At 43.2% G+C, this 288358-nt stretch overlaps 1 protein-coding gene across 1 annotated transcript; it reads left to right on the forward strand.

Moving 5' to 3' along the window:
* The first annotated feature begins 28128 nt into the window (after window positions 1–28128).
* SYT3 (synaptotagmin 3) lies at window positions 28129–136261 on the forward strand. The gene is made up of 7 exons (XM_075280311.1): window positions 28129–28422; window positions 60333–60882; window positions 110879–110999; window positions 112586–112757; window positions 114941–115070; window positions 115616–115745; window positions 134640–136261. The coding sequence occupies exons 1-6, from the start codon at window positions 28256–28258 to the stop codon at window positions 115700–115702; spliced, it is 1227 nt and encodes a 408-aa protein (XP_075136412.1). The 5' UTR covers window positions 28129–28255; the 3' UTR covers window positions 115703–115745; window positions 134640–136261.
* The last annotated feature ends 152097 nt before the right edge of the window (window positions 136262–288358 follow it).

A 288358-nucleotide genomic window follows, 5' to 3' on the forward strand; every position in this document is an offset into this window, starting at 1 on the left:
AACTGATGGACACAGTAATATTTCAGGATTGAAATGAGGTTTATTGTACTAACAGAAAATGTGCAATATGCATTAAACCAAAATTTGACCGGTGCAAAAGTATGGGCACCTCAACAGAAAAGTGACATTAATATTTAGTAGATCCTCCTTTTGCAAAGATAACAGCCTCTAGTCGCTTCCTGTAGCTTTTAATCAGTTCCTGGATCCTGGATAAGGTATTTTGGACAAACAATTCAAGTTCAGTTAAGTTAGATGGTCGCCGAGCATGGACAGCCCGCTTCAAATCATCCCACAGATGTTCAATGATATTCAGGTCTGGGGACTGGGATGGCCATTCCAGAACATTGTAATTGTTCCTCTGCATGAATGCCTGAGTTGATTTGGAGCGGAGTTTTGGATCATTGTCTTGCTGAAATATCCATCCTCGGCGTAACTTCAACTTCGTCACTGATTCTTGAACATTATTCTCAAGAATCTGCTGATACTGAGTGGAATCCATGCGACCCTCAACTTTAACAAGATTCCCAGTGCCGGCATTGGCCACACAGCCCCGAAGCATGATGGAACCTCCACCAAATTTTACAGTGGGTAGCAAGTGTTTTTCTTGGAATGCTGTTTCTTTTTGGACGCCATGCATAACGCCTTTTTTTATAACCAAACAACTCAATCTTTGTTTCCAAAATGAAGTTGGCTTCTCCAAATGTGCTTTTGCATACCTCAGGCGACTCGGTTTGTGGTGTGCTTGCAGAAATGGCTTCTTTCTCATCACTCTCCCTGACAGCTTCTCCTTGTGCAAAGTGCGCTGTATTGTTACCGATGCACAGTGACACCATCTGCAGAAAGATGATGCTGCAGCTCTTTGGAGATGGTCTGTGGATTGTCCTTGACTCTTCTCACCATTCTTCTTCTCTGCCTTTCTGATATTTTTCTTGGCCTGCCACTTCTGGGCTTAACAAGAACTGTCCCTGTGGTCTTCCATCTCCTTACTATGTTCCTCACAGTGGAAACTGACAGGATAAATCTCTGAGACAACGTTTTGTATCCTTCCCCTGAACAACTATGTTGAACAATCTTTGTTTTCAGATCATTTGAGAGCGGGCTGTCCATGTTCGGCGACCATCAAACTTAACTGAACTTGAATTGTTTTGTAGAAAGAAATGGTCCAAAATCCCTTCATCCAGGGTCCAGGAACTGATTAAAAGCTACAGGAAGCAACTAGAGGCTGTTATCTTTGCAAAAGGAGGATGTACTAAATATTACTGGCACTTTTCTGTTGAGGTGCCCATACTTTTGCACCGGTCAAATTTTGGTTTAATGCATATTGCGCATTTTCTGTTAGTACAATAAACCTCATTTCAATCCTGAAATATTACTGTGTCCATCAGTTATTAGATATATCAAACTGAAATGGCTGTTGCAAACACCAAAATATTTAGAACTAAAAATGATTAAGATTAATAGGGGTGCCCAAACTTTTTCATAGGACTGTATATATATATATATATATATATATATATATATATATATATATATATATTAGCAGTACCCGCTGAACCCCGACACCCTGCGCGACCCATCTGTAGCGCCACGCAGGCTTCTTCCTTTGCCTTGTGTCCACAGCGGCTCCCTTTTCCTCATCTCCCCCCTGGCACCCGCCAACCCCCTTTTTTCCTACCCACTCCCTCATGTTCTTTCACCTACCCCGTGCCCCTTTTCCCCCCTAGCCCTGTGTCCCCTTCCCCCCCAACCCCATGCCCTCTTCCCCCGTGTTACCTACCCCGTGCCTCCTTTTTCCTACCACCCCATGCCCCCTTCCATGTCTTACCTACCCAGGTACCCCTTCCCCCCCCCAGACCCTGTGTCACCTTTTCCCCCACCAAACTGTGCCTCACCAAACCCCTGGCTCCCCGTGCACTGATGTTACAGGGGTGCCTATGAGGGCCCCCCTCCCGTGGCAAGCCATGTGCCCCCATTCCATCTGTGGGCGCTGTGGCGGCCCTGTCCCCGTCCCCCTTCCAGGGGCCCCCGGGTTTACCTGCCCAGACCCCCCCATTCCCGCGTCCTCCACTGGACCGGCAACCTCATCACTCCCAACACCCCACCCCTCTCCCTTCGCAAAGTCCCCTAACTCGCCTGTCGTCACAACCCTTCTCCTGCGGCCGAATGACACTGTAGATAGCCCTGAGTAGACATTGGTGACATCCCCGACGGACATGCAGAGTCCAGAAGCCGCAGCCGCCACGGGACAGAAGGCCAAACCGGCGTTTGAGACTGCAGCGCAGGCGATCCCCTGTCCGGCCGCGGCAGAGCACTGCGGTCCTGTGGTAAACCCACACAGGCGGGGCAGTGTACGCACTTCTTGCTGCCCCAGAGTACGGGTGCTGGTTCAGGACTCTCTGGACCTCTGAGAGCCGGCATGTTCTTGTGGACGCCGGCCGATAGCTCCGCCCACATAGAGAAGCGGCACCCATCCAGGTGAGCTGCTGATGGGGCTGGGATAACGTCATCCCAGGTGCTACAGCGACCCAGGTCCTGCAGCGAATTCAAAAGTGAAAAGCACTGGTCACGGGAGTGAATTGCGGTGGTGTACGGGAATTCCATGTAGCCTATCGTTCAATCCGGGACTCAAGGTATGTATGTGCGCAATTTCAGCCAAATCCGTTTGCCCGTCTAGGTGTAATTGCGTCCCCTTTCCAACCCCCCACCCCCAGCCTCGGCCTCCTCCCCTGCCTGGGGTGAGGAGCTAGGCCCGAGAGGGCAATGGGGAGGTTTTTTTTTTTTTTTAATGTAGATTGTGAGCCCACGTAGGGTTCACAATGTACATTTTTCCCTATCAGTATGTCTTTGGAGTATGGGATGGAAATCCACGCAAACACGGGGAGAACATACAAACTCCTTGCAGATAGTTTTTTGCCCTTGGCAGGATTCGAACCAAGGACTCCAGCGCTGCAAGGCTGCAGTGCTAACCACTGAGCCACCGTGTGGCCCCTGGCAATAGGGAGTTTGTGGCTTGTTATGCTACAAAGTGTGTGGGATGAAGAGCTGGTGGTATGAGTTGTGGTTTTGTGGGGGTCCTGGCAAAAACGTATGTCTGCGATTGTGACGAAAAGTAGCCTATCGTTCAATCCTGCCTAGGAACTATGTTGAAAATTTGAGGCAAATCGGTTGAGTGGTTTTTGCGTGATTGAGGAACAAACATCCAAACATCTAAACATCCAAACACACATACTTTCACATTTATAATATTAGTAGGATATATATATTACTTTCCTGTATCCTAAATACAGTGGATCTACTATTCAATCTTAGCTGAATACTTTTGGCTCAATGATAGTGGTCAGGCAAATGACACTACATTGTGGTGTGCCCATAAGTCCAACATGTTGGGTCATTATATTCATCAAACCTCGTATGAAAAAAAGTGTAAACAACAACAGGAGCTATTCATCTTAAACCAAATAAGCAAACTTCATAGATTAAATAGAGAGTTTAATATATATATACGGTATATTATCTTTTAATGCTATTTGTTACAGTCTATTCAATTAGTCATTAAAGGTATCAAGTACTGATAACAGTTTCATCTTATACTTTTAATATTTATAAGTGTACCTTTTTCCTTTGTCCTCCCATAATGCCTTGAAGAGTAATTTACTTGTACTTGAGTGGACGTCAGCCAGTGTTCATTCTGCACCTCCTACTCTATGACTTTTATTTATTTATTTTTTTAATGTAGATTGTGAGCCCCACATAGAGCTCACAATGTACATTTTTCCCTATCAGTATGTCTTTGGAATATGGGATGGAAATCCATGCAAGCACGGGGAGAACATACGAACTCCTTGCAGATGGTTTTTTGCCCTTGGCGGGATTTGAACACCAGGACTCCAGCGCTGCAAGGCTGCAGTGCTAACCACTGAGCCACCGTGTGGCCCCTTCTCTATGACTTTTATGTCACTTAGACAGGCAGAACAGTGGGAGAAATAAGTGGCTAAAGTAACGTAGTAAATACTGTAGATTTGTATATAAGCGATACACTTCAGCAGTTCCACTTCTCTGTAAACACTGCCTACTATATAAAATGTACTTCAATTCCCATTATCTGAAGGAAGTAGTTAGTTACATACATAGAGGTGTAACATCAAGCTCCTAGGTCCCACTGCAAAATCTGTACCATTCCCCCTAACTGTAATACATCATATGTGGAAAGACACACTATATAGGTCCCCTAAGGTTTCTGGGCACTCTGTCTCTGTATGTACATGTCCTATGCAGCATTATCCAGGCATGGCATAGGAATGTGTGTCCAGATCTTGTGTATCAGAAGCTTTAGTAATGTAGATCATTCCAATCTATGAGCAAAATGTTGGAGCCACATAAGACACATGACAAACTGTAGACCGTGCCGTGTGCTGCAGCATACATGTTACATGCAACAAAGAGCAACCTAGATGAATAGGAAGAAGATCCATGTACACTGAGGATGGGGACTGAAACTATCCCTGTAACTGCTGTCTACTTTCTCTCCTTGTTAAACAGAAAATGTTCTTTTAAATATTTTTGTAAACGAACAGTTTAGTTGAATATAAGAAATCTTGTAATATGTATTAACCTCTATCTGCTGTTAGCATTGCTTCTCCTGCCTGGTAAAGTGCTCATTTTACTGAGAGAGAACCATTGTCACTGAAGACAGGCTGCAATTCATAGATCTCCATGGAGTGGGGATGGGGGAGAAGGAAGGGGAGTGAGCAAGACGAGGAGACCATCAGGAATCCTGGAGCAGATTACAGCAATATATCTATCTCATATGGGCTTTATTCACATGTATAAAGATAACTACTGCAAATACCTCTGATAAAGAAAAAGGGTCTCATATTTGCTTGAACTATTCATTTGCAAAATAAAGTTGAAATGACAGTTATTCTTTAACCACTTCAGTACCGGGCCAATTTGTGGTTCAGGACCAGACATATTTTTGGTTTATTTTGCATGTGCAGTTTAGAGGGCTGTAACATTTTTCCCATACGTCTCATTAAACTAATTTTTGCATCTTTTTTCAGTGACACGTAGGGCTTTATTTTTATGTTGTTTTTATTTTCGAATGTGTTTTAATTTTTTTTATATCCGGGAAAATATAAACAAAATAGAGGGAAATTGTGTCTGGTTTTCACTTTTTTTTTTTTTAAATTTAATAACACAAAGTGCTACTGAAAAACTTTATAAAACAGTTTTTCCTCTCCGTTATGGTAATTTTATTTTGTATGGTGTGGTTGGGGATGGGGCTATAACCTTTAATAACAACGTTTTATTGGCGTATTATTTTACTTATTTTTTAAATTATTTTATTAAAACAATTTTTAACTTTTTTTAATTAATTTTTTATATATTTTTTTCAGATGGTGTCCCCATAAGGTCATAAGAGACCTTTGGGGACATCTGATCATTTTTTTCTTTGTTAGGGAGGCTGATTTCCCCTGCAACTGGGGATGGTACATTTAGCCTCAGTTGCAGGAGGAATACAGCCTCCTGCACACTGTATACACAGTTTACAGAGCTGATCTGGGTCCTGTAGGACCCAGCAGCTCTTGCAAGACACTGATCCCGGATCACGTGACCGCCGGGTCAGAGGTAGCATCATGGCGGCGCCCATAGCTATATATACAGTGCTCATTGAGCACTGTATACACAGCAATCGAGAAGGCAGGGAAGGTAATAAACCTTCCCTGCCTTCTCTCTGGGAGCTCTGGCTGAAGTTACAGCTGGCTCCCAATATCAGCAGCTACACCATGACATGCAGCTGCTGTATTCTGACAGGACATACCGGCACGTCCTGTCAGAAAAAAGGTAACCACTTCCCGGACGTATAAAGTCTATGGGCAGTCCAGAAGTGGTTAAGGATAAAGCCCCACATTGCGTAATGCAACTGAAAAATGCTGCATAAAAAAACACAGGGTAAGCGCATCACTTTTTTTCTGCAGCATTTGTCATTGTATTTTTATATTTTCTCTCTGCAGATTTTTTTCCTTTATTAAACATATAGGTAAAACGCGAGCGTTTCTACTGGTATAATTGAGATGCTGAGATTTTTGACAATGCAGCTTTCCATAGCGTTTTTTCCCTGCAATGTGTGGATGGGAATAGCCAGAATGTCATTCACTTTGTAGGTTCTGTAAAACTCTGTGTTTCTGCACCAAAAAAAAAAAAAAAACCCTTTGCTTCAGCAATGTGGGGATTCAGCCTAAGGTTAAGGTCCCAGGTAGCAAGCCACAGAAAGTTCACAGAGTTTTCCTCTACAGACTTTCTGTCCCTATTAGACCTATATGGAAAGCACTTCTGTAAGTATAATAGACATACAAAAATGCAATGTTTTTTGAAATTGCAGCATTTTCGCAGTGGATATTTTTCTGCAATATATGTTTGGGATTATATATGGCCTCTTCATTGTTTATTTCTGTCCATCTACCTGCATGCCATCTACTTAACAGCCCTTTAAATACAAAGAGATATTCATTTGCTTAGTAAAATTTTACAATAATAAATTGTCCTCTCCCCATTAGTCAAGATGCTCGGGTATTTTCACACAGCTTTGTTTTAGATAACCTTTCTCCAAGACTTCAAAGACTACAGCATGTGGGATTTGCAAAGGGCCCACTTGCCTTCTGTCTTCCTATGCTGGATGTTCTCTAAGTATTCTATTTCACACAGAGGTGTATCTCAACCATATATATTGCAGATTATTCTGTTCCAGGTGACAGATGGCTCTGCTAACTTGTGTGTTGTGAATCTTTTCCAATTTAATGTTATAAGATCATTTCTACTCTAGAAATTGTATAACTCTTAATATTAGGATTGGCTATCTGTTAATCTAAAGCTGAAAAAGATCTAATATTCTGATATTCTATGTGTAAATTAGAGTTAAGTAAAACAATGAAAATTAACCTTCATTTGGTGAATCCAATCCTCAGACTTAGGCCTGGTTCACGTCTGCTTGGGGCCCCCTGAATGGAATATCAAGCGTATTGACAAGTGATGAGCTTATGAAAGATTCAAGAACTACTTTCCTCTCTGCATGACTCATGCGAACACCATGCGGAAAACACACGGACCCCATTATAGTCTATGGGATCCGTGTGCTTTCATAAACTCACCGCTTTTCAATGCTTTTAGTATTCCATTTGGGGGGTTCCCATGCGGACTCCCCAAACAGAATACTGAATGCAGATGTAAACCAGGCCTTAGATTGTAATGAATGCACAACAGAATAAATCTGTCATACAAGTCTCTCCATAGATTTGAATGGAGTCTGAAAATAAGGACTAATATGATTGTGCCATTGACATATTCTTTATAAAGAAGACCCATAGAAGTCCTTAGAGTATAAATATATGGATCCATGTTTAAATCCTTTTGAGTTCTATGTGGGGTACAGGGGTCTGTCTTACTCTACTATGGTATGTACTGTATGCAGAACAAGCAGAGAAAGTTTGAGGATTGGTGAGCACCAGCATTTAGAACTGGGCATGCTATGTAAAGTTATCAATGTTTACCAGATGGGTTGAGCTTTTTAAGTTTCTAATGACCTTAAGGGATATAGATGAACCTTGTCCTTATTACTCTTTGAATCTCATATTTCCCAACAATTATTATAGTGACAACATTTTGGCAGCTGAATAAAGTGGCTTATTAAAAACAAATTTATACCCTGGCTTTCTGTAGGTTTTAGCTCAATTCTACACAGATATAAAGATGCCTACTATTAAGCTAGTTATCTGGTTTAGAAAGAGTGGAAAGCATTTCTAGGTTTGGATGACCCAGCACATCTATATATGACAAAGACATGTACAGACACTATATAATCCTTAGGTTCCATACAGATTATTACTTATGACTATGGGTCTCAGTAATGGAGTGCCCAGTGGTCAGCTTAAAGTGGTTTTCTGGGCTACAAATATTTCAACATATAATAAAGATAGGTCATCAATATCATGTCACTGGGTCCAACAGCCAGTGCTCTTATCAATTAGCTATTCTCACAGAGAATAATAGAGCAGGAAGCAGACAGCTCTGTTCTCTGAGTAATGATTAGAGATGAGCGAACAGTGTTCTATCGAACACATGTTCGATCGGATATCAGGGTGTTCGCCATGTTCGAATCGAATCGAACACCGCGTGGTAAAGTGCGCCAAAATTCGATTCCCCTCCCACCTTCCCTGGCGCCTTTTTTGCACCAATAACAGCGCAGGGGAGGTGGGACAGGAACTACGACACTGGGGGCATTGAAAAAAATTGGAAAAAGTCATTGGCTGCCGAAATCAGGTGACCTCCATTTTAGACGAATAGTGGATTTCAAATCCGGGTCATATGAGAATGTGAACTTTGTGACTATGAGACAGGGATAGCTGTACAGGCAGGGATAGCTAGGGATAACCTTTATTTAGGGGGGAATGTTATTAAAAATAACTTTTTGGGGCTCTATCGGGTGTGTAATTGTGATTTTTGTGAGATAAACTTTTTCCCATAGGGATGCATTGGCCAGCGCTGATTGGCCGAATTCCGTACTCTGGCCAATCAGTGCTGGTCAATGCATTCTATTAGCTTGATGAAGCAGAGTGTGCACAAGGGTTCAAGCGCACCCTCGGCTCTGATGTAGCAGAGCTGAGGCTGCACAAGGGTTCAAGCGCACCCTCGGCTCTAGCACACACATTCAGCTCTACTTCATTGGGCTAATAGAATGCATTGGCCAGCGCTGATTGGCCAGAGTATGGAATTCGGCCAATCAGCGCTGGCTCTGCTGGAGGAGGCGGAGTCTAAGATCGCTCCACACCAGTCTCCATTCAGGTCCGACCTTAGACTCCGCCTCCTCCAGCAGAGCCAGCGCTGATTGGCCGAATTCCGTACTCTGGCCAATCAGCACTGGCTAATGCATTGTATTGGCGTGATGAAGCAGTGCTGAATGTGTGTGCTTAACACACACATTCAGCTCTACTTCATCGGGCTAATAGAATGCATTGGCCAATCAGCGCTGGCCAATGCATTCTATTAGCGTGAACTGAGTTTGCACAGGGGTTCTAGTGCACCCTCGGCTCTGCTACATCAGATTGCTACATCTGATGTAGCAGTGCCGAGTGTGCATCAGATGTGTAGTTGAGCAAAACTGACTCAGCACTGCTAAGTCTCTGCATTCGCATAGGAATGCATTGGCCAGCCTTCGGCCAATCAGCGCTGGCTCTGCCGGAGGAGGCGGAGTCTAAGGTCGGACCTGAATGGAGACTGGTGTGGAGCGATCTTAGACTCCGCCTCCTCCAGCAGAGCCAGCGCTGATTGGTCGAGTTCCGTACTCTGGCCAATCAGCACTGGCCAATGCATTTCTATGGGGAAAAGTTAGCTTGCGAAAATCGCAAACTGACAGGGATTTCCATGAAATAAAGTGACTTTTATGCCCCCAGACATGCTTCCCCTGCTGTCCCAGTGTCATTCCAGGGTGTTGGTATCATTTCCTGGGGTGTCATAGTGGACTTGGTGACCCTCCAGACACGAATTTGGGTTTCCCCCTTAACGAGTTTATGTTCCCCATAGACTATAATGGGGTTCGAAACCCATTCGAACACTCGAACAGTGAGCGGCTGTTCGAATCGAATTTCGAACCTCGAACATTTTAGTGTTCGCTCATCTCTAGTAATGATTGAACTGAGTTACTACAGCTTAGCTCCTATGCAAGAGAGTGGGAGTTGATTTGCAATACCCTGGTCTGACCACCACACTACTACTACAACAGAACTATCTACTTCCATTGTCTGTATATCAGCTGCTGACAACAGCTTGTGGATGATGGTGCTAGGCTCAGATTGTCTTCAGGATAGATTATCCAAGCTCTTAACCTGGAAAACCCCTTTAATGCTGGAGGATGCTTTCGAAAGAATCCACATCTCAGCTATACAGTTATGTCCTCTACAGCATCTCATTTTAGATGTAGAGATCAAATTCAGCAATTTTAAGTTAAAAGCTTTACATTGTCAAGAAATAAATTGATCTGTTCAGGACACAGAAACACTTGTCACTAAGTATGGATGAGCTATGCTGATTCCTTGATACAAAATATATTATGACCATTGAATCAGTAGATGAATAAAAAATGAGACAACCTAATATTTTAAATAATTCAATAACACCTGTCTATGCAATATTTGTGTGGTATACTAGTTCACACTGTGCAGCTCCTTGTCAGTGAGAATGCAGAATGGAAATAAATGAAGTTTGGGTGTTTTCAGTAAAAATATTCTTATTGGTTTCTGTATCTGATCTTTTTTTCTTATGTCAGTTGAAAACGTTAATATAACAAAAAGTATTGAAGACCTAATGTATTCTCTCCTTTACTATTATCTGGTTTTGAAACTCATTCTACATTAATAGGATTCCTAAATGTGTTGAGGACTCTCATTTATTCTCCAGAGAAGGTGCAATAAGTGTCACGCTGGTAGACATAAAATGTTTCATCACTCCTGTAGTGGTGACACTTCTGCCCTGTTTGTCTTCTGATTATAACTAGAGATGAGCGAGTAGTGAAATATTCGAGATTCGATATTTGTTTCAAGTAGAGCTTCAATATTCGACTACTTGATCGAATATCGAATCCCATTATAGTCTATGGGAAAAAATGCTCATTTCAGGGGAGACCACTATTCGACTAAAGGAGAGTCACCAAGTCCACGAGTAGCAGGAGGAGAGTGTTTAGGAGGAGTGCTATGCAGTTAAAGCGCACGGACCCCATTATAGTCTATAGGGTCCGTGCGCTTTAACTGCACTGAGCTTGCAGTTGCGCTGATATTCCGTTGAGGGTGGGGTGGGGGTGGGGGGGTCCTCCTGCGGACTCCTTCCAGATGGGAGGCAAGCTCTAATGCGAACCGGCCCTTACTCGTCCTGCAGAACCAGCATTGATTGGCAAATCAAATATGGTTCTGCAGAAGGCTCATCTTTGCTAGTCGGGAAAGCAGGCAGCTTGCGTTTATGCGTAAGCTGACTTTTTCTCATACTAATGCATTGACCAACATTGATTGGCCGAATGCTATACAGTGTACAGCATTCGAAAAATCAACATTGATTCTGCCTGAGACTCGTCTGTGAGGAGGCGGAGTCAATGGAGACAATGGAGACTGCTGTGGTCCGATCTTAGACTCCACCTCCTCACAGACGAGCCTCCGGCAGAACCAGCGTTGATTGGCCAAATGCTGTACACTGGCCAATCAACGCTGGTCAATGCATTCCTATGAGAAAAAGTCTGCTCCCGCATAAACGCAATCTGCCAGCTCTCCCGACTAGCAAGGACGAGCCTGCTGCAGAGCCAGCGTTGATTTGCCGAATGCTATACGGTGTATAACATTTGGCAAATCAGCGCTAGTTCTGAATCAAATCTTTACTGCGAATAGCGATAGTATTCGAATGAGTACGAGTATTTTGAATACCGTAGTATTCTTTCGAATACCTACTCGATCGAATACTACTCACTCATCTCTAATTATAACTAATCATTGAGGATCCAACAAGGGCCCGCCACGTAATCAGCTTGTGGTTAGGGGACCCCTCTAACAAAATACAGATTGTCCAAATCTGAGAAGTCCTTTAGGCACCTTGAAATGATTTCCTATTACCGTTTGCTTAGATAAATGCTATTTATCAATTTCTGTAACCCTGCTGATCAGTTGTTATAATTGGGGTGCCAGACCATAGATAAGCTACAGATATAATGCATTAATAGCGATCACTTGTTCCGCTCCCACCAATCATTTCATTGTGTATCAATAAACACCCATCAATATTGTAATATTGTGCTCCTTATGGTAAAATAAACTTTCCATGTAATACCACCCCTACAAGTGTAGACATAAACTTCTGTATTTTTGGGTTCTTTATAAACTGAACATACAGTAAATGCTCATTATCTAATCATGTAGGGCTTTATCAGGGAGAACCATCATGTTCAGCAGATGGGGGAGTGGGGTAACACACTTCTTGATGGAAAAAACCATTATAGGCAGAAGAAGAGGGGATAATCATTAAAGGCACATACACAAAAGTAAATAATATAGATTGACTGCAACAACTAACTACAGTAGAACAAAGAAAAAGTTTCCAGTGACATTTTTTTGTGTTCTCCATACACTAGTCTAGAACTAGGCAATTTATCAGGTTTGGCCTGACAATCTAATTTTTATAGATATAGAAGGATCCGTCATGTTGGACTTCACCATGTGCCAGAGTGGCAGATAAGCCACCATTAGAGGGGTCTGGCAATGTCTGGTTTCCTTTCAATAATTCAAGAAACAAGATTATGGTCAAGTTCGGGGAAATAGCTGCAGACTGAATGAGCGTTCATCTAACCGTAGTTGCATGTGTGTGGGCAACTTTACTCAGAATCCTCAAAATTTAGATTTTCTTCTGAACTAATCCAGCCCCTTTGGGATAGAAGGATGTCTGACCCTTCACATCAGCTCCTCTCTTCATTATTTATATACACTAGTCATGAGAAAATTAAATGGACTATTCTAAGATGGATCTCCCACCAACCCAAGCTCATAATAAGTACATAGGTGAGACTATATGGTACATTCAGCATTGACTAAGAAAAATATTTTGTTACTGCATTTAGTTTCATAAAACACTGCGGTTACTTTACACATAATCTATTGTTTTACTCTATTTTAATGTAATACCCCGCGATGCTAATAATGCTTCTATATGGCTTTAATGGTCTTGCAGTTTTATTAAACTTGTACTTTGTTAATATGAATGTGTTGCCATACATGTAGAACGGGGCTCTCATCCCGTTTTAATTAAAGTAGTATATATTGAAGACACTAAGTATTTTTAATGAATATTTTATTCTCCTCGAGCACTCATATCACACTCATATCACATCAATTAGTTTCAATTAATTAATACTCATTGCTATCATTTTAGATGAAGTGTATCCACATAGTATGAGTGAGCTGCATCATTATGTGTTTTCTGATTTAGAATGTGGGTAAATAACAACATATTTGAGATGATGAGTGAGAAAAGGGAGGATTGCTATAACGGAAAGAAATAAGGGAGAAGCCATGAGTGGTATGGCAGGCTATCACAAATGTTTATAACGAGTGGCATAAGTACCACCATAGCATCCACAGTAGCTGCAACAGAGCCCACAGCTTTAGAGTTCCCCTCTGAAAAGACCCCAGACTATAATAATAGTTTATAGGTGGTTGATCCCAAAAATTTAAGGTTCTATTAAACCCTAAATATTTGCAAAATCTGTAACAAACACTGTAGGGGCCACTATGAGACATGATGCTGTGTGGAGAGGCCAATATGGGTCATTATACTGTGTGGAGGAGCCACTATGGAACATTTTACTGTGGGCAAGGGCCACTACAGCACATTACACTATGTAGAGGGGCCACTATGGGACATTATTCTGTGATAAAGGGCCACTATAGGACATCATATTATGTGTAGGGACCGCCATGTGACATTATACTGTGTACAGGGGATGTTTTTCTTTTTTATAGGCCGCTATTTGCTAGAGTAAGCCCCAGCAGGTATCAAGCCCCATTTACTTACAGATCCTCGCTCCTGCTCACAGCTGCCTTTGCTTGTCCTTCTTCCGTCCAGGGGACAAGTATCCTCTGAAAAGATCCCAGAGTATAGTTTTTAGGTGGTGTACCCCAAAAATTTCAAGTTCTGTCAAACCTGTAATTTTTGCAAAATCTGTAACATGTCCCGCTATGGGGCATTAAACTATGTGAAAGGGCCGTTATAGGACATTATACTGTATGGACTGATAGTGGCCTGTACACAGTATAATGTCACATATTGGCCAATCCACACAGTATAATATCCCATAGTGGCTCCTCCACACAGTATAATGCGTCCCTCCACATAGTATGGATAGGCCATTATGAGACATTATACTGTGCGCAGGGGCCGCTATTATACTGTCTGGAGGCCACTTTGGAACTTTATAGTTTGTGTAAATGGAGCATTATACTGTGTGGGGTCCAGGAAAGAGGTGCTATATAGTGATTGGGGCCCAGTCAAGAGTTTGCTATGGGGCCCAGTCTTTGCTAGTTAAGCCCCAGTTTACAACTATGGATTCCTTTTTGATACATTTATTACCATAGGGAGAAATCATTAAAAAGTGCAAAAACATAGCAGGCAGTGCCAAATTTAAAATTTGATTGTAAGAGTTTCCAGCTTTAATACAACACAAAAACATATCTCACATATACTGTATGTGAAGGTGTAGCAAAAAATGAGACCAGCTCTCCAAGATTACTAAAAAAATATGGGAAAAAATGTGATGTGTTTCTGCTATGTGGGACTTTAGTCATAAAGAGTTTTTAGTCAGTATAAGGCCGGGTTCACATCTGCATCGCGGTCTCCGTTCTGCAGGTTTGCGTTTCCTGCACGAAACTGGGTAGGAGACGGAAACCTGCAGGCATTTTTCAGACCCATTCATTTGAATGGGTTTGAAGAGTGTCCGGCCGTGAGCGCCGGTGATCGTTTTGTGCTCTCCGTGGCGAAACCGTTTTTTAAACCAGACACAGTTGGACATGCAGGACTTTGTGTGTTCGGTTTAAAAAAAAACTATTTTGCCGCAGAGAGCATAAAACTCCCACTGGCGCTCACGGCTGGACTCGGTCTGACAGGTTTCCGTGTTCTACATGCAGAAGACGGAAACCTCAGAATGGAGACCGAACGCCAGTGTGAACCCAGCGTAATGTGTATTTGTGTGTATTGCAAATAAAGTCATTTATTGAATATTTTGCTATATTTTTGTTACACCGCTGTTATATATTTGAGATATAGGATTATATAGTTAACCATCACTTGCATGAAATTATGGACCTATAATAAGTCATTGGTTTCAACTCCATATATACCATCCCAGAACAACATGGTTACGTGTTTGTTCATTTTTACCCATCCCCAGCAAAATGATACAAACTTCTGCCAACAAGAAGACTTTTACTCGTGTATCAGATTATGTAAATGTATGTTTTTATATAAATTATGTACATTCTCTTGCAATTCACATATAGTTAGCCTATGAAGTTGGGGAGAACAAGCTTAGTGTCGGCTCGTCCCATCCTCATCGTTATCCTAGTACATAATGCAGATTTGTGAATGATTTTTTCAAGGAATTAAATTTGCAAACAAAAGGGGGCGGAGATTGTCCAATGACCATTGGAAACATGTAAAGAGAAACACAAAGCTCTTCTGTCCTAGGAGGACATATCCAGCACCAGGGTAGGGGCCCATTTTAAGCGTTTGGATATATGTTACTTCCCTGCTCCTTATCTTGATACCTCCTAATTATTTATGGATATCATGATTAACCCCGTATTTTCACATTATACTGACATATCATAGTTGTATTGCACTAAAAACACAGTTATTGTTTAGGCCCAGGAAAGATTCATTGGACTCAATATGCTTTTTTGCAGTCACACTAAATTTATATTTCATTAATATATTTTGATCAATGACTAATTAAATGGAGTCATTAGTAAAGTTTATTGAATATTTCATATCTCCTGTTCACATAAGGTAAAGCATTATGCAAGGTTCCTGAGTCCAAGCACTTAGTCTCTTTCCTTTGGCTTGGGTTCAGACATCATTTCATGTTTAAATTATTGAAAAGTTTGCTTTATGTTAGAGACAATGAATACAAACATTATTATTGTAGATTCAGAAGGAACTAGATGCTCTAAAGCCACTGGAGATCCATGTATTATATACAGTATACTGCATTGTCCTCAGTGTGCCATATTGTCTTCTGCTCTTCATATTTTTATATTTTGTTACTTTCTCTTAGCTTAGATGTAATATGATGTTTTTCTGATGCATTTTGTATTAAGTCACTATTGGAATAAAGTTACAATGTAAAAATAGCCGCACATTTTGTAAACAAGCTGACGCCATGAGGCCATTAATAGAAATATCATATTGATTTTAAGAAATAGATCAATATTTTCTGGAATCATTGTCTCTAAAATAAGAACACAAGGAACGGTTAAATTAACAGGGATTATACCATTAGAAATGCCAAGCCATTGTCTAGAAATGGAAGAATTGGGGAGGAGAATTTTTAATAAATAACACACTTGTCATGCTAATGTAATTTACATGGGAAAAGGTAAAGAATCAATGGAAATTTTATAACACCCACAGAGATAGAATATATGAGATTTAAAGAGGGTGCCTCATGAGGATAACACTTTCCATATGTCCTTTCAGGGCATATGGACGTCATAGATGAGTTCCTTCTGATCCATACAGCAGTTCCTATATTAAAGGGGTTATGTCTGTGATTTAACAGTTTATTCTCCACAGAAGTTTGTAAACAACTAAAGTAGCATTCTCTGGTAATAAATTATTGAAGCTGTTTGGTTAAGAGGTTGTCTAATGACTTAATATAATATTACTTTGTTAGACAAGGCAACAATTTATACTAGAATCATTTATTTAAAAAAATTAAAAAAGCCATAGATTCATATACTGATGCTGCTTATGTATTATAATGTCCCCTGCTGTTCTGATGATTATCTCTTTAAAGGGCCACCTATTTTGTGTAGTTGTGATGGAAAGCCATTTATTTTTATTTATTTAGTTTATAGAGTCTCATATATGTCTTTGTAGTATGGGAGGAAATCCACGCAAACACGGGAAGAACTTACAAAGTCCTTCCTGGTGGGATTCAAACCCAGGACTCTAGTGCTGCTAGGCTGCAGTGCTAACCACTGAGCCACTGTGTTGCCTCTCAAAGAAAAGCCATTTAACTTGTCAGGACAATAGCAGAAATCACTCAAGCATTGATGTACCAAAAAAATCTAAGCTATGGGACTTCTATAAAGCTGGATTTTATGGTTTTCATTATGGAAATCAAACCTTGACACCTATTACCTATGTTTCTATTGAAAGTACCAGAGATCACCATATAACTCATTGGTAAACTAAGTTAATGTAAGGGAATTGCTAGTTGTGCATTTCAATAGCGCTGCTGCTGGAACAATAGAAGAAGGGGAAGCCAGACAGTGTGCCCTAAACTCAACCCAGCCCCCTGTCCCTAGCTAATTGCCACACTAGCCTAATGACAGGGGCAATTGGATGACAATCCCTACTCTGAAATAAGTGTCATACAGAACAAAACAGGAAAAAACAGTACAGAAGCGAAGTCAGCAAGCAAGGTCAAGGCCAGAGAGACAAAGCAGTACAAAATCGTAATCCAAAAGAGTAGTCACAAGGGAAGCCAAAGGTCAGAGGTCAGTAATACAATAGAAAGAGTGAGTAAGCTAGCAAGTACAAAGTCACAGGACAGAGTCACAATAGCCAGCAACCCTGTGTGGGCTGATGATGTGTATATAGGGAGTCCATGACCTGCCCCAGACTTGATTGATAGACACGCTGTCAATAACACAGGCAAGGTTAAGATTAACTATTTGATGGATAGTGGGAAACAAGGTACAGGAGATGGGTGTGGTGGAAATTCAATTACAGAGGAGAGGTAATAGAGCAATGTTCAGACAGAGCAACAAAAAAACTCTAAGCAAGGAATCTGCACCGCAGCATGTGAGCAGAGGGTGTTGCAGAGACCCGAACAGACAGAGACATTACAGTTAGTGACAGAAGGCTGTGTGAAACCACCTTTGGGTTTATTTATAGAGAGTATCTAATGCGACATTTGCAGTACATTCATGTCTGAAAGTGAACAGATACTATGACTCCATGTGTAACACGACTTTTTATATGGAACATTGAAATGTTTTTCCCAGCCTATGCTGTTTGTAAAGTTGTGATACAAACAAGGAACATAAATACTACAGAGAGTTCCGCCTGGTCTACTGAAGTAGCTGAGTTCATTCTCAGTAATATATCCTCTAGGGAGTAATAAATCACTGATTCCTTTGTGGTGAAATTGTTTGTAAAACTTTGTATTCTTGGAGTATAAATTACATCTCTTTGAAGATGTCTCTGCCTAATGATACAGTAGGATTATACAGTAAACAAAACAGCGGTCTCTTAGATCATATCCAAAATGTATGCTTTATATGTTTTACAGCATATATCTGAGGCTACATATAGTAAGCAGAGTTATAAATAGCCCGTCGAGAAAATGTATCTGTTTCTTTAGCTTACAGTACCTCTTATCAGTTTAAAAGAGTTCCTTTCAAGCTAGATGAGCTTTCTTTATATGTCCAAGTTATGGAATATGGACGTCATAGAGGATGTTTGTTCTTCTATTAGGGAACCCCACTATTTTTCACAGCAAAACTTCCCACTGTAAGGGGGCGTTCACACTACCATTTGTGTCCGCTCAGCAGTGTCCTTTGCTATTGCCCGTACAAGATTTTAGCAATGGACACTAGTTGGTCCGTTTACAATTTCCATTCATTTCAATGGGATTTTATTTTGTGTCCTTTAGTGTCCGTTTGTGTCCTTTAGTGTCTGTTAGTGTTCATTTACAACCAAAATAGCGCTGCGTATACGGTTCCGGCTCCCATTGAAATCAATGGGAGCGTATACGGCCCGCAAAAGCTCCCGCGGCTTCTACGTGCCAAATTACGAGCAAAAATACATTGTGTGAAACCCAGCCTTACAAATCACATTGCATTGTGCATTGTGGAGTGCTTCAGATTGAAGTATAAGGGAACCTATTATTACAAAGTTCTTATTTCTATTTAATTATTATATTCTCTAAGCATTATTGTAGTCCGATCAAAACATTTAGCCATCAAAGGATTTATCTTTTGAGATTGAGATTATAAAAGACGCCTTATTCCTTGGTTTTTCAGAACCTCCCAATGCACACAGTGGAGTTCTTTCATAATAGTGAAATGATAATAAAATATATAATGAATTTACATTTGCACCATCTCTCCAGGAAGCATTAATCTTTAGTTGAGACGATACTATGCAAATATATTATGTTTTATAAAATCCATGCTCCCTCTTACTACTGTAAGACACAAATATGTAAAAGCCACCAGGGAGCCAACCATGAGAACCATTCCTTAGTCTTATATATTTTCGTTGTTTAAATGAAAGATTATATTAGATTAGATATTAGATATATTAGATTTAAAGAGGCACACCAGGAAATTATTAGAACATATAATGCCCTCTAATATTTATGATTAGTTTCATCCAAGCTCAGTTGTGTCCATACATTTTGAATCATTTCATTATCTACGCTTGTGTCGTGTGATCCCAGTAGGAAACCAGTCCAGAACTTGCTCTTTTAGGTTTGTGTGGATTAGTTTTGGGACAAACAAGTTTGCTAGGAATCAAACCTTATATTGGCTTAAAACATAGTGTAGAACACTCTTAAGGAAACCTATCTATCTAATTCTTGCTCTTTAAGGCAAACACAGTCAAAGTTATGTCAAAGTGAAAGTGTCATGTATGTCTATGGAAAAAAAGAAGCTTAGCAAAGAATAAAAATTCAGAGTTGAATCATAGACTTCGCTGCCAAATAAGATAGTGATGTCTTTTTTCAATGTCATTCCTACATTTGTTCCTGCTCGGTCTCAGCTAGGTCTCTGCTTTCAGATCTTGCACATCGCCATGGATTTATCGTTTGCCAACACAAAAAAAAAAGTTCCCCATACTTGTGATCATTGGGTGTAGTTGCTGCCTATGAGCTTCCCCTAGATCAGGCTTTTTAAATGTCAGGCCTACACAATGGATGTAATTGTTACTATCACCACTGCCATCACCCATTTCATCTGATGTCACCTTCTCACCCTGTCCTGGTTGCCAGGTCCTATTGCAAAAGAACTATTATCAGCAATGTCATCACTATCTTCCCCACTTTTTGTCATGGCCATGTTTACCCTTAGAATTTCCACTTTCAGATATCCCCCTAGCTCCCTTACCAGAAAGACTACCATTGGTAGTACCACAGCCCCTGGCACTAATACCACCACCACCAACAGTCATGTATTCCTCCTCTGCTTGTACACAATGCTGACTATTCTCATCCAATTCATCAAAAAATGAAAACTGCTCTGGCACACAAAAGGGGACCACCACTGAGGAAGTGCAAGGAGTTTTGCAGTGGTCCAAAGAAAAGAGCAACGTGTTTATGGTTTTGAAGATACCATTTTCCAAAATATTAATGATAATGCTGGGAAAGAATACTTGCAGGAGCTTGTCAAATTGATAGTGATTTTAGAATAAAGGGTTTGATATGGATGTACAGTATGTTCCTTTGCTCGTATTACATCTCCAGCATTTATAAATAGTGGATGACATTATCCTTTGTGCGAATCAAGAAAGTTAGTGCTATGACGCCCAGTTTTTGCTAGTTTTGCCCCTGCAGAGCATGTTTATAAGGATAAAGCCCTCTAAGCCCAGTGTATCTTTGCACATGGAGACTTTGCTGCAGGTAACTGCACCCCTGAATAATACTGCATGCAGTAATGATTTCTCATGTTCTGCCCTTTTTCTTTTTGTCTTAATTTTTGTGATAATCTGATGCTACATGTTTTCCTGTGCCTATATCTGTGCTTCAGGGCTGAATTGATATTCTGGTTCTGGTGACAGACTCCCTTTATATTTATTTGTGGTAAAATGATATAGTCAAGACAAGACAGGCTAATGGTTACCAGTCTCATTGGAGGACACCAACCACACAATGATACAATAGCCAAACAAAATCCCATTAATGCTATTCATGTGACAGGGCCCTTAAATATCTGCTACATAGTATATATCCAGATATAAGTATGATGTACTGCTAACTGTGCTCTATTTATTATTTGCAAAGATATCAATGCAACTGAAAACCTGAGCGACTTAGTGCACAGAACCCCCATGTACTACTACAGTCTCTAATACTGCACTGCCATTATCCCTTTCTAATTAGTACATGCTCCAGCTCACTGAACCAATGGAATAAGACTCTGAAACAGGTATCTCCACCACAGGAGACCAAAGACAGTAAAGAATAGGCAATCAAACTGTAATGTGATGTATTATTTAACTGTGTCAAATCTGCAGGTAGTAAAATGATCTTGTGCAGGTGTAAAACTGCCAACACCAGTAAGGGGAACAATCTTATTTTGATTTATACTTTAATAGCTACATGTAGGATTAATGACAGCAGCTTCCCTAAAGATTCCTGACTGTCATAGTGGGCCAATTATGGAAGGCTTATATAAAACATGGTTGAAACTCTTTGTCAGGCCACAGAATTTCTTCTCATTTTCTCCTGAAATCTTTCACTTTCACAGAACAAGTGACTTAGGCTGGAGTGGTGAACCAAGGGGTGGACTTACGGATTTGGTATTTTACTACAGTGGGTAGAGACTCCTTCTGCAGCCAGATAGAGGTTGAAATGCAGAGGACAGATGCTCTTAAGTAATATAGTATTACTTATGTGTTTCTTTCATTTTGATTGGGGAGGGGAGGATATTAAAGATAAAGTGCTCGGGATAGAGTTACCGTTCTATACCAGTCAATGATAATCTTTAATCTAATAGTTGTCATTGGCTGAATTTTTACAGATGATAACTGATGTTAAAGAACATCTTTCATCACCTCTGCCAAGTCCAGCTCTTTCATGATTTAATATGCACTGCACCACTGATTTCAGCATACTGATTTCATACATTTTTTGACACTGTATTTCTCTGATTGGAGCTCTGAATCACGCTCCTTATCTGTTTCTGCCTTACACTGCCAACGTGACAGTACAGAGCCTAAGTAGTATGACAAGAACCAAAACTAACAGCACTGATTGAATTGAACTGGTGGGAGCTAGAGAAAAAATTCTAACTGTGCTGGAATCAGTGGAGCAGCACTTATTAATAGATGTTTAGAACTACAGCTAGTGGGAGTGCTAAAAGGTCCCCTTTAATTGTTGGCTGGTTAAAATGTGATCTGAGACGTTATTCTTGGTCACTGAAACAAGATCAAACATGATCAAAACCAGCTATTGACCCTAAGTTCACTGTTTGCAGGGGTATATTACATGCACAGTCAGTTGATCTCATCTGTCAGTGACAAGTGTAGATCAGTAACACAAGATCATGGAAAGTAGGTCAGTGACTGAGAGATAGCAGTTGAACTAATTAATAGACATTTTAAACTTTTGAAAATTATTTTTCGGGAAATCGGGAAATTTGGGCTAATCTTTTACGAAATACTAACAAAATAATAAAGGAGTAAAACAGTAACAATGCAGTTACCAGATTAGAATCTGCATAACTGATCATATGCCAAACAGTGGGAAGACAAATTTATGTATGAGATAGCCAAGATGATTGTCTATAAAATGATGGGAGTCTCACATTCTATGCTGTAGTGGATGGTGAGATATGGAGTCTGAGAGTCAAGATTTCTAAACATTGTTACCCCTTTCCTCTTCAGTGTATAAGAAGACTCAAACCTGTACTATAATGTGTTCTACAGGTAAAGCACAGGAATTAGTTTTATTTGCCACAATTTTTTGCTTTCCTCTGAATCAGTACAGTAGGATTTCAGGTTGGACTTGATAGTCTATGACTACATATCTATCTAGGTATCTAACAAAAACATCAACATTTCAAGTAATTTAATAAAGAAGAATTTTGATTTAACCTTTGGTAACGTTTCATAAACTACAACAATATTTTACGTGGTATTGTAGCTCAGTGGTTGTGTCCTCAACAAAAACAGTATTTCCAAAAATCTGATCAGAATTGGTGCACTTATCTTTAACTTCTCTCTTTAACCCATTTATGCCAGAGGTTGATATTTTTGAGTTGTGTGCTATGAGGCTGCCATTCCAATAATGGAACTCTAGGCATAAACGGGTTAATGTGAAGTGTCATCATAGTAACAAAGATTGGAATGGTGATCAAACGGGGGTGCAATGCTGCATATATTTTTCAAAATTTTTAATGTGATCATTGATAGGAGCGATCATTTGGAATCCACAGAAAGTACAAAAAAAATGAAGAACATCCTGCACAATGTGTAAAGGAACTTGCCTGCTTTGGATAACTCCTTCAGGTATAGAAAAGTCTTCCCAAAGATATGATGATAACAGTATGTTCCTTTACTGGGATTTCAGGCAGTCAGCTATAATCAGAGGGGGAAAAGTAATCATATATTTTTATGAGGTTCATAAATGTTAATATTGAGTCAAGATGAGAAGAATTTACATTTTCATTTTACATTTTTTTTCCCTTTTGCTTTACTTATATTATAGTTTTGCTATTCAATGTAAACTGAATCTTAAGTATGGCTAGCAGTTAGTGCTATAGGCCTATGCACAGTCTAGGCAGCTGTATAAGACTATCATGGCAACCAAGGACTGACAAGTGGCTAAAGACAAAACACTGCCTCTAAGTACTTGCTGCAACTGGAATTCTTTTTATTTTTTTATTATCCACTGTGGAATACAATATATCCTGAAAAATTCTGAGTTACTTTCAAATACAATTGCTTAGTCAAAGGCTTAGATAAAGATATTACTTTAATGGTTGGAACTATTGGTAGGAACCTGGTGCCTGGAACCTATATGTCCTGGTGCCAGCGTTATCTATGTCATTAGCATTGGCTACTGATGGTCTGGACTCACAGCTCAACATCATCATTGGGCCATGAACGTCCATCTGAACATATACTTCTAATATACCACTGCAATGACACTGAACTGTGAATCCAATCCCTCTGATAGTGCAGTGATATCAGAAGCTGGAATGAATGGCAACAATATCTGTGGAATCAGGGAAGATATCTTCAAAAGAGAAACTGTGTAGAATTCAGTACACTACCAGCTTTACAGGGGTATATTACATGCAGAGGTGTAACTTGAAACTCTTGTCTTTTGGTGCAACATCATTAAGAGAGCCCCCACCACCACCACCACCACCACCACCTAGAATGTTCCATTTATATTGGTACCCTCTTATGTGGCAAAAGGGCACCACTTCCTCCTGATTACATGATGCCCATTAAAGTCAATCTGCTGTCCTTGTGATTTACTATTAGGTCTACTCCTCCAGGAAGAACTACTTTCTGCTCAATCTACTTTATTGAGTTATCAGATGAAAAACCTCATACTCTAAATTTAGAACCAGGGTACTTGAGTATGGGGTTTCTAAACCAAACAACCATTTTAACAGGTTTTACACTGAAGTCCTAATTTAAGTTTTGCTATTCTTTAGTATAAGCATCTAATCTGAGTCCTACCATTGCTGTATGTTACTCTGTTCTTAAATTAAGACAGGAAAATCAATCAGTGATTTATTCTCACAATTAAGCCAGAAATCACATGAAGAGCTCAGAAGCTGCACTGTTTTTAGATGGTGAGAAAAAGTACTTTAGGTAATTGTTTTAGCTATCACTTGTAAATTCTCCAGAGAGACAGAAACAATCATTCTCTACAGAATGTGTTCCTTGTGCATATTAAAGGGTGATGATTCTGTTTCTTCCAGATGGCCACTCGTAAGCGTCCCCAGGGCCATGCGTCAAATGCATTGTTACCCATGATCCCAGTTGTCTGTGCAGTCTGTTTGTAATCAATAGGTTATCACTCTCAGGAAATACTTCCTCTGATCTTTACATTGATTTCCTAGCTATATTCAGTAGAGTACAACATTTACTGTATATAGGAGCTACATCTTCTCCAAATTGATGAGGTTCTCCATTTTGAAGGATTACATCCTCTTTATAATGTCACATACCTATCATGCACACAATATCAATGTACCACTCATAATCTCCATGGATAAGCACCTGACACACCAGTGTTTCTATTTTATGGAGTTGCATTCACAAGTTCCCTAATATTTTTGTGCAATAATGATCTGATAATCCATTAGATTAGGTATAGAGTTTAATTCCCCCAGTATTATTCTATATGAGTCCAGAAACATATTAAAGGCTTCTGTTTTTAGTATCCAACATTAAAAGAAACCAGTCTTGACATTTTTGGCGTTCTACCTAATGACATAGTAGGACTTGGAAACAGTATTAATCCTCAGTTACTCAGTCTACAGGAAAAATAATGTTTAATAGCAGCTGCCGCACAACATACTGAAGTCACAGAGTCACCGGGCGATGTGACTGCTGTGCAGAGTCACAGAGTCATTGCTGTTATTACGCCCATTCCTCTTTGATTGACATCTCCCAGGGCATAATGTCAATGTAGCGACAGCAAAGCTACAATCTGTGGAAAAGCAGGTAACTAACATGTAACAAGGCTGCTACCAACCATGAACCATATATAATACTATTGTCTTCTTATTTCACTGAGTGTCCTTTGGTCTCTCACAGTAAAAGTGTAACAATGTATTAGTGTTGTGTCTTCTATATGATCCAAATTAAGCATGGCCATATACAGTACAGTATGACCTGCAGTCACTCACATTCCGTACAGAGATCCATACAATATCTTCAGGACTAGGTGAGACATGCAATCTAGTACCTGCATATTCTCACAACACCATAACATTTATAGGTAAACCCTGATCTATGATCCATTTGTATTCTATGCTGGGATAATACATAAGAAGGTCATAAGCTATTGTTGAGAAGACAGGTTTTAATATTCTATTTGCATGGAGACAATAGTTTCTAGCTACAAGACTCATGACTCTGTCTGAAGAATGACTTGTAAATGAAAAGTAATCATAGATTTTTATGAGATTCATAAATGTTAATATTGAGTCAGCAGGAGAAAAATTTACATTTTCATTTTATTTTTTTCCCTTTTGCTTTATTTATATTGTAGTTTTGCTATTCGAGTGTAAACTGAATCTTAAATGAGGCTACCAGCTAGTGATATAGGACTATGCATACTCTAGGGGCCAGTTCATTGTCCCTTAAACCACTGAAGGGCTGAAAAATATAGTTTAAAAAAAACGTAAGATTATATGCTCCACAGAAGCACTCCCCCCCCCACAGTATTATATGCTCCACAGTACGCCCCCCCCACACACACACATAGTATTATCTGCTCCTCAGTACACCTCCACACCCTACTGTATTAAACACTCCTCAGCACACCCCCTCCACTGTATTATACACTACTCATTATGCCCCCCACTGTATTATACACTCCTCAGTACGCCCCCCCACTGTATTATACGCTCCTCAATACGCCCCCCACTGTATTATACGCTCCTCAGTACGCCCCCCCCCTGTATTATACACTCCTCAGTATGCCCTCCACTGAATTATACGCTCCTTAGTATGCCCCCACTGTATTATACGCTCCTCAATACGCCCCCCACTGTATTATATGTTCCTCAGTACGCCCCCCACCCCACTGTATTATACGCTCCTCAGTATGTCCCCCCACCCCACTGTATTATATACTCCTCAGTACCCCCCACACACACTGTATTATACACTCCTCAGCACACACCCTCCACTGTATTATACACTACTCATTATGCCCCCCACTGTATTATACACTCCGCAGTACGCCGCCCCACTGTATTATACGCTCCTCAATACGCCCCCCACTGTATTATACGCTCCTCAGTACGCCCCCCCTCTGTATTATACGCTCCTCAGTACGCCCTCCACTGAATTATACGCTCCTCACTACGCCCCCACTGTATTATACGCTCCTCAATACGCCCCCCACTGTATTATACATTCCTCAGTACGCCCCCCACCCCACTGTATTATACGCTCCTCAGTATGTCCCCCCACCCCACTGTATTATATACTCCTCAGTACCCCCCCCCACACACTGTATTATACGCTCCTCAGTACGCCCCCCCAGCCCACTGTATTATATGCTCACAGTACTACCTACTTTATTATATACTCCTCAGTACCCCCCACTGTATTATATACTCCTCAGTACCCCCTTCACTGCATTATATTTTATATACTCCTCAGTACCCCCTCACTGTATTATATACTCCTCAGTACCCCCTCACTGTGTTATATACTCCTCAGTATCCCCTCACTGTATTATATACTCCTCAGTACCCCCTCACTGTATTATATACTACTCAGTACCCCTTTCACAGCATTATATACTACTCAGTACCCCCTTCACTGCATTATATACTCCTCAGTACCCCCTTCACTGCATTATATACTCCTCAGTACCCCCTCACTGTATTATATACTCCTCAGTACCCCCTTCACTGCATTATATACTCCTCAGTACCCCCTTCACTGCATTATATACTCCTCAGTACCCCCTCACTGTATTATATACTCCTCAGTACCTCCTCACTGTATTATATACTCCTCAGTACCCCCTCACTGTATTATATACTCTTCAGTACAACAAACACTTCATATAGCTTACCCATAAAGAGCCACTGCCGCGCGTCCTCCTCCTTCAGACTGCAGGAGCGATGACGTCATCGCGTCTGTGTCGGCCTACACTGACAGCTTTCAGTTCTATGTGCATCCCGGCGGCGGCACGGGCCACATGCGGCGGGCCGGATAAATGTCCTCGGCGGGCCCGCGGGCTGTAGTTTGAGGACCCCTGCTCTAGGCAGTAATCATGGCAACCAAGGATTGACAAGAGGCTAAAGACATAACACTGCCCCTAAGTGCTTGCTACAACTGGAATTCTTTTTTTTTTTTTTTTTTTTCAAATCATCCTGAAAAATTCTGAGTTACTTTCAAATGCAATTACCTAGTCAAGGACTTAAAGATGTTACCCTAATGGCAGGAATTATTGGTAGACCATACAGGTCTCCTGTACCCAACAAAGCTTCAACTTTGTAAAGAAATAATGTGTCATTTATGGAACTAACCCAAAGTGTGATAAAACACCAGTATTATGGGAAGGGCCTTTTTTGTCTCACAGATTTTGCATTTTGGACAGTAGCTTCTTGGTTACGCTTCTCTGTTGATCAGATTTATGTGTTATGCTAGCATACAGCAGAATAAAGTCAATAGGTCTCTTGCTTATTACTTATGTAGAATGATCTGCAAGGTTGCTTTGTCACCTTAGGATGTGTTTTGGTGTCCCTGACCATAATAACTTGATTAAATCAATTTCTGCAATGTTCTTACTAATCCCTGTTGACCTTTTGTTTTAGATGTCTCTGTCAGTCTTCTATCAGTCATTGTCACATTCTGCGGAATAGTTCTCCTTGGGGTCTTGCTCTTTGTCTCGTGGAAGTTATGTTGGATTCCATGGAGGGACAAAGGTTCAACTCAGAAGAAGGATCATGGACACCATGGCCACCTCCATCATTCCCACTATGGGGACTTATTGGTGGATCGTGTGGAACTTGGACAGGAGATGCCGGAACGTTCTTATTTAGACATGGATTCTTACCCAGAAGCCAACATTAAAATAAGTCAGACTTCTCCTGACATACCAGTTGACAGCCAGGGTGTGGCCAAGGAATCTCAGATGCCTTATGCACAGTCACATCAGCAAGTGGCTAATATTGCTCCGACTACCAGGTAAGAATGCTGCTACCTTTCTCCTCTGATGGCACAAATTTGTTTTTGGCTTGTACTATTTACTTATTATGTAATGGAATAAAAAAAAGACAAAGGTAATTATACCAACCCATCATATGTCGTCTCCATGAGGAATCATATACTTCACACAGGTTGGACTTTGACTTAGAGTGCACGTACTTAACTATGTGTCATGAATGGCACATGGACAACACCCTGATGGCATCTGTGTGCCATCCATGTTCTCTATGGACTCATATACATGCAGGCATAGGGCCAAGCTAAGTTCTTGGTCCTTACGTGAACCTGTAAAAAAACAATTATGGGGCATTATAGAATTGCTATCTTCCCAATGGTAGTTCACAATTGTGTTGTTGTCTGCCTGCCGTGATTCCAACGAAATTGCAAAAAACAACTTGGGCTTGCATATGATCAGCTTAAAAACCCATTCTTTCAATGAGTTTTTAAAGCAAACCGCCGTGTCCATATGCAGCCTTTCCACCATGAAACTGCTTTTTTTGCATGGACACAAAGTCGGACATGCAGGTGTTTGTGTCCTTGCAAAATAAGTGGTTTTACGGCGGAGAAGCTTAAGCTTTGCTTGTATTTGGCAAATTACTAAGGTGGGAACTTACCAAGATTGGCATTTCCAATGTCTGTCAGTCTTGATCTTGTGTGTGCTGGAGTGGAAGAGCACTTCATTTATCAAAAGGATAGCTCAAGCTAAAATTCATGCCAGCTCGGAATAGATTATATCTTAAATTATACTAAATTGGGTAGACCATATGAGGCCCCTCCCCTTGGCCCCACCCTTGACACAGAGGAAGAAAGCATGGAATTAAAAATAACATTTCTCAAATGCTTTATTGTTTTTCCAAGTGTTGATATAAATCAGACAGCATGAGAACCAAACAACCTCTTCTATGTTGTGAATGCTCTTGGTCATTCATTTATGCTATTGCCATACATATCAGTGCCCGATTTTTTAAACTCACTGGAGCAGTTTTATTAAAATGATCTAAAAACAAAATTGTCCTAGATACCCATGGCAACCAATAACAGCTCAGCGTTTATTTTTCAAGAGTAGAATACAAAATGAAAGCTTCGCTGTGATTGGTTGCTATGGGCAACTAAGACAGGTTTGCATTTTAGTACATGTGCCCCACTATTTGTATATTATATGTAACTTATTCTTTAATCCTAAACATAACCACTCACAAGGGATCCATTACACTTCTTTTTATAGGACGGTTGACCCTGATGTGTCTATTTGAGTACATATTTACTGTGAACAGTTCTGGAGCGTACTTTCTTAGGACTCTGTGTCATGCCATACCTGGTATTCACCTTGGGCATTTCTGAATACATTGATTTTGTTCTTGTCGGACTCTAGGTTCATGCTAGCATTCGGCTTTCAGTTTCTTGGGTCTTCTTTGGGGGCCCAAGAAATGGAAACCTAATTCACTTAAAAAGCGGTTACTCACAGAAACCCTTGGACCCCATAGATTATAATGGAGTCTGCCTGGTTTTCGTCCAAAAATGCAAGGAGAAAAGTGTTGCTTGCATTTTTCAAGCGGATTTGGGAACGGAATGCTGGAATAGAGAGCAGGCGCAATTGTGAACCTAGCCTGACACTGTCCAGTCAGTTCTAAAAAGAGTGTGTAGGGACATAGCCCAAAAACAGGGGGTTAGTAGCACCCAGTTGGCAGATAATTCTAATATTAACATGAGTAACTGAGGAACAGCACAATGCAGAAGATTTGAAGATTAGTATTTATGAAAACTGACATGTTGCAAGTGCAGAGAGATAAAAGGAGAAATATATTGGGAATTTATGCACATATCCATTGTCATTGTTTAACCCTTCCAATCTTCATTTTTCCATTTACTTGTTAACCCTCTCCCCCTCTTAGTATAATCTGGTAATGTTTATGCTTCATCTCCCAATGGAATTTCTCTCCACACACCAGCTCTTTATTTTCTTAGTAGGTTTTTGGCTGCTCTCTCACTTTGGCACTGTTTAAAGTTTACCGCACACATATAAAATTAAATATACAGCATTTTTATTGCTAGACCTCTGGGAGGCTTTTGAAAGTCTCTCTTAATTTGAAGAGTTTCATTGACTTGTCTTGCATAAAACGCTAGATGTAATTCCACGACTGGATAATTATCTGTCCACTGGCTGCGTCTTATTAATTTTCATTAGCCTTATACGTCTTCTGAAAATAATGTTAACTTTTGTGCACAGTGTGTTTTCATAAAATATTAACTTTTTCTAAGGAAGACTACATATTATATAATAATTATACACATAAGCACACTGATCTGAATGCTGGGTGACTATTTTATTATAAGCATGTAGATCCCAGATAGACAGTCACTATTCAGCCATTGTTTTCTAAATGTATTTAGCAAATCATTTCACCTTGTTTATTGTATATAATGTATATGTAGTAAGCATGTTATTATTATTATTAGGTATTGGACCACATTGATTTCTACAATGTAAGGACTTTAATATGCAGAAATCAGACACAATATGTTAAAGAGGACCTTTCACATCCTCGGGCACACGCGGTATTATATACTGCTAGAAAGCCGACATTGCGCTGAATTCAGAGCACTGTCGGCTTTCCCATTCTGTGTCCCTGATGAAGAGCTATCGGTGCCGTTACTGTAGCTCTTCGGTGCAGAATGGAAATTTGGAAACATTTGTAATTTTTAAAATATGAAATGCTCTGCTTTTAAGAGCAGAGTCATGGCACCCATTTATTTAGCAATACATTATAAATATACTAATATTATAAAGGTGAAAGTTTGTGAGTTTGGATATATGAATGTTTGTTCCTCAATCATAGCCAAACGGCTGAATGGATTTTGTTGAAATTTCACACACACTGACATATTGCCCAGGAAGGAAGGAGAGGTTACAATAAATGTGGGTCACTCACCCCAAATCGCCACCGCGACCCTCAAAAGTTCACTCCGGCTCTGCTGTAGGAGCTGGCATTACGCCAGCCCAGGTCTTTCCACGCACCTCCTATTGGTGTGATGTGGGCACCATATGTTGCCGGCGAAGTGTGGACGACGCGATTGACCGGGGAGACAGTAGTCAACATGGCGGCAGCCCGCATGTTCCAGCCACCGCTGCCATCCCAGGCCGCCTACACACTGCCGGCATGCCGGTCAGCTACACAGGACCGCTCATGCCGGCAGATGTTGCGGCCTAGACAGCATGCACAAGGTGAGTTCAGCGGGGTGGTAGTGGGGTGTGTCCGGTGTCTGCAACGATCGTATATAAAGACCTCCAAAAAAAAAAACAAAAAAAACACTTTCCCTAGAACACATTAAAAACTTATTACATACTGTGAAACACATACATCTTAGGTAGGGACTAAGGGCGGCGCGGACGAAGTTGCGGTTAATGCTAATATATATATATATATATATATATATATATATATATATATATATATATCTCAAACATTATATCAAATGTTATACTATACATTATATATATAACAAATATTACCTACTATACAGTATATATTGTGGGAGAGGTAGCTTGATAGCGGCAAAGGTGCGGACCCAAACAGAGACAGGGACACAAATATGCAGCAAACAGGTTTATTTAGAAAAAACAGGAAAATAAACCTTCACTTCAGGCATACCATAAGCAAAACAAAATACAGCTATAACTTGAGGCAAAAACAAAAATCAAAATCCTGCTCGTCTGAGCGACTAACTAAACAGAAATGATAACCTAAATATACATATGGCTTTCTCCCAGTCACATGAACAAAACAAGCACAATATTATCTCAACGGACTCCGAGTTACAGGACAGACCCAAACGTCTCCTCTCACTCCCTGGATCTACACTGGAATGCAGGAGCTGTAGCCTTTTCTGGTCCAGTAATGAACCAAGGACTCACATCTGGAGCTGAAACCTACTCCAGATTTGTCCTGGACCACACATAAGTTAAAAACCTGGGGGAGATATAGCGCGATATCAGCACTCTGCCTGTCACCTTCTCACAAGATCTATCTATCTATCTATCTATCTATCTATCTATCTATCTATCTATCTATCTATGTCATATATTATCTTCCATAAATATTGCCATATTACCTTACTACTATAAATATTATCTACCATTTTATTTATATTGCCATCATCTTTTAATTGTCATTTAATTGACTTTGGATGTTGGAAGGCTTACAGAAAAATTTCCCAAATTAATTTTTTTGAGGATCACTTCAGTTCTGAAGGGGATTATAAAGGTCTATATACAGTATTTTCTCAAATAGTTCAAAATAGCATTTGGAAATTATTTAAAGGGGTATTCCCACGTCGAATACTCACCAGTCTTCGCTGCTGTAAAATCTTCTTTCTTCCTGCTTTGTTGCATCATTGGTGGGCGGGGCTACATATGCAAAGCCAGCGGCGAGAAGACGTTGCTTCTATGCAGCTGGCCCTGCGTGTGCGCTCCCGATGCAGCTAGGCATCGGACGTACAGCCTTCACAATGCAATACAGACCCGACATCCGCTGTAATAGAGAGACGAATGCCAGGGAATGTAGACGCCGACACAGGTGCCTGCGACATTGCTACGCTCCTGCCCTGCATGAAGCCAGCAGCGGCAGGAGCGATTCTGCTATTCCACTCCTCCGCCCCCCCGCTCCCCCTCCGGAATGGCAGCATCACTCCTGCCGCTGCTGGCTTCATGCAGGGCAGGAGCGTAGTGATGTTGCAGGCACACCTCACCCTCCCAGGCATCCGCCTCTCTATTACAGCGGATGCTGGGTATGTATTGGCGGCCCCTCCCCCCCCAAAGTGTAAACTACCCCCCCCCCCCAGGCTTGCTCCCGTGCACTTAGCCCCTTCTCCCTCCACCCTGAGAGCAGGCAGATCCGTCAACAATGAATGGAATAAAGTAAGATAGTGGACAAACAAAGCAGTTTTGCTGAAGCAATGTATTTAGGAAAAGTCTTACATCCACATTAATAAGCAGTATAGATAGGATCCTTGTGATGGGACAACCCCTTTAACTCTTTAGGCATTTCACAGAAAATAAAACAATATGCAAGTAAAATTTTGAACATTTTTGGGGCATGATTCATTTATTAATTTTTTTTTTATATATACACTTTTTTTACACTTATTTTTGTACATTTTTTTCCAACTAGGGAACCTGAAACAGTTATACTATGATTGCTGGTTCAGTAGTAAACACTTCAGTGTATTGCAGTATATAGAGGAAGTCAGCCTATGCAGACTCCTAGGCTAACTTCCTTTCAACTTGGCAGGATTAACCAAGTATGTGGGCTCCTGTCTTCCCCCTATAGGGAGCACTAAAGTAGTGGGAACCCCTTAGTTGCCTCAGTTATGTTTGACTGCGGCATCCAAGGTGTTCAAACCCCCGAATGGTGCTCAACTCCATCCATGAGGTAAGGGAGTGGGTGATAACTGTCAATTACAACTAACACCCCCTATTGATACCACCCGCTCCCTATGTAATAGTACGTTCTTAGTCATTAAGACACCAGCGGCTAGAATGTACTCTTACATCATATGTTACTAAGGTGTTGAAGAAATATGTTTCCTTCTCTACTTTTTAAGCTATGAAGAGGGGAAGAGGAGGGGGCTGCTGAAAAAGACACACAAATAATTGCTGCTGCTACACTCTGTCATTGAGAAATGTCATTTCTGATACTGCTATACCCTATAAATAAGACACTATACTGCACAGAATAAGGCAATAACTCAATAGTCACCCCCCGTGTACAAAGAGTTATGTGTGTGAAATGGATACAGAAGCAGAGTCTTATGTAACCAGCCAGTCTGAGTGAAGATAAGGAAGACGAAAGCAGTCTAATAGGTGTAGATGGAAACATAGTTCTATAATAAGATACATTAAAAAGTTTCTTACATTCAAGTATACTATTCATTTATGAAAAGTTGTTTATAACTGGAGGTACACTTTAAGGTTCCACTTTCAAGTCAGTAACAATACAATTCTAGCAATACTTCAGATGTTAGATGAATGATTTTTCTGGGCTTCCTGTCTGACAGTCCATTGAAGAACAGTATAGTCAGCCTCACCTCACTTTGAATTAGCTGAGAAAAATAGAATATATTTAAATGCGGTATGTTTTAATACTAATGGCCTGTCCTTAAAGTAGGTTATGAGAAGCATGACTTCAGGATGTGTACTTGGCTCAGGAGCCATAGAGGGCACATAAGGTATCTCTATTTTATAGCTAGGTGCCTGGCATTATTATTATTATTATTATTATTATTATTATTATTATTATTATTATTATTATTACTACTAGAGATGAGCGAACACTAAAATGTTCGAGGTTCGAAATTCGATTCGAACAGCCGCTCAATGTTCGTGTGTTCGAACGGGTTTCGAACCCCATTATAGTCTATGGGGAACATATACTCGTTAAGGGGGAAACCCAAATCCGTGTCTGGAGGGTCACCAAGTCCACTATGACACCCCAGGAAATGATGCCAACACCTCTGGAATGACACTGGGACAGCAGGGGAAGCATGTCTGGGGGCATCTAACACACCAAAGACCCTCTATTACCCCAACATCACAGCCTAACAACTACACACTTTACACACTCAATACCACCTCTCTGACAGTAGGAAAACACCTTGAAACATGTGTATTTGGCACTTGCAGTGAGGAGAGCTTGTCACCAGCAGTGAATTTGGCCCTTGTAGTAAGTTGAGGTTGGCACCAACATTTGTTTTGAAAATCAGGGTGGATTGAGCCTCTAACCAGCAGAGTTTGGGCAAATTCATGGTGGAGGGAGCCTCTAAAAACCCCAGTTTGGACCAATTCATGGTGGAGGGAGCCTCTAACCAGCCCAGTTTGGGCAAATTCATGGTGGAGGGAGCCTCTAAAAAACCCAGTTTGGACCAATTCATGGTGGAGGGAGCCTCTAACCAGCCCAGTTTGGGCAAATTCATGGTGGAGGGAGCCTCTAACCAGCCCAGTTTGGACCAATTAATGGTGGAGGGAGCCTCTAACCAGCCCAGTTTGGACCAATTAATGGTGAAGGGAGCCTCTAACCACCCCAGTTTGGACCAATTCATGGTGGAGGGAGCCTCTAAACAGCCCAGTTTGGGCAAATTCATGGTGGAGGGAGCCTCTAAAAAACCCAGTTTGGACCAATTCATGGTGGAGGGAGCCTCTAACCAGCCCAGTTTGGACCAATTAATGGTGGAGGGAGCCTCTAAACAGCCAAGTTTGGACCAATTCATGGTGGAGGGAGCCTCTAAAAACCCCAGTTTGGACCAATTCATGGTGGAGGGAGCCTCTAACCAGCCCAGTTTGGGCAAATTCATGGTGGAGGGAGCCTCTAACCAGCCCAGTTTGGGCAAATTCATGGTGGAGGGAGCCTCTAAACAGCCCAGTTTGGGCAAATTCATGGTGGAGGGAGCCTCTAACCAGCCCAGTTTGGACCAATTAATGGTGGAGGGAGCCTCTAACCAGCCCAGTTTGGACCAATTCATGGTGGAGGGAGCCTCTAACCAGCCCAGTTTGGACCAATTAATGGTGGAGGGAGCCTCTAACCACCCCAGTTTGGACCAATTCATGGTGGAGGGAGCCTCTAACCAGCCCAGTTTGGACCAATTCATGGTGGAGGGAGCCTCTAAAAAACCCAGTTTGGACCAATTCATGGTGGAGGGAGCCTCTAAACAGCCCAGTTTGGGCAAATTCATGGTGGAGGGAGCCTCTAAAAAACCCAGTTTGGACCAATTCATGGTGGAGGGAGCCTCTAACCAGCCCAGTTTGGACCAATTAATGGTGGAGGGAGCCTCTAAACAGCCAAGTTTGGACCAATTCATGGTGGAGGGAGCCTCTAAAAACCCCAGTTTGGACCAATTCATGGTGGAGGGAGCCTCTAACCAGCCCAGTTTGGACCAATTAATGGTGGAGGGAGCCTCTAACCAGCCCAGTTTGGACCAATTAATGGTGGAGGGAGCCTCTAACCACCCCAGTTTGGACCAATTCATGGTGGAGGGAGCCTCTAAACAGCCAAGTTTGGACCAATTCATGGTGAAGGGAGCCTCTAAAAACCCGTTTGGACCAATTCATGGTGGAGGGAGCCTCTAACCAGCCCAGTTTGGGCAAATTCATGGTGGAGGGAGCCTCTAAACAGCCCAGTTTGGGCAAATTCATGGTGGAGGGAGCCTCTAACCAGCCCAGTTTGGACCAATTAATGGTGGAGGGAGCCTCTAACCAGCCCAGTTTGGACCAATTAATGGTGGAGGGAGCCTCTAACCACCCCAGTTTGGACCAATTCATGGTGGAGGGAGCCTCTAAACAGCCAAGTTTGGACCAATTCATGGTGGAGGGAGCCTCTAAAAACCCCAGTTTGGACCAATTCATGGTGGAGGGAGCCTCTAACCAGCCCAGTTTGGACCAATTAATGGTGGAGGGAGCCTCTAAACAGCCAAGTTTTGGGAAATTCATGGTGGAGGGAGCCTCTAACCAGCCCAGTTTGGACCAATTCATGGTGGAGGGAGCCTCTAAACAGCCCAGTTTGGGCAAATTCATGGTGGAGGGAGCCTCTAAAAAACCCAGTTTGGACCAATTCATGGTGGAGGGAGCCTCTAACCAGCCCAGTTTGGACCAATTAATGGTGGAGGGAGCCTCTAACCAGCCCAGTTTGGACCAATTAATGGTGGAGGGAGCCTCTAACCACCCCAGTTTGGACCAATTCATGGTGGAGGGAGCCTCTAAACAGCCAAGTTTGGACCAATTCATGGTGGAGGGAGCCTCTAAAAACCCCAGTTTGGACCAATTCATGGTGGAGGGAGCCTCTAACCAGCCCAGTTTGGGCAAATTCATGGTGGAGGGAGCCTCTAAACAGCCCAGTTTGGGCAAATTCATGGTGGAGGGAGCCTCTAAAAAACCCAGTTTGGACCAATTCATGGTGGAGGGAGCCTCTAAACAGCCAAGTTTGGACCAATTCATGGTGAAGGGAGCCTCTAAAAACCCGTTTGGACCAATTCATGGTGGAGGGAGCCTCTAACCAGCCCAGTTTGGGCAAATTCATGGTGGAGGGAGCCTCTAAACAGCCCAGTTTGGGCAAATTCATGGTGGAGGGAGCCTCTAACCAGCCCAGTTTGGACCAATTAATGGTGGAGGGAGCCTCTAACCAGCCCAGTTTGGACCAATTAATGGTGGAGGGAGCCTCTAACCACCCCAGTTTGGACCAATTCATGGTGGAGGGAGCCTCTAAACAGCCAAGTTTGGACCAATTCATGGTGGAGGGAGCCTCTAAAAACCCCAGTTTGGACCAATTCATGGTGGAGGGAGCCTCTAACCAGCCCAGTTTGGACCAATTAATGGTGGAGGGAGCCTCTAAACAGCTAAGTTTTGGGAAATTCATGGTGGAGGGAGCCTCTAACCAGCCCAGTTTGGACCAATTCATGGTGGAGGGAGCCTCTAAACAGCCCAGTTTGGGCAAATTCATGGTGGAGGGAGCCTCTAAAAAACCCAGTTTGGACCAATTCATGGTGGAGGGAGCCTCTAACCAGCCCAGTTTGGACCAATTAATGGTGGAGGGAGCCTCTAACCAGCCCAGTTTGGACCAATTAATGGTGGAGGGAGCCTCTAACCACCCCAGTTTGGACCAATTCATGGTGGAGGGAGCCTCTAACCAGCCCAGTTTGGGCAAATTCATGGTGGAGGGAGCCTCTAAACAGCCCAGTTTGGGCAAATTCATGGTGGAGGGAGCCTCTAAAAAACCCAGTTTGGACCAATTCATGGTGGAGGGAGCCTCTAACCAGCCCAGTTTGGACCAATTAATGGTGGAGGGAGCCTCTAAACAGCCAAGTTTGGACCAATTCATGGTGGAGGGAGCCTCTAAAAACCCCAGTTTGGACCAATTCATGGTGGAGGGAGCCTCTAACCAGCCCAGTTTGGGCAAATTCATGGTGGAGGGAGCCTCTAAACAGCCCAGTTTGGGCAAATTCATGGTGGAGGGAGCCTCTAACCAGCCCAGTTTGGACCAATTAATGGTGGAGGGAGCCTCTAACCAGCCCAGTTTGGACCAATTAATGGTGGAAGGAGCCTCTAACCAGCCCAGTTTGGACCAATTAATGGTGGAGGGAGCCTCTAACCACCCCAGTTTGGATCAATTCATGGTGGAGGGAGCCTCTAACCAGCCCAGTTTGGACCAATTCATGGTGGAGGGAGCCTCTAAAAAACCCAGTTTGGACCAATTCATGGTGGAAGGAGCCTCTAAACAGCCCAGTTTGGGCAAATTCATGGTGGAGGGAGCCTCTAAACAGCCCAGTTTGGGCAAATTCATGGTGGAGGGAGCCTCTAACCAGCCCAGTTTGGACCAATTAATGGTGGAGGGAGCCTCTAACCAGCCCAGTTTGGACCAATTCATGGTGGAGGGAGCCTCTAAACAGCCCAGTTTTGGCAAATTCATGGTGGAAGGAGCCTCTAACCAGCATAGTTGTGGGAAAGCAGGGTGGAGGGAGCCTCTAACCAGCAGAGTTGGTGGAAATCAGGGTGGAGGGAGCCTCTAACCAGCAGAGTTGGGGGAAATCATGTTGGAGGGAGCCTAGTATTAGCAGAATTGTGCAACGCTTATGGTGGATGAGTATGAGGATGCGGAGGAATTGGAGAGGTTGAGTACAGACATGGAGTTTCATGTTGGGGTGCTTTACACAGGTGGGCACAAAAATGAAGGCTCTATCCAGTGGTGGTTCATTTTTATCAAAGTGAGCCGGTCGGCACTCTCAGCTGACAGACGGGTGCGCTTGTCAGTGATGATGCCACCGGCTGCACTGAACACCCTCTCAGATAGGACGCTGGCGGCAGGACAGGACAGCACCTCCAAGGCATATAGGGCAAGTTCAAGCCACAGGTCCAACTTCGACACCCAATACGTGTAGGGCGCAGAGGGGTCGGAGAGGACAGGGCTGTGGTCGGAAAGGTATTCCCGCAACATGCGCCTATACTTCTCACGCCTGGTGACACTAGGACCCTCCGTGGCGGCACTTTGGCGAGGGGGTGCCATCAAGGTGTCCCAGACCTTAGACAGTGTGCCCCTCGTTTGTGTGGACCGGTGAGAACTTGGTTGCCTACTGGAGGAACTGCCCTCCCTGCCGCCAACGTCACATGCTGGAAACATCTCCATCATATTCTGCACCAATTGCCTGTGGCAAGCATTGATGCGATTGGCCCTCCCCTCTACCGGAATAAAAGACGAGATGTTGTTTTTATACCGGGGGTCAAGGATAGCAAAGATCCAGTACTGGTTGTCCTCCATGATTTTGACAATACGCTTGTCGGTTGTAAAGCACCCCAACATGAACTCAGCCATGTCTGCCACAGTGTTAGTTGGCATGACTCCTCTGGCCCCACCGGAAAGTTCAATCTCCATTTCCTCCTCATCCTCCATGTCTACCCATCCGCGCTGCAACAATGGGACGATTCGAAGTTGCCCGGAAGCCTCCTGTATCACCATCACATCATCGGACAACTCTTCTTCCTCCTCCTCCTCCTCCTCCTCCTCCATTAAACGCAGTGAAGCGGACAGATGTGTGGACCTACTCTCCAGCTGTGACGGATCGGATGCTATCCCTAACTCCTCTGTGTGATCTGAGTTATCCCTGATGTCAATCAGGGATTCTCTCAGAACACACAAGAGCGGGATTGTAAGGCTCACCATCGCATCCTCAGAGCTCACCCTCCTTGTGGACTCCTCAAAGACCCGTAGGATGTCACAAAGGTCTCTCATCCATGGCCACTCATGGATGTGAAACTGAGGCAGCTGACTTTGTGGCACCCTAGGGTTTTGTAGCTGGTATTCCATCAAAGGTCTCTGCTGCTCAACCACTCTATTCAACATCTGAAACGTTGAGTTCCAGCGTGTGGGGACGTCGCACAAAAGCCGGTGTTGTGGCACATGCAGGCGTTGCTGGAGAGATTTTAAGCTAGCAGCGGCTACTGTCGACTTGCGAAAGTGGGCGCACATGCGCCGCACTTTCACCAGTAGCTCTGGAACATTGGGGTAGCTCTTTAGGAAACGTTGCACCACTAGGTTGAAGACGTGGGCCAGGCATGGAACATGTTGGAGTCCGGCAAGCTCCAGAGCTGCTACCAGGTTCCGGCCGTTATCACAAACGACCATGCCTGGGCCCAGGTGCAGCGGCTCAAACCATATTGCCGTCTCATCGAGGAGGGCATCCCTCACCTCGGAGGCAGTGTGCTGTCTGTCCCCCAAGCTGATCAGCTTCAGCACAGCCTGCTGACGTCTACCAACGCCAGTGCTGCAACGTTTCCAACTCGTAGCTGGGGTCAATCTAACAGCGGAGGAGGAGGCGGTGGCGGAGGAGGAGGCGGTGGCGGAGGAGGAGGCGGTAGAGGAGGAGGAGGAGGGGGGTGTTCTTCTCGTGTCCCTGCCAGGAATGTTAGGCGGGGAGACGAGGTACACCGGGCCAGTTTGGGAAGCAGTCCCAGCCTCAACTACATTCACCCAGTGTGCCGTCAGTGAAATGTAGCGTCCCTGTCCGCATGCACTTGTCCACGCGTCGGTGGTCAAGTGGACCTTTGTGCAAAGCGCGGAACTAAGGGCCCGCCTGATGTTGAGTGACACGTGCTGGTGCAAGGCGGGGACGGCACACCGGGAGAAGTAGTGACGGCTAGGGACGGCATAGCGAGGTGCCGCAGTTGCCATCAGGTCCAGGAAGGCGGGAGTTTCAACAAGCCGGAACGCCAACATCTCCTGGGCCAGCAGTTTAGCGATGTTGGCGTTCAAGGCTTGCGCGTGTGGGTGGTTAGCAGTGTATTTCTGCCGCCGCTCCAATGTCTGAGAGATGGTGGGTTGTTGTAAAGAAACGCCTGATGGTGCCTTTGATGGTGCAGGAGAAGGAGATAAGACAGGACCAGGGGAGGATGAGGTAGAAGTCAACAAAGTGGCGGAGGCAGATGAAGTGGTGTCCTGGCTCGTCCTCTGGAGTGCATCGCCAGCACAGTCAGCAGTGGCAGTGGCAGAGGCAGAGGCAGTGGCAGAGGCAGTGGCAGTGGCGTGAACGGCAGGCGGCCTTTGTCCTGCCGTTGCTGCCTGCCACTGATTCCAGTGCTTGGATTCCAAATGACGGCGCATTGAAGTGGTGGACAGGTTGCTCTTCTCAGAGCCCCTAATCAATTTCGAGAGGCAAATTGTGCAGACAACACTATATCTGTCCTCGGCGCATTCCTTGAAAAAACTCCACACCTTCGAGAAACGTGCCCTCGAGGTGGGAGTTTTTCGGGGCTGGGTACGAACTGGAACATCTTGGGAGATTCCGGGTGTGGCCTGGCTTCGCCTAAGCTGCTGACCTCTGCCTCTGCCTCTAGCTACCCTTTTTGGTGCTGCACCTGCCTCAACATCCACACTACTTTCCCCGCTTGACATCCCCCCTGTCCAGGTCGGGTCAGTGTCCTCATCATCCACCACTTCCTCTTCCAACTCCTGTCTCATCTCCTCCTCCCGCACAATGCGCCGGTCAACTGGATGCCCTGACGGCAACTGCGTCACATCATCGTCGATGAGGGTGGGTTGCTGGTCATCCACCACCAAATCGAACGGAGATGGAGGAGACTCTAGTGTTTGAGCATCTGGACACAGATGCTCCTCTGTTAGGTTCGTGGAATCGTGACGTGGAGAGGCAGGTTGAGGGACAATGAAAGGAGCGGAGAACAGCTCTGGGGAGCAGGGACAGTTTGGGTTATTGTTCTGTAAAGCTTCGGAATTTTGGGAGGAAGGAAGACAAGACTGTTGGGTAATAGGAGGAGAGGAGGCAGAGTCTGACTGGCTGCTGGACAATGTGCTGTAAGCGTTCTCTGACAGCCATTGCAAGACCTGTTCCTGGTTCTCGGGCCTACTAAGGTTTGTACCCTGCAGTTTAGTTAATGTGGCAAGCAACCCTGGCACTGTGGAGTGGCGCAATGCTTGCTGCCCCACAGGAGTAGGCACGGGACGCCCTGTGGCTTCACTGCTACCTTGCTCCCCAGAACCATTCCCCCGACCTCGCCCACGGCCTCGTCCACGTCCCTTTCCGGGAGCCTTGCGCATTTTGAATTCCTAGTTAGAAATTGGCACTGTATACCAGTAGTAAAAATTGTGGGTGCACGTAACCCCAATATATTCTTTGAATTCCCAGTCAGACACTGGCACTATATGGCAGTAGCAAGAAATGAGGGTATTTGTATTCCCAATATACTCTTTAAATTCCCAGTCAGACAATGGCACTGTATACCAGTAGTAAAAATTGTGGGTGCACGTAACCCCAATATATTCTTTGAATTCCCAGTCAGAAACTGGCACTATATGGCAGTAGCAAGAAATGAGGGTATTTGTATTCCCAATATACTCTTTGAATTCCCAGTCAGACAATGGCACTGTATACCAGTAGTAAAAATTGTGGGTGCACGTAACCCCAATATATTCTTTGAATTACCAGTCAGAAACTGGCACTATATGGCAGTAGCAAGAAATGAGGGTATTTATAACCCCAATATATTCTTTGAATTCCCAGTCAGACAATGGCACTGTATACCAGTAGTAAAAATTGTGGGTGCACGTAACCCCAATATATTCTTTGAATTCCCAGTCAGAAACTGGCACTATATGGCAGTAGCAAGAAATGAGGGTATTTGTATTCCCAATATACTCTTTGAATTCCCAGTCAGACAATGGCACTGTATACCAGTAGTAAAAATTGTGGGTGCACGTAACCCCAATATATTCTTTGAATTACCAGTCAGAAACTGGCACTATATGGCAGTAGCAAGAAATGAGGGTATTTATAACCCCAATATATTCTTTGAATTCCCAGTCAGACAATGGCACTGTATACCAGTAGTAAAAATTGTGGGTGCACGTAACCCCAATATATTCTTTGAATTCCCAGTCAGAAACTGGCACTATATGGCAGTAGCAAGAAATGAGGGTATTTGTATTCCCAATATACTCTTTGAATTCCCAGTCAGACAATGGCACTGTATACCAGTAGTAAAAATTGTGGGTGCACGTAACCCCAATATATTCTTTGAATTACCAGTCAGAAACTGGCACTATATGGCAGTAGCAAGAAATGAGGGTATTTATAACCCCAATATATTCTTTGAATTCCCAGTCAGACAATGGCACTGTATACCAGTAGTAAAAATTGTGGGTGCACGTAACCCCAATATATTCTTTGAATTCCCAGTCAGAAACTGGCACTATATGGCAGTAGCAAGAAATGAGGGTATTTGTATTCCCAATATACTCTTTGAATTCCCAGTCAGACAATGGCACTGTATACCAGTAGTAAAAATTGTGGGTGCACGTAACCCCAATATATTCTTTGAATTACCAGTCAGAAACTGGCACTATATGGCAGTAGCAAGAAATGAGGGTATTTATAACCCCAATATATTCTTTGAATTCCCAGTCAGACAATGGCACTGTATACCAGTAGTAAAAATTGTGGGTGCACGTAACCCCAATATATTCTTTGAATTCCCAGTCAGAAACTGGCACTATATGGCAGTAGCAAGAAATGAGGGTATTTGTATTCCCAATATACTCTTTGAATTCCCAGTCAGACAATGGCACTGTATACCAGTAGTAAAAATTGTGGGTGCACGTAACCCCAATATATTCTTTGAATTACCAGTCAGAAACTGGCACTATATGGCAGTAGCAAGAAATGAGGGTATTTATAACCCCAATATATTCTTTGAATTCCCAGTCAGACAATGGCACTGTATACCAGTAGTAAAAATTGTGGGTGCACGTAACCCCAATATATTCTTTGAATTCCCAGTCAGAAACTGGCACTATATGGCAGTAGCAAGAAATGAGGGTATTTGTATTCCCAATATACTCTTTGAATTCCCAGTCAGACAATGGCACTGTATACCAGTAGTAAAAATTGTGGGTGCACGTAACCCCAATATATTCTTTGAATTACCAGTCAGAAACTGGCACTATATGGCAGTAGCAAGAAATGAGGGTATTTATAACCCCAATATATTCTTTGAATTCCCAGTCAGACAATGGCACTGTATACCAGTAGTAAAAATTGTGGGTGCACGTAACCCCAATATATTCTTTGAATTACCAGTCAGAAACTGGCACTATATGGCAGTAGCAAGAAATGAGGGTATTTGTATTCCCAATATACTCTTTGAATTCCCAGTCAGACAATGGCACTGTATACCAGTAGTAAAAATTGTGGGTGCACGTAACCCCAATATATTCTTTGAATTACCAGTCAGAAACTGGCACTATATGGCAGTAGCAAGAAATGAGGGTATTTGTATTCCCAATATACTCTTTGAATTCCCAGTCAAACAATGGCACTGTATACCAGTAGTAAAAATTGTGGGTGCACGTAACCCCAATATATTCTTTGAATTACCAGTCAGAAACTGGCACTATATGGCAGTAGCAAGAAATGAGGGTATTTATAACCCCAATATATTCTTTGAATTCCCAGTCAGACAATGGCACTGTATACCAGTAGTAAAAATTGTGGGTGCACGTAACCCCAATATATTCTTTGAATTCCCAGTCAGACACTGGCACTATATGGCAGTAGCAAGAAATGAGGGTATTTGTATTCCCAATATATTCTTTGAATTCCCAGTCAGACAATGGCACTGTATACCAGTAGTAAAAATTGTGGGTGCACGTAACCCCAATATATTCTTTGAATTACCAGTCAGAAACTGGCACTATATGGCAGTAGCAAGAAATGAGGGTATTTGTATTCCCAATATATTCTTTGAATTCCCAGTCAGACAATGGCACTGTATACCAGTAGTAAAAATTGTGGGTGCACATAACCCCAATATATTCTTTGAATTCCCAGTCAGACACTGGCACTATATGGCAGTAGCAAGAAATGAGGGTATTTGTATTCCCAATATATTCTTTGAATTCCCAGTCAGACAATGGCACTGTATACCAGTAGTAAAAATTGTGGGTGTATATAGCCCCAATTCTATTGCTAGGGGACTTGCAGGGTATTTCTGGGGTGAAGGTGGGGGGGCACACCGTTGCAACGGGTATCGGGGTATATATCGGGTATACGGGAATACACTGACAGTGTATTCCATTCAGGATCCTGGGAAAGCTGGGTTGCGGCGATTGAGCCCGTCAGTGCCACGTTACACTGACAAGCTTCTCCCTGGAATTTAGCTCTTACAAGAGCTGTTGGTTGTCTTCTCCTTCCTATCCTAGCCTGTCCCTGCCTACCCAGAATCTAAGCCCTAGCTAGCTGGACGGAAACCTCCGTCCTCGGTGAATTGCAAGCTCAGTATGACGCGAACCTGGGCGGCGCTGTTCTTTTAAATTAGAGGTCACATGTATTCGGCAGCCAATGGGTTTTGCCTACTTTTTTCAACGTCACCGGTGTCGTAGTTCCTGTCCCACCTACCCTGCGCTGTTATTGGAGCAAAAAAGGCGCCAGGGAAGGTGGGAGGGGAATCGAGTAATGGCGCACTTTACCACGCGGTGTTCGATTCGATTCGAACATGCCGAACAGCCTAATATCCGATCGAACATGAGTTCGATAGAACACTGTTCGCTCATCTCTAATTACTACTATTTATATATTTATATAGCACAATTAGCAATACCCGCGACTTCGTCCGCACCGCCCTTAGTCCCTACCTAAGATGTATTTGTTTCACAGTATGTAGTGAGTATTTAATGTATTCTAGGGAAAGGTGTTTTTTTTTTTTTTTTGGAGGTTTTTATTTGTGGTCATTTTTTTTGTAAATTTTGTTTCTGCATTTATTGCACTCTCTAGGGGTCTCGAACCCCAGGGTGTGTGATTAGTAATGCAATGCATTGCATAATACCAGCGCTTCTATTGCAAGTTACGTAGCATAGGGTGCAACAGAAGCGCCGGTGTTATGCAATGCATTTCATAATACCGGCACCTCGATTGCAGGCTACGTAGCATAGGCTGGAATAAACGTGCCGGTTTTATGCAGTGCATAGGCTGCAATAGAACCGTGGGTTTTATGCTATGCTTTGCATAATACCGGTCGTGGGCGCAATGATCGTCCACATTAACCCTTCCAGCGCCTCAGTCACAGGTGACCGAGGCGCCATGTCCTCCGCCGGCACATGGGCTCTGCGATGTTCCTTCTCTGCTATGTTCCTTCTCCGCACCGCCACCTGGACCAAGCTCCGGGATCGGCGTCATGTTGCTATGCCAGCCGGGAGCGTTGCGCAGGGTCCCTGGCCTGTCGGTCTTTCGCTCCTACTGGAGTCTATGCTATGTAGCCTGCAGTAGAAGCGCCAGTTTTATGCTATACATTGCATAATAGCAGCGCTTCTATTGCAGGCTACGTAGCATAGGCTGCAGTAGGAGCGAAAGGCCCCTAAGGCCGGGGACCCTGCGCAAGGCTCCCGGCTGCCATAGCAATGTGACGCTGGCCCCGGAGCTTGGTCCGGGTGCTGGCGCGGCGAAGGAACATTGCAGAGAAGGAACATTGCAGACCCCACGCACCGGCGGAGGACATGGCGCCTCGTGCATCTGTGACTGAGGCGCCGTTAGGGTTAATGGGGACGATCGTTGCGGCCACCGGCCACTCCCCACCACCACCCCGCTGGAATCACCTTGTGCATGCTGTCTAGGCCGCAACATCTGCCGGCATGAGCGGTCCTGTGTACCGGCTGGCCGGCATGCCGGCAGTGTGTAGGCGGCCTGGGATGGCAGCGGCGGCCGGAACATGCGAGCTGCTGCCGTGTTGACTACCGTCTCCCCGGTCAATCGCCCCACCCACACTTCACCAGCAACGTATGGTGCCTCAGCGCTGGCTCCATAGCCCGCCCACACCCTGCCATGCACTTTTAGGAGGTGCGTGGAAAGACCTGGGCTGGCGTAATGCAGAGCAGAGCCGGAGTGAACTTTTGAGGTTCGCAGTGGTGATTTGGGGTGAGTGATCCACATTTAGAGTAGCCTCTCCTTCCTTCCTGGGCAATATGTCGGTGTGTGTGAAATTTCAACAAAATCCATTCAGCCGTTTGGCTATGATTGAGGAACAAACATCCAAACATCCAAACCCACAAACATGCAAACACACAAATTTTCACCTTTATAATATTAGTAGGATTAATTCCATGGTGCTTTACATTTGAGGTTTTTCATACAGTACACAAAATATACAAACACATTTATTGCTAACAGTGACTGACTGGCACAGTATTGTAGAGGGCCCTGCCCACGAGGGCTTACTTACAATCTATGAGGAAAGAGGGATAGAGACAGAAGGTGAGGGGAGAGACTGCCCAGATGGTGGTGTGGTGACAGTAATGTTATTGGGGGTTGTAGGCTTACCTGAATATGTGAGTCTTCAGGGCCTTCTTGAAGCTTGTGATTGTGGGGGTCAGTCTGAGGCCGAGTTCACACAGAGTATTTTGGCTCGGATTGTGGTACGTAGATGTTTTGTTTTCAATGGGAGCCGGTACCATATATGCAGGCAACTGGTTGTCAAATGGATAAACTTTATTTTCATAAAAAGCACACACTACGCGTTTTGGGCTGAGTGCCCTTTCTCAAGTGTATAGGCTTGCCTGTGTCTAGCTGGATGCAGCACTCTGTGTGAACCCGGCCTTATGTGTCTTGGTAATGAGTTCCAAAGTATGGGTGATTCACAATAGAAACCTTGAAGACGGTTGTGTGAAGAATGGATAAGAGCAGAGTAGAGTAGTAGGTCTTTGGGGGATGTGAGGCTACGTGTGGGCAGGTAGTGGGAGGTTAGGTCAGAGATATATGGAGGGGACAGGCTGTGGATGTCTTTGTATGTTAGCATTAGTAACTTGAACTGTATTCACTGGGCAACAGGTAGCCAGTGAAGGGATTGGCAGAGGGTAGTGGCCAATGAAGAACTGGGAGAGAGGTATATTAAGTGAGCAGCACAGTTTAAGGTTGACTGGAGTGGGGCAAGAGTATTCGCTGCGAGGCCATGGAGAAGGGTGTTACAGTAATCTAAGTGGGAGAATATGAGGACATGGACTAGTATCTTTGCAGTTTCTAGGGTGAGGAAGGAGCAGATTTAATGGATGTTCAGGAGGTGTTGAGGGTTTGAATGTGCAACTTGAAGGATAGGTCAGAGTCCAAGGTTATCCCAAGGCAATGGACCTGTGGGACAGGGGTAAGTGGTTCCATTAACTCTGATAGATGTGTCAAGTAGAGGGGCTGTACAAGATGGGGCAAAGATGATGAACTCTGTTTTCTCCATGTAGAGTTTGAGAAAGCAAAAACAGACACCAAGTGCACTATAGTGTAGTATTGTGTAGTACGGTAGGAAGGAAGATCAAATAGATTCAATAAGAACCAGGTGGACCCTCACCTTCAAGGTCCCAACACCAATAAATGCATTGTTATAAGAGTCCCAGTTGAGAGTGGAAGCAGAGAGACTGGCATACACCGAGAAATTGGGAGAAGCTAGCAAGAACTGGAATACCAGAGGTCTTCAGCGGTACCGCCGCACTCTCTCGTTCAAACACATGAAACAGTCGAATATACCTTGTAAGGTCATGGCAGACACACCCTGCTCCACTACTGCAGTTGGTTGCACTTCAGAAAGGGTTCTTTAAAGCCCGAAACGTGTCATGCTATTCTGCTAATAAAAAAGTTTATCAAGGTATATTCAACCATGTCGTGTGTCAAAGGCAGAGGAGAGGTCAAGGAGGAGGAAACAGTAGTGATGCTTGGCTTTGGAAGTTAGAAGGTCATTAGTGACTTTGGTTAGGGCAGTTTCAGTGGAGTGCCGGGGTCTGAAGCCTGACTGTAGTCTGTCAAAGAGCAGGTTGGATGAGAGATAGGAAGATAGTTCGGAGTGAACGTGTTGTTCAAGCAGTTTTGAGGCATACAGGAGCAGTGAGATGGGTCAATAGTTGGCTGCTGAGGACGGGTCAAGGGATGGTGTCTCAAGTATAGGTGTGACGGTGGCATATTTGAAGGCAGAAGGGAAGAATCCATTGGTTAGGGATAGGTTGAAGAGATGGGTTAGGGCCAGAGTAATGACTTCAGTGAGTTTGGAGATGAGATGTGACTAGATCGGGTCAAGCGCTGGAGGTAAGGTGGGATTTAGAGATTAGAGTGGAGAGCTTTTCATCAGTGACAGTGGAGAAATAGTTTAAAGATGAAGAGCACTGAGCAGTTGGGTAGAGTGGTTGACGGGGGTGTAGGGTAAGACTGTCTCTGATGGTGTCAATTTTACTTTTAAAATAAGAGGCAAAGTCGTCAGCTGAGATAAGTGACGTCAGAGGGGGCACAGGAGGATGGAGAATGGAGTTCAAGGTAGTGAATAGCTGTTTGGGGTTGCAGTATAGGGTAGATATGAGTGTGGTACAAACTTTGGGGACCAGGAATATCATGCTACACCTATGTCATACATATTAGATTGGTGGGCATCTGATTCCTTGCATCCCTACGACTTGCTGATTTAGGAGGACACAGTGCATGAGTCTCTTATGTCTCTACATTGTGAAATGACTGTGTCTGTTATTGTAGCTCAGTCACATTTCCTTTTTCAGTGGCTTACAGTTTTCAAGGTATTTTCTTTCTGTAATTAGCAGGTAACCTTCACTGTTACAACCATAGGATCTGTCCTGGCCATATGATGGACAGATAGTGTTGCAAAACACAGCTCTAATAACTACATAACTCCATTAAGTCATGTGCCCCTGTATCCAACACATAGCTAGGACAGGGGTCAACAACCTCTGGCACCTGCGCTAAAGTCAGCACTTCAGGCATATCTACCTGGCACAAGTCTCTCTCCGCTGTGTTTCTTCAGGAGAGCAGGCACTAAGGGGAAAAGAATGAAGTATGACATTGTGCCTGGGGAAAAGCTCCAAGAGCAGCAACTGGATCTATACCTTGAAGTCAGCATAAAATTATATTATGGCAGCAGAATACACTAAAGTGGGCATTCATTCCTTTCAACAAAGCTAAAAAGGTTTGTATGAACTCAGCATAAAGATCAAGCTGTGTAAATATCTGAGCCCACTCTGAATTATGTGTTCATTCAAAACCGGATCTGATCACCTGAAAAGGTATCACGGTGAAATACAGGTTTAAAAAGAGTCTACCACCTCCCACAAGCATGTTTATACCATGGTACCAAGTGACATACATCATCTGTATGCCACTTTTCTAGATTTATAGAAAAACAACATTGAGGACATATGCAAATGAAGCAGTTGCACTGGGGAGGGCCTTCAGCTTCTTGGAATACTGTCCTTGCCACTCAGACCTCTATCCACTCCTGCCTGCATCACCCTATGCAGTGACAGCAGGAGTTCAACTAGCAGGGGTTTAGCAGGTCCCCAAACAAAGCACCCCCTTTCCTGGCCCCCATACAGTATAACACCCCATTTACACACAATATAATGTCACAAAGTGGCATCTACATTGTATAAGATAAGATAATCCTTTAATAGTCCCACCATGGGGAAATTCCATAGAAGCCCCTCTACATAGTATAATGTCCCATTGCGGCTCCTCTACATAATATAATGTCCCATAGAGGCCCCTCCACATAATTTAATGTCCCATAGTAGTCCCTCCACACAGTATAATGTTCCATAGTGGCCCCTGTATATGGTATTATGTCCCACAGTGTTCCCTCCACAAGATATTATGTCTCACAGTTCCCCTGCATACAGTATTATGTCCCACAGGGGCCCCTGCACACAGTATTATGCTCCATAGTGGACTACTTTTCATACCCCAGAGTATAATAATCAGAGGCTCAGGAGAGGTGACAAACATAAAAAACAATGTTACTTCCTATCCTGGGCTCTGGCACACTCCCTCGCTGCTTTCGGATCTCTTCAAGGTTGGCACAAAATGTCACATGGGACAGTCCAGCAACACGACACATAATGAGGCCGGCCCAGCCTACATAACTTCTGGGACATCACAAAAAAGGCCTAAAGACTGCTGGGAGTCAAGCCAGATCCCAGGAGAGGTGAATAACACTGGTTTTTATGTGCCCTCACTTCCCCTGGGCCTCCGATCATTATACTCTAGTGTCTGAAAAGACCCCAAATATTAATAATAGTTTGTGGGCCTATGGTCTCACTTACTAATCCCTGCTCCTGTTCACAGCCACATCTACTTCTCCTTCTGTCTGCCAGGGGCCCCAACGACATGATATCGGACGCAAAAGGGGAGGTGGATATGCCTGACAGTAGGAGCAGGGATTGGTAAGTAAATAGGGCCATTACCTGCTGGGGTTAGTCCAGCAGGTAACAGCCTATTGAAAAAAATAAATAAATAAAAGCATCGGGGGTCCTGGGCTCTCTGTCAGCCGTTATCGCTGCTACCTCAGTATTTACACCACTGATTGATAATTGATCTAGTTAACTATCCAACTGCTATGGCATCACCCATCCTATTTAAATCCCTTCAGGAAGGGGTTAAGCAGAAAGAAGTGTTCCCTTGAGTTGAAGGTCCAGCCCCAGCGCACCCACTGCCTCATTTGGATAACACTTCAAAGTTGTTATTCTAAATACCACAGATATGATGTTTATCACTGCGATGTGCTTGGTAAAATAAAAAAATCCCCTTATCTTGGCATTTTCCACCATGTGAACAAACCCCTACCATTATTGCTTGGCACACTGCGTATTTTATCTTTTTTTTTTTTTTTAAATCAGCACACTATACAAAAAAGGTATCTGAACCCTGTTCTAGTAGTAAGTTCCAACCAAACTACAGCAGGCAGAAATCTTGAAAAACATGATAAATTTATAAAGAATTGATATAAGATAATCGTGTAACTTTTCATTATATAATGAAAATATTATATTGGCAGAAACCATAATACTGTAGTCTTTAAAGAATGATCAAGGGAGCCAGGATTTAGACATCATCAGAACCAGGACACCGGAGTTGTAATTTGCCTTGAACCACATTGCAATGATAGTCTAAACAATGGGATTGAGATGTGCCCCTGGAGTACTTGAAGGGTTTAAGTATGCAAATCTCAAATATCATATGCAATTAGTTTCATGTCAGTCAAATGAACACATACAAGCAGGAATCCATAGGGGGCTTCGTTGTGCTACAGAAAAAATGTCTTGTGCATTACCCCAGTATTTATATTGATGTCTTTACAGATCTAGTATGTCATGTGTTGTTAGGAATGACATTGGAAGCTGAATAGATTTTCAACAGATAAACGACTGTAGACATATGTGTAGTTTTATAGTCTGTTCTCTTTCACACATTCATATCTTGTTCTTGTGAACCGTATTGTACCAATCTGGGTTCGACTCGTATATTCCAAATCGTTTTATCACAAAATCGAACGAATGGAGATTTGTCTCGGGTGAACTAAAATAGTCACCATATTATACTCTGGGGTCTCTTCAGTGTTATAGGTAGAGGCCCTTGGATGAGACAAAATGAAAAAAACATTCATATTCACCTTGCAGCCGCTGGTGCTCTCCTGGGACTTCATACGTCCGGGGTCTCAACTGAGGCCTGTGATTGAACCATCAGTAGACACATGAGCACACTATGTGTCATGACATTATGACGTTCAGTGTGCCCATATCACTGCTAAAGCCAAATGAGGATACAATTAGCAGCAAACTCCACTATTACATATTCATTCCAGAGTGCCAATACTGCCAGAGAGTCTATATACATTATTATTATTTTTTTTAACATTTTGCTGTTGACAGATAAATTCAAGCATTCATTTCTGCAAGAAAATAATGAGCTGAAATATTAATAGTCATTTTGGGACCATTACACAATACATCCAGCTTGGGAAAGCAACAGATAAGATCATGAAACATTTTCTATTTAAATACCATGGGAGAAATTCCCCACAGTTAGACAATATTCTACAAATATTATTGTGAGGAGCTGAAAACCACCCACACATGTACACCTAGCTATGGAAGACAACTCTAGCATCTCAAAATATTAGCTGCTTTCCTAAGTCTTACTTATTTCAAGTGTATTCTCTATGGTCTTTTCATGTTAGTGATTGCCAGGAGTCCTAGGAACCCTTCCAATGTCATGATCAACTTGGTTCCACCAATGCCATGAACATGTAGGTTCTACAGTTCACCATTGTCCTAAACAAGTACGCTCTACCAATGTTCTATCAAAGTAGATTCCCATTGTGTCTTGTCTATGGTACCATAGGTGCCATAAACAAGAACAGTAAGTTCCACAACTGTCTTGAATAGAGATGAGCGAACAGTGTTCTATCGAACACATGTTCAATCGGATATCAGGGTGTTCGCCATGTTCGAATCGAATCAAACACCGCGTGGTAAAGTGCGCCAAAACTCTATTCCCCTCCCACCTTCCCTGGCGCCTTTTTTGGACTAATAACAGCGCAGGGGAGGTGGGACAGGAACTACGACAACGGGGGCATTGAAAAAAATCGGAAAAAGTCATTGGCTGCCGAAATCAGGTGACCTCCATTTTAGACAAATAGTGGATTTCAAATCCGGGTTATATGAGAATGTGAACTTTGTGACTATGAGACAGGGATAGCTGTACAGGCAGGGATAGCTAGGGATAACCTTTATTTAGGGGGGAATGTTATTAAAAATAACTTTTTGGGGCTCTATCGGGTGTGTAATTGTGATTTTTGTGAGATAAACTTTTTCCCATAGGAATGCATTGGCCAGTGCTGATTGGCCGAATTCCGTACTTTGGCCAATCAGCGCTGGCTCTGCTGGAGGAGGCGGAGTCTAAGATCGCTCCACACTAGTCTCCATTCTGGTCCGACCTTAGACTCCGCCTCCTCCAGCCGAGCCAGCCCTGATTGGCCAAATTCCGTACTCTGGCCAATCAGCGCTGGCCAATGCATTCTATTGGCGTGATGAAGCAGTGCTGAATGTGTGTGTTTAGCTCAACTACGCCGGTGGAGTAGTTGAGCTAAGCACACAGATTCAGCTCTGCTTCAATCAGCACTGGCCAATGCATTCTATTAGCTTGATGAAGCAGAGTATGCACAAAGGTTCAAGCGCACCCTTGGCTCTGATGTAGCAGAGCCGAGGGTGCACAAGGGTTCAAGCGCACCCTCAACTCTGATGTAGCAGAGCCAAGTGTGCACAAGGGTTCAAGTGCACCCTTGGCTCTGATGTAGCAGAGCCGAGGGTGCACAAGGGTTCAAGTGCACCCTCGGCTCTGCTACATCAGAGCTGAGGGTGCGCTTGAACCCTTTTGCACCCTCGGCTCTGCTACATCAGAGCCGAGGATGCGCTTGAACCCTTGTGCACACTCTGCTTCATCAAGCTAATAGAATGCATTGGCCAGCGCTGATTGAAGCAGAGCTGAATCTGTGTGCTTAGCTCAACTACTCCACCGGCGTAGTTGAGCTAAGCACAAACATTCAGCACTGCTTCATCAAGCTAATAGAATGCATTGGCCAGCGCTGATTGAAGCAGAGCTGAATCTGTGTGCTTAGCTCAACTACTCCACCGGCGTAGTTGAGCTAAGCACAAACATTCAGCACTGCTTCATCACGCTAATAGAATGCATTGGCCAGCGCTGATTGAAGCAGAGCTGAATCTGTGTGCTTAGCTCAACTACTCCACCGGCGTAGTTGAGCTAAGCACACACATTCAGCACTGCTTCATCACGCCAATAGAATGCATTGGCCAGTGCTGATTGGCCAGAGTACGGAATTCGACCAATCAGCGCTGGCTCTGCTGGAGGAGGCGGAGTCTAAGATCGCTCCACACCAGTCTCCATTCTGGTCCGACCTTAGACTCCGCCTCCTCCAGCCGAGCCAGCGCTGATTGGACGAATTCCGTACTTTGGCCAATCAGCGCTGGCCAATGCATTCTATTGGCGTGATGAAGCAGAGTGTGCACAAGGGTTCAAGCGCACCCTCGGCTCTGATGTAGCAGAGCCGAGGGTGCACAAGGGTTCAAGTGCACCCTTGGCTCTGATGTAGCAGAGCCGAGGGTGCACAAGGGTTCAAGTGCACCCTCGGCTCTGCTACATCAGAGCCGAGGGTGCGCTTGAACCCTTGTGCGCACTCTGCTTCATCAAGCTAATAGAATGCATTGGCCAGCGCTGATTGAAGCAGAGCTGAATCTTTGTGCTTAGCTCAACTACCCCACCGGCATAGTTGAGCTAAACACACACATTCAGCACTGCTTCATCACGCCAATAGAATGCATTGGCCATCGCTGATTGGCCAGAGTACGGAATTCGGCCAATCAGCGCTGTGTGTTTCAGGCCAAACTTGTATAACTTGAATTGAAAATGCTATTATGGGGTTTTTATAATGGGGTTTCTATGGGGTTTCTTAATTCTCCTGTGTTTGAGCTACAGTGGTCATGTGAGGTACACTGAAGTCATGACCCAGCATCATGACAGGGAATAAATTACCATTTGGTGGCAATCTGTAAAGTATTGGTCTTGTACCCATAGTCATCATTGAGCCATGGTATTACAATAATATCACATTATTCTCCGATATACTGGAAAGTCCCCTGTTTAAATAGAGCAGTTCTTGTACATGTACACTACCGCTGCATTGCCTGCCTATGGCAATTACGGAAATTTTATTCAGACATCCAGACTAAGGCCTCACTTAGCAGATTGCAATAAAAAAAAAAAAAAAAAAAAAAAACACAGCAGAATCACCCTCTTCCTTACTCCTAACAATACAGCTCTGATTTCCTGGTCTCACACCACACAACTACTCTTACTTTTGGCGTAGTTATGGTACTACTTATCTTGTACCAATATATACTTACTGCTATCTCGCAGGTTGGTCCTCACATTGCTATGTTATTCCTGATATGTAATAAAGGCGGTACGCCTATACTAGTGTTTGATTCCCTGTCTGCTTTGAGTTCTGTATTGTACTGCCTGTCTTTATTGTAATTTTTGTGAATGGTTTTTGAAAACTTTTTTGAAAATGGGAAAACCGCAGCAGCAATGCATTATGGTTTTTCCTGCAACACTTTTCCCCGAAAGTCTGCAGAGGTTTCTGTAGGTATAATTGTCATGCTGGGATTTCCAAAACTGCAACAGTTTTCGAAATTGCAGGGTATCTGCTGCACATATTTTCCAACAATATGTAGATGGAATACGTTAGAATCCAGTCCAGTTTTAGGAACTGTAAACACCTCATTTTTTTTCAAGGCATTGCCACCGCAGGCAGACCCCACTGTTTACGCCATGTCAGGTCCCAGCCTAAAAAGGTCTTTGTTCCAGACTTGACACTATTGTCTATAGGCCGTGTTTCACATTGCAGCTCATTACAGTGAGTACAAGTGAATACGGTTGAGCTGAAATTCCAGAAATTTCTTGTGTGCAGACAAGAATGTTGGTGCTCCTGTTCTCATACAACAAAAAAAAATATTAAAATATATTTTAAAAAGTAACCTTTTTAGCTGACAAAACATTGATGTTTTATGTCAAAATGGAAATGTTCCCGTAGTCATTGCATTTCACACTGTGCATAGGAAGACACAATTAATTCTGTACTAACTCAACCGCTTGTTAGTTATTCAAAAAATGCAATAAATCAATTTTCTTTCGCCCTTGTGGATTTTGCTCCATAAAATTAGAACGGATAAAAACAGACAGTGAAATCTGAAGAAATGATGTCTGAACTATTCATGAATCTCTCCTCATGAGATGCAAATTGTCTGCAATTAAATAATAAATTACAGCAGCTTTGTTAGTTGTGCTCTGAGGGTCCATGGACTAAAATATGCGTCAGATCTAACATGGAAGGCAGCAAACCAATGCTGGACTTTTATCTGACTGTCTCATATTGTGCCAGTGAGTTTTTCCTCTGAGATTTTCCCACTTATCTGTCACTGTGAGGGGAGATGCTGTCAGGACGGATTACCAAAGATCACAGCTGTCACCTGTATATATCAGTCTGGCTGCCTCTTCTGGCCATCTTATGTTAAAACTGACTTGAGGTGCCGATGCTAGGCCCCTGGCTCTGAAGGTAGCATGACTTTCCAGTGACTTTTTCCCCCCAGTAACTTACAAATAATGGCATCACACAAATATCTATATCATAGTCTGGATGAGGAAAATATGTTTTAGTCACTACAGGCAACATTTTATACAAAGTGGAGGAGTTCTTGGAGCAAACCTATACAAACACTGAAATGTCATGGTCAGGTTCCTGCCCAGGATCCCACTATTGCAAGATAACACTCCTAATTACTTTGTATATGCAATGCTATATTCAATGCCTAGGCAGATCTATGCACCTCCATGGTTCCTGACTACAAATAAGTCCTGCGTAGTCATACTTCCTCACATTTGCCCCCTATGCTTAGGGGCCAAATTATTGCAAAATGTTTACAACTGAAAAATGTATTGTGTATTCTAGAAAGTTGTTTCTACAGCTTGTGCATAAATTTGTGCAAACTCTTTTAAGATAATCCAATGAAAAATGAATGGTATGAGATAGCTCACTGGTTCATTGTGAATTCCATCCCAAGGAGCACAACCCGTGCTTCTGGACTCCACGAAGCAGTATTTAGCAAATTACCAATAGAAGATAGGAGGATCCGCAGCACTTGGGAGTGTTTAAAATATAACTTTTAATCCATGAAGCGTTAAAATAGCAATAGAGAGCAAACAAAAACAAAATCAAAAAAACATTGTGACTAGAAAGAGAAAAAAACGTGACTAAAACCGCAGTTTCTAACGCGTTTCAGGACTGGCGAGCTATGAATAAGGGATGCTAGAGTTCCGAAACGCATTAGAAACTGCAGTTTTAGTCACGTTTTTTTCTCTTTCTATTCACAATGTTTTTTTGATTTTGTTTTTGTTTGCTCTCTTTTGCTATTTTAATGCTTGATAGATTAAAAATTGTATTTAAAACACTCCCAAGTGTTGCGGTTCCTCCTATCTTCTATTGGTAATCTTTTAAGATAAATCGGACACTCACTCAAATTTTTGTAACAAACCTGTCTTGTGAGATTATATCCTGTATCTTCCATTTATACATTTGGCTGAAGTTATGAAGTTAGAAACAGATGGAATGGAATAACTAATGATAGCAACATAAAACTACCGTATTTTGCGGACTATAAGGCGCACCGGACTATAAGGCGCATTACCCATGAGCGCCTTATAGTCCTGCCTAGGTCCATATATAAGGCGCACCGGACTACAAGGCGCAGCGCTGTCCGGTGCGCCTTATATGATTGAAAGCGGCGGCCGGCAGACTTTGCCGGCGGCCGCTTAACCCTCCGCGTGCCAGCCGCTTCTATTCATTTCAATGGTACGCTTCCATTGAAATGAATGGAAGCGCTCGGCACACGAGGATTTAAAGAACTTCCTTCTTGATCACGTCGGAATAATCTCCTTACCTTTTTACCATAGCCAGCGCCGCCTTCTTCCGCAGCTCCGTCTCTGTCTTCTTTGGGCCTCATGGATGACGCATGCGCAGTCGGCTCTAACAGGCTCTCGCAGCCAGAGCCGACTGCGCATGCGTCATCCATGAGGCCCAAAGAAGACGACACGGAAGGCGCGAACACAGCTCAGGGAGAAGGCAGCGCTGGCTATGGGAAAGGTAAGAGACGAATAGTCTTTTAAGGCTATTCCGACGTGGTTAGGGGGAAGAGGTTCTTTTAATGGTAGAATCTAGAGTTGAGCGAGTACTGTTCGGATCGGCTGATCCGAACAGTACTCGCTCATCTCTAGTAGAATCTCTTTAAGCAGCGGCCGCCGGCAAAGTCTGCATGCCGCTTCCATACATTACAATGAGAGCGCGCTATTCAAATAGTTAGAGATGAACGAATACTATTTGAATAGCGCGCTCCCATTGCAATGTATGGAAGCGGCATGCAGACTTTGCCGGCGGCCGCCACTTAACTCCTCGCGTGCCGCCGCTTAACTCCTTGCGTGCCGCCGCTTCAAGCCTTATATAAGGCGCACCGGACTATAAGGCGCACTTTCGATTTCTGAGGAAATCGAAGTATTTTATGTGCGCCTTATAGTCCGGAAAATACGGTATATAGTATTTGTTTGCAATCTGTAACCATGGAGCCTAGTAGGGATTGTAGACAAAAAATGGTTTATTTCAAACCACTTTTTTTTAGTGCATTTTGCAAAAAAATCCTATCATTTTATTGCCTACATTTGCTCAGCAGAAGTGACCATGTTATAATCTCCCCAACTATTTACTATGAATGGCATTATTTGTGTGACTCAACAAGGCCATGACTTGAAAAAAAACAGGTCACTTACATCAAAAAGGGGGGTTAGCATTCATGTCCCTTTGGTCTCTGTGTGCTTTGTCGTAAATATATGCAATGATATATGGATTATTACATTTACAAAATGGTTTAAGGCATATTAAAATCAAGTTGTTTTTTTTATTATTTGTAAGGCATGATATTCTATTTATTCGCTATATATAGTATATAGAAATGTTTCTTGTACAGTAACAATAACTATGTCACTATGGATGACATGTCAAGTATTGTAGGTGCTGATTGGCAGTGATGCAAGGACCAAACATCATTGCCCTGACCTGACCAGTAGATATATTAGTATTGGAAACCCCTTGTTGCACCCCCTCCCAAGTTGTATTAGATGGATACAAGTTGTACTCTATTGATCTAATACATTATCGCTAATGATGAGATCCATCAAGGTTGTTGTCTGCCATCTTAATGGAAATTGTAGCTCTGCAAGTAGCCTATTTTCTCTTTCCAACTTTTCGACCAATGTGAAGTGAGCCTATACAGACATTCACAGTTATTTCAGGTGCTTCCTTACTTTTGACTTATAAATCTCCCCAAAAAATGTTTAAAGTTTCTATGGGAATAGACACAATATAGACACAATAATACAGAAGATATAATATCTGCCATTTGTTTGACTTTTAGATACAACACACTGCCCAGACCTATGACGCAGCAGCTATCCAGTCCTGACTTTTCAGGTCACGTGGATGAAAAACCGGAGCAGGCCACCAGTATCGGTCAGATTAAGCCAGAGTTATATAAGCAGCGGTCAGCAGACGCTGAGATGAAGAAGCAGGAGGCCACCAGCTGTGGACGCATAAGCTTCATCCTACGATATGCCTACAACACAGAGCAACTGGTTGTAAAGATATTGAAGGCTCTTGACCTACCAGCAAAGGATGCCAATGGGTTTTCAGATCCATATGTGAAGATGTATCTACTGCCTGACCGAAAGAAAAAGTTCCAGACTAAAGTTCACCGCAAGACTCTTAATCCAATCTTTAATGAGACATTCCATTTTAATGTGCCGTTTAATGAGCTCCAGAACCGCAAATTACACTTCAGCATCTATGACTTTGACAGATTCTCTCGACACGACCTCATTGGACAGGTGGTGTTGGATAATTTGCTGGATTTCTCAAATCCTACGGAAGAAACCCCTATCTGGAGAGACATCTTGGAAGGCAATTCTGTAAGTGTTTAATAGTATCATATAAGAACAGGCTGTCACATTATTTATAGGTTGTGAGTAACCATGACAACAGGAAAGGGAACTGTGTATAAAAAAATAAACAAAAATCTAGTTCTTTGTGGTATATTTAAATAATTATTGTACTGTCTATTGTCTAACAGGGAACTCTAACAGGGGTAGCCTCTATGGAGGAGTCTCATCTATTTACAAAGTGGAGGGCATCTTGCTCTAAAGGATTGAATTCAATGAGCGCTATGTATATATGCTTTGTAAATGTTTTTCCATAGCAGGTTAACCTGTTCAGTTCTCTTTTTTGCAAATGTTTATTTTTTAAGCGATGAAAGGCATATGACAAGAAAAGTGGAAGGGCACACGACAAGACGCCATCCAACAGGCACAAGAACTTTTTGTAATGTAGGGTGTCAAACACCCTACATTACAAAAGCCAGTGCAGTTATATACAACCACTTTTTCCCCAGCTATCTCCAGTGGTTAGGGGGTGATTTATTCAGGCTGATCCATGGGACCCCAATCCTCATGTAATGGTCATGTTTCTGAGCTGTCCAGATACATAATTCTTCAAAATGAAATGATAGACTTGTTGTACTTTATCAATCCACTGTGCATGGCTTGGTGGTTGCTCCGAAGTCATTTCATTGGCACTGCTTCTGGTTAAAATATTCAACTATGTTTCTAATCCCAGATAAACATCTCTAAAGGGAGTCTGTCACCATATCAATCCAGCCATGCAGGTAGATAGTGTAAGGGTCATCTGAATCACTCGTGAATTGCTGCCTCCTTTGCAGAGATATCATCATATTTGGTCACTTTCCAAACGTGAATTTTAGAGCATTATCATTGCTGTAAAGAAGTATGCAGCAATGTTCTCATTGCTCATTTTCATACTTCAAAAACTGCAATACCTTGGCAAAAGAGGCATTATGTCATAAGGGCAAAACATTGTTTGATTCAAGGGACCCTAATCTATCTACAGGTATTTGCAGGACTACGTTGATATCCTGGGTTCTGGTGAAAGACTCCTTTTAATTTTAATAATGAATTAATCTCTGCTATATCAGTATGGCCACATGGGCAAAGTTACAGTTCCAATACTTTTTAAATGGAACTGTATTATGTTCTAGTCAAATAAAATAAATAAAGCTCATCACATTACTATGGCATTCATATACATATTTGAAAGGCAGCTGTCACATATAAACTAGTCATAGACTATTTCTGGACCCCAAACAATGGGATGGGCAGCAGAAAATGAGAATATAACATATCAGATTAACTAGCTCTATAAAATAATATTGTTTCCATCTACTGTAGGAGTGATCCTTGAGTATAGAGTCCTAGTACAATATCCGCGGACCCTAAGTAAACAATCTTATCTATCTCCTTGCCTACTTCATCCTCTTTAGTGACCGCAAGCTAATCAATTCTTTAATCAGAATAACCTTTATTGGAAGCCACAGCGATCTGTCACTCTGGCTGCTATGTACACACACCATGGGATCAGGCTCTGCTACTGTAATGTGTGGCTGTTAGTACAGTAATCATAAAGCAAGCGATGCACAATGGATATGGCAAGGGTCAGAAATATCATAGTAGCAGCAGCAAAAATCTATATATAATGGTATCCAGAGTTCAAATGATACTCATTCGTATTAAATTATTATTTTAAACACATTTAAAGTATTATTTGTGTTCCTGTTTACATTATATAAAGAGGGGATATTGAAGGTTTCCAAATTTGTGCAGTTGCGGACAGAGTGGAATCAAAATAATTCTACGCCCAATCTCAAAAAACTGAGTTTAGGGCTAAGAAACCTTTTATAGCTATTATAAGAATGTCTTAAAGTATACGAGAAATGGATATTCAGAGTTGGATTAATAGAGGGATAAAAACTCCTAAAAATATCAAGGAGTTTGCCAATTTGGTCACACTCCTGCCAACATACAACGGATTCATTTGGAAACATATTTGACGTGTTACCAGGGTATTAAATTAGTGGTGAATTCATTTACGATGTTTCATTATAAATCGTATATATTGAGCTAGCTAAAATAGTTATATAAGCAACTGACCATTAGTGAGCTAAGGAAGTGGTATTCAAGTCTCTCCAATTTGTATATATGTGGGTGGCTATTGTTTCTGATAGTAAAAGAGATATTAGGGTATAAATGCAAGCCTCATTGTTATTTTAGTGCTTCCATTGAAGAACGAAAAAATAAAGGTGGGTAAGGTGTGGGGGTGAAATTATATTAATCTCATATTAGTACAGATCTGAGGGAATTACACAATTTTCATTTATTCATGTATGTCTTATTTATTTAAGGTAATTCACTACCTTCCTAGGGATATTCTACATATTTTAATCTTCCACTTATCACTTGTGAAGATGTCTAAATCTGTTATTAATAGTTAAAGGATCTGGAGAGGGATTTGTTCCTGGAATAAGGATAAATGTTACTATCTTTATATATAATCATCCTAGTTTTGATTTGAAGGCATGTTTTGTTGTAGAGAGACTGACTTAATAGTATGTCATTGCAAGAGTCTCTTTAACACACCATGACATGGACATCAGTAGTGGTTGTCAATTATAATATACAATTCGCATCCTGTAACATCCATTATCCAAGACGTATTTAATCCTTTTGATGCCACTATCAGTAGTGATGGAAGCATGTAAAGTATTCCCAGTTGATTATTTATACCAGACATCAATGCTATAAGAAAGGCTAAAAACAAGGCAGAAATGCTCTTTTGGGGTCACCTCACCTCCAAGAATTAAATAAAAAGCAGCCAAAACGCAAAAAGCAGCCCTCCAGTGGGATATGATGCACTTGTGAATTTTTTAATAGTTTTGCAATCCAAATATTCAATGCAACATTTCGGCTGCATAAGCGACCTTCATCAAGCTGATTGAAGTTGTGAGTGGATTCTCCAAGATGGCCAAGGGAACAGCTTATGGCAGAATTGTGTGGGCCATACGGCTGCATACACAACAGAGATAAGTCACCCTTCGTTCTCAGGTTTGGTGGGGGTCTCTGTGGTCAGACCTCCACTGATCACCAATATCTTTTGTAGCATAACCCCTATAATAGAACAACAGCATGCCTGTGGCTCAGTGTTACAGATACTAATGTGCTGAGCAATGCTGTACCTTTAAGCTCCTGGTTCCAAATGCAAATTCTGTTACAGGACTCCCATCTAACATGTGTTATGAATAGAGATGAGCGAGTAGTATTCGATCGAGTAGGTATTCGATCGAATACTACGGTATTCGAAATACTCGTACTCGATTGAATACTACTCCCTATTCGAATGGAAAAATTCGATGCAGAACCAGCGTTGATTGGCCGAATGCTATACAGTCGGCCAATCAACGCTAGATCTTCTCCTACCTTTACAAGTCTTCTCTGTGCAGCTTCCCCGCGGCGTCTTCCAGCTCTAAATTCACTCTACCAGGCATCGGGCCTGGGCAGAGACGACTGCGCATGCCCGCGCTACAAGAAAATGTCCGCTTTGGCTGTAAACAGCCATTTTCTTGTAGTGCGGGCATGCCCAGTTGGCTCTGTCCAGGCCCGATGCCTGGCAGAGTGAATTCAGAGCCAGAAGACGCCGCGGGGACATTGCACGGAGAAGACTTCTCGGAGAATTCAGCCCGACCCTCACTCGTGAACTTGGTAAGTTCTATTTGATCGAATGTTGCCTACCCCTGAAACAAGCATTTTTCCCCCATAGAGTATAATAGGATTTGATATTCGATTCGAGTAGTCGAATATTGCGGGGCTACTCAAAACGAATATCAAATATCGAACATTTTACTGTTCGCTCATCTCCAGTTATGAACTATAGTTACATCCCTGATTCTCAGAATTGGATGAATAGTAAATATATATTTTGTATTTAAATGTCTCCTTCTTGAAGTAGTAGTGTAGATTTAGAGTAAATGTTAAGGTTTATGGACTTCATAGAAGAATGACTCATCTTTATGCCAGAGTGGAGAGGGTCTTGTGGGCCCCTGTCAAAGTTTGACCATGGCCCTCTACCTCTTCCCTACAGCATATCTCAAATACTAGAAAAGTATACAACTATAGTACCCACAAATGTGCGCATCAAGAATACGGTGAGTGAGCAGCATAGAGCATGGCACATAAACAATGCATGGAGCTGTGTGCTCTGGGAAGCAGCTGATCTGCAGAAGTCCTAACAGTCTAAGGCTGCATTCACACGGAGTAAACGCTGGCGTTTTTTGTGTGTTTTTTGCACATAGCGTCGTGTTAACGCCGCGTATACGCCGCGTTAACGCCGCGTTAACGCCGCGCTATTTAGCGGTGGCGTTGCCCGGCGTTAACGCGGCGTATACGCGGCGTTAACGCGACGCTACGCGGCGTAAACGCGGCGCTATGTGCAAAAAACACACAAAAAACGCCAGCGTTTACTCCGTGTGAATGCAGCCTAAGAGGTCTGAGAGATCAGTGAGGGTTTATTCCCCAGGCCTCCTCCTAATCAATTGTTTTAAGAGACCATGGTGTGATTGCAAGAGCTCTGTCCCCTTGGCTATTTATATTGTGCAATATCTGTTTTGTCTTTTGTTTTGTCTACTAAGAAACAGATCTGATGTAAACAGTGAAGGGGCCCCGTACAGTATAATATGTTCCCTTAAGCCTCCCCGCAATATATTGCTACATAGTGGCCCCACTCAATATAATATGCTCACCAGAGTTCCCACTCCGCAGTATAAGGCTCCACATTGACCCTACACAGTATAATATACTCCACAATGGCTCCAAACAGTATAATACTCCACAGTGACCCCACAAAGTATAATGCTCCACAATAACCCAACACAGTATAATATACTACCGACAGTTCCCCTGAGCCTCCTCTACAATATAATGCTCCACAGTGGCCTCACACAGTATAATATCCTCCTCAGAGCCTCCACCCCATAGTATAATGCTCCACAGTGTCCTCACACAGTATAATATGCTCCACAATGGCTCCATACAATATAATACTCCACAGATGCCCCACAAATTATAATGTTCCACAATGATCCAACATAGTATAATATTCTCCTGACAGTTGTCCAACGCAACTTCCCCCATTATAATATGCTCAGAAAGTCTGAATGCCATGCTGACATTATTGAGCTACCATGGCGATCTCTGGGGAGTGTGATGTTGTAAACCCAGGAGGGGTGAATATAAGTAGTGTTGTAACTATCGCCATAGCAGCAGAGGCAGCTGTCACAGGGCCCGGGACATTAGGGGCCCGGTGACAGCTGCTACTCCTGGTATCATTATATTTGGGGGTCTTTTCAGACCCCTGAGTATAATGATTGGCGGACCGGGAGAGGTAAAAAACACTGTTACTTACCTCTCAACGATCCTGCCAGGCCTCCTTCCTGACATCCTTTCTGACGTCTCTGATGTCGCATGAACCCGGCCTGCATCCTGGGTCATGTGACGTCCGACGTCATTGAAGAAGGACGGCAGCGGAGGCCGACAGCGTAGGAGCTGGGGGAAAGGTAAGAAACAGTAGTTTTTTATGTTTTTATTCCACCGGGTCTCCGATTATTATACTCTGGGGTCTGAAAAGACCCTAGAGTATAATAATTGTTTATGGGTGTCCACAGTGGGACATAATACTGTGTGCAGGGGACACTATGGGGGGATAATACTGTGTGCAGGGGCCACTATGGGGGATAATACTGTGTGCAGGGGCCACTAAGGGACATAATACTGTGTGCAGGGGCCACTAAGGGACATAATATTGTGTGCAGGGGCCACTATGGGGGATAATACTGTGTGCAGGGGCCACAATGGGGGATAATAGAACGCGAAGGAATGCGTAGGAGGGAGTCGGTCGAGGTCTTCGGTGTCGGTCGGGGGAGGGGCCCCATGTCAAAGTTCGCCACAGGACCCTGCCATTCCTAGTTAAGCCACTGAACTGAGTTTTACTAAAGGAAAGTATGGAGGAATCATCCAGCAACGAAACCAGGATATGAAATCAATTCCTTTCTTTATTTCATGTTCGTAGAAAATATATCAAAAGATAAAACATGCAGTCTACAAGGAATAGAAAGCTTGCGTCAGACTGACGCGTTTCGGATATGTCTATCCTTTCTCAAAGTCTGATCCTTACTGAGACACAAACCTCCATTTGTAGTTGCTCAAGTCAGCCCTTCACCTGATGTTGATCTAAATTGATGAAGCTTGCTTGTGTGCAAACCACAAATGGTGCGGCAATAACAATAAAAACACACATAAATACAAAGAATGCACAAATACATACTAGACAACATAAAAACTTTGACTACATTAATGTTAAAAAATACACATACTAATTAATTTGAGATTAATCTATCTGTATGTATCCGTATCCATACTTCAAATGTATTTAGATTAATGGCATACAAAAACGATCCAAAAGATTTTTTATCTACTGAGCAAGATAACCATTTACAAGCTTCAAATAATTACCTAAAGTCCTTAGAAGCATATGATAATATACACCCCCATGGAATTGATGGATTTTGGTATAGATAAATGTGCAATATCTGATTAGATCTTGCAGCAAAAATATCCTGTCTCACTTGTTATTAACCAAAAGACATTCCAAGCAACGGACATAAAAAGAAGAAAAGAATATCCCCTATGCTTTTATGAACACATAGCCAAGTTTTTATAATAAAAACACACATTTTATGGAACAGAATCACATATATCCATTTTTCGCTGTTTCTTGATTCACTGTATGGGTTGTTGCCCTCAACAAAGATGGAACCCCAGTCATCATATGTCCAATTGCGCATGCTCTTAATTCTCAGGGGATTCAACTTCCTGCCCTTAACAAATATGGAGCTCCGTCGGTTCTTAACATTACTGCGCATACTCCAAAAGCCTTCACAAGTTAACGGATCATTGGCCCGGAGCATGTATACCGTTGAAACACTAAAAGGTAAGTAAAACATACTGGAATCAATGTTAAATATGCAGATATATGTATTGAAAGTTTTAAATATATCAACACAAACTACACTTAGTCATTGAGAGATCGTAACCTATGTCAGACCCTTCATGTGTATAAGTGTTAGCTGCACATATGGTTTAACAATTATGCATATTCCAAGTAAGTACATATGCTTTTGATTAACTTTTTATTACCGTAAAAAATGCCATAATATATGTTGGAAAAAAACCCCATCATAACTTTTTATGTTGGTCAATAATGTGCAAGCTACACTTATGCTGTTAAGTTACCCAAAACAAGGGATACTGACACCCATCTATGCATGGAGAACCGGATGTGATTTGTTTACAAATGGGCTGTGCGATTTTTATAGATGTAAACAGTACAATAATTACACAGAACCATCAAAAGAGCTAATATTTCACCAATAAACATGAATGTAGCCCGTATTACATATCTATAGTTGGTAGATGTAAGATACATCGTTTCTTTGATTGAGACCTTTCGGGAATCGGGTACCCACTTTCCAAATCCAGTACACCTCTCTAATTCTTAATTGGTGTTCCCAATTCCCTCCTCTAAGAGGTTTTTTAACTTCTTCTATACCTTTAAAGCTGAAACCTGTGATGTCCCCAGCATGTTTGATTTTAAAATGCTGGGAGACACCTGTACTTCTAAAATTGCTCACACTCGTGATGTCCTGGATATGTTCCGAAATACGGACTTTTAGCATCCTTACAGTACTACCTATGTAACATAGGCCACATTGTTCACAAGTAATCATGTAAACTACTCCAATGGGGGCGTGTTTCTCCCCATCTCTAGCCAATATCACCATGGCATGGTGGGAAGAAAAACATCTATATAGTATCGCAAACCCATTTAGAGAGAGAATTTATTGGTATGGTCGATATATAGATGACTGTCTCCTCGTATGGATAGGAGATGTCATCGATGTCCAAAAGTTTATTGACTACATCAATGATAATGAATACAACTTGAAATTTACATTTAACATTGGTAACAGTAGCATAAACTTCTTGGACATCACCCTGAGAGGAGACAGTAATGCAGGTAAAGTCTTAAGTGAAAATTATAGAAAACCACAAGCCGGAAACACGTTATTGCATGCAAATAGCATGCATTCAAAACACACTAAAAAATCTTTGCCATTAGGCGAATATTTGAGAATAAAAAGGAATTGTACAGCTGAGAGGGCATACAAAAGAGAAGCGGCAGTGGTAACACAAAGGTTGAAACAACGGAATTACCCAAAGTGGACTATAGAAAGAGCAAAGAAAATAGCGAACAGTATAGATAGGGACAAACTACTCTATGAAGAGAGAAAGAATAAACGGGATGAGGATAAAGGAGTTTATTTTACCACCAGATATAGCTTGGAGTATGACAGGATTGTCAACATAATCAAAAACAACCTACCGATCTTGTATCAGGACCCCATATTGAAAAATGTAATTAAACAAGGATGCAATTTTGCTCCATCGCGGGGTGTAACCATAGGCAATCACATTTCACCCAGTTTGATTAGAAGAGACAACAAAACTGCAACTGTAACTTGGGGTCCTTTAGTGGGATTTCATAAATGTGGATCAAACAGATGTGGAGTTTGTAAATGGGCTAACAAGTCCAACCATTTTTTTAATATGGAGCAGACCCAAAGATTTAGCATTAAATCTTTTATTAACTGTATGAGTAGCCATGTAGTTTACATGATTACTTGTGAACAATGTGGCCTATGTTACATAGGTAGTACTGTAAGGATGCTAAAAGTCCGTATTTCGGAACATATCCAGGACATCACGAGTGTGAGCAATTTTAGAAGTACAGGTGTCTCCCAGCATTTTAAAATCAAACATGCTGGGGACATCACAGGTTTCAGCTTTAAAGGTATAGAAGAAGTTAAAAAACCTCTTAGAGGAGGGAATTGGGAACACCAATTAAGAATTAGAGAGGTGTACTGGATTTGGAAAGTGGGTACCCGATTCCCGAAAGGTCTCAATCAAAGAAACTATGTATCTTACATCTACCAACTATAGATATGTAATACGGGCTACATTCATGTTTATTGGTGAAATATTAGCTCTTTTGATGGTTCTGTGTAATTATTGTACTGTTTACATCTATAAAAATCGCACAGCCCATTTGTAAACAAATCACATCCGGTTCTCCATGCATAGATGGGTGTCAGTATCCCTTGTTTTGGGTAACTTAACAGCATAAGTGTAGCTTGCACATTATTGACCAACATAAAAAGTTATGATGGGGTTTTTTTCCAACATATATTATGGCATTTTTTACGGTAATAAAAAGTTAATCAAAAGCATATGTACTTACTTGGAATATGCATAATTGTTAAACCATATGTGCAGCTAACACTTATACACATGAAGGGTCTGACATAGGTTACGATCTCTCAATGACTGAGTGTAGTTTGTGTTGATATATTTAAAACTTTCAATACATATATCTGCATATTTAACATTGATTCCAGTATGTTTTACTTACCTTTTAGTGTTTCAACGGTATACATGCTCCGGGCCAATGATCCGTTAACTTGTGAAGGCTTTTGGAGTATGCGCAGTAATGTTAAGAACCGACGGAGCGGGGGCGTGGCCTAGGACATGGCGCTGTAAAGACGTGGTCTCCCTGAGCTCCCGGACCCCGTCGGCAACTTACCTCTCTCCACCGGTCCTACCGCTTCTCTGCCTCTTGCCTCACGATGGTCCGACGGGTGGGCCGAAAGACCTCCACTCCGGCCCGCTTGGAACCCCCGATAGCGAGGTTTCTTCTCGCAGCGGCCTCCTCCAGCTCTCCGGCGGGGACATCCAAAATGGCGCCGGCGCGCGCCTCCGACCTGCAGCCTGAAGTTCCGGCTCCCTCCTCGCTCCGTCTGTCAGTGTCGGCTCCAGCTCCGGACCTGTCCGGCTCCTCTCCTGCCTCTGCTCGGCTCTCCCCTGGCATGGGGACTCCTGGGGCTGCTGCTGACAAGGTAGGCCTGGCTCCTGAGACTGTCTGCCCTGACCGCATGGCGGCCCCCCTCCCCCAATCACTCTCCACTGTGCCTGGCCCTGGCTGTCCCTGGACACTCCACGCTGACCCTGTGTCCCAGTGCAGTGGTATGCCTCAGGATCATGGCTCCCCTCTCCCTCTGGACTCTGCTGGACTGCCTCCCCCCCGGGCCCTTTCCTCAGTTTTGGCTCATGACCCAGATGATCCACTGGCCCAGGTGGCCCAGGTTTTGGCCCCCCAGGCCTCCTCCACTCTGCCTGCAGTTCTCCCTCCTGGGACCCCTCCTGGGTCTGTCTCCCTAACTCTGCAATCCTCCCTATCCTCCTGGGCTGACCCCCAAAGGCCTCAGCGACCCCCGGATTGTGATATGGATTTTTCTTCTACTCCGGCAGCCCTCCGGGCCCCTGTGGACTCTGATTCCTCTGGCTCTTCCTCACATGCCTCCCTGTCTCAGGGACGACCTAAACGCCCTAAGTTATCGGATGTCTTGGAATTGCTTCGTGCTATGCCTACTAAACGAGACATCGAGGCTATGGTGCGCAGAGTGGAGGAGAAACAAGACAAGATTCTGTCGGGGTTCAAGGCGGACTTGCACACCCTTTCGTCTTCTGTCACGTCCCAACAGCAACGCACGGATTCTATCGATCAACGTCTCCTTGCAGTGGAGGACTCTCTATCTGCTCAACGCATGTTTAATCGCCATCTTATCCTGCAAGTAGACGATCAGGAGAATCGGGGTCGCCGGAACAACATTAAACTGAGAGGCATCCCCGATGCTGTTGCTTCCAAAGAGCTTCGCTCTATTGCAGTTTCGGTTTTCAACACCGTTCTGTCCCGACCAATGGATACAGAAATCAATATCGATAGGATCCACCGGGTGCTTGGACCTAAAAGAACCTCCTCCTCTGACCCTCGGGATGTCCTATGCCGGGTGCATTTTTATAAAGAGAAAGAGGACATTCTTCAGGCGGCATGGCGCCATGGTCCGGTTCCGTTTCTGGATGGCTCTGTTTTCTTACTCCCTGATGTTTCCCGCCGCACTCTGGCGATGCGGCGCCTGCTGAAGCCTACTCTTCGTAAAATCCTGGACTCTGGAGCTACTTCTCGCTGGGGTCACCCCTTTCATCTCCTGATCCGCCGAAATGGCGCTAACTTTGCTTTGCATTCCCCTGACCAGGTGGAGGATCTCGCCCATTTTCTGGACATCTCCGATTTAACTTTGCCGGACTGGCTGGAGTTCCCTCTTCCGCCCCCTTCATCTGCTGCTGGCTCTTCCTCACCCCCACTGCCCCGTCAGGGACGCCGTGGGAGGGACCCCTTGGGGGCCCCCCTGGAGAACGTTTCATCTGAGCCGATGGTCTAGACTGTGCTGGGCCCTCCGAGGCCGCCTAACTTCTATTGTTTTATGCTCTTTTGTATTTTTTCGTTAGTGTCTCTATGTCTACCCTGTTATTTGCTCCCTATGTCCGGTTTTGCGCCCTGGGGGTGCAAGGGGTGGATTCCTGTCCCCCCCTTCCCCCTAGCTGTACGCTGTTTTGCCTGCCTTCCTTCTTGCCCCCCGGCCGACCAGGGTTGCTCCATGTATGCTTTCCCTACGCCGTGGTCTCTGCCTGTTGAGGCTTCGTTGTACGGTGACCTGTTTTGGGAACCCTTATTGTGTTTGCCCTTTCCACGGGGCGCCAGGATTGGCCGGGGGGTGGGCTGTTTGTTCTCCGCAATTGTGGCTGGCCTCTTCAGCTGGCTTTCCATTGCGACCCCCGTTGTTTTCTCAATTGTTGCCGTGTTGCCGATGTGGGAATGGGTGGCTCTGTGTTTTGAGTTACCTCTCCCCCATCTAGTTAGGTTTAGCGGCTCTCTGGGTGCACTCTGCGGCGTGCCCCTGAGACCTGCTCTAGTGGGTTTTTTCCCACCGATTGGTGTTTTCCCGAGCTTGGATTAGCTAAGCTCGGTCTTAGCAGTTGTTTGCTTTTTTGTCCTCTTGTTTCTGTTTGTCTGTCTGCTTTTTTCCCTTGTCTCTCCCAGTTCTTCCTCCCTTTCCCCCTCCCCCTGCCCATTCCTCCCACCCCTCCTCCCTGGTCCCCTCCTCCCTCATCTGCTCCCTCCCTCGCCTTCCTTCCTCTCCCTTCCTCCTGGGGGCGGTCCCGGGCCCCCTGCCATGGATTCTTTAACCTTCTCCTCCATTAATGTGAATGGGCTTAATACTCCTGAAAAGAGGTCCTCCCTTTTGCGATTGCTTTGGAGTAAGAGAACGGCTGTGGCTTTCGTGCAGGAAACACACTTCAGGGAGGGTTCTGTCCCCTCTCTCTCCTCTTTCAGATACCCTGACGTATACCATAGCTGCTTTTCGGAATCCAAGTCTAGGGGAGTTAGCATTTTAGTGGGGCGTTCGGTGGCTTGGAAGTATCGAGCAGCTCTTTCAGACACTTCGGGTAGGTTCCTGTTTGTTAAGGGGGAGCTGGCGGGAACCTTGTTTACCTTCGCTAATCTTTACCTTCCCAACTCGGATCAGATTGGTTCCCTGGAGCGCATCTTGGATAGGCTTTCCGATTTTGCTGAAGGGACCCTTTTGGTTGGAGGAGATTTCAATCTAGCTTTAGACCCCGCCCTGGATGTCTCTCGTGGTGTGTCGTACATGTCTTCTCGTGCCTTATGCCGGGTCCGTAAGCTTCTTCATTCTCATCAACTGATTGATGCTTGGCGCACGATCCATCCGGATGGTAGGGACTACTCATTTTATTCGCACCCCCGAGATGTCTACTCGAGATTGGACTATTTTTTCGTCCGTCATTCGGATGTCCCATTGCTTCGGGGTTCCGTGATCGACCCTATCACTTTCTCTGATCACGCGATGGTCCATGTTGAATTGTCGTCCCCCTTGAGGAGGCCTAGATCTTGGCAGTGGCGCCTCAATGAGTCGCTTCTGCAGGATGTCCCGACTTCCCTGGCAGTCACTTCTGCTCTGGAACTCTATTTCAAGGAGAATAACACACCTGACACCTCCCCTGTTATGCTTTGGGCGGCTCATAAATGTGTTATCAGAGGGGTGTTGGTCCAACATGGTTCTCGCTTGAAAAAGGAGAGGTCTAGGGATCTTGCTGCTCTGATAGCCGATGTGGTCTCTCTGGAGCAGTCTCATAAGCGCTCGCATGCGCCTGATGTTCGCGCTGCTCTTCTTCTGGCCCGCAGGAAATTGCGTGAGAGACTCGACGTTCGCACCCGTCGCCTCTTAGCTAGGGGGCGCCGACATTTTTATGAGTACGGTAACAAGTGCAGCAGAACGTTAGCCCGTTCCCTTCGGGAACAACGCTCGCGTAACTTTGTCCCCCTCGTCGCTGGGCCCTCGGGTACGCGCCTCACGGATCCGAATCGCATCGCGGAGGAGTTTGCTAACTTCTACCGGCGCCTCTATAATTTATCTCCCCACTCCGAGGTTCCTTCGTGTCCCCCGGTCCTCCCGTTGATTGATAGGTACATACGTGAATCGGGTCTACCTCGTCTTTCGGAGGAAGTGCTGGCGTCCCTGGAAGCCCCTATTTCTGGTGAGGAGGTTGCGCAGGCCCTTGGTTCTATGCAGCCTAGTAAGGCCCCCGGCCCGGATGGCTTCCCCGCCGCTTACTATAAAAAGTTTGCGCCTTTGCTCTTGGGCCCCCTGACGGGTGCCATTAATGCGGTTTCTGATGGTGCGCCATTACCCCCAGACATGACCAGGGCCCACATCACGGTCATACATAAGGAGGGTAAGGACCCCTCCTTGTGCTCCAGCTATAGACCCATCTCCCTCCTTAATGTTGATCTAAAGGTTTTTTCCAAGGTCCTGGCCACGCGCTTGGCTCCCCTCCTTCTTGACCTAGTGGATTCGGACCAGGTTGGTTTTATCCCCTCTAGAGAGGCCAGAGACAATACTGTTAAGGTCCTTAATGTTGTTCATTTCGCCCGCTCCCGCAATCGCCCGCTATGTCTTCTCTCCACTGATGCGGAGAAGGCATTTGACCGGGTAGGTTGGCCCTTCCTCTTCGCGGTGCTGGACCATATTGGCCTTGGCCCCTCTATGAAGACTTGGATTTCCTCATTGTATACTGACCCCTCCGCTTCCACGAGAGTCAATGGGTTCTTGTCCTCCCCTTTTCCGATCCGAAATGGCACTCGCCAGGGCTGTCCGCTCTCCCCCTTGATTTTTGTCCTCACTCTGGAGCCCCTTCTCCGGACACTCAGAGCTAACCCTGCCTTATTAGGTGTTGAGATGGGGGGCAGACATGTGAAAATAGCGGCTTATGCAGACGATCTTTTGTTCTTTCTGCGCGACCCTTCGGCCTCGCTTCCGGTCCTGATGTCGGAGTTGGAGGTGTTCTCCCGTTTGGCTAATTTTAAAATTAATTTCCAAAAATCGGAGGCGCTTGACGTCTCGCTCCCCCCGGGCCTCAGGGCATCTCTTGCCCTTGCTTTCCCTTTCCGTTGGTCTCACACTGCCATAAAATATCTCGGTGTTTGGATCCCTAGTTCCCTTGACGAACTCTTCTCTCTTAATTATCTGCCGCTTCTTAGGACGGTCCGCCTTGATCTGAAAAAGTGGTCCAGGGGCACTTATACTTGGTTCGGCCGATGTGCCATCTATAAAATGAATGTCATGCCCAGATTTCTGTATTTGCTACAAACCTTGCCCGTCCATATTCCTCCTAGTTTCTTCAAATCGCTCTACTCGGATCTGATTCGGTTTGTTTGGCAGGGTAAGCGTGCCAGGCTGGCGCGTACCATCCTGACGCTCCCAAAGACTCGGGGCGGCCTGGGTCTTCCGGATCCTCGCCGCTACTATGAGGCTGCCCTTTTGCACAGGGTCCTTGACTGGTGCCGTCACTCTCCCTTCAAGCAGTGGATATCTTTGGAGGGTTCCTTTTCCCATGTCCCGTTGCATCTGCTCCCCTGGCTTGACTCGGTCCCTGCCCTCGCCTCTCACCCCACGATTGGACCTACCCTTCGGGTGTGTCGACTGCTCTTTCGCAAGGACGGCCTTTCTCCCTCTCCTTCCCCCCTCCTTCCTGTTTTGGGCTCTCCGTCTTTCCCTCCGGGGCTTTCTCCAGGCCCTTTTCGATCATGGTTGAGGGCTGGGGTGCAGAGGGTGTTCCATTTCCGGGCCAATGGTCAATGGCGCCCCCTGAGTGACATTCAATTGGACTTGGCTCTCCCTTCTCTGGGGCCCTGGGGAGGCCTGCAGCTTACCCATTTTCTCTCCTCTTTTGCCGACTCGACCTCCTTTGATAGATCTCTTACGGTCTTTGAGAAAGCCTGTGTTGGCTCTGGTCTTCAACGCCACTCCCTGTCGGAGTTTTATGCCCTTTTGGTCTCCCCTCCTCCGAACCACAGACCCTCTTTCCTCTCCAAGTGGGAGGCGGATCTTAACCTCTCCTTCTCGGATGCGGACTGCTCTAGAATCTTGGAGCTCGCTCACAAAAGTTCATTGGCCTGCAAATACCAAGAGGCGGGCTACAAGATCCTTACCAGGTGGTACCATGTCCCTTCCCTTCTACATAAATTTTTCTCGTCTGCCTCTCCTCTTTGCTGGCGGTGTGGTTCGGAGGAGGGGACGCTCCTCCATGTTTTCTGGAGCTGCCCAGCTCTGAGGGAGTTCTGGGATGGTGTTCATCGCTTGACTTCCCAGATCTTTCAGATCGACCTGCCTAACTCCCCGGCCTGCTTCCTCCTTCACTTGTCTGGGGTCGCCCGCAAGGCCTACCGGAAGTCAGCTTTTAGGCACCTGATTAACGCAGCTAGGGCCTGCATCCCGGCCTTGTGGAAGTCCCCTCATCCCCCGTCTCTTTGCCATTGGGTTCGCAAGGTGGAGGACCTCCAAGCTATGGAGGATCTCACGGCGTCCTTGCGCGATGCCTATGACGCCTTCCTTGGAGCTTGGACTCCTTGGATCCTTTTCCAGGGCTCTGACCAATACAGGTCCATTGTGGGCAGTGGGTGAGGTCTTGGAGTGGGTGTTTCCCGGGACTCCTCCCCTCCCCCCCTACCCCCCTCTCTTTTTCTCTTCCCCTTCTTTTCTATTTCTTTCTCCTCTCTGTTGACTTCCCTCTGTTTCTCTTTCCCCTCCCCCCTTCCCCCCCCTTGTCTACCTCTCGTCCCCCCCCCCCCCCCTCCTCCTCAGGCGGTTTTTCTCCCGCTTTGTTGTCCCCCCCCTTTTTTTTTACTCTCCCTCATTTTTTGTATTGATTCTGTGTTGGCCCCTCCTCCCCCGTATTGTTGGTTGTGGTGAGGTTTGGCCTCTGATTTTGTCGGGCGACCCCGTTTATGGTCGGGTCCCCCGTGTTTTGCTATGTGTTTGTTTTGGATTCATATATCCTTTATTTCCTCTTTTATGTGACCTTGCTTTCATAAATAAAGAATTTATAAAAAAAAAAAAAGAACCGACGGAGCTCCATATTTGTTAAGGGCAGGAAGTTGAATCCCCTGAGAATTAAGAGCATGCGCAATTGGACATATGATGACTGGGGTTCCATCTTTGTTGAGGGCAACAACCCATACAGTGAATCAAGAAACAGCGAAAAATGGATATATGTGATTCTGTTCCATAAAATGTGTGTTTTTATTATAAAAACTTGGCTATGTGTTCATAAAAGCATAGGGGATATTCTTTTCTTCTTTTTATGTCCGTTGCTTGGAATGTCTTTTGGTTAATAACAAGTGAGACAGGATATTTTTGCTGCAAGATCTAATCAGATATTGCACATTTATCTATACCAAAATCCATCAATTCCATGGGGGTGTATATTATCATATGCTTCTAAGGACTTTAGGTAATTATTTGAAGCTTGTAAATGGTTATCTTGCTCAGTAGATAAAAAATCTTTTGGATCGTTTTTGTATGCCATTAATCTAAATACATTTGAAGTATGGATACGGATACATACAGATAGATTAATCTCAAATTAATTAGTATGTGTATTTTTTAACATTAATGTAGTCAAAGTTTTTATGTTGTCTAGTATGTATTTGTGCATTCTTTGTATTTATGTGTGTTTTTATTGTTATTGCCGCACCATTTGTGGTTTGCACACAAGCAAGCTTCATCAATTTAGATCAACATCAGGTGAAGGGCTGACTTGAGCAACTACAAATGGAGGTTTGTGTCTCAGTAAGGATCAGACTTTGAGAAAGGATAGACATATCCGAAACGCGTCAGTCTGACGCAAGCTTTCTATTCCTTGTAGACTGCATGTTTTATCTTTTGATATATTTTCTACGAACATGAAATAAAGAAAGGAATTGATTTCATATCCTGGTTTCGTTGCTGGATGATTCCTCCATACTTACCTTTATCATTCGACTCCGTACCGAGGGAGTTTTTTTCATCCGGGCAAGTTCGCAGATACATGGTGGATATCGGACTTCAAAGAAGCATTGAAGGGCTACTGCAGGAGGGCTGAGTATAACATTTCCATTTTCCCTTTTTCCTAACTGAGTTTTACTAAACTCCTCTGGGCAGGCTTATATTGGAAAGGGGCCTGATGGCATTTACATACATCACATAACACCGGGCCCCATTCCATTAACAACTCTGTCCAAAATCAGATGGACTCTGTTGCCTGAAATGCATAGCGGTCTGGGAAACAAGCTTTCCCCAACTGCTATCATGGTGCTTCAGGACCCGGCCATCAGTAGCTGACTGCGGGTCCCCTACCCCTCTGTGACTTGTCGCAGTGGCGCCACCTGCTATCGTGACCATGACGTCGCTGGTTGGATTGTATCCTGTGGTTGCCCATTCATTTGCTGCAGAGGTCATGATTGGCTGTGCCAACATTTTTAGAAATTTATTGATAAAACCTCCATAACTAATTTTTCTTCATATCTCCTATGTGCATTATATGGGCCCCTCACATCCCCCACACATGTTCTTCTTCTCCTTACAAATAGTTTCTGCTGAAAAGCCCAAGGGGGTTATGGGATGTGGCATCAATCAGGAAACTATTGAATTTCTCCATTCTGCTGGTAATGTGTCAATTAACGACAGGCAACTCAGTGGGAATAATTCTGTTACAGTGGATTTAATGATGTTCTTCCAGAGAATATTTTCATAACACCCCATGCAACAGTTCATTTGTGAATTTATTCTGTTTTCTAATTGTTTTATATTAGCAAATCACATCAGACTGCAGCCAGATATTTCTAGGACTAGTAATATGTGCCATGTTATATAACATATATTAAATATGAGATAATGATGTTTTACATAACTACTAGAGATGAGTGAACAGCAATGTTCGCAATGTTCGATTCGAACACCGTGTTGAAAATGCACTTAAAGTTCTATTCCCCTCCCACCTTCCCTGGCGCTTTTTCTGCACCAATAACAGTGCAGGGGAGGTGGGACAGGAACTATGACAACGGAGGCATTGAAAAAACTAGGAAAAAGCCATTGGCTGCTGAGGACATGTGACCTCTGATTCAAACGAACAGGCGGCATCATCTCCGATTCATTCTGTGCTTTCACAGTTAGAGAGAGACATCTGCTGAGGGCTAGATAGCTTTTAGATTCTGCTAGGCAGGGATAGCAAAGAAGAAGAACCACAACAGCTCTTTTAAGAGCTACACTAAAGGGAGAAGCTGAAACAAGCTTGGCACAGTGTCTACCCACAAACACTAAAGTGGGATTCACAGCAATTAAGCCAGGCTGTATCTGCTCAACCCAGCTTTCCGCGGTGGGGATTAAGCTAAGTGGGATACACTGAAATTGTATGCCCATATACCCTATATACGCTTAATCCAGGGTTCAACAGTGTGTTCCCCCCTCGAAACTAAGGGGCATACACTGAAATTCTCAGCCCATATACACTATATACACTTCATCCAGGTTGTCACGGTGTGTACCTCCCAAAAAGCAGTGGGATATACATTCTAATTCTCAAGCTATAAACGCTTCACACAGGTTGTCACGGTGTGTACCCCCCAAAAAGCAGTGGGATATACATTCTAATTCTCAGGCTATAGACGCTTCATCCAGGTTGTCACAGTGTGTTCCCACAAAAAATCAGTGGGATATACATTCTAATTTTCAGGCTATAAACACTTCATCCAGGTTGTCATGGTGTGTACCCACCAAACCATCAAAACCATCTAAAAATGCGCAAGGCTACCGGTAAGGGACCTGAACGAGGTCGTGGGCAAGGCCGGGGGCGTGGGAATGCTGCTGGGGAGCAAGGTCGCGGTGAAGCCACAGCACATTCCGTGCCTACTCCTCAGGGGCAGCAAGCATTGCGCTTCTCCACAGTCCCCGGCTTGCTGGCCACATTAAGTAGGGTGCAGGGCACAAACCTAAGTGGGCCCAAGCACCAGGAACATGTGTTACAATGGCTGGTGGATAATGCTTCAACTATATTATCCATCAGCCAGTCAGCCTCTACCTCAATTCCTCCTCCTACACAACATTCTGGTCAGCCTTCCTCCCAAAATGCCCAATCTTCCCAGCAGAGTAATCCCAATTTTCCCTGCTCCCAGGGGCTGTTCTCTGCTCCTTTAACTGTGCCTCTCCCTGTCCCTCCATTTCCCGATTCCATGGAGCTACCAGATGACTTTCTGTGTCCAGATGCCCAAGCACTGGAGTCTCCTCCATCTCCTGTTGATTTTGTGGTGGTTGACCAGCAACCCACCCTCAGTGACAATGACGAGACACAGTTGCCATCAGGGCAGCCTGTTGCTATGTGCGGTGTGCAGGAGGAGGAGGCGAGAGAGGAATTGCCAGAGGAGGTGGTGGATGACGAGGACACTGACCCGACCTGGACAGGGGGGATGTCAAGCGGGGAAAGCAGTGTCGATGTTGAGGGAGGTGCAGCACCAAAGAGGGTAGCTAGAGGCAGAGGCATGTCCAGAGGCAGAGGTCAGCTGCTTCGCCGAAGCCAGGCCACACCCAGAATGGCCCAAGATGTTCCCTATCATAGCCAGCCCAGAAAAACTCCCCCATCTAAGGCACGTTCCTCGATGGTGTGGAGATTTTTCAAGGAATGCGCAGAGGACAAATATAGTGCAGTTTGCACAATTTTCCACTCAAAACTGAGTAGGGGCTCTGAAAAGAGCAACGTTTCAACCACTTCCATGCGCCGTCATTTGGAATCCAAGCACTGGGCTCAGTGGGAGAGAGCAAACACAGGACAATCGTCATCCGGCGTTGCTGCCACTGCCTCTGCCAGTGTTGCCAGTGCTGGCACTGCAGTCCAGAGCACTAGCCAAGATCTAGCCAACTAGCTAGCCAAGCACTAGCCAACATCTGGCTCCGCCACTTTGGGGACTTCTCCCTCATCCTCCACTGTTCCTGTCTCAGCTCCTTCTCCTGCACCATCATGCGCCTCCTACCAGCAACCCACCATCTCTCAGACATTTCAGTGCAGGCAAAAATACAGCGCTAACCACCCACATGCGCAAGCCTTGAATACGCACATCTCCAAACTCCTGGCCCAGGAGATGTTGCCGTTCCGACTTGTGGAAACTCCGACCTTCCGGGACCTGATGGCAAGTGCGGCACCTCGCTATGCCATCCCTAGCCGTCACTACTTTATCCAGTGTGCCTGTCCCCACCTTGCACCAGCACATGTCACGCAACATCAGGCGGGCCCTAAGTTCCACACTTTGCACAAAGGTCCACTTGACCACCGACACGTGGACAAGTGCATGAGGACAGGGACGCTACATTTCACTGATGGCACACTGGGTGAATGTAGTTGAGGCTGGGACTGGGTCACAAACTGGGCCAGTGTACCTCGTCTCCCCGCCTATCATTCCTGGCAGGGGCTCTGAAACAATACCCTCCTCATCCTCCTCCTCGATGAGACAGCAATATGGTTTGAGCGGGTGCACCTGGGCCCAGGCATGGTCGTGTCTGATAACGGCAGGAAACTGGTAGTAGCTCTGGAGCTTGCCAGCCTCCAACATGTTCCATGCCTGGCCCACGTCTTTAACTTAGTGGTACAAGGTTTTTTTAAAGATATACCCAAATGTGCATGAGCTACTGGTGAAAGTGCGGCACTTGTGATCCCACTTTCGCAAGTCTAGAGTAGCCGCTGTTAGCCTAAAAAACTCCAGTAACGCCTACATCATGAGTGGCCATGGATGGGAGACCTATGTGAAATCCTACGGTCAGCTGTGACAACGCACTAGTGAGTGTAACAATCCCGCTCTTGTGTCTGATGCGAGAATGCCTCATTGCCTCAGGGATAATGCAGATCACACTGAGGAGTCAGGGATAGCAGCAGAACCTTCACAGCAGGAGAGTAGTTCTACACAACTGTCCACTTCACGGCGTTTAATGATGGAGGAGGAGGAGGATGAAGACATGGCAGATGATATGATTGTGACACAGGAGGCTACAGGGGAAGTTCAATGCGCGGATGGGGCAAAAGGGAGGAGGAGGAGGAGGAGGAAGAGGAGGAAATGGAGAGTGACCATTCCGGTGGGGGCAGCGAAGTCATTCCAAGTAACTCTCTGGCACACACGGCTGACTTCATGTTGGGGTGCTTTTCAAGTGACAAGCACGTAGTCAAAATAATGGAGAGCAACCAATACTGGATATTTGCAATCCTTGACCCCCGGTATAAAAACAACATCTCGTCTTTTTTTTACAGTAGAGGGGAGGGCCAATTGCATTAATGACTGCCACAAGCAACTGGTGCAGAACATGATGGAGATGTTTCCATCAAGTGTTGTTGGCGGCAGAGAGGACAGTTCCTCCATGAGGCGAACACGTGCCGTCCGGTCCACACCCACAAGGGGTACACTGTCTAAGCTCTGGGACACGTTAATGGCACCCCCTCGCCAAACTCCCGCCACTGAGGGGTCTAGTGTCACCAGGTGGGAAAAGTATAGGCGCAAGTTGCAGGAATACCTGTCCGACCACAGCCCTGTCCTCTCCGATTTCCTCTGTGCCCTACACATATTGGGTGTCGAAGTTGGACCTGTGGCTTGAACTTGCGCTATACGACTTGGAGGTGCTGTCCTGTCCTGCCGCCAGCGTTCTATCTGAAAGGGTTTTCAGCGCAGCCGGTGGTATCATCACGGATAATCACAGCCGGCTGTCAGCTGAGAGTGCCGACCGGCTGACTTTCATCAAAATGAACAGCCACTGGATAGACCCATTATTTTCGTGCCCACCAGTGTCAAGCACCCCGACATGAATTGTCATGTCTGCGGTCAACTTCTACAATTCCTCCTCATATTCCTCCGCCATCTGCATTGCACAATTCTGATCCTTCTAGGCTCAATCCACCCTGATTTCCTCAAACTCTGCTGGTTAGAGGCTGAATCCACCCTGATTTCCCCAAACTCTGCTGGTTAGAGGCTGAATCCACCCTGTTTTCACCAAACTCTACTGGTTTGAGGCTGAATCCACCCTGATTTCCCCAAACTCTGCTGGTTAGTGGCTCAACTCACTCCAAGGGCCAAAAACACTGCTGGTGCAAGGCTCAACTAACCCCAAGGGCCAACAACACTGCTGGTGCAAGGCTCAACTAACCCCAAGGGCCAAAAACACTGCTGGTGCAAGGCTCAACTAAGTTAAAAGGCCTAAAACTCTGCTGGTAAGAGGTTGAAGTCACCTAAAGGGCCTCAATCTCTGCTGGTAGCTCAGCTTATGGGCCTCTAACTTAATTTGGAAGGGCTCACGTTAAGGGCCAGAAAAGTGAATTTTGGATGGTCTTACCACATCACACACGCACATAAACAATGAAAGTTAAGGGTGGGTACTGTTGGATTTCCCATTGCCTATTCCATCTGTGGTTGTCATGGGTAACGTGATTTAAAGGAGTGCTTGTTAAGGTTTCATTAGAGTAAAATTTGGGTCTCTGTCCATCCAATTGGGGAGGAAAAAAGGTTTCCAGATATTTTTCCACTTTCATAGTGGGTTTTTTGAGTGTGGAAAGTGTGTAGTTGATAGGCTGTGATGTTGGGGTAAAACTGTGACTTGGGCTTGTTAGATGCCCCCAGACATGCTTCCCCTGCTGTCCCAGTTGCATTCCAGAGGTGTTGTCATCATTTGCTGAGGTGTCATAGTGGACTTGGTGACCCTCCTGAGTTGAACATTGGTTTCCCCCTAAACGAGTATTTTTCCCCATAGACTATAATGGGGTTCGATATTCGATCGAACAGTCGAGTATTGAGCGGCTACTTGAATGGAACTTCGAACATTTCACTGTTCGCTCACCTCTAATAACTACACATCAGACATGTCAACTCATGTGATTGTACCAGGAGTCTCCTGGGTATTCCCACTCAACCAGTCACACACTTAACTATGTAGTTCACCCAGCCAATGATCGAGCAGAGAAGACATCATTGTTTTTGTTTTTGTTTTATTTTGTTGATGAACAGTAAGTCTATAGATTGCCCTCATAAAATGTGTGCTGCACTAAAAGTTCAGCAGACTAGCTAGATTTGTCCCTTCCTATCATTTGTTGGGGCAGACTTTTACTTTTACCCTTCCCTACAGTGCACTCTTAATAGCGAGGGTTATGGGTGCTGCACCTGTATATCAGATACTTGAAAAGGATACAATTATAATTTGCATAACTTCAGTTATCAAGAATACAGTGAGTGAGCAATGCCACACCCAGCATAGACACAATTGTGGGAGCTTCATGTTATTCTGGTAAATTTCCGATCTGCAGGGGTCCTAACTAGAGATGAGCGAACACTAAAATGTTCGAGGTTCGAAATTCGATTCGAACAGCCGCTCACTGTTCGAGTGTTCGAATGGGTTTCGAACCCCATTATAGTCTATGGGGAACATAAACTCGTTAAGGGGGAAACCCAAATTCGTGTCTGGAGGGTCACCAAGCCCACTATGACACCCCAGGAAATGATACCAACACCCTGGAATGACACTGGGACAGCAGGGGAAGCATGTCTGGGGGCATAAAAGTCACTTTATTTCATGGAAATCCCTGTCAGTTTGCGATTTTCGCAAGCTAACTTTTCCCCATAGAAATGCATTGGCCAGTGCTGATTGGCCAGAGTACGGAACTCGACCAATCAGCGCTGGCTCTGCTGGAGGAGGCGGAGTCTAAGATCGCTCCACACCAGTCTCCATTCAGGTCCGTCCTTAGACTCCGCCTCCTCCAGCAGAGCCAGCGCTGATTGGCCGAATTCCGTACTCTGGCCAATCAGCACTGGCTAATGCATTGTATTGGCGTGATGAAGCAGTGCTGAATGTGTGTGCTTAGCACACACATTCAGCTCTACTTCATCGGGCTAATAGAATGCATTGGCCAATCAGCGCTGGCCAATGCATTCTATTAGCTTGATGAAGCAGAGTGTGCACAAGGGTTCAAGCGCACCCTCGGCTCTGATGTAGCAGAGCCGAGGGTGCACAAGGGTTCAAGCGCACCCTCGGCTCTGATGTAGCAGAGCCGAGGCTGCACAAGGGTTCAAGCGCACCCTCGGCTCTGATGTAGCAGAGCCGAGGGTGCACAAGGGTTCAAGTGCACCCTCGGCTCTGCTACATCAGAGCCGAGGGTGCGCTTGAACCCTTGTGCAGCCTCGGCTCTGCTACATCAGAGCCGAGGGTGCGCTTGAACCCTTGTGCACACTCTGCTTCATCAAGCTAATAGAATGCATTGGCCAGCGCTGATTGGCCAATGCATTCTATTAGCCCGATGAAGTAGAGCTGAATGTGTGTGCTAAGCACACACATTCAGCTCTACTTCATCACGCCAATACAATGCATTAGCCAGTGCTGATTGGCCAGAGTACGGAATTCGGCCAATCAGCGCTGGCTCTGCTGGAGGAGGCGGAGTCTAAGGTCGGACCTGAATGGAGACTGGTGTGGAGCGATCTTAGACTCCGCCTCCTCCAGCAGAGCCAGCGCTGATTGGTCGAGTTCTGTACTCTGGCCAATCAGCGCTGGCCAATGCATCCCTATGGGAAAAAGTTTATCTCACAAAAATCACAATTACACACCCGATAGAGCCCCAAAAAGTTATTTTTAATAACATTCCCCCCTAAATAAAGGTTATCCCTAGCTATCCCTGCCTGTACAGCTATCCCTGTCTCATAGTCACAAAGTTCACATTCTCATATGACCCGGATTTGAAATCCACTATTCGTCTAAAATGGAGGTCACCTGATTTCGGCAGCCAATGACTTTTTCCAATTTTTTTCAATGCCCCCGGTGTCGTAGTTCCTGTCCCAATCAGGGAATCGAATTTTGGCGCACTTTACCACGCGGTGTTCGATTCGATTCGAACATGGCGAACACCCTGATATCCGATCGAACATGTGTTCGATAGAACACTGTTCGCTCATCTCTAGTCCTAACAGATCTAAGAGGTCAGTGGTATCCAACACCCAGGGCCCCTACTGATCAACTATTTATACGGACTATGGTGATTTTCTGTGCGTCATGACCCTTTCACTATTTATATCGCACAGGATCTATTTTATAGTGACCATACAACGTAATTACAGCCTGTAGTAATAGAGCACAACCTGTATAAAGCAGATGGCGTGTGATCTGATGGTGTTTGATGTGAATAGTGAAGGGGCACCACATATTATAATATCTTCCCCAGAGCCCTCCCACAGTATAAACTCTACAGTGGCCCCACACAGTATACTATGCACCATGGTGGCTCCACACATTATAATATGATCTACAGTGGCCCCCATGCAGTATAATATTCTTCACAGTGGCCCACACACAATATAATATGCTCCACAGTTTCTCCTATACAGTATGATATGCTCCATAGTGGTCACAGCACAGCATATTATGCTCCACAGTGTTCCCCACACAGCATAATATGCTCCACAGTGGCCACCACACAGTGTAATATGCTCCACAGTGGCCCCCACACAGTGTAATATGCTTCCCACAGTGACCTCAAACACTATAAAATGTTCCAAAGAGCTTCAAGCAAACCCCACAAAATTCAACAAGTATTCCTGAGGTTCTATTATTATGAAGTGGGGTCACTTAAGCACCCAGAGTATAATAACCGGAGGGGAGGTGATGGAAAATAACAAACACATATACTCATCTTACCTCACCTCTCCTGGACATCCTTGTTCCATCCAGTTCTCTGCAGAACCCTCCTTAGTCCTTTTCTGCCTGTGACTGTGGTCTCATGCCTTTTTTATGGTCCCATACAGTACATGACCCCCCTTTTTTTACCTTCACCACACAGCATATGATCCCCCTATTTATGGCCCCCACACAGTTTATGACTTGCTTTTATACCTCCCACACAGTATGTGACTGCTTTTTTAAAGCCCACATGCAGTGTATGGCCCCTTTTTTACACACACCGCACCACCACTAAGTTTTGTACCCCTTTTACTGCCATTCCTGGCTTTCTTCATTGTGGCGACGTAACTGTAGCACCACCTAGAGGTGAGTAAAAATGATCAGCTATAATAACACAATGAGTAGCAGTCGATTAAAAAATGCCACCCCCAGTTTACACCATGAGGTGCTGCCTGAGGTCATAGCCTCAGGTCACCTAATGGAAAATGCTCCCATGACTTTATGTGAATAACGTCTACACCACTCTTCTGCACCCACTCTTTAGGTGTCTCAGTTCAAGAGGAACTGCAGTTTGTGGGACCATGCGCAGAAATTATAGAGGAAACCCTTTCCTAGTAAAGTCCCATAAACTAAAAAGAAAGGGAAGTCCCCCAAAAAAGTGCAGAGATAAGGAAAAACACCATTTATCACTGTGACTCCTGCCTTGAAAAACTTGGCCTGTGCGTGAAGGATTGTATCAGACTGTACCACACATACATGGACTGTTAATTTTATAATTTAATTGCCCTGGTATATCACCTCCTTATACTGTCATGTATTCCTTTCAACCACTGTTAGGCAGCAATTTCCAGAAAATACATTATTGTAATACCTGCTTGCTATACCCCATGATAAATTTTTTAAGGGGTGTAATTCCTAAACTGAGGTCATTTGTGGAGGGTTTCCACTGTTCTGGCACTTCAGGTACTCAGCAAATGCGACATGGTACCTGAAATATATCACGCGTGGGAAATTTCTGTAGTAAGGAGAAATTGTTTAACAGATGATGGATCCTTTTTCTCCTTTACCCCTTTGTAAAAATGAAACATTTGGGGCTAAAGTGTCATTTTATTAGAATTTTTTTTTTTTTTTTCATTTTCAATGGTAAAAATTTCTGTGAAAAATCTGTATGGTCAAAGTTCTCACTATACCCCTTGATGAATTCCTTGAGGGGTCTAGTTTTCATAATGGGGTTATTTGAGGCTCTGCAAATGCAACATGGTGTCTAAAACAAACTCCAGCAAAATCTGCCTTCCAAAATCCCAATAGCGCTCTTTCCGGTCTGTACCCTACTGTGGCCATACATCAGTTTACTACCACATATGGGATATTTCTTTACTTGGGAGAAAATGCTTAACAAATTGTGGGGTGCATCTTTCTTTTAACCCCTTGTGGAAATGCAAAAATTGGGGTTAAAGCAACATTTTATAGAAAAAAAAATGTTTTTCATTTTCACAGCTCAGTTCTGCATAACACATGAAAGGTCAAAGTACTCACTATAACCCTTAATAACTTCCTTCATGTGTCTAGTTTACAAAATGAGATCACATTTTGGGGGTTTCCACTGTTATGGCACTTTAGGGATCTGAATGGGAAATGCTGTCTGAAAACTATTCCAGCAAAATCTATCCTTCAACCCTTAAGCCTGTAACGCCAACCTCTAACCCCTTGTGAAGATGAAGAATTTGTGGTTGTGTGATTGGTTCTGTGTTAATGGTAGACTTCTAAAAATGCAGGCAGTGCCCTCACCCCACTATAGAATCTAGAAGTGTATACTGTAAATGTTTCTTTTTCATATTACAACAGTAATCTGTTACTGCTGTACTGTGAGCCCAGATGGGAAACTAGAACACCCAGCCAGAAGCTGTCAGGGGATGCCAGAAGTTCTGCTAGCCCAAGAGCTACAAGACCACTTGCATCTTAAGAAGTTGTAATATTTTGCTCTCTCTTAATATACTGAATGCCCTGTTCTTTGTGCATAAACTGACTGCTTTTTCTTTCTGTATATACTTACTACAGCACTCTCTCTGAATATATTGATCTCCATGTTCTCTTCGTATATATGAATTGCTCTGATCACACTGTCTGCTCCAAACTGAATATACTGCCACTCGCTCCCTGTATATAATGACTGCTCTGCTCTCTGTATATACTAACCACTCTGATCTCTCTAAATATAATGAACACTCTGCTCTTTGAATATACTAACTGTTCTGCTCTCTGTATATGAATATATAAACAAATGCAACAAAGGCACAAAGTTGGTGAATTCCCAAAATTATACACTCAATACAACAAAAGTAGGATCAACATTAATAAAAATTAATTTTTATTAAAAATAAACAATAGAAATGTATATGACAATTTACATGTGGTAAGTAAATAATGAGCAATGTATACAACAAGAGAAGGATTGGTGGTAAGTAGGGTTGAGCGATCATCGTAATTCCGATCCCGATATTTTTAGGCAGGATCGAGGTTGGTTATTTCCCACAATGCTTTGCTACTGGCCAAGCATTGTGGGAAAAGCTAACAATGTTAGGAATGAATGGATGCTGCCAGCACACAGCCTGTGCTGGCGTCCGGCCGCTTAACCCCCTGCGCACCGGCTGTGTCCATTCATTCCTACAGCGTAGCAGGGAGGAAGCAGAAGAGTAGATGGTATCTACTCTTCTGTTTCCTCTCTGCTGTGCCGTATCCTCGACTCTGCTACATCTGCATTATGGTACATTGACTTGTCTAGCTACTCTTCTTCTTCGTCCCTGCTTTACCGTATACTCATCAGCTCTGCTACATCTGAGATCTACATCTCAGATGTAGCAGAGCTGAGTATACGATAAAGCAGGGACGAAGAAGAAGAGTCGATAGACAAGTCCACTTTCCTGCACATATCCGCGGCTGCTCCCTGTCTGTTCTCTTCTCACCTCTTCTCGGTCCGTGCGCGTCCCTATCTCCCAGGTTAGTGTTACAGACCTAGGAAGAAGGCGGGGATTGTGGCTTAGGAGAGTGTGGGCGGATACTGTACCCGCCTACACTCTCCTAAGTCACAACAAGCCCCACCTACTCCCAGCATCAGTAACACTAGCCTGGGAGGCGGGGGCACATACGATGCTCTGCAACTATGTGCAGTAGAAAGAAAAGGAGTGAGAGCTGCATGGATCGGCAGCAGCAGCTTCTGTGCAGGTAAGTGGACAGCAGGGGGGCTTACGTAGCCGGGGGATTTTTTAATCACTACACAGCATGGAGTCTAAAAATTAAAGCATTCAATTTTTGGATTCCACGCTGTGTAGTGAATAGGATCGTTTTTAAAATCTGATCTCTAATTATTTAAAAAATCCCATTGAATTGCATTGGGATCGGAATTGGGATCGGGATCGGGTTCGAAAAAATTATCGGATTGGCTTTTAAAAATGATCCTGAATCTTGAGATCGGCTCAGCCCTAGTGGTGAGAGTAACAAGTATATAAGAGAAAAGGGCTAACAAGAGTCAAATAATGATATAGAGTGAAGCCTTCATGTAAGTAAAAAATTTGCCCTACCAGACAATATAATGAAAACAACCAAAACCAAATGGAAAAATGCAAATGTTAATGAAGATGGAAACAAGCATACCACATGAGTACATGCCTGCTCTGATCTCTGAATATACTGACCGCTCCCCTCCCTATATATAATGACTGCTCTGATCTCTTTGAATATACTAACTGTTCTGCTCTCTGTATATAATGACTGCTCTGATCTCTGAATATACTGACTGCTTTGATCTCTCTGAATATACTGACTGCTCTAATCTCTGAATATACTGCCACTCTGCTCCCTGTATATAATGACTGTTCCGTTCTCTGGATATATGGACTGTTCTGATCTTTCTCAATATACTGACTGCTCTGATCTCTCTGAATATACTGCCGCTCTGCTTCCTGTATATAATGACTACTCCACTCTCTCTGAATATACTGAGCACACTGCTCTTTGAATATACTGACTGCCCTCTGTGTATAATGACTATTCTGATCTCTGAATATACTCCACTCTGCTCTCTCTGTACATGCTGACTTCTCTGATCTCTATATATACTGATTGCTTTTTTCTTTCTGTATATATTGACTGTTCTGCTCTTTCTCTCAATATAATGACTGCCTCTCTTTGTCTCTGGCCAGCAAGTCCTGTATTCCACCTGTAGGTTTATTAATCTCATTCAGTGGACTGAGCTCCTCTTAGTTCTGGACACATAGAAGGCATTCAACAGAGTGCATTGGGGATATCTTGACCGACTCCTTGATGTGTATGGAATTTTTGGGTCTTTTGATGCTGACAATTTAGCTCTTTATTCCTGCCCATCAGCCAGAGTCCTGACTTTGAGATTTCTGTCAGAACCATTTCTTATTAGCAAAGGGACCCATCATGGTTGACCTCTATCACCTATTATTTTTGCTTTAGTCATGGAATCCTTAGGCCCCGTTCCCACGGAGTAATGCGCCGCTCATTTAGACACGTAAACCAGAGCAAGGCGCTTCAAAGCAGATCCCATTCACTTCAATGGGTGCCGGCTTATGCGTGCTACACATTGAAATCAATGGGAGGTTTTATAACCATTTGATTTCAATATGTAGCATGCGTAAACTGACACCCAGTCAATGGGATCTGTTTTGAAGCGCCTCGCTCTGACACGTGTTTACGTGTCTAAATGAGCGGTGCGTTACTCAGTGGAAACAGAGCCTTAATACATTTATATGGGTGGGGAAAAGGTAGAGGGTCTGTTTATCTACATGGCGAAGCCCTGGTCTTGGGGAAGTATAGCAGTTTCTAAAAATATTATATAGCCACTGTTGTGGACCAAATTAAGTCCTGGTGCTTAGATTCCAACCATAAATGCTGGGTATCTACTGAGGAAGCAGCTGTGGGTGGCTCATTACTCAATTTGTTTCATTTGGATACTAGACGTCAATTAATCCCACACATATGTTTATTGAGTATTGGAATGTCTTTGTGGGCCTAGAAAATGCACCTTCTATTGTCTTGATGTGACAATCTAACGTCTATTATTGACTTACCGTTGCAATATTTAAACATCATTCCAGATTTCCAGAGATTTTGGATGAGCTGTAGGGTCTCCCTAGGGGATTCCACTTTATTGGCAGCTCAGGGGCTCTGCAACCATGACATGGCTGCATGAATTCTGTGCTCCAAAAGCCACATATGGCTCGTTCATATCTGTTCACCGCTGTGGGTCCAAACAGCTGTTTATGCCCACATGTATGATATTGTTGTAATAAGTTTAGCATAATTAAGATTGTTATAAGTTGGGCACACTGAATCCAGGATAACCGCCTAAGTTTTTGGAGTGTGTGTATCTGCTGACACAAGATGGATGCAATATATTAGGCATTGAAATCATGTATCTCTGGAAAAATTTCAATATTAATTTTTTATCTGCATATTCATTTCTGGAAACAAAATTAATGGGGTTAAAATGCTAAGGGGTTAAAATGCCTGCTACACCACTTGCTAAATCTCTTGATGGGTGTACTGTAGTTTCCAATATGGGTCATGTGTCTGTGGTTTCCACTTTACTGCCAATTCAGGAGCTCTGCAAAAATTGCATGACATCCAAACACCAAACTATGCTCCAAAAACATGAGAGCTCCCTCTCGTTTGTGCCTGGCTGTTCCCAAACAGCAGTTTATACCCCCATATAGCATTAAGTATGTTATCCTAGGTACAACAGTGTTACACGTGTGGGCAGAAATTTCTGTTTGCGGACATAACCGGGAGCAAATGTGAAGGAGAACTATGTGGCTTTTGGGGGACGGATTTAGATTTGTTTTTTGGAAGTCTTGTCGCATTTGAATAGACTATAAAATGGCCCCTACAAAATGGGGTCAATTCTTGGAGAATTCCAATTTACTGGCATCTACTGGTAAAAACAATATGGTTTTCAGAAACTAGCCCCTCTAAGGCTGTGGCCCCACATTGCGGAAACACAGCTTTTTTGGTTATAGATTTTGCTGCGGTTTTTTGAGCCAAAGACAAGAATGGCTACAAAAGGAATGGGAAATCTATAAAAAGTACTTACACTTCTACCTTTTGCTCAATCCACTTCTGGCTTTGACTCAAGAAACCACAACAAAATCTGCAACAAAAAAGGCTGCATTTCTGCAACGTGGGGCCTTAGCCTAAAAGTATACTCTAAAAGCTGGAAGCTCAGTGCTACTTCCCTTCTGAGCCCTGCTGTGTGCACAAACAATAGTTTATGCCCACATATACAACTTTTCTGTACCCAGGATAACTCAAACTTTTACTGTGCATCATATTGGGTACTGAAATGGCATTTCTTTAAAAATTTTAATTTAAATTTGGTTTATTAATATTTTGGAAGCACTCTTGGGCTCAAAATGATAATGATACCCCTTGATAAATTCTGTGAAGGTTGTAGTTTCCAAAATGTGGTCACATTTTGTGGGTTTCCATTGTACTGGTACTTTAGGAGCTCTGCAAATGCAACATGGCACTGGCAAAATCTTTACTCTGAAAGCCATATTATTGTGTTCAGGAGAAATTGTTCAACGAGCTTTGGGGTGCTTCTTCTCCTTTAACCCCTTGTGAAAATTAAAAATTGTCGGTATATTGGAAAAATTGATAATTTCAAAATTGATCATTTTGAAATTAAAATTGAAAATTGATAAAATTGATAATTTCTAAATTTCTAAATTCAAAATTGTCGGTATATTGGAAAAATTGATAATTTTTCATTTTCTTGTTACAATGTTAATAAAATCTGTGAAACAGCTGTGGGGTAAAAATGCTCACCATACCCCTTGATAAATTCCTTGAGGAGTGTAGTTTCCACTGTTTTGGCACTGCAAAGGAGACATGTTACATGCCGTGTGGAGCTTTTCCCTTTGGTGCGTTAATGTGTGCCCATACATCATCTTTCATCCACATGTGGGGTGTTTCTGCGCTCAGGAGAAATTTATTTTCAAAGGTATTTATTGAATGCCATCAAAAACAGAATGTGAAACCGAACATAAGTAAATGCAAAGTAAACACAATGTAAGGAAACAATTACGAATCTAAAGTTATCACGTCTGTAGAGTAAAATAGGATAAAATACATAATGCGTCTGCAAATACCTGCTTGTTAATACGCCCATATGAATTTAACATTTCCGTCTGTAGGGGAGCTCAGGAAGAGGAGGTCACTGGAGTCAGGAAAGTGTGACAGTAATAGAGGTTCACGCACGGCCTTTTCAGACTGATACAGTCCTATGAAAAAGTTTGGGCACCCCTATTAATCTTAATCATTTTTAGTTCTAAATATTTTGGTGTTTGCAACAGCCATTTCAGTTTGATATATCTAATAACTGATGGACACAGTAATATTTCAGGATTGAAATGAGGTTTATTGTACTAACAGAAAATGTGCAATATGCATTAAACCAAAATTTGACCAGTGCAAAAGTATGGGCACCTCAACAGAAAAATGACATTAATATTTAGTAGATCCTCCTTTTGCAAAGATAACAGCCTCTAGTCGCTTCCTGTAGCTTTTAAGACTACTTACTACAATAAACCTCATTTCAATCCTGAAATATTACTGTGTCCATCAGTTATTAGATATATCAAACTGAAATGGCTGCTGCAAACACCAAAATATTTAGAACTAAAAATGATTAAAATTAATAGGGGTGCCCAAACTTTTTCATAGGACTGTACATTAGGACAGAATCGAGCTGTAGTTTGACAACCCTGATACATTTTGCTAAATAGCGGGAAGGCTGAAGATGGTTGGCAGTTTCTAGTTTTAATAGCTTATATTCTAAGTATGCTTAATCCTTAGTCCTTTCTCTTTTGGGATGAGAAGCTTCTGCTGTAAGGAAACCTTGGACTGTGGCCTTATGTGCCGCCCAATTAATAGCTGGATCAGTATGTGACCGTAAGTGTAAAGTACTGTTTGAGGGCATCTTCATTTTGCCACTGGATACCAGGTTCAGTAACTTTCAGTTCCGGGCACAGTACGACAGGAGGAGCTGTAAGAGGGTTATAGATGAAGCGGTGTGGGCACAAAGTAAGGCAGGAATTGACAATGAAGTCAGAAAAGAGAGCTCTGGAAGGGAGGCACAGAGGCGCTGTCTGCAACTTGGCACAGAAGCTGTCGGGACAGCAGTCCTGAAGTAGCCTTCAAAGGTCTTTTTAATAGAAACCCCCATAAGTCAGTCCATTCTCAAAACTGCACTTCTGAAATAATACCACTGGGATTCACATTGATTCTGCAATTGTATAAGATGCCTCAGCAAGTACTCTAGGGCGCCTCCTTTGAGGTTGCTCATTATTGGATGATGAGGAGGAGGATAGAGAAGAGACAAATTAGAATGGGGTATCTTACTGTTCTCCCTTGTTGGTCATATCAGGGTCAGAGGCAAGTAAGGCATACGCCTCTTCTGCTGAATACACTCTTTGGGATGCTTGGGAGATTTGTGACATTTTATATATGTATTATGCTTTTATATTTGTATTGAAACCTTATTTATTGAACCTTTATTAAAAATGTGGGGGGTACGCTATGCTTCAACATGTGCATTTATATATATATATATATATATATATATATATATATATATATATATATATATATTAGGGAAAAAAATACTGGTGCTGATTAGTGGGCTTATTCACTAACTAGCAGCCAGCAGAAGGGAAGCACATAAGAAGTATTTCAAGTTCATGGAGATTTTATGCCTAATGAAGGGTAACATACCCAAAATATTGCATTGTTCATGTGCAATAGCCACTCCATTCAATTGGGGGACTTGCAAACCTTTCTTGTGAATAGTATAGTAGTGAATAGTATAATGTCCAACAGTGGCCTCACAAAGTATAATATGCTCCCCAAAACACCACAATATAATGCTCCCCAGAGCCCCCTGCTTCCCCACAGTATAATTCTACACAGTGGCCCCACATAGCATAATATGCTCCCCATATATATAATAGCTCCAAAGAACATCAAGCTGCTTTAGATGAACACCTACAATTTTGTTTTGATTAATATTTGTGTGGTTCAATCAGTAAATTTCCAGTTAATTTCTGTGTTGTTATTATTATACTCTAATCCCAGAGTGTAATACGTAGAGGCCCAGGGGACATGAGTAAAAATAACAAACCGTTATACTCTCCTTACCTCACCTCTCATGGGCAAATTCACATGTTCAATTGTCTTTGGCTTCCTCTTCAGGTCTACAGCTGACATCACACATCCTAGGGGGTCACCGCAGTGGTGGGCCAGTTGGATGCTGGGTGTACTTAGCTTTTTACATTTGGCTTTTTCACATTGGCTTAATTTTTGTTCCAAAATAATAACAATAATAATTTGTCATGTCCTGTGAGATTGTAATGATCTAACTGTAAGACCTTTAATTGTGTCCTTGATACGTAAGAATTCAAAGAGGGTGTACTTTGTTTTTCTCATGACTGTAAACATATCAAATTATATGATAAAGTATTGAAAATCTTTCTAATAAAACAAAGTTGTGACAAGCAGCATAGAATAAGTAGCTATTCCACGGCACCATCCCATCTTTATAATTGTAAGATGTTTATTTTTCTTGTCTTTTGTCTTTGGGCTGATAAAATGAAGCAGCGGAACTCCCTGAGAATGGTAACGTTGCCATGTAGCAATAGCGATGCTCCCTTAGCAGCTTCTCAGATAAAAAGTTTTCTTCTTTTGTAGAAAATTGGCAGAATACTAATAAGCTGTAGTACAGCAGAGTATTTTGTGGCTGTTTTCCTCCAGAATAAATATTCCCATTGTGAGGGCGTGATAAAAAATGGGAGAGGATTAAGTCTTTATTAACTCTTTAATTCCATCCTGATTGCATGCTACTGAATATTTTGGAGGGTTATTCATACTTTACAGTATATCCTGAGGTACCTTGGTGTACAGTATACATATATATATATATATATATATATATATATATATATATATATACTGTATAGTCTAGGCCAATGTGCCCATGTTTATACTGTAAACTGAAATTTAAAGGTAATATGGTTATTTTTATTTATTTTTTTTTTCAAATCTTGATTTAGGAAGTACTACGTTAATAAATGGAGTTCCCTGTCAATTAATATGAGGGCACAGCCTATTCTGGAGAACCTGAGGAGTAATACTGTAAAAGAAATGATTTCACCTGTAGTAGCGCTGCAGGGAGAATGAACGCTTATTGCAGTGTCCTGTTAAAGACTTCAATTGTAATTGGTAGAACACTACTCAATTCCCTTCCAGAGATACCACAGATGAAATGAAACATTACAAAGTGCTCATTGAAATAAATGGGCTGTCTTATTAAGGGTTCCCCAGAGGCACACAAACTCTTGGTAGCTACTCACAACTGCTTCTTATTGATTGAAGAGGAAGAGATATACCCCTCTATTTACTCAGAATGCCACAACAGTAAAATGAAAAATAAACTAATATGCACCTTCCCCCATTACACCATTTTGGAGTTGCATCCTCTATCCTTACAATGCCAACACTGATCAGGTCATAAGTGTTGAAGCACAGATAACTGCTGTGCCCAATCATTGATCAACTTATTGGTACCAGTGATGTCACTGCTGATACGTACTAACCACCAGTCCTTTAGTGATGTATCTTTTTTTGTAATACATGAGGCTCACACAATCTACATTTTCCCCTATCAGTATGTCTTTGGAGTATGGGAGGAAATCTACGCAAACACAGGGAGAACATACAAACTCCTTGCAGATGTTGTCCTCAGCAGGATTCAAACCTAGCACTCCAGCACAGCAAGACTGCAGTGGTACCCACTGAGCCACTGTGTTGCCCAATATAATTTAAATTTTTATTATCCCACAATTCCATTTGATGGGTGTCTCATCAGTGGGGGTCCACACTCCATTAATCTCTTTGACAAGTACAGTGATCTGCTATCTCAAGCAATCAAGTAGAGTTGATGGATCAGCAGAACACATAGATGACCTCCTCTTCCTACAACAGGGGGGCATGGGACCCTCATTCTCATGTTTGGTGGAGCCCAATGCTGTCGTGCCATTCTTTCTCTATTGGATTGATAGCACACTATAGTTCTATCACTGTCATGTCCATAGAGTTCAGTAGGCAATGTTCATGTGTAATAGTCATTCCGATTTGTTGGGGACATTAAAGGGTCCTCATAAGAGTATGTTGCAGAGTTCCAAATTAAATAATTAACAGGCCTAGATGGGCTACCACCCATTGGGCCTGGAGAAGCCACACACACACACACGCAGCTGATAGTGTATCAAGTGAGTTCTGATTTTATTGAAAGAAAAAGGTAGTTTAAATACATTACAGACAAAGAGCTGGCTTGGCTATTCTAATCCGTATATAACATGATTGGTTATAGAGATAGAAGACAAGCCTGGCACATGACTATTGGTTGAGGCTCATTATAATCTGCATCTCATTATAGCTTTCCACACTGGGATGGACTTTCCCATGAAACAAAGAAGGATTCAAAATACTTATGTGTGAGCTAACATCCCAGACTATGTCTATATGTATATATCATGGCAAAAGAGATAAGATGACATGTTCCAACTTAATTAACAATGAGCTACATAGATTGTGTCTGTACACACTCTAAGTGACCTTCATATACCATAAAATATGACAGAGTGCCCAGATACCATAAGATTAATACTTTTGTTGGTTATGTGTCCATACATCATGTAAAGGAGATAAGAGATATACAAAGTCAGCTGCATCTTCTCAAAATGAGGCCCTTGAGAGATAATGATTAGCAACCTATGCATTAACGTTCATTATCGCATTCCTTAAAGTCTAACAAGGGGCCTCCTTGACTTAAGCAGAAAAAATACATACTTATACAGTTTATATGTGAAAGAGTACAAGATGGCTGCCAAAATACAAAGATGGAGGACTTAACTCTAACATTTCCCCCATTTTGAGATGGTTGAATACAGAAATTAACATGTAAGTACTTCAGTGACCTAATGTCCACTGCCGGATTTCCCAGATTCCCTACATGTGTCTTTCTGCATTTCAACCTTTATCTCAAAAAATCCTTCTTAGGGGTCTGGCCTCTCAAGTTTTGTATTTTTCATCCGGTTGCATAAACACTGTAATAGTTTAAACAAGCAAAAGAAACATAAGATTATTACTGCGACTTGCTGATACTATGTATCATTCCTAAAATATAAGGTGGTATCTTCTTAACTACATACTTCAAACATTTCCTGTTGTGTCATGAAAACAGTTATATATAACATGACTGAGGCTAATATGGGGCTATGAGTATATATCCTACAATCTGACACATTCAAATCTTCCTTCAAGATCGTATGATGTTTAAGAAACTTATTGTCCCACTCATTGTCAAATGTTCTATGCAGGCTTATTGCCAGGACCATCTGTAATAGTAACATCAGGAGAATCTTCATCGCTTTTTGTGTAGATACTTCCTTGCAATGTGAAGCATGGATACAGTTAGGTTTTCCTTCAAGTTTCATAGAAATACTGGTTATCAGCAGCACTTGGAAGGACCATCAACTCTTGGGTCCAAGGTTTTTCTCATGTGTCTCTTTATCACCATCAATCTCTTGTCTCAAACGAATAGGTCCCGTCCACTAACTTAAAATCTGAGAGGGAGGAGAAAACTGAAAGCTATACATTAGTCAAATGTTTTTGCCAAGACATCACATAGTCAGTCAGTACACCATAATACAACTCTAACCTAGGGGCTGACCCAAAGAAAGTTTGATATGGGCTAAAACCAATTCTCCTGTCAGGAGGGTACCTTACAGAAAATACAAAGTGACTTACAGAAAATACAAGTGACACACTACTTCTTTAGTAGCCGTCTATCTGCAGCCCTGTTTATGATAGCTTTCTTCACCAGATATGCCCCGGGCCATCCTGAAGAGAAATAACTATACACACAAGCACGTACTTATACTGTCTCACCTTTAGTAGTTACTAAAGTTATAGTTATATCATATAGTTAACCTGCAATCTCTGGAACAGGTACAAGGGCTCTGGGCATGGCTCACAGAAACTTTTCACTTCTTGGTCTATATTGTGTTTAACACGTCATGCAGGCTCACACTATAGTGATGCTAAATCCTGCAGCCGCCCATCCTCTGCTCACCAGGTCACACACGGCTACTACTAAACAGTGCACTTAATAATAATAATCTGCTTATGCCATCAGTGGGGACGATGCTCTCAGCACATACTCTCTTACCACCAGACACCAGGAGTTATTCATCCTCTTTTGATCCTTGCTATTTCCAAAGCTTCTTTCCTCCTGAACCATTTTGGTGCCTCAGTGTTGTAAAACCTGAAAAGAGAGCTAAAACGGGTTTGGGCCTAGTATAATGGCCAATCATCAGTAAAGCATATCCCCTAGGCCTCTGCAGCTGGGTTAGTGGCAGTGTCTGCCCACAAGTTACCTCTACTTTCTTTCATATCAGCCTTGGTGTGTGCCTTCACTTCTGACTATACCCACCTGTGTGGGGGCAGCAGCAGGGTCCATCACTATCTGAACAGCCTGGAAATCCTTTTAGGCTTAACATTAACCCTACAGAAAGCTCTCGCTCTCCAGATTGGACCATAGTCCCACTATATCAAACACCTACCCTCAGACATTGTACCCTATCTCAGTGATGGCTTCTAGTTCAGCTTCATGAGCTGAGACCCATACAGTTCCATAATGGTTCTACTTTGTGCTTGGTTTTACCCTTTGTTTACCTCATATTCAGTGACCATGACATATCTGGTGTAGAATCCACCATCATTCCCAAATCGAGAATCATCTAAAATAAAAGAACTCAAAAAGTCAAAGTTAACAATAGGTTCATCATTCAAATAACTAACAATCTCTTGTAACATACAATCATGTTGTTCTATTCTATATTGTCAGCAGAAAATACTTGTATATTTCAGTTACTCCCCCCTTGAACCTATTGTTAACTGCTACAAACAGTAATAAACAGGATGGGGTGTGCTAGAAAACAAATAAGTTTACACAAACAACTCAGGGCCTAATAGTTAACCAGTTAGAAGTGACTTGTAGAGCAGGGTGGAAAGGTTACATGAGGAACCATCACAGCAGCCACTGTTATCTTTGTCTGCAATGCAAGATATACGACCCCCTGTGTTAACAGCAGCCTCTCCTGCAAGCAGCATTACAGCCCACATGGCTGTGGCCCCCCTCCCTCTGACTTCTGTGTGTGCGTAGGACTACAGGATTCAGCAAGCTCCAGGGCACACTTCTTAAAGGAACAGAGACACATTCATATAATCTCATTAGCAGAGAAGGCAGAAACACTGAACAAAGGATCACATCAGAAGTACACACAAAGAACATTACAGAGCAGATATGTGAGTGACTTCTGATTTACTTAGATAGCTATCTAGCACCTTATCACAAACAATGTTCCAGAAACACCACTTTAGTTTTGCAGAACTTCAATTTATCTTCACCTGCATGTACATGTTAGGGGTGTTCTGTGCCCCTTGTGGTAAGAAAGTTCACATGTATTGCCTGATCCCATACCAGAAGGATCATCTGAATAACAATGACCAATAATATTGTACAAGTATTAGATTCAACTTTTTTCTCAAAATAATTCCTGACTGTTAACATTCATAGATTTATAGTATAAACCCATAACCAATATTTATATTACCAGTATAAAGCCCATGTGATATACTTGATACACACAAGCACCAATAAACACTGATTACCTAGTACATAGTACATGTTATATCAAGTACATCTCATATTCACCAGAAGACATATATATATATATATATATATATATATATATATATATGTATATATATTCAACGATGGAAAGGAACTCATCTGCTACCTGTGGAGACTGAAAATGTAACAATACAGACATAGGCAAACAGAGCATGTGCATATAGCAAATACATGTCACACATATGGTCCCATTCACTTCCATACACACATTCAAACGTCACACTGGAGCTCCAGACACACACACATCCATTAAATCATAGAGAACTTGTCAATTTTCATATATTTTGTACAGTGATCTCACGTATTGTCTCTTTTCCTACAAATAATCACAGAGTTAGTTATAATTCCTGCACAGCTGAATATTGAAGAAAAATAAACAAAACATGTCATTAAATGGCTTTGTCTTCTTATCAATGTGTATCACTGAAAAAAATAAACATAATAATGATTATCTAAAATTTATGCCATTAATCCAATTCTAAAGACATTAAATATGATTTAAACAGCCAACACTGATACCAACATTACATATTAATATTTCTGTGCAGTTTTTGAATATTTCCATGGCAGACCCCACTCATCTAATTACCACAGATGCGCAGAACCTCTTACACTATATCTGAGATTTGCCTTAAGGGCCGACTGCCAGACATTTTTTTTTTAACACTTTCCTTTACAAGATTCCAATCAAAGTTTTTACCATTGTAACACATCACAATAATCTTACACAAGTCTTTTACAGATCAAACACTGACATTGCGAAAAAACTGCTTACCCTATACAATTACAAATTATTAAACCATATATTCATAATTGTCCATACATTATACCAATGGTGTTACATTGTTACAATCTCACTTATAGCTGACAACTTAGCCACCTGCTGTCTCCCCTTCCTCTCCCCCTTCTTGCTGATTTCTACCAAACCTGTATATACTATATACCTCTGCTGTGGATATACCGAGGACAATAGGAGGTGGGGGGAGGAGACACACAGGAGCTTCTGATCTTTCCAGACATTCTTTCCTTGCATAAATGCTTCAACAATCATGGTGTTTTTCAAAGCATTATAGACCTGATTTCACCCAGAATCTACTACCTTGGTGAGTGGTCTGCCACAATATACTTCAGCGGACTCTCCCTATATCTTTATCTAGTTACCACTCATATATAGCTGCTAACAACACAATGCAGACCACATTAACCCTTTAGCTGGACTGTGAGTGGGTGCTCACTATACAGTCCCTTATACTAAGGAAAATATACAAACACTTAATACCTTATTTCTGAAACCATCCTTACTTAATTTTATCCAACTATCCATGAGTGGAGCCAGTTCCTGACCAATGACTACTATTCAGAAGTCCAGTACAACAACATTCTGACTTCAACAATTTGCTACAGCCTTTCTCCACAGCTCTACTTCTATCTCTTCTACTATCTCTTGGGCTTATTTACAAACTGACTGACTCTGCATCCCTCCCATTCTGTTCTGTGTGAATTATTTTCTCTCCTCCTTCCCACTGTCTTATCCTGCCCCAAATTCCTATAAGACTTCCTCAGTACAACATATACTGTATCTTATTCAATGGAGACTTTAAAGATCAGTTTAGAGGATTTCCTCCTTCCCTTCTGTCCTTTTTTTCCCAAGATACAGCACACTATATATACTGTATCTAAATCAAAAGTGACTAATTAAGGTCAGATGGAGGGTTTTTAGGGATCACTATGTCCCTTTGTCACGTGACTACTTACTTTCCACAGAACACAAATGAATACAATGAATGCACAACTACAACAAGTCAGCAGAACAATTTCAGCCCAAGTTTCCATCTACTTAACACGCATACAACATACTGCTCTTAGGTTCTTGCAAAAAGCTTGAGATATCTATATAAGGAACATATGTGTTTACCTCACACTCGGACAGGAAAACAAAGTCCTTAGAAACACAGATCAGATTGGTAAGAAAAAAACTCTTACCTTGCAGCTGCTGACTTTGGATCTGTGGTTCCAGGAACTTCTGTAATCACTGGTCGTCCGGGAGATCAGCAAACCTTCTCCTTATCTCTCAAGCCCACCCAGGGACGCCAGATTTGTTGGGGACATTAAAGGGTCCTCATAAGAGTATGTTGCAGAGTTCCAAATTAAATAATTAACAGGCCTAGATGGGCTACCACCCATTGGGCCTGGAGAAGCCACACACACACGCAGCTGATAGTGTATCAAGTGAGTTCTGATTTTATTGAAAGAAAAAGGTAGTTTAAATACATTACAGACAAAGAGCTGGCTTGGCTATTCTAATCAGTATATAACATGATTGGTTATAGAGATAGAAGACAAGCCTGGCACATGACTATTGGCTGAGGCTCATTATAATCTGCATCTCATTATAGCTTTCCACACTGGGATGGACTTTCCCATGAAACAAAGAAGGATTCAAAATACTTATGTGTGAGCTAACATCCCAGACTATGTCTATATGTATATATCATGGCAAAAGAGATAAGATGACATGTTCCAACTTAATTAACAATGAGCTACATAGATTGTGTCTGTACACACTCTAAGTGACCTTCATATACCATAAAATATGACAGAGTGCCCAGATACCATAAGATTAATACTTTTGTTGGTTATGTGTCCATACATCATGTAAAGGAGATAAGAAATATACAAAGTCAGCTGCATCTTCTCAAAATGAGGCCCTTGAGAGATAATGATTAGCAACCTATGCATTAACGTTCATTATCACATTCCTTAAAGTCTAACAAGGGGCCTCCTTGACTTAAGCAGAAAAAATACATACTTATACAGTTTATATGTGAAAGATTACAAGATGGCTGCCAAAATACAAAGATGGAGGACTTAACTCTAACAATACAAATCGGGGACTCACAGCCCCTTCTTGGGATCGTGCGGTTCCCAGCAGTGGGATCTTGATTTTGCTCTGTAATTTTATTTACCTCTGTCAGTTCAATATGAACAGCACTGACTGGGAAATAGTGTATGGAATTGGCCGTATGCTAGAATAGCTCTGTAATATCTCCTCTTCATCAAGAGAACAGCTTTATGTCAGCAAATAATTTAGCAGCTTTCCAGTTTTGGAAGATTAAGAAGATTTGATTGACATGCCTTAAAATCCTCCACATTTCCCGTCTTGCAATTCATTGGGTAATATCCAGAAGTAATGCTATGAAAATATTCAGAGTGCAAACAAATTAATTTGCACATCAATTACGTTAGGTAATTTATGTGCGACCTAAAATATTAAAGTCAGAGACAGCTCACAGAATGGCTGTGTAGTCACTGTACCATGTAGATGTAGGTGATGGGGGGACATTGCTCAGACAAATAAAAAACAAGTATGTTCTATGTTTCTGTCCAAAAAACAAATATTTTGTTCAGGAGATGCTGATTTGCATAGAATTTGCATATAGTTATAGTTTATGCACTGTGTTGTTAAAGCCTTGAAGTGCCATTAAGAAGAGTTTATGTCACCTTGAAGTAACAAGCTTAGTCTCCCCTTCAAGTGACAAATAACAAAGAGTCTGTGATGCAAAACACCTTTAAACACTAAAACCCAGGAGATAAAGCTTATGGCGTCTTATAAATCATCTTTCATGCCTCAGTGGTCTAGATGGAAGGGGAAGAGTGACAACCTTTCAAATACAGGGAGGAACAGAGGAAAAGTCACAACAAACAACAAGAGTTGAATGTATAAAACAACATTCAGTGTCAGTATAGTTAAAGGAATGTATAATCAAAAATAATATTTAAATCATATTTTTATAGACATCATTGTTGATTTTTTTTTATTACCCCAAAAATATTGAAAATGCACTGTTAGGCTAAATTTACTTCCGCGTAGAGTCTCTGCTGCAGAAACCGCCAGAAACTGGTGGAGAGAAATTTGCTTCATAGAGGACTTTTGTCTGCTGGTTTCAGTATTAAAACTGCGGAGACCCAAATTACACCCTGTGGACCTCATTATAGTCTATAGAGTCTGCCAATGTCTGTAGGTAACAGCTGTTTTTGCGGTCCAGACTTGCGCAGTTGTGAACTTAGCCTTAACGCTAGTCCGTAGAGCAGCAATGATAAGCTGAATGTTATGTAATTGCTAGGACAGCAATTCTCCAATAACTGCTGGAAAGCCTGGGAAGGGGCACAAGAGACAGTGTGCCCTAAGATGAAACCCCCCACTGTCCCTTCCTGCTTGCCTGGTCCTATCCTATGTAATAGGTGGCAACTGGGCGAAGGGCCCTACCTATATATGTGAAACACAAAACGCAGACAAGACAAACAATACAAAAGGGAGATCAGTAAGCCAAGGGTTCGGTAACAGTCGAGCTATGCAGTGCCAAATCAAAATCCAAAGAATACTCAATAAGGAAAGCCAGAGGTTGGAAGTCAGTAATATAATAGTAGAAGAGAAGCTTAGCAGGGACAAAGTCTGAACATTCTCATTATAGAATGGTTGGCTTTAAATTGTATGGAAGTGACCTTATCAACCTTTCCAAAATTCACGGGCAACATGAAAGTTGTTTCTCAGACCATTAAGCCATTGCTGATATCTTTCCTCCTTGGCATTCTGTTAACACACACCTGAATACTCCAAACCAGCAAACTGCCAAAACTTCTGTTTTTATAGAGATGGTTACATTTGCTGATTATCAATTAATCAAGTGAATTTGGGTAGCAACACCTGGTTGTTACTTACCATCTTGGTTGCTGTGTTAGCAGTAAGTATATACATTCAAGTTTTTGATAAACAATAATGGCCAAGTGTAATTTATCAGATCATCTGAGATTACATTTTTCTAATTTAAGACCTTCTAAGGTCCAGATGCTTTTTTTTATGTGAAATTGACCATGAAACCATAGAATTCAAACAGGGTGTACTTTTTTTGTGGCTACATATATATGTATATATTGATTTTGAAGACTTTCCCCAAGATATGTGCCTTAGAAAAGAAAGATTAAAAGGGGGTTTTATCCTTAGCTTAGATAATCAAGTGAATGGAAGCTGATCTGCAGTAAACTGGTCTGGTGACTACATTGAGCTGTCTGCTTCCTGCTCCATTCTGTGTTTATCAGTTGGTATATGGGGGTGCAATGTTGGGCCCCAACTGATCTGACGATTAATTAGCTTTGTAATGGCGCTTTTTCTCAAGTTGATTGAAATGAAATATATATATGATGAATTATATGAGACCTATTAAATAAGCCACGGTTATATTAGTGGGAAAAGTCCTTGCAATAGTGCACAATCTTTGTACTAAAAGCAGGATTTTGGACTTATGTGCAATTAATACCAAGTTGGCATAGTTCTCAGTCGGGGAGAGTGAGACACCTTCTGGGTTTCTTTATGGGACCCTATCACTTGTCCAGTTATGGTGACTCTACCGGTATTACAATGATAGCTTCTGTCTTACAGCGCAACAAAATTCCTGACTTTGAATATCGATATCTTTTAATGCAATTTGACCTGAAATGCATGTGTACAAATTGGTAGTGTATTTGCCCCACAGCAAATATAGAATATAGAAATATAGAAATAAAATAATAATGTATCAACCCTCATGACTCACAGACCTATTATCATTTTCCATTTGCTTTTCTTTCTACATTTTACCTTCATTCTTTTCTTCTACCTAAGGTTACAGCTTGTTGAAATATTCATACCAAGTCATGTATAATATATCACGTAACCCAGGTGCCTATTTTGTTAGCTTCTTGTACTGTTTCTCTTAAAACACCATCTTGTCTGTTGCTAGGAGTATAGGGCTGCAAAAGTGCATGACATAAGACATCATATTCTTCTTTCCTCTCACTGTTTCTAAATTTCCTAATATATTTTCCATATGTAACTGACACTGGGTTACTATCACTGATAGCAGCCTTAACTGTGCCCATTGCCATATAATTGTCATAATAGTGGCTTTTCTCACTTATCTCCTACCCGTGTCAGTCTTCACTGCAATTTTGGCATTCTGTCCATTAACCACAAAGCTTAGAATGAACTATGCTGTATACCACATTTACATAGGACTGTTGAGGCTGCTTTATTGCATTGAAAAGAAGCCAGAACTGTTATGCTGATTTGATATGAATTATAATAAGTAATAGCAATGCTGCATGGAGGTGGATGTGATGTAGTGGACATGATGTAGTGGACGTGATGTAGTGGACATGATAAAGTGGATGTGATGCAGTGGGTGACTCAGAAGTAGCTATACATTATTCCCAATAATGACTATTTGACACCTGTCACCATTAATTCTAATGCCGATGGGGATAACGGTATGGACACATGTAGTAGCTGCAATGTATTCTGGGCCATTTTAAAACCAATGATGAGTTAATTGGTCTATTTACATGTCTGTTTTTTTGACAGACCATTTTACAGGTCTGTCACAACATATTCCTCCATCAGTATACCCATCACCATGCTGCCACTTGTGGCAAAATTGTAATTATCTGAAGCCAGCCATACACTTCAGATAGCTGAATCATCTGACCCTTCTATACATGTGCATGCTGAACTAGAAGACTGGAGAAAGCCACTCTCAAAGCAGTCTCCTTACCTTCCCGAGAACATAAGCATCATACAAGAGATGTGGGGCTCTACATACACAATAAATGGTTGTCCAAATTTGTTGAATTGTGTATAGCAAACCGAAAAAGTGGCTAAAAAGGGGTTACCTAAGGAACCACATGGACACAATAGACTATAATGGGGTCCATGTGGTTTCCTCTCAGTTTCTACACGAATCATGCAGAGAATGCTGCTTGCAGGACTTTTCTTTTCGAGCGGAAACCACACAAACCTCATTATAATTTATGGGGTCCATTTGTTTTCTTTAGGTAGCCACTTTTTAATGCATATAGATTTCCATTTGGAAACGAAGCCTTACTGACACATTGCCACTGCAGTGTTCCCCATTATAGTTGTCTTAACTAATTGGTTGCATTGGTTTGGCATTCGTATGAGGCAATTCTTTAAATATATGATTTTCTTTCCTCTCACCATGTCTCCTCTCTCCCTATCCACCTGAAAAGTGCAATTTATAACCAACTTAATTTGAAGAACATAGGCCCGGAAGATTCCCTCTTGAGTATGCTGAAAAAAAAACACATGCATTAGTATTTCTGTGGCATCTTGGATGTATTTTGGGGGGATTGTATAGTGCTTTTCATGTGCTGACGTCTTGTGAGCGTGTGTCTAGTGAGACTTGTCTGTTCTGCAGTTTTTGTTTCACATCACAAATGGATTTGTAGCGCCACAGATCGCTGGCTCTGACAAGCCATACATATTTATCAGGTTGGAATTGGGACATGGCTGAGCGCAGACAGGAACACTGGCTACAGATACGGGAAACAGACAGGGAAAACAAAAACGTTTAATGTATGTTCTTTTGCAAACAGTGAATCTTTCATGCCAAGAAATGACTAACTGGTTTACTAAACTGGCACAATCTATCAGTACAAGCCCCTAGAAGAGTGACTGGTGCCATTGTGATGGTGGCTATGTTTAGCAGTTGGTCCAGTTTGATATCCATTCACCAACTCTGCTGTGCTAGTGAATTACTAAATAATAAGCCACTTGTGGACACTGCTAATATGGTTAGTGGTAACAAAGTAATGTAGTAGGGATATTCAGTAGAATTAAATATAGTGCTCAATACTTGGTGCTGGTTGTTATCATCACACTTCCACCTTGGGCCAAGAGGACACAATTTTGTCATCACTTTTCATCTGCCCTGTGGCAGTAGAAAATACATTATAACTCAGCCCTATTTACCCTATCTTGTTTGCTACATCTAGACAATGTCCCAACATGCAGTGGAACTAGGAGAGAACCACCCTAAGTTAAGCATTGTTGACGTGGTCCACGTATCAGCCACATGGGCTAGATGTATGGTATTTGTGTAGGACTCTTAAGAACTTCCAAAATGGAACAACTTTTAACTAAAGCAGTGATTTATTTAGATTGCTCAGTATTCTTACATACATATTTGGGTTTTCATTGAATTTATTTCCCACATCAAATTACATAATTTATTTTCATTTTTTCCATTCCATTTAAAATGTTGGAATGTTAAGCAATACATTTTAAATGGAATCTATCATTTTAAATATCGTTTTTTAACTAAATATTGCTTCACTAGCCATCTTTATTCTATTCCTCAATGAGCGTACTGCGCCAGCGGAGCATGTGCAGTACGCTTGTCCTGAACCCAAAGTGACCAAACATACAGCACATGCGCAGGATTTGGATCTGCTGAAGACAGTTGTTGACGCAGCGAAGAGGAGAGGAGAACTCATCTGCATGAAGGGAGTGTAAAGGAAAGGGCCAGGAGGCGGTATTCTGATTAGCTATTCTAAGACTATTTTAACATGTGTTTAGTTCAAAAACGATATTTCAAACGATAGACTCTCTTTAACGTTTTGTTAAACTGTTTCCATTTTTACAATATAATAATCTGTTGATTTTCAAGAGATTGGCCAATTTGAGGGATAGGGAAGTTTAGCAAGTCCCTTAATACCTATTAGTGCAGGAAAGGAAGGATTTCAATCATTCATCTAATAGAAATATGGAGAGGACACGTGTCTGTCCATAGGTAAATTGAATAATCCAAGAGGGAACATTGAGGTAGATAGTTGTTAGTTGAAAAAGGGGTTCGGCCAATTGTTATTTAATGTGCATAGTCATCTTAGCATGTGTATATTTTGTTTTATTGGTATCTTGGATAAATGGTTTTGCCTTGGGTTCAGGTATGGTGAGGCCAGTATACAGAACCCTCAAAGTCCTTCAGTACGAAACTAAGCTAAGAATCAGAGCTATAATATAACCATTCCAGTGTTGTATGACAATCTTTTCTCACAACATAATAACAAAGACTCAAATGTGAAAAGAAGCTGTACTATTACCACTGGAAAGGCAGACTTGGTATATGAGTTACACAGGGATGTGATTAAGCTATAGGAACATCTGGTGAAGTGCCTACACCTTGTACTAGTTTTCTTTTAATTGGTTTAATTGCACAATCTTTTCACTTCTTAATTGCTGCTCTTCTGAAAATAATATTGCTATAAAAACAGGAAACATTCAAAGTCTGTTTTGCATTTCAAGGAGAAAGCAGACTTGGGTGAAATCAACTTTTCACTGTGTTACCTGCCGACTGCCGGCCGCCTTACTGTCACCATTATTAAAGCAACGAACTTGAAGGCAATGGATTTGACTGGCTTCTCAGGTTAGTTTTTTATACAGTTGTTTGCTATACACAGGTTTGCCATGATATTGTGCCTGATGAGCGAACACTGTTCGGATCAGCCGATCCGAACAGCACACTCCCATAGAAATGAATGGAAGCATCTGTGACGTTGACTTTGCCGGCGGCCGGCGTCACAGGTGCTTCCATTCATTTCTATGGGAGCGTGCTGTTCGGATCGGCTGATCCGAACAGTGTTCGCTCATCTCTACGTACTGTGTCACTAGCAAAATATTTATCTGAACTCTTTGAGCCATTGTATTATTATATATACAATTATTTATTGGCTGTGCTCAAGCATAAACATGATCTGTGACTGGGCACCCCCTACCACATGTGTCATGCACCTTCTATAGCTACACCTGAAAAGTTGACTAAAAGTAAACAATATGTCGTATTGATCTCTTTAAATCAAGTTAAATCTGTGCTTGCATATGCATGACTCTTACTGTGTGCCTTAGATTATTTTTACTAACCTATACTAAATATTTAATGGCTTAAACAATCAGCACTAGGACGGCTATAGAGGAAGTAGGAAGAACATTTCTGAACTCTCTTATACATGAAGTTGTATGTGATTAATAATTGATTTTCATCGCTGAATTATTGCTGCCATGTTCCACAGTCACAAAAGTGTATTTGAAGGTTGGAATTTTGCTCACATTAACCATGAAATAAAACTGCATACTTCATATTCTTCCTGTCTTTGCCTCACAGGAAACTAGCAAGCGTTTTATATAGGAAAAAATAGCCTTCTGATTATATTTGAAAGGCCTGGTTCACATCTGCGTTCAGTATTCTGTTCGGGAAGTCTGTTTGGAGACTCCCCAAATGGAATACCGAACGCATTAAAAAGCGGTGAGCAATTAAAGCACATGGATCCCATAGACTGTAATGGGGTCCGTGTGTTTTTTGCGTGTTGTCCGCACAAATCATGCAGAGAGGAAAGTAGTTCTTGAAGTACTTTTCTCTCCACATGACTCACGTGGAGACCATGTGGAAACACACGGACCTCATTATAGTCTATGGGGTCCATGTGATGTCGTCTCTACTGCTCTGTGATTGGCTTGTCCCTGTGATGACGTCACTACAAGTTCCTTCATCGTCTAAGTAGTGATCTATACACTGCAGGGGCTGCAGCTCCCTGTGTCTATCATAGATCTCCATGTGCACAGTAGATCTATGCTATGATAGACACAGGGAGCAGCAGTCCCTATCTAAGTGCAGAATATGATACAAAGAGAGAAGTGGAGCATTATAACATATAGGTTTATTCTTTTAAGAAGTATTAAAAAGAATTAAAATCCCAACAGGACTCCTAGAAGAGACAATAAGAGTCCCGGTTACCCTAGTCAGTATGGGCAGACTTATTACAACTCTCAATGTCTCTCTTGGGAGGCTTGTCAGGATTGTATCTGATTTTCACTCACAAATTCTGCTTTAAATCATATAAATCTATTCCTGTCCTCAGACAGGGCAGTAAAAATCTCCTGACAGATTTCCTTCATGTAGTGTTTTGTTTTAAATATGCAGATTATATAATCTTCCTTATCATATTTGTATTAAAGACCCATATGTGAAAGCATCTCTGATCTGTGAAGGCCGGAGGCTGAAAAAACGGAAGACTTCTATAAAGAAGAATACGCTGAACCCAACCTACAATGAGGCACTTGTGTTTGACATTCCTAATGAAAATATGGACCACGTGAGCCTCACAATTGCAGTTATGGACTATGATTGGTAAGTACTTGGCTATTTCTCTTCTTGATTTTATCATAGATTGCAAAATTACTGTCTGCTGACCATACATTGATCTGAGGAAATAATAAACTCAAATTCCTTGCTTTATGTCTGAAAGCCATAACATAGAATAAAATGCAGAAAATTCTGCTAGTGGGAAAAAAAGCTAACGGAACCCATTGAAGTCAATGGGAGGCTTTTTTTTTTCAGCACTGAAATTACACACCAAATTCCTCACCATTTTCCTCTGTGTGAATGGCCCCATAACAACTTCCTAGCTCCTGAACATTTACATTAGCTAATGGGAAAAAGGTATTTAGTTGCTTTGAGGTTATCTTGAGTTCTCTTGTGACCTCACAAACTATTGTTCAATTTTGCTGGTCGACCACTCCTGGGGAGAAGTATGTAGATACGCATTATGATCTTTTCTCCACTTCTTCCATGTTTGTCAATGTTTTGTTTCTAACTAAGAATAATTACCATAATAAGACAATAAAGAGGTTGTCCAGGAGTAGAAAAACCTAACTAATTACTTCTAAGGACAGCACTTGTTCTGAGGTTTTCTATGGTATTTCAACTCAGATCTATTCACTGTAATGGTGTTGAGATCCAGTATTAGACATAACTAATGTAGGGGTGTGTCATTGTTTATGGAAGAAAGTAGTTGTCTTTTTGTAATTCTGGACAACCCTTTTAGCTGCTTTCCTATATCTGCTGCTGCAGTAACAGATTGTGGGAGCTGTTAAGTTCATACAGCAGCCACGAGACTTCTAAAGGTTTCTAAGCCTGCCATAGCAATATTACAATTTTTTTATTACAAAGAAAAACAAAAATGACAAAAAATAGACATAAAGAAAAGGGATAAGGGAGATGCTTTCAAGGAATAATTGTGGTATAGAAAAACACTGAGTAAGTATGAAAGAATTTCCTTTCAAAATAAGAGAAGGGTAGTTCAGGAAGTGCAAAGAGGAGGGGACCCTTCCAGTAGAGATGCCCAGGTATGTGATGGATTGTTAGTAACTTTCACCCCCAGACCACTCAAGTCTCTCCTGTGGGGATCGGGAGAAATATCTAGCAGTTTGATTTAGCTAATGTTGACTCTAAAACCAGAAAACGCCCCAAAGGACTGAAGGGTCTCAAACACCACAAGGACCTCCCCAGAAAGGTTGCGGAGAAAAACTCACATCATTGTAATAAAGTGCAAACTTCATCAAGTGACATCCAACTCTGATACCTGCGATCCCTGGGAGCAACCAAGACACTGGCTTGATAGTAAGGTTAAAGAGAAGGGGTGAAAGCAGACTTCCCTGCCTAGTGCCTTAATGTAGAACAAATGGCTGAGCGATAAAACTTGGACTGGAAACCCTCACTCTTATGCTGGGTTCACACATTTTTTGGAATGGATTTTGACGTGGAATACAGTCACAGCTGGCCATTTTTAGGACTGGATTCTGAGACGGCCTCCACCTCAAAATCCAGTCCAAAAAACCCTGTGTGAACCCAGCCTCAGGGAGTGATAGAGCTCTGACACCAAAGAGCTGAAGTTACCCACAAAACTCATGCTTTCCATTACTCCCAGCTTACGTTATCAAAGGCTTTTTCAAGCCAGGAGTGCTGGGTATGATCGAGACCTGGGGCTCATCTGAACCGCGTCTAAAACAGTCAGGACCTTCGTGATATTGGTGTCAGCGGATCTCTCTTGCATGAAGCCCGCTATTGTCAGACATGTTAATTTTGGGAGAATACCAACAAGCAGAGAGAGCAAAAAAGAGAGCAAAAAAATATGGGTTTCAGAATATGGCAATGAAAAAGCAAATTTCTTTATCATGTGTCACTTCAACTGCAAAGTAAACACACATTCCAACCCACAAATAGTTTTTTTTTATAGTTTCTCAGTGCATTGTATAGATTATTAAATCATTGTAATTTTAAAGTATAACTAGTCACACAAAAATTTGCTCTTATACAGCTACAGTTATATCAATGTAAAAGCAGTGGCAAGGGCTACTTTAGCCATAGGGCAAGCGGTGCATCTACACTGGACCCTATGGTAATGGTAGCATACTCAACCAATCCAGATCGATGGGTACAATCCTGAATTTTGAGTGATTTTCAAACAATTATTAGTTTTCTGCAGTCAGGTAATGAAGATGTAATGTTTATATTTTATTTCACTTATACAGTATAGGTCACAATGAAGTTATTGGAATGTGTCGTGTGGGAAGTGATGCGGATATGCCAGGGAGAGAACACTGGAACGAGATGCTCGCAAATCCCAGGAAACCAATTGAGCATTGGCATCAACTGGTGGAGGTAAATGCATGTTGTATTATGACTACAATGTCCAAACCTCTTTGGATATATAACTATGCTATCCATTTTTGCTCTAGATTGTATGTTATTTGAGTATTTTCATGTAAAAAGCTTTTACATGTAACTTCTTCAGTAAAAGCTTGTGAAATCTCCTTCCCCTGCCTACCAATCGAGAAAGTCTGAGAGTCCTGCTCCTCTGCCCAGACACTATGATTGACAATTCTCACTATACACAATATGATCTAGGAAAAGTTGTAATCTGTGTGTGTGTGTGTGTGTGTGTGTGTGTGTGTGTGTGTGTGTGTGTGTGTGTGTGTGTGTGTGTGTGTGTGTATGTGTGTATGTGTGTGTGGGCGGGCAGAGGTAGGTAGACACAAAATTAGTTATACACAGAAATAGTTATTAGTGATAGAAATTGAATATTCTCAGACTTGTTATCTTGCACTCCTTTCTATGTTATTCTCATCTAGAAGACATGATAGACTCATTGAACCTTGATCATGATTTTAATGGATTAACTCATTTTCTCATTTTTATATTTTCAGGAGAAAGCTTTGACCAGTTTTGTAACGAAATCTTCCCCACCTCGGGAGAAGCCAAGTATAATAGTGGACAATACACATTCTGACTAGTTGATTCCACTGTCTAGAAAGAGAGAAGCAGATCAGGAGAGCCGTAAGTACTACATGCAACTTCATATATCCAGTCAGAGAATATAGAGGAACAAAAATTCATATATTTGCCTTTTTCATTTTCCAGTTATTAAAAATCAGAAATAAATGTGTGCAACCATTAAACCAGAATGAAAGTCTCAGGGGCTACTTCACATTTCTTACAAACCTGACAAACTTTTGTCTTCTTTATTTTAAAATAGGTGTGGCAAGAAAGGTGGACATGGCTTATTAGCTTTTCTTTTGGTTCTTGAGTTGAAAGTTAAAATATCTAAAATTCTTCATTACATAATTCCTATCATATTGTTAGGAAATTGCTTTGATGACAATTCCCCAGTAGCTGCTGGAAACCCTGGAGAAAGGGGCACAAGAGACAGTAGGTAATAGGTGGCAACTTGGAGACGATCCCTTCCTATATAAGTGAAACACAAAACATAGACAAGACAAACAACAACAAAGGGAGGTCAGCTAGCCAAGGGTCCAATAACAGTCGAGCAACACAGTGTTAAAATTGAAATCCAAAAGAATAGTCAATAGGGAAAGCCAGAGGTCAAGAATCAGAAAACAAGTAATTAAACAGCAAGAGAAAGCCAGAAAGCATGAGGCAATAACAGGCACCAGTGTGACTGTGAGCCAAGACTAAATAGGGGAGGATGAACCCTCCCTGGACCTGACAGGAAGGCAGGCTGTCAGTCACAGGGCAAGACCAAATTTAACTACTTCATGGACAGATGCAGACAAGGGCAGAAGATGGTTGTGGTCTGCAAAGTGTATTTCAGGTGGTCGAAAAATGAATGGAGGCATGAAGATTGCAGCCCAAAACCTGAGCAAAACACTAATCAGAGATGAACGAATCTCTTTGGAATGAACTGGATTTAACTCATATTTTTCTAAAGTATTGGTTTACGATTCATCACGGATGAACCTTTAAAATGTCCGCTGTCTAGTGTAACATGAGGTAGAACATAAAGGAGCAAGATTGTCTGGTCTGTGTGATCTAGGCATGCTTATGGCATCGTCAGCCAATAGCTTCTCAGTCAGTAATAAGAGAGGAGTCAGTTTTTGAGACAGAAGCAAGAAGGGAGAGAGTACAGGCACTGCAGCTAATAGTGCTAGCACAGTATTAATGAAAAAAACACCAATGTAGGTGTAGTACTACAGAATTTTAGGAAAGGAGTGTTCCTGAGCATAGTTTAATTAGAGTTATTGAATTTTTGACAGATAGCAGCAGAGAGGTCATACCCTGTTTCCCCGAAAATAAGACCCCCCCCCCCCCCCCTTCACCTTCTGGATCACATACAACCAGCAGTCATGCCGGCGCTCCGCTAAGGAAGCATCAGCATTACTGCAGATTGTTCCCCGCTCCAGCCGCTGCTTAAGACATCCCCGAAAATAAGAAAGGTCATATATTTCGTTAGATAATTAATTATAAGAAACTGTCTTATTTTCGGGGAAACAGGGTAGAAGTGAGTGAAGAAGCTCTACATTATTCTGAATGTCTACTGTGCTACCTATAATTGCCAGGTCACCCTTTCAATGCCAAATCTCATATTATTAGGCTTTTTTTTACAATAGAGAAAAAATACAGCATCAGATAGTCTGTGACTATCCAATGAGTGACTTACATTGCTTGACTGTCCGTGACTGTCAATTGAATAGTTTAGTTTGATTGACCAGGTGACGTGCGAGTGTCAAATCTCTTTTTTTTTTTTTTGCTTTTTTTGTAATAGAGTTTTCATTAATACACAGTGTCAGACCTGCCTTAACTGCCACTGCTCACCATCTGGGTGGGAGATTATGATTTGTTTTCTGGTTAAACACTTATCCAAATAATGTCTACTTATAGGTGGTAGTCATAAGAGAAGGACTGTGATGTCACAATATAAGCTTAGAAGACTTCTTGTCACACAGGACATTGTGTTCGTTGTTCCCCTTCCCCTGAGGATGCCCTGTGTTGGCATAACATGTTGGAGGGGAATACGCTGATATCTTAACTTGTTCTGTCACTGTATCTAAGTGAATTTAATGAGAGCACACTGGGGTTCAGGCTGATGGCTGTTCTACAGGCATATCAGAAGGGGACATTATTGTTTTAGTGTATAGAGATCTTTGAAATATAACACACACACACACACACACACACACACACACACACACACACACACACACACACACATATATATATATATATATATATATATATATATATATATATATATATATATTTTATTTTTTATTTTTTTATTTAGTTATTTTTTTCTCTCTTGTCTGGTAGTACATATACTAGTGTAAACTATAACAATATCTGAGCAGAAATTATACAATGAGAACATTATAATAGAAGCAATATATCGTAATGTCCATTAGCTGATAATGATCACAGTAACACATACTGTTTTTAGAATTATTTATTAGGCAATAATAAAAGTAAAGTTTTATATCTATACATAGGTGAAAATGGGAATTTGCTGCCAATAGGTAAATTGTTATTTTTACTTAGATTTACCTGATACTTATGTTGGGTCACATTTTGAGAGCCAACTTTCATTTTCTTATTTTGCAATCACCCCACAACCACAGCATTGCCTGACTCCATATTTTTTACATACAAACTATGTAACCTGCAGCCAGTCCTTTGTTCAGACCATATTTATCAGAAAATTTATGATACCGTCCATTCAATATTGGGTTTTTTTTGCAGTTACAGGGGTTGTTCCATTACAGACTCTTGTTCTCTATCAACAGGATAAGGAATAACCATCACATTGCTGGTGGTTCAACTGCTAAGTTCCCCACTGTTAAGGAGAATAGAGGACTGTGAATGAAGCTCTATTGCACTGGTGTGATCATCAATCCATTTACTTCAGTAGGACTGACAATGCTTCCAGTCTCAGCACCCCTATAGCAGTGAATGGAGCAGCAGTCACACAAGCACACTGGTGCTTCAATCATAGGGAGGATCCAGGGGGACTTTACAAGGCATTGCACTATTTAATGGTTTCATATTAATTGAAACCTCTGGCCTACTTAATAAAGTGAATCTCGTGCGGGCAGTGCGAGGCAAGCACGCGGACCGCATTATAGTCTATGGGGTCAGTGTGCTTAACTGCACAGCGCTTGCAGTTGCATTGATGTTCTGTTCAGGGGGGTCTTCATGCGGACTCCTTCTGGACGGAAGCCAAACGCTAATGTGAACCGACCCTAAGGCCCCACACAGCGAATCGCTGCCAAAAAATGTTTCAGAAGCGACCACGCAAGAAACACATTACAATTTTTTTCTGCAGCGTTTTTCACAGAAATTCCACTGAGTTTTCCTCTGTGGACTCTCAGCCTCTGTTATACAGTACATAATTAGGCAAGGCCAGCATTTCTGTATGTATAATTGACATGCTGTGATTTACAAAAACGCAAGTGTTTTTGAAATCACAGAATTTCTGTTGCAGATGTTTATCTGCAATTTGTGGATGGGATTAGTCAGAATCCCATCTACTGTGCAGGTAGTATAAAATGCAATGACCCCAGTTTTCCTTTTATTGGGTTCACTTGGCAAACCTAATTATCATAGGTGTATGAGATTGATTTCAGTGATCCAAAGAGCCCTAAGAAACAATACCAGCCATGGGTTTAATTGAAAAACAAAAAAATTACGTCTTTATGACACTTAAATCTGATTTGGATACGGCTGGCCTGCAGATAACCTTATTCCCATGGACAAGTAGCAGTAAGTTAAAAAAAAAAAATGGTGACTTTGCACATTTTAATAGAATGTAGGTAAATTATCAATTAGTTTGCTTCTTTTTAAGGTTGTTTTTTTTTTTTTTTTTTTTTTTGCTGTTGCTGCTGTGTTTGTATGCTGAGCCAAAGAGTCCAAGAAGAATTGGACCCCTCTTTAAACTTTTCTCCAAATGTTGTACTCACCCCCACAGCCACACTGCTTGTGTTATAAAAATAATGTAAATCCATTGCTTCTTCCAATACAGTGTTCCACAAATGTTTCTGTAGTTGCCATTTGTCACTAACACAATGTTGGCATAACAAGAATTCAATTCCGTCTATCCATACCAACGCCAGTCTGCTCCTGTATTTCTTCACTTTTCAACCAGGAACCCTGTCACATTTTTTTCTTCAAAAAACAAACCTGTTAAAAGTTCCCAAAATAGTGTCAGTATTCTTCAACTATAGTTTGCCATATTGGTATGCAACATGGACAGTCAGTTTCCCCCAAAACAGGCTACTTTTTGGAACGTTTTAACTGTTAAATTATGTATAAAAGTGACAGCACAGTGCATGGATAAACAAACAGTTCGTAGCTAGAGATGAGCGAACACTAAAATGTTCGAGGTTCGAAATTCGATTCGAACAGCCGCTCACTGTTCGAGTGTTCGAATGGGTTTCGAACCCCATTATAGTCTATGGGGAACATAAACTCGTTAAGGGGGAAACCCAAATTCGTGTCTGGAGGGTCACCAAGTCCACTATGACACCCCAGGAAATGATACCAACACCCTGGAATGACACTGGGACAGCAGCGGAAGCATGTCTGGGGGCATAAAAGTCACTTTATTTCATGGAAATCCCTGTCAGTTTGCGATTTTCGCAAGCTAACTTTTCCCCATAGAAATGCATTGGCCAGTGCTGATTGGCCAGAGTACGGAACTCGACCAATCAGCGCTGGCTCTGCTGGAGGAGGCGGAGTCTAAGATCGCTCCACACCAGTCTCCATTCAGGTCCGACCTTAGACTCCGCCTCCTCCAGCAGAGCCAGCGCTGATTGGCCGAATTCCGTACTCTGGCCAATCAGCGCTGGCCAATGGATTCTATTAGCCCGATGAAGTAGAGCTGAATGTGTGTGCTAAGCACACACATTCAGCACTGCTTCATCACGCCAATACAATGCATTAGCCAGTGCTGATTGGCCAGAGTACGGAATTCGGCCAATCAGCGCTGGCTCTGCTGGAGGAGGCGGAGTCTAAGGTCGGACCTGAATGGAGACTGGTGTGGAGCGATCTTAGACTCCGCCTCCTCCAGCAGAGCCAGCGCTGATTGGCCGAATTCCGTACTCTGGCCAATCAGCGCTGGCCAATGCATTCTATTAGCCCGATGAAGTAGAGCTGAATGTGTGTGCTAAGCACACACATTCAGCACTGCTTCATCACGCCAATACAATGCATTAGCCAGTGCTGATTGGCCAGAGTACGGAATTCGGCCAATCAGCGCTGGCTCTGCTGGAGGAGGCGGAGTCTAAGGTCGGACCTGAATGGAGACTGGTGTGGAGCGATCTTAGACTCCGCCTCCTCCAGCAGAGCCAGCGCTGATTGGCCGAATTCCGTACTCTGGCCAATGCATTCTATTAGCCCGATGAAGTAGAGCTGAATGTGTGTGCTAAGCACACACATTCAGCACTGCTTCATCACGCCAATACAATGCATTAGCCAGTGCTGATTGGCCAGAGTACGGAATTCGGCCAATCAGCGCTGGCTCTGCTGGAGGAGGCGGAGTCTAAGGTCGGACCTGAATGGAGACTGGTGTGGAGCGATCTTAGACTCCGCCTCCTCCAGCAGAGCCAGCGCTGATTGGCCGAATTCCATACTCTGGCCAATCAGCGCTGGCCAATGCATTCTATTAGCCCGATGAAGTAGAGCTGAATGTGTGTGCTTAGCACACACATTCAGCTCTACTTCATCGGGCTAATAGAATGCATTGGCCAATCAGCGCTGGCCAATGCATTCTATTAGCTTGATGAAGCAGAGTGTGCACAAGGGTTCAAGCGCACCCTCGGCTCTGATGTAGCAGAGCCGAGGGTGCACAAGGGTTCAAGTGCACCCTCGGCTCTCCTACATCAGAGCCGAGGGTGCGCTTGAACCCTTGTGCAGCCTCAGCTCTGCTACATCAGAGCCGAGGGTGCGCTTGAACCCTTGTGCACACTCTGCTTCATCAAGCTAATAGAATGCATTGGCCAGCGCTGATTGGCCAATGCATTCTATTAGCTTGATGAAGCAGAGTGTGCACAAGGGTTCAAGCGCACCCTCGGCTCTGATGTAGCAGAGCCGAGGGTGCACAAGGGTTCAAGTGCACCCTCGGCTCTCCTACATCAGAGCCGAGGGTGCGCTTGAACCCTTGTGCAGCCTCAGCTCTGCTACATCAGAGCCGAGGGTGCGCTTGAACCCTTGTGCACACTCTGCTTCATCAAGCTAATAGAATGCATTGGCCAGCACTGATTGGCCAGAGTACGGAATTCGGCCAATCAGCGCTGGCCAATGCATCCCTATGGGAAAAAGTTTATCTCACAAAAATCACAATTACACACCCGATAGAGCCCCAAAAAGTTATTTTTAATAACATTCCCCCCTAAATAAAGGTTATCCCTAGCTATCCCTGCCTGTACAGCTATCCCTGTCTCATAGTCACAAAGTTCACATTCTCATATGACCCGGATTTGAAATCCACTATTCGTCTAAAATGGAGGTCACCTGATTTCGGCAGCCAATGACTTTTTCCAATTTTTTTCAATGCCCCCAGTGTCGTAGTTCCTGTCCCACCTCCCCTGCGCTGTTATTGGTGCAAAAAAGGCGCCAGGGAAGGTGGGAGGGGAATCGAATTTTGGCGCACTTTACCACGCGGTGTTCGATTCGATTCGAACATGGCGAACACCCTGATATCCGATCGAACATGTGTTCGATAGAACACTGTTCGCTCATCTCTATTCGTAGCTACTGCCTACCATTCATTTTGCCATAGGTATACATGGTACTGTCAATCTAACATTACTTTGGATACGTTTACCTTAGAGAGCTAGCATTTGGCTACATAGTGTACAGTGTATCAGAGCTTGTAGGACCCAAACTACTAAACTAATGGAAACTTTGATTTGTAATGAATAAATTCAACACAAAATCACCAAATCATCCAAACCTGAAACTAATTTTAGAGGTTTGCCCATCTCTACCAATAACATGTGAAATATTTATCAGGCCACAGATATCCATATTCTTTAAAGGGTACCTAAGTTGATATTTCTGCAGAGTCTTGCTGGGCATTCTGCTGTCTGACTGTATAAACCATCATATGTGGTTACCTATGAGGTTTTCTGCTGCTAACATCCCCATTATAGTTGCAGCATATTTTGTATTATATGTCTGAGGCAGGGGTCATGTACATTACAGAGCAGCGTGCCCTCCATCCATTATTACTACTATTGTTTCTTTATTTATAATTCTGCCAAAAGTAACTGTAAAATAGCAAACAGATACCTGAGAAACTGGGCTGCAAATCCATGTTATGATGCAGGTAAAAAGATTCCTGACATGGAAACAGAGAAATCAGAGCTCAATCATTGATATTTGCTGTCTATGACTAACATCCCATCAGCAATAACACAAGCAGCTAATCAGAAGTTTACAGACTGTGAGCTGTGAGAAGATGCAGAGTCCTTTCTCAGCAGTGTACAGGTAGGAATCACAGAGCAGCAGATTGCTAATAAACATACTTGAACCAGTTGTTAAATCCCAAACAGAACCCAGATTTGTCACTAAAGACAATAAGGTTCTAGTCCATAGCAGTCCACGATTTTCATTTGGAACACCGCTGCAATGAAGGCAACTGTGATTGGCAATGGCAGGACATACAGTGAGCACTGTGACACCATATATCCTTCTGCTAAGTGCCTGGAAATGGTCCAGGCAGAGACAGGGATGCATAATGAAGGTGTTACTTGTGTCTGGGTTGTAGTTAAGGAAACTCTGGGAGCTGCTTGTGTTTGTCCAAAGCCTGTTTGCTGTATGTGTTGCTGTCATTTATCCACTGCTCCCAATACCTCCTAAGAACAAGGCCTAGGCGGTGGACATTTTGTCAACATGATCATCCTGTTACTCTTAGTTCCATGATGTGCTCCATCTCAAAGTCTGTCAACTGGGCAAAATGTCTTTCAACAGTTAGCATTCTCTGACCAAGAGGTACACTACCCAAAAGTAGACTCTGATAGCCTTTTTATGGGGCAGCGGGGAAAATAATTTAATACCATCTTTAGGGAAGACCAAGTGTCTCATTAGACCTTTCCTGTAATCATTATACAGAGCTGGCTGCCATTTTTTGTCAGCAAATATATTTGCAGGTAGTCCAAATGTGCTCAGATATAATACCAATCAGCTATTTACTAGTTCTAAAAGGATTGATTTAGTAATTTTGAGGATATTTTTTTTTTATTACCAGATCCCAAATAATCTTAGTTTATTAATATGCACATATGTCTGTCTGGGCAGTGGTTACCCATGTCAGAGAGCAGAAACATATGTATGTCTTTCCACACCTTGCTTATACAGTCCTTGATCTATTATTGTGATTGAGTGTTTTGTAAATGAGTTTCAAGCTGTGGAAATTGTCTGGCATTGTACAGTTAGAGTCAATTCATTAAAGTCTGAGGTGCCTTGGGAAGCCATATTACCAGCAGCAAAGATTACTGTATACTATCTACAGGTAAGAGCTTGAAATCTTATAAGCAATAGCAAAGCTAGCTGAAATATCTAACTTAAGATTACCTCAATATTATTCATTATGTAGTACTAGTCTTCTTACATGGCAGAATTGTAGTGACTCAAGAGATATTTATAGTACGTAAAGCTCTTGGACAGAATAAGGGTTAATGGGGTTATGCCACGAGGCAAAGAAGTGAGATCCGTCCCCACGCTACACATTGAACCTGTCCACATCCAGGCTGAATATGAGCATGACTGCTGGTGGATGGCGCTCCCATTCACTTCAATACTGCATCACCATCCGTCCACCGCCAGTCACACTTACATCCAGCCTGGCTGCAGTCAGGGTTAGTGAGCAGCAGAGGGAAAGGACCTCACAAAGGTTCTCTGTGGTTATAAGTGAATTTCATAATATGTTTTTATTGACAGATTGAGGAAGGGGTAAAAGTGGAAAATAGGGGTTCCTGGGGTCTATAGCTTGTAGATATGAGAAGGAATGGGAAATATAAAAGATGCACTTGTACTTCCGTTTTTTCTACTAAACCCATACTTGTCTTTGAAAAATAACACAGTATAATTTGTGTGTTGTTAATGTGAGATTGTATTTACCTAATTGTAAGACCACCTAAAGATAGAGCAAAGATAGAGCAAAGATAGAATTCAAGGAGTGTCTACTTTGTTTTTCTCATGAATACATGAATAATTTATGTTTCTCTCTCTACCATCCTAATTTTTTACCATAGAGATGGTTGTAGTCAGTGTCAGACTGAGATGTCTAAGGCTCCCCAGTGCAATTGATGCTTAGGGCCCAACCTACTGCTACTGGTGTGCAAGCCATGCTGAAATACTGATTAGAGATGACCGAATATTTTAAAAATTTGACTTGATTGTCGATTCGCTGAATTTCACGTAACGATTCGATACAAATTAGTTTTGGCAAATTGCTTTAATCCCTTCCCGATATTCATCCTAATAGTACGGTTCTGCCGGGAAGGACTTCCCATATACCATGCAGAAGCATGCTGCGCACACAGAAACTGTGTGCGCACCCTGTATTGAGGGTGTCAGCCGTATGTAACAGCTGACACTGTTCTCTAGCACCCCTGGTTGGAGCTGAGCTATTGTTATACCCCAGAGTATAATAATTAGAAGCCCAGGGGAAGTGATTAAAAGTAACAAACACTTATACTCACCTTATCTCAACTCTTTATTGGCCTCATGCAGTAATTGTTCCTTTTATTGGCCAACATACAGTAACTTCCCTCTTTACAGCCCCCCCATACAGTAAGTGTCCCCTCATATAATGACTTTAGACCACTACCTGGTGTATTACTCCAACAGGTAATGCACACTATACCCACTGCTGCCTACAGTCTTCTTTGCTTCCTCTTTAGCCTTCAGCCTCCAGGGGAACCTGTGCACTGTACATCCCATTCCCATGCCTACCATTGTTCTCAGCATTGTCAAATGATATGCAATGCATGGAGTCAGCTGGGCCTCCTAAAGGTACGGTGTCCAGTGGGTGATTCACCTGTTCAACAGATGGGACAGTACAAGCATTGCTGTAGTAATAGTTGAGAACCTGCTGCACTAGCTAAACAATATGTGTGAGCAGTAAAATTAGTGATTAATGGTGTTTTTATTTAGAGATCATAGGTCATTTAAGGAGCCTGTATGACAGAAGAGAACAACTCAAGGATTTAGATTTAGTGGTGAAGTTTGGGGTAGTTTGATGGAAATGCTCATTAAAAAGAAAATAAATTTCTTTGCATTTCGCTTGGGAATAATAAATGACTTCTCTGGTTTTCATTGATTCATTTGAGAAATGTTGTGTTTCTTTAGAACAGCTCAACATTAAATGCCCCCAGCAAAAAGTTTAGGCTCTGCATTCTATTATGTAAGACCATGAGCTACACCATATAATGTATCTTGATGCAGCCATTGTACTTTACACTACAGGACTTAATTTAACCTTTACAGTTCAATAGATCGAAATAAATTGCTAAAGGTCTAATTTAATGAATTGAATTGGAAAAATTGATTTCTTTTACAGCGCGAGGCTATTGGATTCAGATAAAGAAACAAGCCTCAGGTCCTCCCCCACCAATATTCATTACATGAAGATGCCCAGCAAAATGCTGAGAAAAATAGGTGGCCCTGCTAGAAAAGGATATAAAAGCCAAAAAAGCAATTTTAGACTTCAGTCACGTCACACGTTTTACATCTATTTAGCAGAGCTGTTTAACGGATGCAAAAAATGGATGTAAAATCCATTTCTATCCATATTTTAGAAGGACACAAAAATATAGTATACCATACTTTTGTGTCCGTCAGGAAAAGCAGGTAGAATCTGATCTAGTTCTTTACACTGATCTCTAAGCCATTTGTTTGTGTCCATTTTTGGTCCTAAACTGGCCATACTGGAGAACATTTTGAGGAGAAAACTGGGAATAGTCTGAGTTACCATATGGCTATAACAGTCTATAATGGCTATCTGTGGTCAGATTGTTCTGTTCTCAGTTAAGATAGCAGCTCTGGAGTACAAACTGCTCTTATGGAAAGTGAATTTTTTTGCAGACCATCTGTCTTTTTCTACAGGTTTATAAATAAACCTACTGTATTTTGCATGTCCAGTACGGCTATGAAATTTCCCTGCTACCGGTCCTACTACACCCAGTGTTATAATCAGGCTGGTGATATGTATCTAGTGCTCAGTGATACCTCTACAATGTGTGTCGCTGCCCATTCTGTTTTGTTCTTTGTCCTCTAACATAATGATGCTTTCAGGAATCTGCTCAATGCTTTATTAATGGCGCTGTCTATGGACTGTAATGAGCACTACTAATTTAAAAAATCTGCCTTGATTAGTCCTCATGTATGAATAAACATGACTACGTTCACTGCCTGGCCTGATATTGTGACACTTGTAAATCTCCAGCCTCATACACTATTTACTTTTGGCTTGTCACCTGCCTGTAGTGTTTGGAGTCTTAATTGAGTACATTATAAGGGGGAAGAAATTAGTCTGAATATTTTTTGTCTATCCATGTGTTCCTATAGATACACTAACTAAAGTCACATTTCTTTTTTTTATTAGTGAGTTATTTTTATATTATCATGGCTCCCTATACAGTATAAACAGATTTTGCTGTGATTCTCATGACCTTAAAGTTGCAGATAGCCCCTAATACAATTCCTATGCTAATGTAAAAAACATTAAAAAAAAGTTACAGCTTTTGGAATGTTATGATGAAAAAAGTTCTAGCTGTTGTATCCTTGCCTGTTGTTTCATTTGACTTTTTAGAATAAGCTGTGTACGTGTGTACGTATGTGTACATGAAGTAGAAAACTATATATGGCCATTATATGACATTTTTAGCACTTTTGAGTTTTAACCCCTTTCTAAAATGATGGGTGCAGACTTTAAAGGGATTCTACCATTAAAACCCTTTTTTTTGTGGATAAGACATCGGAATAGCCTTTAGAAAGGCTATTCATCTCTTACCTTTAGACATGGTCTCTGCTGCACCATTCCTTAGAAATACCGTTTTTTACACTGGTTTTTACCGGTTGTCCACAGCGTCATCTTCAATGTCTTCTTCCAGTGCAGGCTCACAACTTCTAGGCCTTGGGCCTTGGACAGAGCCGACTGCGCAGGCGCACAGGTCATGGGAAAATGGCCACTTGCACAGTATTGTTAGCATCCATTTTCCTGTGGCCTGTGCGCCTGCGCACAGAAGAAGAAGATATTGAAGATGACGCAGCAAACGAAGAAGGAAGCGGCACTTGGAGACACTTCTCTGGCAGCGGTGGGAATGCCCCCATCGCTTTTTGAGCATTGGGGACCACCCCCATCGCTGTGAGAGAACTCATTTGCATACTGGTAAAAATGGTATTTCTAAGGAACGCAGTGCAGTGGAGACCACTTTTAAAGGTAAGAGACGAATAGCCTTTCTAAAGGCTATTCCGACATCCTATCCACACACAAAAATTTTTTAATGGTAGAATCCCTTTAATGACAGTTTCACTATTGCATGTATTGCTCTGCAGGATTGGGCTGTTTTGATCTAACTGTCAAGATTAATGTTTTGTCTTGGATTTTTTTTTTTTTGCAGTAGCGTTTATTTTTGGGTATATTGAGAACAAAGTGAAATATTTGCTTGACAACAATTACCTAAGTTATCAAAGATACGTACTGCTTTGATCCTTCACAGCGAAGAGTTTCTTGTTTTCTCATAGTTATGCTCCTCCCCTTTCTTTCTAGATTTTTTAATGTCTGTGTAGAAATTCTAATTGATAAATATCAATGGCACCGCACGCTTCTTGTAGCGATAGTGCTTGCGATAGGGTTTTGTAGAATCACAGAATTCTTTTATTGAACCATAGACATATAGAAGTTGATTTTATCACAACACTATTTATATCATATTGACATACTGTATGTAACATAGTAGCAAAAAGATTATTCTGGATAAACAAGTTGCAGATAAATAATTAACAACGTTTTAGTTTAATCAAGACTTTCTTCCTGCCAGACCTGTTTAGAAAAACAGATCAATGTAACCAACTGAATATTACCAGAATAACAATATTGAACACTTAAAAGTTTGCATTGTAAAATCACTATGGATAAATAATCCTACAATAATACTATGTAAAAAGGGAAAAGGAGTGAGAATAGTGCTGTAGGGAAAGACAGGTGGGCGGTAGAGAAGTAAGGGCTCGTTCACACGTGAGCCCAGGGGAGGTTTTTGACAGCGGATTTCACGTCAAAAACCTCCCCTTACAATGGTGGTCTATGCAGACCGCCAGGCTTCTTTTTTCCGCTAGCGGCGGGCTGCTGCTAGCGGAGAAAAGAAGCGACCTGCCCTATCTTCAGGCGGAAGCCGCGCGGGTTGAGCCGCGCGGCTTCCGCCCCCGGCAGCACCCTCCTATGTCGGCTCATTCATTTGAGCCGACAGTGGAGGGGAAAGCTGCGACCGCGATGGTCACGGCAAGCGGGTTTTGACCAGAGATAGACGCGGCTCAACGGGTCTCTCTCGGTGTCAAAACCTGCGTGGGCAGTTCACGTGTGAACTAGCCCACAGAGAAACTTTAGCAGAGCTTGAGAGAAAGCCAGATGGAACAAGGAACCCTAAGCAATGGTAATTCAAGTAAAGGGAAAGAGACAGTGAGGTCAATCACATACCTGTTAGGTTAGAGAGAGAGAGCACTAGGGGATAGTGGCAACATCAGCTTTGATGGAAATGGGAAGGGTTGGGCTGGTGAGTTAATAAAAAAATTACAATGCTGGATGGAACCTACCATGAAGAGGTCTGCTGGTCCCTTCAGCCTCTGATGATGTGTCTGGTATAGCAGCCATCAAATGATTCTCATCACTGGATGTTCTTTGACATCAAGGTTACATAGCGAATACAAAATAAACCGTGAAGCTAAAGTGGAGGGGAAAAGTAAGCGATCACATCATCACCCACTTCTGACAAACCACCATATTGTTTGGCAAATGCAAAGTAGATGTTAGGTAGAGGATAATGTGTCAAAATAGAAGGAGGATAAGGAAAGTGAAAAAAGGACAGCACTAGGGGCCCTGTAAAGTCGGAAACATTACAATCAAAAGAGATTATAAACCTATAAACTTCAATAAAGCACATTATAATATAAATGTATTATAAATGTAAAGATTCTCTATGAAAAGAGGGCAATAGTAATAGACAGAAAACCAAAGCAAGAAAACAAAGTCAGGTAGTGGGGGAAAAGATTTCATATACACGATACAAGAAGATCAGAAGTACAAAAGAAACTTACTAACTAAATGAAACTTATTGCTTATATCTAAAGTCTATACTGTACCATATACAGTGGAAGAGGGCAGAGATCATTTTGTCTGGAACAAGAAAAAAGAGATAACTTATACACTCCAAAATAAACCAGTATACCAATTACATAGAATATCATAAGAGAACACCGGTCAACCTAAATGAAAATAGAGAATTGTATTACAGTAAAGTGAACATGATGAATAAAGTCAATTCATATAGCTTGTTTGTAAAGTCATTAAATTGCAGGTAGCAGCCCCAGAGGGATGACCACTGTAAAGAGATCACAGCATTGTATATGCAGTCATAGGCTCAGTTTACTGTAGATCTGCTAGTTCACTAGTGCCAGGGTCTGTATCCAAAAGATTTCCCCTACATAAGACACCACTGAGGCTTGATAAAGTATATCAGAAAGGAGAAATCCTTAATGGGATAGTGATGTCCTGTATATGGATGTAGGGAATAATCTAATTTTATAACTTTAGAGCATTCAATGTGTCCTTCATATGAGTAGCTAGAAATGTCTGTCGGGAGGGAGGGGTGGTGTAGATTGCCTATAGCAGCCCTTACAAGTGTGTTCCTAATGTTCTTATCCCTCTTGTAACAAATGAGGGGAGGGGTTACTCCTCAATCTTGGGGACGGTTGTAAAATGAGCCAGTGCGCTCTCACTATATGATGAATAATAATGATCAATATTAAAAATACAAAGTGCTTACAAACGTAAACATAGGAAGACATAGGCTTTAAAGTGTAACTAAACTTTCAGACAACTTTTTCATTTTTCTCTCAGCATTTGTGTCATAAATAAATTTTGTATTTTACTTTATTAACATTTGCATCTCCTTTGTGTGAAATCCTGTATTTTTCTCCCTTTCCCTTGCTTCCCTATTGAAAGCTTTCCCCTGCTTCTCATTTTTTTCCTTGTGTATGGAGTATGGGGCTGTGTGAAGTGAAGAGAAAATGGGGGTGGGGAGGGTCACTTCAAACAGCTATATCTCAGGCATTATAAACTAGAAACTAAGTAGAAACTTGCTTTTGCTGTCATATAAAAGAGGAGAATCTCATCTTTCATATGATACTAAGGCCTCATTCACATCTGTGTCAGTAATCTGTTCGGGGGAATCACCGCACACCGCTTTGCAAATGCATTCGGTAGTCCGTTCGAGGGGTCCCCATGCAGACTCCCCAAACAGATTACCAAATGCAGATGTGAACCAAGGGTAATTGGTGCTGTTCTTCCAGAGATATCAGTGGTTGAAAACATTTATGTGCAGCTGCAAATAAATATCCCATTCCCAACTCTGTTTTCAACTACTGGTATCTTTAGAAATTTTCTGCATAGATGTTTGTATGATAAGCAAAATGAGATTCTTTTCTTTCATCTACTTTATAAATTTCTAGTTTATAATTCCCGAGATATAGCCGTTTGAAGTGACCCTCCTCACCCCCAATTTCTCTTTATTTCCCACAGCCCCGTACTTTGTATTAAATATGTTAATAAAGTATATTACAAAATGTATTAATGACATGACTGCTGCCAAAAAAAATGAAAAGTCCAAATGTTCAGTTATGCGTTAAAGGGATTCCATATTTTTCAAGATGTATTTGGAAATGCACTATTAGGGAGCTGTTAATAGAGGAGGGTCCATATTCAGGATGAGTGTGGCTACAAAGAGCAGAACTCACATCTATGTATTACATCAACAGCCCATTGATCATGAGTTGGACTATAATTTAATTTAATTAAAGTTTTAACTTTAATTATTATTGATCCAGAGATATTATTTTAAGATTATCATACATTTTCTTTTTTTTTTTTTCCAGATTATCACTTTAACTGAGCCAGACTGAACATTTACCAAAAGCTTCCTTGCAGGATTTTTAATACAAATGTTATTCATCAAGATTTTTTTCTAATGTTGAATCTGCATTATGTTATATTAGACTAACCTAGTGATATAGAATAATCCATTAGTCTCCAAATGAAATGTAGAGAGATAAATGTAGGCAAATCACAATAGACATTTATCTGTTCAAGACGAGTCACAAATACTTTACCATTATCCCATTGATGATGAACTCCCTCTAGTTGCTATGGTAGCCATAGCCCAGGATGCCTGTAAAGCTTACATACCGAAGAATGACATTACATTATGTAATACATATGATACAAACCTGGATTACAGAGGAAAACAATTACTGTATAGAAAATGATAGATTTGTGTTATGGGAATATTATAGGCTTATGCACACTGCCATGTTATGGTTTCATAGAACACTGTTGTATACCATATGCCTTTACTTTCACTTGAAGACATTTTTTTTTCTGTTGAATTCCATGTAAATTTAACAGAAGTATAACATGACATATACACCATGTTATGGAGCTATTCTCCCCTAAAATCATTGCTTTTAGGGGACATTACCCCAGTAGTATGGCTCTGCATAGAGTACTATAGGCAGCATATGAAATGCCTACAGCGACATAGTATGGCATTGCACAGACTATATGCCTACAGTGTATGCTAAGGTATGAGCGCTTTATAAATTTTTACCCCAATGTAAATAGACTATTATGCTCAGTCTTTGAAGAAGAAATCATAGGGAGGAATAATAGTGATTATTGTGCCCCCTTCCCAAAAATGTGCACATAATTAATGTCTAATGCCAAATGATAAATCTGGTACAACTTTTGACTGTCTAATCTAGATTCACCTCCCCTGTCAGTTGGCTTGGTTTCCGATAACCACTACATTTGCAGCTCTCTTCATATCAGTGTGTCATTTTAAGCCCCACAGAAATTCTAAGAAAGTGTCTAAAACTGTGGTTTAAAGCATACAGGCCAGTAAAGTTACTGCTGACAGAGAGGTGTGCTGGGGATTTGTATCAATACAGCTATTGGTCTATTATGTGTGTAGACAGTGGTGTTACCATTACCTAAAGTCATTGATAGCTTCTGAAACAGTCTTATACTAACCTTGGAAAGAGCACAGAAGAAATTCCTTTCTATTCCTTGCACTGAGCTGACAAAGCTGAAGGATGTTGAGTTTTGCTAACAGGGAGGGTCTTAGTTTGCCTCCTCCATTATAGAGAAGAGCTCCAGTTTCAGCCCATTGCCCTACAGCCAGATACAGGTCGTATCTGAGGCCTGAGTGAATGGGAGAAACATTTCTAATCTAGTGGGTAATTTATAGAATAACTACAGTTTTTATTGCTTCTGTGTATGAGATTTGATAATAGGCTATTTTCTATACATATACCGTATTTTTCGGACTATAAGACGCAGGTCGCAGGTTTTAGAGGAGAAAAATAGGGAAAAAAATTTTTCAGGCAAAAACTGGTAAAATATTTAATATATGGGAGTTGTAGTTTTGGAACAGCTGCAAGGCCACATTGACAGGTGACCCTGCAGCTGTACGGGGATGTATAGGGCGTTTTTTTTGTGGGACCAGGTGTACTTTTTAGATATACCATTTTGGGAAATGTTTATTGCTTAGATCACCTTTTATTTAATTCAGAGGCAAAACAGAGAGAAAAACCCGGCGGTTTAGCACTTTTGATTTTGACGTTCACTGTACATAAAAATATTAGTAGACCGGGCATTTTCAGACACAGGGATACCTAATGTGTATGTTTCACAGTAATGTTATACTTTTATATGTATTCTAGGGAAAGGAGGTGAACTTTTATTTATTTTATTTTTTATTATATTTTTTTTTAAGTGTTTTTTTTTTTTTTTACTATTTTAATATCCCCCGCCTAGGGGGCTTGAACCTGCAATCATTTGATTGCAAGTCCCATAGACGGCAATACAAGTGTATTGCCGTCTATGGGAGATTCTATACATTACTATCGCGGAGGGTCATAGACCAGCCGCGATAGTAATATATATCTATGACAGGCCTCGGAGCCTTCATTAGGCTCCCGGCTGTCATCGGAACAGGTCGGCTCCTGCGGCCTCGCCGTGCAGGAGCCGGCCTGCATCACTAAAGGTATGGGGCCGGTGGGGGGGGGGGGCTAACTGACTGCCGGGAGCTTCGGAGGAGGAGTGGGTTTGCAGCATGGCCGCGCTACTGCCACCGCTGGTTTTCTTCAGCGGCAGTAGCGCAGCAATCTGCAGGCCCTGGCAGCTAAGACAGTCCCCGGCATCTGCTGTAATAGACCGGCGGATGCCGGGGAGTGTCTTAGCTGCCGGGGCCTGCAGTATTGTCACACTCCTGCCGCTGAAGAAAACCAGCGGTGGCAGTAGCGCGGCAATCTGCAGGCCCCGGCAGCTAAGACACTCCCCGGCATCCGCCGGTCTATTACAGCAGATGCCGGGGACTGTCTTAGCTGCCGGGGCCTGCAGATTGCCGCGCTACTGCCGCTGAAGAAAACCAGCAGTGGCAGTAGCGCGGCCATGCTGCAAACCCACATTCAGACTATAAGACGCACCCTCATTTTCCTCCGAAATTTGCGTCTTATAGTCCAAAAAATACGGTAATATCCCTTTTATTGTGATTTGCTTGTTGCAATGTAAGCCTGGTAGGTCTATTATATTGTATGCTCTTCTTTTTCTGTTTTCCAAAACCCACTTTGCCTCAATATAACCAATCTTATTTTTCTTTCCAGGTATTTGAGCTGCAGGCCTTGCTCTGTCTGTTTCCTTTTCAAGTCAACTTTTTAATCAGAAGGGCACCAGATTCCCAAGAACGACAAAGGAAGTCAAGGCTGTAAACAAATGTAGATTTACTTAAAGCCATAGAGTAATCATGTACAATTTAGATGAAACCGCACCGAGCCATGGTCAACTCATACAGGCCTTGCTGCCATGGATAGGGATAATGGATGCTGCCTGACTTGACACTCCTCATTTCAAACTCCAGCAATGCACTGAATAGAGCATGGGTGATACAGAAGAGACAAACAGCACCAAATCTTTAAGATGAAGCAGCCATTATGTAACATTAAGTCCGAGTGATCTGCATGTAAAGATAAAGCCTGTCCTCTCGGCGTCATTGTGCTCCCTGGATGGAGGACATACTGTAGTGCTTGACTGCCAAAGCAATGCCGCTATGGTCTTTCAACTCATTTTACAGTTATTGGCTTGGTGACAACGCTTGCCTCATTCTTTGAGTGTCTCTTAAGAGAACACCACCTCTGTTGAAAACTGAAAAAAACCTTCATGAAGATCGTTGTGTACCATACTCATTTAATTTACCATTGTAAGACTGGTTGTTTTGGTAAACTGTTGTTGGACTATGGCCACGAAGAGAACTTATTAGACTCTTGCCATGAGATGTAAGCACTTTTCTGTCGATTGTCTTTCTATTGATTTATGTAATAATGTAAATTCCGTGTGTGTGAGGCTGATAACAATGCCAAATTAAGTGGTATTTGATGGCTTTTTCATCTGGACTTCAGAATATGGTCAGTTGTCCTATGTTTGATGATCACAACTGTCCAAAGGGTTTGTCTTCCAGCCCTGATGTGGATCCAATGGTTCTGATGATTGTTTTCCAGTGCACCATTATGGTTTGTATAGAAGATGTGGTATACTGACCTATAGATTTGATCAAAAAAAAATAAAAAATCCTTATTCTTATACTAAAACTAATGCCAGCTGAATGCCACTAGGCCTTTTCCTAACGCCTACTAATCAACATTGTGCCTATTGGCTTTGAAGATAAATGTATTATTGAGATCTATTGGGAGAAACGTATATTATACTAACAATAATACTACAATAACAAGAGATATATATTCCCAGAGCTATATCTATATATATACTAGAATATGGAAGAGAACACATGGTCATTCAGGAACCACAAGAAACAAAACTGGATACCGCAAATCCATCCATGTGTACAATGGTGACCAATGTATAGTGATTCTGCACCTGACTCTGTTCTTGTTTCAATACATCTTCAGTCCTACAAGATATATTTCTTGAAAACGTCTTAATGTTGCCATTGTTTAACAGAGGGTGTGCAATATTCTCTTGTCAATTAAAATCATCTTGGTGTCTTCATTATTTCTAACTTGTTGACCACTAACCAGTGTTTGGATTTTGAGTGACCTTATTTCACTACAAAATGGTTTCTTTCCCTACTGATATGGATATTTGACAGATATTTGAAGTAAATATCCAGTCTTTAACATCATTTTAAGAGGTACACATAGGTACAAATTATGTGCTGATTTATTTCTTAAAATATCTTCATAGGGTTTAGAGTTTCTGTCCCTGCATAGTCATATAGTTAAAATGAGTGATACAATTCTGCCTGCTTGCAGTCTTCACTAAAAGGAGCCTAAATATATTTGAGATCAGTGTTTGCTGAATATTCGTAGCTTTGTATCTGAAAAATGGATACTATAAAGATATGAAGAAATTGATCAGCACAGAATTTTAGACCTGAAAACAACATGACGTTAGAAAGGTGGGCATTCAACTTAAAAGATGAAGATGTGAAAGCTAAGTCTTAATGCCAAAATGGGAAATTTAAAGGGTCATGTGTACATGTCATGTCATCTTGATGCGAACAAAAACAAAATGTGAAATTTTGAATTTCATGATGAGATACTCTTTGTATGGGGTATAGTCCATAATAATGTGCTTCAAGTTTTGGCTACTTGCAAGGGTTATAAAAGAGCTTGACCTATATGATGCGTTCCTCTTGGGTGGCCTTTCTTTGGGTGCTAGCACTTTTCCTCCAAATTTCTGTACATCAATTGGATTCACTGAGGATTGCATGGACTTCATAGCATGCTCTAAAAAATTATCAGAGGAACAGAACTGCTACTTGGGGGCTACCCAACTTATTTTTGTTAATAACAGGGGGGAAATAATGAAACAGAAGAAAATAAAGCTGACTCATACAAGATTGAACCATGAAAAAAAATCTAAACCAAATGCACGTGTGTACTTTGTTGGGAAAAAAAAAAAAAAAACATTTGTCTGTTTATAGTGTGTGAGAAAATGTTCATTTCTGAGCAGTCATTGACTGTAAAGCCATACCAAACAATATAAAAATACAAAAAAAGTAATAAAATGAAGATGTGAAATAAAGTTGATTGTCTTCATTGTATGTATTACACATGCGTATCTCCCTACACTCCCAGAATCAGTGGGACAGTCCTGAATTTCAGATGATATTTCTCTGTCCCAGATGACGGGCTGCATGTCTTGACTTCAACTTTAAGGATCTGTTCACCCTGAGTTTTTTGCAGGCAGATTTTGATGTGGAATCCGCCTGCAAAAAAGGCTCCCATTCACTTCAATGGGAGCCGCTCATTTTTTTTTCCTGCTAGTGATTTTTTTCAGCTAGTGGGAAAAAAAAGGCGACTTGCCCTATCTTTCCATGGCTGACTAAGGGTCAGTTCACACGTGAAAACCGCCTAGCTTATTTGTGTGAGGTAAAAAACCTCGAGGAGTTTTTTTGACGCTGTTTTTTGCATTCCACGCGGTTTTTGACGAGGTTTTTGACGCGGTTTTCGCTAGCGGTTTTCGCTAGGGTTTTTTTTTTCCTATATGTGCTATAGAAACTGCAGGCGAAAACCGCGCGGTTTTTTGCAAAAAACCACGCGGTTTTTTACCGCGCGGTTTTCGCCTCCCATTCACTTCTATCCAATTCTTCAGGCGTTTTCCGCCTGAAGAAAGGTCATGTTGCTTCTTCAGGCGGAAAACGCTAGGAGGAAAAAAAAAGCTAGTGGTCTACATAGACCACCATGTTAAAGGAGAGGTTTTTGAAGCGAATTCCGCTGTCAAAAACCTCCCCTTTGCCCACGTGTGAACTAGCCCTAAGTTGCAGCGTCACTCCCGATTAGGCCCATTTATTTGGACCTAATCAGGAGCGGGATGCCGCAATGGGATGCCAATGTACTGGCTAGACCCGCTGAAAAGTCACATGGTGGAAATGGTTTCCGCCGTTTATGAACAACTGTGTCCATCAGCTCCCTGCTTTACCTTTCACCCTGCGTCTTTACTGTTACAGGATTGGACGCAGGCAGCGGCAAAGAGGTGATGTCATGACACCTGTTACTACAGGAGACAGGTGCTGAGTAGGATTAGATGGTTGGTTTAACATACAAAAATGTCACCTATCATTTAAAAGTTGGGAGTGATGCGTATATCCCAACTTTCAGACAGAAAAAAGAGAGAAAAGGGAGACCGCAGCCTCTTGGGACAACAGAATTAGGCTTGGTAAATCAGGGATAGTCTTGGTAAATCCAGGACATCTAGAGGTGTATGGTATTTTAGTATACAACATGCAGTATAGGTCAATGGCATGTTCAATTACAAGTACATTTTATTGAGTTATTCCACATCCATGATCAAGCTAGTATTGAAAGGTAATTAAGGTACTAACCAAACCTATTACATGCTAGCCACTAAACCCACTGTAATGCTTGCTATGTCCACTGCGATTGCATCACAATGGGTGTAGTTGGTGGTGATGTAACTTTCTAAAAAGAAATATCTTTGCTAATTCATTTAGACATTAGATAGGTTGTACAAGATTTTTTTTTTAAAATCTCAGTTTCCTTATGAAAATGATGCCAAAATTAGTTAATAAAGTATCTTACAAAATATATAAATGACACGTCAAAAGTTTTTTGAAAGTTTGGGGCAACATGTTGGCTCAGTGGTTAGCATTGCAGCCTTGCAGCGCTGGAGTCCTGGGTTCGAATCCTGCCAGGAGCAACATCTGCAAGGAGTTTGTATGTTCTCCCCATTTTCGCATGGATTTCCTCCCATTCTACAAAAACATACTGATATGAAAAAAAGTACATTGTGATCAATATATGGGGCTCACATTCTAAAAAAAAAAAAAGTTGTTTGAAAGTTTAGTTAAGCTTTAAGGGGTAACCAATAACTTGAATGTTTCCTTCCATTACCTGACTAGCAGTTCTCAATATCCTTGTCATCCTTGGTTATATGACATTAGTGGTTAACATGCTGTTTTAAACCTCTTGAGTTTTTATATTCCATAGATCCTCCTATGGCCCATTAATCCAATGTACACAGTAGTCACAGAAAGGTAAATAAGCTAAGTTCTGCTACATCTCTATATGTCATAGACGTATACATTTGCTTCTTTTGGGATATGTTCAAAAATAGACCAAAGAGAATGTTCAAGAAATGATGACCCATGCAGGGTCCATGTGGTTTACTGTCACAAGCTGAAGTGTAACAGTATGGGTGTAACAAGACAACTGTGACAGGTGAGATGACAATTGACTTCAGGCAGAAAATTATAACTTTATGTTACACATTGAAATACATTAAAGCACAATCCTTCAGTAAGCACAACAGGATGCCTTTGGGTAAATGTTCAAACACAAACACCATCTTAAACTGTACTGCTTTTATTTATATATATATAACTAAACTAAATGCTTTAAAAGTTGTAAGAAGATGTGGAAGATAACAACAACACAGAAGAGGTAACCTGCAACATACATGGTGAATAGTCTACTGTGCAATGTTCCTCTACTGCAGTGATGACTAATCTTTTAACCCCTTAGTGACCAGCTTATTTTGGACCTTAATGACCAAGCCAAATTTTGGAAATTTGCCCAGTGTGACTTTATCAATGAATAATTCTGTAACAGTATTAGGCATCCAAGCGATTCTGATATTGTTTTTCGTGACTTGTTGTACTTTACTGAGAAGGTACAATTAGACTGATATAACTTGTGTAAATTTATTGAAAAACTCGCAAATGCTGAAAATTTTGAAATTTTTTTCAATGTTTTCCATTTTCAGTTGTGATATCTCACATATGCACAAAAATACAGGGCAAAAAAGTTAGTAGTTATATACTTCCAAATGTTCCTTTTGTGTTTCAAGCATATTTGAAATAATTTTAGCATATTTGAGTAACTTAGACAATTTACAAGTTTATCAAGTTTATAAGCAAATTTTGGAAATTTGGAGTATGTGATTTTTTTCCTGTACCAAGCTATGTTTGCAGACAGGAATTGGTGGCATAATGACAGAAACCCCCATTAAATGACCCAATTTGTAAAACTAGACCCCTTCAGGTATTCTTTGAGGGGTATAGTGAGCATTTTGATGAAACAAATATTGTTTTGCAAGAATTATTACAAATGATGAAAAAAATGACATTCTCATTTTCTTCAAATATGTGTCATTTTAAAGCTTGTTTTTTTTGCACACAACACATCAAAAAGAAGAAACACACCCCAAAATATATCACCCCACTTCTCCCATATTAAAAAATGTATACTTTGTGGCCTTAGTCCTATGTACGCTCATACGGTAGGGCCTAAGAGATAGGGAGGGCCAAATGGATTTCAAAACACAAATTTTGCTTGCAGATATTTTAGGCCCATTGCACATTTGAACAAGATTTCAGTTACCAAAGCAATTGAAACCCCCCATAAATGACACCAATTTATAAACTAGAACCCTTATGGTATTCATTGAGGGGTATAGTGAGTACTTTGACCCCATAAGTTTTTAGAAAATTTGCGTCAAACAAAAAAAATTTCATTTTTTTTTTTTACACGAAAGTGTCATTTTATAGGCAGTTTTTTTGCACTTAACAAATGAAAATGAAGAAAAACACCCCAAAATAGATGACTCCATTTCTCCTGTGTTCAAAAATGTATACTTTGTGGCCTTAATCCTATGTACGGACGCCCGGTAGGGCCCAAAAAGAAGGCAGCACCAACTGGATTTCAAGACACAAATTTTGCTTCTAAATGTTTCAGGCCCATTGAGCATTCAAACAAGATTTGAGTTACCAAAACAATTTAAAACCCCAATAAATGACCCATTTTATAAACTAGACCCCTTGAGGTATTCATTGAGGGGTATAGTGAGTTTTTTGATCCCATAAGATTTAAAAGAATTTGTGTCAAACAAAAAAATTCTCATATTTTTTACACAAAAGAGTCATTTTAAAGGCAGTTTTTTTGCACACAAGGCATGAAAATAAAGAAAAACACCCCAAAATAGATGACCCCATTTCTCCCGTATTCAAAAATGTACACTTTGTGGCCTTAATCCTATGTAAGGACGCACGGTAGGGCCCAAAAAGATGGGAGCACCAACTGGATTTCAAGACACAAATTTTGCTTGCAGATATCTTAGGACCATCGCACATTCAAACAAGATTTGAGTTACCAAAACAATTGAAACCCCCCATAAATGACCCCATTTTATAAACTAGACCCCTTAAGGTATTCATTGAGGGGTATAGTGAGTATTTTGACCCTATAGCCGTTTCACACATTTTACTAACCTTGGGATGTGTAGGTTAAAAATTACTAAAATGTCCCTTTATCTCCAAAGTTTTCATTTTCACAAGGGGTTAAAAGACAAAGCCCCCAACAGTTTATTACACAATTTCTCCTGAACACGGCAATACCCCATATGTGGTCATAATCTGCTGTATGGGTACACAGTGGGGCTCAGAATGGAAAGAGCGCTATTTGGGTTTTGGAGGGCAGATTTTGCTGGAATAGTTTTGAGGTTCCATGTCGCATTTGTTGAGCCCCTAAAGTATCAATACAATGGAAACCCCTCAAATGACCCCATTTTAAAAACTACACCCATCAAAGAATGTATCAAGGCGTATTATCATTTTGAGCCTAAAAATGCTTCCCAAAAATTAATGTACAAAATGAAAACTGAAATTTTGAAAGAAATATGCCATTTCGGTGCCCAATACGTTGCACCCACTTTGTGTTGTCAGAGACCTGCACTCCTAAAACTATTAAGGGGTCATCCCTTATGTGTACCCAAATGTCAGTGTATGCCAACATGTATGACACTGGTGTACCCTGGATAACAGACTTAATGCCATATGTGGGTAGAATCGGCTGTTTGGGGACAGCCGGGCACAGAAGGGAAGGAGCGCTATTTTGGTTTTTGGCGCACAGTTTGGTTTTTGGACGTCACTTTTGCTGAGACCCTGAATTGCCAATAAAGTAGAATCTGCAGACATGTCACCCCATTTTGGACACTACCCCACTGATGGGATTTATCAAGTGGTGTAGCGAGCGTTTTTAACCCTTGAGTGTTGCATTTATTTAGTTTCCAGAAATGAAATCGCAACTGATAATGAGAAGTTAAAAATTAAATTTTTACAGAGATTCGCCATTTTAGTGTACGATATGTTGTGCCCAACTTATGTCAGAAGAGATACACACTCCAAAAACTGCTAAGGGGGTATCCCGGGCACAACAGCCTTCAGAGCGTTCATCTCTGATACAAGGCGGGCACAACATATTATGCACTGAAATGACGTATTCCTGGAAAAATGGTCATTTTTACCTCTCACAATCAACTTCGTATTCATTTATGGATAATACGTTATAGCAACATTTGGGGGTTAAAAATGCTCTTTGTACCCCTGGATAAATCCTTCAGGGGTGTAGTTTCCAAAATAAGGTCACATATCAGGGGATTCCACTTTACTGGCGTTTCAACTCTACAAAAGTGTCATGGCATCCAAAAACCAAACTGTCTGTGCTCCAAAAACCCAATAACCCTTCTTCCCTTCTGAGCGCGGCTGTGCCCTAATATCAGTTAATAATCATATATGACATTACGTCTGTTATCCTGGGTACACCAGTGTCATATATGTGTCATACATGTGGCATAAACTGCAGTTTGGGCACACAGCAGGGCGCAGAAGGGAAGGAGCGCGATGCGGCTTTTGGAGCACAGATTCAGATGTTTGGTATCTGGACGCCATGTCATGTTTATAGAGCCTGTAAGGTACCAGAAAAGTGGATTCCCCAAAGGAGTGACCCCATTTTGAAAACTGCAACCCTCAAAGAATTTATCAGGGGGTGTAGTGAGTATTAGTATCCCAGACGTGACTGCATTGCGGATGGCGAAGAGGGAATATATACGCGGTATGGAGGACATTGCAAACACCAAATTCCCTACTATGTCCCAGTAGCTCCTATGATTGGGGGAGTCACTCTGGGGGTCACTTTGGGGGTCATTTTTGGTATCTGTTCCCTCATAAGCTGTAAATCTGGGGTGTCCCCTGATATCCACTCGCACCGCTTATATATTCCATATCTGCCGCAGCTAGTTGTATTCTAATGATTTGGCGATTTTTGCTGGTTTTTGTCTTCACATTGCTAGATGCTATATTTTCTTTATTTTTCTGGTGACGTGGCCATATAATGGCTTGCTGTTTGCGGGATGCGATGTATTTTGTAATGACACCGTTTTTGGGTGCCTACAATCTATTGAATACATTTTATTAACTCTGTTTTTGCTGGATTTAAAAAAATAAAATCAATTCTGGCATTGAATTTTCCCTTTTAAATTTTGCGCCATGCAGCGTACAGTATAAGTAACATGTGACCTTTATTCTGTGGGTCGGTACGGTTACGGTGATACCTCATTTATAGTATTTTTTTTATGCGATACTAATTCTGCAGAGAAAAAACACATTTGAGGATATAAATCAGTGATTTTTGCATCGCCATCTTCTGAGAGGCGTAACATTTTTATTTTTCGGTTGACAGTGTTGGTTCGGGGTTTATTTTTTGCGGGACAACCTGCGCTTTTTATTGGTACTATTGTGGGGTGTATATGACTTTTTGATCACTTTTTATAGCATATTTTCTAAGGTTAGATGGCGAAAAATCACTACTTCCGGCGGGTTTTTTCCGTTTTTTTTCCCCCTACGTTTATCATATACATTAAATATTGTTTCAGTTTTATTGTACAGATTATTACAGATGCGGCGATACCAAATATGTATTGTTTTTATTAATTTTTAGTTGTTTTTTTTTACATAACTCATTTTCTATAGAAAAAAGGGGATTTTTGTGGCTTTATAACTTTATTCATTTTTTTCAAAAGCTTTATATATTTATTTTTCACTTTTTTTTCATTTTTTATTTAACTTTTTTATGTGTTCCTTTTAGGACACTTGATTCAGCAATGATTTCATTGCTGAATCAATGTTACAGGCTGGAGACACAGGCTGCACGTCTCCAGTCTGTAACAGGAAGCCAAGCGATGTAGACGCATTGCTTGGCTTCCTGAGTATATGGGCAGGACAAAACCAGGTAACGGGGGGCTCAGGCAGTCTGGGGTCACTGGCCAGACCCCAGACTGCATGTTTTTCATATCGGCACCCCCCCATCTCGCCGCGGGGGGTGCCAATACTGCCGGCACCATCACAGAACCGCTTCAGTTCCGTGATCATGTTTGATCACGGAACTGAAGGGGTTAAAAAAAACCCATCGGAGCCCCCTCCGATTGGGGGTTATGTAGCAGGGTCTTAGCTGTAAGATACAGCTAAGACTTGCTCCAACTACGTCGGCACTGACAGGTAATCCTTCCCTGACTGCCGACGTAGTTTTCCTATAGGGCAGTCAGGAAGGACCTGTCAGTGCCGACGTAGTTTTCCTATGGGCCGGTCGTTAAGGGGTTAAGCTCGGTGTGTCAAAAGTCATAAAAAAAAACTAGCTTAACTTGTGTGGCATGTCACATCTAGAAATATTCATAATTTTGTTTATATTTGTAGGTCTAGTAAAAAAAAGAGTTATATTTTTGATATGTTTATTTATATGACCTCCTTTTTCTGTCCTATCACACGGTATATGACCCACTTTTTCTGGCCAATTACACAATATAGGACCCAATTTTTCTGGCCAATCACACACTATACGGTCCTCATTTTTGGGTCCATCACACGGGATATGACCCAGTTTTTCTGGCCCATCACACGGTATATGACCACTTTTTCTGGCCAATCACACAGGATATAATTCCCCTTTCAGTCCTCACACGGTGAGAACATTTTTGAACACATTTTCTGCCACCCACATTATATCAACCCCTTTAGTTTACCTCCCACACAACATATGATTCCCCCTATTTATGACCCTCAGAAAGTTTATGACACCTTTTATACCCCCAACACAGTATATGATCCCTTAAAGCCCACCCAAAGTAGATGACCCCTTGTCATCTCCCCACCCCCATACAGAGTAGCGGCCAAAACTTTTTACTCACTTGTCCATGCTCCAGACCTGGACCTCTCTGGGGTACGCTGTTGCTGATGCTTAAGAAGGCTGGGACTCTGTATGTAGCCTTGACTGAGATGCTAGAGGGGTTAATGCCCACGATCAGTGAGGACACTGATCGCAGACATTAGCACCAGATCTCTGCTGTATACAACAACAGAGACTCGGCGGCTATGGCGGCTGTTTGAATCCCGAGCGGTCACCATGTTTAAACACCCACCATTCGCCGTACTAGTACTAGTACGGCGGATGTCGAGAAGGGGTTAAAAATACTCTTTACATACTTTTATATCGGAAGGGGGCATTTTGAGAGGGAGGTTATTTTCTATTATTTTAATACTTAATAATATTTTAAAACTTCTGTTTATGGCAAATACTTTACTAAAAAAAGAAGCCATTGTGTTATAAAATTTAAAAGATAAAAAATAAAATTCTCTTCAATAACTAAAACCATTTTCATTTACATTGTAAATCTCGTGATACAGTTTCCATTGCAAACCCAGAGTAAATATTAACTCAAAGTAAAATTCAGTGAAAACTCAGGCCAGTAAAATTTCACTCTAACATGGTCCAGTTCATATGGAGTCAGTAACCTCAATAAGTCCCACTTCAACCAATACGGCCACTCCACTGTGGCCCCCACATAGTATAATGTAGTTCACAGTGGCCTCCACACAGTGCCATTTACTCCAAAGTGGCTCTCATACAGTATATTATACATTGTGGGGACCACATGGGACATGTGGGACATTATTGTGTTGATGCCATTGTGGTATATATTATACTGTGTTAGTGCCACTGTGATGTATATTATATAGTGTGTTTGGGACACTGTGAAGTATATTATACTGTGTGGGGGCCACTGTGGGGTATATTATACTGTATGGTGGCCACTGTTGAACATATTATACTGTGTGACTGCCAATGTAGAGCATATTATACTGTGTGGGGGTCACTGTGGTGTATATTATACTGTGTAGAGGTCACTGTGAAACAGAATGTACTGTGCAGGGTCGGACTGGCCTGCCGGAGCACCGGGGGATCCCCCGGTGGGCCCCAGGCCCTGACTATATTTTTGATCTTTTTATTTTTAATAAAGTATAGGCAGGGGCCCGATCTGCATGATCAAGGGCCGATCGGGATGGTTAGGGGACCGATCGGGGCCCTGACATTGCAATTCGGGCCCCTGCTCAAGTGGAGGCTTAGGTGTCCTGTCACCTACCTACGCAGAGCTACGGCTGCCGGCGTAGCGCTGCGGGGGGCGGGAGAACGTCTGCAGTTGGGCCCGCCCCCATGTATCCTGGAAACGAATTGGCCAATCCAGCCGCAGCTCTTTTCCTGATGCGTCAGAGCAGAGCGCGGCGGCTGGATTGAAGAAGCGGAGGCCAGACCTGCAGACAGCGACAAGGTAAGTGGGAATTTTACAAATAAAAAAAAACTGCTTTTATTGTCCCCTATTTTGCCCCCCAAATCTTTCAATTACTACAACTCCCAGCAGCTCCAGATGTCCTGGAGCTGCTGGGAGTTGTAGTGCACCCACCCCATAGGTAATGTCTCACTGTATTGTTATGCTGGAGCCCTAGAAAAGGACACCAGCATAACAATAGAGTGGGACATTATCTATAGGGTGGGTGGACTACAACTCTCAACAGTTCCAGGGCATCTGGAGCTGCTGGGAGTTGTAGTCCACCCACCCTATAGATAATGTCCCACACTATTGTTATGCTGGTGTCCTTTTCTAGGGCTCCAGCATAACAATACCCAAGTTTCAGAAATCACTGAGGACTTGGGTATATGCCTTTCACTTTGAAAATGGCTGACACCTGGCAGACCTCATTATGTTAATGAGGTCTGCCACTGTCTGGGTGTAACTGCCATTTTGGCAGCCCACCTCTCCATCATTCTGGTCCCATGGCGGACCTGTATGACGGAGAGCTTGCCGCTGTTGTGAACCTAGCATTAGGCTATGGCTGCACTATAACTTCTGTCATACAACCAAAGATGTGTCGCCCTGTGATTCTTTCCCTTATGTTAGTGAATGGAGTCACATTGCAACCTGAGGGACCCAATGCGACTCCATTCACTAATGTGAAAGAGTCCCAAAGTGACACTGTGATCTTTGGTTGCATGACGGAAGTAGTAGTGTAGCCATAGCCTTATGTTACATTCACAACAGCGGCAATCTCTCCGTCATACAGGTTTTTTTTATCTTTCAGGTTGTGATGGATCGATTGGATTACATCGGATTCGTTGGACTCCATCGATGATCATCTTTTTTTTTTTTTTTCTTTTTTTTTTAATAAAATGGTCAACGAGGGTTGTCTGAGGGAGTTTTTATTTCAGTAAAAAAAATTTCTCTCATGTCTCTTGATTTATTTTTTTAAAAAATATTTCTTACCCCCTTAGTAATGGCGACTGTCTGATAGACAGCATCCATTACTAAGGTGTGGCTTAGTGTTAGCTGGTGAATAGTCTAGCACTAACCCTCCAATTATTACCCCGGTACCCAACACCATCAGGGGTGCCGGGAAGAGCTGGGTATCGTCCAATACCCAGCTGTCTAAAGAGACTGCTGGGGATTGGGGTGGTCGCAGGCTGGTATTATAAGGCTGGGAAGGGCCAAAAACCATGGCTCTTGCCACCCTTGTAATGTCAGGCTGCTGCTGCTTGTTATATCTGGCTGGTTATTAAAAATTGGGGGGGACCCTATGTCATTTTTTTTCTAATTATAAAGCAACATAGGGTCCCCCCAATATTTATGAGCCAGTCAGATACAACAAGCAGTATCCTGACATTACAAGGGTGGAAATGGCATGGTTTTTGGCCCTTCTCAGCCATAATACCAGCCTGTTGTTTTCGGCCTTTTCCAGCCTAAGGGTCAGTGCACACTGAGTTTTTTGGTGCTTATTTTGAGTTCTATTGGGAGGCTTTTTTTGGAGGCTGATTTTGAGGCGGATTTAGCGTCACAATAAGCACCAAAAAATTCAGTGTGCACTGACCCTAATAATTCCAGCCTGTGACTGCCCCAATCCTCAGCAGTCTCTATTAAACAGCCGGGTATTGGATGATAACCAATTCTCCTCAGCATTAGGTATCGGGGTAATAATTGGAGGGTTAATGCTAGAATATTCACCACTAACACTAAGCCACACCTTAGTAATGGATGCTGTCTACCAGTCGCCATTACTAAGGGGTAAGAAAGTATTTATAAAAACTCAAGACGTGAAAGAAATGTGTTTTTATTGAAATAGACAAATCGTTGAACGTTTTATTAAAGAATTTAAAAAAAAATAAAACAAAAATGATGATCATCGATGGAATCCAACATAATCCAATGGATTATCGTAACCTGAAAGAGAAAAAAAACACAGCATAAGGGGCCATTCACATGGAGTAACGCCTCACGTGTATCAGAGGCGTACACGCCGGCGTTACAGCAGGGCTGCTGAGCACTTCCCATTCACTTCAATGGGAGCACTCATAACGCCGCTGTAACGGCGGTGCTACGAGCGCTCCCATTGAAGTGAATGCCCTGCTGTAACGCCGGCGTGTACGCCTCTGATACACATGAGGCGTTACTCCATGTGAATGACCCCTTATAAAGAAAAATTATACTCATGTTATGTCCTCACCCGTTCGAACTCCTGCATCATTCTCTTGCCGCGTTGTACAGTGCAGGAGGCCTGTCTGCTTATGATTACCTGCTCCCGGTCTCTTGTCATTGTGTTGTTATTGTTAGAGTGCATTCACACAGAGGAAAATACCGGTGAATTTGGTGTGGAATCTGCATTAGATTCAGCGCTAAAAAAATTATATTTAATGCGATATTTAATATGGCAGTAGGGTGGGCCCCTGGAAATAATCCCACTGGTGGGCCCTAGGCACCCCAGTCCGACCCTGGTACTGTGTGTGGGCCACTGTGGAGTATACTATACTGTGTGGAAGCTACTTTGGAGCAGATGTTACTGCATGGGGGTTCTTCACTATTTATATCACACAGTATCTGTTTTATAACAAACAAGTGATATTATTACAGGCTGTAATATCATTGCACAGTCACTGTAAAACAGATCCTGTGCAATACGATTATGCCAAATGCAAACTTTTACATTTCAGTTCATAGTTATTTATATCATTGAAAGCACTGTAAAGCCTCACTCACACGACTATTAGAACACTAAAATGTCCGAGGTTCGAAATCCGATTCGAACAGCCGCACACTGTTCGACTGTTCGAATGGATTTTGAACCCCATTATAGTCTATGGGGGGAAATGCTCGTTTCAGGGGTACGCAAAATTCGATAAAATTATACTTACCAAGTCCACGAGTAACGGTCGGGCTGGATTCTCCTTGAAGTCTTCTCCCGACGCAGCGTCTCCACGTCTTCTTCCGGCTGGAATTCACTCTGCCTAGGCATCGGGGCCAGTAAGAGTAAGGAAAGAGAAGAGCCAGCGTTGATTGGCAGAATGTATAGCATTCTGCCAATCAACGCTGGTTCTGCATCGAACCTTAAACTTCGAGCAGCTGGTAGTGTTCGATCGAGTACGAGCATTTCGAATACCGCAGTAATCGATCGAACACCTACTCGATCGAACACTACTCCCTCATCTCTAACGACTATATTTTGCGGGTCCGTAACTGTCTCCAACTGTGGATCTGCACAGTATTAGGGTTAAATTGCCATGCTGGTACTTTGTGATAAATTAGTGGATACATTTTGGGGTTGCATTTTGGGTACTTAGTCTCTAGAAGGTTCGCCATCACTGATATAGATTGTTTGGTAATTAATACAAATAACTATTTAAGCACATATTATTAAGTCACGTATTTCCCTTGATTCTAAGTAAGAAGAAAATGTACACCAAACTGGAACTTTATGATTTGGAACATGAGAGACACTGGTGCAATGCCTGTGGTGTGAATAAAGAGGGACGTTATGGTAATGATAGACTATTTCAATTTAAGCATAACATCTTTGTTTTCTTTTTATAGGACACCATATGTCTGAACAGAAGTTTTATTAATACTTTGTGCCCTTTTTAAAGACATTTAATTATGAGCTTGGGATAAATGCTTGCACCTCTTTATTATTTATGTTTATGTAATGTTTTATATTTGTAGAGTTTTCTTTTAATGCATCTTTATACAACAAGGTCATAGTTGGAGCCAGTGGTGTAGTTTGAAGCTCCTTGGCCCGGTTTAAAAAATCTGTAATGGGACTGTAACAGCCTTGTCCAGTCAGACTTCTGTGCAACCCTCCTGTCTCTTGGTATGGCACAGAAGGTGTGCCCACTTATGATCGCCTGCTCATTGGCCTCTTGTATTCTGTTTTAGCACAGCTTTGACTTGTTTCAATGTATCAGTCCAGCCAGTACTCTGTGTTTCCTCTGCTTCGCGAAGAGTTAACCTTAACCTCTATGATTGACATCTTACCTTCCAAACACGTCTGGGGCAGATTCCTGGTTTCCCATATATAGGCCATTAGCCCACACATGGGTGCTTGCTATTAGCCTCCTAAGAGCATGCTAGCGTATTACTTTCTCTCTGATATTCTGTATTATGACCTTGCTTTGACCTCATGACTGGATTCTGGATTCCAATTTTGTACCTAGTTGCCTGTCTGGTTCCGACCTCTTGGCAAGTTTATTCTCTCCTTCTTGTAGTTTGTCTTGTTTGTGTTCTGTGTTTCACTTATCATAGGAAGGGACCATCGTCCAGTTGTCCACTGCCGCGAGGGTAGTCATGGCAAGCAGGTAGGGACACAGGGTGGGCCTAGCATCAGGGCTCACTGTCTCCATCTTCCCCCCTCCTCTCAGGTTCCAGCGGCAGCTACTGAGGAATTGATTAATGGCAATTTCCTAACAGGGGCCCTGCTTTACTCTATGCCATTTACAATAGTGGTACATTTGTGTGTTATGGGTCTTCTCAGGGACTGTAGTTCAGCAGTAGCGACTGCTACTGCACCCCTATAGCTATGCTCCTAGTTGTATGTTCATCAGGCACAGTCTACAAGCAATGTAGCAAGTGTATACGATAATATTTTATCATATTGAATGTAAATCTAGCAGCATTTTTCTGTTAACAGTGTATTCTCCTGCAATTGACTGAAGACATCTACAATTTTTTCATTTGCATCTAAAACAGGCTATAGGGACTTAGAACTTTGACCTACATAAATTTATTTATTTTGATTCCTTATATAGCACCAATATATTCCACAGCACTTAACAGATATTGCCATCAGTCACTGTCTTCATTCCATAGCTTTTTCAGATAATTCATTACTCAATGTCCAACATAGGGCTCTCAATCTATCAGTATGCCTTTGGAGTGTGGGAAGCACACTCAAACATGGGGACATAGAAACTCCATGCACGTGTCTAGTGCTGCAAGGCAATGGTGCTAACCGCTGAGCTACCATGATGCCCATACTTATGTAATAGCTGTAACATACTCAACTGCCAGTGATCCAGTGCAACCTGGGGACCCTCAGCGGCAAACTCCAGATGCCTGCTCAGGGGTTAAATTACAAAAAAATGGTATTCCATAGACTTTTCTAATCTGAGTGATCCATATTACATCTGACAGCAAAAACTTTGTAAAAATCAGGTGTTAGACCCTTAGGCTGGATTCATAACGCAATAATATTTCCATATTATACTGACTGTATTAGAGCTACAAATCCCTTCCCAGCCATGGGTCTATGAGAAATCTTGAAGCATCATAGACTCTTATGACGCTACTAGTTCAGGCTTATAGACTTACAGCCTAAACTGGATGGAGGAATGACATGCCAGTCTTAGGTTAAGGCCCCATGTAATGATAAGAAGTAAAAAAAATTTAAAAAAACACACTACGGAATAAAATGCAGTGGAAACACATCACATTTTTCAGCAGCATTTCTCATTGCATTTTTGCTGAATTTTCCTCAACAGACTTTTTGCCCCTATTTGCCCTATACAGAACACACCAACGTTTCTGCAGGTATAATTGACATGCTGCAAGTTTGACAAAAGTTGGCATTTTTGAAAATACAACTTTTCCATTGCAAATTTATTTCTGCAGTGTGTGGATGGGATTAACCAGAATAGAGAATTAAAATTTTGCGCCAAAAGTTTTGTGTCTGAAGACCTAATTGACTTCTTAGTTACAATCTACAAACACACGCTTTATATTCTGGCCATGCAGACATACTTTCGACCAGTGATGTTGTGATCTGGCTGGGCTGGGCAGGGTATAGGGCCAACGGCCAGCTGGAGGAAGCTGGGACCTGGACCACGGGCATTTTTGATTGTTCAAAGCGAATCACCATTTCTTCAATTTTGTTAATAACTAAACAATTTGGAATAATCATGACTAACCCTTCTTATTACAGTTTCACCCATCTGTATTTGGAGGGCTGTATGCAAGGGGAATGTGTGAGAGCCACAATGGGACATTTTACTATAGATGTATAGGGTTGTTTACTATATGAGGACAATAAAGGAGCATTATATTGTGTTTGGACAAGTAAGGGGGTATCAAACTTTGTGGCAGCCACTAAGAGAAATTACCATGTGTGGGGATCATTAGGAGGCATTGTACTGTGTACTGACCACTGAGAGAACATTATACTTTGGTGCAGTAGAAATGCTCCACACTTTTTTTTATTGACATTTTGAGGAAGTATCAGTAGAATGTGTGCCTGGCTACATTGTGCAAACTGTACACTTTTTGGTGAAGGAGGATAAAACTATGTTTTTTTTCAGAGACATGCCTAAGCTCCTTAGTAGAGATGAGTGAACAGTAAAATATTCGATATTCGATATTCATTTCGAATAGCCGCTCAATATTCAACTATTTGAACAAAAATCGAACCCCATTATAGTCTATGGGGAAAAATGCTTCGTTTCAGGGGATCCCACCATTCGACTCAGGAGAGTCACCAAGTCCACTGTGACACCCCAGGAAATGATGCCAACACCCTGGAATGCAACTAGGACAGCAGGGGAAGCATGTCTGGGGGCATCTAACATGCCCAAGTCACTGTATTATGTCGGGATCCCTGTCAGCTGGCGATATGCGGGAGCTTACTTTTTCCCATAGGAATGCATTGACCAGCGTTGATTGGCTGAATGCCATACAGTGTACAGCATTCGACCAATCAACGCTGGTTCTGCCGGAAGCTCGTCTGTGAGGAGGTGGAGTCTAATATCGGACCAGAATGGAGACTGCTGTGGACTGATCTTAAACTACGCCTCCACCAGCAGAACCAGCGTTGATTGGCCGAATGCTATACTCTGTATGGCATTCGGCCAATCAACGCTGGTCAATGCATTCCTATGCCAAGCTAAAGCAGAGCTGGCTGTGCGCTGAGCTTGGCTACTCCGGAGATGCAGCCAAGCTGAGTGCGCGGCCAGCACTGCTACATCGGAGATGAAGCAGAGCTGGCCGTGCGCTCAGCTACTCTGGAGATGCATCCGAGCTGAGCGCATGGCCAGCACTGCTACATCGGAGATGAAGCAGAGCTGACCGTGCACTGAGCTCAGCTACTCCGGAGATGCATCCGAGCTGAGCGCACGGCCAACACTGCTACATTGGAGATGAAGCAGAGCTAGCCGTGCGCTGAGCTCAGCTACTCCGGAGATGCAGCCGAGCTGAGTGTACAACAGGGTTCAACGCACACTCAGCACTGTTACATCTGAGATGCAGCAGAGCTGAGTGTGCATTGATCCCTGCTGCACACTAAGCTCTGCTGTATCTCTGTGTGTGCTAAGCTCTGTTGCTTCTCCGTGTAGCAGAGCTGTGTCAGCACTGCTACATCTGAGATCGGAACACAATGGAAACTGCTGTGGACTGATCTTAGACTCTGCCTCCCCTGGCAGAACCAGCGTTGATTGGTCGAATGCTGTACTCTATATGGCATTCGGCCAATCAACGCTGGTCAATGCATTCCTATGGGAAAAAGTCAGCTTGCGCATATCGCAAGCTGACAGGGATCCCAACCAGATAGAGCCCCAAAGAGCTGGGTGAGTGACATTCCCACCTAAATAAAGGTAATCCCATAGCTAACCCTGCCTGTACATCTATCCCTGTCTCACATTCACATAGTTCACAGTCTCAAATTAATCAAATGTTTAATCCACCATTCGTATAAATTGGAGGTCACCTGATTTAGCCAGCCAATTACTTTTTCCGATTTTTTTTTGATGCCTCCGTTGTTGTAGTTCCTGTCCCACCTCCCCTGCGCAGTTATTGGTGCAAAAAAAGAACCAGGGAAGGTGGGAGGGGATACGAATTTTTACTGCGTTTGCCTCGTGGTATTAGATTCCAATCAAATACCCCGAATGGCCTGATATTCTATCAAATATGTATTCGATCAAACAGTGTTGGCTCATCTCTACTCCTTGGTATTATTTAAGGGAAATCTTCAGCATACTAGTGCTTCAGCATTTTCGACAATTATATACTTCCAAGTTTGTGGTACATTTGTATTCGAGCATGACCGTTTCTCCGTGCACAAAGCAAAGTCCAAAGCCCAGAATTGATTGAATTTGGTGTGGAGGAACTTTACTAACCCATTTAAACTCCATTCCTGAACCCATTGAACATTTGTGGAACAAACTAGAATGGAGGTTGCAAGCGAGGCCCTTTTGCCCAACATCAGAGTTTGACCTTGCAAATGTTTCTTCAGATGAATATTGAAAAATTTCCACAGACACGTTTCAAAGTTTTGTAGAAGACCTTCCCAGAGGATTGTTTTAACTGCAAAGCGGGGACTAGCTCCATATGAATGCCTATGGATTTAGAATGGGATGTCATAAGAGTTCCTCTTGGCATAATGTATAGGTGTCCCAATACTTTTGTCCACCTAGCATTTGTGAATATTTGCTATTTTCCATCTGATCTATAATATTCATAGAATGCACTGTGTATTTTAATGATGTGTTCTCCCTTTTCAATGAAAACATTTAAAAGTACAGTATTAAACAATAATTATCAAAGAAAATGGTGTTTATGTTTATAGTTCATTATGACTTGCCCCCAAATCTTCTAACCTTTCTACCTCCAACTCAACCACCCTAGTGCTACTACCACCACTAACCTGCAGTCCAATAGCGGTAGCATTGCCAGTCTGTGTACTAAGTGTGGAGGGAATTTATTACCAGAGAAACTGTGCCAAGCTTTGTAACAAGGTGAGAGTCCATTTTAACATCATGCTGTGCAAAACATAAAAAAATAACAACAAAGAGAACATAAATGAGTCCATTCTATGATGAATTAGACCAGTATGCCGTTTCTCGTAACTGCAGAACAGTTTCGCTTGCAAAATGCTCCCCTGGTACATGGACAGCCCCAAGGAAGATTTTGTGACCAAGACTGTGATGCAGTTACCCATAATAAGCAGTACAGTAAGTAATTCAATTTGGCTCAAATGCTTCTGTGCCTTACAGGAAAATATACATTTTTTACAACAGCTTTATAAATGCCTGGAAATGGCACTCGACAAAAATAGATAGACTTTTCTCTCGGCCTCAAACCTTTTATTTGCTTCATTAACAATTTTATTTATTGTTTATAAGGACTCGGAGCAGGCTGTAATTTTTTTGCTGTCTGGTTTATGTGCAGGATATAACCATAGAAGAAGAACCATACATCTGGATATGCAATAATTGGGTTGCGTGTTGTCCAGTTTACAAAACTGAACAAGTATATGCTTTATTAGGGAATTTTTGGTCAAAGAATTTTTATGGGATCAGCAAAAAACTGACCAAGTGGGTAAATGGCATAAAATAAAGGAACTATTATTCAACTATTAACCCCCTGCTGTTCCAGCACCACCTCTCTAGTGCTGAACACTCAATTAGTTCTTATTTACTCTGCTGCAGTGATGATGTTCGATCCACGTGACCACTGAAACACAACATTGACCTCATTGGTGAGATCCCTGAGGCCAATTGGCTGCAGCGGTCATGTGTGTAAAGGGAGCAACAAAACAGTAAACAAAGACCAAGAATACGAAAATCTGATGTGAATCAGAAGATAAGTAATAGTTCTTTAAATATTTTATGCCTATCTTGTTCCCCAAAATTTTTGCTAGAGTAAAGAGCAGCTGCAAAAAGCATCTCTTGCTTTTGGAGGCTACAAGGTAAGGCAACCCATTCAGTTGAACAGTCATTGTCTAATATTAAGATAATGAGCATCAAGTTTGTCCAGTGGTTTTTCTTTTTATGGAATTCAAGAAATAACCCATCTTTTAGGTGAATGGAAGCTGACAAAAGTTTATTTAGGAGTGAGGTCATGTCAAAATGAGAATTTGAGGTAGAGACCAAATTAGGAACAAACAAAACCAAGATGTAGCTACAGAGACCTCTGGTAGGGCAGAGATGTATGGAAGATGTCCCCAAATTGGGTTCTCAAGCCATATTTCTGGTAACCAGCCATTAGAACATCTTACTATTAGAGATGAGCGAACACTAAAATGTTCGAGGTTCGAAATTCGATTCGAACAGTCGCTCACTGTTCGAGTGTTCGAACGGGTTTCAAACCCCATTATAGTCTATGGGGAACATAAACTCGTTAAGGGGGAAACCCAAATCCGTGTCTGGAGGGTTACCAAGTCCACTATGACACCCCAGGAAATGATACCAACACCCTGGAATGACACTGGGACAGCAGGGGAAGCATGTCTGGGGGCATAAAAGTCACTTTATTTCATGGAAATCCCTGTCAGCTTGCGATTTTCGCAAGCTAACTTTTCCCAATAGAAATGCATTGGTCAGCGCTGATTGGCCAGAGTACGGAATTCGACCAATCAGCGCTGGCTGTGCTGGAGGAGGCGGAGTCTAAGATCGCTCCACACCAGTCTCCATTCAGGTCCGACCTTAGACTACGCCTCCTCCGGCAGAGCCAGCGCTGATTGGCTGAAGGCTGGCCAATGCATTCCTATGCGAATGCAGAGACTTAGCAGTGCTGAGCCAGTTCTGCTCAACTACACATCTGATGCACACTCGGCTCTGCTACATCAGATGTGTAGTTGAGCAGAACTGGCTCAGCACTGCTAAGTCTCTGCATTCGCATAGGAATGCATTGGCCAGCCTTCGGCCAATCAGCGCTGGCTCTGCCGGAGGAGGCGGAGTCTAAGGTCGGACCTGAATGGAGACTGGTGTGGAGCGATCTTAGACTCCGCCTCCTAAAGCAGAGCCAGCGCTGATTGGTCGAATTCCGTACTCTGGCCAATCAGCGCTGGCCAATGCATTCTATTAGCCCGATGAAGTAGAGCTGAATGTGTGTGCTTAGCACACACATTCAGCTCTACTTCATCGGGCTAATAGAATGCATTGGCCAATCAGCGCTGGCCAATGCATTCTATTAGCCCGATGAAGTAGAGCTGAATGTGTATGCTTAGCACACACATTCAGCTCTACTTCATCGGGCTAATAGAATGCATTGGCCAATCAGCGCTGGCCAATGCAATCTATTAGCGTGAACTGAGTTTGCACAGGGGTTCTAGTGCACCCTCGGCTCTGCTACATCAGATTGCTACATCTGATGTAGCAGAGCCGAGTGTGCATCAGATGTAGCAGAGCCGAGTGTGCATCAGATGTGTAGTTGAGCAGAACTGGCTCAGCACTGCTAAGTCTCTGAATTCGCATAGGAATGCATTGGCCAGCCTTCGGCCAATCAGCGCTGGCTCTGCCGGAGGAGGCGGAGTCTAAGGTCGGACCTGAATGGAGACTGGTGTGGAGCGATCTTAGACTCCGCCTCCTCCAGCAGAGCCAGCGCTGATTGGTCGAGTTCCGTACTCTGGCCAATCAGCGCTGTCCAATGCATTCCTATTGGAAAAAGTTTATGTCACAAAAATCACAATTACACACCCGATAGAGCCCCAAAAAGTTATTTTTAATAACATTCCTACCTAAATAAAGGTTATCCCTAGCTATCCCTGCCTGTACAGCTATCCCTGTCTCTTAGTCACAAAGTTCACATTCACATATGACCCGGATTTGAAATCCACTATTCGTCTAAAATGGAGGTCACCTGATTTCGGCAGCCAATGACTTTTTCCGACTTTTTTCGATGCCTCCGGTGTCGTAGTTCCTGTCCCACCTCCCCTGCGCTGTTATTGGTGCAAAAAAAGCACCAGGGAAGGTGGGAGGGGAATCAAATTTTTTTGGAGTTTGCCACGTGATGTTCGATTCGAATCGAACACATCGAACACCCTGATATCCGTTCGAACATGTGTTCGATAGAACACTGTTCGCTCATCTCTACTTACTATCACTCTCATAGGAGAATTAGCATAATTATACATGTGACTTCCAGGTCACTCTTAAAAACATTATGTGGCTGAAACATTGGGCAGATATAATCTATTAATTTTGACAATTTTATCCAAGGTTTTTGGACTTGGAAGGATCTAAGTGATTAGATCATAGGAAAACATGCTTGGCAAAAACAAAAAATGGAGATAGGTAGGTAACTATCAGGGACGTATTTAAAATTTCACTTTTATTGATATGTATTAAAAGCTATACTTAGTACAAGACAATATAACAAAAATGTGGTATAAAATACCCCAAAATTCACAAAGGTAATGATTATGTGCAACCACCTAGCCTGTGGGGGAGTGGGACACACCGTCCTCCACAATCATTTATTTACCCCACTATTGTTACACTTCTTATCTTTGTTGTGGATAATGGGATAAAGAACAGGGCTGGAAAAACGTGTGCTATAGCAGCCTTTGTTATCTATAACAAAGGCAAATAACTCCACTGCTATAGATTTTTCCTTCCCATAAGCTGGAGCTACAGTTAGTAATTCATTTTGTTAAAGCACTGAAGCTCTCTGCTGTGCATTAAAATGCCTACAAAAGAGGACTTGTTAGCAGGCTGGTATACAGGGTAACCGGATAGTAACACCTATCTATAGGCTAAAGTGATTATCTGGGTAGAGCTGCTATGCTGCAGATAATTCACAGGCAGCTCAGACAGCTCAATTCCCCTTGCCTGCTTTAGGGCTAAAACAATAGCCGAGATTATCTTAATCTTTGCCTGACGTTTCAACATAATAACACTCTCCCTGTCAGCATCAGAGGCTTTTGTTGTGCACAGGAGGTTAACTGACTGCTATCTAAATCACATTAGTGTCTTATGATATGACTCCCGTTTCCCCCATGGCATTGATGTTTAGCCATAGGGGGGCGCGAGAAAATGCTGAGTTTAAATGTGCAAAGCCACACCCCCTAGCAGACGCTATATCCAATCAGCGTGTGCAAACCAGACCAATAGTTCTGACGGCCGGCATGTGATGTTGTGTCTCTACTGCACATGTGCAGACGAGCACCACTCAGAAGCCAGAGTGGATCTCCTCCAGTTCGTTCTGACCCGTAACACTTTTTTTTTTGACTGCCTCTCGTTCCACCAGCTCAGGGGTGTGGCCATGGGAAGCCCATGTGCCCCGGCCTATGCTAATCTGTACCTGGGCTGGTGGGAGAGGGAGGTGGTCTTTGGTGATGAAATGGAAAAGTGGGCATCATCAATTTTATTTTGGGTCAGATACATCGATGATGTTCTGTTGGTCTGGGGAGGAACAAGAGAGGATTTTGGGGAATTTGTGAGAGAGCTTAATGTTAACAATCTGGGTTTATTTTTTACCTCAGAGATCAAGGAGCACTCAATCACCTTTTTAGATCTCACTATTTTTAAGTCACCATCGGGTAGATTGGGGACCACGATCTACAGGAAGGAAACATCTACCAATTCCATGTTAAACTGGCAGAGTTGCCATCCCTTCCCACTGTGCTGCGGAATTCCGAAGGGCCAATTTTTGCGGTTGTGCAGAAACTGCATAAATGTGGCAGACTACGAAGTGGCAGCCAGCGATCTACGTAGGAGATTCCAATGCAGGGGGTACCCGGATGGGGTTCTGCGCAAAGTTTACCAAGATGCCCTGTTACGTGACAGAACATCTCTGCTCAAACCATTGGAAAGGGATAAAATGGCAGATATGCGAATTATCGCAACATTCGATTCCGCTAATCGAGAAGTGGTGGATGTTTTAAAAAAAAACACTTGGGAAATTCTTAAATCAGACTCAGACATCGGTCCCCAGATTAATGACTATCCACTTGTCACATATAGGAGGGGTCCTAACCTTAAGGACAGATTGGTGAAGAGTCATCTAGCACCCCTTGTAAATGATAACTGGCTAGGGAGGCATGCTCAGGGTCTGGTTGGTTATCTCTACTTTAATTTTTGAAAACATTCTTGTAAAGAAAATAATGAAGCCCGATGTGAAAATGTCAACAATAAATTGATTATATACAATATTCCATGAGATAACAATATATTAGCAATTGATTATTGGCGAAAATTATATGATTATTATGCATATCAGCTCCTTCCCTTTCAACCTTAGAGGTCACATGGGGTGCGCCATTGTAATGACATGAGAGATCCCCATGTGACCGCTAACACTTAATCACAGGATCTAGTGGTAACCTCTGCGGTACGTGACTTCAGTCGCAGACAGAAAAGGACTGTAGAAGATGCCGTTAGTTTTTGTTATCATTGCTCGGCTCTACTTACTATAGTCTGAAGAGACCTCAGAATATAATAATAACACAGAAAAGAACCGGAGGGCCGAACCTCAAAAATATTTGTCAAAAAAAAATATTACTGGGTTCACCTGAAATGGCTCAAGGATTTTGGGAGCATATTATATTGTGTGGGGGCCATTGAAGAGCATTATACTGTGGGTGGGCACTGTGGAGCATATTTTACTGTGAGGGACTACTTTGGAGTATTATACTGTGTGGGGACCACTGTGGAGCATATTATATTGTGTGGGGCCATTGTAGAGCATTATACTGTGTGGGGACCATTGTGGAGTATATTATATTGATATTATACAATGTGTGGCCTTTGAGGAGCATATTATACTCTATAGAGCTGCTGTGGAGCATATTTTACTGTGTTGGGGCTATTGTGAAGCATATTATGCTGTGTGGGGCTATTGTGAAGCCTGTTATATTGTGTGGAGCTATTCACTGAGGATCATATAATGCTGTGTGGGGTTACTGTGGTTCAAGGATTTTGGGAACATATACTGTGTAGGACCACTGTGGAGCATATTATACAGTGTGGGGCCATTGTAGAGCATTATACTGTGTGGGGCCATTGTGGGGCATATTATACTGTGTGGGGCCATTGTGGAGCCTAATATATTGTTTGGGGCCACTCACTGAGGACTCAAAAGACTTTTGTTACACCACTAGCAGTACCCATTATCCAAAGAACAGGAGGAGGATATTAAGGCACTGATACAGGTATATTTTACTTCACATTTAATGCAAGTTATAGGTAAACACACTTATTTTGACAGTAAAAAAAACTGGTAAGGATGTTTACTAGGTTTGAACAGGACTTGAGAGCATTCAATCAAGTGATACAGTTCCCTTTTGCTGCAGTGTCCAATCCCCACAGGTTGCTTTTCAGAATCTCCAAAGTGTTAAGATCTTTATGGTAATCGATCTGGCTAATGCTTCTTTTGCTGTTCATCTAGGACATTAAGTTATAAAGTTCATTAGAATTGTAAATGACCATTTTAGTAAAACTAAATATTCAGGCACAGTAGTTGGACCAACAAAACAATTGTAACAGTGCCTTCAAAATGATTGCTACGCCATGTTACTTGCAGCCCTATTTTTGGTACCGGAATCACTGCATTTGTTGTTGTCTGCAGCTAAAATAAAAAAATATCCAACCTTATGCATTTCAAATCTTAAAATTAATAAACAGCATCATTGGGGCTATCAAAATACACAGAAATGCTGTCAAAATCATATTATTGGACCTCTAAATAATTAGGCAGCGTGGTGGCAACAATGGCAAGATTGCCATGCCAGATGTACCACTGAAGTCTGCTTTATAAAAGACTCACCTTTGCCCATTTGTCCACCATCAATGAGCTACCATTAACGGAAAGAATCCTGATACCAGTAGAGGTGAGTATAAGTAATCTTTTATGTTTAGTCACCACCTCTCCCATCTATTGGAAAGGGGCCCGGCAACATCCCGGGCCCCTTTCCATTAACAATATATATAGCAGTCGGGAAACCAGTTCTCCAAAAATTACCCTTTTGTGAGGGAAAAGTTGCTTGTCCATGGTTATTTAGACACACATATTGCAAAAAAGCAACAGTTTTATAGAAAAACTTGCCCATTTTGATGACTTGTATGTAGAGATGGGCGATCTGACTCGTACTGAGCTGAATTCGACCCAAATAGTGTAAATCATTTGTTTTTTTCATCTCAAGAGCTAAAACAGCCACTCCATTATACTCTGGAGTCTCTTCAGGCTCCAGAGTATAATGGGTGGAGGCCAAGCAGAGGTAAAATAAAAAAAAAACATTTGTAATCAATTTCCTTTACATCCATTGGTCCTCCTTGCAGCATCTTGCACTCTTCTGGTGATGTTATGCGGGGTCACCGATGAAGCCTGTGATTGGGCCAACAGAAATCACATGGACATGCTGAATATGATGACGTCATGATGCTCGGTGTACCCATGTCACCACTAAGGCCAAATCACAAACCTCAGCAGTGACGTCACCGACTAGGTGGGGAGAGATCTCCAGACCCTGGAAGAAGGCCCAAAAGAGGTAAGGAAAGGCGAGTATGAATGTTTATCTTATTTTTTTAGAACTTCCCTGAGTCTCCACCTTTTATACTCTGAGCTCTGCACAATATAATAATATCACATTCTCTTTGGCATAACCTTGTCTGTGTTTGCCTTAGAGAGCTAGAAATTAGCTAGATAGGCTTCTAAGACCCACACACGTGTTCTACACTATGTTTTAAGCCAATAAAAAGCCCTCATACAAATCTTGGACTTGAGCCATCCGAACCCAAAACAGAACAAAACGAACCCTGTTATTTCGGAGACACATTTGTGGCTGTATGCCAGTTGAAAGGTGATAAGGAATTGGCTTTTCAAAAATGATCCTTTTATGGGAGCAGAAGTGAAATCAAAATGTTTTTTTTTATGCCACTGTGGCGCCAACAGTGTGCAATAGTAAAGAATGTGTTAGATCAGGCCGCACCCGCACCACTATTCAGAGGCATAAGCCAGAGGTGTGTGAATATCCATCTTTTTGACAAAAGTAAATCTTTCCATGCTAGCTGTGGACAGTTTCAACACCACCAGCAATATAGAACACCCTCTCGGCCATTATGCTTGAGGTCAGACAAGATAAAACTTCCATGGCAAAATCACAGCCGCAAAATAATGCGGCGTATACAATCCAGGCTCCCATTGAAATCAATGGGACCATATACGGCTCTCAAAATCTCACACGGCATATATGTGCCAGGTCACGCGGCACGTTACTCGGTGTGAATGCACCCTTAAAATGTAAATAAAACCATGTAAATTTGATATCTTCAGAATCGTACCGAAACATAGAATACAGGTGACATGTCATTTTGGCTGCACAGTGAATGCCGTAAAAATGAGGCCTGTAAGAAAGTCTCTTCAAATCCACCTGAATTTATTTCCAGCTTCTTAGTACATTGTACAGAATAATTAATGATAGCATCATGAAGAAAAATGTGTTACACAAACAAAAAGACCTCATATGGCTCTGAAGTGGAAACATTTATAAACTTATGGAGTTTGGAAGGGGGGAGGAAAAAACGAAAATCAAAAAATGCACTGAGAAGATGGAAAGAATTTCAGAATAGGAGGGAATTTGAGAAAAACTGTGTTTGTGTGACTTTCTTACAGATTTTGTTTTTACAGCTTCCATTGTGTCACCAAAATAACATTTCACCTGTATTCTATAGGTAAGTACAATTTCAAGGATACCAAATTTTTATACTTTTTTAATAGAGATGAGCAAACACTAAAATGTCCGTGGTTCGAAATCCGATTCGAACAGCCTCACACTGTTCGACTGTTCGAACGGATTTCGAACCCCATTATAGTCTATGGGGGAAAATGCTCGTTTCAGGGGTACGCAAAATTTGATAAAATTATACTTACCAAGTCCACGAGTCACGGTCGGGCTGGATTCTCCTTGAAGTCTTCTCCCGGCACAGCGTCCCCGCGTCTTCTTCCGGCTGGAATTCACTCTGCCTAGGCATTGCGGTCATGCGCAGTCGGTCTGCCTAGGATGCCTAGGCAGAGTGAATTCCAGCCAGAAGACGCCGTGGGGACGCTGCACAGAGAAGACTTCTAAAGGTAAGAGATGAACCAGCATTGATTGGCAGAATGTATAGCATTCTGCCAATCAACACTGGTTCTGCATCGAAACCTTAAACTTCAAACAGCTAGTAGTGTTCGATCGAGTACGAGTATTTCGAATACCGTAGTATTCGATCGAACACCTACTCGATCGAACACTACTCGCTCATCTCTATTTTTTAACTAAAAAAAACTTCATAAAAATTTTTGGGGAGTCGCCATATTCTTACACTTTTTTCTATGTACGGGGATGCATACGGAGTCATTTTTTTGAGGGGCCAGATTTATTTACTATTATCTAATATTTATTTAACCCAATTTGGGGAATATCTATTACTTTGACTGCATTTCATCCAAATTTTTATGGGAAGTGAAACAGGAAGAAGACATTTGATTTATTTCATGCTACGGTCTTCACCATATGGGATAAATAATTTTATCTATTTATAGACTGGGCATTTTTGGACACAGTGATATCTAAGTGTATGTGTTTCACTACTGTAATTATTAGATCTCTAATACAATGCCAATGCATTGCAATGCATTGTAAAATTGAGGCACGTCTATACAGCAGCCTGTAATATTTTGCAGTACTGTATATGCCAGACAGCCCTGTGATCCACCCCATAATGGCGGTGTCCATTACCTGCCTTGAAAATGGTGCTTCGGTAATTTTAATGATTAGAGACCCAGGGGAGGATACAAACATAAAAAAAGAACTCTGTTACTTACCTCCACTGGGCTCCAGCGCATTGCCTGCTGATGTCGTCCATCTTCAATGATGGACTAGATGCCACATAGGCTGGGCTTGCGTTGCGACGCATAATGACTGGGATGTTACCAAATAGGCCTGAAGTCTTCTGGAGTGCAGTAGAGGTAAGTAACAGTGTTTTTTATCTTCCATCATCTCTCCTAGCCCTCTGAAAAGACCCCTGGGTGGGTATAATGATAGCATTGTTTGTGGGGTTCACAGGCCCGCAGCCTCACTTACTAATCCCCTTTCCTTATCACAGCTGCCTCTTCAGAAGGGGTAGCGCCAGCGGTCATGAGCAGGAGTGAAAAAAAAACCCATCGGGCCCGCAAGACCCCCCAATGTCCCGAGCCCTGTGGCAGCTGGTAGTAGCTTCAATTATTCCTATAGGGAAACCACTGGCTTTTCCATAGGTATAATTGACATGCTGCAATTTCCAAAACTGTGGTGTGACCACTACACATATTTTATCTCAAAGTGGGAATGGGATTCGCTTGAATCCCCTGCACTCTTCTGTGATTATAAAATGCAGTATTTTTTTCTGTGGCATTTCTGCTTCAGCAAACAACAGCGTTTACGCCATGTGGGGCCCCAGCCTAAGTTTAGTGTAGATTACACTGTTAATCACTCTTAGGGGGCATTCACACTACGTATACTGAAGCTTATTCTGAACGTAAAACACGTTCATAATAAGCGGTGTATAAAGCAGCTCCATTCATTTCTATGGGAGCCGGCATACGAGCGCTCCCCATAGAAATGAATGGGCTGCTTCTTTCACTATGAGCAGTCCCATTGAAGTGAATGAGAAGTGCCGGCGTGTACGGCAAGCTCTGCTCATGCCGAGCCGTACACACCGGCACTTCCCATTCACTTCAATGGGACTGCTCATAGTGAAAGAAGCAGCCCATTCATTTCTATGGGGAGCGCTCGTATGCCGGCTCCCATAGAAATGAATGGAGCTGCTTTATACGCCGCTTATTCTGAACGTGTTTTACGTTCAGAATAAGCTTCAGTATACGTAGTGTGAATGCCCCCTTAATTGTAATATAAAAAAAAAAAAAAAAACTTGCAAGTCTTCAGTAGGTGATACCTTTTTTAATGGCTAACTCAGAATGATGACAGAATATGACGTTTCGAAGCTTACTCTGGGCTTCTTCTTCAGATATATCTAAAAACACTTTCAGCAGGCTGCATATTTATGTATATATAACTGGACACATAGGGATAGGATTACAGGAGGGAGGGGAGAAGAGGCTTATTACTATATACATATAAAAAACAAATAATCAATTTGACTCTTAATTGTAGAAATAAGTGATGATACAAGATGCCAGCCTTTACCAATGCCATCTCCTTACATACACTCACCGGCCACTTTATTAGGTACACCATACTAGTAACGGGTTGGACCCCCTTTTGCCTTCAGAACTGCCTCAATTCTTCGTGGCATAGATTCAACAAGGTGCTGGAAGCATTCCTCAGAGATTTTGGTCCATATTGACATGATGGCATCACACAGTTGCCGCAGATTTGTCGGCTGCACATCCATGATGCGAATCTCCCGTTCCACCACATCCCAAAGATGCTCTATTGGATTGAGATCTGGTGACTGTGGAGGCCATTGGAGTACAGTGAACTCATTGTCATGTTCAAGAAACCAGTCTGAGATGATTCCAGCTTTATGACATGGCATTGCATTATCCTGCTGAAAGTAGCCATCAGATGTTGGGTACATTGTGGTCATAAAGGGATGGACATGGTCAGCAACAATACTCAGGTAGGCTTTGGCGTTGCAACGATGCTCAATTGGTACCAAGGGGCCCAAAGAGTGCCAAGAAAATATTCCCCACACCATGACACCACCACCACCAGCCTGAACCGTTGATACAAGGCAGGATGGATCCATGCTTTCATGTTGTTGACGCCAAATTCTGACCCTACCATTCGAATGTCGCAGCAGAAATCGAGACTCATCAGACCAGGCAACGTTTTTCCAATCTTCAATTGTCCAATTTCGATGAGCTTGTGCAAATTGTAGCCTCAGTTTCCTGTTCTTAGCTGAAAGGAGTGGCACCCGGTGTGGTCTTCTGCTGCTGTAGCCCATCTGCCTCAAAGTTCGACGTACTGTGCGTTCAGAGATGCTCTTCTGGCTACCTTGGTTGTAACGGGTGGCTATTTGAGTCACTGCTGCCTTTCTATCAGCTCGAACCAGTCTGGCCATTCTCCTCTGACCTCTGGAATCAACAACGCATTTCCGCCCACAGAACTGCCGCTCACTGGATGTTTTTTCTTTTTCGGACCATTCTCTGTAAACCCTAGAGATGGTTGTGCATGAAAATCCCAGTAGATCAGCAGTTTCTGAAATACTCAGACCAGCCCTTCTGGCACCAACAACCATGCCACGTTCAAAGGCACTCAAATCACCTTTCTTCCCCATACTGATGCTCGGTTTGAACTGCAGGAGATTGTCTTGACCATGTCTACATGCCTAAATGCACTGAGTTGCCGCCATGTGATTGGCTGATTAGAAATTAAGTGTTAACGAGCAGTTGGACAGGTGTACCTAATAAAGTGGCCGGTGAGTGTATATCTACTGTATACCATATTGAAAGGTTATTTTCTATTGATTTATCTAATATGTTTGACCAGTAAATATAGTCTCTTCCAGTTCATCAGTGGTTTATCCATTGTCTTCACACAATAGATGACATCAGCATTGGCATATTTTGTATGTCTATTGGAGTCTTTTTAAAACCTTTTTTTTTGGTATCTAATTCAGAATGGGCCATCTGTGACATTAATACGACCTTCCAGACCTGGTTGTTCATCAGCTTCATGTATTACCTTTCCCTCCTTACTCCATTACACAAAGGAGCGCTGCATAGCCACTCCTGGACACAGCGGGTCACCAGGGTAATAGACCATTATCTAGTAATAATGTTTCAAGCAGACTGAAAACAAAAGCAGAACTGGTTCTTGGCATAAAGAAAGAAGCCTACAAAAATGACTTTAGTACAAGGCAAATGAATGTGGAGAAACAATAGCGAAGAGGGAGATGTACAGTATATATTGTATACTGTAGCATAGCTGTGACACAGTTGGGAATAATGATTAAATGTCAGGCAGAGCTTCAGTATATTTTGTAGAATCATTCATTACCAAGGTTTGGAAATGCAGCTTTTTTTGTTGCAAAAAAACGGCAGCATATTAGGGCCCCTTCACACGGAGTAAATGCGTGTGTATTTTGGCAAAATACACGTGTAAAAAATACACGTGTAAAATATGACTCCCATTGACTTCAGGAGATGCGATGGGGGCATCCTCATTGCTGCTCGAAAACCGACTGCAGCGCCGCCTCTATGTTCTTCTGTATCCTCCCCTTCCTTCTTTGGCTTGATGTCAGACGCCTGCGTAGTAAGCTCTGTTCGGCGAAGACTTCGAGGAACGTACTGCGCATGCGCGAAATTGTGGTGTTGGCACTATGGGCGTGGGCATGCACAGTACGTTCAGCAAAGTTTGCCGAACAGAGCATACTACGCAGGTGTCCGACATCAAGCCGAAGAAGGAAAGGGAGGATACAGAAGAACATAGAGGCGGCGCTGCAGTCAGTTTTCGAGCAGCAATGGGGACGCCCCCATCGCATTTCCTGCACTGGGGGACGCCCTCATCGTTGCGAGAGAACTAATTAGCATACCGGTACAAACCGGTATTTTGAACGAACGGCGTGGCGGAGAGCACTTCCAAAGGTAGGAGACGAATAGCCTTTCTAAAGGCTATTCTGACATGTTAGCTAGAAAAAATCGTTTTTTAATGGTAGAATCCCTTTAAGAAGGACCTCTCCTAAGGATAAATAATCAACTTAAAAACCCAGAACACCTTTACTCATCGCTGGTGAATTGAGTGTTTTATAGGCTCCCTATGATGAAGATTGGTCTATAGAGAGCAACTTTCCAAAAGATGATGCTAGAGTGAGATTTCCCATCAAGAACTTATGCGACACACTTCATGCAATAGTGATTTATGGAGGAATTATGGGAAACTAATAATACAACCAGTTTTAATGTTCAGACTTTTGGTTAACACTTCAAACTTATCCTCTTACAGCTCAATACTATTATCTTGTAAAACATAAATAAATACATAGTTTATAATAAACAGCTTGTAAGGGATCGGGCAACGTATCCCAAATGCTAGGTTCCCCGGAAATACACCAATAAACTAATATGCCTCTTATGCCTTTTCTTACAGGACTATACCTTTGTCACCAGGTAAATAAGAACCTAGCTATGACTCTGGCCTAAAAATATCAGAATTATAATATACTTGGTTTTGAAGAAAAAAAAAAAAAAAAAAAAAAGATAGATTACTTTACAAACTCCTTTTTTGTTCATCTGTAGAACTGCACATTTCACATAACAATAATATTCCCATAAAATTCAAAGGCTAAACAATAGTCAGTATGTTTTGTTTCCTGGACAATAAACAGTATAGAACTTTCTTGGAAACACTGTGTGGGTTGTATTACAATATCTGACAGACTAAGTGAGAACTATGTGAGATTCTCTATATAGCAGAGTTACATTTACTTTTTGCTTTATTTCTTCTTCTGCTACAACAATACAGCTCTGAGGAGATGATCTTCTGGGCTCTCTAGGATAGGTCAACAATGAAAGATCTCTGGAATTCTGACACCCATGATATCTGCTGTTCAGCTCTTTGAAGATTCTGAGGCACTTTTTTATAATTATAATGAATATCAGGTTACTATCCATTTCCACAGTGAGGTTATCTTTACATGGCACTTACTTTGTACTGCAGAGCTGTGTACAGTAATTGCAGTATTGAATAGTACATGTTATTATACAGTGGCTTGCAAAAGTATTCACACCTCTTCAACTTTTTCATATTTTGTCACCTAACAAACACAAACTTAAAGGCATTCCATTGAGATTTTAAGTGACAGACAATACAAAGTATCACATAATTGTGAAGTGGAACGAAAATGTTTTTTTTATTTTAATTAAATAAAAATCTGAAAACTGTGATGTGCAAAAGTATTCAGCCCCCGTACTCTGATACCCCTAAATAAAATCCAGTGCGCACAATTGCATTCAGAAGTCACTTAATTAGTTAATAGAGTTCAGCTGTGTGTAATTTAGTCTCAGCATAAATACAACTGTTCTGTGAAGGACTGGTTTGTTAGAGAACACTAGTGAACAAACAGCATCATGAAGACCAAGGAACACACCCGACAGGTCAGTGATAAAGTTGTGGAGAAATTTAAAGCAGGGTTAGGTTATAACCTAAGGAGCACTGTTCAATCCATAATCCAAGACATGGCCATCCACCTAAACTGTCAGATTCAGGAAAGAGAGCATTGGTCAGAGAAGCAGTCAACAGGTCCATGGTCACTCTAGAGGAACTGCAGAAATCTACAGCTCAGATGGGAGAATTTGTCCACAGGAAAACTATAAGTCGTGCACACCACAAATCTGTCCTTTATGGGAGTGTGGCAAGAAGAAAACCATTGTTGAAAGAAAGACATAAGAAGTGCCATTTGCAGTTTGCCACAAGCCACTTAAACTTTTTGACCTAAATGCAAAGCGCTATGTGTGGTAGAAAAGTAACACTGATCATGGTGGTGGCAGCATAATGCTGTGGGGATGGTGTTCTTTAGTAGGGACAGGGAAGCTGGTCAGAGTTGATGGTAAGATGGATGGAGCTAAATATAGGGCAATCCAGAAAACCCTTACAAGCTCCTGAGAAGGAACATTCGGCTGATGAGTACTGACTGATTCACCTTGTGCTTTTTTTTTTTTTTTTTTTTTAAGTAAGTAAGTAATAGGCCCTATGTACTTACCGATCTCCATTCCTGTTCACGGCTATCTCCGCTTCACCTTTAGGCATTCAGGGGGCCCTGTCCATTTCAAGAAAACCTGTTGGAGGCTGCAAAAGACTTGAGACTGGGAAGGAAATTCACCTTCCAACATGACAATGACAGTGGTTTAGATCAAACAATATTCATGCATTACAATGGCCCAATCAAAGTCCAAACCTAAATCCCATTGAGCATCCGTGGCAAGACATGAAAATTGCTGTTCACAGACACTCTCCATCCAATTTGGCTGAGCTTGAGCTATTTTGCAAAGAAGACTGGGTAAACATCTCAGACTCTATATGTCCAAAGCTGGTAGAGACAAACTGCTGTACTCTACAGCTGTACTTACAGTGAAAGTTGGCTCTACAAAGTATTGATATACGAGGGATGAATACTTTTGCACATCACACTTTTCAGATTTTTACTTGATTACAATTTTGAAAACTATGTATCATTTCCGTTCCACTTCACAAATATCTGCTACTTTGTATGGTCTATCACTTAAAATCTCAATAAAATACATTTAAGTTTGTGGTGACAAAATGTGAAAAAGTTCAAGGAGCATGAATACTTTTGTAAGCCACTGTACATTTCACCAGTGAGGCTGGGTTCACATGGCACTTCATGCACTGTTTAATTCCAGTAATGTGTAGTACATGTTAATAGAGATGAGTGAATAGTGAAATATTCAATATTCGATTCGAATAGTCCCTCAATATTCGACTATTCGATTGAATATTGGATCCCATTATAGTCTATGAGGAAAAAATATTCATTTAAGGGGAAACCAATATTCGACTAAGGAGAGTCACCAAGTCCATAATGACACCCCAGGAAATGATGCCAACACCTCTGGAATGGAACTAGGACAGCAGGGGAAGCATGCCTGGGTGCATCTAACACGAACCAAGTCCCAGTACTTTGCCACTATCACAGCCTATCAACTAGACACTTTCCACACTCAATAGAGCTTCTATGAAAGTGGAAAATTACTTGGAAACCTTCTTTCCTCTACATTAGTATGGACAGAAAGACAAATTTTAAGCTAAAGAAACATTAGAATGCACCCCTTTAAATCACGTTGCCCATGACAACCACAGATGGCATAGGCAAGGGCGAAATCAAACAGCCCCCACCCTTAACTGTCATTGTGTGCATGATGTGGTGAGTCCTCCAAAAATTACTTTTGTGGCCCTTGAGGTGAGCCCTTCCAAATTAAGTTAGAGGCCCTTAAGCTGAGCCATACAAAAATTTACTTTTCAGGCCCTTGGGGTGAGCCCTCCCAAATTTAGCTTCAGGCCCTTGGGGTGAGGTGAGCCTTGTACCAGCAGAGCTTTAGGCCCTTGAGGTGAGTTGAGCCTTGCACCAGCAGAGCTTTAGGCTCTTAAGGTTAGTTGAGCCTTGTAGGAGCAGAGTTTTAGGGCCTTGAGGTGAGTTGAGCCTTGAAGGAGCAGAGTTTTAGGCCCTTGGGGTGAGTTGAGCCTTGTACCAGCACAGTTTTAGGCCCTTGAAGTGAGTTGAGCCTTGTAGGAGCAGAGTTTTAGGCCCTTCAAGTGAGTTTAGCCTTGTACCAGCTGAGTTTTAGGCCCTTGAGGTTAAGTGAGCATTGGAGTAGAAAAGTATTAGGCTCTTGGGATGACTTGAGGATTGTAGGACCATAATATTATGCTCCTACGGTATGAATTGAGCCTTTTAGGAGCATAATATTATGCTCTTTGCACTCTAAATGGTGTTTTTCAACAGTGATGGTGGAGGAGGAGGAGGATGAACTGGTGAGCTGGAGAACAAACATGGAACTTCATGTTGGGGTGCTTGACACTGGTGGAATGCAAATCCTGGGTCAATTCAGTGGCTGTTCATTTTGATCAGCATCAGCCGGTCAGCACTGTCAGCTGACAGACAGCTGTGCTTATCGTTATGATGCCACCGGCTGCGCTGAAGACTCTTTCCAATAGAATGCTGGTGGCAGGGCAAGACAGCACCTCCAAGGTGTAAAGCGCCAGTTACAGCCACAGGTCCAACTTTGACACCCAATGCGTGTAGGGTGCAGAGGGATTGGAGAGGACAGGGCTGTGGTTGGCCAGGTACTCACGCAACATGCGCCTATACTTGTCCCTCCTGGTGACACTTGGCCCCTCATTGGTGGTAGTTTGGCGAGGGGGTGATATTAACGTGTCCCGGACCTTGGAGAGTGTGCCCTGGTGGGTGTGGACTGGATGGAAGTTGTTAGCCTCTTGGAGGAACTCTCCTCTCTGACACCAGCAAGGGTTGATGGAAACATTTCCATCATATTCTGCACAAGTTGCTTGTGGCAATCATTTATGCGATTGGTCCTCCCCTCTATCAGAATGAAAGATGAGATGTTATTTTTATACCGGGGGTCGAGCATTGCAAAAATCCAGTATTGGTTGCTCTCCATGATTTTGACAATGCGTTTGTTACTGGAAAAGCAGTCCAACATGAAGTCAGCCATGTGTGCCAGAGTGTTACTTGGCATGACTTCGCTGCCCCCACTGGAAGGGTCACTCTCCATTTCCTCCTCTTCCTCCTTCCCTTCGCCCCATCCGCGCTGAAGCAATGCGACGCACTGAACTTCCCCACTAGCCTCATGTGTGACAATGACATCATCTGCCACTTCATCCTCCTCCTCCTCTTCCTCCATCATTCAGCGTGTGCTCTGACTATCCTGCTGTGATGGGTCTGCTGCTATCCCCAACTCCTCAGTGTGATCTGCATTATCCCTGATGGCGATGAGGGATTCTCACATCACACAGAGGTGCGTGATGGTTACACTCACTAATGCGTCGTCACAGCTGATCCTCTTGGTGGACTCCTCAAAGACGCGTAGTATCTCACATAAGTCTGCCATCCATGGCCACTCATGGTGGAGAAACTGAGGGAGCTGACTTTGAGGACTTTGAGGAACCCTTGGATTTTGGAGATAGTACCCCATCAAAGGTCTCTGCCGTTCACACACCCTACTCAACACCTGGTATGTTGAGTTCCAGAGTGTGTGTATACAAGCGTAATGTTTTGCAAGTATACACAGTATATATTTAGAGTGTATAGCAAGTACGGTATATACTGTATGGCAAGTATACACCTTACTTCACACCCGTATGGGACAGGTATATTGGGCGCACAAACAGATGTATACAAGTGTACTGTATTGCAAGTATACACGGAATATATTTAGAGCGTATAGCAAGTACGGTATATACTGTATATCACTATAAAAGGTGGTAGGTAGAGATGAGCGAACGCCGTTCAATCGAATACAGATTCGATCGAATATCAATCCATTCGGGATATTTGATTACAATCGAATACAAGGCCGCAAACGCAGTAAAAATTCATATCCCCTCCCACCTTCCCTGGCGCGTTTTTTGCACCAATAACAGCGCAGGAGAAGTGGGACAGGAACTACGACCACGTAGGCAGTGAAAAAAAATCGGAAAAAGGAATTGGCGGCCGGAAACAGATAACCTCCAATTTAGACGAATGTTGGATTTACCATTCAACTAATTTGGGACTGTGAAGTATGTGACTGTGAGACAGGGACAGATCTACAGGCAGGGTTAGCTAGGGATTACCTTTATTTAGGGGGGAAATGTTACTCACACAACTCTTTGGGGCTCCATCTTGTCGGGGTCCCTGTCAGCGATATGTGCGAGCTGACTTTTTCCCATAGGAAGGAAGTACGGCATTCGGCCAATCAATGCTGGTCAATGCATTCCTATACCGAGATGAAGCAGAGCTGAACCTGCTACACACTCAGCTGTACCAATGTAGCAATCCAATGCAGTAGCGCTGAGTGTGTAGCAGGTCTAGCTCTGCTACATTGGACATTGCTGCATCGCCAGCACTTAGGGTTGAGACGATCTTGACATTTCAGGATCGTTTTTAAAATCCAATTTCTGATCATTTGGATTTTAAAAACAATCCTATTCACTACACAGCATGTAGTCCAAAAATTGTTGGACCCCACACTGTGTAGTGATTAACCCTTCCCCCACACACACACCACCGTTGTCCACTTACCTGCATAGCTGCAGCTCCCAGCTCTTCTTGGTCTGGTCCTCTGTCCACTTGTCTTCAGAGTCTTCTGAAATCTCTCTGCCCACACTCTGCAGCCGCACTAAGTCCCGCCTACTCCCTGCATCTCTACAATACTAGTCTAGGGAGGTGGGGTCCTCTGTCCTCTTCAGAGCGCCCTGCGCACCCTAAACTAGTATTTTAGAGATGCAGGGAGTAGGCGGGACTTAGTAGGCAAGGCATCACTCACGTCTCCCCTCCCAGTACCCGCCCACACTCTCCTAAGCCCTGCCCCCTCTCCCAGACTAGTATTATAGAGAAGGCGGGGCTTATGAGAGTGTGGGCAGGTACTGGGTGGGGAGACCTGCCCACACTCTCCTAAGCCCCACCTTCTCTATAATACTAGTCGGGAGAGAGGGGGGCAGGGCGCTCTGAAGACCAGACAGAGGACCGCACCGGACCAAGAAGAGGAGCTGGGAACTGCAGGTAAGTGGACAATGGTGGGAGGGAGGGAGTTAATCCAATACTGCACACTCAGCTCAACTACTTTGGAGTTGAGCTGAGTGCACGGCCCGATGTAGCAGAGCTGGCAGATATAGCAGTCTGATGCAGCAGACTAACACACTCAGCTCTGCTGCATCAGACTGCTAACATCGGCCAGCTCTGCTACATCTCTGGTGTATCTGCACTACTCCCAACCATCCCTCCAGCTACTCCTCCTGTCACACACATCTCGTGTGTAGCAGAGCTCATCACACACTCAGCTTTGCTACATCTCTACAACAGAGTGTAGAGATGTAGCAGAGCTGAGTGTGTGCTGAGCTCTGTTACACCAGAGATGTATGTGACAGGAGGAGTAGCTGGAGGGATGGTTGTCAGTAGTGCAGAGCTGTGTGTGTGACAGGAGGAGTAGTTGGAGGGATGGTTGGGTGTAGCATGGCTAGCTCTGCCTCATCTCGCCATAGGAATGCATTGACCAGCGTTAATTGGCCAGGGTACAGCAATCGGCCAATCAACGCTGGTTCTTCCAGAGGAGGCAGAGTCTAAAATCAGACCAGAATGGAAACTGCTGTGGACGGCTCTTAGATTCCGCCTCCTCAGGCAGAACCAGCGTTGATTGGCCGAATATGGAGACTGGCCAATCAACGCTGGTCAATGTATTCCTATGGGAAAAAGTCAGCTCCGGCATATCGCAAGCTGACAAGGGATCCCGACATAATAAAGGTACTTGATGACCCCAGACATGCTTCCCCTGCTGTCCCAGTTGCATTCCAGGGTGTTGGCATCATTTCCTGGGGTGTGATAGTGGACTTGGTGACCCTCCCTCCTGAGTCGAATCGTAGGATCCCCTGAAACAAAGCATTTTTCCCATAGACTATAATGGGGTTCAATATACGTTCGAATAGTCGAATATTGAGTGGCTAATCGAAATGAATATCGAATATCGAACATTTTACTGTTTGCTCATCTCTTGTGGTAGGGAATTGGAGCCTTAAAAAGGGCTTTTGTGAAAACTATCTGCAGGATGAGTGTATATACTGATGGTGTATATACACTCTTTGAGCAGTTTAGCTCTTATAAGAGCTGTTGGTTTGATATTTCCTGCCTAACAGAAGGTAATTGCTAGCTAAGGGCTCATTCGCATCTGCGTCGCCCTCTCCGTACTGCAGGTTAATAATAATACATATAATAATACATTTTATTTATATAGCGCCAACATATTCCGCAGCGCTGTACAATTTATAGGGTTCAGATACAGACATACATAACAAAGAACGTCATTTCACACAATGGGACTGAGGGCCCTGCTCAAAAGAGCTTACAATCTATGAGGTAGAGGGGGTGACACAAGAGGTAGCAGGGGCGGCATTGCTTATACAGTGTTCAGACAATTTTGTGCATTAGGAATTGTGATAGGCTTGTCTGAAAAGGTGCGTCTTTAGTTTGCGTTTGAAACTGTAGAAGTTGGGAGTTAATCTTATTGTCCGGGGTAGAGCATTCCAGAGAAGTGGTGCAGCTCGGGAGAAGTCTTGTATACGAGCATGGGAGGTTCTGATAATAGAGGATGTAAGTGTTAGGTCATTGAGTGAGCGGAGAGCACGGGTTGGGCGGTAGACAGAGATGAGGGAAGAAATGTAGGGCGGTGCGGCATTATGGAGAGCCTTGTGGATGAGAGTAATAACTTTATATTTTATTCTATAATGAATAGGCAGCCAATGTAGTGACTGGCACAGACCAGAGGCATCGCTGTAGCGTCTAGCCTGATAGATGAGCCTGGCTGCTGCATTCAGAATAGATTGTAGAGGAGAGAGTTTAGTGAGGGGAAGACCGATTAGTAAGGAGTTACAGTAGTCAAGGCGAGAATGAATCAGAGAGACAATAAGTGTCTTTAGTGTATCTCTGGTAAGGAAAGGGCGTATTCTGGAGATGTTTTTGAGGTGGAGGTGACATGAACGTGCGAGTGATTCAATATGAGGGGTGAAGGAAAGGTCTGCGTCAAATATGACCCCAAGGCAGCGGGCATGCTGCCTAGGAGTTATAGTAAGGCCTGAGACTGCAATGGATATATCAGGGACAGATCTGTTAGATGGTGGAAACAGTAGTAGTTCAGTCTTAGAGAGATTTAGTTTCAGATAGAGCGAGGACATGATATTAGAGACAGCAGAGAGACAGTCACTGGTGTTCTGTATGAGTGCAGGGGTGATGTCACGGGAAGATGTGTATAATTGGGTGTCATCAGCAAAAAGATGGTACCTGAAGCCAAATCTGGCGATGGTTTGTCCAATGGGGGCTGTGTAGAGAGAAAAGAGCAGGGGGCCGAGGACCGAGCCCTGAGGAACCCCAACAGCAAGGGAAAGAGGGGAGGAAACAGAGCCCGCAAATGATACACTGAAAGTGCGGTCTGAGAGATAAGAGGAGAACCAGGAGAGCGCAGTGTCATTGAGGCCGACTGAGCGGAGCATAGTGAGGAGAAGTTGATGGTCAACAGTGTCAAAAGCTGCAGAGAGGTCCAGAAGAATAAGAAGAGAGAAGTCACCATTGGATTTAGCCTTTAGTAGATCATTAGAGACTTTTGTGAGAGCTGTTTCAGTAGAGTGCAGAGCGCGGAAACCAGATTGTAAGGGGTCAAGCAGAGAGTTAGCAGAGAGATAACGGATTAACCGAGAATAAACGAGGCGTTCCAAAAGTTTAGAGATGAAGGGGAGGTTAGAGATGGGTCGATAGTTAGCAGCACAGGATGGGTCCAGGGAGGGTTTTTTCAGTAGCGGGATTATAACAGCATGCTTGAAGGAGGATGGGAAGATTCCAGAAGAGAGAGAGAGGTTAAATATTTTAGTAAGGTAAGTAGTAACAGCAGGGGACAGAGATTGGAGAAGGTGTGAGGGGAAGGGGTCACTACTGCAGGTTGTGGGGCGAGATGAAGAAAGTAGCTGGGAAACTTCCTCTTCTGTGACAGGTTCAAAAGATGAGAATGGACAGTCTAAAGTGCGGCTGGTGAGGGGATCAGTACTATCGTAGGTGTGGGAGTCAATGCCACCTGGGGCTTGGGCAGTAATTTCCTGACGGATCTTATCAATTTTATCATGGAAATACATGGCCAGGTCATCAGCACTAAGGTCTGTGAATGGCGTCTGCACCTTGGGTGTGAGTAAGGAGTGAAAGGTTTCAAAAAGCCTTTTAGGGTTGCTGGAGAGAGAAGAGATGAGGGCGGTGAAATAGTCTTGTTTGGCGAGGTAAAGGGCAGAGCTATATGTTTTAAGCATAAACTTGAAGTGGAGGAAATCTGCAGGTGAGCGTGATTTTCTCCAGAGACGTTCGGCACACCTAGAGCAGCGCTGAAGAAATCGTGTCTGTGGCGTGTGCCAGGGCTGCTGCCTCCTATGTGGGACTTTACGAGTGGAGGGGGGAGCAACCTCATCCAATGCATTTTTGAGGGTTTCATTATAGTGACTGGTGGCCAGATTGGGACAGGAGATTGAAGAGATGGGGGACAGGGAGGACTGTAGAGTATCTGAGAGGTGCTGGGTGTCAATAGCACGCAAGTTCCTATATGTGTGATGGGTAGGGTGTCTTGTGAAGGGGAGAGAGCACTGATGGTGAGAGATAGAAGATTGTGGTCAGAAAGCGGCAGAGAAGAGTTAGAAAATTTAGAGACTGTGAGGAGTCGATGGAAGACTAGATCAATCGTGTTACCGTCTATATGTGTGGAAGAAGAACATTGTGAGAGACCAAGAGAAGTGGTTAATGAGAGAAACTGTGAGGCAGCCGGGGAGTGAGGGGGGGCAATAGGGATGTTAAAGTCACCCATGATGAGGGTAGGAATGTCACTGGATAAAAAGTGGGGAAGCCAAGAAGCAAAGTGGTCCAAAAATTGGTAGGGTGAGCCAGGTGAGCGGTAGATCACAGCTACACGTAAGGAGAGTGGCCGGAAAAGTCTGATAGCATGGACTTCAAATGAGGAGAATGTGAGTGAGGGGACCGGGGGAATGGACTGAAAAATGCACTGCGGTGACAGCAGTAATCCTACCCCACCACCCTGCCTATTATCAGGCCTAGAGGTGTGTGTGAATTGTAGGCCACCATGACACAGAGCAGCAGGGGAGGCCGTGTCTGCCTGCTGGATCCAAGTTTCAGTAAAGGCGAGCAGGCCGAGGGATTTACTAAGGAATAAGTCATTAATGTATTCTAGTTTGTTACACACTGAGCGGGCGTTCCAGAGAGAGCAGTTAAAAGAGACAGGGGAGAGATGAGGGGAAGGAACACGGTAAATATTGATGAGGTTTGTAGGCCTTCTATGTGTGCAGGGAGAAGAGTTAGTGAAGGAAGGAGGGCCGGGGTTAGGAGAGATGTCCCCAGCAGCTAGGAGGAGCAGAATGGACAGAGACAGAAGGTGGTTCAGGGATTTATGTGGGCGCTTCTGTTTGGTGTCACTGCTAAAAGAAATAAAGGGATGATTACAGAGTGTGAAAAGTGTGTGAGAGCTGTACATGGGAGAAGGAAGAAGAGAGGGACTGATATGGATGGCGTGTGGTGGAGGTGGAGGAGAGATCTGCAGGAAGCCAATGGCTAAGATAGTAAGAGACAGTGCAGCTACATGATACCATGAGGTAAAACTTGTTGTTTTAGGTTGAAATTTACCTGGTGTTCTGCCATGGTTAGCCTGTTTCGTGCCCTGTTTAAGTGCACTTTGGTTAATCTGCACTTCGGTTAAGATGCAATTTGGTTAAGATGCATGCTGCAGATGAGATGCACCCCATAAGCTATATCTACTTATATAGGAAAGCACAGCTTCAGACTAGCACTAATTTAAGTCGTTAACTAATTAATCTACAAACTGTGACACATGAGGAGACTGGCAGTGCGGATCCAAGTAAACACTTGGCCAGAAACACCAATAAAATCAGTGAAGATCAAAAGACTGACACTAGTGCAGATAAGAAGACATGGAAGTGCAAAAAATATACAGCCTGGATGAAATGCTAGGATATAGTTCAGTAATCATGCAGAGGTGAAATACAGGATTATATACCATTGAATATTACAGCAGATGCATGAAGGGAGAATTCAGACAGCAAGCAGAGGTGGGTTCAATAGCAGATTATATACCATTGAATATTACAGCAGATGATCGAAGGGAGAATTCAGACAGCAAGCAGAGGTGGGTTCAATAGCAGATTATATACCATTGAATATTACAGCAGATGATGGAAGGGAGAATTCAGACAGCAAGCAGAGGTGGGTTCAATAGCAGATTATATACCATTGAATATTACAGCAGATGATGGAAGGGAGAATTCAGACAGCAAGCAGAGGTGGGTTCAATAGCAGATTATATACCATTGAATATTACAGCAGATGATCGAAGGGAGAATTCAGACAGCAAGCAGAGGTGGGTTCAATAGCAGATTATATACCATTGAATATTACAGCAGATGATGGAAGGGAGAATTCAGACAGCAAGCAGAGGTGGGTTCAATAGCAGATTATATACCATTGAATATTACAGCAGATGATGGAAGGGAGAATTCAGACAGCAAGCAGAGGTGGGTTCAATAGCAGATTATATACCATTGAATATTACAGCAGATGATCGAAGGGAGAATTCAGACAGCAAGCAGAGGTGGGTTCAATAGCAGATTATATACCATTGAATATTACAGCAGATGATCGAAGGGAGAATTCAGACAGGTTTCCGTTTCCTGCCTAAAACAGAGGCAGGAGACGGAAACCTGCAGGAGTCTTTCTCACCCATTCATTTAAATGGGTGAGAGAGATGTCTGGCCGTGAGTGGCGGTGAGCATTTTGCGCTCTCCGCCGCGAAACCGGGTTTTATAATCCGGACACAGAGTCGGACATGCAGTACTCTGTGTCCGGATAAAAAAATCCGGTTTCGCGGCGGAGAGCATAAAACGCTCACCGCCGCTCACGGCCGGACCCGGTCTGTGCTTCCCGTCTTCTGGCATGCAGAAGACGGAAAGCACAGAACGGAAAGAAGAACGCAGGTGTGAACCTAGCGTAAGCTGGAGCAGACTGTCTCTCCCTATCTAAATCCAAATCGCATCTGAAACGAATCTGACAGGCATTATTCTTTTAAATCGGAGGTCACCTGATTTAGCCAGCCAATGACTTTTTCCTATTTTTTTCGATGCCTACGTTTTACTACTTCCTTTCCCACCTCCTCTGCACAGCTATTGGTGCAAAAATAATGCCAGTAAGGTGGGTGGGAAATCGAATACTAACAGTGAAAACCGCATGGTATTCAATTGTAATCGAATATTTCGAATACCATAGTATTTGATAGAATACTATTCGCACATCTCTAGTTATTATATATTTCAGCTGCAAGATAACGATCATTAAACCAAAGTCTCTTAATTTAAAGGCTATTAGCATACCGGTGAGATAGATAGTGGGATGTGTGCTGTTACTTATTACTGCAACTAGGAACTGCATGGGGTATTTCAGGAAAAAGGCATCATGTAAACCTACTTTAAGGCTTAGCGGGTTGTCCACGATATTTTTAATTAGTGTTTTTTTAATTAAGCTGGGGAGGTAAAAAAAAAACAAACAATCATCCTCACCTCAGCAAAAGACACGGGACATCTCTATCTGTGACATCCCCTGGGTCCCTTCCTTAGGTTGTTGATTGGCCTCAGCAGTCACATGGCAGGGACTTTCTCAAAAATAAAACACTTGAGAATTGCTATACCTTATGAAGCCTCAAAAGGCACATGCTTCTGTCGGAGGCATTGCATCGCCTTCTCTCCAGAAAACACAAACCCAGCTACACAATTAAAGCTGGAAAGATATAACATTTTGCTAAAATACATATCTTCTTCATATTTGAAGAAGCTACTGGGTATCTAAAAAAAATCACCAAGCTCTGCCCTCTTCTCTCATAGATTTGGAAAAATAACCATCAAGCATATAGCTTACAACAGGTTTTTAATATTAAGACCTACTGTACATGGTATATGCTTGATAGTTATTTTTTAAAGATACAATGATCTTCAAAAGACATAATGTTAAAGATGACACATTCCCAATGTATTTTTGGAGAAAAAAAAAATCATATTGTACATATTCAAAATAATAAAAAAATTAAATTGCCAAGTAGCACCCACTTCAACAAGTATCACAGCTTGTAAACACTTTTTGTAGTCAAGAGTCAAGCCAGTCAAGAGTCTTTCAATTCTTGTTTGAGGGATTTTTATCCATTCTTCCTTGGAAAAGTCTTCCAGTTCTGTGAGATTCCTGGGTCATCTTGCATGCACTTCTGTTTTGAGATCTAGCCACAGTTTTTCAATGATGTTCAGCTCAGGAGACTGTGAGAGCCATGCTGAAACCTTCAACTTGGGCCTTTTTATGTAGTCTATAGTGGATTTTGTCGTGTTTAGGATCATTATCGATTTGTAGAAGCCATCTTTTTTCAATTTCAGCCTTTTTACAGATGTTTTATGTTTGCTTCAAGAATTTGCTTAAATTTTATTAAATCCATTCTTCCCTCTACCCATTAAATGTTTCCCATGCCATGCCTAATTGCTCCACCCACATGCTTAATGGTTGGAGAGATGTTTTTTTTCCTGAAATTCTGAGCCCTTTTATCTCCAAACATACCTTTGATCATTGTGACCAAAGAGTTCTATCTTAACCTCATCGGTCCACAGGACTTGTTTCCAAAATGCATCAGCTTTGTTTAGATGTTTTTTTGCAAACTTCTGACACTGAATTTTATCGTGAGAACACAGGAGAGGTTTTCTTCTGATGACTCTTCTGTGAAGGTCATATTTGTGCAGGTATCACTGAACAGTAGAACAATGTGCCACAACTCCAGAGTCTGCGAAATCTTCCTGAAGGTCTTTTGCATGCAAATGAGGGCTCTGATTTGAAAGTCTGGCAATCCTACGAGCAGAGGTCTCTGAATTTTTTTTTGGTCCTCCAGACTTTATATTGACTTCATTTTTTTTCCTGTTAACTGGCATTTCTTACTTACATTTGGAAGTGAGGAAAGTGCAACTTGAAAACACTTTGCTATCTTCTTATAGCCTTCTCCTGCTTTGTGGGCCTCCACCTTATTCAGAGTGCTAGGCAGCTGCTTAGAAGAACTCATGGCTACTGTTTTTTGGCACAGGGTTAGAGGAAGCTGGGTATTTCTAAAGATGTAAATTTTGCATTGCTTGGCCTTTCCTAACAATAATAACCAAGCCATAATCCTAACTGGCTAATTTAAGTCTGAGACCTTAGTCAAAGTTATCTGAGCACACACATATACTTACAGATCCCAGCTTCTGCTTCACCACCAGACCTATAGGAGGCAATGTACTTTGCATATCAACTCACTGTCTGCAATGTCCTGATGCTATTCAGTTTCATCAACATGATATGAGATGGACGGGGCCCCCTGAATGCCTGAAGGTGAAGTGAAGGTAGCTGTGAACAGGGATGGGGATCAGTAAGTGAATAGGACCGCTTACCTACTTAAAAAAAAAAAAAAAACACACACACAAGGTGAAGCAGTCAGTACTCATCAGCCGAGTGTTCCTCCTCAGGAGCTTGGGGTCCCGCACTTGCAAGGGTTTGCTGGGTGCTGACACTGGCCCTGTCTACTACCATGGGCCCCAAGTGAATACATTGTTTGCCATTTGGTTAAATCAGTCTTATCCTTCACTTTATCTGAGAAAGACCAAGGGAGTAAAAAGACCTCTTCATTTCATTTGAATTAGAGAGAACGAGAGAGTGAAGCTACATCATTTTCATCTGAATTACTTAGATAAAGAACAGACCTTAGTGCTGATAACCTGGCCACTTATTTCCATGATAAAATTGATAAGATCCGTCAGGAAATAACTGCCCAATCCCCAGGTGGCATTGATTCCCACACTTACCATAGTACTGATCCCTTCACCAACCACACTTGAGAATGTCCATTCTCATCTTTTGAACCTATTACAGAAAAGGAAGTATCCGAGCTACTTTCTTCATCTTACCCTACAACCTGCAGTAGTGACCCCTTCCCCACCTTCTCCAATCTCTGTCATCTGCTGTCACGACCTACCTTACTAAAATATTTAACACCTCTCTCTCTTCTGGAATCTTCCCATCCTCTTTCAAGCATTCTGTCATAACCCCACTATTGAAAAAAGCCTCCATGAACCCATCCTGTGCTGCTAACTATCGACCCGTCTCTAACCTCCCCTTCATCTCCTAAATCGTGGAGCGCCTGGTTTATTTTCGTTTAATCCGTTATCTCTCTGCTTGACCCCTTACAATCTGGTTTCCGCACTCTGCATTCTATTGAGACGGCCCTCACAAAAGTCTCCAATAATCTAATGGCTAAATCTAATGGTGACTTCTCTCTTCTTATTCTTCTGGACCTCTCTGTAGCTTTTGACACTGTTGACCATCAGCTGCTCCTCACTATACTCTGCTCAGTCAGCCTCAAGGACACTGCGCTCTCTTGGTTCTCCTCTTCTCTCAGACCACACTTTCATTTGCAGACTCTGTTTCTTCCCCTCTCTCCCTTGCTGTTGGGGTTCCTCAGGCCTCGGTCCTTGGCCCCCTGCTCTTTTCTCTCTACACCGCCCCATTTGACAAACCATCACCAGATTTGGCTTCCAGTACCATCTTTATGCTGATGACACCCAATTATACACATCTTCCCGTGATGTCACCCCTGCACTAATACAGAACACCAGTGACTGTCTTTCTGCTGTCTCAAATATCATGTCTCCGCTTTATCTGAAACTAAATTTCTCTAAGACTAAACTACTACTGTTTCCACCATCTAATAGATCTGTCCCTGATATATCCATTGCAGTCTCAGGCCTTACTATAACTCCTAGGCAGCAGGCCTGCTGCCTCAGGGTTATGTTTGACTCAAACCTTTCCTACAGCCCCAATATTGAATCACTCACACGCTCATGTCACCTCCACCTCAAAAACATCTCTAGAATACACCCATTTCTTACCAGAGATAAGTTAAAGACACTTATTGTCTCTCTGATTCATTCTCACCTTGACTACTGTAACTCCTTACTAATCGGTCTTCCCCTCACTAAACTCTCCCCTCTACAATCTATTCTGAATGCAGCGGCCAGGCTCATCTATCAGGCTAGACGCTACAGTGATGTGTCTGGTCTGTGCCAGTCACTACATTGGCTGCCTATAAATTATAGAATAAAATATAAAGTTATCACCCTCATCCACAAGGCTCTCCATAATACTGCACCTCCCTACATTTCCTCACTCATCTCTCTCTACCGCACAACCCCTGCTCTCCATTCACTCAATGACCTAAGACTTACTTCCTCTATTATCAGAACCTCCCACGCTTGTATTCAAGACTTCTCCTGAGTTGCACCACTTCTCTGGAATACTCTATCCCAGACAATCAGATTCAATTTCTACAGCTTCAAGTGCAAATTAAAGACACATCTTTTCAGACAGACCTATCACAATTTCTAATGCAAACCCTAGAATCCCCAAAATTTAACCCTCCTCTGTTCCAGCTCCCACATTACCCTACACTGTATGATGTGATAACATTTCAGGCTAACTTTCCATGTCCAGGCACCATCCACATGTTAAAGGACACGACTGGTGATGGCTCATAAAGTTTTATGTTTGTGTAATAACAGTAACCTCTATTACAAAAGTGTCTGACCACTGTATAAGCAATGCCCCCTGCTACCTCTTGTGTCACCCCCTCTACCTCATAGATTGTAAGCTCTTGCGAGCAGGGCCCTGAGTCCCATTGTGTGAAATTACTTTCTTTGTAATGTATCTTTTTGTCTGTATGTGAACCCTGTGCTGCGGAATATGTTGGCGCTATATGAATAAAATGTATTATTATTATATTATCTTCCATTTTATCTAAAGTAGACAATTCTGGGGATACCAAATTTATATGTTTTTATTTACATTTTAACCTCTGGACAATAATCCAAATCTGTGTAAATTTTTTATTTTCTAAAAGTCGTCATATTCTGACACCTGTAACTTTTTTATACTTTCATGGGTGTCTTTTTTTTGTGGGACCAGGAGTACTTTCTAGTTATACCATTTTGGGGAATTGCTATTACTTTGATCACTTTTTATTAAAATTTTTATCAGAGGCAAAGCAGTGAAAACACAACGATTTGGCACTTTTGATTTTTTTTTTCTCGCTACGGCGTTTACCGTGCAGGAAAAATAAACTCACTTTAAAGGGGCTCTATCATTGGTAAAAGTCATTTTTAACTAAGCACATCCTTGCATACCCTTTAGAAAGGCTATTCTACACATACCTTTTATATGTAAATCACCTCAGTGGTTTTTGAATGAGCCCTTTTTTATCCATATGCTAATTAGCTTCAAGCCAACACAGGAAGTTCCCAGCAGCACTCCTCTCTCTGTGCAAACAGGAAGCAGGAAGTTATCAGCAGCAGCCTGTGCTGTACACATGCATAGGAAAGAATAGGCAGAGGGTGCACGATCAGACTTCTGGGGTGCAACAAGAGGCTCATTAGCATATGAATAAAAGTGGGCTCATTCAAAAACCACTGAGGCGATTTACATACTAAAGGTAGGTGTGGAATAGACTTTCTAAAGCCTATGCAAGGCTGTGATTAGTTAAAAATGACTTTTACCAATGATAGAGCCCCTTTAAAGTGAGTTTACATGATTTTTAATGAAGTACCCCATGCAATTTCTAGTTTAGTAGCAGCACACATCCAACTATCTATCTCACCGGTATACTAATAGCTATTAAATTAGAGACCTTCAGTTTAATGATCGTTAACATGCAGCTGAAAGGTATTAGAACATGTACTACACATTACTGGAATTAAACAGTGCATGCAGCGCCATGTGAACCCAGGCTTACTGTTGAAATGTAAAACATGTACTACACATTACTGGAATTACTGTACACAGCTCTGCAGTACAAAGTAAGTGCCATGTAAAGATAACCTCACTGTGGAAATGGATAGTAACCTGATATTCATTACTATAATTATAAAAAAAAAAGTGCATCAGACTCTTCAAAGAGCTGAACAGCAGAGATCATGGGTGTCAGAATTCCAGAGATCTTTCATTGTTGCAGGGCCGGCATCAGCACACGGCATAGTCGGGCAAGTGCCGGGGCCCACAGAGGTGGGAGAACGGCATGACACTGGGGCAGATGAAGGGGGGGAGAACGGCATGACACTGGGGCAGATGAAGGGGAGGAGAACGGCATAACACTGGGGCAGATGAAGGGGGGAGAACGGCATGACACTGGGGCAGATGAAGGGGGGAACAGCATGACACTGGGGCAGATGTAGGGGGGAGAACGGCATGAGACTGGGACAGATGAAGGGGGAGAACGGCATGAAACTGGGGACAGAGATGGAGGAGGGGACATGAAACTGGGGGCAGAGGTAGGGTGTATATGAAACTGGGGAGAGATGGAGGGGGGCATATAATTTACAGGTGACTGTAGGAGGATTATTCTGTGTGGGAGCACATGAAAAATGAATGAGAATGGGCGGAGTCAACATAAAAGTGTGTGGAGCTAAATTTGCCGCAGAGCTTAGAGCGCGCCACACATTTTGTCCCTCTTTCTGCTCTTCAAAAGTTGGGAGGTATGGCGAAGGTGACGCAATGCTCCTGTGTGACGTCACTCGCTTCGTCCGCCCGCAGCGGCGCGCAGTGTCCCGACTTCTCCACAAGGGGGCCTACTGAGGCTCTGTCGCTGAAGGGCCCATAAAAACCTGGAGCCAGCCCTGCATTGTTGACCTATCCTAGAGAGCCCAGTAACTAGAAGATCATTTCCTCAGAGCTGTGTTGTTGAAGCAGAAGAAGGGGTTAAGAAATAAAGCAAAAAGTAAATGTAACTCTGCTGTATAGAGAATCTCACATAGTTCTCACTTAGTCTGTATCAGATATTGTAATACAGCCCACACAGTGTTTCCAGGGTTTCAAACATAAGAAAGTTCTATACTGTTTATTGTCCAGGAAACAAAACATACTGATTATTGTTTAGCTTTTGGATTTTATGGGAATATTATTGTTGTGTGAAATGTGTATTTCTACAGATGAACAACAAAAAAAGTTTGTAGACAATCAAAAGTAATCTATATTTTTCCTGTTTTCTCAAAATCTTTTCATAGTGTATTTTATTTCTGTTATTTCTGTTATATTTAGGTCAGAGTCATAGCTAGGTTCTAATGTACCTGGCAACAAAGGTATAGTCCTTTAAGTAAAGGCATGTTAACTTATTGGTGTATTTTCCGAGAACCTAGCATTTGGGTTAAGTGGCCCCGATTCCTTTCACGCAGTGGCATAACTACAAATTGACATGTTTCTCCCGACCGACTCAACAAATCCCTTCCCATGCGCTTGCACACCCACAAACCGCATTCCTGTACACATAGTGGCCCCTGCAATCAGTATTATGCCTCATAGTGGCCCCTGCACACAGTATTAATGCCATTGTGGCTCCAATATAGTATTATGCCCCATAGTGGCCCCTGCACACAGCATCATGCCCCATAGTGGCCCTTGCACAAACTATTATGCCCCATTGTGAACTACCCATGGACAATTATCATATTCTGGGGTATTTTCAGACATAAGAGTATAATTGGAGACCCAGGGGAGGATACAAACATAAAAAAAACACTGTTACTTATCTCTCCTGGGCTCTATTGCACTCCCTGTTGAGATCAGCTATCTTCAATAATGGACTAGACGTCACTTGAGCCGGGCTTGCGTCATATGATGTCTGGGATATCACCAAATAGGCCCAAAGCCTTCCAGAGCCCATACAGGGAAGTAACAGTGTATTTTATGTTCCCTCACCTCTCCTAGCCCTCTGATCATTATACTCAAATGTCTGAAAAGATCCTCGAGTACAATGATAGTGGTGTTTGTGGGGTTTGTGGGCCTGCGGCTTCACTTAACGATCCTCTCTCCTGATCACAGCCTCGGCAGAAGGGAAGGCGCCGGTGGCCATGAGCAGGAGCTAGGATAGGTAAGTAAACAGAGCTCGTTAACGGCCTATTAAAAAAAACAAAAAAACATCAGGGGCTTGACGGGCCCCTTAATGTCCCCTGCCCTGTGGCAGCTGCTACCGCTGCTACCACAATAGTTACAACCCTGCTTACACGCTAATTTCTGTTTATGACTGTTTATTAGAAATTATGCATCTATTTGTCTTCTACCATGCAATAGTATTGAGTTGTAAGATCATAAGGGGGAGTTCACACGATGTAACGTGCCGCGTGATGTGACACATACACGGAGTGTGAGTCTTTGCGCGCCGTTAACGCTCCCATTAATTTCAATTGGAGTTCGGATCATATATGCCGCGTTACTTTGCGGCCACAAAATCACGGGCGCAAAATAACACAGTGTATACGATCCTAACTCCCATTGAAATCAATGGGAGCGTATATGGCGCGCAAACTCTCACACGCTGTATACGTGCCACATCACGCGGCACGTTACTCCGTGTGAACTTACCCTAACTTTGGAGTGTTGTCCAAGATACAGCAGTTATCACTGTTTACCTTGCAACAAGACTGAACACTAAAACTGGTTGCATTATTAATTTCCCATAATTCCTCCATAAATCACTATTGCATAAAAATTAGAGATGAGCAAGTAGTATTCGATCGAATACTACGGTATTCGAAATATTCATACTCGATCGAGTACTACTAGATATTCGCAGTAAATATTCGATTCAGAACCAGCGTTGATTGGCCGAATGCTATACAGTGTATAGCATTCGGCAAATTAACGCTGGTTCTGCAGCAGGCTCGTCCTTGCTAGTCAGGAGAGCTGGCAGCTTGCTGTTAGGAGGGAGCTCACTTTCTCATAGGAATGAATTGACCAGCGTTGATTGGCCAGTGTACAGCATTCGGCCAATCAACGCTGGTTCTACCGGAGGCTCGTCTGTGAGGAGGCGAAGTCTAAGATCGGACCACAGCAGTCTCCATTGTGGTCTGATTTTGACTCCGGCTCCTAGAAGGACATGCCATAGTTGCACTGGTAAATTCCTTGGATGTACCAGGCGGAACCGAACTCTCAAAATCCAAACTCGCTAGTCTTGAGAGTAGGGAAAAGGTCCAGGCACTGGACTCATTATCCAAAGGGGTTTGGGGGTATTATCCTTGGTGTCTACACGATGAGGACTTCACTATGAACCCCATTATACCACCGACCTGACCCTATGATCCCCTGGCAAGGAATTATGACTGTTCTTAGTTATTTGGTTTCAAGGATGGAGAGTTGGACTTCGCCCCCCTAATAACATCATTCTGGGACGAGACTGGAGAGAGATATATTGTTTACCCCTGAGAAGACAAGGGGCGTTCTACTGCTGGAAGCTATATGATGAGACTCTAACTGATTAAGCAGGTGCGCTGAAGTCTAGGAGAAAGGATTCAGAGATTTATTTGGTATTGTTTCATTTTCTACCTTTTATTCCCATTTATTTTTATGCGTTGTATTGTACTCTCTGTATATGCTTGTCAACCATATATATACAGTACAGACCAAAAGTTTGGATGCACCTTCTCATTCAATGAGTTTTCTGTATTTTCATGACTATGAAAATTGTAGATTCACACTGAAGGCATCAAAACTATCAATTAATACATGTGGAATTATATACTATAAGCCGATGGCTGGTCAGGTAATGGAGGGGGTGTACATCTCACCCAGACTACTAAGGTGGGTGAGATGAGACAACTCCAGAAAGAACATTTCTCAGCAGATAACTATTGTCTGCTGAGGGTTATTTCAAAGTTCCAGTTACTGGGCTGGATTTTTAGGAATGGCAGGTAGGATTGGTAGTGGGACCCCCCTCCAGTCCACACTTTGGGGATGTTCTGGCAGCGACTCAGCTGCAGAGAGTCTTCGTTAAGGAGGCTTAAGAAGTTGCTCCAGCAGCAACACTTTGGCAGAGCTTGGCTGGAGAGCAAACAGAGAGGTCATATTTTTGGAGCTGTGTCCTGAATGATTCTACTGGCTTTTGGATTTCTGTTATTCTAGGTGAGGTGACATATTCTAGGTTTAGTTAGAGCCTAGCCAGGTAGGTATTTATTTTTGTATTGTTTCCTTTTGTTGCTGCACTGCTTTTTTGAGTGAAAATAAACTCTACCTTTGATTTGGACTAAAGAAACTGGACTTGGGTGTCTATGCCACCCCACCTTACCTGGCACTTTTTTTTTTACACCAATAACTGTGCAGGAAAGGTGGGGCAGGAAAGAGGAAAACGTAGGCATTGAAAAAAATAGGAAAAAGTAATTGGCTTGCGAAATCAGGTGACCTCGGATTTATAAGAATAGTGGCAGCCATATTCGTGTTAGATGTGGTTTGGTGAGATAGGGAGAGACATTGAAGTGAGGGTCAGATAGCCATTAGCTATTGCTATGCAGGAAAAATCCAACAGCTCTTTTCAGAGCTACACTGCAGAAACAGTGTATATACACTCAACCTGCCAAAGCATCACAAAAGCCCTTTTTAGGGTTCAAATTCATTACAAGCGTCCCATAGGGGTGAGAATAAAGCTTCATACTGTCACCTGTACACATCTGACAATGCGTCAGGGTAGCATAAAGGGACGGGGACGTGGAAATCCAGCTGGGGATCCAGGCCACAGTCGAGCTACTGTAGATCCAATGGCTACTGCAGAGGGGCAGCCAGCAGTGACCCTCGTCATTAGCACAAAGGGACGGGGACAAGGACCATGACGTTGAAATCCAGCTGGGGATCCAGGCCACAGTTGAGCTACAGTTGATTAGAGATGAGCGAGTAGTGTTCGATCGAGTAGGTGTTCGATCGAATACTACGGTATTCGAAATACTCGTACTCGATCGAACACTACTAGCTGTTCGAAATTTAAGGTTCGATGCAGGACCAGCGTTGATTGGCAAAATGCTATACATTCTGCCAATCAATGCTGGTTCTTCTCTTACCTTTAGAAGTCTTCTCCGTGCAGCGTCCCCGTGGCGTCTTCCGGCTGGAATTCACTCTGACTAGGCATCCAGCCTAGGCAGAGCCGACTGCGCATGCTTGGGCATGCCCTCGCATGCGCAGTCAGCTCTGCTCAGGCGTCGGGCCGGGCAGAGTCGACCGCACATACGCAGTCGGCTCTGCCTAGGCCCCGTTGCCTAGGCAGAGTGAATTCCCACCAGAAGAAGTTAGGGGGGCGCTGCGCCGGGAGAAGACTTCAAGGAGAATCCAGCCCGACCATCACTCGTGGACTTGGTAAGTATAATTTTATCGAATTTTGCGTACCCCTGAAACGAGCATTTCCCCCCATAGACTATAATGGGGTTTCGAAATCCTTTCGAACAGTCGAGCAGTGTGCAGCTCGGATTTCGAACCTCGGACATTTTAGTGTTCACTCATCTCTACAGTTGATCCAATGGCTAATGGAGAGGGGCAGCCAGCTGTGCCCCTCATCATTAGCAGAAAGGAACGGGGAAGGGGACGGGGACGGGGACGTTGAAATCCAGCTGGGGATCCAGGCCGCAGTAGCTCAACTGCAGATCCAATTAGCTACTGGAGAGGGGCAGCCAGCAGTGCCACAACGTCAAGCAGGGTGCAGAGTACCTCGCTGATGAGGCCCGAGCACCAGGAACTGATGTTTCAGTGTATAGCAGATATTGTGGACCCACAACCAGCATGTCCTGTCAACAGTACTGATGAGACACAGTTCCATGTGTGTGTGCCAACTCACAAGTTCTTTGTCTTCCTCCAACACCACCACCATCACTGTTAAAAAATAATTTAAAAAACCCATTAATGTCTTAGGGCAAATAATGTTGTAGGGCTCACCCCAAGGGCCTGACAAATAATGTTTTAGGGCTCACCTTAAGGCCAAAAACTAAAACTCTGCTGGTTAAAGGCTCAATTCACCCAAAGGGCCTAAAACACTGCTGATTAAAGGCTCAACTCACCCAAAGGGCCAGAAACATTGCTGGTCCAAGGCTCAACTCACCCCAAGGGCCAAAAACTAAAATACTGCTGGTACAAGGCTCAACTCACCCCAAGGGCCAAAAACATTGTTGGTACAAGGCTCAACTCACCGCAAGGGCCAAAAACTAAAATACTGCTGTTACAAGGCTCAATTCACCCAAAGGACCTAACATTCTTCTGGTTAAAGGCTCAATTCACCCAAAGGACCTAACATTCTGCTGGTTAAAGGCTCAACTCACCATAAGGGACAAAACTAAGCTGGTTAGAGACTCAATCCACCCAAAGGGCCAAAAACTAAGCTGGTTAGAGGCTCAACTCACCCAAAGGGCCAAAAACTATGCTGGTTAGAGGCTTAATTCACCCAAAGAGCCTAACATTCTGCTGGTGCAATGCTCAACTCAATTAAATGTGCAACGTTTAGATGGCTTCTTTCCAAACTGAGGGTGATTCCTTTCGGTAAGATATGATGGCTGTTTCCAACCCTGATTATCCTGGTTGATCTTGTTCAGTAATGAGGCCAGCTCAGCATGAGGATCTTCTACATTAGGTTGTCCATGCCCACTAATGTGCATGAAGACTCAATCACAGTAAATGTTCTTATTTTTCTCCAATTCAATCTCTGAATGAACTGCTCTGAAAGATGGCCTAGGCACTGCTGCAATGGCAATCACTGGCTTTTCCTGTTCTGGTTCCAAAGAATCTTGTGTCTTACTTGAAGAAGAGACAATCTTAGGGTGCATTCACACGATGTCTTTTGGCACGTAAGGCCGGGTTCACATGGAGCATTGTTTTCAATAGGAGCTGGTACTGTATACGCGGCGCTATTTTGCGGCAATATCACGGCCGCAAAATAGTGCCACGTATACGGTCCCGGCTCTCATTGAAATCAATGGGAGCGTATACGGCCCGCAAAAGCTCTTGCGGCGTCTACATTACGTGCCAAAAGACATTGTGTGAATGCACCCTTAGTCTGACTGCTGGTTGCTTGTGCTGCAGCATTTGGAGTTAGGTTTGTCAGCCTTGTGATGAACTCCTCATTCTGGATCCCATTACTTTCAACAGTCTCTAAAGTCTTTTGACACTTTGAATTTTGTTCAGTTCCAAATGACTCTGTGTTTAGATTTGGCTCAGTCGCAGCTCCAGAACATGCCTTGGAAGGCAAGGCTTCATTTAGTGGCTCCATCTCAGCAGGATGAAGATGAACCTTGGTTAAATCTGGTGTCAGAAGGGAAAGTGGTTTCTGATCTACATCTGAAGTACTGGAGCATGTTGTTTGGACTATTAACACTTGATCAGAACACTGTAGAGGTAATGTAGAGTCTGATATTAGAGGACCATTACCAGTAGTAGTGGTTGCAACCAATTCTCCACCTTTGCAGTCCTCTAAATAAAAGTTACCCCCAGGACTTAATGCAAAAAAAAAAAAATGTTATCAATTTCACAATTAAAATCAAGGTCAATGTCTGGGTTCTCACTCCAATCCACTGCATCAATCCCACACAATGAGAGTGATGGTTTTGGAACCACCGTTTTAGGGGCTAACAATTTTAAAGGGGCTAACACTCTACTGGTGCAAGGCTCAACTCACCCAAAGGGCCAAAAACTCTGCTGGTGCAAGGCTGAACTAACTTAAAAGGCCTAAAACTCTGCTGGTGCAAGGCTGAACTAACTTAAAGGGCCTAAAACTCTGCTGGTGCAAGGCTGAACTAACTTAAAGGGCCTAAAACTATGCTGGTAAAAGGCTCAAGTCATCTCAAGGGCCTCAATCTCTGCTGGTAGCTCAGCTTAAGGGACTCTAACTAGAGCCCATGTTAAGGGCCAGAAAAGTAAATTTTTGAAGGTCTTAGCACATCATACACACACACACAATGACAGTTAAGGGTGGGGGCTGTTGGATTTCCCATTGCCTATGCCATCTGTGGTTGTCATGGGCAACGTGATTTAAAGGGGTGTATGGTAATGTTTCTTTAGCTTAAAATTTGTGTTTCTGTCCATACTAATGTAGAGGAAAGAAAGTTTCCAAGTATTTTTCCACTTTCCATATTGAGTTTGGAGTGTCTAGTTGATAGGCTGTGATAGTGGGGTAATACTGGGCATCTAAGAAGCCCAAGTCCCAGTTTTACCCCACCATCACAGCCTATCAACTACACACTTTCCAAACTCAGAAAAAAACTCTATCAAAGTGGGAAAATACCTGCAAACCTTCTTTCTTCCCCAAATGGATGGACAGAAACACAAATTTAAGCTAAAGAAACATTAACAAGCACCCCTTTAAATCACATGACAACCACAGATGGAATAGGCAATGGGAAATCCAAAAGCCCCCACCCTTAACTGTCATTGTGGATGTGTGTGTGTGATGTGGTAAGACCTTCCAACATTCACTTTTCTGGCCCTTAACGTGAGCCCTTCCAAATTAAGTTAGAGGCCCTTAAGCTGAGCTACCAACAGAGATTGAGGCCCTTTTGGTGACTTCAGCCTCTTACATCAGAGTTTTAGGCCCTTTAACTTAGTTCAGCCTTGCACCAGCAGAGTTTTTTGCCCTTTGGGTGAGTTGAGCCTTGCACCAGCAGAGTGTTAGCCCCTTTAAAATTCTTAGCCCCTAAAATGGTGGTTCCAGAACCATCACTCTCATTGTGTTGGATTGATGCAGTGGATTGGACTGAGGACCCAGGCATTGACCTTGATTTTGATTGGGAAATTGATAACATTTTGGCATCAAGTCCTGGGGGTAACTTTTATTTAGAGGACCGCAAAGGTGAAGAAATGGCTACAACTACTGCTACCGGTAATGGTCCTCTAATATGGGACTCTACATTACCTCTACAGGGTTCTGATCAGGTGTTAATTGTCCAAACAACATGCTCCAGTACTTTAGATGTAGATCAGAAACCGCTTTACCTTCCGACACCAGATTTAACCAGGCTTCACCATCATCATCTTGCTGAGATGGAACCACTAAAGGAAACCTTGCCTTCAAAGGCATGTTCTGGAGCTGCGACTGAGCCAAATCTAAAAGCAGAGTCCTTTAGAACTGAACAAAATTCACCAGCAGTGTTTTTGGCCCTTTGGGTGAGATGAGCCTTGCACCAGCACGTGTCCCGTATCATCAGGCGGGCCCTAAGTTCGGCGCTAAGTTACACAAAGTTCCACTTGACCACCAACGTGTGGACACTGGCTGAATGTAGTTGAGGCTGGGACCGGGTCGCAAACTATGGCGGCCTGCCTTATCTCCCCGCTCAATATTCCTGGCAAGAGTGCTGAAACACCACCCTCCTCCTCCTCCGCCGTTAAATCTGGCGTGGGGAGACATCAGCAGGCTGTGCTGAAGCTCATCAGCTTCGGGGATAGACAGCACAGTGCCTCCGAGGTCAGGGATGCCATCCTGGATGAGATGGCAATGTTTTTTGCCCCGCTGCACCTGGGCCCAGGTGCAGGTTGGCGTATGTGATAATGGCCGGAACCTGGTAGCAGATCTGGAGCTTGCCAGACTCAAACACGGTTCACACATGGCCTACGTTTTCAAATTATTGGTGCAACGGTTTCTAACAACTTACTCCAATTTACACAAGCTACTGGTTAAAGTGCGGTGCTGGTGCTCCCACTTTGGCAAGTCTACAGTACCTGGTGCTAGCCTCAATACACTCCAGCAACGCCTACATCTGCCTGAAGCACTGGCTGTTGTGCGAGGTCACCACACGCTGAAATCCTAGATACCTTGTGTTGAGCAGGGTGTGTGAGCAGCAGAGACCTTTGATGGAGTTCCAGCTACAAAACCCAAGGGTTCATCAAAGTCAGCTCCCTCAGTTTCTGTACCATGAGTTTCCATGAGTGGCAGACCTACTGTATGTGAAATCCTATCCCATCCTTACCTCTGGACAAAAAACATTAGCAGGTGCTCATCACAATTGCTGATATGACAGCTGCGTTAAGTAGGGTGCAGGGTACAACACAGACCAGGCCCGAGCACCAGGAACAGGTGTTACAATGGAAGATTATGTAGATAATCTGTTTTCCCTTAGCCCAAACAGCAGCACAAGATGGGGTATTCCTGCCCCTGTGTACTGTTAGGACAGGTGGAACTTTTATTAAACTAACAAGTTGCCCTCCCATAAAGGCCCAGGAGACCTCCCCCTCCCTGTGTTAGTCTCCAAGCATCATACAGAATATAGCCGTGTATAACCAACATAAGTCAAAGGGAGGGAGCTTTGTGCTGCTGTTTGGGCTAAGGGAAAACAGATTATCTACATAATCTTCCATTCCCCCTACGCCCAAACAGCAGCACAAGATGGGGATTTAACGAGTAATACCCCTTCTAGGGAGGGCGATCCTGGCAAGCTGAAGACAGGATAGAGTAACCAAAGGATTTTGCTTTGGTGGTGTGCAAGTCCAGTCTGTAGTGCCTTGCAAAGGTTAAATGTGAGGACCAAGATGCAGCCGCACAGATTTGGTCCACCGAGAGAGATTGTCTCTCTGCCCAAGACGCGGCTACTGCCCTAGTAGCATGGGCTCGCAAAAATTCCGGGACCGGCAGACCTTGTGCCTGCAGGGCCCCTGAAATAGCTTCTTTAATCCACCTCGATAGTGTGGCCTTAGATGCCTTACTTCCCCTATTGTGACCCAAAAAATTAATGAGCAAGTTATCTGCTCTGCGGAATAGGCGTGTCCGATCTAGATAAATCCGCAGTGTTCGCACAAGGTCCAGGTTGTGCATTCTCTCCTCCCATTCGGAGGAGGGAGAGGGGAAAAATGTTGGTAAGGTTATTGTTTGGTTAATATTTTCCATCGTGGGAACCTTTGGCAGAAATCCTTGGATAAATCTGAGCTGGACTCTGTCCGGAAAGAAGGTTGTATATGGTTCCGAGGCCGCCAGGGCCTGAAGCTCCCCTACTCGCTTGGCCGATGTGATTGCCAGCAGAAAGGTTACCTTCCATGAGAGGTATTTGAACTCTACCTCTGTCAGGGGTTCAAATGGCGGGGCACATAGCCCTTGTAGGACCGCAGCTAGGTCCCACTGGGGAGCCGGGGGCTGTACCGGGGGTCGGAGCCTAGAGGCCCCTCTTTGGAATTGCCTTATGAGAGGATTCTGCGACAATCTGGTCCCTAATAGAGCGGATAGTGCCGAGACATGCACCTTTAGAGTGGCTGGGGACAAACCCTTGTCCAATCCTTCCTGTAAGAATTCCAGAACTGCCTCAATGGATGATGTATCGCATTGCCTTCTGGCCCCCCAGTCCATAAATACCTGAGCAATCCTCTGGTAACTGCGATTGGTTGAATCCGCTCTAGAGTGGGCCAATGTCCTTAAGACGGCCTGGGACAATCCTCTGTCTCCACGTACGGTGCGGTCAACCTCCAGGCAGTGAGGTTGAACCTGTCCAGATCCTGGCAGAGCTGACTGTTTAGAGTTACCAGGTTTTGGACACGCGGAAGCCTCCAGTATGTCCCTCGACTCATTAACATGAGGTGGGTAAACCATGCCCTTTTCGGCCAGAACGGCATGATGACAATGGCCAACGTCTGGTCCTGCCTGAGTTTTGCCAATACCCTGGGAATCATCGGAAGCGGAGGAAAAACGTATACTAGTTTGAAGCTCCAGGGTATTGACAGGGCATCGATCGCCAAGGGATTGCCGTCCCGATACAAGGAGCAAAAGACTCCCACCTTGGCGTTGTGTTGGGTGGCCATCAGATCCACCTCGGGGAGACCCCACATCCTGGTGAGTTGTTGGAAGACTTCCTGGCTCAGAGACCACTCGGCTGTTGTTACTAGGCCCCTGCTTAGCTGATCCGCCAGGACATTGAGATGGCCCTTGATGTGCACCGCTGACAACCTGGATAAGTTCCTTTCTGCCCAGGAAAAGATCTGGTTGGTCACCCGCATCAGGGAGGGAGACCTGGTGCCTCCCTGTTTGTTGACATACTGCACGGCCGTTATATTGTCTGTTCTCACTCTGACCGCCTTCCCCTGCACATGGGGAGTCAGCTTCCGAAGTGCCAGATATATTGCGGTAAGCTCTCGCCAGTTGGAGGAGCGAGTCCTCTCCTCTTGGCTCCAGGTTCCTCTTATCAGGGTCTCCCCCAGATGCGCTCCCCAACCTGTGAGGGAGGCATCTGTGGTCAACAGGGTCCAGGAAGTCTGGACCGTGGACCTCCCGTCTCTGAGTTGGGACCACCATTCCAGTGATCGACGGGTACTGATGGATAACTGGATAGGCTTCTGAAGTCCAGAAGGACTGTGGTTCCATTCTCTCAGGATCTCGAGCTGTAAAGGGCGCATATGCCACAGTGCCCAGGGAACTGCCTCGATGGCCGCGGACATAAGTCCTAGGACCTTCATAGCTGTCCTGATTGTAACCTTCCTGGTTCGGGATAGGTGGTGGACCGCACGACCAATCTTCTCCTTTCGAGGAGAGGGCAGGGAGATCGTCATACTGAGAGAATCCAAATTGAAGCCCAGGAACTGAATCCGGGTTGATGGAACCACTACTGACTTCTGCCAGTTTACTAGCCAGCCCAGCTTGCTTATGTATGCCACTGTGGTACCCAACTGTGTGGCGAGAGCCTCCCTTGACTGGGCTTTTAATAGCCAGTCGTCTAAATACGGGACAATAAATATCCCCTGGAGGCGCAGGGCGGCTACGACCGGAGCCACTACCTTTGTGAAGGTGTGGGGGGCCGAAGATATACCGAACGGGAGAGCCGTAAACTGGAAGTGATGTAATCTTCCGTCTAGATGTATGGCAATTCTTAAATACTTCCTGTGTGGAGCATAGATGGGAATGTGGAGGTATGCGTCCCTCAGATCCAAGGTGACGAATAGGTCTCCTGGCTGCAAAAACGGGAGAACCGACCTTATGGTCTCCATCCGGAACCGGACCTTGCGGATGAATTGATTTACATACCTTAGGTCGATAATCATGCGCCACCCTCCGGTCGACTTTGGCACCAAAAACACGGGCGAGTAGACGCCTTGACCCTGCTCGTCTAGAGGGACTGGTTCCAATGCAGCCTTGTCCACATACTCCCACACGGATCTCTGAAGATGAAGCTGCTTGGTGCCCTGAAGAGGGCGGGTCCTCCTGTATTTGTCTGGAGGGGGGGAAAGAAAGCTTATTCTGTAGCCATCCTGTATAAGCTGGAGAACCCATGGGTCTTGGATGTATTGATGCCAGGCGGCTAGATGTAAAGAGAGGCGACCCCCCACTGCGGCTCTGCAGGCGAGGGGATGGTGATAGTCAGAAGGTGGATCTCTTTTCACCACCACGGGCGGAACCTCGACCGCCTCTTGATTGGGCGCCTCCGAAATTGGCCTCTTGACGTGCCTCTGGAGGCCGCATAGCCCCGAAAGGACCGTTGCCTAGCCCCTGCAGACTGGGGGAGGCTTTTGCTCTTCGAGTCGGCCAGCCCTTCCATTATGCGGTCGAGCTCACTACCGAATAATCTGCCCGGCTCAAATGGTAAGGCGCACAAATTAAACTTTGAGGCATTGTCTGCCCTCCAGGGCTTGAGCCAGAGGGGACGCCTCGCGGCAGTTGACAACGCCATAGCCCTAGCTGCCAGCTTGACCTGGTAGAAAGCCGCCTCAGAGAGGTAGTCAGACATTAGAGTAATACTTGTCATGGCTGTCAGCAGATCGTCTCTGTGGACCCCTGAGTCGATGTCTCTCTCGATGTTTGAGACTTCAGCCCGTAGCCTGGTGACTACCTCACTGGCCGCAATGCCTACTGAGGCCTGCGCTGCAGAGGAGGCATAGATACGCCTAAGGGACCCCTCCGCCCTGCGGTCCATCACATCCTGGAGGTTCGAACCATCCTCCGCTGGTACCACGGTGCGCTTAGATAGTTTAGAGACCGCTATATCTACCTTAGGCGGAGGGCCCCAAGAGCTGGACTGGGCTTCTGCTAGGGGAAACAGTGCCCTGAAACGCCTGGAAGCATTAAATGGACGTTCCGGAAACCTCCATTCCGCTTCCATCCTCTTAACCATTTCCGAGTTGGCCTGGAAAGACTTAAGGGAGGTAGATGGAGTCTCCTCAGTAGGCTCTCCCACTTCCTTGGCCCGTACAATTTTTAGCAATTTGGGCATCCTCTCTACAGCAAAGACCGGTTTAACTGGTTCCAAGATGTCCTCTTCAGAGGAGATCTCATCTAGGATCTGTAGAGTTTCCATAGGGGGGAGAGAAGGAGGGGATGACTCCAAACGAGGTTTCTTTGATAATTGGGAGATAGAAACTTTCATCTCCCTCATTGACTCCTCCACAAACTCCCTCACCCAGCCAACAACATCTCGGACGGACGTGTCCTCTGACGGGGGCCCACGGCACCCACGGCAGCACTGGTATGCATAGCCGTCCGGAAGGGCACCTCGCACTTAATGCAGGCTAGGTGGCGTCGCTTGGCGGTAGCCTTCCTCTTAGGGTTTTCAGGTACAGAGGAGGAAGACGACATCTAAGGAGAGATATATAATCAATTAATCTCTTACCTTAACTTGAGCTTTACCCTGAGGCCCCACTAGGGGGAATACATCACCTTAATCTTTTCAGAAATCCTTTCACAAAGGTTTGCTTAGCTGCCTTCTGGTTGCCCAAGCAGTAGCAACCTGTTAGCAAGAGCTGACAGGCAAACTAAATTGGGCCAGCAGCTTTAAATAGGGCGGAGGGGGGTGGGGCTAACCTTGACCACGCCCCCAACCACCTCATCCTAATTAAATAACTCAGGGGGCACACTGGGCAATCCTAGCCAAAAAAGGAAGCCTTTCTAGCTTCCCTAGGTGGGGAAAACCTTTCCCCTCACAAGCCCCTACCTGTAATTAAAAAAATCTCCGTCCGGCGCCTCGGCTCACTGGTACGCATGCGCCGGACGGAGGGCCGCGCATGCGCGGTACGGGCCACGAAACGGGATCCGCGCGCATGCGCAAAGCGGCTCCCGCGCCTGCGCGGTAGAGCCGGAAGGCCGCGGCGCACACACAGTGTCCGCGGCCGGAACAACAGAGGCGCCGGCAGGTTCCCCCCTCCGCCCAAAGGAAACTATGTTCCTAGGCGGCTGGGAGCGGCGCCGGAGCGCAGAATGGTGCCGACGACGCGGGACCAGAAGCTGCACTTCCTAAGAAGGTGACCCCCACTACCCCCAGGTAAGTCCCAAGGGGGAGCGGAGGCCCACCCAATTCAGATGGGAGAGGAGACCTCTCCCTCCACCTGTCCTGGTAACAGGATAGAAAAAAACACAGGGAGGGGGAGGTCTCCTGGGCCTTTATGGGAGGGCAACTTGTTAGTTTAATAAAAGTTCCACCTGTCCTAACAGTACACAGGGGCAGGAATACCCCATCTTGTGCTGCTGTTTGGGCGTAGGGGGAATGGCTAGTGGATAATGCTTCCAGCTGCTTTTCCAGCAGCCGATCAGCCACTACCTGCAGTTGTGTTCATACCCAAGAGTCTGCCCCTCCTTCCTCCCAACATGCCCAATCTTCCCAACAGACTCATCCCACCCTTGCCCACTCCCAGGATCTCTTTTCGGGTCCTTTTACTGTCTCTCCCTCTGTTGAACCACTTCCCGAATCCCAGGAGCTACCAGATAACTGTGTGTACTGATGCCCAAACATAAAGCGTACATAGCCGGACCTAATTGCTCCTTATCCCTGCTTTGGGGTTACACACTGCCTGAAAAGCTGGTTTGCACGTATATAGCAAGAAGTAACTGCTGTGGATTCCTGCTATTTTGTGGTGGTGGGGGGGGCACCTTAAAGAAAAGCTGGTTTGCACGTATTTAGCAGGAGGTAACTGCTCTGTATTCCTGCAAATTTGTGTGTGGGGGGTACCCCAAAGAAAACTGGTTTGCATGTATATAGCAAGAAGTAACTGCTGTGGATTCCTGCTATTGTGTGGGGGGACACCCCAAAGAAAAGCTGGTTTGCACATATATAGCAAGAAGTAACTGCTGTGGATTCCTGTTATTTGGGGGGGTGGGGGCACCCTAAAGAAAAGCTGGTTTGCACGTATATAGCAAAAAGTAACTGCTGTGGATTCCTGCTATGTTGTGAGGGACACCCCTAATAAAAGCTGGTTTGCACGCATATAGCAGGAGGTAACTGCTCTGTATTCTTGCAAATTTGGGGGGGACCACCCCAAAGAAAAGCTGGTTTGCACGTGTATAGCAAGAAGTAACTGCTGTGGATTCCTGTTATTTTGTGTGTGTGTGGGGGGAGACCCTGAAGAAAAGCTGGTTTGCACGTATATAGCAAGAAGTAACTGCTGTGGATTCCTGCTATTTTGTGGGGACACCCCTAATAAAAGCTAGTTTGCACATATATAGCAGGAGGTAACTGCTCTGTATTCCTGCAATTTTTTTGGGGGGCACACCCCAAAGAAAAGCTGGTTTGCATGTATATAGCATGAAGTAACTGCTGTGGATTCCTGCTATTTTGTGGAGGGACACCCCTAACAAAAGCTGGTGTGCACGTATATAGCAACAAGTAACTGTTCTGTAGCCCTGTTTTCCACTGTCCATGGAAAGCTGGACTCCTGTCCCTGCAGTGTATAGCTCTGAGAAGAGCTGTTGTTCTTCGGTTTTTCCCTGCCTATCTCAAGCTAATGCCTATCTAGCCCTCAGCAGATATGTCTCTCTCCCTATTTCTCACTGTGAAATGACACAAATATAGCGGCGGACGTTCTTATGAATGGGAGGTCACATGTTTTCAGCAGCCAATGGTTTTTTTCAATTTTTTTCACTGCCTCCGTTGTCATAGTTCCTGTCCCACCTCCCTTGCACAGTTATTGGTACTAATACAGCATACATAAGAGACTATGGAAAACAAAAATCCTGTACAATCTTACCGGATGCATAGTGGGTAGTGGTGAGGTTCAGGAACATTGGAAGAAGAGTGATCAGGAAGGAGATAGTGGGTTTAAATGGAGAACATGGCGCCAAGACACCGTCAAACCGGAAGTGATGCCTCCGGAAGTGGCGCCACCACCGGTCCAAGGGGCCCCAGCTAGTAGAAATATAGGGAAGGAATAGGAGGGAATGAAGAGGTGGAAGATAAGGCTACATTGGTGATTCAGTGGTGGTGGAGTGGCCAGAGCCAAAGAGGAGCGTTTGAGAGCGCTCCGGACCCTACTTCCAGTATCGGCACTGCGATAACTGGAAATTACATTTGCGTTCCAGAGTGGAACGCAAATCTCCAAGGGAGCAGATAGAGACATCAGTAGGCATAATAATGATAAGATAAAGAGCTCAAGCATGGAATATAGCTAAAGGGGGAAATATAGGATGTAAAGAGCAAGTTTTAAAGTGTTTAAGGCCCTCTATCTAGGCTGTCATGACGGGGCAACCGGAAGTGTATGCATTCCACCGTGAAACACATTGCGTTCTATGGTGGAATGTACCCCGGAAGCGCCATAGGAATGAATGGAACAAAAGAAAAAAGACAAGAAATCGGGTAGAAGAGGTGATGTAAGGTAAAATAATAAAAGAAGAGAAAGGGGAAAATGGAGAAAGAAGTAAAGTGAGAGATAAGTAAAGAAATTAGGGGAGAAAAGGGGGGGAAAAGAAGAGAATATATTGGATGAAATTTATTGTTTGAGAAGGAAGGGAAAATAATGAAAAAAAAATAGAAATCAACAATAAAAAATAAAAGAGTAAAAGTGGAAAAATAAAATTGAAACTAAAAAATGAAAAAATTATAAAATGAAAGAGAAGAGAGGGGGGAGGGAAAAAGGGAAACATTTGTACAATATAATGTATAGAGAAAAGATGAATCACAGAAGCAAGTGGTATTGTGCAAGGAACTTTCGTGAGTAGTGAATGCAGATCCGGTAGAGATGATTGCCTGGGCACCTTAACCTCCTAAAGATCTTAAAATGAAGCGTGATCTCCAGGTCTGTGAAGTGGCTTGGTAAGGTTGTATCCTTCACACAGGTATTGGTACTTTTGGCAGGGTGGACAGGTGCCAAGACCTGTTGGAAAATGAAAATTCCATCTCTAAAAAGCTTGTTGGCAGAGGAAAGCATGAAGTGCTCTAGAATTTCCTGGTAGATGGCTCTACTGACTTTTTTCTTGATAAAACACAGTGGACCTACACCAGCAGATGACATGGCTCACCAAACCATCACTGATTGGAAACTTCACACTAGACCTCAAGCAGCTTGGATTGTGTACAGCCTCTCCACTCTTCCTCCAGAATCTGGGCCCTTGATTTCCAAATGAAATTTAAAATTTACTTTCATCTGAAAACACCTTGACCACTGAGCAACAGTCCATAACTTTTTGATGATATTCTAACTTATTGAAATGCACATGTGTAATTGTCTCCTGTGCTGAAGTAGACAGCAGCCCCACAAAGCAGTTTACACTAGGTTCACTCTAGCGTTGCCTCTCCATTGGGAGGGATCACTAAAGTAGCAGTAACACACAGAGTCAATGACCCGGTTGGCTATAACGGGACTGTCGGGTGTCTGTCATTTTAAAACTGAAACCGAAAGAAGAAAAAGTAATTTGTGCAGTACTTTTTCCTCCACTGATTTTCAAGCAGACACTGCAACAAATTCTCCAACATAGCCTTAGGAAACTATTTGCTATTTCAAAGGTTAATTCAGAGAAATTCTATTTTCTGTTTACGTAGCATTCTAGAGTACATAGGTTACGTTTGCACAGCATGAAATTACAGAATATATTCAAGCATCATTCTAATGTTGTAACATTGTAACGTCATTGTAACGTTGTATAACCATGATTGATAAATGAGCCTCTTCATGAAGAAGGTGACAATAATGTGTATATTACTGACTGGTCTGTTCTTTTTCTACTTTTATATAAATAAAAGCAGTCTTGCCTGATACCAAAGCAATATCTGTGTCAATGTCATAGTCTCAAGCACTAAAACATATTAGAAAGCTTACCGTGCCTTGCAAAAGTATTTAAACACCTTGAAATTTTTCACATTTTCAAATTTAAAAAAATAGGAAAAATGTGACGTGCAAAAGTATTCAGTCCTAGCGTTGGTTTGAAATTCTCGCAGGGACATAAAACCCACTTGGGGTCTGTAGATGATGTGTTGAAGTTGAGGGCTAAATTTAGAGGGTATAACCTTAGAAAACCATTTAAGGGGAAGGCCCCACTTTGTGAAAATGCAGCAGAAAAAAAATGTTGTGTTTTACAGTACCAGCAAAACGAATGAGATTGTGATTAATTCCGTCCACACATTGCTGCGGAAACAAAATGCTGTGGAAAGGCTGTGTGTCAATTTTACCCAGGGAAAAGCTTGTGTTTTCTCTATAGATGTAATATGGGAAGAAAAAAATGCAGCAAAAAAATGCAATAAAAAATACTGTGGAAAAAATCCACGTTTCCACTGCATTCTGCAATGCCGAGCCTTAGCCTAAGACACACAATCAAAAGGGATATAGAACAAGTTAAGGTTGAAAGTCTTTCTTCTCCTAGTGGATCATCATGATGTGGGCTTCGAGACGTATATCCTATTTCATGGCAGGGTCAGAGGTAATGGAGTTAAACTCTTTTAGGGAACGAGGTGAGAGAGAGTCAGTAAAATCCTTACAAAATGACAGAGGCAGGACCTCTGGCCATGGACCTTTTCTGTCTGCAAATTCTTAAAGGCTGCCAACAACTTCTCCTAGGTAAAGGGTAAATCTAATAGAGTTCTAACTAGAGTTCCTCACCTCTTGGGAGAGAATTGTCAAGCAAAAGGACTGCAGGTAAGAATGATCTTTTTACAGAAGGCTTCCTTACCTGAGGGAAAGAAGGCCTGGGGATGGTTATAAAGGGACTGATAATAAGTGTAAGGCAGATGAAAGCAGTAAGCCTGAAATCAGAAAATCTGAAGAATAATTAACATGCAAGCTTGAGACTAATGCAATGATAATACAAAGGTCTTCCTAGTGTGGCCTTAAACTTAGACAGACAGGAGGATTGAACCTGTTCTCAAGCTGCCCCAGCTCTGCTCTCACTGCTCTTTCAAAGAAGGACTCGTGGGCCTATTCTAAAATACCTTTTTGCAAGATGAAGCCAGACAAAATAGGCGATCTACTCATTTTCAAAGTGGGATCAAATCTGTTCATTTACCGGTTTAAGAGACCTGGTCACTATCTGGGAAGACATTGAGAGACAAGTATTCCTGCAGGTCTAAGCTTACCTCTGTCTGGTCCACACTGCACATCTACAGCTTTATACATGTGCCAAGAATTAACCTTTATTATAAATACTAGAGATGAGCGAACACTAAAATGTTCGAGGTTCGAAATTCGATTCAAACAGCCGCTCAATGTTCGTGTGTTCGAACGGGTTTCGAACCCCATTATAGTCTATGGGGAACAGATACTCGTTAAGGGGGAAACCCAAATCCGTGTCTGGAGGGTCACCAAGTCCACTAAGACAACCCAGGAAATGATGCCAACACCTCTGGAATGACACTGGGACAGCAGGGGAAGCATGTCTGGGGGCATCTAACACACCAAAGACCCTCTATTACCCCAACATCACAGCCTAACAACTACACACTTTACACACTCAATACCACCTCTCTGACAGTAGGAAAACACCTTGAAACATGTGTATTTGGCACTTGCAGTGAGGAGAGCTTGTCACCAGCAGTGAATTTGGCCCTTGTAGTAAGTTGAGGTTGGCACCAACATTTGTTTTGAAAATCAGGGTGGATTGAGCCTCTAACCAGCAGAGTATGGGCAAATTCATGGTGGAGGGAGCCTCTAAAAACCCCAGTTTGGACCAATTCATGGTGGAGGGAGCCTCTAAAAACCCCAGTTTGGACCAATTCATGGTGGAGGGAGCCTCTAAAAAACCCAGTTTGGACCAATTCATGGTGGAGGGAGCCTCTAAACAGCCCAGTTTGGACCAATTCATGGTGGAGGGAGCCTCTAAACAGCCCAGTTTGGACCAATTCATGGTGGAGGGAGCCTCTAAACAGCCCAGTTTGGGCAAATTCATGGTGGAGGGAGCCTCTAACCAGCCCAGTTTGGGCAAATTCATGGTGGAGGGAGCCTCTAAAAACCCCCGTTTGGACCAATTCATGGTGGAGGGAGCCTCTAAACAGCCCAGTTTGGGCAAATTCATGGTGGAGGGAGCCTCTAACCAGCCCAGTTTGGACCAAATCATGGTGGAGGGAGCCTCTAAAAACCCCAGTTTGGACCAATTCATGGTGGAGGGAGCCTCTAAACAGCCCAGTTTGGGCAAATTCATGGTGGAGGGAGCCTCTAAAAACCCCCAGTTTGGACCAATTCATGGTGGAGGGAGCCTCTAAAAACCCCAGTTTGGACCAATTCATGGTGGAGGGAGCCTCTAAACAGCCCAGTTTGGGCAAATTCATGGTGGAGGGAGCCTCTAAAAACCCCCAGTTTGGACCAATTCATGGTGGAGGGAGCCTCTAAAAACCCCAGTTTGGACCAATTCATGGTGGAGGGAGCCTCTAAACAGCCCAGTTTGGACCAATTCATGGTGGAGGGAGCCTCTAAACAGCTCAGTTTGGGCAAATTCATGGTGGAGGGAACCTCTAAAAACCCCAGTTTGGACCAATTCATGGTGGAGGGAGCCTCTAAAAACCCCAGTTTGGACCAATTCATGGTGGAGGGAGCCTCTAAAAACCCCAGTTTGGACCAATTCATGGTGGAGGGAGCCTCTAAACAGCCCAGTTTGGGCAAATTCATGGTGGAGGGAGCCTCTAAACAGCCCAGTTTGGACCAATTCATGGTGGAGGGAGCCTCTAAAAACCCCAGTTTGGACCAATTCATGGTGGAGGGAGCCTCTAAACAGCCCAGTTTGGACCAATTCATGGTGGAGGGAGCCTCTAAAAACCCCAGTTTGGACCAATTCATGGTGGAGGGAGCCTCTAAACAGCCCAGTTTGGACCAATTCATGGTGGAGGGAGCCTCTAAAAACCCCAGTTTGGACCAATTCATGATGGAGGGAGCCTCTAAACAGCCCAGTTTGGACCAATTCATGGTGGAGAGAGCCTCTAAAAACCCCAGTTTGGACCAATTCATGGTGGAGGGAGCCTCTAAAAACCCCAGTTTGGACCAATTCATGGTGGAGGGAGCCTCTAAAAACCCCAGTTTGGACCAATTCATGGTGGAAGGAGCCTCTAAACAGCCCAGTTTGGACCAATTCATGGTGGAGGGAGCCTCTAAAAACCCCAGTTTGGACCAATTCATGGTGGAGGGAGCCTCTAAAAACCCCAGTTTGGACCAATTCATGATGGAGGGAGCCTCTAAACAGCCCAGTTTGGACCAATTCATGGTGGAGAGAGCCTCTAAAAACCCCAGTTTGGACCAATTCATGGTGGAGGGAGCCTCTAAACAGCCCAGTTTGGACCAATTCATGGTGGAGGGAGCCTCTAAAAACCCCAGTTTGGACCAATTCATGGTGGAGGGAGCCGCTAAACAGCCCAGTTTGGACCAATTCATGGTGGAGGGAGCCTCTAACCAGCAGAGTTGGTGGAAATCAGGGTGGAGGGAGCCTCTAACCAGCAGAGTTGTGGGAAAGCAGGGTGGAGGGAGCCTCTAACCAGCAGAGTTGGGGGAAATCAGGGTGGAGGGAGCCTAGTATTAGCAGAATTGTGCAACGCTTATGGTGGATGAGTATGAGGATGCGGAGGAATTGGAGAGGTTGAGTACAGACATGGAGTTTCATGTTGGGGTGCTTTACACAGGTGGGCCCAAAAATGAAGGCTCTATCCAGTGGTGGTTCATTTTTATCAAAGTGAGCCGGTCGGCACTCTCAGCTGACAGACGGGTGCGCTTGTCAGTGATGATGCCACTGGCTGCACTGAACACCCTCTCAGATAGGACGCTGGCGGCATGACAGGACAGCACCTCCAAGGCATATAGGGCAAGTTCAAGCCACAGGTCCAACTTCGACACCCAATACGTGTAGGGCGCAGAGGGGTCGGAGAGGACAGGGCTGTGGTCGGAAAGGTATTCCCGCAACATGCGCCTATACTTCTCACGCCTGGTGACACTAGGACCCTCCGTGGCGGCACTTTGGCGAGGGGGTGCCATCAAGGTGTCCCAGACCTTAGACAGTGTGCCCCTCGTTTGTGTGGACCGGTGAGAACTTGGTTGCCTACTGGAGGAACTGCCCTCCCTGCCGCCAACGTCACATGCTGGAAACATCTCCATCATATTCTGCACCAATTGCCTGTGGCAAGCATTGATGCGATTGGCCCTCCCCTCTACCGGAATAAAAGACGAGATGTTGTTTTTATACCGGGGGTCAAGGATAGCAAAGATCCAGTACTGGTTGTCCTCCATGATTTTGACAATACGCTTGTCGGTTGTAAAGCACCCCAACATGAACTCAGCCATGTTTGCCACAGTGTTAGTTGGCATGACTCCTCTGGCCCCACCGGAAAGTTCAATCTCCATTTCCTCCTCATCCTCCATGTCTACCCATCCGCGCTGCAACAATGGGACGATTCGAAGTTGCCCGGAAGCCTCCTGTATCACCATCACATCATCGGACAACTCTTCTTCCTCCTCCTCCTCCTCCTCCTCCTCCTCCTCCATTAAACGCAGTGAAGCGGACAGATGTGTGGACCTACTCTCCAGCTGTGACGGATCGGATGCTATCCCTAACTCCTCTGTGTGATCTGAGTTATCCCTGATGTCAATCAGGGATTCTCTCAGAACACACAAGAGCGGGATTGTAAGGCTCACCATCGCATCCTCAGAGCTCACCCTCCTTGTGGACTCCTCAAAGACCCGTAGGATGTCACAAAGGTCTCTCATCCATGGCCACTCATGGATGTGAAACTGAGGCAGCTGACTTTGTGGCACCCTAGGGTTTTGTAGCTGGTATTCCATCAAAGGTCTCTGCTGCTCAACCACTCTATTCAACATCTGAAACGTTGAGTTCCAGCGTGTGGGGACGTCGCACAAAAGCCGGTGTTGTGGCACATGCAGGCGTTGCTGGAGAGATTTTAAGCTAGCAGCGGCTACTGTCGACTTGCGAAAGTGGGCGCACATGCGCCGCACTTTCACCAGTAGCTCTGGAACATTGGGGTAGCTCTTTAGGAAACGTTGCACCACTAGGTTGAAGACGTGGGCCAGGCATGGAACATGTTGGAGTCCGGCAAGCTCCAGAGCTGCTACCAGGTTCCGGCCGTTATCACAAACGACCATGCCTGGGCCCAGGTGCAGCGGCTCAAACCATATTGCCGTCTCATCGAGGAGGGCATCCCTCACCTCGGAGGCAGTGTGCTGTCTGTCCCCCAAGCTGATCAGCTTCAGCACAGCCTGCTGACGTCTACCAACGCCAGTGCTGCAACGTTTCCAACTCGTAGCTGGGGTCAATCTAACAGCGGAGGAGGAGGCGGTGGCGGAGGAGGAGGCGGTGGCGGAGGAGGAGGCGGTAGAGGAGGAGGAGGAGGGGGGTGTTCTTCTCGTGTCCCTGCCAGGAATGTTAGGCGGGGAGACGAGGTACACCGGGCCAGTTTGGGAAGCAGTCCCAGCCTCAACTACATTCACCCAGTGTGCCGTCAGTGAAATGTAGCGTCCCTGTCCGCATGCACTTGTCCACGCGTCGGTGGTCAAGTGGACCTTTGTGCAAAGCGCGGAACTAAGGGCCCGCCTGATGTTGAGTGACACGTGCTGGTGCAAGGCGGGGACGGCACACCGGGAGAAGTAGTGACGGCTAGGGACGGCATAGCGAGGTGCCGCAGTTGCCATCAGGTCCAGGAAGGCGGGAGTTTCAACAAGCCGGAACGCCAACATCTCCTGGGCCAGCAGTTTAGCGATGTTGGCGTTCAAGGCTTGCGCGTGTGGGTGGTTAGCAGTGTATTTCTGCCGCCGCTCCAATGTCTGAGAGATGGTGGGTTGTTGTAAAGAAGCGCCTGATGGTGCCTTTGATGGTGCAGGAGAAGGAGATAAGACAGGAACAGGGGAGGATGAGGGAGAAGTCAACAAAGTGGCGGAGGCAGATGAAGTGGTGTCCTGGCTCGTCCTCTGGAGTGCATCGCCAGCACAGTCAGCAGTGGCAGAGGCAGAGGCAGTGGCAGAGGCAGTGGCAGTGGCGTGAACGGCAGGCGGCCTTTGTCCTGCCGTTGCTGCCTGCCACTGATTCCAGTGCTTGGATTCCAAATGACGGCGCATTGAAGTGGTGGACAGGTTGCTCTTCTCAGAGCCCCTAATCAATTTCGAGAGGCAAATTGTGCAGACAACACTATATCTGTCCTTGGCGCATTCCTTGAAAAAACTCCACACCTTCGAGAAACGTGCCCTCGAGGTGGGAGTTTTTCGGGGCTGGGTACGAACTGGAACATCTTGGGAGATTCCGGGTGTGGCCTGGCTTCGCCTAAGCTGCTGACCTCTGCCTCTGCCTCTAGCTACCCTTTTTGGTGCTGCACTTGCCTCAACATCCACACTACTTTCCCCGCTTGACATCCCCCCTGTCCAGGTCGGGTCAGTGTCCTCATCATCCACCACTTCCTCTTCCAACTCCTGTCTCATCTCCTCCTCCGGCACAATGCGCCGGTCAACTGGATGCCCTGACGGCAACTGCGTCACATCATCGTCGATGAGGGTGGGTTGCTGGTCATCCACCACCAAATCGAACGGAGATGGAGGAGACTCTAGTGTTTGAGCATCTGGACACAGATGCTCCTCTGTTAGGTTCGTGGAATCGTGACGTGGAGAGGCAGGTTGAGGGACAATGAAAGGAGCGGAGAACAGCTCTGGGGAGCAGGGACAGTTGGGGTTATTGTTCTGTGAAGCTTGGGAATTTTGGGAGGAAGGAGGACAAGACTGTTGGGTAATAGGAGGAGAGGAGGCAGAGTCTGACTGGCTGCTGGACAATGTGCTGTAAGCGTTCTCTGACACTGCTACCTTGCTCCCCAGAACCATTCCCCCGACCTCGCCCACGGCCTCGTCCACGTCCCTTTCCGGGAGCCTTGCGCATTTTGAATTCCCAGTTAGAAATTGGCACTATATACCAGTAGCAAAAATTGTGGGTGCACGTAACCCCAATATATTCTTTGAATTCCCAGTCAGACAATGGCACTATATACCAGTAGTAAAAATTGTGGGTGCACGTAACCCCAATATATTCTTTGAATTACCAGTCAGAAACTGGCACTATATGGCAGTAGCAAGAAATGAGGGTATTTGTAACCCCAATATATTCTTTGAATTCCCAGTCAGAAACTGGCACTGTATACCAGTAGTAAAAATTGTGGGTGCACGTAACCCCAATATATTCTTTGAATTCCCAGTCAGACAATGGCACTATATACCAGTAGTAAAAATTGTGGGTGCACGTAACCCCAATATATTCTTTGAATTCCCAGTCAGAAACTGGCACTGTATACCAGTAGTAAAAATTGTGGGTGCACGTAACCCCAATATATTCTTTGAATTCCCAGTCAGACAATGGCACTATATACCAGTAGCAAGAAATGAGGGTATTTATAACCCCAATATATTCTTTGAATTCCCAGTCAGACAATGGCACTGTATACCAGTAGTAAAAATTGTGGGTGCACGTAACCCCAATATATTCTTTGAATTCCCAGTCAGAAACTGGCACTATATGGCAGTAGCAAGAAATGAGGGTATTTATAACCCCAATATATTCTTTGAATTCCCAGTCAGACAATGGCACTGTATACCAGTAGTAAAAATTGTGGGTGCACGTAACCCCAATATATTCTTTGAATTACCAGTCAGAAACTGGCACTATATGGCAGTAGCAAGAAATGAGGGTATTTGTAACCCCAATATATTCTTTGAATTCCCAGTCAGACAATGGCACTGTATACCAGTAGTAAAAATTGTGGGTGCACGTAACCCCAATATATTCTTTGAATTAGCAGTCAGAAACTGGCACTATATGGCAGTAGCAAGAAATGAGGGTATTTGTAACCCCAATATATTCTTTGAATTCCCAGTCAGAAACTGGCACTATATGGCAGTAGCAAGAAATGAGGGTATTTATAACCCCAATATATTCTTTGAATTCCCAGTCAGACAATGGCACTGTATACCAGTAGTAAAAATTGTGGGTGCACGTAACCCCAATATATTCTTTGAATTAGCAGTCAGAAACTGGCACTATATGGCAGTAGCAAGAAATGAGGGTATTTGTAACCCCAATATATTCTTTGAATTCCCAGTCAGAAACTGGCACTGTATACCAGTAGTAAAAATTGTGGGTGCACGTAACCCCAATATATTCTTTGAATTCCCAGTCAGACAATGGCACTATATACCAGTAGTAAAAATTGTGGGTGCACGTAACCCCAATATATTCTTTGAATTCCCAGTCAGAAACTGGCACTGTATACCAGTAGTAAAAATTGTGGGTGCACGTAACCCCAATATATTCTTTGAATTACCAGTCAGACACTGGCACTATATACCAGTAGCAAGAAATGAGGGTATTTATAACCCCAATATATTCTTTGAATTCCCAGTCAGACAATGGCACTGTATACCAGTAGTAAAAATTGTGGGTGCACGTAACCCCAATATATTCTTTGAATTCCCAGTCAGACAATGGCACTATATACCAGTAGCAAGAAATGAGGGTATTTATAACCCCAATATATTCTTTGAATTCCCAGTCAGACAATGGCACTGTATACCAGTAGTAAAAATTGTGGGTGCACGTAACCCCAATATATTCTTTGAATTCCCAGTCAGAAACTGGCACTATATGGCAGTAGCAAGAAATGAGGGTATTTATAACCCCAATATATTCTTTGAATTCCCAGTCAGACAATGGCACTGTATACCAGTAGTAAAAATTGTGGGTGCACGTAACCCCAATATATTCTTTGAATTACCAGTCAGAAACTGGCACTATATGGCAGTAGCAAGAAATGAGGGTATTTGTAACCCCAATATATTCTTTGAATTCCCAGTCAGAAACTGGCACTGTATACCAGTAGTAAAAATTGTGGGTGCACGTAACCCCAATATATTCTTTGAATTCCCAGTCAGACAATGGCACTATATACCAGTAGCAAAAATTGTGGGTGTATATAGCCCCAATTCTATTGCTAGGGGACTTGCAGGGTATTTCTGAGGTGAAGGTGGGGGGGCACACCGTTGGAACGGTGATTTGGGGTGTATATATGGGGTATACGGGAATACACTGTCAGTGTGTTCCATTCAGGATCCTGGGAAAGCTGGGTTGCGGCGATTGAGCCCGTCAGTGCCACGTTACACTGACAAGCTTCTCCCTGGAATTGAAGTTATATGTAAGCCCAATATATTCTTTGAATTCCCAGTCAGACAATGGCACTATATGGCAGTAGCAAAAATAGTGGGTGTATATAGCCCCAATTCTATTGCTAGGGGACTTGCAGGGTATTTCTGGGGTGAAGGTGGGGGGGCACACCGTTGGAACGGGTATCGGGGGTATATATCGGGTATACGGGAATACACTGACAGTGTATTCCATTCAGGATCCTGGGAAAGCTGGGTTGCGGCGATTGAGCCCGTCAATGCCACGTTACACTGACAAGCTTCTCCCTGGAATTTAGCTCTTACAAGAGCTGTTGGTTGTCTTCTCCTTCCTATCCTAGCCTGTCCCTGCCTACCCAGAATCTAAGCCCTAGCTAGCTGGACGGAAACCTCCGTCCTCGGTGAATTGCAAGCTCAGAATGACGCGAACCTGGGCGGCGCTGTTCTTTTAAATTAGAGGTCACATGTTTTCGGCAGCCAATGGGTTTTGCCTACTTTTCTCAACGTCACCGGTGTCGTAGTTCCTGTCCCACCTACCCTGCGCTGTTATTGGAGCAAAAAAGGCGCCAGGGAAGGTGGGAGGGGAATCGAGTAATGGCGCACTTTACCACGCGGTGTTCGATTCGATTCGAACATGCCGAACAGCCTAATATCCGATCGAACATGAGTTCGATAGAACACTGTTCGCTTATCTCTAATAAATACCCTTAAGATATAAACCTTTTTAAAAATTAATACAATGCTATACAGAGTATCTGTTGGGTATGGTATGATTCTTGACTGTGACATTACTTTCATACTACGTGTCTTGAGATCATTAAAATATGCATTCACTCTGATGGAAATACTGTATAGTTTAACCTCAGGAGTCAAGAAACAGTCTTTTGCAAAATTACTTTAAGTGTCTTCTGGCTACAAAGAGTCCCATAAGACATACAACCATCATCAGATTTATTAAGAGAATCTGCCGCCAAGTTAATCAAACCTGAGTATCAAGGCAGATTTACAGGAGTTTTTATTTTTCATTAGTGTCAGTCACATTCCTAAGACCTAGATGAGGATTTACATAAGACAGAAAGAAGAAATGAGTTCTTTATGTGGTATTTATGGGATAAGTGCACATTTTAAAATAGAATTTGGAAAAAGATCATATAACTGTCTATTGATGTGAATGATAGTGGCTGGTCTATCATAGTCTCTGTGTTTTCATGGTCTTTGTACCATACTTCCCCCTGAACCACTATTACCACTGTAGCTGCTATCACAATAAGTCTTCAGGTGTGGTTGCCCCAAGACTTAGTACATACAGGCCTCTTCAGCTTTGCTCATTATTAGATGGGTGAATCTCTCAAAACTTGTTTTGGGTAAAGATAACTCGGTACCAACATTTTGTTTAGGTTGAACGAGTTCGATACAAACCACACCTTACATTGTTTTAAAACATAATGTAGGACATGCTTAGGACTCCTAAGAACTTATTAATCCATTGTCTAGGTTTCAAAGGCAAACACAGCTGAAGTTATGTCAACATGAATGTGACATTCATATCTATGCAAAGACGAATGGTTAGCCGTGGATACAAACTCTGAATTTAACCATATACATATTTTTTTATAAAAAGTTTTAGCTGTTCATAATGGCACATGCATGCTCAGAAATAGCGGAATAATGTACACATTTCAGCACATTAATTGTCCGTTCATGAATAGAGTCGTTGCAACATATTCATTTCTGGGTTTGATAATGGTAGATATAGGGAGAAAATAAATACATTAAAAATAAGGAGAAAAAAAAAGCCTACTGTAAAACAAAACAATAACATATGATACAGTAGAACCCCCTCCCCCAAACCCTTCCACCCACCCTGGATGGCTGTGTGACAAGGGTGTCACTAGGAGGCAATGGATGGTTAATTAATGCAGAGCCATCCCAAAGTACCTTTCAAAGTTTCAAGTAGGTACTATGATGTATTTGAAGGTTATCATCATAGATTTTATAGTTCAGGACGTGAAATGTGAACATATATACATTTTCCACTTCCTGAAAAAAGGATATTGTTTGTTTATTTTGGCATCGTTCAGTTTTGATCCTATCCATATGTGGGAATATTTCACATCTGAGTGTTGACATCTGCCCTGGCTGGCACCCTTGGAAGCAGCCAATTGTCAATAAGCAGCGTAAGGGCAACAGCAGTGCCCCATCTACTACCTGAGGAATAGGCAAACCTGTATGCTAAGAATGGAACATTACTGGGTATAACCATTGGGTCACCTCTCTCCAAAAACAGCGCACCTGTGGGCACCCCCAGAGACAATGCCTCAAGTCCAAGACAGGTAGGGCGCAGGTGTTTTCAAAAAGGTAGATAGCCCACTTCATCAGTCTATAATCGGATTCCCTGCAGGGCTTTCTAGCAACAGCCTTTTCAACTGTAGCCCAACCCTCAACAATTTTTGAGCAAGATCATTTCCTGGGAGGAATTTGGTATGGCTTCTGAATAATTTGGCACTGCTAAGGCAATCTCAGATGGATTTTATGGTTGCATATAGCAAGGAAAGGGTATAATGTTTTGGGATGGTGCCAATCAGGATGTCTATGGGATAATTAATCAACTCTTTTCGTGTCTCCTTTAGGTGGCGTAGAGAGTAGCTTCTAATTTGGAACAACTACAAAAAGTGAATTGGGGGAATATTATATGTGTTTTGCAGGTCCTAAAAGGCAAGTAGTCTCATCTCCTCTGGATGGAGTATAAGTCAATATATATATATATATATATATATATATATATAATACTAGCATTTGCCCACGACTTCATCTGAGGGTTGGAGTTGGTGCTGAGCCACTGATATTTCTGCATTCGCCGTTGGTTATGATCCGCCGTGTGCCGCCATGTCCACTCCCGCGCACCCCTGTCCCATCTGCTCGTCTGTCCCTGCGGGCTTTTTACCTACCATCTACTCCTAGCTCCCCGCAGCCACCCTCGCCACCCTCGGCCCCTTCTTGCCCCGGCCACCCTCTCTCTTCCCGTGGCACCCCCTGCGCCCCATCCTCTCTGCACCCCCCCCCCCCCCCGAAGCACCCCGGACCCCCTCTCCCTCCCACGCCACCCCAGGTCAACCTCCCCACCCCCCTTTTTCTACAGACCCCCCCTCCTATGGCCCCCACCTGTCGGGATCCCCCCCAAAAACCCCTGTTTAGCCCCCTCTTCAAAATCCCCTAATTCTCCTGCTGGCACATGCACTGTCCCGCTGCCAAATGACATGGCGTACTCACCATAGCTAAGCTAGAGGGTTGGGAAGGCGCAAGACCAGTAAGCTGAGTGCGGCGTCGAGGACTGTCACGGGCTGCCGAGGACCTCCGGCGCTGCGGCCTAGGCTATAGCCGCAAAGTGGTGGCATCCCATAAGATGTTGTGTACGTCGGCAATGTGCGCATGCGCCTGCAAATACAGTGTAGTTGCTGTGGTAGGCCTGGCGGTGTTGCGGATCCCAATTGCGCTGGTGTTCGGCAAAGATGCCAGGTCCGGAGTGTGGAAGAGGTAGGCCGCTGGAGTATCCTTAACGTGAGCAGGAAAGTGTGAAAGCATACTTAAATGTTATTGCCTGGGGTTAGGGGCTAGCCCGGAGGCGGCAATAGGGAGTTTGTGGCTTGCTATGCTAAGAAGTGTGTGGGATTGCAAGCCTGCTACTATGAGTTCTGGTTTTCGGCAGCTCCCGCCAAGAACGTATGTCCGTGATTGTTTCCGAAAAGTAGCCTTTCAATCCTGCCTATGAACTACTGTATGTTTGTGGAAAATTTGTGGAAAATTTGGTTGAGTGTTTTTTGCGTGAATGAGGAACAAACATCCAAACATCCAAACACACAAACCCACAAACATCCAAACACACAAACTTTCACCTTTATAATATTAGTAGGATATATAATATAATAATATAACTTATAATTATAACTTATGAGTCAATAAGTCAATATAAGTCAATATGATATAAGTGCATAGTCAATATTCTCTTCTGTCTCCAACTGATGAACTCTTTATCTGAGCTACCCTAAGGGTATTCAGGAGGATGCCATATGGGCATATGTTTAGAGATGTTTAGAGATGAAGTGTGACAGACCATATATTTTCCTAACTTCTTTCCAAGTCACAATGCTGTCCTCGGTAAAAAGGAGTACCTAATATGGAGTAACGCCACCAGTGGTAATCCATCAGTTGTTTTAAATGTGTGTTAGAGTTTACAGGCTCCAGTTCCTGAAAAATAAAACCTTCCCCAAAAATAAGTCCTAGCCCTTTTTTCAGAGAAAGAAATACTATAAGACATTATCTTATTTTCGGAGAAACACTGTAGTTGGAGTAGGAGAATTTAGTCAGATTGAAGCTACTACACAGACAGATTACTGATAGATATCAATAGGTAGGAGTCAGGGCATAGCTGCGTTGCTATTTGAGCTTGAGACTGCTGCATTCTTGCTCTAATAAAGAATTACAGACAGATTTAACACTTTCATTGCCAATAATCTAATTTTGTCTATCTATGTAGTGCAATGCAGCAGTTTAATGTGTATACAGACCTTAAAAATACTTTTTAACGGTCAATGGCCATTCTAAACTGAACGTGCCTGCTCTCGTCAGATCGCAGATGCTACGCAGTTTCAGGCCTGATAAGTACCAGTGAGGGAGACTGGCTAGGAATCCCTGGTTCCGATGAATTAAAAAAAAAAAAAAAAAAACATACCTTTGACTAACAAATCTATCCTCTTAGTGAATTTTTTTTTATTAATTGCATTTTTTTGGGGAAGAGTTTAGTTTTTTCATTAAATGCATAAAGCAAATCGTTAATTTGACCAAAACTTTATTATTTAAGCATTTTTTTGTTAACTCAATATACAGTATAGCCTGCCATAATCTGAAAAAAAAAATAAAACCTTTTGCTATCTAATGTGGTTTTTGTTCTGCTCTGCACACCAAATACACAGTGTGATGGAGTGTTAAACTTAAAAAAAAAAATTCATTTGTTAAGCTTTTTTTTTTGTGTGTGTGTGAGTATATACAGTACTGCAGCCTCCATTGATCGAAGAAAATTTTTAAAGGGATTCTACCACTAAAACACTTTTTTTTCTAGTTACCACGTCGGAATAGCCTTTAAAAAGGCTATTCGTCTCTTACCTGTGGAAGTGGTCTCCGCCGCGCCGTTCGTTCAAAATACCGGTTTGTACCGGTATGCTAATGAGTTCTCTCGCAGCGATGGGGGCGTCCCCATCGCAGGAGCAGCGATGGGGGCGTCCCCATTGCAGCTCGAAAACTGACCGCAGCGCCGCCTCTCTGGTCTTCGGTGTCCTCCCTTTGCTTCTTCAGCGTACTGTCGGACGCCTGCGCAGTACGCTCTGTTCGACGAAGATTGCCGAACGTACTGCGCATGCGCGAAATTGCGATCCCAGCCATAGTGCGGGCACCGAACTTTCGCGCATGCGCAGTACGTTCGGCAATCTACGCCGAACAGAGAGCATACTGCGCAGGCGTCCGACAGACGCTGAAGACGCAAGGGGAGGACACCGAAGACCGGAGAGGCGGCGCTGCGGTGAGTTTTCGAGCTGCAATGGGGACGCCCCCATCGCTGCTCCTGCGATGGGGACACCCCCATCGCTGCGAGAGAACTCATTAGCATACCGGTACAAACCGGTATTTTGAATGAACGGCGCGGTGGAGAGCACTTCTACAGGTAAGAGACGAATAGTCTTTTTAAAGGCTATTCCGACGTGGTAACTAGAAAAAAAAGTGTTTTAGTGGTAGAATTGAGTGGTAGTGGTAGTTCTAGTGCACCCTCGGCTCTGCTACATCTGATGGGCTGACCGGCACACGGTGTAGTTGAACAGAACTGGCTCAACACTGCTAAGTCTCTGCATACCCATAGGAATGCATTGGCCAGCCTTCGGCCAATCAGCGCTGGCTCTGCCGGAGGAGGCGGAGTCTAAGGTCGGACCTGAATGGAGACTGGTGTGGAGCGATCTTAGACTCCGCCTCCTCCAGCAGAGCCAGCGCTGATTGGTCGAATTCCGTACTCTGGCCAATCAGCGCTGTCCAATGCATTCCTATGGGGAAAAGTTAGCTTGCGAAAATCGCAAGCTGACAGGGATTTCCATGAAATAAAGTGACTTTTATGCCCCCAGACATGCTTCCCCTGCTGTCCCAGTGTCATTCCAGGGTGTTGGTATCATTTCCTGGGGTGTCATAGTGGACTTGGTGACCCTCCAGACACGGATTTGGGTTTCCCCCTTAACGAGTTTATGTTCCCCATAGACTATAATGGGGTTCGAAACCCGTTCGAACACTCGAACAGTGAGCGGCTGTTCGAATCGAATTTCGAACCTCGAACATTTTAGTGTTCGCTCATCTCTATTGATAACCCTTGAACTTTTTCACATTTTGTCACCTTAAAGCAATAAACTTAAATGTACTTTATTGAGATTTTAAGTGATAGACCAACACAAAGTAGTAGATAATTGTGAAGTGCAACAAAAATGATACATGGTTTTCAAAATTGTAATCAAATAAAAATCTGAAGCATGTGATGTGGAAAAGTATTCAGCCCCCTGTACTAGAAAAAGTATTCTACAACTGCAAACCTACCAAGATACTGACAGTTCAAGCAAAGAACGCACTGGTCAGAAAAGCAGCCAAGAGGCACACAGTGACCCTTGGTTCACATCTATGTTTGGTAATCCGTTCAAGGAGTCTGCATGGGAACCCCCAAATGGACTACCGAATGCATTGGCAAGCGGTTTGCAGTGTGGTTACTGCAAGATCTCCGCATGGAACATGCGGACAGAAAAGTAGATTGTGAAGTACTTTCCTGTCCGCATGTTCCCTGCGGAGATATCGTGGCAAGCACATGGACTCCATTATAGTCCATGGGGTTTGTGTGCTTTCACTGGCACTCTGCTTGCCAGTGCGTTTGGTATACCATTCGGGAGGTCCCCATACGGACTCCCCCGAACGGATTACCAACGTAGATGTGAACAAGGCCTGGATGAGGTGCTCTGGTAAGATCAGCATCATTGGTTCAGGATCTCTAGTGGGACATCACTATCAAGTAAAAAAAAAAGTTAAAAACCCCCCAAAGTATATGAAAAAAATTAAGAAAGGAATAAAGTCATAAAATGCCCCTTTCCTATTTAAAATGAATTATGTAAATGAAAACCCTAAAAATTTATGAAAACAATCCAAAAAAGAAAACAGAAAAAAAAACACCAGAAATGATGTTTTTTGCCATCGTGCCTTACCTTATTTATTACTATAAAAAGTGATTAAAAAGTCCCCCATGTACCCCAATGCAGTACAAATAAAAATCACAGGTCGTCCCGCAACAAACGCTGTCAATCGCATCTCATCCTATACAGCATCAAGTGTATAAGCGGTATCAAACAGAAGAATCAGTATTGGATGGCAGTGCTCTTAGACCCTCACTATAAAAACAAAATGTGGAAATTCTTTTCTGCTTCACACAGAGAGGAAAAATTAGAACATTATTAGGATAGGCTGTATACCCAGCTTTCGTAACATTTAGGGAGACCTCTGCGACTTCCTTTTGCATGCATACCCCTGACCCCATAGAATTCTGTACTAATAGGTTAGAGCATTGGACAGAGCCGGCCAAGTTTGCCATGGGAGTTTAATCTTGTCCCACATCAAGCATAATGGCTAATGGGGCTTTCACACTTGCGCTCGTTCTCTGGTTTGTGCATTCCACCAGGTTTCCTTCTTCAGCCCTGGCAAAACTGGACAGGGGACGGAAACCGAGCGGTCAGTTTTAAAACCCATTCACTTGAATGTGTTTGTGAAGGTGACCGCCTGTGTCCGCCTTCTGCCTGTCCACAGGGAAACCAGTTTTTTTAACCGGACACAAACGGTTTCCCCGTGGACAAGCAGAAGGCGGACACGGGAATTCAACTTTACATTTACAGCTCATCAAAAACAAGCTATTTTTTTCTATGAGACTATTTCTTTTTTCAATCTAACTATCATGTTAGACTAAAATAACAAGCACATTCTCCCCTAATAAAAAAGGTCATTTGTGGAACGTTTTAAATATTGAACATGTAAAAGTGAGTGGCAGTGCAGTGTATGGGTAAACTCAGAGTTTGTATTAACTGCTTACCATCTGTTTTTCCATAGAAATACATGTCACTTTCACTTAGTCATAACTTTGACTGTGTTTGCCTTAGGGAGCTAGAACTTCGCTATATAGGCTTATAGACACACTGAGTGCTCCCCACTATGTTTTAGCCATATTATATGTTCTACACCAGGGGTGCTCACACTAAGTAGGTCGAAAGATCTACCTACTTCCTGTGGGCAGGGCCGGGGCGGGCCTGTGGGCAGGGCCGGGGCGGGCCTGTGGGCGGGGGCGGGCTGGGCCTGTGGGTGGGGCCGGATGTGTCTGTGGGCGGGGCCGTACATGTGGGCGGTGCCAAACGGAGCGTGAGAGCAAGAGACAGCGGCGTTCTGTGGCCGCCCAGGGATCCCTGCTGTCTGCTTGTTTACAGCGCAGGCTGAGAGGTATCTCTGGACACTGGCAGGCTGGGGCTGCGGCAGCCCCGTCTGCCAGTGTCCATAGATGACCAAGGTGAACAAGCAGCACCCTGGCCCCCTCCATCCCTAAGAGCGGCCTGCAAGTGTCCGGAGTGCTTGTTCACAGCGCAGGCTGAGAGTCGACTCTCAGCCTGCACTGTGAACAAGCAGACATCGGGGATCCCTGGCTGCATCTCATGATCGACCCATACGTCCAATGCAATCGACCGGTAGATCGCGATCGATGTATTGGGCACCCCTGTACTATATTATGTTCTTTCTACAATGTCTCTTAAGGTGTGGCTCATACCAAACTTGTTGGACCTGAAACTAATTTTGGACCTGAACCCAAAACAAAACAAATATTTGGAGGTTTGGCATTCTCTATGACTGACCCTTGGGCACTATGTCTCAGTGCATGAATGGTAGCTTGCATTGTGGTTGGTACCGTTATGGAGACACTTAAAGATTTTCTTGTATACATACATATAAATGTCTCATCTCTATGGCCCTTCGGGATGGATGTCGACTTGAATCACACACCAATTTTTGGTTGGTTCATCAAGCTACAGTTTGAGTCTACATAATACAGTCAAATACTCTTATAATGATCCATGAACTGGGAATAAGCTTGGTAAAGAAAATAATGCACAGACTGTATATCAGCAGACTTTTTAGTGGAGATGTAGATTAGGAAACAGGGCCACGTGCAAATCAATAACGCAATCAAAGGGGTGTTCATGAAGCAGTTTCAGCTATAACAAGGTCTTGGCAAAGTAGATAACGCTATAAAATAAATTGCACTAAACTTGGCTCTAATCTGGGAGATAAGAGACATTTAATTACTGGCAAATAGCAAACAACGCATACATTTCTTAAACATAGATTTTGGTTAAATATACTTCCTTGAAATGTTTATGATAGTTTAGCAGAAATATCCTCTTACAGGAAATTTCAAGGCCAAATATGGGATAAACTCAACACTTAGCCTTGTAATAAAATCCCTTTCACGTTCTTTTCAGAGAAGAAGGTCGAGTATTAGTTACCCTTTCAGTATTGACTGAAGTTTTTGCATGTAAAGTTCAAGTGATGATATACTGTTTATGATATTGCGTGTCCCTGATCACACAATCGCCTTCGGTCATATTGGGATAAACTGATGCTATTGATATTTTAAACTATTGTAGTTATGGCTGTTATTCACACATTACAGAAAATATGTGCATTGGAAATGCTGCGATTTCCAAAAACGTAATTTTTGTTGGAAATCACAGCATGTCAATTATACCTACAGAAATGCCAGCGGTTTCCCTATAGCTATAATTTAAGCAGAAAGTCCATTGTGGTTTTTCGCTGCAGCCCGCTACATGGGGCCTTACCCTTGGTTCACATCTGCGTTCAGTAATCCATTTGGGGAGTCTGCATGGGGACTGAACGGACTAACAAATGCATTTGCAAGCAGTGTGCACTAAAAGCACACAGACCTCATAGACTATAATGGGGTCCATGTACTTGCTCTCCGCATGAGTCATAGGGACAGGAAAGGAGATTGCGAGGTACTTTCCTGTCCGCATGTTCCCTGCAGAGATCTCGCGGCAACCACACGGACCCCATTATAGTCTATGGAGATCCGTGTGCTTTCACTGCACACCGCTTGCGAGTGCATTTGGTACTCTTTTCGGGGGGGGGGTGTCCCCATGCGGACTCCCCCGAATGGAATACCAACGCAGATATGAATGAGGCTTTAGGGTCCATTCACACAGAGTAAACAGGCACTCATTTTGGCAAAATACACATGTAAAGAATACATGTGTAAAAATAAGACTCCCAGTGGCTTCATTGACATTTTTTTACACATGTAAAAAAAAATGCGTCAAAAAACATGTCGCATTTTATACACGTGTAAAAAATGTCATTGAAGTCAATGGGAGTCTTATTTTTATACGTGTATTCTTTACACGTGTATTTTGAAAAAATGAGCGCGCGTTTACTCCGTGTGAATTTTGAAGAAAAATATGAAAAAAAAATGCACAGCATTGACTTACAATCCACCCTACGTCCTTAAAGGGTTAAAAGAGCCATCACATTGGCAATGCAGTGATATTCAGTATTTTGGTTTATGAGCCACAGCTAAGATCACAGGGGCTAGACATTAGCTCCATTTTAGTTGTTCTGGATGCTAGAAGCAAGTGTCAGCAAGCTAGACATCAAATCCAGCGGCATGTATTAGAAAAATGTCACTTTCAGGCATTCTTATTCCGTAAATATTATTTCTCATGTCGTTCAAATCAAGCTGTGATAGATAAATGAATTTTATGCAGCTGAAATCTATATTCCCTACAGACAGAGCTAAACTCCATGCAATGTATCAAATGAAATGTAGGATCAGCAGAATTCATGCAGACACAGAATCACACATTGAACATACATTGAATAAAGGCTGAGGTTTCAGCAGTGACATGATGTTCATGTTAAAAGCGTTTCTATTCTATACATAATACATTTTGTAAAATACAAGAATTGAATTGTAGCTAATACCCCTGTGTCAGGGGTGTTTGCCGAAAGCACAAAGGCCCTGGTGCAAGACTTCAGCTTGGAGTAATTCTCCTTACAACCATCGGCCTCTTCCTAGCTATACATTTTAGCAGCATCTACATTTCACGTTTCTTCTTTATCATGATACAACCTGCCTGTGCACACAAGATTACATTTATTTCTATAACCTGTCAGTGTCCCCTACAGGAACTGTGCCCCCTTTTGCACCACAACGTCCCTGTACAGAATCTATCCTTATCTATATGCTGACCATCTGCAGATTCTGGCAATAAAAGGTTTATTTTCTCTACCTGGTAGTGAAAGACGGAGTATCATAAAGCTACTGTACCTGTCTCACTCCAGTGCACCAGAGGAGTAATAAACCTACAGTTCACCGACTGCCAGCCATCAAAGAAAATCAGAAAGAAAGCTATATAAATGCTAACGGTTAGTATAACAATATTTCCTTTAAAGGGGTTGTCCAGTTACAGACCAATATTAAGAAACAAATGTTATGGTTTGTATAATAAAACATTCTATAGTTTTCCAATATAATTTCTGTATCAGTTCCTTGTGGTTTTCTAGATCTCTGCTTGCTGTCACTCATTTTTCCTAATCCAGTGGATGGAAATCAGTCCTTGGTCATGTGATATACAGTCCATGGTCATGTGAGGATACACATGGGTGTGCAGCCCATTACCAGGCACAGTTTGTTATTTTCATGGCATAGTAATTAAACATCTGCCGGGTGGAGCTGTGCATCTGTGCGTGGCGGGAAGGAGATAAAAAAAGTGTCTTTGTATTGCCATATTGTGACACCTATAACATTGATATAGTTCCATGTAGGGAGTGTAAGTGATTGCTTTCTGCAGGAAAACATGTAGTTTTTATTTATACCATTTGGGGATGTCTGATATGTTCATAATTTTTATTCAGTTTTTTGAAGGGCGGAAAAGTGATGAAAGAACAGTGATTGAGCTTTTCTGAGGACTGTTTTTAAAGGGGTAATCCCACCTCACATACTCACCAGTTTTCACTCCTGTAAAATCTTCTTTCTTCCTGGTTTCTTGCATCATTTGGTGGGCGGGGTTTCACATGCAACCTGCCATTTAGCTCCGCCCCCATATTTGTGTGTAGCTCCGCCCACCCATTGGACTATGAAGTACAGGCAGCAGCAACTCCATTCTGTGCTACATACAGAGACTGCCTGTCTCTGCCATAATGAACACAATTGAATTAGCTAGCCTGATAACTGGGAGAACAAAAGACGAGTTCAGAAATGAAAGCAGCTCCTCTCCCCTATCTGAGTGCAGGACCTAGGTCACATGGTGTAGACACAGGAATAGCTAGATACACAGGCTCACTCCCCTGCACTTAGCCCCTCCTCCCTCCCCCCTGAGAGCAGCAGACACATCACTTGACTCATGAGCAGCTAAGTCAGGGCTGTGGCCACAAAGAATTGAATAAAGTAAGATAGTGGACAAACAAAGCAGTTTTGTTGAAGCAGTGTATTTAGGAAAAGTCTTACATCCACATTAACAAGCAGTATAGATAGGATCCTTGTGATGGGACAACCCCTTTAAGGGTCCATTCAAACGGAGGAAAATTATGAGGAATTTGCTGTGGAATTTTAGAGCTGAAAAAACGCCTCCCATTGACTTCAATGGGTTCCTTTTTCAGAGTGCTTACTAAATATTTACCATTCCTTTTCGAGCCACCCCAGACTTATGCTCAAAAACCATAGCAAAATCTGCAACAAAAAAAAAAAAACTGTGTTTCTGCAATGAGAGGCTGTACCTCAGGGAGCCTTCACACAGAGTAAACGCGCGTGTATTTTTGCAAAATACACGTGTAAAAATAAGACTCCCATTGACTTCAATGATATTTTTTAAACGTGTAAAAGTACGCCTGTAAAAATACGCCTGTAAAATGTCATTGAAGTCAATGGGAGTCTTATTTTTACACGTGTATTTTGCAAAAATACACACGCGTTTACTTCGTGTGACATTGGACATTGCCTTATCCACAGCTACAGACTGTAGTCAAACCTTTGTGTCATCTAAACTTGAAGCCATGTCATGCTCTTTTTCATATCTGGCTCTTTATAGGCTGCCAAGAAAAGCAAATGGATAAACACATTACTGCAGGATATGTTTCCAGTCTTTAACTATGGGGACATATAGATCACACACATTGTATTGTAACTATTAAGCCCCAGCTACGTGCATAATGTCCTGTGTGAACCTGATAGCACTGTATATTAGAGAAGCAATAGTTTATAGATCACTGAGGCTTACTGAGGCCAACGCTTATCTGCATGTTGCAATGGTACTTTCCTTTTTTTTTTTTTTTTTGCAGAATTAGCAGCTTACGGCTCGTTCACATCAGCGTTGTGAACTCCGTACTTGAGGTTTCCGTTTCCTGCCTAAAACAGAGGCAGGATACGGAAAACTGCAGGAGTCTTTCTCACCCATTCATTTGAATGGGTGAGAAAGATGTCCGGCCATGAGCGGCGGTGAGTGTTTTATGCTCTCCGCCGCGAAACCGGGTTTTATAATCCGGACACAGAGTCGGACATGCAGTACTCTGTGTCCGGATAAAAAAATCCGGTTTCGTGGTGGAGAGCCCAAAACGCTCACCGCCGCTCATGGCCGGACCCGGTCTGTGGTTTCCGTCTTCTGGCATGCAGAAGACGGAAACCACAGAACGGACAGGAGAACGCTAGTGTGAACCTAGCATTATTGTGAGTCACAGTTTAGCTACTGCGTTACAGTTTTATAGTTTTCAGAATTGCCTCTGTTTTAGACTGGTTTGGTTCTAAAGTTTCATGCAGAGAAGGAACAGGAGCTGCTCTCTCTCATCCACCTGTAAGGCAAAATACCCACTGATTACTTTTATAGCATATTAACAAAAGCTGGTTTGCATGTTTATGGCAAATAGTAACTGCTGTGGATCCCTGCTATTTTTTTGGGGGGACACCCCTGAGAAAAGCTGGTTTGCACGTATATAGCAAGAAGTAACTGCAGTGGATTCCTGCTATTTTTTGGAGGGACACCCCTAACAAAAGCTGGTTTGCACGTATATAACAACAAGTAACTGTTCTGTATCCCTGTTTTCCAACGTCTGTGGAAAGCTGCACTCCTGTCCCTGCAGTGTATAGCTCTGAGAAGAGCTCTTGTTCTTTGGTTTTTTCCTGCCTATCTGAAGCTAATGCCTATCTAACCCTCTCCCTATCTCTGACCGCAAATCTGGCAAATTTGGCGGCGGCCGTTCTTATAAATGGGAGGTCACATGTTTTCGGCAGCCAATGGTTTTTTTTCAATTTTTTTCAATGCCTCCATTGTCGTAGTTCCTGTCCCACCTCCCCTGTACAGTTATTGGTGAAAAAAACACGCCAGGGAAGGTGGGAAGGGATACGAGATTTTTACTATATATGCCGCGTGGTATTTGGTTGGGAACGAATACCCCAAATGGCCTAATATTCGATGGAATACCTATTCGATCGAACAGAGTTCACTCATCTCTATTGGTAATATATTTTTGACTATGTATAAAATATGCAAATCTATTCTCCTGGATGGAATTAGGAGAACAGAGTGCACTCTGTACACCACCCTATAGAGGGCAGCATCCTTAACATCATGAACGACTCAGTTATAAAGTCTTTTAATCATGATGTGGATTTAATTGCTAAATCAGTATGTCTGTCCCAAAAGGAACAGATTCCCAGCTATGGACAGCGCTGTTTCGGCCTATTGGGCCATCCTCAGCATAGCGTAGGGATACTGATTGAATTTTTGAATTTTTGTTGAATTTTGCTGCTTGTATATTCTGACACTGATCTGATGATCAATAAACGTGTTTCAGTCGATAATAGTATGTTACCATTCATTTCTATGGGCCTAGACACACGACTGCAATTTTGTGTTTGTGCCATATTCAAGGACTGAAAATTATGAAGCATGTCCTATTTTTGGCCGCATTTACCAGTGTAAGGAACCATAAAGGATCCAAGATTGTGGATGACATATTGATGCAACGTTGACATGTTGCTGATTGTGGATCACTAATGCAGACAGTATATCCACTATGGTCGTGTGCATGAGGCCTTACTCTGTGTTCTGATATCAATTAAATGACACCTTAGAAGTAGGTAGAGGCCATACCATCACTGACTGCGGGGTGGCCAGTGTAATTCTACTTCTTTCTATATTGTTGTTATTAATAATGTAAGAGACAGTAAGTATATAGTCAGGAAGGCAGCAATGTTTTCTCTTTTATTATAACATGATAACAAGAGTTGTTTAATCAGCAGTAGCTGTGATAGGAGTTTGTGCCCTCCCTGTGGTTAGCCTGTGTGGAACAGTCCATACAGGAAGGAAGTGAAATTATGATTTTTGGATTACACAAAAAGCCATTTTGTTTTACCCAACTAACGCTAGGTTCACACCTGCGTTCATCACTCCGTTCTGTGGTTTCCATCTTCTGCATGGAAGAAGACGGAAACCACAGACCGGGTCCGGCCGTGAGCGGTGATGAGCGTTTTATGCTCTCCGTCGCGAAACCGTTTTTTTTTAAATCCGGACACAGAGTACTGCATCTCCGACTCTGTGTCCGGATTAAAAAACCCGGTTTCACGGCGGAGAGCATAAAATGCTCACCGCCGGACAGCTTTCTCACCCAGGGCCGCCGATAGGGCAGTATTACTGCTACTGGCGTCAGGGGCCCGGCCAAATTGAAAAATGAGGGGGGCCCGGTTTTGGCCCGCCACCGTGTGCCAGGCCCTGGCGCCCGCAGCAGTCATTGTGCCCAGTGAGTCCAGACCTGGGGAGCCCTAGTTTCAAGCGTGGCTATTGACGTCTGTGATAGAACAGGACGTTGTAGTCCCTGCTCTACATAGGTGTCACTGCATAGAAAACGGCATAAGACCTGTGAGGGGGCGTGGTTAGTGACGTCATCACAGGTCCTTTGCCGAGGAAGAGAGACTTCAGCCCCAGGACACAGCAGGAGCCTGGGAAGGTGAGGGAAACTTTCATTTTTTTTTTTTTAGAAATGAAATGACTATTAATGATAAGGGGGTCAGATATTTACTAACAGGGATTAGTTTTAATAATTTCAGAGTAACATAAGGGGAGGGGGGGGGCTATTTATAAGGAGGGTTTATTGTTAATAATTAGAGATGAGCGAACAGTGTTCTATCGAACACATGTTCGATCGGATATCAGGGTGTTCGCCATGTTCGAATCGAATCGAACACCGCATGGTAAAGTGCGCCAAAATTCGATTCCCCTCCCACCTTCCCTGGCGCCTTTTTTGCACCAATAACAGCGCAGGGGAGGTGGGACAGGAACTACGACACCGGGGGCATTGAAAAAAATTGGAAAAAGTCATTGGCTGCCGAAATCAGGTGACCTCCATTTTAGACGAATAGTGGATTTCAAATCCGGGTCATATGAGAATGTGAACTTTGTGACTATGAGACAGGGATAGCTGTACAGGCGGGGATAGCTAGGGATAACCTTTATTTAGGGGGGAATGTTATTAAAAATAACTTTTTGGGGCTCTATCGGGTGTGTAATTGTGATTTTTGTGAGATAAACTTTTTCCCATAGGGATGCATTGGCCAGCGCTGATTGGCCGAATTCCGTACTCTGGCCAATCAGTGCTGGCCAATGCATTCTATTAGCTTGATGAAGCAGAGTGTGCACAAGGGTTCAAGCGCACCCTCGGCTCTGATGTAGGAGAGCCGAGGCTGCACAAGGGTTCAAGCGCACCCTCGGCTCTGATGTAGGAGAGCCGAGGGTGCACTTGAACCCTTGTGCACTTGAACCCTTGTGCACCCTCGGCTCTGCTACATCAGAGCCGAGGGTGCGCTTGAACCCTTGTGCACACTCTGCTTCATCAAGCTAATAGAATGCATTGGCCAGCGCTGATTGGCCAATGCATTCTATTAGCCCGATGAAGTAGAGCTGAATGTGTGTGCTAAGCACACACATTCAGCTCTACTTCATCGGGCTAATAGAATGCATTGGCCAGAGTACGGAATTCGGCCAATCAGCGCTGGCTCTGCTGGAGGAGGCGGAGTCTAAGATCGCTCCACACCAGTCTCCATTCAGGTCCGACCTTAGACTCCGCCTCCTCCAGCAGAGCCAGCGCTGATTGGCCGAATTCCGTACTCTGGCCAATCAGCACTGGCTAATGCATTGTATTGGCGTGATGAAGCAGTGCTGAATGTGTGTGCTTAGCACACACATTCAGCTCTACTTCATCGGGCTAATAGAATGCATTGGCCAATCAGCGCTGGCCAATGCATTCTATTAGCTTGAACTGAGTTTGCACAGGGGTTCTAGTGCACCCTCGGCTCTGCTACATCAGATTGCTACATCTGATGTAGCAGTGCCGAGTGTGCATCAGATGTGTAGTTGAGCAAAACTGACTCAGCACTGCTAAGTCTCTGCATTCGCATAGGAATGCATTGGCCAGCCTTCGGCCAATCAGCGCTGGCTCTGCCGGAGGAGGCGGAGTCTAAGGTCGGACCTGAATGGAGACTGGTGTGGAGCGATCTTAGACTCCGCCTCCTCCAGCAGAGCCAGCGCTGATTGGTCGAGTTCCGTACTCTGGCCAATCAGCACTGGCCAATGCATTTCTATGGGGAAAAGTTAGCTTGCGAAAATCGCAAACTGACAGGAATTTCCATGAAATAAAGTGACTTTTATGCCCCCAGACATGCTTCCCCTGCTGTCCCAGTGTCATTCCAGGGTGTTGGCATCATTTCCTGGGGTGTCATAGTGGACTTGGTGACCCTCCAGACACGAATTTGGGTTTCCCCCTTAACGAGTTTATGTTCCCCATAGACTATAATGGGGTTCGAAACCCATTCGAACACTCGAACAGTGAGCGGCTGTTCGAATCGAATTTCGAACCTCGAACATTTTAGTGTTCGCTCATCTCTATTAATAATATCCCTAGGGGAGCTATTATATAATGATGGGGAGATAGGATATACATACCCCCTTATATAATAGTCCCCATAGACTAGCTCATATATATATATGTGTGTATATATATATGGAAAAACTACTATTAATAAGTCTAGGGGGGAGTTTGTATAAAAAAGAAACTATTCATAATAAATCTGGGAGTGGGAGGGAGTATATATATATATATATATATATATATATATATATATATAGTATATGAAGACAGAGGAACTATTATTAATAATTAGGAGGATATATTACTTACTAGCTGGGGGAACTATTAGCCCCCCTCATTACTAATAGTTCCCCCAGCCTTATTAATATTATTATTAATAAGGAGGGTCTTATATTAGTAAGGTTGGTGGAACTATTATTTATTACAGGGAACTAATAATAAATAATAAGGCGGGTGGGGAATATTAATGAGGGAGCTATATATAAAAGAAGGGACTATTATTAGGGGGCATTCACACGGAGTTACGCAGCGCTGAATCTGGCACGATAACTCGTGTAAGAATCAGCGCTGCAAAACAGAATCCCATTGAGTCCAATGGGTTCCGTTTTAACGCGTGTAACCCATTGAAATCAATGGGAGGCCTTTTAACCCATTGCCTTCAATGTGTTACGCGCGTTAAATGGAATCCATTGAACTCAATGGGATTCTGTTTTGCAGCGCTGATTCTAACGCGAGTTATAGTGCAGAATCAGTGCCGCGTTACTCCATGTGAATGCCCCCTTAATAAGGTTATGGGAACTATTATATATATATATATATATATATATATATATATATATATATGTATAAGAGGGGCTATTTATAAGGAGGAACTATTAATAATAAGGTCAGCTGGGGAATTATGGTTCATATGGAGGGATTATTATTATTAATGAAGCTGATGAAATTATTATTTATAAGGGGGGCTATTTGTAAGAAGGATCTATTACTTATAATGGGAAGCTATTCCTGATAGAGGAGGGGGTATTATTTATAAAGACAAACTATTATTTCTAAGAGGGAACTATTATTCATAATCGGGGACTATTATTTATAAGGGGGAGCTATAATAACTCATAAGGTGATACTAAAGGTGGTGATTTCTATTGCATATGGGCAAAATGGGTTTTATTAATATACTATTTAAAAAGGAGTTTTCTAGCCGCAAACTGATTTTTGATACTGATGACCTGTCCACAGGACAGGACCTCAGTATGTGATCTGTCGGGTCTTTCTGTTCTAGCGGCCTCCATGTGCTGACAGCTTATAGTGGACAGGATGCAGCACTGCTACTATTCAAGTAATAGGAGTGGCACAGCAGCGCCATCCTCTGTAAAGTGGTGTTTCTGGGTTTTTCAGCACCGCTCCTATTACTTGAATAGTAGCGTTGAGGCATCCTGTCCCCAAGCAGCATCTGGCACCAGGAAGCTGCTAGTACAGCTGATCTGTGTGGGGTTCGGGTGTCGAACCCTGTCAGATTATATACTGACATTCTGATGAGCCGTTCTGTAGGTAGATTATATACTAACATGCCGATGAGTTGTCCTGTAGATAGGTTATTAGTATAAAAGAATCAATTTGGGGCAAGAAAACCCTTTAGTTGATGTGATGTTTATTAGGATAGAAGTCTGTGTAGTGCTTGGCTATTGTCTTTGATTCACTATGCAATGTAGTGGAGGTTGTCACAGTGTGGAGGTCGTGTACTATCTGGTCCCTGTATAGAGGTGTTGTTGGTCTATACATGATGTGTATTGTTTGGTAATTGTCTGTATAGTGGTAATAATTCTCCCCAGTATAGCGGTACATATATAGCAGTTTCTATATATATCTTTACAATTTTTTTTGTATTCCTGATCTTTTGAGACTATATCAATGCCGCTGGAAGTGCAGCCCTGACTACTGAAATGACTGAATATGATGGTGTTGGTATGTCAGGATATGAGGGCCCCTCTTTTAGTTTTTCCCGGGGGCCCGGTTTTGGCCCGCCACCGTGTGCCGGCCCCCGGGCGCCCGCAGCAGTCATTGTTCCCAGTGAGCAGCGCCGAGCTCCAGCTCCTCGCACAGGCGCAGTACTACCCGTATTGAAGCCGGCGAGCGGGTAGTACTGCACCCATGCGAGGAGCTGGAGCTCGGCGCTGCTCACTGGGCACAATGACTGCTGCAGGCGCCAGGGGACATCATTTATAGGTACAGGGGTCAATGTCGCAAAATAAAGTAGTTTTAAAATGGTGTGGGGGGGGGGGGGCAGACACTTAGACTGTATGGGGCCCCAAAATTCCTGATGGCGGCCCTGTTCTCACCCATTCAAATGAATGGGTGAGAGACTCCTGCAGGTTTCCATCTCCTGCCTCTGTTTTGTGCAGGAAACGGAAACCTGCAGAACGGAGACTGGGTGCAGATGTGAACGAGCCCTGAGGAGAAGAGTCTCATACATTTTTAGATAGAAATCAAATGAATAAAATAACACAAATAAATGGCAGTTTCACTTCAGGATCAGAAAAATGGTTGTAAAGGTATATACATACTGCATCCTATAAAAACTTTTGATAATAGTTCAAAAAGTTTGTTAACTTTGTTTTTACATTTTGCTTTAAGATCTAAAATTATCCAGTGTAGGTAACATCCATTCTATATTTAGTTTTTTGTTTGTTTGTTTGTTTGTTTTTTTGCGATTTTGACTGTTTCCTTAGACAAGCATCTTAGGTTTATTTCTGAAAAAGTTGCCCAGGAAATGTAATTAGTAGGGAAATGGTTAATGTCTTTGGGGAAAAGAATTAAAACAATGCTGGATTCCTCAGTGAATGACAGCAGATTTGTAACACTAAGAGTCTCCAAATCACAACAAAGACTTGGAAAGCAGTTTCATTAAATCCAATTATATCCTATTGAAAAATCCTCCTGGGACCCTCCTCAGATATGGCTGCAGGATCAATACAGTCATTCAGAGACCAAATACAGGTTGACCCAAATCAAATCAGATTGCAACTAAAGGCTGTTGCAAAATAAGATTACAAAATGTATTTAACCTTAAAAAAGGAGAAAAATAAAGTAGAGGAAAAAAATGCAATAAAAGAAACAGCTGGATACAGGCGATTATATGGAGTTGACATTTCTTTAAAGTGTTTATGTTTCATAGTTTCAATCTGCTGTTTGTTTCCTTTTCATGAAGTCAGAAGTTAAAGAAAATGATCTAAAATATAGTCAGATGATACTTTGCAGGGGCAGATTTATGAAACTGCCTTTGTTGCCCATAGGAACCAATCACAGCACAGCTTTCACTTTTTTTCAATAGCAGTATGAGAATGTAAAGCTATGCTGCTATTGGTGGCTATAGACAATAAAGAATGTTTTAAACAGTTAGTAAGTATAAATGTTTTTTTTTTTGTTTTTTTGTTGTTTTTTTTGTTTTGTTTTTTTCACCCCCCTCCCCCTTCCAGACTGCACCTATTATGCTCTAGGTCTGAAAAAAAAAGAGAGTTTAATAATTTACTGCAATGCACTTCATGATCGCTATTTTAACTAATCCGAGATGAATCCCGAGTTGTTGGTTTAGTTAAAAATCAAACAATTTGGAATATTCGGGTCAAACCCGTGTCTGAACAAATCAGTTGTCATAATTGCATCTATTAAAATGATGATACCACCACAAATCCTGTATTTATTTTAGAAACTTTCCTATTCAGTTGCCCCGTTCACATTTATGTAAACTGCAAAGAATTTTGCTAATTTAGCCAAGCTAGTGTAGCAACCAATGTCTTGGATTTCCCAGTTCATTAAAGGTGGTTTGGGTCTTCCACAAATATCACATTACTGTTATTCAGCTATAATGGATCAAGCTAGGTATTGGAGGTCTACAGGAGACATAAAATACTAGATAGCTAAAAGAGTTGACTACCAAACCCTCACTCGGAGCTCAACTATGGTTGGTAGTTTTAGGGATATCTCTGGATCTTCATGATTGGGAGTTCTCTTTCCAACTTTTTATCTACATATGCTACATCTGGAAGCTACATGAAAAACTGAATACTGATGGTACCTCACCTCCAATAGACTCTCACATATTTACCTAATGAATCCAATACATGGTGGAGATATAATAGAGATGTGGGTAACATCATACATATCTGCTGGTCATGTGAAGTTCTGACAGACTACTGCAAAGGTATTGCAAATGTATTATATGTGGCCCTGCAGGTACCTATTTATTTGACTCCAGCTCTCGCATTATTACATATGGGCCTAACAGATCTCTCTCCCATTACTTTTCATGTCTTAAGCTGAGCTAAGACATGCAGATTTAAATGAGATAAATGATTGTCATCATGCTTTCACCGTCCTCCTCCATTTTGGAAAGCAAGTGTAAGTTGTGTTGGGAGCAGGTAATGATATATACTGTTGATAGGGACATCAATGGATCCCTCCGTATGTTGTAGAGGTCCTAATTAGAGATTAGATCGCAGGCCTGGAGAAGTCACACGCACAGCTGATGGTGTACCAAGTGAATTCTAATTTTATTGTAAGAAAAAGGTAGTTTAAATACATTACAGACAAAGAGCTGGCTTGGCTATTCTAATTAGTATAACATGATTGGTTATAGAGATATAAGATAAGCCTGGCACATGACTATTGGCTGAGGCTCATTATAACTTTCCAAACTGGGATGGACTTTCCCATGAAACAAAGAAGGATTCAAAATACTTATGTGTGAGCTAACATCCCAGACTATGTCTATATGTATATATCATGGCAAAAGAGATAAGATGACATGCTCCAACCTAATTAACAATAAGCTACATAAACTCTGTGTCTATACACACTCTAAGTGACCTTCATATACCATAAAATATGACAGAGTGCCCAGATACCATAAGATTAATACTTTTGTTGGTTATGTGTCCATACATCATGTAAAGGAGATAAGAGATATACAAAGTCAGCTGCATCTTCTCAAAATGAGGCCCTTGAGAGATAAGGATTAGCAACCTATGCATTAACGTTCATTATCAAATTCCTTAAAGTCTAACAAGGGGCCTCCTTGACTTAAGCAGAAAAATACATACTTATACAATTTATATGTGAAAGAGTACGAGATGGCTGCCAAAATACAAGATTAGAGGATTTGACTCTCACAGTTCCTCCATTTTGAGATGGTTGAATACAGAAATTAACATGTAAGTACTTCAGTGACCTAATGTCCACTGCCGGATTTCCCAGATTCCCTACATGTGTTTTTCTGCATTTCAACCTTTATCTCAAAAATCCTTATTAGGGGTCTGGCCTCTCAAGTCTTGTATTTGTCATCCGGTTGCATAAGTATTGTAATAGTTTAAACAAGCAATAAAAACATAGGATTATTACTACAATTTGTATTATATACTGTAATATTCCCATTAGCCATCCTCCTACTCCCTTGAACCAGTTTGCAGGATTTAAGAAGGAGAAAGCATTATTCCACCATTCATCTCTATTAATGTGATGTTCTTTCAACCATTTATCCCTGAAGTTGTTAATCTGTTCAATTTGTGAGTGAACTAGCAAATTTCCATCAGGGTCAATGTAATGACAACACAGCTTTCCCACTATCTGACACATTCCTCCCTGAGCAGCAGTCACATAATCTAGCACTATTGTATGTTGGTTAGTTACTACAATCAATTGTCTCTGTATGTAATTTGAAGCATTTACCACTTCCAAGACGAAATATATCTGATCATCTAAGTAATCAGTGGCTTCAACTAACTTATCCCATGTCTGCATTAACATAGGCCATACAAAGATAGTACTAACCACCTTGTTTCCTACCCCATTTCTACTACATGAGGTTTACAATTCTTTCGGGGTCTGTTATCTGCTGCTCGTTTGAATAATGTGTGATATGGGATACTGCTTATAGGTACTTGGTCATGTGACAAGATTATAGTTGCTGGGGTTAATCCTGCCAGGGTACAAGAGCCGTTACTTGCTACAGGAGTCCATTTATAAGCATTTTTACCACAGACCCAATAAACACTAGATGGTAGCTTCCATAGTTGTGAATGTCCCATACTCAATCGGTGTGCATAGTGAACTAGTCTTGTTACTTTGGACACTAGACACCATTTACTTTCTCCCATAGGTCTACAGTATCCTGTAGAGGTGGTACATCTGTTAAGATTTGGAGCATATGACCTGTCAGATTGATTGTAATTTGGGCATACAGTATCAATTACATGTAAACATGAATTATTCCCCACTGTAGGAAAGAATTCTGCCCATTCCCAAGAGAAGATATGTATCCTTCTTTCTAACAAGACAGGATTCCATGCCATGGAGGCAGTACCCAATTTGCTGAAATTTCTCCCAAAACTAATTTGGATACCTTCATTAGGGACTTCTCCTAAGGGTAAACTCTTACTAAGAGTTCTGGGTACCCAACTACCCCCTTTGAAAGTCATCACTTGTGTACCCCCTGTGTTTAAACTGATGTTTGCCTTCCACCAGGGTGATGACACCCATCCTACAATTGGTATGGGAATACTAGTGTTTATTTGTCTGAAAAATGTGTCATTCACAGGATACAGGACAGTGTCTTCAGCATCACATAAAACATTAAACATTTCCTCTTGTGTCAAAGGAGCAGCTACATATGGCATAGATGAAGCAGATACTGGACTATGTGTGCATATCCAACAATCTGAAACATTTAAACCTTCATTTAAAATCATGTGGTGTTTGATGAACTTATTGTCCCACTCATTGTTGAGTGTCCTATGAAGGCCCATTATCAGGACCATCTGTAGCAGCATCATCAGAAGAATCCTCATCTTTGGGTGCTGTTACTTTCTTGCAATGTGAAGTGTGGATCCAATTAGGTTTTCCCTCAAGTTTCACCAAAGTGCTTGTAGTTAGCAGTACTTAGAAGGGACCATCAAACCTTGGCTCCAAAGTCTTTCTCACATGTCTCTTTACCACCACCCAATCTCCTAGCTCAAGTGAGTGAGTCCCTTGCAGGGAGTTTGGATCTGGAATAGAAGAGAACACTTGATCATGTGTCACTTTGAGTCTTTTACTAAGTGACTGCACATAAGAGGTCAAAGTGCCATGCTGCACTTGCATCTGCTGAGGATAGTACAATCCTAGTCTTGGGACACTTCCAAACAATATCTCATATGGAGATAATGCAGTAGCCTTATTGGGCACATACAGTCCTATGAAAAAGTTTGGGCACCCCTATTAATCTTAATCATTTTTAGTTCTAAATATTTTGGTGTTTGCAACAGCCATTTCAGTTTGATATATCTAATAACTGATGGACACAGTAATATTTCAGGATTGAAATGAGGTTTATTGTACTAACAGAAAATGTGCAATATGCATTAAACAAAAATTTGACCGGTGCAAAAGTATGGGCACCTCAACAGAAAAGTGACATTAATATTTAGTAGATCCTCCTTTTGCAAAGATAACAGCCTCTAGTCGCTTCCTGTAGCTTTTAATCAGTTCCTGGATCCTGGATAAAGGTATTTTGGACAAACAATTCAAGTTCAGTTAAGTTAGATGGTCGCCGAGCATGGACAGCCCGCTTCAAATCATCCCACAGATGTTCAATGATATTCAGGTCTGGGGACTGGGATGGCCATTCCAGAACATTGTAATTGTTCCTCTGCATGAATGCCTGAGTTGATTTGGAGCAGTGTTTTGGATCATTGTCTTGCTGAAATCTCCATCCCCGGCGTAACTTCAACTTCGTCACTGATTCTTGAACATTATTCTCAAGAATCTGCTGATACTGAGTGGAATCCATGCGACCCTCAACTTTAACAAGATTCCCGATGCCGGCATTGGCCACACAGCCCCAAAGCATGATGGAACCTCCACCAAATTTTACAGTGGGTAGCATGTGTTTTTCTTGGAATGCTGTTTCTTTTTGGACGCCATGCATAACGCCTTTTTTTTATAACCAAACAACTCAATCTTTGTTTCCAAAATGAAGTTGGCTTCTCCAAATGTGCTTTTGCATACCTCAGGCAACTCTATTTGTGGCGTACGTGCAGAAACGGCTTCTTTCTCATCACTCTTCCATACAGCTTCTATTTGTGCAAAGTGCGCTGTATAGTTGACCGATACACAGTGACACCATCTGCAGCAAGATGATGCTGCAGCTCTTTGGAGGTGGTCTGTGGATTGTCCTTGACTGTTCTCACCATTCTTCTTCTCTGCCTTTCTGATATTTTTCTTGGCCTGCCACTTCTGGGCTTAACAAGAACTGTCCCTGTGCTCTTCCATTTCCTTACTATGTTCCTCACAGTGGAAACTGACAGGTTAAATCTCTGTGACAACGTTTTGTATCCTTCCCCTGAACAACTATGTTGGACAATCTTTGTTTTCAGATCATTTGAGAGCGGGCTGTCCATGTTCGGCGACCATCAAACTTAACTGAACTTGTATTGTTTTGTAGAAAGAAATGGTCCAAAATCCCTTCATCCAGGATCCAGGAACTGATTAAAAGCTACAGGAAGCGACTAGAGGCTGTTATCTTTGCAAAAGGAGGATGTACTAAATATTAATGTCACTTTTCTGTTGAGGTGCCCATATTTTTGCACCGGTCAAATTTTGGTTTAATGCATATTGCGTATTTTCTGTTAGTACAATAAACCTCATTTCAATCCTGAAATATTACTGTGTCCATCAGTTATTAGATATATCAAACTGAAATGGCTGTTGCAAACACCAAAATATTTAGAACTAAAAATGATTAAGATTAATAGGGGTGCCCAAACTTTTTCATAGGACTGTATCTTACTGAAAATAAAGCCAAAGGAAGACATTCTGTCCAAGGTTTCCCTGTTTCTCTCATAGCTTTCTGGATTTTTAACTTCAGTGTCCCATTTAATCTTTCAACCTTCCCACTACTTTGTGGGTTATATGGTGTGTGAAAGGCTTGTGTTATACCCAGAGCTGACATTATGTGTTGCATGACTTCCCCTGTGAAGTGGGTACCTCTGTCAGACTCAATCACCTCTAGTACCCCATACCTGCACACAACTTCGCTTAGAAGTTTCTTTGCTGTTACCTGAGCTGTAGATTTTGTTATAGGGAACCCTTCAGGCCATCCTGTAAACAAGTCAACACAAACAAGCACATATTCATACCTGCCCACTGGAGGAAGTTGAATATAATCTATTTGAATTCTCTGAAACGGGTAGAGTGGCTTAGGCAAGTGCTTTCGGGGTGTCTTTACAGTTTGTCCAGGATTGTTTAATGCAGAAATCATGCAACCTTGTACAAGTCTCGCAGCTACAGTACTAAAACCTGGGGCTATCCACAGTTTGTCTACTGTGGCTATCATGGCTCCTTTTGACAAATGTGTATTTCCATGGACTGCTTGGGCCATCATTGGGAATAGGGCTTGTGGCAGGCAGACTCTGGTAGAGTTTCTCCATATGCCATCCTTCTCCGTGGCACCCATTTCAGTCCATTTCTGTTTTTCTTCTGCAGCAGCCTGCAAAGACAAAGTTTTCAACACGCTTACCTCCAGGTCCTTGATTGTAAGGATAGAGATGAGCGAACAGTAAAATGTTTGAGGTTCGATATTCGTTTCGAATAGCCCCTCAATATTCGAGTACTCGAATCGAATATCGAACCCTATTATAGTCTATGGGGGGAAAATGCTCGTTTCAGGGGTAGGCAACGTTCGATCAAATTATACTTACCAAGTCCACGAGTGAGGGTCAGGCTGGATCCTCCGAGAAGTCTTCTCTTTGCAGCTTCCCCGCGGCATCTTCCGGCTCTGAAGTCACTCTGCTAGGCATCAGGCCTGGGCAGAGTGAATGAAGAGCCGGAAGACGCCGCGGGGAAGCTGCACAGAGAAGACTTCTAAAGGTAAGAGAAGAACCAGCGTTGATCGGCCGAGTGTATAGCATTCGGCCAATCAATGCTGGTTCTGCATTGAACTTTTACATTCAAATAGCGAGTGGTACTCGATCGAGTACGAGTATTTCGAATACCGTAGTATTCGATCGAATACCTACTTGATTGAGTACTGCAAGCTCATCTCTACTGCCAAGTATTCAGCAAGCCTATGTGGTGCTTTGTTAGTTTTAGATTTCTTCTCATTTACATGGAGAATTCGCCCCTTGTGTCTTATTTTTGTCTTCGCTAAAAACTGAACCTTGTATAAAGGTGATGTATCTTGTGAATGTTTATAATATTTAGCTGAATTTTTATTTTGTAATGCAACGTTGGCTCAATAAAAGTTATTGATTAAAAAAACACATTTTATCAGACATTTTTCATACAAATACTGATATGGACAAAGCCACTATTAAAAATGTGTTACTTATGTTTAAAATAAAAACTTAAAATGTTTTGACAAGGACGTGCAAAATCTATGGTAATAATTTTTTTAATTTTCCTCTAACAGGGTGTGTACATGGGCTGATATCTGCTTATACTTATCTTATTGTATGACAGCCTTAACCTTGTGTATTAATCCTGGTTGCCACAGAAAGCACAATGGGAAAATTTTGTGGAAAGAACAAAGATAGAAAATGAAAAGAATATGGGTGATCATATTGCTCCAATAATGATTGGCTATAAGCCATAGCTGCTACTTACTGTTGCCAGTTAGCCAATGGCATAACTAGGAATGACTGGGCCCCAAGGCGAACATTAGAGATCGCCTTCCCTTGCAAACTGCATTCTTATACACACTTTTATGCCCCATAGTGGCCACTGCACCCACTATTATGCCCCATAGTGAGCCCCTGCATGCACTATTTTGCCTCATAGTGGCCGCTGTACACAGTATTATGCCCCACAATGGCCCCTGTACACACTATTATGCCCCATTGTGGACCACAGATGAACAATTATTATACTCTGGGGTCTTTTCAGACCCCAGATTCTAATGATTGGAGACCCAGGGGAGGATGCAAACATATAAAACACTGTTACTTACCTCTTCTGGTCTCCGGCGTACTCCCCATTGATTTCAGCCATCTTCAATGTTGGTACAGACGTCACATAAGCCAGGCCTGCATTGCGATACAAAATGACGCAGGCCTGGCCCACATGATGTATGGAATGTAACCAAACAGGCTAGAAGCCTGCTGGAGCACATGAGAGGTAAGTAACAGTGTTTTTTATGTTCCTTCACCTCCCCTGTGCCTCCAATCATTATACTCGGGGATCTGAAAAGACCCCCGAGTATAATGATAGCAGTGTTTATTAGTCTTGCAGGCCTGTGGCCTGACTTACCGATCCTCCACTTCTGCAGAAGGGGAAGCGCAAGCAGCAATGAGTAGGAGCGGGGATCGGTAAATAAACCCTGGTAGTTACGCCCCTGCAGTTACCAATAGAAGAATATCTCTGAAGCACAGAAAACTCAAGAAGTAATTTGATGTTTTATAATGTTTCCTAGGGAATGAAAATCCTCTCCTAAGTAGGATTTCTATAAAAGCAGGACTTTTCACTCTACAGATTTCAGTTGGAAATCCGGTGGAAAGCTAGTGGAACCCATTATAGTCTATGGTTTCTGCGGGTAACTGCCACAGGAGCAGCAGAAACCATGCAACACCGCACCGTGTGAACAGATCTCAAAAATTCACCTTACCATATTGCCCCAGCCAGAGGACTATTGATCAATGTGCATAAGCCCACTAGCCACTTCACGGCAACCTCTTTATAGTGGGTCCCTACTCTACTGAGCACGGCGACGCACAGCGACCGCCACAACAGCAACACAGCGCACGCACCTTACCATATTGCCCCAGTCAGAGGACTGAGAGCTAGTAGGTGGGTCCCTTTTTGCAGTCTCCTGTTAATTAAAAACAACTAGGCAAAATAGAGGGAGTGCTGGTAACAAGGCAAAAAACAAAAAAATGGTGAAGGAAGAAACCTACCATATGTGTACAAGAAGAGAAAAACATGTCCCGCATATCCTAACCTTATACATTAATCTAGTGCTTCTCAGAAAATTTTACAATACCGAACATGAGGTTCTTAGTATACGTATTGATCAATGTGCATAAGCGCACTAGCCACTTCACGGCGACCTCTTCATAGTGGGTCCCTACTCTACTCTACTGATACTGTACACACACTGGGCGGCTGAGATGACACCTAGATGTCAAGCAAACCAGTAACATTCCTGCCTGGGCCCCATCTTCTCTATCACACTACAGGGGTCCCAATCACCAATAATTTATTATTTTAAGGCACTTTCCCTGGGCTAGCATTGATTGAAAAGGGGCCCAGTGACATGCCAGGGCCCATTTTCATTTACAATATGTATAGTGGTTGGGGAACCAGGCTTGCCCCTGCGGGGCTCGGTCATGTTCGCACCCGCTACGACCATGATCGTTACACCACTGATCCTTCCTCCCTGGGCACCATCTTCTCTATCACACTGCAGGGGTCCAAATCACCCATCCCCTGCAGTATCTTTCTGCTGCGTGACATACAATACTGTGTGGGCACATACCCCTGGCCCACAGAGATAAGAGAGCTCTAGATCAAGGGAAGAGCCAGGCAGCAGAATACTGACAAAATCCTAGAACAGAGACAGTCAAAGGCAAGGGATAAGCAACAAGCTACCACTGGATAATGCATTTATGTTGGTTACATTTCTTGGAATGTGTGGATAAATGTCATGTAATATTTGCATGTATACTGGCACTGTATGCAAATCTATAGACATAACAATGGGTGTTGAGTGTATACAGTTCTTAACCTCGGCCATCTTGTGTCACTTGAGCTTGACTGCTTGAAGAGGACAGTACAAAATGTGCAGGTATCTTCACTCAATGCTGAGACCTTGTTCACACTTCATGTAACTTCCAAAAATCTCAGTAAGGCTAAGGCCCCACATAGCGGCAGTCAGTGAAAAAGCAGTGCTGGAAAAACAAGACAGAAATGCATTGCGTGTTATCCTGCAGGGCTTTTCACAGAACTTCTGCGGACTTTATACTTCTATTATACTTATAGGGAAACCTCCAGCATTTCCGTAGTTATTATTGACATACTGCGATTTCCAAAACACAATGGTTTTGGAATTTGTTGCATTTCCACTGCGTGCATTTTTCTGCAATGTGTGGATGAGATTCTCTAGAATCCGATCTAATCTGCAGGGACTGTAAAATGCCACCGTTTTTGTCACGTGGGGCCCAGGCCTATGAAGCCCTGTGCAATGTATTTCTTACTCTGATTGCCAAAACAATTCATTACAAGAAAGATAAGAAATCTGCTTCTATGGACAATATACAGCTATGGGCATGTGTGAATCCGGCCTTATAGGTGATCCCTCATATGGACAATCCCTGGTCTACATGAGGATTCCCTGGTGGTAAACTGATGGTTACGGGTCTGGTAGCTCATACTCCCACCCATCATCTGTTATCACTGGGGGAAACTGCATCCTCAACACGTCACATGTCACAGTTTATTGCTATATTTCCTTTAGTATATAGAGCAGTAGGTGATATGTATTACAGTAAAACAGATCCCTTTAAGTGTGTGTCATGTATCATGATATATCATGGCTTACATGCAGTGTCGGACTGGGGTGTCTAGGGCCCACCAGTGGAATTGTTTCTAGGGGTCCACCGCCAGGACCCTGCAGATCAGCGGTACCAAAACACGACGTCTAAAGGTAATAACATGTCGGGAGCCATGCTGCTCACCCACTATACCATGTGCACTACCTAAATGTATTGCTACACCTTGTATGGCAAATGAACAGCGCGGCTCCTAGAAATGCTACTATTCCCTGTAGCTGCTTGGTCCTGGAAAAGGCTGATCTGCAGAGGTCCTGGCTGTTATATCATCGTAGATGTAATATTGATGGCTTATCCTAAGGACAGACCATCAATATTAGAAAGATCAATAAATCCTTTAGAGCTAGTTCACACTGAGATACATGAACTCTGCGTGTGAACATTCTGTCGCAGATGCCAGGCATCCCGTCGTGGCATTCCGCTCCGGATTAGACCCAAATGAATGCGCCGGAGCCTCGTGCCGCAGATGCTGAGATTGATTCAGCCACGGAATCTGCGGCAAGATAGAGCAGCTCGCTTCTTTTTTCTGCTACTAGCTAGCGGAAAAAAGAAGCGAGCAGCTCCCATTGAAGTCATTGGGAGTCATTTTTGGCAGTGGATTTTGAGGCGGATTCCACCTCAAAATCCGCTGCCAACTTCTCCGTGTGAACTAGCCCTTAAAGTGGTTGTCCAGGAATTGGAGCAACTCATGTCCCGGGTGGGAAGTGTATAATAAAAAACAAATAAAAAAGCATACTCATCTGTTCCCGTTACTCCATTGTGCGTTGCCAGTGTCCATTCAGTCTCATACTGGCGCCTCCTTGCTGGGAGTCCTGCACCTCATGTGATCGCTGAGACTAGTTAGGTAAAGAATTTCCAGAAATGAGACCGTGAGACCGAACAGACACAAGCGGGGGACAACGGGGTGCTGGGGACAGGTGAGTATACTTTTTATTTTTTTTTTATTTTTACACCTCTACTGCATGTATTTTTCTGCAATGTGTGGATGGGATTGCACACACTATATACCTATACACTCAGGCCTGGTTCACATCTGCATTCAGTAATCCATTTGGGGAGTCCGCATGGTGGCCCCCGAACAGACTACTGAACGCATTAGCAAGCGGTGTTCTGTGAAAGCACATGGACCCCATAGATTAAAATGGAGTCCGTGTGCTTTCCGTGCGGTGTCCACACGGAACATGTGGACAGAAAAGTACTTTATGATCTACTTTCCTGTCCACATGTTCCGTACAGAGACCGCGCGGAAAGCACACGGACTCCATTTTAATCTATGGGGGCACACAGTATTATCCCCAATAGTGGCCCCTGCATACAGTATTATCCCCCATAGTGGCCCGTGCACACAGTATTATCCCCCATATTGGCCCCTGCATACAGTATTATCCCCCATAGTGGCCCCTGCACACAGTATTATCCCCCATAATGACCCCTGCACACAGTATTATCCCCCATAGTGGCCCCTGCACATAGTATTATCCTCCATAGTGGCCCCTGCACACAGTATTATCCCCCATAGTGGCTCCTGCACATAGTATTATCCCCCATAGTGGCCCCTGAACACAGTATTATCCCCCATAGTGGCCCCTGCACACAGTATTATCCCCCATAGTGGCACCTGCACACAGTATTATCCCCCATAGTGGCCCCTGCACACATTATTATCCCCCATAGTGGCCCCTGCACACAGTATTATCCCCCATAGTGGCCCCTGCACACAGTATTATAGCCCATAGTGTCCCCTGCACACAGTATTATAGCCCATAGTGGACACCCATAAACAATTATTATACTCTATATATCTTTTCAGACCCCAGAGTATAATAATCGGAGACCCGGGGGAATAAAAACATAAAAAATTACTGTTTCTTACCTGTCCCCGACTCCAACGCTGTGTTCTCCGCTGGTCTCCTTATGAAATGACGTCAGACGTCACATGACCCGGGATGCAGGCCGGGTTCATGTGACGTCAGAGACGTCAGGAAGCAGGCCTGGCAGGATCGTGGAGAGGTAAGTAACACTGTTTGTTATGTTCCCTTACCTCTCCCTATCCACCGATCATTATACTCGGGAGTCTGGAAAGACCCCCGAGTATAATGATGGTATTTGTGGGGCCCGCAGTGTCACTTACCAATCCCAGCCCAGCCAGAATCGGCAAGTGAATAGGGCCCGTAACAGCCTATTTAAAAAAAAAAAAAACGCAGCGGTAGCAGCTGTCACCGGGCCCCCTAATGGCCCGGGCCCGGTGGCAGCCGCCTCCGCTGTCTCTATAGTAGTTACGCTCCTGATACCATATACCGTATTTTTCGGACTATAAGATGCACTTTTTTTCCCCCAAATTTGGGGGGAAAAGAAGGGTGCGTCTTATAGTCCGAATGTGGCGCCTGGCATCCGCTGTAATAGAGAGGAGAATGCCGGCAAGGGATAGGCGTCGGGGCCTGAGACATCGCTGCGCTCCTCTGCCCTGCATGAAGCCAGCAGCGGCAGGGGCGATGCTATTCCGCTCCTCCGTCCCCCCACCACTGGCTTCATGCAGGGCAGAGGAGCGTAGTGATGTCTCAGGACCCGGCACCTGTGCCAGCGTCTATCCCTCGCCGGCATCCGCCTCTCTAGTACAGCGGATGCCGGATCAGTATCGGTGGCCCCTTCTCCCCCGGGGCCGGTCCCCACCGGCCCCATACCTGTGAAGTTGCAGGTCGGCTCCTGCGTGGCGATATCGCAGGAGCCGATCTGTTCGGGTGACAGCCGGGAGCCTAATGAGGCTCCCAGGCCTGTCACGGCTATATTAGTATTGCGGCTGGGTCTATGACCAGTCGTAATACTAATAGACAGAATGTCCCATAGACGGCAATACAGTTGTATTGCCGTCTATGGGACATGCAATCAAGTGACCGCAGGTTCAAGCCCCCGAGGGGGAATAAAATAGTTAAAAAAAAAAAAAAAAAAGCTTTAAAAATATATAATAAAAATATGAAATAAATAAAAGTTCTAAATCACCTCCTGTCCCTAGAATATATATATTCAATACAAGGTGATCTAAGCAATAGATATTCCCCAAAATGGTATAACTAAAAAGTACTTCTGGCCCCGCAAAAAAAACACTCTATGCATCCCCGTACAGCTGCAGGGTCACCTGTCAATGTGGCCATGCAGCTGTTGCAAAACTACAACTCCCATATATTAAATATTTTACCATTTTTTGCTTCAAATTTTTTTTTCCCTATTTTCCTCCTCTAAAACCTAGGTGCGTCTTATAGTTCAGTGCGTCTTTTAGTCCGAAAAATACGGTATATCATATATATACGTATATGAATGTATGAATACTATATATACTCACATATATACATACATACACTCACCCATAAACATTATTGTAGTATACTGTATACATACCTGTATACAGTATACATACCTGTATACAAACATACAGTACTCACACAATATACAAGATACATACAGTACATAAATGTACACATATATACATATTAAATAGACAGATTTTACCAAAATGATATACTTACATTTTCCAGAAGAGCACAGCATTGCAGAAGACGGCTCCTGTCTTCCCCACACGATCCAATGTGAGAGACGACTCACTGTGAGGGGGAGGGAAGCAGGAAGACCGGGCAGCACAGCAGGTCCTCACAGGAGAGCAGCAGGTCAGTGAGAGGAGTAAGAGCAGCCATTATAGCTGATGCTGAAGCTGCACATGCTGTCCTCCGATATATACTTTCCCTATATACCGGGAATACAGCATGTAGAGCTTCAGCATCAGCTAATGGAGGCCCGTGTGTGCTGAGGCAAATGCAGATGCATTGGTCAGGTGCTCGATTGGGGGCCCCGACCAATGTATCTGCATTAGTAAAATGAGGATTTAACAGTCGGGGCCTGGGGCCTACCGGGGGATTCCCCGGCGGGCCAGTCCGACCCTGCTTACATGTTGGGCTATGATACAGTTTTATATTGGTGCAGTCACAGGTATAAATCTGTAATGGTGATCATGTACATGAGGGCTTATGGTGCTGATCTCTGCTGTATTGTAGACACCACATGACATCACAGGGCACATGACATCACCGACATTCCATGATGTCACAATGGGTGTAGAATGTCTACAGCTCTTAACCTGAGCCATCTTGTGTCACTTGACAGATAGAAGAAGACGGTACAGATGAAGATAACTGCGGATCAAGATCACATACATCAGTGTGCCAGTATGAGGCATGAAGAAAAGGGAGTATGAGGGAGATTTATGGAGACCGGTGTATATAATGCCAGCCTTCATATCCCCTGCAGGAGAGGTGCCAGCCTCTTCATAGATCAGGCACACCTTCCACTAGCCCTCGCGCCTGCACACTGAGATCTTCCAGATTTCAGGAATCATTTAAGTCAGTAAACTGACATAATTGATAATAAACCTATGGTGCCGCCTCCGCAGCGCAAAACAGAAAAAGTCACAAATCTTTGCGCAAAACTCTCTTTTGTTCATAACATTGGTGACTTTTTTTTATGCCTTGAATGTCAGAAAACTGACGAACAAGGTATAAAAAACCTGCCCGTATCAAAATTGCGGTTTATTTCTGTTATGAACAGGGGGGCGGAGGGTGTCTTTGTTGTTGTTTTTTTTTACCAGTTTGCCTGTATGGACGACGTTGGATTCACTGGACTACGCTGAATTCGCTGGACGACAATGGTTTCACTTGATGACATTAGATTCGCTGCACAACGTTGGATTCCCTGGGCGACGTTGCATTTGCTGGACAACGTTGGATTCCCTGGACGACGTTGTATTCGCTGGACTATGATGGATTCGCTGGACAACGCCGGAGTAGGCAGCAGGCCAAATATGATCCAGGGAGATATCCAATCGCCATTTCTGGGGTCAGGAAGGAATTTTTGGCTCCCCTGAGGTATAACTCTCCGGGGGGTTTGTTTTGCCTTCCTCTGGATTTTTCGGTCCAGTGGCTTTCAGCTCAGGACAATGGTAGGACTGGTCAAAGTGAACACCAAAAGTTCTTTGCCATCCATCATGCCTGACCTCTCAGTCACTGTGACCATTATTTAATTTAAAGTGCCAGTAATAATTTGATTACAATGTTGCCAATTCAGTAAAAAAAAAAAAAAAAAAAAAAGAATCTACGTTGTGGTGTTTGCTCCTTACATAGCGACCATGATTAGAAGGATCGCTCAGTACTCCAGAAATAGCACTAGATGTGGCCACTGATACTGCCTATAATAAAGTGTAGCTTTACATCACTCTGGTCACTGGGATGTTACAATGTCAAAACCTGTTGTAGGTTACATTGCAAAAACCACAGGGTTTTAAGGTTATAAGGTTTGGTACCCCTGATAGGGAGAAAAACTGTGCATGCATTCTTCAGTCAGCAAGAGCAACTGAACACAAGAGAGACAGAGGGTCTTAAATATAAATAGGGAATAGACTACAGGCCCTATAACAAAACCTGGAAAGGGGCCCACTAAGCAATGCCTGCTTTACCAGACAGTGACCCACAGTAACTGGCTGCTATATCCTAAATCAGTCTATGTAAATGAGATAGTTGGAGTGATTTGCTCCAAATGCATTAAAAGGTGAAGCGTGTAAAACCATCAGAGAATCCCATGTATTCCTTCTATGAGCAAGTGCACACAGTACCTGCTTATCCCCAGTAGTAGGTAAATATATAAAATGCAAGGTCTTGGTTGTTCGGGGTTCCTAGCAGTTAGGGAGAGTTTAGTGGTTGTGAGGAATACCAAGTCTTTAGCCCGGAGGATCTTTCTGGATAACTCAGTTGGTGTTAGCCACTGGCTAGAGGGCTGTTTAGTGTCTCATAGAGCACCTTCTGCTCTGTAGGTTAGGTAGTGGCCATTAGGATAAACAGGCAGTCCCACATCATATTTATATTTCTGTGTACGGGGACACATAGGGCGTCTTTTTTTGTGGGACCAGGTGTACTTTTTAGTTATACCATTTTGGGGAATGTCTATTGTTTTGATCACTTTTTATTAAAATTTTTATCAGAGGTGAAGCAGCAAAAAAACTAAATATATATTGGAATATGTGGAATATATATTGAGTTCACTATAAACTAGACAAGACTGGAAAGCCCCACTTGTATTTAATCTATTTGTCCCTTAGAATAGCAGTAATGGGAGCCAAGGCCCTCCTCTGTTGCAGCGTAGCAGCCCACTAATCTGCATAAACCGAAACCTCCTTATACTTGTCAGTTAGATACTTTTTTTTGTCTAGTAGCTTGCATGAGCATATCTTTAATATGAAAAAAGTGTATCTTCGGAAGAACATCCCTGGGAAAGTCGTCAGGCAGATGTTTGGGTTTGTAAAAAGGGCACAAGGTCAGAGTTAGGCACTGATTCGGGAACCCCTCTAAGTTTTATATTATTTCGGTGAGAGCGATCTTCCAGATCAGCAAGTTTTGACTGAATTTGCGAGATAGTATCTGCTTGATCATAATGAGCATCAATGAGCTTGTTGTGAGACATGGCAAACCCGCCCATTTTTAATTCAATATGGTGGGCCCTACTGCTCAAATCTTGTAGCGAAGTATGAATAGGTGCCACCAGTAGAGCAAAACTCTGACGCAGGGAACAGTGCAGGGATTGAAGCATAGTTTTAAAAGACTTGGTAACTGGACGGTCCAATGTCGTAAGACTTTCTAAAAAGCCAGGAGTAGGTGAGGGGTCCCCCAATTCAGAAGCATCAGGAGCTGTTTAGTTTGCAGAGGTAGAACCTGAAGCCAGGCACTGGTGTTGTTTATGCGGGCTCCGTAGATCAGGGGAGGGCGGGGGTCGGTCATCACCCAGGGGCCCTTTAGCAATTGAAGTATTTGGAGGCCCGGAGGTCAGAGGGACATAGCTGGCGCATTGGCGTGCTGCAGCATCAGCAGGTTCCGGTGAGTCCGGATTAAACGGTTCAGAGCCGGCGCCATCTTGGCTGGATTCAGACTGAGGTTGAAAGAAGAAATCTAAGAGTTTGGATGGACCTGTAGTCGTTTTCCACTTGCAGACCATTGTAGGAATAGATTAGGAGCAGGTAAGACCCAAACCAGAGGTTCTGTCAAGGTGTAGCCGCTGTGAAGTAGCTAGGGTGACTGAGAGCTAAGGGAGCGTTCACACTACCGTCGGTGTCCAACAGGTAGTGTCCGCTGCTAATGTCCATTCAAAATCTTGCGTGGACATTAGCAGCGGACACTAGCTGTGTCCATGACATTTTTCATTGATTTAAATGGAGATCGGGTGCATTCTCTTACACTCCGTGCCTGTCCTTAACTGTCCATTCCCAAAGATGTCCGCCTTTTCAAGCGGACAGCAAAAACCTACATGTCGGGTTTTGCTGTCCGCTTGAAAAGTCGGATATCTTTGGACACAGTAGTGTGAACACCCCCTAAGTTAGCATGCGACCATACAGCTCAGCAGCTAGACCACGCCCCTGGTAACTGCATTTTAAGCAGATTGGATTTCTGTTTTTCGGGTCCCCAAGCGGACCTAAAGCATGGAAACCTGAATGCTAATGTGAACCTAGTGTTACTCTTACTCCTTAACACGGATCAGATTTCCAGGTAGTGGTCACTAGCATAGTCACGATTACTGACCACTGTGATGGAACTGCAGCATATTCAGGAAAAGAAGTACTTTAATAAGCAAACAAGTTGGTGAGTCTGGAATCCATTGTAAATAGGTCGGCAGATTAATATTATGCAAGAGTGTTTAGTTGCAATTGGCCAGTTAAGACTGATATTCATCTAATGTGGTTTATGTGTGATAGTGGAAGTAAAGTCTCAATTTATTCTTCAATTCTCTGATTACTCATTCGGATCTTTCCTTGTAAATCATCTAACTTGTGGAATTGTTGATTCAACACGCTAATTTTTTATTTTTTAACATGATACATTGGTGATATTGGAAGTAGGGAATAAAACATATTATCTATTATGTCTCCTTTTGATGTCAGTTGAATACAATGTATTGTATTGTCAGCCTTCTTAGGCTTGAAACATCATTGTGAGTAATATATTACTTGTTAGACTTACACAATTCCAATTCCTAATTTAGTTTTAGTGTAAAACTATTTTGGATAGCGACATTTGGGACCTGTTCTCCTGTGGTGTAAATGCTGACCTGTTATTTTTATTTATTGCTGCTTTTTTATACTGCTTATATTTTAGTCACTGTTTTTAGTTTTTTGTTTGTGTTGACAGATCTCAAGCCTGCAGGGATTGCAACGGTTCAGTTATTATCCAATAACCTGGCTCCATTATCAATGACACAATTTCCTGAGAAGTAATTACAAGCTATTGGCCTTATTTTATTGCACTCAGGGCAGCTGGGGATCCATGCCAACAAAAGAAATAGCCTGCAAAAGTATGGAAAGAACTTTCCGCAGAAATTACTTCATCATTGTCCAGCAAGAAAGTCCTCCCTAGTGCTACTGCTAATGTAATATTGCTCATTTATCTTCCAAATGATCAAGAAGCATCTTATTTCTTATTCAAGGACGTGCCATGCATTTTACTGCAGTACTTGAAGTAACAGGCAGCATTGATCTTCTTGTGGCATAAACATTATAGACTTCAGTACACGGGACTGCAGCGGTGCCCTGGAGGAATGTTCTATCTGTTGATATGATAATAGAACAACATTATAAGATATAAATGTAAACATTTCCATAGCTTAACACAAAATGAATAGTCTACATCGGTGTATATGGAAGACTTACATAAAAGGGAACAGTCTGTAACAAAATGGGAGAGTAGAATTTATTGCAGTATTGCTTATGCTTAGACCTTTCTTATAGATACCATTAATGATATTTATAGAGAATAGTACAGAGCATAGTGTCTTGGTAAAGAATGCCAGGGTAAAAGGCACAGCAGCTGCTATGAGGGCCCAACAGCTGTCAGAGAGTTTCAACTAGGCTTTCTTTTGCTCAGGGCAACGATTCAGTTTGTGGCTGTCGGTCCTTTAATCTAAATACCAGTGTCCAGGCTTTAGCTATGCCCCTGGTATTACAATGACAAACATTTGTAATGCACCTTTCTCACTGAAAGCGAAGGGGGAATTGTGAAACCAGTGACTGCCATACAGACAAAAACTGGGAGAACAATCAAATTACATGGAGATCTTGCCTATTGGATGTAAACAAGGGATCCCAGTACTGCAAGGTAACGGTGCTAACCACTGAACCTGGTTAAAGGACCATTACAAATAACATACGTCAGTAGGGCAAATATAACCAGAGGTATGTTCTTGGGAGGATTCAGGAAGGAGTCTGAGTAACTCCTATTTATTTCAAGTAGTGTATCTGCTCCTTACTATACTTCCTATAGGATGTGGGTGTCTCCAATATGGTTGCTCCCAAGGAGCTTTGTAAAAGTTAAGCAAATAAATATTAACATAAAAAAATAATCTAATTGCTAAAACTAACATTAAATATGGAAATCATTCCCTTTAGTGTAGGCCAATATCATCTCAAAGGTGCTTATTACTATACCTTTCAACGGACAGAAAGATGGACACATCTTGTGGTGCACAGTATGGCATGTCTACATTTTAGTCAAAATTTTATTCCTTTGTGTCTTTACATAGTAATAGTGCATCCTTTGTGTAAAAGTCTCTTTTGTGTTCGCACTCAGTATGATGCCCCCTTAGTGCCCAAAAACTGCATGATGTAACCTTAGTTCTCCCCATACAGTATAATGCCCTCATAATGCCACACAGTAAAATTCACCCTAAGTTCAACCACACAGTATAATGCTGTTCTCCATGGTATAATGCTTCTTTGTGGCAAGGTATATGGGCTCTTGTGTCCTTCACATGGGATAAAGTTCCCTTTTGGCCGCAATACAAAATAATGTCACCTTAGTTTCCCTACATAGTATAATGTTCTTAGTTGTCTCCCAAGGTATAGTGTTCCATTAGTGCCCACACAGTATAATGTCTGCAAAGTTCCCCAACACAGTATAATGTCTTTAAATGCCCCAATCAATATTATGCCCCTTTAGTGCTCCAGTGCAATATAATACCCTCTCGGGTGCCCCCACAGTGTAATTTCCTTTTAGTGCTCCCACACAGTATAATATTCCTTAAGTGCCCCCACATTATAGTCATCCTCAGTACCCCCTGTATCAGCGCATCCTCCACACAGTTTAATCCCCTTTGTAAACCACACATAGTAAAAAGACTCTTAATAGCCCCCCACCACTATATAACATTGGCAGCAGTGGCACAACGCGAGTGGTGAAGCACAGGGATCTAGCAATACACAGATAGAGTTCAAGATGGGACATGCCACCTGAGACAATGGGACAGCACCAAAAATCCTGTTCTGTTCCTGTTCTTGTCCAGTTCACTTGTCCAGAAAACTCAGCGAAAAAGCTTTCAATCCCTTTAGCTTTAGCTTTATAAGGGATTTATAGAAACAACTGATCGGTGTACTTTCTAGTTTCTGATTTTATTTTCTCTTAGTCTCAACCTACAATATGTTCCAGTTTCATTTTTGTCAATAGTGTCTACATGATAAGATTAGAAATATTAATGCTAGCGAATCACAAATAGGGAACAATATATGAGAAAAATTCAATGTATCAACAAGACATTGCATATAAAAAGACAGATCAATTATGCTGAGGTCACTGTTCTACAGCCATCAATACACAATTAGGGTTGAGCCGATCTTGACTTTTCAGGATAGATTTTGAAATCCGATTTCCGATCATTTTTCATTCGAACCCGATCGCGATCCCAATTCCAATCCCAATGCAAGTCAATGGGATTTTTTTACTAATCGGAGATCAGATTTTAAAAACAATCCTATTCTATATAGCATGGAATCTAACAATAGAACACTTTAATTGTTAGAATCCACGCTGTGTAGTGATTTTTTTTTAATCACTAAGTAGCCGGAGGATTTTTTTTAATCCTCTGGCTACTTAGTCCTCCCTGGTGTCCACTTACCTGCACAGATGGCTGGTCCAGTGCCCGGTGTTCTCGTTCTTCTTTGCCTCGCTGCCCCCTGCCTTCCAAGTTAGGAGAGTGTGAGTGGGTTAGGAGAGTGTGGGCGGGTACTGGGCAGGGAGACATGACATCTCCCCGCCCTGCACCCACCCACACTCTCTTAAGCCACAAGCCCCGCCTTCTTCCTAGCTAACACTAACCTGGGAGGCGGGGGCAGCGAGGCGAAGAAGAACGAGAACACCGGGTACCGGACCAGCCATCTCTGCAGGTAAGTAGCTACTAGAGATGTTACCTAGTCTCCCATTAGAATGAATGGATGCAGCCGGCATGCAGGGGGTTAAGGCTGGTGCCGGCTGCTTTCATTCATTCCTATGGAACCGCAGCGGAGCCTTCACACTGAGTATACACTCTGCTCAGAATGAGTGGAGCGTATACTCAGTGTGAAGGCTAACATTGTTAAATTTTCCCACAATGCTTTGCCAGTAGCAAAGCATTGTGGGAAATAATCACCTAAAAAGATTGTGTTCGGAATTCCGATCACGATCGTGAAATTTTCTCGATCACTGATCGGAATCCGATCTTTTCCGAAGGCTCTTTTCCAATCGCTCAACCCTATACACAATACATATAATGAAATCATAAATGTGTATAATTACAATATAATTCAAACAGAATTCAAAATAACATGATAACTTTATAGAGTGTTCTAAAGTATATACAGTCCTATGAAAAAGTTTGGGCACCCCTATTAATCTTAATCATTTTTAGTTCTAAATATTTTGGTATTTGCAACAGCCATTTCAGTTTGATATATCTAATAACTGATGGACACAGTAATATTTCAGGATTGAAATGAGGTTTATTGTACTAACAGAAAATGCGCAATATGCATTAAACCAAAATTTGACCGGTGCAAAAGTATGGGCACCTCAACAGAAAAGTGACATTAATATTTAGTAGATCCTCCTTTTGCAAAGATAACAGCCTCTAGTCGCTTCCTGTAGCTTTTAATCAGTTCCTGGATCCTGGATGAAGGTATTTTGGACCATTTCTTTCTACAAAACAATTCAAGTTCAGTTAAGTTTGATGGTTGCCGAACATGGACAGCCCGCTCTCAAATGATCTGAAAACAAAGATTGTTCAACATAGTTGTTCAGGGGAAGGATACAAAACGTCTCAGAGATTTAACCTGTCAGTTTCCACTGTGAGGAACATAGTAAGGAAATGGAAGACCACAGGGACAGTTCTTGTTAAGCCCAGAAGTGGTAGGCCAAGAAAAATATCAGAAAGGCAGAGAAGAAGAATGGTGAGAACAGTCAAGGACAATCCACAGACCACCTCCAAAGAGCTGCAGCATCATCTTGCTGCAGATGGTGTCACTGTGCATCAGTCAGCAATACAGCGCACTTTGCACAAGGAGAAGCTGTATGGGAGAGTGATGAGAAAGAAGCCATTTCTGCACGTACGCCACAAATAGAGTTGCCTGAGGTATGCAAAAGCACATTTGGACAAGCCAACTTCATTTTGGAAACAAAGATTGAGTTGTTTGGTTATAAAAAAAAGGCGTTATGCATGGCGTCCAAAAAGAAACAGCATTCCAAGAAAAACACATGCTACCCACTGTAAAATTTGGTGGAGGTCCCATCATGCTTTGGGGCTGTGTGGCCAATGCCGGCACCGGGAATCTTGTTAAAGTTGAGGGTCACATGAATTCCACTCAGTATCAGCTGATTCTTGAGAATAATGTTCAAGAATCAGTGACGAAGTTCAAGTTACGCCGGGGATGGATATTTCAGCAAGACAATGATCCAAAACACTGCTCCAAATCAACTCAGGCATTCATGCAGAGGAACAATTACAATGTTCTGGAACGGCCATCCCAGTCCCCAGACCTGAATATCATTGAACATCTGTGGGATGATTGGAAGCGGGCTGTCCATGCTCGGCGACCATCTAACTTAACTGAATTGAATTGTTTGTCCAAAATACCTTTATCCAGGATCCAGGAACTGATTAAAAGCTACAGGAAGCGACTAGAGGCAAAGGAGGATCTAATAAATATTAATGTCACTTTTCTGTTGAGGTGCCCATACTTTTGCACCGGTCAAATTTTGGTTTAATGCATATTGCACATTTTCTGTTAGTACAATAAACCTCATTTCAATCCTGAAATATTACTGTGTCCATCAGTTATTAGATATATCAAACTGAAATAGCTGTTGCAAATACCAAAATATTTAGAACTAAAAATGATTAAGATTAATAGGGGTGCCCAAACTTTTTCATAGGACTGTATTTTGGAAGCATATATACACTTGAGCATATACTTGTATATATTGGGGATTTATGGTCTACAGCAGTTGATCAATCGTTAGTTGGCTTCTGGGATTATGTACACATACAGGTTTATGTGACTTTTCTATATTCATGTGATATTTTTTCATACATTGATGAATCACTATTTACCATTGCGATACTGTTGTATTTATTAGGATAATTGGGAAGCTGTGCAATAGCACTGCATGCACTTTTGTGATTTTTTTTTATTTAATGCTATGGAACTACTATTTTGACACTGTGTGTATTACTGTGCTATGAATCATTTGGTCCATGGTGTTGTACTTTTTTCTTTTGATTTTTTGTTATATGACCTGTATTTTTAACATGTTTTTTGAATGTATTGGATTGGATTTTTACATTGTCAGGCTTTTTGCATCATTTATGTAAGGGAATTGCGAATTCCCTAGAGCTGCTTCTAGAACAATGGAAGAAGAGAAGACAGAGACAGTGACCCCTAATTCGACCAGCCCCTGTCACTGCCTACTTGCCTGAACTGTCCTAGGCGACAGACAACAACTGGGTCGCAAAACCCTTCCTAGAAATAAGTGTACACAGAAGACAGGACAAAGCAACACAGAAGGGAAGTCAGCAAGCCAAGGGTCAAAGCCAGAGTGACAAAGCAGTGCAAAATTATAATCCAAAAGAGTAGTCACAAGGGAAGCCAAAGGTCAGCGGTCAGTAATACAATAGGAACAGAAAGAGGAGCTTAGCAAGGACAAAGTCTAAGGACAGAGTCAAAATAGCCAGCAAACCTGTTTGGGCTGATGACCTGTATATAGGAAATCCAGGGCCTGCTGTCAATCACACAGGCAAGGCTAATGAACAGAGAGAAACAAGGTGCAGGAAATGGGTGTTGGATGTTATATATTACTTGTTGGGACACTGGATGTTATATTTTACTTGTTGGAACACTGGATGTTATATATTACTTGTTGGGGCATTGGATGTTATATATTACTTGTTGGGGCACTGGATGTTATATATTATTTGTTGGGATACTGGATGTTATATATTACTTCTTGGGACACTGGATGTTATATATTACTTGTTCGGGCACTGGATATTATATATTACTTGGGGCACTGGATGTTATATATTACTTGTTGGGGCACTGGATGTTATATATTGCTTGTTGGGACACTGGATGTTATATTTTACTTGTTGGGACACTGGATGTTATATATTACTTCTTGGGATACTGGATGTTATATATTACTTGTTGGGGCATTGGATGTTATATATTACTTGTTGGGGCACTGGATGTTATATATTACTTGTTGGAGCATTGGATGTTATATATTACTTCTTGGGACACTGGATGTTATATATTACTTGTTGGGACACTGGATGTTATATATTACTTGTTGGGACACTGGATGTTATATATTACTTCTTGGGACACTAAATGTTATACTTTATATTACTTGTTGGGACACTGAATGTTATATATTACTTGTTGAGACACTGGATGTTATATATCTTTGAATATAATTTTATGTTTTAATTTTTCACTAGTAACATTTTATACACTACAGGATGCCAAGATTGCACTAGTACTTTGTATGAGCTTTCACCCGTTTGTAGCTGATTATTTATCGTTTCAGCTTTTCTTGGATAGACCTAGGTAAGCCTACTGTCATATTTCCTGGCACCTGTTTCCAGGACGTATATTTGGTAAGTCACAGTAAAAATGAATGATCTAAAGAGTGTAACATGAAGCTTTTATAGGCATTAAAGCTATCTATTTATAGTTATATTTACTGAATAGAGTTGAAATTACCTATTTAGCTGCAGGTGTTATCACACGCTGCAGAAACCCTTAGGAAATCCAGCCGTGTGAGTGGGACTGGATTCTCTATTACATGGTGAATTGTTCCAAATGAACCAAACATTTCCAAACTAATTTAAGCAATTTCCTTGGCTAATTAGACAAAAGGGACTCTGAAATAATCTTGTACAGTTTATCTTGTCTCATCTTTACAACTCCTACATCTAGCTTTAAATAGTAAAACATAAGTAAGAAATTCAAAGTAGCTAAAATTATTAGTTTCATAGTCTCGGCCCAGAGAAAGCACCTTAAAGATTTTAAGGAAGGAAATTACAGATTCTTATTTTACTTTATAGATGTGTTTTGTGAGTCATAATGACTGTATATGGCTTTGCAAATAAGAGTAACGGGAAGAAAAAGCTTTGACTTCCAAATGGGGATCAAAGAACTTCTAGTGAGATTCATCCAAATTCTCTGAAGGTTTCTCTTATTTTAATGGTTAGAGGAGTACGTCTTGCTGTAATTTTTTTTGCAGTAGAAAGAGGTAAAAATACAGACTATCAGATTGGAAATCCCTAGCAGAAATGTGAATATAGCCAAGGGCTGGGGAGCAGTGGTCTCCAAGGAGTATTTTCAAAGATGCAGCTCTGAAAAAAAAATAAAAACATGCATCACATTTTCTGGAGATAAGAGCAATTCTGGAGACCTTTGAGATAATCAAGATCTTTGCTAAAGGGAGCACATGTGAGAATTTTTTCCAACAACGTGACAGCAGCAACATATTTGAATCATCAGTTTGGCACCAAATGGAGAAGCACTACTCATGAATTGCACTGGATCATGACTGTCAACCTCTACTTGCTGTGACTTCTAGTTACAAAAATAATGAAAAGAATCAAGCACTGTACAATCTTCCTTCACCATTGCTGGATAGTTTGATATTTATTCAGCAGCCCGGGCCTGTTTTTTTGCCCTGGGTCTATGATTGTCTGCTCTAGACTTCTGGTTCTGCTTCTGGATCAAAGCTGTTGTATTGGATCAGTGATCAGTGTCCCTTATTAGGACAGAAAAGTATAGTAAAACATTTTTTTACGAGTATAAAAAAATAAAAAAATAAATAAAAAAACTCCTAATAAAATGTCCATTTTCCCTTATACAGTGTAAAAAACTGTATCACATATCCTTAACAAACTGTACAATAAAAGTAAGCTATTCATTAACCCACAGGATACATGTTTTGGGTTTTTTTTAAAAGGAAATAAAAACGGCAGTTTTTATGTCATCTTGCCTCACAAAATATAAAATAAAAAGTTAACAAATCAAATAGTGAAATATAGCCAAAAATGGTACCATTGAAAAGCACAGCTTACTCTGCTAAAAATAAGCCATCAATCTGCTCCATCAAAAATGAAAATGTTACACCTCTCAGAAGCTGTAACTAAATCACAGAGGATCAAGGACCATAATAATAAGAACAATTCACAGTATCAAATGGTCTTTCAAACAAAGAGAATGATAAAACTTAACTTTTATTCTCCAAAACAAAAGTTAAAGGTGGTGGCACTACTATATTAGTAAAGCTGCAGCAGCAACTCATCATAGGGAACCCATGGTTGGATAGAAACAATGCCACTTAACAAGGGTGGTGCTCAACTGCCCTGAAATAAGTGTACATATACATGTGCAAAAAGAAGAAAAATGCAGGGCACTCACCCAGGGCGTATATAGTCTAATAGGGAAGGTATGGAATAGGCTTAGTAAGGCACCTATGACAACAAACTGAGTAGCTCCCACGTTAATTAAATTGGTATGTAGAACTCTAACCAACAGGAGATAACTGGTATGTCTGTTGCCCAAAAAAACTAGACCAAATATGTGCTCCTAACTATCTATATAGTCATGAGAACATGGACGACATTATCCCAACCACTAGTACCAATGTGGTAAATTATATGAGTGACTAGTCACAGTTGGAGACCACTGTGCTCTAGAACCAAAAAAAAATCTTCAGATATAAAGTATGTTTAGCCATATATCCCCAATACACTCTGTGGTTAGATAACCATAATACCAGAATGTGGCATGAAAAGGGGTCTTATAAGCCGTCCAAATAAGCCATGAGTTTCAAAAAGCTCTCTCAACCTTGACATAAAAAGATACTAATTACATCGGATGAGGACCTGATAAAACTGCTGTTTGGGCACAAAGCAGGGCGCAGATGTGAAAGAGTGCTATGTTGCTTTTGGAGAGCATATTTAGATTGTTTGATTTTTGGACGTAATATCATGTTTGCAGAGATCCTAAAATTGCTTCAACAAAATTCCAATTTAATGCCATCTCCAGTGCTCTGCAAAAATCGTGCCCAACTACAGTCCCTCTAAATTTATACTGCAAAAGCTAATAAGTACAGTGCTCCTTCCCTTCAGAGTCCTGCTGTGTTCCCAAACAGCAGTTTACATCCACATATATAACTTTTTTGTACCTGGGATAACTCACTTAAAAGTTTCAGGAGTGGATGTCTCTGATAACACAAAATGGGCACAACATATTGGGCACTGAAATGGCGTATTTCTTTAAAAATTTAAATTTTTCACTTTTCACATTAGCATTCTTGGGCTCAAAATGACAATACCCTGGGGCATGGCCTGACTGCTGAAGCCAGCAGACGTGCTCTCACAGAGCTCCAGCGCTGCCGGTGTGAAATCTCCCTACATCAGCCTCATAGGGGTCACCACTCAACAGACCTTGCTGATTCCGAAGCAGCCGTTCTTAGTTTGGGACTTGCGGCCTACGGGCCCCGTTTTATTCGCCATCTTGACACCTGCATTAGGACTGCGGACCTGCCCGGACCCATCTCCGCCTGCCACACGAGCAGCCTTACCTGTATGGAGACATAAACGGAGTGCTTCTTCCATCCGAGCTTGTTCCAGCTCGTTCCGGGCGTTCTCTGATGAGGCAGCTCCTCCTGTCCGGCTCGTCCTTGCAGTGAAACTGCTTGGGCCTACTTCCGGCGTGGCCGCACTGCCAGGCGCGGAAGTGAAGCCCAGACCGCAGCCGACAGACACCTGGGTCTGTCGTCCCATCGTTCCTCCTCCTCCCCAACCAACGGGAGACGGTGTGGGGAGACTGAAGCCTACAGCGAACCATCCAGGCACTGGCGACAAACGAGGAGACATCCAAGCCATCCTCAGGTACCACTCCCACTCCCGCCTTCCTCCCTCATGCCCTGGTCCTTCCCTTGTCTGCCATTATTGGCACCCAGAACGGAACAGTGCCTTAAATCTAGGCCTCAGGCGGTAGAGTGCTGAGCATCTACACTAAGACCAGGGAAGCTCCTCATACCGCCTGTGCCTCACCCCCCCCCCCCCTCCTCTCCTCCTCCTACTCTTCTCCTCCTCCTACTCTTCTCCTAGCACTCTCCTATGCTGTCTCCTGGATCTGGATTGTTAAATTTGACTTTTATAGCAGCACTTGGCTCCTAAGGAAACTCAGAGCATATTCAACTTCTTTCTCTGACAAATCTGGACTGTCTGTCACTATATAGAATGTCAAACTAGTGCCCACGCTTGGACGCTGTTTACCACACCTCATTAGCTTGCTGAACACTGACATGGTTAAAATTGGGAGAGATTGAACCCCTGAATCCCGGTCGCAACAGAAACCCTTTACCCTACAAGCAGACATGCAGAAATTTCTAAAGAAACAGAACCCCAACCGCATTATGTCCCTTGGCAAGAATCAACCAGTGTGGGGTTGCGATTTAGGAGAGGGAACTCAGGACTATCATTCTGGACAGACATACAGGGCAGCAGTCCTGGATCTTACCACCACCAAGCCTGGCTGAGCCACAGAGCCCCGAGAAAAACTGATACCCCCCAACCAAGCATCAGCCATCTGCCAAGCCAAAACCCCCAACATGCCCTGAACAAGGCTCAAATAAAAAAGAGTCATTGAGAGAGACAGAGAGCGGTACATCGAGTAATGGAGAAGCGCAATAAATAACTACAGGAAACTCATCTTGTACCAGTCACTGCAAAGAGACTACACCATGGCCACCTACCTGGAGAGAACACGCCACCCCAAACACAGACAGACCCTGAGCCGGTATAGACTGAGCGCCCACAACCTGGAGATGGAGACGGGGTGACACAGGGAAACGTACAAGCCACGGGAGAACAGACTGTGCCAGCCCTGTGACCATGGGGCCCTAGAAGACGAGACCCATTTCCTGCTACACTGCACCAAATACTCAGCTGTGAGGGCCGTCTACTACCAAAGACTCTCTGCCCACATCCCAGACTTCATATCTGCAGATGAGAAGAGGAAACTCTTCATCCTACTAGGAGAAGAAGTGGCCACTGTGGAGATCGCTGCCCAATACGTGTTCAGCTGTCATCAAACCAGAGGAAGATGCTGGCAGCGAACTCCATGGACTGTTATACCCCAAATCACTGATCACTCGCCTGTTCTGCTCTCTCTTCAACTCTGACAAGTCCCGAAGGGACAATGGACATGGCGCTTGAATGAATCACTCTTAGACTCACAAAAGAATCTAGAATTTCTGGACAAACATTTAAGAGATTACTTTGAAACCAATGCACAGCCAGATATTGCCCCACCATTGGTCTGGGAAGCCCATAAGGCCTATATTAGGGGAGTATTGATTTCTTTGGCATCCATAATTAAGAAAGACAAACAAGTGGCACTGGAAGAGCTCCTTAACAACATGGCAAGACTGGAGAGACTGAACAAGCGGACCAAAGCGGAGGCAACGCTGACTGAACTCACAGCCCAAAGGGAAGCGCTCTTAGATGTGCTAAATATGAAAGCGGCAAAACACCACCTGCACTTTCGTAAATTGCTCTATGCTCATGGCATAAAGGAGGGCGACTCATGACATCGCTTCTCCACAAAGCTAGGAGCAAGGCGTACATTTCCAACATCAAAACTGGAAAAGGGACCTTATCTAGTAAAACTCCAGAAATCGCGGAGGAATTTGTCAAGTTCTACTCCGCTCTTTATAACCTAGATGAACAGACTGCGCAAGGTGACCCATTGACTTGACAGGCTCTGATCGAGAACTTCCTGAGTAAACTCTGTCTGCCAGAATTGCCCCGGACAAGGCCGAGGTGCTCCTGGACCCCATCTCACACAAAGAACTAGTTGATGTCCTTAGCAGTTTCCCAGCAGGAAAGAGCCCAGGACCGGGCTATATTACTATATTTTTAGGTTCTGCCATTTCTATACAGGCGGCCTAGCATTTGTTTATGAATATCTTGCTTAGTGTAATCTGTAAGCCTTTCTTGATCATTATTCAAAACCCATTGTTATAATTTTTGAATGACTATGCAACATTTCTTGTTCCCCTTCTGTATGTTTAAATGAAAATATCCTAATAAAAACCTTTTGAATTAAAAAGAAATGACAATACCCTTTGTCAAATTCTGTTAGAGGTGTTGTTTCCAAAATGGGTTCACTTTGGGGGATTTTCATTATACTGCTACTTTAGGGGTTATGCAAATGTAAATGACACCTTAAAACTATTCCAGCAAAATCTGTTTTTCAAGCGCCCAGTTCTTCTTCCCTTTGGAGCACTGCTGTGTGCCCAAATATTAGTTTTTCTCCAATTGCACCTCTTTCTGAATTTTTTTTACAACTTCCCAGTACATTGCACAGGATATTGAATGATGCCATTACAAAGTACAATTTATTTCGCAAACAATAAGCCATCATTTGACTCTGTGAACTGAAAAATGAAAAAGTTAGGGTTCTTGAAATGTGGGGAGGGAAAAACGAAAATGTAAAAATGAAAAATGTCCGGGTCCTTTAGAGAGATAGATTAGGGTCATCCAAAAATGGTATTCTTCCCTTGTGAATTGCTCCTTAGGTATTACTCTTTTGTCAGTATGCAAATAAGCTCTTTGGAACAACAAGGGTGTTGCTGCTTACCTGTTTGCAATGGCAACGACCTCGTTAAACCTTTGATTCAGGTAGCCCTAACCTATCTATCTGTGGGGTTCTATTAATATGATTTGCTGACAGACTCCCTTTAATGTTTACTTCCATCATAGCGAAACTGCATTACTATACAGAAGTTATTACCTTGTGATATCTGGTAGAAAAAACTAATTGTATTAAATATTCAGAACTGGTTCTTAGTTTAATTGAACTGTGCTCAGGAATCATGAATCAACAGTAATTGCCTTTGTGGAAAATGTCAGATTTTTGTGGTCATGGGAATATGCAATATATAACTATGTATGTCTATCAAAGCTAAAAAAAAAATCTTTTCATCAAGCAGAAGTTCTGCGGTGAGTTAAAGCTCAGGTAATTAAGAAGTTTTAACATTTTTATAATTTTTATACATTTTAAATGATGATTTATAGTGTCTCTGAGAATTTTCGCTAAGTTGTAACTAATGTCAAATATAACATGAAATTGTATTTTTGTTGAATAAATAACAAATGAAGTACTAAAATAAAACACAATTAATATTATTTGCAGATATAATAAGCTATTAATTCTGGAGTTAATGCAATTACAATGTTACTTACTGAAGAAGTGATTCCTCTAATATGCAATTGGATTGCTGTTGGCATTGGTAGAGTGTGAATTCTACAAAGTCCCGAGCAAAGTCAAGGTGTTGTGTATAGATCATCCCAGCACATGACATGGATATAGCTGTAAGGTGTCAGTTCACTCCATTCTCTGAATCTTACACTCAACCTTCACTCTGTCTGCAAAATGAGCAGAAGCCACACTACAAATATATGCTGCCACCACTACTGACTTCAGGTTCAACAGAAAACCTCACTGACATATACACGCATCTGTCCAACAGTCAGATACACAGGGGCATAACTATCAAAGTTGCAGAGGGTGTGACCATACCTGGTTCAGGACCCACAACCAGCTGGAGATGGCCATGTCTCTGGACCACCATGATAGCAGTTGGCGAAAGCCTGGTTCCCTGACTGCTATACATATTGTTAACATATTGTTAATGGAAAGAGGCACAGAATTCTAACAGGTACCCTTTCCAATGGGAGCCTGCCCAGGGAATGGCATTAAAAATAAAAAAAAATACCTATATTCACCTCTCCTGGGCTTACCATAATTGGGGTCTAGGTGATAACATCATAGTGCCCCACGTGACCACTGAGGCTCAATCACAGGCCTCAGCAGCGGCTTTTGGGGTGCATGACCTCAGTTGCAGGCAGAAGACTGAAGAGAGCTGGACCAAGCGAGGATGCCCAGGAGAGGTGAGGTAAGGTGAATATAAGTGTTTGCTATTTTTAATCACCTCCCCTGGACCTCTACTTATTATATTCTGGGGTCTGAACAATGAAGTGGAGGGTCAAACCTCATGAATATTCAATGAATTTGAGGGAAAACTGTACAGCTTTATTATACTGTTTCGGACTACTGTGGAACATGTTATGCTTTGTGGGGGCAACTGTGGAGCATATTAAAATGTATGGGGCCACTGTTCAGCATATTATACTGTGCGGAGCCACTGTGCATCATACTATAGTGTGTGGGAGTCATTGTGGAACACATTATACAGTGTGAGGCCACTATGGAGCATTTAATACTGTGTGAGGACCACTGTGGAGCATATTATATTATACTGTGTGGAACCACTGTGTTGCATACTATATTGTATGGGGGTCATTGTGGAGCACATATTACTGTGTTTGGGGCTACTTTGGAGTATACAGTATGATACTGTGTTGGGCCCCTTCACTATTCACATCTTATGTTTTAAGGCAGGCGCACATTATTATTACAGAATGCAATAACATTGGATGCTGATTATAAAACAGATACTGTGCAATGTAAATAGCAAAGGAGTTACGTCACTCACAAATGCATCACAGTATCTACATACAGTTGATCATCAGGGGCCTCGGATGTGGGACCCCCATCGATCTCTTAGATCTCTTAGAATCAGATCAAATGTTTCCCAGAGCAAACAGCTCCCAGTATTGTTTACATGACGGGCACTACGCTGCTCACTCACTATGTTCTTGATCGCTGCAGTTGTGGGTATTATAGGGTTTATAGGGTTGTATCCTTTTCAAATATCTGAGATACTGCTGCAGCACCCATAACCATCACCATCAATAATATGCTGTATGGAGGTGCAAAAGGTGACAAAGTTTGCACTGGCAACCACAGTGGCGTAAATACTGGGGTAGCAGTAGTACAGGCTGCCTCAGGGCCCAGGAAATTAGAGTTCCTTACCAATTCCTGCTCCTGCTCACAGCCGCCTATGCTTTCCCTTCTGCAGAAGAGAAGGCAGCTGTGAGCAGGAGCAAGAATCAGTAAGTGGGGACGTGAGCCTGTGAACCCCAACAAACACTGCTATTATTATGCTTGGGGATCTTTTCAGACCCCAGAGTATAATGATCAGAGACCCAGGGGAGGTGAGGAATCATAGAAAATACTATGCATCGCAACCCCGTCTTGGCTTACATGATGTCTGGTCCAACATTGAAGAGGGCCAAAAGTACTGGAAAATGCAATGGAGTCCAGGAGAGGTAAATAACATATTATTTTATAATAATAATAATTATAATAATAATTGTTAATGGGTGGTCCATAGAGATGAGCGAATACCGTTCAATCGAGTAGATATTCGATCGAATTTTAAGGTATTTGACATATTTGATTCCAATCGAATACCACGCGGTAAACGCAGTAAAAATTCATATGCCCTCCCACCTTCCCTGGCGCTCTTTTTGCACCAATAACTGTGCAGGGGAGGTGGGTCAGGAAAGAGGAAAACGTAGGCATCGAAAAAAATAAGTAAAAAGTCATTGGCTGGCCAAATCCGGTGACCTCGGATCTATAAGAATAGTGGCCGCCATGTTTGTGTCTTTTGTGGTTGGGATAGATAGGGAGAGACATCGTGCTGAGGGTCAGAGAGAAATTTTAGCTTCTGCTAGGCAGGAAAGAGTCTGAAATCAGCAATACTGCTTGATGAGTCTATAAACACCATCAGCTTATAGGTTCTCAAAACCACTTTTTAGGGCTGAAATTCCGTAGCGCTGGTATACAGTATATATCTGGGCTGAAGCAACAGAATGGGGCTGAGACTGTAAATGCTGCTTTGGCAAGTCACAAGTGAAAAGAGGGGTGAAAGAATTACTACTGGGGGTGGTAGGGCTGAATTGGCACAGAGGGGCAGAAGACAAAAATCTCTGCTTGTGGCCTATGCACAAGAATGGAGCTGAGAATGTAAACGCTGCTGTGGCAAGTCACAATTGTAAAAAGGGATGAAAGAATGCCTACTGGGGGTGGTAGAGCTGAATTGGCACAGAGGGGCAGAAGAAAAAAAATCTCTGCTTGTGGCCTAATGCAAAAGAATGGGGCATAAACTTGAAATGCAGGTGCACAAATCTAAGTGGAACTGAAAAGAAAGCATAGACACGCAGGTTCTATCATGAAGTTACAAGTAGAAGAGTGTCTCAGCAAGTGACAGTTGGGGTTCATTGTGTACAGTCTATGTCACCAAAAAGGCTACCTGGGGGCCTACTTGCACCCCCTCGCCAAACTCACCCAAACCTCAGCTGAGGGAAGCCTCCACTTACCCCAAGGGCTACAGGTCCAACTTCTACACCCAATACGTGTAAGGTGCAGAGGGATCGGAGAGGACAGGGCTGTGGTTGGTCAGGTATTCACGCGACATACGCCTAGACTTTTCCCTCCTGGTGACACTAGGCCCCTCAGTGGCAGTAGCGTGTTCCACACCTTGGAGAGTGTTCCCCTGGTGGTTGTGGACCAGATGGCCACCAGCGAGGGTTGACAGAAACATTTCCATCATATTTTGCACCAGGTGCTTGTGGCAATCATTTATGCGATTGTTCCTCTCCCCTACCAGAATGAAAGACGAGATGTTATTTTTATACTGGGGGTCGAGGATTGCAAAAATCCAGTATTGGTTGCTCTCCATGATGTGAACAATGCCTTTATCTCTGGAAAAGCAGCCCAACGTGAAGTAAACCATGTGTGCCATAGTGTTACTTGGCATAACTTTGCTGCTCCCACCGGAAGGGTTACTCTCCATTTCCTCCACTTTCAATTCCCCTTCACACCATCCGCACTGAAGCAATGGGATGCACTGAACTTACCTGTTAGCCTCATGTAGCACAGTGGCATCAAATGCCACTTCGTTCTCCTCCTCTTCCTCTGTCATCCACCAGTGAGAAGTTGACAGGAGTGTGCTCTGAATGTTTTCTGGATAGATTTACAAAAATGGATGCATTTTCACCAGTATATCAAGCACAATGGGGTAGGTTTTTAAAAACCTTACCACCAACAAGTTGAAAACATGGGCCATGTGTGGGCCATGTTTGAGTCTGACAAGCTCCAGAGCCGCTACCAGGTTCCGGCCATTATCACACACGACCATGCCTGGGCCCAGGTGCATCGGCGAGAAACACATTGCCGTTTCATCTAGGATGGCATACCTGACGTCTCCACATGCCAGTGTTGCAGTGTTTACAGTTTGCAGGTGTGGTCGATGTTGCAGCAGGCTTTCTGAGAACCCCAGGCATGAATTTTGGGCTGGGAGAGGAGATAGGCCACCCCAGTTTGCGAGACAGGCCCAGCCTCCATTGCATTCACCCTGCCTGTCATTATAGAGAAGCAGCGTCCCTGACCGCATGCGCTTGTCCATGCGTCGGTGGTCAAGTGAGCCTTAGAGCAAAGCGCGGAACTCAGGACCCGACTGATGTTATGGGACACGTGCTGGCGCAAGGCGGGGACGGCACACCGAGACATAGTGACGGCTAGGGGCAGCATAGCGAGGTGCCGCAGCTGCCATCAGGTCACGGAAGGCCCAAGTCTCCACTAGCATACGCCAACATCTCCAGGGCCAGCAGTTTTGAGATGAGGCCATTGAAGGCTTGGGCATATGGGTGGGTTGTGCTGTACTTCTGACTGCAATGAAAAGCCTGGGAGATGTGGAGTTGCTGGGAAGAGGCACATGATGGTGCAGGCAAAAGGAGCAGAGGCAGGAAAAGGGGCAGATGAGGGTGAACTCCCCAAAGTGTCAGAGGCAGATGTGGAGGTGTCCAGGCTGGTGGTCTGGACTGGCTTTTTAGGGTACACACAGAGGCTAGATATATTGAACTTATATTAGGTCCTATATACTGTATGACAGTATACAGGAATGAGTGACTTCACTAACTCATGGATTGTATACCACTTAGGCTTTTTTGGGTACACACAGAGGCTAGATATACTGAGCGTTTATTATCTCCTATATACCGTATGAGAGTATACAGTAATGAGTGACTGTCCTATGCCTCTGGACATGCCTCTGCCTCTAGTCACTTTTTTTGCTGCTGCGCTTGCTTCCACATCTACACTGCTTTCCCCACTAGACATCACCCCTGTCCATTCCTCTGCCTCTAGCCACCTTTTTTGCTGCTGCACTTACCTCCACACCCACACAGCTTTCCCTGCTAGACATCACCCCTGTCCAGGTCGGGTCGGTGGCCTCGTCGTCCACCACCTCCTCTTCCAATTGCTCACTCTCCTCTTACTGCAAACTAACCACAGCCTGCCCTGATGGCATCATCACTGAGGCCGAGAAACACTGGTGGTCCATAACCACAAAATTGTCTGAAAATGGCAAATGCTCGTGTTTGGGCATCAGGACACACAAAGTCGTTTGCTAGCTCCTGGGGTTCGGAAAGTGGTTCAACAGAGGGAGAGACAGTAAAAGGACCCAAAAACAGATCCTGGGAGGGGGAAAGGGTGGGATGACTCTGCTGGGAAGATTGGGCATGTTGGGAGGAAGGAGGGGCAGACTCTTGGGTATGAACATGACTGGAGGTAGTGGCTGACTGGCTGGTGGAAAAGCAGCTGGAAGCATTATCCGCTAGCCCTTGTAACACCTGTTCCTGGTGCTCGGGCCAGGTCTGTGTTCAGGGTCGGACTGGCCCGCCGGGTAACCGGGGAATCCCCCGGTGGGCCCCGACTTAAAGTTTTCATTTTATCAATGCAGATGCATTGGTCGGGGCCCGATCGGGATGGACAGGGGCCCCAACCAGGTACCTGCCCAATGCATCTGTCTCCACACACAGGGGCCCCCATTAGCTGATGCTGAAGCTGTACATATCTTCACTTCTTCAGCGTCAGCTAATGGCCTCTCCCTTCACTTACCTGCAGCTGCTTTGCTGCTCTCCTGTGAGGTCTCCCCCTGCTGCCCGCACGCACTTCCTCTCTCCCCCCTCCCCCTCCTCCTCCTCACACTGAGTCCTCTTACATCGCAGCGTGTGGGGAAGACAGGAGTCGTCTGCTGAGTTTACTACTGCTGGAATAGGTGAGTAAATTCTTTTTGTAAAATCTGTATGTTTAATGTATATATGTGTACATTTGTGTAAAGTATGTGTCTTGTATACTGTGTGAGTACTGTATGTTTGTATACAGGTATGTGTGAGTATATACAGTATGCTATAATGTGTATATGTATATATATGTGTGTATATATAGTATTCATACAAGTATATATATGACATATATGGTATATGAATGTATATAAATGTATATGTGCTATAGTATTATATATATGTGAGTATATATGGTATATGTATAAGGCCTGGTTCACATCTGCGTTCAGTGATCTGTTCGGGGAGTCCGCATGGGAACCCCCTCCCCCTTCCCCCCGAACGGATTATCAAACGCATTAGTAAGCGGTGTGCAGTGAAAGTATGCGGACTATAATAGGGTCCGTGTGTTTTCCGTGCGGTGTCCGCACGAGTCATGTGGACAGGAAAGTAGATTGTGAAGTACTTTTCTGTCTGCATGTTCTATGCGGACACTGCACGGAAAGCACATGGACCCCATTATAGTCTATGTGTGCTTTCACTGCATACCACTTGCTAATGCATTTGGTAGTCTGGAAGGGTCTCCATGAGGACTCCCCGAATGGATTACTGAACGCAGATGTGAACCAGGCCTGAGTGTGTAGGTATATAGTGAGTGCAATCCCATCCACACATTGCAGAAAAACATACATGGCGGACACACTGCAATTTCCAAAACTGTTGCGGTTTTGGAAATCGCAGCATGTCACTTATATCTGCAGAAACACCTGCAGTTTCCCTATAGGTATAAGTCTAAGTTCACACGGGGTTTTATGCTCCGGAACCTGAGGCGGAGGCTGCCTCAGGTTCCGGACCAAAAAACAGGTAGCCTTGACTGAATGCCGATGCACCGGCATCCAGTCACACACTCCGCTCCAGATTAGGCACAATAAATGGGCCTAGATGGGAGGAGGGAGTGTCTTCAGGCCGAATCGTGAGGCGAAATGACCTGAAGAATGAGCACCTCGCTTCTTTTTCTGGGAGCTGGAACAAACCGGCTCCCGGAAAAAAGAACTGACCGACTCCCATTGATTTCAATGGGAGCCGTCTTTTTGGTCAGGATTTTGAGGCGGATACGGCCTCAAAATCCTGACCACAAAACCCCACGTGAACTTACCCTAAAGGAAACAAAGTCTTCAGAGGAAACCTCTGCGGAGTTTCTGCAATAAGCGCTGCAGGAAAAACTGATGTGTTGCCGCTGGGGTTTTTCCGGCAGCACTTTTTGCTTTGTCTTGCTACATGGGGCTTTAGCCTAAGGCTGAGTTCACACAGAGTTATTTGGTCAGGAATCCGCCTCAAAATCAGCCTCCAAATAAGCCTCCCAATAGAACCAAATTCCTGACCAGAAAACTCTGTGTGAACTCAGCCTTATAGTATGATGCTCAGTATATTGAGATATTAAAGGGATTCTACCACTAAAACACTTTTTTTTCTAGTTACCACGTCGGAATAGCCTTTAAAAAGGCTATTCGTCTCTTACCTGTGAAAGTGGTCTCCGCCGCGCCGTTCGTTCAAAATACTGGTTTGTACCGGTATGCTAATGAGTTCTCTCGCAGCGATGGGGGCGTCCCCATCGCAGGAGCAGCGATGGGGGCGTCCCCATTGCAGCTCGAAAACTGACCGCAGCGCCGCCTCTCTGGTCTTCGGTGTCCTTCCCTTGCTTCTTCAGCATACTGTCGGATGCCTGCGCAGTACGCTCTGTTCGGCGAAGATTGCCGAACGTACTGCGCATGCACGAAATTGCGGGCCCAGCCATAGTGCGGGCACCGCACTTTCGCGCATGCGCAGTACGTTCGGCAATCTTCGCCGAACAGAGAGCATACTGCGCAGGCATCCGACAGACGCTGAAGAGGCAAGGGGAGGACACCGAAGACCAGAGAGGCGGCGCTGCGGTCAGTTTTCGAGCTGCAATGGGGACGCCCCCATCGCTGCTCCTGCGATGGGGACGCCCCCATTGCTGCGAGAGAACTCATTAGCATACCGGTACAAACCGGTATTTTGAACGAACGGCGCGGCGGAGACCACTTCCACAGGTAAGAGACGAATAGCCTTTTTAAAGGCTATTCCGACGTGGTAACTAGAAAAAAAGTGTTTTAGTGGTAGAATCCCTTTAAGGATGAGGCCCATAGAGGTATAGTGCGTGAGTAGCATGGCTCCCAACATGTTATAACCTTTAACCACCCTGTCTCGGTACCGCTGATCTGCAGGGTCCTGGCGGTGGGCCCCTAGCAACAATTCCACTGGTGGGCCCTAGACATCCCAGTCCGACCCTGTCTGCGTTGTACCCGGAACCCTGCTTAACGTTGCCATCAAGCCAGGGATTGTTAATGAGTACAGTGCTGGCTGCCCCTCACCAGTAGGCATTGCATTCGCAGTAGCTTGACCGCGGCCTGGGCCCCCAACTATATTTCCTGGGCATCAGGACAAAGAAATTATTCTAGTAGCTCCTGGGACGGGGCAAGGGTGGGAAGACTCTGCTGGGAAGATTGGGCATGTTGGGAGGAAGGAGGGGCAGACTCTTGGGTATGAACACGACTGGAGGTAGCGGCTGACTGGCTGATGGAAAAGCAGCTGGAAGCATTATCAGCTAGCAATTGTAACACTTGTTCCTGGTGCTCGGGCCTGGTCTGCGTTGTAGCCTGCACCCTACTTAACACAGCTATCAAGTCAGGAATTGTGATGAGCGCATGCTAATGTTTCTTTAGCTTTAAATTTGTGTTTCTGTCCATATTAATGTAGAGGAAAGAAGGTTTCCAAGTATTTTTCCACTTTCCATAGAGGTTCTATTGAGTGTGGAAAGTGTGTAGTTGTTAGACTGTGATAGTGAGGTAATCCTGGGACTTGGGTGTGTTAGATGCCCCCAGACATGCTTCCCCTGCTGTCCCAGCTGCATTCCAGAGGTGCTGGCATCATTTCCTGGGGTGTCATTGTGGACTTGGTGACTCTCCTTAGTCGAATTGTGGATTCCCCTGAAACAAGCATTTTTACCTCATAGATTATAATGGGATTCGATATTCGGTCAAATAGTATAAAATTTAGGGGCTACTCAAAACGAATATTGAATATCGAATATTTCACTACTCGCTCATCTCTAGTGGTCCACTATGGGTCGTAATACTGTGCGCATGGGTCATTATGGGGCATGATACTGTGTGCAGGGGCCACTATAGGGCGTAATAGTGTATGTAGGGGCCACTAAGGGGCATAATACTATGTGTGCATGGGACACTGTGGGGCATAATAGTGTGTGTGCATGGGACACTGTGGGGCATAATAGTGTGTGTGCAGGGGCCACTATGGGGCATAATAGTGTGTGCAGGGGTCACTACGGGGCACAATAGTGTGCGCAGGGGCCACTAACGGGCATAATACTGTGTACGCAGGGGCCATGGTGGGACATAATTCTGTTTGGATGGGGCAATATTAGACATTATACTATTTGGAGGGGACGGTATGGGACATTACACTGTCTGGAGGCCATTTTTGGGCATTATACTGTGTGTGGACCAGGAAAGGGGGTGCTATGCCATGGGGGATTTGCAAATCAAAACTTTGCTTGGGGGCCCAGTCATTGCTAGTTACACCACTGGGCAGCCCACAAGACTTTAGTTACACCACTGCAGATACAAAGGTAATGAACTCATAGAGCAATATACCAAGTGCCATTAAATTTATCAATTTAATACCCAAATGATTCAGTGCTATATGTAATGAAGAAGTGACAAACAAGATTAAACAGTTTTAAAATAAAAGGAGAAACACAGAATAAACCCAATAACTTAGAGTCCTTTTGGTTCCATGGAGCTTTGAGGATCTGTTCTGATGGAAATGGGCACACCCAGTTTCCTTGCTGACTCCAAGACGTACCTCAAATTCCAAGGTAAAGTCTCCTGGCTTGTATTTAGCTGTGCCTCCTGCCTCCTATAATGTTTCTACCTCCTTATTTGTCTAAAATTGATTAAATCTAACTAAAGTAATCTCCAGAGTTTTCTCTTATATTACAATAGAAGTACTGTGATATTGATGTTGTTTCCAGCATTGGAATTTCTTTAGCTGCACTGAGATTTCTTTCCCCTAGCCTGCTCTGTCACAAATGACTCTTTTTCATGTACAGTATTCAATATGCTAATGTGACATCAGCACTGTAAACTCTCCACCCACCACTTGTGATTGGCTAAGAGGCATTCAGGTGATCCTCTTCCTCTGCTTTTCTACCTCCTGTTACATATGGCTTGTCTGAAACAAATTGCAAATTTGTTCTAAATAGGTTTGTTCATCACTTTCCATTGTAGAAAATATTCCACCTTTCCTTTAACAAAGCAGTATGTATCCAAACCACTGTTTACTGTTAATTCTTCACTTCTGTACTTGTTATTCATTCATTTCTCTAACACAATGATGCTTTAGCACTTGCTCCCATAATGGAATGATTTGGGGGGGGTTTATAAATTATTCAGGAACACAGACCATGCATCACAATTTTATCTTGAATTTCTGTAATTGGCATTCCTTCACCGCAATCCATTCCATGTCATTCCGCAGCTATTTTAGGCCGGAGACCGACATTGCATAAATGCCTTGGTTTGGCCACAGGGTGGTGGAATCTTAGCGAATCTCATCCACACATTGCGAAAAAATACATCTAGCAGACATGCTGTGATGTCCAAAACCATTGCGGTTTTTGAAATTACATTATTTCAATTATACCTACAGAAATGCCAGTGGTTTCCCAAATGGTAAAATGAAAGCAGAAAGTCTACAGAGGAAACCTCTGTGGACGCTCTATGAAAAGTGCAGTAGGAAAAGATGCAATATGTTGCCACCACATTTTTTCCCACAGTGCTTTTTTGCTATGGCCCGCTACTAGGGGTCTTAGTCTTAGGGTCAATTCATATGGATTTTTCATGCGCGGATTCTGACGCGGAATTCGTGGCAGAATCCGCGCGAAAAAAAGCCTCCCATTGACTTCAATGGGAGTTTTTTTTCCGCGTGTATTCTGATGTGAAATCCACATCAGAATCCGCGCACGAAAACTCTGTGTAAATGGACCCTAAGACTAAGACCCCTAGTAGCGGGCCATAGCAAAAAAGCACTGTGGGAAAAAATGTGGCAATTCAGGTTTGCTGACTGTCTGCTTTAATTGTTTAATTTGTTGAATGGTTGTTCAAATTCTGTTGTTGCCACTGCCTCACTGTAAGCGTTAAGCTTGGTAACCAATGGTATGTTGGTATGGCCTTCCACTTCCATAAATGGGTCATACTTAGAGGCTTTTTTTTTCTTTATAGCCATTTCTTATACATAAACCAGGAACACTGATACAAGTTGCTCTTCAAAATTACAAATCTATGGCATTTACAAGTCCCCTAAAGGGGCAAATTTTTGCATACAATTATTGCTTTTTCCAATAAATATTTTTTTAAAATAAATGCTCCCCCTAGGCTGATTTTTGGAGGGGTTTAAAAGTTAAAAAGTGTAGAAAAAGAGTCAGCGCAAGGTATGGTTAAACTAGCAGTTTTTTATTCAGTGTCACTTTGACATTACATAAGGTCTGTTTGCTTAGATAGCTAGAAATTATCTAGATGGAGTCCTAGGAGCCCTGACACTGTTATACACTATGTTTTAAGGTAACATGCAAATATGTTTTCCAGGATTAGGAAAACCATGCCTCTTTTCGCTGCCTCTAGGACATCTGATCCGGTCAGGGGGCCTTCACACTTGACACCAGTGTTTGGTGTGTGCATTCTGCTGGACAGGAGAAACTGGACGAGGACGGAAACCGGGTGCTCAGCTTTAAAACCCATTCATTTTCAATGCAATTTAAGATATGTTATAGTAGTCTAGAGATGTACCCGCGTAGTTTAAATGCTACATGTTTCACAGCGACGATGAAATACTGACACAGTCCACCTCACCCCTCACCATATAAAGAATCAAAAATGTTGTTATATTACTTGAGCATCTCAATTCTATCGCTGAATTTATTTAAAATGCATTGGAAAAAATACATTAAATGTTGTTCCTTATGCTGCGTCATTACAAGTAGAAGGAAGGACAAGTATACATCAGTTATCTACAGAGGGGAGTGCTGTGGTGTAAATATCTCATTAAACAGGTGGATGCCTGTTAGTATGTGTTATCAATAAAGTTTTTTTTCCCCTTTTTATATATATATATATATACAGTCCTATGAAAAAGTTTGGGCACCCCTATTAATCTTAATCATTTTTAGTTCTAAATATTTTGGTATTTGCAACAGCCATTTCAGTTTGATATATCTAATAACTGATGGACACAGTAATATTTCAGGATTGAAATGAGGTTTATTGTACTAACAGAAAATGTGCAATATGCATTAAACCAAAATTTGACCGTGCAAAAGTATGGGCACCTCAACAGAAAAGTGACATTAATATTTAGTAGATCCTCCTTTTGCAAAGATAACAGCCTCTAGTCGCTTCCTGTAGCTTTTAATCAGTTCCTGGATCCTGGATAAAGGTATTTTGGACAAACAATTCAAGTTCAGTTAAGTTAGATGGTCGCCGAGCATGGACAGCCCGCTTCAAATCATCCCACAGATGTTCAATGATATTCAGGTCTGGGGACTGGGATGGCCATTCCAGAACATTGTAATTTGTTCCTCTGCATGAATGCCTGAGGATTTGGAGCGGTGTTTTGGATCATTGTCTTGCTGAAATATCCATCCCCGGCGTAACTTCAACTTCGTCACTGATTCTTGAACATTATTCTCAAGAATCTGCTGATACTGAGTGGAATCCATGCGACCCTCAACTTTAACAAGATTCCCGATGCCGGCATTGGCCACACAGCCCCAAAGCATGATGGAACCTCCACCAAATTTTACAGTGGGTAGCATGTGTTTTTCTTGGAATGCTGTTTCTTTTTGGACGCCATGCATAACGCCTTTTTTTTATAACCAAACAACTCAATTTTTGTTTCCAAAATGAAGCTGCCTTGTCCAAATGTGCTTTTTCATACCTCAGGCAACTCTATTTGTGGCGTACGTGCAGAAACGGCTTCTTTCTCATCACTCTCCCATACAGCTTCTATTTGTGCAAAGTGCGCTGTATAGTTGACCGATGCACAGTGACACCATCTGCAGCAAGATGATGCTGCAGCTCTTTGGAGGTGGTCTGTGGATTGTCCTTGACTGTTCTCACCATTCTTCTTCTCTGCTTTTCTGATATTTTTCTTGGCCTGCTACTTCTGGGCTTAACAAGAACTGTCCCTGTGGTCTTCCATTTCCTTACTATGTTCCTCACAGTGGAAACTGACAGGTTAAATCTCTGAGACAACGTTTTGTATCCTTCCCCTGAACAACTATGTTGAACAATCTTTGTTTTCAGATCATTTGAGAGCGGGCTGTCCATATTCGGCGACCATCAAACTTAACTGAACTTGAATTGTTTTGTAGAAAGAAATGGTCCAAAATACCTTCATCCAGGATCCAGGAACTGATTAAAAGCTACAGGAAGCGACTAGAGGCTGTTATCTTTGCAAAAGGAGGATGTACTAAATATTAATGTCACTTTTCTGTTGAGGTGCCCATATTTTTGCACCGGTCAAATTTTGGTTTAATGCATATTGCGCATTTTCTGTTAGTACAATAAACCTCATTTCAATCCTGAAATATTACTGTGTCCATCAGTTATTAGATATATCAAACTGAAATGGATGTTGCAAACACCAAAATATTTAGAACTAAAAATGATTAAGATTAATAGGGGTGCCCAAACTTTTTCATAGGACTGTATATATATATATATATATATATATATATATATATATATATTATACACTGACTTATTTGTAGATATCTGGTCAAGGCTGTGATAAACATAAAGCAAGTTTTTAATCTCTTGCTCTGTATTTACTTTTTCTTTTAGTCCTTAGAAAATGTTGTAACAGGATATGACAAGGTTTGTTGCCAAGATAATTTTGTTAAAGTGACCTTATTATTACATCTATTAAGCTTTAATTCTAAAGACGATAAAAAACAACACAACAAACTAGTTTTTTTGCAGCTATAGCATGTTCCAAACTTAACTTTGCTATTTAATTAAAATCTTCCAACTGTGAAGGAGAAGCAAAAAAACCCAAAAACTAAAAAGCAAAATCCAGTTAAGAGCAAATGAATTTATTGCTCTATAGTACTTTCAAATCAATGAGACTTTGGCAAGTCACCCCGCATAGTTTCAAAGACGTACAGATAAGTAGAAAATGTCTGAATGCTATTAAGGCAGATTTTACACTACGAGTCTGGTGCATGTGTGCACCAGATTTACTGGCCAGTACACCCTGATCGGAGACAAACTCTTAGGCTGGTTGCAGACGACAGTGCTGCCACCGGCCTGCCGTGATTAAAAAGCACAGACTGCATATGCGGGATACGGTCGTGTGTGCTGGTCAATAGAAAAGAATGGGTCAGTGTGCTCTCGGTGAAATACATGGACAGCACACTTAGCCACAGCATGGTCGTCTGCAACCGGCATTAGGCCTCTTGCAGATGACCGCGGCCGAGATCATTGTGCTCTCCGTTTTTTTCCCGGATAGCAGACTGACCCATTGATTTCTATGGGCTGTACACGACAGTGAATTACACGTTCACATGTGAGGGCCAACAGTCTGGGTAGCAAAATATAGAACAGGTCCTAATCCTGTCCTATTTTGCTGCCCTGCTTCTGTGACTCTTATTCATTTAATAAAAAGGGCCATGGAACCATGGCCAGTGCACAGGCGGCACACAGGTGACATCCTCATATTTCCCATGCACTGCCTGTGCCTTTAATACAGAGCCGGACAGAAGCACATGATCGTGTGCAACTGACCTCAGGTCTCTTGCTGTGGGTAAGATCAGTGTGCTATCCATGTTTTTCCTGGATAGCACACTGACCTGTTAATTTCTATGGGCACCTGCACATGACCTTGATTTCCACTGATTTCCACCTCCCCTATAAGAGGCCAACTGACCCCCTCCCCCCCGCGTATCTCTAAAGTATAATATTCCGAAAACCATCTTTAGAACAGGAAGGGAGGGAAGCTTGCGCTGCTGTTTGGACTATGGGAAAACAGATTATCTACATAATCTTCCATTCCCCATACGTCAAACAGCAGCGCAACAACTGGGGAGGTAGCAAGTAAATCCCCCCTAGGGTGGGACTTCCTGGCAGACTGATGAAAGGACCGAGTGGCCAAAAGCCACCGCCTCCGCCGCGAACCGTTCCAATCTGTAGTATCTTATGAATGTCAAGTGCGAACTCCATGTTGCCGCTGAGCAGATTTGATCCAAAGAGACGGACTGTCTCTCCGCACAGGAGGTGGCCACCGCACGGGTGGAATGCGCCCGGACAAAGTCCGGAGGTGGCAATCCCTGCGTCTGGAAGGCCTGAAAAATGGCCCCCTTGATCCAACGTGAAAGGGTACCCTTGGATACTCTTTCCCCTCTATTCCTACCTGACGCATTCACAAACAGATTCTCGGCTCTCCTGAACGCGCTAGTCTGTTCCAGGTAGACACTTAAACATCTCCTTAGATCCAGGGTATGCCACCTTTCCTCCTCCTGGTTCACTGGGGAAGGAAAGAAGGTGGGCAGTGAGATAACGTGGTTTATATTCTGCCCAGAGGGCACCTTGGGTAAGAACCCCGGCAGGTACCTCAACTGGACCCTGTCTGGGAAAAATAATAAGTAAGGCTCTGTAGCAGCCAAAGCCTGCAGCTCCCCAGCTCGTTTTGCTGAGGTAACCGCCAACAAAAATGCCACCTTATAAGACATCCACTTCAAATCTGTCTCTTGCAGCGGCTCAAAGGGGGGCTCACAGAGTCCCTGTAGTACCGTACCCAGATCCCATTGAGGGACTGGGCTGTAAAGAGACGGGCGGAGCCTAGAGGCTCCTTTCAAGAATTGACTCACCAGGGGGTTCTGGGATAACCTGATCCCAAGGACCGCAGACAATGCTGCCATGTGTACTCTTAGTGTCGCCGGAGCAAGCCCTTTGTCCAGGCCATTCTGCATAAACTCCAACACCGACTCAATCTCTGAACCGGATCGCCGGTTCTCCTCGCACCATTGTTGGTAGATTCTACCAATCCTTACATAAGCTCTGTTAGTTGAAAGTGCCCTAGAACAAGCTAAGGTCGCTCGAACGGCTTGGGATAGTCCTCCGTGTCCATATAAGGCGCGGTCAACCTCCAGGCTGTTAGGTTGAATGTCTCCAGGTCCTGGCATAGCCGATTGTTCTGGGTTACCAGGTTGTGAAGAAGCGGAAGTCTCCAATAGTTCCCTCGACTCATCTGCATGAGGTGGGTAAACCATGCCCTCTTCGGCCAGAACGGTACGATGGCGATGACCGATACCTGGTCTTGTCTGACTTTGGCCAATACCTTCGCAATCATGGGAAGTGGAGGGAAGATGTATGCCAGCCTGAACCTCCAAGGTATTGATAGGGCATCTACTACCAAGGGGTTGTCCTCCTGGTAGAGGGAACAGACCCTCTCCACCTTGGCATTGTACTGGGTGGCCATCAGATCCACCTCGGGGAGACCCCTCATCCGAGTCAACTGACAAAAGACCTCCTGGTTGAGGGACCACTCGCCCGACACTGCTTCTCCCCTGCTGAGCTGATCTGCCAGCACGTTCAGATGTCCCCTTATGTGCACCGCACTGAGGTGGCTTAGATTTTCCTCAGTCCAGGAAAAAAAATATGACCTGTTAGCTTGAGGAGGGAGGGGACCTCGTCCCTCCCTGCTTGTTCAGGTAGAGGACCACCGTGACGTTGTCTGTCCTGACTCTGACCGCCTTGCCGCGTAGATCCCAGATGAAGTATAGCAGGGTTCGATACACTGCGCATAACTCGTGCCAATTCGATGACTGAGCAGTCTCCAGTCGGCTCCATGCCCCTTGTGCCAGGGTCTCCCCCCGATGCGCTCCCCAGCCATGGAAGGAGGCATCCGTTGTCAACAGGGTCCAGTCGGGCTGGACCGTGGACATCCTGTCCTTCAATAGGGACCACCATTGCAGTGATCGACGGGTACTGATGGACAACTGGATAGGCTTCTTCAGCCCTGAGGGGCTGCGGCTCCAAACCTTGAGGATCTCACTCTGTAGTGGATGCATATGCCATAGTGCCCATGGAACTGCATCCGCAGCTGCTGACATTAAACCTAGGACCTTCATTGCGGTTCTTACCCGCGTATCCGCCAGATGTTGCAACGCCCGACAAATCTACTCCTTCCGACTGTGAGGAAGAGATATCTCCATCCTCTGAGACGATGTTTTGGGTCCCAAAAACACTGGAGAGTATAATCCGGTCGATTGCTCTGCCAGAGGCACTGGCTCTAGAGCGCCTTTGTCCAGGTATCCCTGAACAGCGTTCTCCAGAAGGATCTGCTTTTAAACACATAAAACGCGGGTTTACACAAATTTGTCGGGTGGGTGAGTCCTGAACTTTATTTTGTAGCTCGAATACACGAGCTGGAGGCCCCATGGGTCCTGAATGTGACGGCTCCACGCCGCCGAGAAGCGGGAAAGCCGACCTTCCACCGGCAAAGCGGATAAGGGGAGGGGGAGTAGACGTCAGAAGGTAGTTTTCTCCTTCTCAGGCTCCCGGATGGTGTGTCAATTTATTCCTCCATAATGGTATCCAGCTCTTTCCCAAAGAGCCTGCCCGGCTCAAACAGAAGTGCACACAAATAGTATTCGGAAGTATTATCTGCCCTCCAGGGCTTCAGCCACAAGGGGCGTCTTGCGGCCGTGGCTAAAGAGATAGCCTTCCCCGCAATCCTTACTTGATACAAACCTGCTTCTGCCAAATAATCCACTGCTACGGAGGTGGAGGATAGGAACGCCAGAAGATCATCACAGGGACCACCTGCATCAATATCTCTATGCAGAGTAGATATATTACCTTGCAGGAACTGAACGACTTCTCCTGTTGAACTCCCACGGAGGCCTGCGCAGATGCCGCAGTATAAATTCGGTGCAGGGAACCCTCTGCACGCCTGTATATCGCATCCTGGAGATTTGAGCCATCTTCTGATGGCACTAACGTGCGCCTCGATAATTTAGAGACGGCCATATCGACTCTTGGGGGAGGGCCCCAATGATCAATTTTGTAGTCACGCCGACACAGTAGGCGCTAGTCAGGCAGCCCACAGGCAGATGGCACAGATGGCAGAAGGCAGATCTAGCCTTCGGGTAGAGTACGAACAGTATAGAACTCTAGACCCGGTGCACTTAACATAAAAGTCTGTTTCCTTACAGACAGCAACCTGAAAAAAAACTCCCCCTTTTTTTTTTCGTAAAAGGGACTTGTTCACTCACAAAAGTAGTCTTGGTGCACCTTAGCTTACCTCACCAGAGCTGTGGGAGTTGCTGGACAACTCACTGCCATCTCATAGGCTGCAGTTCCCATTAGCTGCGCTTTAGGGCAGAGGGAAGCCCGGCCAGATAGGTGCGGTAAAGCCATAGCAATCGCACAGGCCATCGCAATAGACATTCACAGACTATGCACCAAGCATAAAGGGAGCAGAAGCTGACACACAAATTCCATGCCTGTGACTGTAACACAGCCAGGCACCTACAGGCCACAGTAATAGACATAAGTGCTCACACTATTCACTAAGCATGAAGGGAAGCAAAGGCTCCCACACAAATTCCATGCCTGACTGTAACACAGACAGGCCATTGCAATAGACATAAGCGCTACACTATGCACTAAGCAAGAATGGAAGCAAGGCTCCCACACAAATTCCATGCCTGACTGCAACACAGACAGGCACATACAGGCCATTGCAATAGACATAACAGAGTTCCCATAGCAAAAAGTATCAGTGCTTTTAGTTTTCACTAAACACAGAGGAAAGCTAGGACTCAGCTTACCTTACTGGGCAGTGAATGAGCTGTGCACAGCTGAACCATCAGAACAACCTGCAGAGCAGGTAAGACAAAACCTAAATCTTTCTCTCAGAAGGAAAGAAAGAGAAGGAAAGAAAAAGGGAAAGAAGAAGGGGCTAATAGACACCTTCTTCCAACCCCGCAGGAGGCCACAGGCCTCCTCACCACCTGTCAGGACACACTGGACAGAAAAAAACACGAGGAGGGGGAGGTCTGGTGACCTCTTATAGGGGAGGTTCTTTGATTGAGTAAAAGTTCCATCTGTCCTGATTGCACTCAGGGGCAGGAATACCCCATCTGTTGTGCTGCTGTGTTGGACGTATGGGGAATGGACTTGCCCATAGAGGCCTTTGGGATGTACTCAGTGTGTCATCAGTGTGCCGTCCATTTTTGCAGACAAGCTAGGGACATCCTTAGATGTCTCCTGTGGTTTCTTTTGTGGATCACACACTGATGACATTCTGTCCGTTTGTGTGAACATACAGCCAACGTTTCCATAGATATAATTGACATGCTGCTATTTCCAAAACCACGCCTGTTTTACAAATCACAGCATGTCCACAACATGGTTTTTACCACGAAGTGGGCATGGGATTAGCTAGAATCCCATCCACTTTGCACTTACTGTAAAAAGCCGCAATTTTTCCCACGGCGTTTCCACCGCGGGCAAATCACAGCGTTTCCAACTTATGGGACCCCTGTCTAAGGGGTTTCATGAAAAAAAAAACATAACTTTATCACTATATTTTGCATTTTATTCTTATGCCTTTCACATTGCATTAGAAATGACATGG

The sequence above is a fragment of the Leptodactylus fuscus genome, chromosome 6, assembly GCF_031893055.1.
Source record: "Leptodactylus fuscus isolate aLepFus1 chromosome 6, aLepFus1.hap2, whole genome shotgun sequence".
NCBI lineage: Eukaryota > Metazoa > Chordata > Amphibia > Anura > Leptodactylidae > Leptodactylus > Leptodactylus fuscus.

Bases quoted from the DNA above. Each gene is read 5' to 3' on its own strand.
- SYT3 (XM_075280311.1), top strand. From the start codon at position 28,256: ATGCCGGAACGTTCTTATTTAGACATGGATTCTTACCCAGAAGCCAAC. The intron at 112,758-114,940 runs GTAAGTACTTGG...TCACTTATACAG, and splicing joins GCAGTTATGGACTATGATTG to TATAGGTCACAATGAAGTTA. The intron at 115,071-115,615 runs GTAAATGCATGT...TTATATTTTCAG, and splicing joins ATTGGCATCAACTGGTGGAG to GAGAAAGCTTTGACCAGTTT.